This window comes from Larimichthys crocea, chromosome VIII (genome assembly GCF_000972845.2).
Source record: "Larimichthys crocea isolate SSNF chromosome VIII, L_crocea_2.0, whole genome shotgun sequence".
NCBI classification, from domain to species: domain Eukaryota; kingdom Metazoa; phylum Chordata; class Actinopteri; family Sciaenidae; genus Larimichthys; species Larimichthys crocea.
Window position 1 is genome coordinate 17,249,938 of NC_040018.1, and position 245,461 is coordinate 17,495,398.

Sequence of the window (245,461 nt, forward strand, 5' to 3'; positions counted from 1 at the left end):
CAAGTGAAGAGAGAGGAAGATTAAATGCTTGAAATGCTATAAATTCCACTAGGAGCTCTCTCAAGTTAACAGTGAACATTAAGATGCATGAGAGCAAAGTGAATCTTTATGTAATTGCACGGACAGCTGGGCATGCAGGTGGAAAGGCAACTGTACTTTACGAGTCAGGTCACAGTGGTTTGTTATTGCAGACCCAGAGTATTCTGATATGTTATATTTCATCTTGTTCCAGTCTGGGTACTCTGGCTTCCTCCCACAGTCTAAAGACAGGCAGGTTAATTGGTGACTCTAAATTTCATGTGACAATGAATAGTTGTTTATCTCTATGTGTTAGCACTGCAATGAATTGACGATTTGTCCAGGGTGTAGCTCACCTCTCTAGAAAAAAAAAAAAAAAAAAAATTTGGTCTCTGTCACAGATCAATATACACAATATATGACTAATATCTATTAGTTTATTATTAATCTATTAGTCTATTATTAATATCTATTATTCCTAATTACAGATATTAGCTAAAAGATTATACAACACTGAAGTATCAACTGTTTGATTGTGTTAAATCAGTTCACAATAGAGTATAAACGCACAGGACATTTGTGTAATGCTGCTGCTGCACTATAATTTCCCAGCTTGGGATAAATAAAGTATATCTATCTTATCTATCTATCTATCTATCTGACATTGTATCACATGTGGACACATACCAGAAATATTCATAAGTCTGCCATCTGTGAATATATACACTTTAAAAGCTGTATTCCCCCCCCCCCCCCTTTTTTCCATTTGACTAACAGCTGGCAACACAGTCCACATGCCAAAACTCTACACTGGCGTATGGTGTGGAATTTTTTTTTTTTAAATTTCAGCTGAACTTAATGAGTAGACGTGCAGAATGAGCTGGTGTGGAAGCATCTGTCACATTGGCATGTAAAGTTTACACGATGGCTGCCCTGGTGTGTATGTGTGTGTGGGGCCCCCCATTGGTATGTTATAGTCTGACCATAGTGACATAGTGGCCTTAAATCCTCACGTCTAAACTAACAATACCATGAATGGTACTTCTGGTATTTTTTGAAAAGCCTAACAAGGACACAGAGGAACAAGCAGACACAAATATAATAAAACAAAATATGATAACATGATGAAAGATAAATACATTTGAAATAATTATATGAAATAATATCGTACATAATTTCTATAATGGATGTTTTTATAGAAATGATTTTCAAAAGTAAATCGGTATAACTTGTAGAAGACAATCATCATAAGTGCATAAGAATTAAGTTTAAATGAGCTGTGCTTTGTTAAACAGGATGACAGGCATCCATCCACCCATTTGAAGAGTGAGGGTGAAAATGAAGAAAAGAAAAAGGACATCTCAAAAAAATCTGTCACAAAAACACACCGTCACCCGTTCCTGGAAGTGTTAGTTAACCTGTTTGCATCATCTGTCCTGATAAATCTGATAAAGCAACGCCACCTTCTGACCAAAACAAATATGATTCATAATATTACAGGTAACAGCAATTTAGTATTTTAAATTACCAAATCCATCCATTATCTGTAACCATGTATCCCTATCTGGGAGCCTATCTGAGTTGATTTTGGGCGAGAGGCGGGATACACCCTGGACAAGTCACCTAAATTACCAAATAAAAGTCATAAATATCATAAGGATAGTTACTCACTGATGTAGGTTTTACTTGGATATCTGCTGTCATCCACTGGTCGGCAGCTGCAAGTGCAAACAGCAAATCCAATTTACTCCAACCAAGACAGTAGGGTAATAGATTACAAAGTAAAGCAGCCCTTTGTTCCTATTAAAATCTTTTAAACTTTCCTTATAAAAAATGCGAAGTTCATATTCACTTAACCTGATATAACCTGACAACACCTCTGCTGAATCAGATGTCACATTGTTGATACCTCTGATGTTGAGAAACCAGTTGGACAGTGGGGGGCAGCAAAGCTCTGTCGTGCAGGAGGACCGGGTCCATTTTGTGCCTCAGTTTGTGTTAGCAGCCTGTGTTGCCATGTCCGTTTATTATAAGCGACTTTGTTTCTGTATATATTGTTGCTTATTGTTCCTATAGGTAGTTTACTCGGACATAGTTAGCACAGTTTGTTCGTCTAGAGTTGTATTTGCACTATCTGGGCTTTATCTGTCCTCTTAATAGATCAATAACATTCGATAATAGATAGTCACATATAAAATAAACAGTGACTATTTGACTTACTGACCTTTACACGTGTATATTATAATAATGTAGAATATAGAATATAAAATAAAAACATTTTGTCCCTATAAAACCCTATAAATAAATAAACAAAACAGTGGAGCACAGGCTGTCACACCTGGCTCATTTAGATAGATAGATAGATAGATAGATAGATAGATAGATAGATAGATAGATAGATATGAATGGAATAAATTGCAGGAAGAAATAATAAAATAAAATAATAACAAATAATAATAATGATTAAAAAATAATAATAAAACACGATTCACTTTTTCTTTATTATTTCTTCCTGCAATGTATCCCATTCCTATCTATCTATCTGTATGATTTGCTTTATAACTATGTCTTATCCCTGAGAGAGGAGGATCAGTGAGGCTGACATTAAAAATCAGACTGTATGTTTACGGAATGATTCTCTCGCGATATCTGGCAACCCGTCGTGCAGTCAGTGTAGTGCAGACAGGCTGCAGGACCTCTGTAACCCGCGGAAATGTTGAAAAGAGACAAACTAAAAGCTTTGGTCAGTGAGCGACTGTCAGCCGCCGCCGAGGAGATATTCAGCATCTTTGAACAAACTATTAAAGACTACGAGGAGATAGTTTTCCGTTCAAAACAGGAGCTCGGCCAACACCGGAGGCTGCAGGGGTGGAAAGGTAACAGCAGAGGAAAGTGATGTGTTGACTCAAGACTTAAGCAGAATGATGCTTGTTAAGATGCTTTGAAGGCTTCAGGCGACTGGACCACACCCTGAAAACTCTGTCCGTTACACAGGAGACAACAAGTAGCGCCATTTTGCATCCCTGAGAGGAGGAGGGGGATGCAAAATGGCGCTACTTGCACACAATTGTTCTTCTATGGTACAAATTGCACTGATCAAAAGCAACAGGGTGTGGATCACACTTACACGTCTCACCTGTCAAACAGGTTGGAGGAGAAGAAGGGATGAAGGGAGGGAAAGAGAGCAGGAAAATAGACATATAGTCATATATAACAGTTTCCTATTTATTATTATTCTATTCTATTATTTACTTCTATTTTCTTTATCAAAAAGATATATATATATATATATATATATATATATATATATATATATATATATATATATATATATATATAGGCTGTTATGAAGTGCTCACGTATGCCCAAAATATGATATGATTAGTTGTACACAATGTTTCCCTGTGGTGCTGTCATAATAATATAATAATAAATAGTCACCCATGCAGGTGTGATTCAGATTTTGTTAATAATATTATATTTTAGGCCACAGAAACAGGTTTTGTGTAGATCAGCATTTTTCAGATTTTTTTCACCACATACATAAATATTAGGCTCTATAAATATCACTGTTGTGACAGACCTTAACCTGCAGTAGCAATTTATGACCCCATTAACAGACTGTTCACACTGGAGGCAGGTTTATTCCTCGTAAGATTATTTATTTATCGTTGACTGTTGTCCTGAAAAGAACTGGTTCAAGAACCAGAGCCCATTCAGTGGAAAATGGGTATTCCTGATCCGCACCTCTTTTCCTAATATTTCCCGTTTGCACCCACAAATTGCAGTGTTTTTTAACAATTCATTTTACTTCCGTTTTTATATCTTGCTGTCACATTTTGACTCATTATTTATGGATTAATCATGGATTTATAGTGATACTGAAACAAAATATTACAGGAGATGCAACTCTTATAAGTAAAGACAGACATTAGAATGCTGTAGGAAGCAAAAATACAAGAAACTATGAGAAATAATGGGATGGAATAGGGGCCAGAGAAATGACATTCACTTCTCCTACAGGGGAAAATGGGGAGATTTTATAGTAGAGAGCACAGAAGAAAAAATGACAACCAGATACTTTTCGTCAGCTATTCAGAGATTTTTACATACTGGAACATCATTTTCATATTTAGCCTATCTTATCTAACTCCTATTAAACCTGAAAAAACTTGATCAAATGAAAACTTACATTTCTTTTCTATGTGTGTTATTGTCCAGCGCCCCTGCAGCTCTCTGTCCGAGAAGACGACGCTCCCTCTGAGCAGGATCACTGTGAGAAGAAGACTGACCTGTGTGAAGATGACCCGGAGGCCCTGCAGATTAAAAAAGAACAGGAAGAGGAACCGTCGACTTCTCAGACAGGTGAAAATCAGGACGAGGCTGATACCAAAGTCTCCCCGTTCAATATAATTTATGTACAAAGAAGTGAAGACGATGGAGGACAGCTCACACAACAGAACCAGGAAGATGAAAACAGAGGAGACCGTCTGTACAGCAGCTCATCTGAACAGCTGAAATCAGATCCTGATAAAGAAGGCTGTGGTGCATCAGAGCCAACCAGTGACTGTGAGATGAGTGAAGTCAGTGATGATGAATGTAGAGACAGTGGAGGATTTTACTCAGGCATAAACAGGAAGGATCCACAGCAGACTGGAGAGAAAGCAGACAGACCGTACACCTGCAGCGTTTGCAACAAGAATTTCCGGATTAAATCCATCCTGACTCGCCACATGAAGACGCACACAGGAGAGAAACCTTACAGTTGCGGTGTTTGCGGAAAAAGTTTCATTCAGCGCTCTTATCTGCAGACTCACATGAACTCCCACTCCGGACAGAAACCGTACACGTGTAGCTTCTGCGGCAGAGGGTTCACGCAAGTTGGAAACATGAACGCGCACATACGAATCCACACGGGGGAGAAACCTCACAGCTGTACCGACTGTGGTAAAAGCTTTAGAGAGAAAGCAGATCTTATCAAGCACACAATAATTCACACTGGTGAAAAACCCTACATTTGCTCTGTATGCAATATGAAATTCAGCGCTCAGTCTAATCTCAAGCGCCATATGAAGACTCATTCAGGGGAGAGGCCTTATAGCTGCACTGCTTGTGGGAAAAGATTCATTCGTCGTTCCCATTTAATCATTCACATGAAGACTCACACAGGAGAGAATCTCTAGATTTGAGACACATAAGAGGAGTAAAACGTATGACATAAAAACTTTTTCACTTTCAGAAATTAACCAGACTTTGTATAAATAATTTTCTCTATGAACTGTTGCTATATAGTTTTGTATTGTTGAATAAAGCACTCAACAAGTTGTAGTATTGTGTGTTTGTCCTAGCGGCGATAGTTTGTAGCATCATTACATTTTATTTATTTTTAAATAGAACCATCATCAGTTTGTCAGTGATGTTTTTAAGTATGTTTTTTATTCTTACTGTCACCAAATCACATGAATGAAAAGAGCAACATAATGTAATAGTCTCTCAATACTTACAATACAACTTCTCCTACCATGCTTCCCTAGATTTATCACTAGCTGTAAAGCACTAATCACTGTGAGCTTTATTCTTGGGTAGGATGGCCTGGCTTAGCAACCCACAGGTGCACACACAGGTATATTTTCATATACATCAGGGACATTTCTATGTCTACAGTTTTAAGTCTTAGACTGGAATGTATTAAAGAAAGTTACAAAACTCCATGATCTGATTTTATGTGTGGTAAAACCATTTTGAAAGACAGAATCAGTAGGGTGTCACTGCTTAAACTGATACTGTTAAAGTCATGGATTGTACCAGGCTAACTTTTTTGGGATGGTATGTGTTGATATATTGTCTGTTTTGTTTTGTAACTGTTTTAATGTAGTCATCCTTAGGTTGTGCTGCTGCTGCTGAAATGTTTAATCTCAAGGGGACCTTTTCCTGGTTAAATAAAATAATAATAACCTTGTCTGAGCCAGTTCTTTCCTACTAATATGATATTAATCTTTAAGCCCCTGTCACAAATATAGTACTCACACCTATATGTGTATTTGATCAAGTCTTGTTTTATCGAAGTGTGTTCTATGTATTGATTTTAACCTCAATACAACACTGATACTAAATGCTTTTTGTATAAAGAAAGTTTAAGTATCATAGTTCCCTCCAGGTAAACTCAGGTAGAGCATTGGCTATTAATTATTGTTGGGATTAAATAAACATTAACTGTATCAATAGTAGGTGTGACAGTCATAAAAGAAGGGCAGTTCAGTCACTCATTAACTTTCTATTCTACAGTATCAAAGTCTTTTTAGTCCACATGATTAAAGACTTGCGAGCTAGATACTTCAGTTTCAATGCATGCACTATATTCAGTAACTTTTAATGCTTATTTTGCTCTAGTAGTATTAATTTTTTGCTATAATACAAGTATTAATATCTCCAAATGTTGCTGAGGAAGCTTTGGTAAGCTCTGGTGCTTTAATGTAGCCAATAGGGTAAGTTTATTCATTTTCTTTATACATGTGCATGTCTGTGAATGTTAACTTATCCAATGCGATGAGTTTAGATTTGTAGAAGCCACATCAAGGTGTGCTGATGACAGAAAAACAAAAAGATGAATTGAAGCTATCAGTGCATCATTACAGTTTCTGACTGATGACTGAAGACATTAGTGGTTTGATGGAATACTCGAGAGTAATATCTCAAAAATAACAATTCGCTGAACAAACAATAGATCTTTCTTAAACAACAAGAGGTTTTTAAATCAAATATTTATTTATTAGGTACTCGTTTCTTTTTGCTTCTTTCAGTCACGTCTCACACCTTTCATCATTCCATCATCAGCAGATGTGTTTGCTCCTGATATGATTTTTCGTCCTTAAAAAATTAAGAGAATATATCATTTTACAAGGAATATTGGATTTTATTCTATTGTCAAAACTTATTGAAAAATATACCATATAATAATAATAATAATTATCATTATTATTATTATTATTGTTATTGTTGTTTTTGTTGTTGTTGTTATTTAACTAACTGTATTACTAATGTAAGAGATAGTTTTGTCACTGTTGGGGCTTCTCAAAAATACACCAGCTTTATTTGCTGAATCTTTTCTCTTTTTTTCATTTTATATGCATGATGAACTGTGCCCGCGTCCTTTTTTATTTATTATTATTTTTTGGTCATTTCTCTGGTCGTGCTGTCATGTCAAATCAAAAAACAAAAGTACCACAAGAAGCGGGGCTGTGATGTTAGCGGAAGTGCTCCGATGTCACTTCCGTTGCGCGAAATAGAAACTTTGGCGCCCTGAACCCTTAAACACAGAGGAGAGAGAGCAGAAAGAAATCGACCCTCAACATTGAACTAGTCTGATATTGTTCAGGGGAAAGTAACGTTAGCTGACGCGGTCAGGGTCAGTCAAAGGTCTCCTGGTTGTGGAGATGCAGAGTTTAAAGTCGTATGACGTTAGCACGGTGAGGTTAGCCTGCTGCTGAAAAGACAACAAACAAACAGCTCGTTTGACTGTAAACACACACACCTGTGCCAGGTTTAATCAGTCACCATGAACAGGACCAAGCTGAAGAAGACCAAGGTGAGTTCAGGAGGTTTATCGTGCTGATGTTTGTGTGTGGTACAAACTGATGTGTTAACGGACACACGTTTGTCACCTGTTTGAATGTCAGCAGCTTTCAGTGATCCCTCCAGTGTCGATGTGTTCAAACATTTATGTGCCAACAACAACAAAAAAAAACTGAAGACTTATTAGATACATATGTAGCCTACATTATGCAAAATATGCACAATCATTTCTGTATTATTTTGAATTAGAGCTGTTACCACGGACACATGTTTGGTTGGTATGAAACATATGGCACCATCATTATAATATATTTCATGTTATTGTTATTTTTTTGCTGACTTGCCTGACTTGTTTTCATATTTTATTTATATTTTCCTCATACATTATTATTATTATTAATATTATTATGCACAAATTCACCATAATCCCTGATTCTGACATGTTTGCCTTGTTTCTGTCAGGCACCAGGAGGGCAGAAAAACATCTCCTCCTTCTTTTCCTCTCAAAACCGCCCAGAGGTTTGTTAGTGGTTTCTCTTGTTACTATCTTACTGTCGTTCTCCTTTTTCTTTAGTCATTTAAAGTCTTGACAAGACATACACTGTTTATTCAATTCAATCAAAACAGTTCAAAAAATTCTAGCGTTAGCAGTACATTTCTGCAATAAGACCAAGAAAAGACAACCTGTATAATATTAGGATAACAAAATAATTATTAGATCCCTGTAGTATCAGCCTGTGGGCTTTCTGTTTTGTTTTGTGTGGACAGCTTTTGCCTGCTAAAGTTGCTGTTGCCAAGGATGTTGTGTACTTTAAGTTTTGAGTTTTCCTTTTAAGTTTCTATCCTTTTAAAGTATGATTGCCTCTCTGATCATTTGTAGGTAATGTATTAAAATGCTCATTTGACTGTGTTTCTTTTAGGACTTGTCATCTTCCACAAAATTATCCATCACTGGCAAAGCACTCGCCAAGACTGAACTTCACATCAGAGATGGGGACACGTCTAAATTCAGACCCCATTCCCCCTTAAAGAGAAGTATTCTTGGGGACCTTGAAAACTTTCTGCCCTCCTCGCCAGATCTTCTCCTCTCTGTGCCCGAGACCCCCAAGAGTCAGATTAGAGATCCAGATCAGCAGCTGAGCAGAGAGGTCGTGAGCCCAGAGAAATTTGGCCAGTTGTCTCCCATCTGTCGTAGTCCCCGATCCAAAGGGCAGAGTGTACGGAGAGTTATGACTGGGGATGGAAGAAGAACCAAGAGGGAAGAGGGATGCTCTGTCTCCATAAAAAGACTCATCAGCCCTCCTCAAGAGTCCCACAATGTGAAAAGACAGAAAACTGTCAATCCACTGGTACAGAGAACTGTGCTCAGCCCCACAGGTGGCAACCTGAATGTTACGAAGCCTGTAAAGATACCTGATTTCTCCAGTGATCAGTCAAAGGATCACAGCAGAGGCACTGGAGTGGTCTTTAATGAGAACAAACACAAAAGTGAAACAGACTTCAGTGGGGACCAGGAAAAACATCAGGAAGAGAAAGATTCTGCTTTTACTGTGATAACAGAGCAGAAAGCAGCTGAAGCGAAAGCCAGCGGAAACTCACACACTCATCTGGATGAGGATACTCACACTCTAACTGCTCACGTACACAAGCCTAATGCACAAAATGTCACACCTGCAATGCAGAGAAGTGAAAAGGATGGTGAGATCGAACTTAATGTGAAAGGAGAGATGAGAACAACAATGACGCCACCAAATGGAGACAGGGGCAGTGTGACATCATCAGATCAGGACCGAGCTGGAGGTACAATGTTACTGTTACTCCATGTTTTATATTTAATTGTAACAACTGCATGTTCAGATTTCGAGCTATTTTTGATAAATAAATAAATGCAATATCCAAATTAATGTTTATTTTGAGTTCATTAAATTAATTCACATCCCTGTCTTAAAAATGCAGGAACGACGTCAGCGTGTGACGTGGATGAGGGGCTAGACGAGAGCTGGTTTACGGAGCAGATGGATGACAAACATCTCGTCACAGAAGACAAATTCAAAAAACCCCGGTAGGAAAACACATGAACACACAGACATGGAGAATGTCACTGCATAGGTTAATCAGGTTAGTTGATGATACATTTTCTAATGTCACTGATAGAGGGAGAAAGATGAAGCAGAAATGAGAGCACATGGCACACAAGGGAGTATATGTGGAAAAGCTCCTGTCCCCACAGTGTCAGGCTAAACTTGATAGTAGCCTCATAGTGAGTTTGTTCCCAATAGTACATGTTTATTCTTCGAGGTGAATAAATTAATTCAGATTTTTGGCAGATGATTGACAAGACATGTCCTCTCTGTCCCTACAGCAAGGTGCCAGAACATGTGATCCTTTCTGGAGGCCTTAACAACCGCTACTGGGTTTTAGATGTAGAGGAGAGGCCCGGCCTCAAAACACTGACTATCTCATGCTCCAAATCTCTACATCCAATTGAGACATGTCTGCTGAAAGATGGATGGTAATGCTGTGTATTCTGTCCTGTTTACACTGTTGTTTAATTCCTTTTTTCACTGTGATGTACAGCACATTTTCCCTTTCAATGTCCAGATTTGTTAAAGTAGCACAGACTTTTCAACTTCGGTGAGTAAAGTATCTGTTTCGATCGTTCCTTGGGTGTTTCCTAGGGAGATGACGCCTGTTTGTCGTGGTGATGTGGTCCATCTGGAGGGCCACTCTGATGGTGGATCCTGGTTAGTGAACAGGGAGCAGGGTTTCCTGGTTTTACTACCTGATAGCCTCATCTCAGGTACGAGCATCTCTAGCTCCATCCGCTGTATGAGGCGAGCTGTACTGGGAGATATGTTCAAGGTAAAAGTTTATGCATTCACTTTGTCAACTTAATACATATAATGTACAGAAGGGGCTAACAATGTGGAATGCAATAGTCATGCAATAAATTATAGCTTTTGTTGAGTATAAAATGTATGTTTTTGAGTGTCCCAAAGAGGTTTTTAATTGAATAATCTCATAGGCCACCGTTTGTTGCTACATCAAATTACATTATATACGTCAATAACACAATGCTTTACCCTTTATCTTCTCCTGTTCTGTGTTTGCTGTGATGCAGAGTTTTGATGGTGGTTCCAAGCAAATGCTGAACGGCACCATGGTCCATGAAGTCTTTCAGAGAGCAGCCACAGCAAAAGATTTCTCTTTGGAGACGCTCTCTAAGCTGGCTGACCAGGCCCTGCACAGCCCTCAGTACCTAGGAGACATGTAAGTGGACAGATTATACTTTGCGGAGTGCTGCAGACCTTTTCTTGTGTGCACTGAGGGGATTCAGTTGTTCAGAACACAGCACTTAAATCAAGAAAGGAAGAAGCGGCAGGGAACTGTTATTTGTGAATGTGTTGTGATGTGTCATGTTTTTCACTTCATGTTTGTGTGTTTATTCAGTGACATTTGTGTTTTTGTCTGTGTGTCTCTAGGTACAGTTTGGGTGTAACCCAGGAAGAGATGAAGCAGGAACTGCATGACTATCTGCCCTCACTGGAACTTTGGGCAAGGGAATACCTCAGCTCGCCAACACCAAAAGCCATCAGCCTCAAAATGTAAGCACACACAGACAGCACCACAGCATTTACCTGACTGATTTGTGTCCATATCAGTGTAATGGAGATAAAAAGTGACACTAGACCTGGTGCTGAGTGCAATAGTTTAAGCACAGCTCAAAATGTGTGAATAAAGTTTTTTTTTTTTTTTTTTTAATGAGCTGATTATATTTTTGTCTCTGTCAATGACCTCAGCCCTAGCAACAGCAGAGCTCCGAGCCCTGTTGTCACGGTTACAGAGTTGGCAGATATAGAAGAAAATGTGTGGTCACCGAGATTTGGCCTGAAAGGGAAAATCGATGTGACGGCACGTGTTCGAATCCAAAGACCACGAAATGGAGGTCACAGAACCCCAGAGGAGCGGACCGTCCCCCTCGAGCTGAAAACTGGAAGGGAGTCAAACTCGATAGAGCATCGCAGTCAGGTTGGTGGACCACGCCATGTTCAGTTATATACTGTAATAATTATGGACTGGTGAGGTCCAGTGGTCCTCATTCATATGCGCATTTACATTTGTTTTTCGGTGTGTAGGTGATTCTTTACACTCTGATGAGCTTGGAGAGATACAATCCTGAAGCCGGTTTCCTGCTTTACCTCAAGACTGGCAACATGCACCCTGTAGTGCCCAGCCACATGGACCGCAGAGGTACAGTACACCCACATGTGCTCAACGAACCCACCTGACAGCAGTTGTGAACAATCATCACAATATTATCATTAATAATTATTGAACTATTTTTAATGAAATAAAATAAGATCTTGGAAAGAACTTTGTACTCTCCTTGTTTATCTCAGAGCTGCTGAAGCTGAGGAACACCTTGGTTCATCACATTCACAACTGTGTGGAGAAAGAGGCGGGGCGGAGCCATTTGTCTCGACTTCCTGACATCCTGACAAACAGGCAAACCTGCCAGTATTGTCCTCAGAAAAGAAACTGTGCTTTATATGAGAGGTAAAGATTTAAAACTAGTTTTGCAGCCATGGAAAGCATAAATGTTCTTAAGAAATGTATAAGTTACTACAGTTCTGTTCATTCATAATTTTAAATAGTGTTTAAATGCTCTCATGAAGTTGTGATTCATTCTGTCTTGTTAAATGCCATGTCCTCTCTTCTCATCCCTTTTTTTCCTCCAGAGCATTGGATGGCAGCTCTGCAGAGGACTCAGAGGATGTTGTGCGTGACTTCCTGCAGCAGGAGACGGGTCACCTGACCCCACCACACCTGAGATATTTTTCCCATTGGCTGCTGCTCTGCTGCCTTGAGGCTGCGACCATGGAGGCCAAGAATGGCAGAAAGCGTGTGTGGCTTCGGACACCAGAGGAGAGGTAAAAAGTCGGTTTCTCCAATACAAAACTTGTGGACACTCGTATTCTTTGACCTTAACTGAATGTTACAGGTCCTGTTGTTAGCCAAAACTGTAGAAAACACTTTTAGTATTTGTTTAAATAAAAATTTTGCTCAGTAATTCCTGACCTCTGTTCCCAGTGAGAAGAATGGGAGCTGTGTGGGGAATGTACAGCTCAGTGGCCCAGTCATGGTACAGTCCGGAGGGGTTTTCCTCCATCGTTTCCAGCGAAGCAATGCCGTGCCACAGAAAAGTTTGACCAACAGCGGTTTGGCCAGTGGGGACCGCATCGTTGTTAGTGACCAGGAAGGTCATCTGGTTGGTTTGGCAACAGGATACCTGTGTGAGGTCAGCAGGACATTGATCAGTTGCACTCTGGACAGGTGAGAACAAATCACATCACTTCAACTAAAGGACAGTGAATTGTTTGGACTTTTCTTTCACCCGCTGCTCAGTTGAAGTCACTAACCTGATTTACACTTGTTTTGTTGTTTTAATGTGTTTTACAGAGACCTGTCTAAGTTCACTGGAGTGTTGTTTCGATTGGACAGCGATGAAGGTGTGGTGGGCCTCAGCACTCACCTCACCAATCTGTCCAAACTGATGGTGCACTGTCAGGACAGGTAGATACAGCAAAATGCAATATTAAGCTATGATGGTAAAACCAGCATTAACCAGGTGACGGTTTAAACATCAGATTCACATTTGACCTTTGCGGTGTGAAATATGTGATGTTAAAAGTTATTTAATAAAAACGTCTCTCTGTGCAGTGATCGTCTGAGGGAGCTGGTTGTTGACCTTCGTCCCCCAGACTTTATTTCCAACCTCAGTTCTGTTCTGCCCAGAGAGGCCAAGGACACAGTGGCCAACATCCTCAAAGGTGACAAGGAAAAGGAAAATTTTCTACACCTTGTCCATTATTTTCCCAAACAGAGAACTCATCACTCATGTAGCAGAATGCCAGTTTGGTCAATTCATGCATTGTGTTTGTGTTTAGGTCTCAACAAACCTCAGAAGCAGGCCATGAAGAAGGTGTTGTTATCCAAAGACTACACACTGATTGTTGGCATGCCGGGCACAGGCAAAACCACGACCATCTGCACCCTGGTAAACCATCATCATAAACTTAACCCTACCTGAATCAGATCTCAACATCATCCAACCCCTAAACCTTCTCTCCTCCACCATCTCTCTTCCATCATTCTTTTTGCTTCTTCCTCTTTTTCACTGCCTCCCTTTTTTCTTTCAGGTTCGCATCCTTCATGCGTGTGGGTTCAGTGTGTTGCTGACCAGCTACACCCATTCTGCCGTTGACAACATCCTGCTGAAGCTAAAGTGTTTCCGGGTTGGGTTTCTGCGCCTTGGGCAGGGGCAGAAGGTGTGTTATAGTTTTTTTTAGAGTTACACTCATTATAGCACAAATCAATATCAGATATCATTTAAGTTACAATATACAGTAATATTTCAAAAAAGTCTAGATCTCTTGTTCTGTCCCTTAACAATATTCCCCTCTGGCTTGCTCTGATTTCTTTCTTGTTTTCTGCCTCCAGGTTCATCCAGACATCCTGCCCTACACAGAGGAAAGCCTGAGGAAGAAGGGAGTTCATACTCTGTCCGAGCTGGAGCAACTTTACAACAAAGAGGTGAGGAGTTATAACCAGATTGTGCCACATGGTTTGTTACACCTCTTTAGCAGCTGCATTGTTTTCTTCCTTCAGGGCAGTTGCAGATGTTGTAACTTGCATAAGAAGTAGGTAAAGTCTTACCATTCAATACTGATTATCTCTCTCTCTTTCTAGTTGGTAGTGGGAACCACCTGTATGGGCATCAAGCATCCCATTTTTACACGCCGCCGGTTTGATTTCTGCATCATAGACGAAGCTTCACAGATCAGCCAGCCTATCTGTCTGGGACCTCTGTTCTATGCAAAGAGATTTGTCCTAGTCGGAGATCACCAACAACTGCCACCAATAGTACAAAATCAGGAAGCTAAGTATGACAGTCTTCACATAATTTATTATTATACAGGTTCGATCAACTAATGTCAGAAATATCAGTTATCAATTATTTTTTTCTCTCCAGGTCACTTGGGATGGATGAAAGTCTGTTTAAGCGACTGGAGCTTCATGGTGATGCAGTGGTCCAACTCAACGTACAGTACCGGATGAATAGGTAAACCTACCTTTTAACTTTTAACTTGTCAATCAAATTTTGAAGATTAAGAAAATGTCATTTTATTTACTTAACGACCACAGAACAGCATTTGAGAGTCATCTGAACAATCAAAGTCTCTAACACCATAATAAAAACTGTGTGCTCTGCGCTTTCAGACAGATAATGTCTCTCAGTAATTCCCTGATGTACGAGGGCCGGCTGGAGTGTGGCTCAGAGAGGACGGCCACAGCCCTGCTCACCCTGCCCTTCCTGCTTTCTGTCCAGTCAGAGCTCAGCTCCTACTCGAAGACTGATCCTCAGCATGACCTGGCTTGGTTACAAGCCACATTGTTGCCTAGCAACCCTGTGTGCTTCCTAGATTGCTCAATGGTTGGTATAATGTACGCAGCACTTCAAGCAGTCACTTTCGAACTGTTGAGTCAGAATGTTCAAAAAGATATTTATTTGACTGGAAAATTAAAATGTCAATCAAGGAACTGGTTAGACTAAACAGAGTTTTCCAGGTCTGTAATCACATAAAAAACTGTAAATTAGTAAATTACCTGCTTGCAAATGAGCTAAGTTACCTAGTCTAACATCTGCTGACTGCCAACCTTTTGAATTGCACAAAATATTTGAAAGTTTGTTCTTTAAAAGTGTTTTACTTGACATGCTTTTTTGCTGTTTTTAGCTCAGCTTTATTAGTTCGTAAGTCAACTGCTTCACCTGTAGAAGAGAGTGATTTATGTGACATAAGATTTTAGATTTTTTGTTTAGAGGGTTTTTGAACATTATTATTGTTTTGAGTAAGACAACAGAGGTGTGCCGTTTCTCTCTACTACTTCCTTTAGGTGCCAGCACTGGAGTCTGTGGAGCAGGGAGGCATAAGCAATCACACAGAGGCGGTTCTCATACACAAGCTGCTTTCATTGCTCATAAAGGTACATCGATCCTCCAAGTGTTTATGGCATAATACTTTGGGTTTTAAAGTACATTTTTAGGGTCATGCAAAGTTTGAATACAAAAGAGAGAGACATAATCAGTGTAGCTTGTTTTCATACTAACTCCTTGTTTTCCTTCTTCCAGGCAGGGTGTAAACCCAGTGATATTGGTGTTATCGCACCCTACAGACAGCAGTTAAAGACCATCTCTGCTCTGCTGCAGTCCTCTGCTTTCACCGGCGTGGAGGTGAACACAGTGGACAGATACCAAGGAAGGGACAAAAGTCTGATCATCCTCTCTTTTGTCAGGAGCACCACAGAGGAAGGAACCGTAAGTTTCTCTTTCTTCTGAGTAATCTTTTTCCTCGCTTCTCTGCGCTTCTTTGCATGGACGAGCAAGCACATGAACAGGTGAGTGGGGACCTGAACTAATTCTCTCCTGTTTCCCCACTCAGTTAGGAGAGCTGTTGAAGGACTGGCGTCGCCTGAATGTAGCCATTACCAGGGCTAAACACAAACTGCTGATGGTGGGCTCTGCCACAACACTACGACGCTACGCACCTGTAGAGAAGCTACTCAACCATCTCCAGCAAGTGAACATGATATCCTTTAAACACTGAGTGCTGCTGCTAAACATTTCTTCATTTAAAATATAAAACCTGATCCTGAGAAGCATTGTTTGCATTAAATCTAGTCATGTATTGCATAACTGTGCATTACTAAACTGAGGTATGTTCAGCTCTATACAGCAGGAGTCAGCTTTACATCTAACAACAAGGCACCGATCTTTCCAACAAATGGTGGTTGAGGCTACAAAACTTTTATTTTTGAATGATTTTTTTTTCATGTAATCTAGTGTACACAGTTTTTTCCTGAACCCTTACTTCACATGATCCAGCTCCCGCCAGCTGCCCACAACGCCTTACCAAGCATCTCTCTGTGACGGAGGACTATGAAGTGTGGTGACGGAGGATTATGAAGTGTGGTGACGGAGGACTATGAAGTGTGGTGACGGAGGACTATGAAGTGTGGTGAAGGCAGTGGCTGAGGATCACCCGAACAGGACAGAGATTGACTGACAAGCTGCAAAAGCACTGAATGAAGAAGGCCCAGGAGTCTTTGCTGTCCTGTCCATCACATAAATCACTCTATTTTAAATGTATGATAGTTGATGTCTATGCTGTGAGACTGATCTTAGCTCAATAATATCTCTGTTCACTGTGACAATATTTTACTGTTGACTATTGGTACTTTCACTAAGTGTTTACAGTAATGTAAATATAGAGACCAAACCTTTATTTATAGTTTCAAGTCACTCAGCTGCAACAGTCAGAAAAGCTCAGAAATTGCTGTTTTGTTAAGTGTCTTTAAGAGCAAAAACTAAACCAGTTTTTTTGTGTGTACAGCAGAATAGATGAGCAGACCTAAAGCGGTACAGAGACAAAACGATTAGAAAGGAAAGTACCTGGTATCATGATGACCAGGTCAAAATCTACGGACAATTTTGAAAGATTTTGCTCAAACTATTTTGCAAATGTAATTTAATGTCAATGACCTGTGATAACTTAACTAATTATTTTACTGTTATTTTATGGTCACTAGACCAAGTGTGATTCTGCCTTTAATGTTTTTTTCTTCCAACATAACCTGATTTTACTTGATTTGTTTGTTCAACGTTTTAATACTGAGATTTTTGGGTCTGTTTTATATGAATAAATAATACAAATATAAACACAGCGTAGCTGTTCTTTCCATCTTCTAGTATGTTGGCATGTTTAGTGATGTTTCAGTATGACAGTCAAGACAAGGATGTGTATAGCTTTTTATTTAAACCATTTTTTCTTTTAATCAAATTGTACAGAGCATGTGTCTGTGGCTACAGTATGATTGTTCCCTGCAGGACAGTGACCACCTGTCCGCCTATGTTGATTCTTCCGTCATCTCTCACTTCCAGTTCCAGCTCCCCACCTCGACTGGAGCATTGGTAAGCTATACAAACACACAAAATGGGAAAATCTGAGTGTCTGTGTGGTTTAGTTCAGTAATTGACTATGTATAGACACCTGTCATTTACATGATGACAGGTGTCTATAGAGAGAATGACACATTTTAATGATATGAAAGTAGTTCAGTTAATTACCCAGCATTTTCTTCTTTCCTAGTTTCTTAGTCCAGTAGCAAGCCAGCACCGTGTGGGCAGAACCTGCAAGGACAAAAAACATTTTCCAGGTTTATTTCACTAAACACATTGAACAACTTATTGCATTGTATTCATGCTAGATGTCCTTTTGTTTGTATGCAAACGTGTAATATTATCAAAGAGTCATTTACACTAATTTACAATTAAGCCATGTGCAAGATAACATGATCTCACACTGTTAACCAATAAAGACAGTAATAGTAGTAGGAGTGGTGGTGTTAGTAATCTACCAGTAACAGGGTCCTCAGTGATGCCGTTCCATGGAGCAAAGTATCTGGAGTAGAAGTCATATCCTGGCTGGCTGTCTGGGGATCCTATTGGCAGATAAAGAAGGACATCATGTCTTATGTGATGCCTAAGACATGATGAACAGCCTAACCAATAAAGGTTTCAGCAAACAAACAACTGTTGCTTACTGTACGTCTTAACTTCAGTACCACTATAACCTATCTGAAGGATGTCTTAGCTTTGGTTACCTTTCATGGTGAGGATGAGTCCTTTGACTTTTCCAGTCTTCTCACTGCTCTGAAGAAGAATAGGATCAATTTTCAGACTGGTTAGCACTGACCTGGAAGAAAAGCACACACACATGCAGCACTTAAAGTCACAAACAAGCCCAACAAGATACAAGTGAGGGATTTTGGAGAATGAGTATGATCAAGAGACAGACATGCTTATGTTTGAGAGCTCAGAGCTTTTGATGTAAAGTTATGTGTTTGAGGTGCAGACAAAGCGTTAAAGACTGAGAGGTGTGAAGACTGATAACTGTTATACTACATACTTATGTCTGTGTGTGTTTTCATTGTAACCTGTCACAGCTGTCAGCTAGTCGAACCATCAGTTTCTTAGTGTTGGCACTCAGATAAACATCTTGGATTGGGAGGTCTCCAACTGCAGCCTGTGTCACAAACGCAGCAGCAAAGACACAGTTAAACATGCACACACACAAACACACAAGAATATTATCACACTGTATACTTCATATAGAGTGGTTCATGTGTAAAACATGCACTCACAGTGGGACATAGGTGTAAAATCTTACCTTGATGATATCTCTGAACTCATTGGGATCCTGTGGAAGGCATATTACAATACAATATATCAACAAAACACAGATTAGCAATTGCAGTCATGAAATATTTTGCAAAGTCACTCAACAACTGCGGTACTAATGCTATCCCAGCTAAAGCTTTATGTTACATTATTGTAGGATTGTTATGTTACTATATTCTTTCATTTCGAGCACTCAGTTGCACAGCGTTGGTTATATTTTCATATTTTATAGCCCTGTTAATCCACACAGTGTATCCGTTACTTGTCGTCTACACATCAAGATCCAAACTATTTAAACTATAATAGTAAATGTCAGCCAGGATTACCTGGTCCTGTCTCTGGATTAGCTGACCACATACTGTACCTGCTCGGTGGGCGGGTTGAGAGGAAAATCCAGGACGTAGCCGTCCCCCTGCGGGGTGACAGCCACTTCTCCACTCCTGGTATCAAACACCAGTACGGGATTCACATTGTCTAAAAGATGTGACATATACACATAGAACGTTATGCTCACAGGATAGCATGAACTAGGTTTACTTTGTTTACACATAACTGATTTAATAATACTTTGTCCTTTCTTGTATTGAGCTGCACTGTGTTTTTATATAGAAGGTGTTTTGTTATTGTTAAACTTACTAATTACCAATTAAACTTTATGAATTGTCTGTGTGCTGTGTGTTTTGTATCTTACTCTTATACTGGAATAGCACTGCTGCAGTGGCCAGAGTGGCATGACCACACAGATTCACTTCATTAGTTGGTGTAAACCATCGAAGGCGGAACCGTGATCCTGTTAATCACAACAGACTGTCAAACAGGTCCAACAACTTTATCACATAATCCATATATAACTGTTCACAGAGCCTGCCACTTAAAACTCACATATCTAACAGTAGAAAATAGTTTTACTTAAAACTTAAAACTATAAAGGTTTGTACAGTTTTTACTATTTAATCTTCCCCATTTCTTGCAGAAATCTGGAATACTGTTGTGTTGTTTTAATACTGAGCTGCAAGCAAAATGAAACCCAAGGAGACAGAGTTATTCACTTAAGGCTGTTTAATGCTAATTCTGGGATGACTGCCTTTATACCAAAAGATTAATATCATGCAATGTAACCCTGTTGGACATTGACTTGTTCTGTAGCCAGCCTCAAAGTGGCCATCCGAGGTACTGCAGTTTTTGGCACTTCTGCATTGGCTTCACTTCACAGCCACAGAGGTTGCTGCTTGTATTTAACTATCATTACAAATCCTTTCTCAGGGTTATTAGCAGGATTGTTATTATATTTAAATTGTTAAATAGGCAGAGACTCTTGAGGTGTGTAAATAGTGTAGCTTTAATATCTTCATCAAGCCTTAGATCTATTTATGGTGACTCTGAATGTTTACATTCTTAAGCTGCGTGTGAATGACACTGACATTCCTCTCTGCGCAGTGAAACATTTGTGAAACAATGAGTGACTGCTCGCTGCATTTTTTACCAGTGACAGCTCATTGTATTGTTCTTCCCATTATAAACACTGTGATTCTTAGCTGTGTGTTACACATTGTAACATGGCTGTGCTGAGTGCTGAGGGCAGGTGTTTTTTCAGTTTCAACACACAGGGGCAACATGTGGTCAGGTTAGGGGTCAAAGGTTCACAGCTGTGTGTCTTTACCTGTAACCAGAGCATCTTTAACAATGGTTGACTTTTGTTTTTCACTTTATTAGCTGCAAGAATTTACATGTGTAATATATCAGAGCTGCATAAATCAGTGGCTTTATCGAATCTGTTTGTTTCTCATCAGTGCACCTGCATTTGCTAGATCCTTAATAACTGCGCACACTGGACTGGACTGTCAGATTTGTACACAGTGTACCTAAAGGTTGAAATTTTGTTAAATTTGATGTGAATATTGACAGTCATCTGAAGGTAAACTTTAAAAAAAAAAAATTACAATGAAATAAACTTTTGAAATCTTACCCTAATAAACCTTTGGATGTGGTGATCAGCAGATATTTACTTCTTTATTTTTATGTTTTTATAGTTACCAAGATCCACTGAATTGCTATACAACCAAGTACAATGTCTGTTGAATCCATCTATTTAAACTGATGGCTTTGATCAATAGTATTCGATGTAATGGTAACATATTAAACAGGTATAATCTGACCTGTGGTAAAATCATCAGAGGGGTTGTGCTTGATGAGGAAAGCTGTTTCTGGCAGGTTCATCTCTGCTGCTATCTTCTGATACAAGTCATCACTCAGCTCCTGTTAGAAACACAATACATAAATATAAATCTTTGTGAGGTGTAATATTTATATACGGCAGTACATGCACATAGATGCACAGATAAAAGAATGTTTAAAAAACTAATTATTCTATTGAAGACTAAGGTAAAAATCCACTATCCGTTCCTTATATTGTTGTAAGACTAAAATCATCTCCTATGGTTATAGCATAGTTAACATTATACTAACACAAATGTAAGTTTGGGGTAAAATATACACAAATCAGCATTCAACTTTATGTTTACAGACTTTTTCTTGGATCCACTGAAATAAATAATCCACTAATAATAAAGTCCACTATCAGTTCTCTTATGTTCCTTGAACAAACAATCAGATACACAGTTTAGAAGCAGCAGGTTTAAGTGTTGTGATTTTTCAGTGCCATTTACTGCAGTCTACATCAACCTCTTCAGCCTAAATATGTTTACTCACATGCATTAGTGGACAAACCGCCGCGGGGTTTCCCTTGAACGGTAAATTAGTAAAGGCATCTAGCTGATATAATTCAATCTCCATGATGGTCTAGATGTGAAAACGACTCGAAACCGAAAAAGTCTCCAGGGAGGTCGGTGATGGCAGTCGTCCCACTGCTGTCGGTGGACTTTACACCCAGTTGATGTGGTTTACAAAAGTGACACTGAGCTCAGCGTGTCAGGCTTGACAGATTTGGTTGTCAAACCTACATGTTGAGGTCAGGTGAGCCAGGGCTTCTTCCTGTCAGACGAAAAAAAACAAATACCAGAGGGATCCATGTGTGTTACAATTTACAAATGTCTGATTTATGCTTTTACATGTTTTTGGTTTAGTTTATTATTCACAGTGCGCTATGGTATGTGTAGTATTTAAAGTGCTCCACCTGCCTGAATGTCTCCATAATTGTCAATAAATTAAAAAAAAATAATAATAAAATAAAAAATGAACATATCAGGATGTTCCTTATTGGGCATTATTAACTCACACAGCCTATTAATAAAAAAAATCTTGAGTGTCATTACAAAATACAGATCTGTAAAAAAAAATACTCATTTTAATTGAGACATTATTGATAATGCTTGCCTCGTGTTATTAATTTATTATTTTACGTGTATGTCTCTTTTTGTCTCCCAAGTCTCGCGACAACATACCTGAGCCGGGTTTGCTGGCAGTGACACCTGAGGCTCGGGACAGGAGCAGGAGACCGGGGACAAGAGACAACTGTAAGATCATGTCATCCTTTTTTTTTTAAATATTTTTTAGACGTGTGTCACGGTCGTCTGTCTCCTTTGTGTGGACATGGTTTCGATGCCCGGTGACAGCGGCCGGGCCGTCGGGAATTGAACCTGTGTGTCTTTGTGCGTTTGACCGCTGTCAGTGTCCTACAGCTAGCCGCTAGCCTGCTAGCCGCTAATGCTATCGAGCTAACGTTAGCACGTCTGTCTGACAGGGGGGGAAACGTTAGCATCGAGAGCTAACCCAGGTATCCAGGCATGACCGATATCATGCTGCAAAGTTGTAACTTCACTAAAGAGCGAGGATGTGATGTGTTTGGCAAAAGGTTTAAGCGAGTTGAGAGGAAGTGTTGTTACGTTTGCTAGCAGACACTTTGATGGAAGGAGGAAGTGCCAGTCGTTAGCTTGTTTTAATTGTTATGACAGCTTCTGTAACTTTTGTTTTATTTGATCGTTAATGAGGTTTTTGTTGTTCTTACACGCCCGGCTCAGTGTTTTCGTCTCTGGTCACAGTTTTGTTCCTGCAGGCTTCAAAACTTGTTGACAAACCTCAGTGTGAACTTCCTGCAGGATTCATGTTGTGCAATGTTACACTGATGATGATGCACATATCAATAGCTGCTTTGTTCATAGTGGTAAATGTTCAAATAGAGTAAATATCATCCAGCAGAGAAGAGCAGTAAGTTACCTAATACAAGACAAGTTTTTAAATAGAGTTTTTAGTGCACAGGTTTCCACACAGCTGATGCTCGGCATTGTTTTGTCCTTAATCTGAGCCCTGGGTGAAGGTCAGGGGAATAAGCACAGCGTTATTTGATGAAGACTGTGTGATGAGCCTATGTCTTATTGGTGTATTATTGACACAGTAATTGAATGTGTTGCTGCTGTGTTGTGCTCTCCGAGGCAGTGAGGATGTCTTTGAATGAAGAGGGTTATGTGGTTCGGATCAGAGGACTGCCCTGGTCCTGCACACAGGAGGAGGTCGCCAGTTTCTTCTCTGGTGAGCATGCACACATATCTTTACAGCTTCGGGCATGAACGGAGTCAGTAAGACGGAAATAATATCTAGCGTGTTGAAATTGTGATGATGTTTCACAGGCGTTAGTCCCGCTTAGTTAATATAATAGTTCAAATGTAAGTTAACTTTCTGAATTTATATTACGTACAGAAACTAAACTGTCAGAATACATTTCATTAATCGTGGGAGTCAGTCAGTTGTTGCGTCTGCGTCCCTTCAGGACTGCACGCAAACACCATTCTGCTTTATTGTTGCATGTGAGTAAGTGTAATCTAGCTGGTCTCAGTGTCATGTGATTTATGACTCCTTCAGCAATAACGTCTTGTTATCTGCACTCGCACAACCTTTTCTGAGGCGTTGCCTCATTTTAATGATACAAATTTCACATGACTACATCCATTATAGAGCTGTCAGGATCTCAGGCGATCAGATATTGACTGATTCTTTTGTGCCAGGAAATGTCTCTGAGTGTGCAATCCTTTTAATGATTTCCCAATCAATCTTTTTTTTTATTCACAGACTGTGACATCATTGGCAAAGTAAACGGAGTGTGTTTCACTTACTCTAAAGAAGGCCGACCCAGCGGAGAGGCATTTATTGAGCTGAAAACGTCAGAGGATTTCAGGAACGCTCTTGCCAAGGACCGTAAATACATGGGACACCGATACATAGAGGGTAAGCGATATAAACAGTCATAGCAGGCCGATGGAACAGTGAGTTTTCTCTGTGTTGACTTTCTTTTTTTAACAGTTGCAGCGTGATATACCATTACAGACACAGGCAGAGTGTTGCCATCTCATCCGTTTACTTTGGAGTTGTTGTTACCTGTGTGTTTGCTGTGCTGTAAGAGTTTGTTTGGCTCACTTATATTGATTTCCCTGTACAGATCCCAACTTGTATATGCTTTAAACCAAACTCTAATAAGAAAATGTGTATTTTTAAGTTTATTTGTCCTTTCAGATCTTGACATGTATGCCCATCTCTCTGTGTGTCTGAATCAGTGTTCAAGTCAAACCGTAGTGAGATGGACTGGGTGCTGAAACGTAGCGGTCCTGCTGACTATGACAGCTGCAGTGGCTGCATGCTGAGACTTAGAGGCCTTCCTTTTGGCTGCAGCAAGGAGGAGATTGTTCAGTTCTTCTCAGGTACATGAACATTTATATTTCTGTCTGATTACTCTGCTAAACTGATATTATTACACCATCTATGTTAATCTGAGGGATAGTTTTTACAGACATGTGGCTCACCGAGCTTTTGACATCACAGAGTAAAGGTGCTGACAGGACTGCAGCTAGATTTGAAATCAGCGAAAGAGCATCTTAGCTTGCAATGCAAGAAAAAAGAAAGTCCAACAAATGTTCGCATTGAAATAAGTCTAAGGAAAAAGTATTTATATTATTGCAAGTCTAAAGGTGAAACAGCAGTAAACTTTATATTTACAGTCCTGTGATGTTAGGAATTGTCATGAAAAATCCAAAGTACTGCCAACTGCACTTTGAACGGTGCTTTCTACTTTGCTGAGCAAAGCAGCAACATAAACATACACTAACATTTGCCAACACTTAACACTATGTTTTCACATATTTCAAACTAGTATTAATCTGACTTCCAGTCAGTTAACATGTCTGTGTGTCATGGCCCACATGTATGTTTGTTCTTGTAGTATATAGTCTTACTGTGTTTACTAATTTGTCCTTGTTATGAATTGTTAGTTGGCTTCCTTACCATGTTAGTGTTACGTTAACACATTATTTAACATGCTTATGCTATATGACCTTGAAGTCATGCTTCCTAAAGCGGGTTAAAAGATAGGATGGGCTGGGCTGGTATGGCTGAGGGGAGACAGTCCCATGACACTGATCTGGGGTCAGTACTGTCATTCTGCTTACTGGCAGCCTTTATCTAGGATAATCAATACTTAGGAATTATTGGTGTCTAGTGTCACGCACCACTGATAAATAATCATTTTGACAGTGACTTAAATTTGGTTGTAAATTAGAGGAAAATGTTTAGACATCCACTTTAATTTTAGTCCTGCTGACTCCAGGCCAGTATTTGTTTAATTCTGCAGTCGGGCACCTTGTAAAATAAACTGAGTCCTCTGAGATGCTCCTTTTTTTTTCTTTTTTTAAAATACAGTCTAATCAGACACTACAGCTGATATTTATTCGCTGTTATTAATCCTGAAAGCTCCAGTGATGCAGTGGGTGTTGTTCTATCTATTTTATATATCTATCAGTCTACCTACCGACCTATGTATTTATGTGTGCTTGGGTTGAAGGGTTGAGAATCGTGCCAAATGGGATTACTCTGCCAGTGGACTACCAGGGGAGGAGCACAGGGGAAGCCTTCGTGCAGTTTGCTTCAAAGGAGATAGCAGAAAAGGCTCTGGGGAAACACAAGGAAAGAATAGGGCACAGGTGGGACAGACGGGAAAGGGACGGGCTGGAGTGGGCTGGGCTTCTATTGTAGTATTTAATGGGTGGTCATATTAGAGTAACTGTGGTATTAACGGGATGGGTTCTGTTATGGTTCAATGTAAAACATGGCTTGGTGTGCTAGAATAATTATGATTAAGTGGGTGGGTCATGTAATATTTGTTAACATGCTAATGGGAGCGGTTTAATGGGTTCATGTATTGTAATGGTGACATGTTGAATAATGGGATGAAGGTCATGTAATCTTTAAAATAAAAGTGGTGTGAGTATGTTATGCCATAAACAGTCTTGTTGCTGGTCACCACGACCTGGGAGCTCTATTTAATTGTATTAGAGCAACATTTGGCACTTCTTTTATATCCTTTTTATACATGTATCTTATAGATAATTTACTGTGGAAGAGGGGATTAAGTGTATAGCAGAGGACAGTCAAGGTAGCCTTTACCATTAAAGTATCAAACTTCTTAATGTCATTAAAATGATCAGTGCAACACCTAAAAGGATTTTCTTTACTGTAAGTAACAAGAGGTGAGGTTGGTGTAGAAGTCCTTTACTGCAGCCGTAAGCCCAGCTAGTGATGAGACTTTGTCAGCTCCAGGTTAAAACTACTTAGACCACTGTTTAAACTATTTGTCTTCTGTGTGTGTTTATCTTCTCTCTCTGTAAATAATATCTGTGTATGTAACCCAAGCTAAGCCATTTCTACACCTTAACCCTCTCCTCTGCCCACATCCACACCACGGGCCTCTAATATTACAGGTATATAGAGATTTTTAAGAGCAGTCGTAATGAGATCAGGGCCTACTATGAGTTGCCCCGGCGGGGGATGGGAGGCCAGAGACCAGGGCCCTACGATAGACCCGTGATGGGGGGTCCCAGAGGAGGGTTCTTTGGGCCCACACCTGGGCGCGGTGGATCTCTGATGGACACCATGAGGAGTGGAGGGGGATATGGCGGAGGTAAGCAGAGTTTTGTCTTTCTGCATGCAGCAATATTTTCAAAAGTGTAATCAGTCAGTGCCACAGATGGTAGAACAAAACCATGAATCATGCAGAAGTCTGTGCTCTGTTTTTGGTTCTATATAGGACAGCAAGGCAGTACTCACTAGTGGTCCGGCACTAAATCACCTCAAACTGAGAGGCAACATGAAAAGACTTAATTATTAACCGCAAATGTTCACAAAACAGAAGAAATATGCAGTTAATGAACAGTGAACATCATCAACAATCAGTCAGATGCATAAAGAGATCAGACATTGTTTACTCTCCAGCTGTCTTGTTATGTTTTCTGTGTGCTGAGAGTTTCTTCTCTTGCTCTTCTCTAGGTTACGGTGGTTTTGACAGCTACAATGGTTTCAACAACTACTGCTTTGGCAACGGCATGTTTGATGAGCGAGTGAGAGGAGAGAGGGGAGGAAGAGGTAAAGTCCAAATGTAATTTACCCTCTGACATTTAGATGTGCTGAGTTAATGTTTCATGTTAATGTTTACCTTTTGATATTGTTGGTATGAATAAATAGGTTATGCAAAGCAATGAAAAATGAAGCCAGGATAAGAAATGTTAAGAATCTACAGTATATTTTATTATCCGCCTGCCGTTTTTTGTTTCATTATCATTAAGTGAATGAAAAGTTGTCAGTAAGTTGATACCAGATTACTAAAGGCTGTACTGGTAATCTGTGTATGTGTCTGTGTGTTTTGGTTCAGGGCTGGGAGGCCATGGTTACAGCAGTCAGAGCGATGGTTGTTCAGGCTTCCACAGTGGCCATTTTGTCCATATGAGGGGTTTACCTTTCCGTGCCACAGAGGGAGACATCGCAAAAGTAAGAACGCACACACACATTTTATTATTCCTTTTTCTCAAACAGTGGAGATCTAGGCATGGTAGAAAAAAAAATTAAAATCAGTTTCCTAAACCAAGGTCTTAAAAAGCCTTAAATATTTTCTCTTGATCACTGTGGTGATGTTAGCTATAAATTGTGTTATTCTTGATTGTGGGGTGTGTATACAAATAAAAGTGGGATTGTGTGCAGGAGGCTGTTCAATCCGTTTTTCTGGAGATTCAGTCGGCAACATGTTTTTAACCATTTTTAATTTGTTGATCCATCATCAGTTTCTTTGCTTCTTATCTACGTCCAAGTTGTGTTGATTTAATTAGTTATATTATTATTTTACAATTATATCATATAATCATTTTTTTTCTTCTTCCTATAGTTCTTCTCTCCTTTGAATCCAATGAGGGTCCACATCGACGTGGCTCCTAACGGCAAGTCGACTGGAGAAGCAGATGTGGAGTTCCGCTCCCATGAAGACGCTGTGGCAGCCATGTCCAAAGACAAGAACCACATGCGTATGTCCTCTCTTTATCCCCTTCAGCTTATCTGTCCTCGTGGTGCTTCTTGTGACAAGTCTTTCATGCTACATAATGCTGTGTTCACGACACTAAACTAAACTTGTTGACTACATTATATCTACAGAAGCAGAATAATGGCACTCATTCATAAGCTGTCAGGCAGGTTTTAATGTTGTAAATCATTAAGGCAGCATAATCCTGCTACAGCATGAAGCCCTTTATGATCCCTATTTATAGAAAATCATAACAGACAGCATGTGACATAATTCAGATAGTTCTTTAACTAGTTGGAAAAGTAACCAGGTTGATTTAAAGTAAATGGCAGAAGAAAGATTCTTCTATAGTAATAATGGATTGATGTTTTCTCCACAGAGCATCGCTATATTGAGCTGTTTCTTAATTCAACAGCCAGTGGAGCAGCTGAAATGAGTGAGTCTTTATTACTTATTATTACTAACGCCTTTGTATATTATAATGTAGTAATTTGTACAAATAAATGTATCAGGGCTTGCACTAATCAACCTTGTTGCATGTTGTTGGTGTTTTGAATGTTTGTGTCGTAGAACTTATCTTACACTTTAACTTGTCATCACATTCATCAGTTATGTTAAATTATTTAATCTTTCCAAAAACCCTTTCAGGTCGCGGCAGCGGCGGCGGCGGCGGTGGTGGTGGTGGTTACTATGGTAATTCAGGAGGGGGAGGAGGCTCACGGAGCAGCGGGCTGCGTGGTGCATACTGATGATGTCGTCATCCCACTCTTCCAATCCATCCTGACGTTTGTCTTGCGTCTCTGTCGGCCACATTTACGCGATGACAGTTTCTAAGCAGGAGAGCTGATCTGAAGTCTGTCAACTGTTGTGTAACTTTAAACGTTTTATCTAAACCTCACTTCACTTCACTAGAACAGACCAGATAAGACAAACATTACGATTACACCATTCCTAAAAGCCTATGAAGAACAATACGGATAATTTTGGAGATTTCTTTTATATTCTTAAAACAATAATTTGTACACAAAGTACATTTTCTGTGGTGTTCGGATTACGAGAAATTAAACACCAGTTTGTTTTTTCAGAGTTTTAAAGGGCCTTGAAAGGGCAGTAAGTGATTGTGTTGAAGTTTTTACTTTATTGGGATGCACTTTAACTCGTCTCGCAGATGTAAGTCAGTGCAGATGCAGCATGGAGACAGAACGTCATAGGATACAGATAAACAGCTCTGGGACTTAATATATGAAGAAAAATTAATTTTGATTTGGCACTGCTCTGATCTGAGCTTTGAATCTGAATTTGACTTGGATGACATGACAGCAGGAGGAATAGTGAAGCAACAAAACATTACGTTGTTCAGTCTTTTCTAAAATCCTTTAAAGTATTTGTTTATTGTTGTTTTGACTATCGTGATTTCACATGAGCTTTCCTGCTTTGAAGTGTTTGATTAATGTGAGCCAGTGTGTTTTTTATGAATGTTTTCACAGTTCAGTGCAGAATTTAAAAGAAGTTGAATATTATATTCCACTCTCAAAGAATGGAAGTAAAATAAAGTCTCTATATTTGAGCTGTAAGATAGCTTATGCAGCTGTTGTACATTTTGCCTAATAAATTTTATATTTAATTCTCTTTCTGTCTCTCTGACATCATTTTTAAGAGGCATTTGTGTCATGGTTGTATAACTGATTTCAGCAGGACACAGAAAAAAAAAGACTCAACGGTGCAACAACAGTAAACATCAATGGCGTACATTAAAGAGACAGTAAACATGAAGGACTCTGTAACTTTTAATCAGAAACTGCCACACAGTCAAGGCAACATATTGTTGGAAATGGAGTTAATATTAAACTGGCAGGATTTAGTAAGCTAAAGGGCCACAGTGATTATCAACATTGTGTATATACAACATACGGAGGTACCAACACTGTACAAGTCCCATTGAAAGCTGGGAGATTTACAAGAGCGACACTGTAGAAAAACATTTCAGGCCTGGGTGCAGTTCAGAAACATTTGCATATAGTGCTTAACGAAGATGATATGATGAATTGTTGAGTTTTTAAATATTTGAAATGAGAAAAACGCCTCTCGAACTGAACCCAGGCCCGTCTTATCTTTTCATGGGAATGAATACTTCTTGAAAAATCGCAGGTTGTAAACTTTGTATACAAGTACAAAACCAGAATGTGCAGTGGAACTTGTATTATAACCCGTTAACATGTCTCAATCTTTGATTTTAAAGGAACAAAAATGAACTAGAGTGTCGAGCTTTACCTCTCAGGAATGAAGCAACAGTAAAAAGTGGTTCTTCTATAATGTCTCCATCTGCACTGATGACATCTAACTTCAAGTGAAAGCTTGAACAAAAAATCAAGTTCCTGGACTTCTGAAAATAAAAAAAAATGAATTTGCCTAAAACAAAATGAAATATAAATATTCTCAAATTAATCTAGATCACAAGAGATAGAGAATTGGCAAATGTTCAAACATACTTTGTAGCTATGTTGTCAAAAGTGTGTAATACTCAAGTCTGTTCATAATAACCACTAACTAGTCAGTGAAGTGGTCCTGTTGTCAGTAAGCTGTCAGTGGTTCGTCAACAAAGGAGCCAGTTAGACAGACTGATGATCAGTCATCAGTAACAACAGCGTCTGTTGCTCTTCTTGGTCCTTTAAGAAGCAGCATCCACTGCATTAGTGTCTCCAACAAGCAGTGAAATGTGCCTTTAGTCTCGGCTGCTTTCTTGGCTAGTGTTGCTACTTTGTTTTAATATTTTAGATTCTCTCTACAGAACTCTGTAGAAATATAGGACTCATTTTGGCAACATGAGAAGCACAAGTAGGTATTGTTCATTGCATTTACACAGGCACAAATGGCACAAACATTGCAAAAACAAAATCAGTTTGTTCTAGTCCAGTCATTGTTGGCACAGCAAAAGTTGCTTGAGCAGTTCCCAGGGAAAGTCTTTGTCTTACCGCACATGAAATATTCTGAAGAGGTCTGATTCCTCAGATGATTGCGGGTGCAAAATATATTCAAGTTACCCGTGTGAAATGACCTACCTTGTGGCACAGAAGAAAATATATCCAGTTTAAATGTCAGTTTAGTATCTAGCAAAGTTAAACTTAATAATTTAACTTTAACTTGATTTTTGTGCCTGTGTAAATGCAACCTTAGTCTTTGTGTTCAATTCACTCCATCTCAAAGGAGGACGCTTTGAAGACAGAAACAACAGTCAACAAGGCCACCATACTGTACTGTATGTATAAATTATATAATCTCACTTGTTTGGCGATACACTCAGTGTACACAGTTTGAGGCTTGATACATACACATGTTGGTGTAGTTCTACATAAGACTGGAGGTTTGCTTCAGAAAAAACATCTGCATTTAATTATAGTAGTGCTCATCACAGTCGCACTTTCAGTTCACTGTGAAGTTGTTCCTCCTTTTGTAACCGAACTCGCTCCTCTACCTAAAACCTGACCTGCTGATGTGTCAGTATCGGTGTGTGCAGGCAACACAGAAGCAGACATATTCACACCTGTTGTGCGTTTTAGCTTGGCGTCTGTCAGCTCAGTGCTGTCTATGTCTGGTCAGTGCAACAACCGGATTTCCCCAAAGGGAACTCGAAAGACAGTTCCACTTTGCATTACTTCCTCTGTCAGTCACTGATATCTAAGGTTACTGTAAATAAATGGTTTCATGTGTATAACTAATAATTTGACTGCCTACAGCTATGATTGTTTATGATATTCAAGCAGACCAGCGATCCTCACTCCTTCATCAAGTCAGACCCTTTGGCCCAAGTTATAGTGGACTGATTTGCCTTCTCCTCTGTGTCTGAATGTTTTATACTACACAGCATCTGCACATAGTGACATCAAACATAGACATGTCACACTGATGCAGACGTCACTCATTTTGTCTGGGGGACTTTTTCCAAATTGTAATTTAAGACAAATCCAATGTACTAAAAGTTCATGCACGCACTCAATTTCTAGCAGCAAATACTGTTGAAAAGACTGGAAGGTGGGGATTTACGAGTCTGTGCTCAGATTGTTTTAGATTGAAGCAGTCGTGACAGCATTGTAGGGGCTCCTTCACGTTGGATTGGAGGAGCATCGTTGGAGGAGTAGGGCGTGGCAGGTGTCACAGACTCTGACTGGTTTCGGCGAGGCGGGCAGAGGGAGCTCATTGTCAGAGCAGCTGTTACAGAAAATCTCTCCACAGTTCCTACAGTGGTGCTGGAGAGAGAGAGACAGCAAGAGTCAGAGTTATATTGTTGTGTTTGGCTCATGGGTGCAAATGAACTGTCTTTTTTTTTTTTTTTTTCTAATTCTAATCATTTGAGGACCTGACCTTTCTTCTGGAAATGGAGAACTCCTTCTCACACAGCTTGCAGTGGCTGGCTTCCTTATCCTTTAGCCAAACCTGACCCCCCTGAAACAACATGACACAATAAAGCTCTGCTTCACTCTAACTTTACATTATTATATCACCAAGATGCACGGCGCCCCCCCCCCCTCTGAACCTCTTTTACCAATCTCTTACCGTGTTAGTGATGGAGAAAGTTTGGATGCTGTTTTTATCTCTGTAACTCAGTGTTACTTTACCTGAAGAGCTTTGTTGGCCTCTTTGATGTCCTCAATCTTCATTTTAGATCTGATGACAAAAGAGATAAGACAGTGCTATGATAAGTAAATAAAATCAACTACAGGCAAACTGAATTAAACTGTAGACTTGTGTGCATGAATGTAAATTAGATGCGATTTGTTCTAAATTAGCTAAAATATGCAAAAGGAAAAACAAACACATTATGTTCTTACACGAGTTCAGTTTTTAACCCTAAATTCATTAGATACAAATGTACTCATTAGAAAACACATTTTTTTTAAAAGGCAACTTTTCTTTCAAACATTTGAAATACCTTTGATTCAATAAAGATTTTTAAGCCTTGTTGCAGATACATGTGTCACATTTACGAGGCTCTATTACAGAATATGACAGGACTGGAATATAATGTACATAACTATGTATTAATTCAGTGTATAATCACCTGAAAATATGAGTTGCTATGTTTTGATGCTTAGAATGAAACCTTTATATCTACAGATCACCTCTTCCAGAGTCTGCCATGTTGAGTTGCCATGTTTCTATGTAGCCCAGAACGGACAAACTAAACACTGAGTCTAGCTAGGACAGCTGCTGTAATTTCTCCTTCATGCCAGTCAGAAGAGGGATTAGTGAGGGAGTTGAAATATGCAATTACACCACTAGATGTCACTTAATCCTACACACTGGTCCTTTAAACGTATACATACTCGCTTAGTTTGGAGCCTAGCTCCTCAAGAGCTTGTTCTTGGTCCTCACAGATGGTCTTCAGCTGAATGTTTTCATCCTGGAGGCGATGGAACTCCTGGAGAAAAAACAAACAAAAACATATAACAGAGGAGATGCATCACATCTGATCAAACTAGAAGTGTTGTAGTCAAGACCAGCTAAACCGAGACCAAGTCAAGACTAAGACCAAGGCCAAGGCAGGGCAAGACGGAGTCAAGACCAAGACCAGACAGTATTTAGCCTACCTAGGTATCTAACATGTGGCTAATATTTGCCACATCTCTTTGGGTGAAGCACGCACCTCGCAGCCTTCTCAGTTAGCATATTGCAGGATTTACAGACTGCTGTGTTTTCTTCTGGACGCTGTTGCAGATATTCTCTTTGACGTTTGACGAAGTCACTCTCTAGGAGTGCGTATGAAGGAGGGCAGTGAAGGCTAACAGAAGTGATTGGTGCCATTTGAAGCAGGAGGTTTTACCTAGTTCATATTCATGTTTTTAAATTACCTGCTTCATAAAACACTGAGTTTATTTGTTGAAGGAATTTTGCAGCTGTTTGCTCGTGGTCTGGTTAAACTTCGACCTCACCTGTCCTCTATTTAATTTTCTGTGTCACGCAGGCGTTTGCTCTATAACTACAGCTGTGGTCTTGACCGGTCTTGAAATAAAACCCAGAGTCCTCTTTGTTCCAAACTGAGACAAGACCAAGACCTTCAAAAAGTGGTCTTGAGACCGATCTACAACACTGCAAACTAGATCATATTTTGCAGGTGCTGGGTCACACACGCACACACAACGCTTCTATACAGTACATATTTTAAAACATAGTTTGGTACAGTTCTTCGTCTTTTTACCTTTTTTAGTCCATTGATCTGCAGAGCCTCTGTGCTGAGCTGAGCCACCGTATCTCTCTCTCTGTCTAGATCATTTTGTAATGTCTGCCTCCACTCCCTCTCTATCTTCAGGTCCGTCTCCAGCTGCTGGCTACAAAAACACCACAAATATGTAAATACAGTAACAAGAATAAAGATGACAAACAGAGGTATACCGAGTAACAGATTACATTAGGGCACACTTGTTTGTGCAGGTTTTTGGGAAGAGTTGTGGAAAACTTTAAACAGTTTTACTGGTCTTTAAAAAAAACATTAACAGCAACAGTTGGCTTACCATGCTACACATCTTATAGTGTAAATAGTCTCTCTCTCTTCTAGATCAAGTGCTCATATATGTGTGCATGACTCAACCAGGCAGTTTGTCTTTGGAAGGGTTTTGCTTACAGTTGCCTTTCTCTGTGTTCGATCTGCCGCTGCAGGCTGTCGGCCTTGTTGGCAAAGTCCAACTTGAAGCGTCTGGTTCCCTCCTCCGCCGAGGTGCGGTGCCTCTCTGCCTCCTGTAATCTGCACCATTATAACCAGGGACAAACTCAGGACCATGGAGAGAAAAAACTGGGGGGGTGATGGGGGACTGGAGGGAGAGGGAGAAAAGAACAGGGGAAGACGCGAAGGAGGATGACGGGCAAGGAGGGAGGTTAGGGATTGGGATTTCTGGGTAAAAGGAGAGATGAGGATAAATGAAGAAGGTTGGGGTTGTAATATGCACTGTTACAACACCAGAGGGTAAAACTGAAGAGTGTGGTGAAAGTCAAATTTGGGAATTCAAAAAGGGAACAGTAGGGAATACAAAGGTCAAAATAAAGATGCACGATGAAACAATGAGGGAAAACTGCCTGAATGGATGAGAAAAAAAAAAGAGGACTTCTAACTGAATGCAGCATCAACATGCTGTCTTTTCAATGATACCTTACATGTTCACACCATTCTCTTTTTTTCATTGATTATACAAGGAGGACATAGCACGTTTTTAGATATAAGGATTTTAATAAGGTTTTAGATCTTGTTGAACCATCTCAGATTCTTTAAAAGTGAGGAGGATTATCCCACAACACACTGACTTACAGCAACTGTTGTCCATCTGTAACAGCGCTCCGAACGTAGCCAAAAACTCAAACCAAACCCAACACTTTCAAAACATCTAACTTTATTGATCACTGTGGTAAAAGACAGGAGTTGTGAGTTTTCAACAGCTGTACTGAGTATTCTACAAATTGAGGAGTTACAGTACTATGAACATGGAGTTAGAATAGGTAGACTGATTACTTCCTGATCTATCACAAAAGTCATTAAATATGCCAAGATGAGACACAACAACACATTCACGTTCCCTTGGCAGATGTTCCAGGTGTTCACAGCTGTGTAACTACAATTCTTTACACTTGACTCAGTTCTGTCTCTTCTGCAGAAGCAAACCACACGAATTGAGCTGAAGCTGCTGGTCCCACTGAGCTGTTTACATTTACTAAGATGTGACTCATGTTAAGTGAATCTTCAGGAGGATAAAGAGCAAGAAAGAGAGCTGCATCTGAAATCACTCCCTTTTTACTGTTGAGTGTGCCATGTTTAACCTACGCCATTTTACTCCAGTGTCTGAAATGTGAGTGTGTAAACGTACCCACTATATAGTCCTGTATTACATTTATAATGTCACCACGGTTCATAAGTATGTGAAATCTCAATTTCCTGCAGACTACAGACTACCAAGCATTTTATGAAGAAAGCAGTGCGTCAGTGGTGAATAAGGGACTGATTTCAGACACAGCGAGGGTCATCACAGCCAGTCAGAAGCAGATCAGGTGGTCCAGCACATGCAGAGCAAACTGGCAACAAATTAAAAGCAGGAGGCCACACGGACAAACTCTTGTCTGACTAAAACATCTGGAGTGAACACCGCTGACTGACTGTGATGAAACGCAGGCAGCGACAGAAACAGCTTGTCAACGTTGTGTGATAGTTTTCACAGCTGAACAATGTCGGGTGCAATCAGGTAAAGACACAGCCAAGCACAGAATCACAAGTTACGCAACAATCTCTGCAGAGCCAACATGGATACCATTAAGGGACTGTATGAAAGTTACTGATTGAACTTTGACCCTCCAGACATGTCATTTGTCACTATCCCATAGCAGGTCCCACCTTCACTTCATTCTTCATCTTAACAAAGAGCAGAAGTAAAAGTTTCAGTTTCATTTTTTCATGTTTGCTTTTGGCAGTTCCACTTCTATTGTGCAGTTTGATTTAACCAAATTAAGGTTTCAGTTGAGCAAACTTTTTTTTTTATTATTAAAGCAAAATTAAGTTGACTAGTCAAATGTTACTAAATTTTGAGGGTGTTGCATTTAGTCCAAGAATGTGCTGAGAGGGTTTTTTTTTTTTTTTTTTTGAAACATGTTTTGTAATCGCCTCTCCCCTCCCCAATAACTGTCACACAGTCCCTGCTACCGTGACTCTACTGTCTTAACTAGTGGCTCTAGGTGTTGCCACATAAAACCAGTCAATAAGTGTGATACAAGCAGGAAAGCCCACTATACTCATTCTAACTCAATGTGAACAATAACAACGACCCTATGATTACATCTGCGAGCCCGGTCAACTATCTTACTGTCAGCGTTACTGCATATAAACTGACTACTGGAGACAGGAAGAATAGTAGTAGTAGCATATGTATGCATGTGTGTGTGTGTGTGTGGCTGACCATGTGAGTAAGTAGATAAAGTAATGTATGATTAATTCAAAATGTTTCTTCTAAAGTATAACTGATGTAATATTCAGACAGTTCTCTGACTGGCTAAACCAGAACATTCAGAGGAAACGTTATCTTAATTTAGCACAAACCCAGCAAAGTTGTCTGAGGAAGATTGAACTAAAGATCATGAAACATGTTGCGGAGGTCTCGGTGAATCCCAGCAGTTTGCTGATGACGATCATGTTTCAGTAACTAAAGCACCAAACCATGCAGTCCAGTTTCACCTGATTCTTTGGCTGCTCTCGAGCCGTAAAAACCATCTGAATATTGTGTGCAAAAAAACAGGAATGTTCCTTTAAGTTAAGTCCATTTATTTATTCAGTCATAAGCAATTGTGTGTCTGCATGTGCGTGCATATGTGCATGTTTGTCCTCAGAAAGAAATGTCCTTGACTAGTTTGTACTGGTGCTCTGTGTCTGTGCTGGCACACTTAACAAATGACATAGCAAGCGTTCTGGTCTGACTAAGCAGATCCTTATCACTGCGCAGAGGAGCAGGGATAAAATCAGGGGGGGGAGTAAAAAAAAAAAATGACACATGGAGGTTTCAAGGGAGCAAAATGGAGGAATGGATGATTGGATGGTATAAAAGAGACAAACAGAAGGGAGGAAAGAAAGAGGAAAGAAAGAAAGGAAGGAAGGAAGGAAGAAAGGATGTCAATACATCAGTTTCTAAGTGGCCCCGGTTACACTGAACACTTTAAGTGACTTTTAACATCACAAGCACAGCAGTGAATGTAAATAAAAGGCATTAAAACAGAAATCTAAAATCAGGTCCACACTGTTATCAGATTTCTTCAGTCTGGATAGATTTCCCTTCATAGTAAGCGTATGATTAATGAGAAGAAGTGGGGAAGAGAAGCAAGGGACAGTAATGTGGACATAGAGATGAATACTAGAGCGGACAAAATATCCGGCGAAGTGTGCACAGACCTACAATGTTAACACAAGTTTTAGGTTCACCTTTGTAGTCATCACTGTAGTGATCTCGCTACAGTTAAACATGTTCAACTCTGAGGTGGAGATAAAACTCTGATCAGAACAGTTTAAACTTCATTAAATTAAAAAGACTCTATACTGAAAATAGTAAGTGTAACCGGGGTCTGTGTTCTACCGGCCTACGTAAACCTTCAGAGCAGCAAAAAAACATTCACAACCAATCACAAACAGGATGGAACAGATTTAAACCAATGGGAGAGGGCAGGGGAGGGATGGACCGTGTTGACTGGTAAACGATGGGGTGACGAGGGATCGTGAGGCATCAATGAACCAGCAGGTCTTACAATGACTGATGCAGATATGGAGCAATATATACAGAGTGTGGTGCAATACTGAACAAGAGAACTTAGCATGCATGAAAATATCAGCAGTATAATATATTAGACATCGTCAATTAAGGATTGCAGGGTTTCTCCAAAGAAATTATATATCAGATCCTGGTCCTGATTTATCTTATTGCATAATCAATTTATTTAGCAGGTGATGGGCTAATAATAGCCCTGACTACACAGTATGGCATCTGCTGTGTGAAATAGTGCCTCTGCTGTTTCCCCTGGAGGTTAATGTTTCATTTCATACTACTGTTTTCAATTTTTATGATGTTATGATGTAAGTTTAGGTGGTCTTTGGTCATTTCAGACACCCTATAAGATAAATTATAAACCCATATTCTCTCTTTCAAGTAAAATCTTTGTAGTTTTGTCAAATTATGAAAACTTCTTTTATCAAAAATAAGCCTTTGGATAATGCAAAGAATTCACAGCTAAAAAACACAGCAGTATTTCTGTTTTTTGAAGGTTTTTACTGGACACCCTCCACTGAATTCAGACCACTGCTGAAATCAACTGCAGTTAATACACTTTTCTTAAATAAAACCTTAGAAATCTTCAGGGAAAACAATAGAAGGAGCCATGTCACACAACAGTGACCATGCATTTGAGGACTGTGGACTGAGGATCGTCTAGACTGTCTTCTATGAACTAAATAGCTCACAAAAGTGGGATTTAAGTCAGCCAATGTCATAGACTTTTTAAGCCCATCACATGCTGTCATGTCAGGTAAAAACTTAACTCAATTAACGGCCTATTATTAACCTGCAAAACATTTTATGTTTGCAGGAGACAAATAAGAAAAAATAAACCAGTTAAGAGAAGATGAGAAATACCACCTTATAACTTATTTCCTCTGGGAAACCCTGAAACAGTGACTGAAATCATTTTTCCTAATCCTTTCTTCAGTTCTCGTCTGTAAATCTTCAAACTAAACCAGGCAGAACTCTGAATAAACACACAGTTTTGAGTAATTATTAAAAATAATTAAATAGCATAATTGTTTTCTGGTCTAGAATGTTTGTGTAACATGATGTTTGACAACTTTGGACTGAAAACTAGTAATTTTTTGTGATTCCTTATATAATTTTGTTTCAAGGTTATAGTCAAAGCTGTTAAAAGCATCTTAGGGAAACTTACTTGGCTAGAAGGGCATTGCGTGTGTTGTCTTTAACAGAGATTATTAGAGAATAATAATGATTAGGGAATCTGGTTTAGGTTGAAGGAAGAACTGAAGAGACACGTGGCAGAATGTGATTTTCCTCTTTTGGTTAGCATGCGCTGTTTCTTCACAGGCAGTGTGTCTCACCTTTGCTCCAGCTGCTTCATGGTGGCAGTGATCTGATTGGTCTTCTCCTCCAGACGACTGATCATATTGTTTTTCTTCTTCATCTCGTCGTCAGATGACTGACAAATGAGAATTACTTACTGTCATTAGTAGAATTAATAATTAGAGTGCATGTACTGTATATGAAAAGATAATGTGTGTGTTCGTACCTGCATCTTCTGGTACATTTCTACATTGATGGCTTTGACTTCATCCAGTTGATGTCTCAGTCCAATCAGTGTGTCCTGTTGATACAAAACAAAGACCAATCACTGACATACACTGACCATCCTGTTCACGCTGTCCTGTGACTAGTTCTAGTTTTCTACATGAGTTTCACTGTAATTTAGCATGCTCTTCATGCTCCATTCATTATTAGTTTACACATTATTTTTTGTGCATCTATTTATCTACTGGGGGTGTGTACAAGACTAAACTCAGGACCTCATACACACTGATAATTACTTGTCAGTTCAACTTCAAATGCAATATACTGTTTACGCACGAATAAGAGCTGAAAGTGTATTAAAGTTTATGTTGCACACACAATGCATATCATAGCACATCACATTTATCATACTCCCACGTCACACACCCTGTTGTGCTGTGCAATAACGATGCTGACGTTACGGCGCGGTAGCTGTCTGACAGCTGAGTCGCATGATGCCTGATGTTGTTGGTAATGACCTCAGCAGCGTCCTTGCAAAAATGTGATGATGCTGCTGCCATGGCAGCTGCTGTATCTCACAGCTTGGCTACAAATGTCAGCTGGTGGTGTTTATGTAGCACAGTTCACAGGTTGGTGGTGAGAGGCCTGACACTGGCAGGGCTGCCAGACAGACGGGTACGGGAGATGGCATGGTATTACATCTACATGTGAGCGAATACAGGCTGGTGCTATAATTGTATTTTGTGCCCCCTAAAGGGCTTGTTATCATGTTTTCTGTCATCGTGATGACAATGTGTCTAAAGAGAGACCAGATTATTCATACCTAGAATATATATTTTAACGGTTTGTGTCTGAATATAGCTCTGTAATTTGCAGACACAAACTAACTTCGCACACAAACACAACATAATTCAGTTGATTAATTCCTGTTATATGTATTATATTAATCGATGTCTTTCTGCGTAACGTTGAATCATCACATATTTGATTTCAGCTCTCGAGTTCTCAAAGAAGGACTGATGAGTGAAAATGTATGCTGACCTGTTTTTCATGAATATCCTTCTCGAGAAGTTTCATGGCCAGCTCCATTTCCTGTTTCATCGACACCTGGACTACCAGCTCATTCTCCACATCCTAAACACAAAACCACATTAATTTATACAAGATATGAGTCACCATGTAGATTATACACACACACAAGCAGCCACAATCGGACCTGTCTGAGCTGACACTCCTCCTTCAGTTGCCTTCGAGCCTCATTGTACATCTCATCCAAACCCTGACGTGACTGTTTATATGTATCTCTCTCCACCGTCACATCACCTTGGGTTACCTAGATGAATGACATCAACCACAAGTACATGTCAGCCACATCACGCTTCACATATGAAGACACTCACTTTGTGTTTCCAAAGAGCAATGTTTCTTTCTTTTTTTTTTCAAATTTTTGTTTGTGTGGGTGACTGTTTACCTCTAATTGCTGCTGTGCCTTCAGCAGGATAAGGCTGTTTTCACTCCTCAGCTGCTGGTTTTCTTCCTGCAGTTTGATGATGTTGTTCTTGGCTATGGCTAACTGCACACACAAACACAGCATCATTCAGTTGATCACCAACAACAGGTTGACAATAATGCATCAGTTACTTCTAGATGAAACAGACAAAGCAAATGAAAAATATAGTCTTTTAGTGTTGAATGTCGCCTTTAGCAGTATACAGATATTTTGAGTGTGGGTCTCACCTCCTCTATGAGTTTAGAGTTGGACTTCTCTAGAGAGTCCACTCTGCCCTGAAGACCATGAACTGTGGAGCTAGACAAACAAAAAACACAAAATAATAACAATCAACTTCCTTTATAGTACTTATTTACAGTTCACAGAGACATTCAAATGTGTAAATGTGACTTGTAAGAGCTGTCATCATGTTTGAAGTTTAAAAACATACAGTGTGTAAATCAAACTGTCACTAGGGGGGTAAATAAATAGATTGATGACAATATGATGTTGTGTGGTAGCGTGGAACCATGGGAGTTACTACTGCTGATAAAAAATCTGGCATGACTCAGGTAGAAATGTATTACAGCAATGTTGCGTTACCTGAATAAAATTACGTATTTCTCTGGGTTTGAACATTGTGGGAAACTTTCGGGGTAATGAAATTATACCACTTAATAAATATATAATATAGGTCTCACATTTATAGTACTTTTAATGCAGAAATGTTACATATTATACCTTTAATGATATTTACAGGTTTAGAGGATTGAACTATTTCCCCACAGACTGACAGTCCAGAATCTGACTTTTTATAGCCACAGCATCACATTGATGCTGTGGTAAGCTTAGCTTTAATTTAGCTTTAATTTAATGTTATGTCACACATTGGAGGTTTGTTAAAAGGTTGTTACTGAACCAGGTTTGTTTGTTTAAGTGAAATAGCAGGTTTGTGAGAAAACAAAAACTGAAAGAGGAAATGTGACTGACAAGTCTATGCTCTAATGAGTCTGTTGGTATGGACAGATGGGACACAGTTGAAACAATCATACTGGTTCAAACCTAAACTAACTGAACACTGCAGCGAGGCATTAAGACCTTTGCCTTTGATTCAAGGCATCATAACACCACTTGCACATCAGACAGTAAATGTACATAAAGTTAAATGTGAGGAATGAATGACATCAGCTAGAGATGCTTAAGATATAAAATACACAATTTACCACCATCATCCCCAGGATTTAATACAAAATAAAATGTCTTACTTGAGTTGCCGGTTTAGTTCCTCTACATAGTTCTTCTGATCCAAGATGGATGCTATCTGGCTATTCCTGTTGTCATGAAACAGAGCTCTGCATTAGATTTAGGGGACCCAGTGTATTAAAAATAAGTGGGGAAACAATAAAAGGATCATACCTCTCTTCACTCCTGTAATCATCAATGTCATTCTTCAAGTACATGGAGAAGTCGATAACCCCGACCTCAAATAAAAAATAAACAAGCTAAGCTGATATCACTCAAGAGGAGACATATTCTGAAAAGGTTGCAGACCAAGTTGTGTGTTTGCTCAGTTAGACTTACCTGGTTAAACTCACACAAAACAAACTTACTGTGAAAGTAATTAGTATCCATATTCAAACTACCACAGTCCAGCATGTGTCAACTCTTAAAGAGACCTTTAGGTCATTTTAAGGTGGCAGAGCCACTGTTTTTTTTTTTTATAACTGAATTGTGTTAATTGAATCAAACAGTGAAATAAACAAACATTCTCTAGTCTCAGCATCTCAAATGTGAGGATTTCTGAATATCTTTGTGTTTGAACAAAACAGGGGATTTCATAATGTCACCTTGAGATCTGGAAGTGGTGCTGGGCATTTATTCATGATTTCCTGATATTTTATAGTTTAATAATTAACCAAAAAAGGGATATTAAACTAATCAGTAATAATGAAAATAAAGTTATCTGATGCCATAAAATCACTACTACTAAAATTACTAAAGATTTTGTATCACTGTATCTGTTTTTTTATTTGATCACCTTGGATTAAGAGTTGAAATCAGACCTCATTCACACCTGACATTAAACATAAAATCTGTGTTTAGTCATTTTTATAATGGCTCATTAAAAAGAGAGAGACTGGATTTAAGCAAACATGTTAGCCATCACCACTACATTCACTCAGGTGTACAGGATATTTGCATTAGTAAGAAAACGTGTTTGCACTCTTGAAGAAGACATATGACACCACAGTGTCTGCTCTCCATCTGCCTGACACAAAGATAATGAAACAAGCAATTGATGTTTGCATTTCTGCTTCCTCAAACTAGAGTCGCTGAAGAGAAACCGGCTCATGGCAGTCAATGAACTAGTAGGAAGTGGAGAAAGCACACCTGCATTAGGAAGACATTTTGAGCTTTGTTTTAATTAAATGCTCTGAATACTGTCACAGAGCAGTGGTTACCTGAGAGTCCAGATCTTCGCCTTTGACACACAGGTTAGCATCGATGACGTTCAGGCCCACCAGCAGGCCCACAATCACCGCTCCCTCCTCCTCAAGCATCAGTGCTGAATTCTCATAGAAATCACTGTGAAGGAACGGATTTATTTAGATTATTTTAGGGTATTTAGAATACTATTAACTACTGGATATGTGTACAAAATTCTAATTAAATGCAATTCATTTAGTATAATTTACTATAAATGCAGACAAATATATTTTGGCAAACACTTCTACTAATATCTCAAAACTTGTAAATATAACTTGTCATCTTTAGTAGTGATATTAAGCATCTAAAGCTACATATTTTACCATGTGTACATATCTGTATGTACCTGAGCAGGTCTTTTCTGGTGATGAGGAGTCGTAGGTAGTCGGCCAGCCGTTTCTGCATGAGAGCCAGACGCAACCAAGCTCTGGCTCTGCCTAATGGAGTCCTGTAAAACACACACACACATATATATATAGGTTGGTGGGATGTTTTGGGGGTCTAAGGCTGATGGCACTGAGACATCTTCAAAATTGTTTAAAGAAACTTTTCTTGCACTGTCATGTGTCTAACCTTTGTGTCCGTACTTCTTGTTGCAAAAATGCTGTTTTGCTACGTGTCCGTTGGTCTGACTCAGCACTACCAAAAAGGAAACGGACTCTGTTCTCGATCTCAAACAACACATCTGTTCCCCATTTTGCTGTATCAGACAGGACCTAAATATGACTCACTTCATTCCCTGGCTGGAAGCTCTTCTATGTAGTGAGAAATAACTGAATAACAAAGTAAAGCATGACATAGAAGTCAGAGAGTACAAGTCTGCTTGCTTTAGTTCAAGTTCAAGTCAACTTTATTATCAATGCTGCCATATGTGCAGGACATATACAGAGAATTAAAATTGTGTTTCCCTCTTATCACAGCAATAAACATGAAATATAAAATATAAGTAAAAGATGTAAAAAATAAAAAATATATAAAAGCTAAAAGACATCCAAGAAAAGACAGTGGCCACTAGAGGACACTAGTTTGAATATTAATGTAGATTTTTAATTACTCACATTGGGAACTATCAACACTTAAATTGTTAATTTCCTTGACAGCTTCAGAAAATATGTCTATACTGTCTAGAACCGTAAAGAAGTGCAGAAATCATGATATGGGAAAGGTGAGGCGGCAGCATGAGTAAAGGTGAAGTGAAAGTAAATCACACCCAGGTATATCCCTGATCTGGCTCAGGTCACAGTCTCGTGTTACTGATGCATGCGAGTGTGTGTGTGGTTGTACTGTGGCTCATGTTCCCCCAGCATGATGTTAGGTTAAGTTGTGTGTATTCATTAATTAACTCCTTACTTAAGTCCGGGCAGGTCTCGTACAGAGGCTGAGATCTCTGCTGCTTCAGGACACAGTTTCTCCACCAGCTCCAGAGGACCCCAGAGAGACTTGTTAAAGCCCAGGAAGGATTTCTTCACTGAAGAGAGAAAGAGGAAGAGAGACTTATGTGCTGACATATGAAAATCTAGGAATGACATCTTTCATGAGGGAGGTTTCACACAAACGCAATTCTGCAGCATAGACATCTAATTTTAGTAAGTTGGAATATAGCCACACTAGCGCAACACCCACACCTGCCGACATTTAAAGTGCCTCTCTCCCTCTTACCTCTGAGGCCGTGTTTGAGGCAGTGCTCCATGACAACAAAGAACTGCTGGAGAGGTGGGTAGTCTGAGTCCAGCGTTCGTCCGAAGCTCAGAGCCGACTCGATTAGCCCTTTAATACTCAGCTTGGCCATGTTCAGCAGGTTGGCTCGCTCCATGGTCATGGGGTCTCGCAGGGCTGCAGGACAAAATAGTAATGTGTAAAAAATGTAATGCATTATTCATTTATTACATATAGAATGCAAATATCAATTAATGGATCCTCTAGGACTTTAATGAGTAATCACATCTAATCCAGCTGTTAAACAGCCACAGAAAACAAAGTATCTTTGTGAGGCTTCTATCTGAGAAACAGACATCTGAGTCAACCAGGTTAATGTCTTACAACTGGTCATTATCAGAAATATTCTCACTATAGAGAGACACAATAAATGTAATGTCAGTGCTTTGAAGGCAGAATTCATCCAAAGAACAGACTGCACATTTACATTTATGTGTCACGTCACACTGAACAACAGATCCAACCAGGAGAAGAAGAAAAGTCAGCAGGACACTAAACACTCTCCCAAACCTGGAAATTATTAATTAGCTCACTTATTTAGACCCTGAGTACATACATTTTTCTAACTTTGCTTAACATTTTTCTTGTTTGCAGCTCAGCTCCTAATCCAGCGTGTCAATACTGCAGCTATAATCCTTTTTTAAAAAAGATAAAAACAAAACATAAAAATGTCCATTATGGAAAGAATCCACAGCCTGAGTCTGTTGGAGGCCACAGAGCTCTACACATGGATCTCTGAGTTAATGTTCAGCCAAACATCACAACGGGGCAGAAGAAGGTCAGGTGAAAACAGAAAGAGATGTTGCCTAGCAATGTTGACGAGCTTTAATTGCCCCAACAAGTAGGCCCGGAGGAAGACACTGACAAATCAACAGATGATTTGTTGGGAGTAGCACGAATGTCGGGTGCCCTTGGGCAGTGTGTTCCCTGAGGCCACCGAGGAATAGTAACCCTTTGACTGCCTGTATCACCATGTGACTTCCACTATGGTACACCAAACACTGAGTGAATAATCAAACTATTTAGATTTTTACCCTAACCCTAACCCTTTGTTAAGGTAACGTTCCTATAAGCTTATTTTCTGTGTTAAAAGAAAAATAAAGAAGCCCCTTTTTCATTGGATTCAAATCAAGCCTGTGATGGACACTAAGCTATGGGCACGCTGACAGATAATAAACAGAGCCAAGAGCTCTGCTAAAACAGGAGGTGTTGCCTGACAGCAAAATTAACCAGCAACTGTTATAATAACCAAATAATAATATAATTACTATGTATGATCAAACAAAAATGGCAAATCTTTGCTGGTTCCAGCTTCTCATATGTGAATATTTGCTGCTTTTCTGTTTTAAATCACTGCGTTTTGAGCCAAATTTATGATTACTACTTTTTTTGTCCAATACTCAATAAAAAATAAAATAATAATAAAAAAATGTTAACTTCAACCCCCAAACTGGTGACTTGTCCAGGTTGGACCCTACTTCTTGACCAGTGCCAACTGGGATAGGCTCCAGCCCCCCACAAATCTGGATGGATGCATAGATAGATGGATGGATCCCCTTACTTGCATACAAAGTTATTGACTTTGCAGTGTTATCGAGGCAGCAGACAAACAACACAAAATAAACACAGTGACAACCCCTAAGGGAAACACATAGAGCATTTTCCCCCCATTTGAAACAGTGCAGCATGTGACGCTCCAGGCTAAGTTAAGTAGTGTGGTGATATACAGCAACAGCACTGTAACATAAAGAGGGGAGGGTGTGCCATTAAAGCATGAGAGCATCGTGCATCTATGAAAAATCAATGGGCCACACACAGAGGGTGGTGAGGTCATGTTAGAGAGAGAGGAGATGCACGCAGACACACACCAGATCAAACTATTAACTGTGCTCCAATGAACAGCTGATTGAATGATTGTTCCTGAACACATCATGTGTGATAATACTCCACCTTGGACGGTCCAGTCCCCGGGCAGAGACGTCCTGTGCTCCGACACTTTTGGCAGGACGTGAATGCTCCCTGAAATGGTCTCGGATGCTTTCCTGGCCAAAGCGAAGATAGGAGCCTGCCATCGCCCGTCTCCTCCACCACCACCACCACCACCACCACCACTTCTCATTGTGCTGCTACTGTTAGCTTTATCTCCAACACCAGATTTCTCCTCCTGCAGCCTCAAAATCCCAAACACCTGAGCTTTCTCCTTGCTGTGGTCCGCTTCAGACAGAGCCAGGTCGTGCTCTGCGGGCGATGCCATGTTCAGGTGCCTCTGTAACGGGCAGAGCTGGCTGCTTGTGGTCGGTGCGTAACAACAACAACCGTCAGCGAGCTTTAGCGTAACGTAGCTACAATTCACCGGGCGACCATTATGAGCACCGTAGCGTAAAAATACCTGTCACGCCACCGGGAAAAGCGCTGACAGCTCCGGCTCGAGTCAAAAACCAACCGTCGTAACGTCCCCGGTGAGTGTGTAACGTAGGCGACGGTCTACATCGTGGACGTTAGTAACGGCGGCGGCGCGGATAGCTGCTCCTCACTACGGATAAACATCCGCACATCGCGGTGTTGTACAGATTTGTTTATACCCAGCAGACCTAACCGACAGTCGGCTCTTGATGGTCCCCGCTGCACCCTTCGGAGGGGCGGTGTCAAAAGGCTCATGAGACACACAAAGACAGCACTACGTAATGATTTTAGCGGCCGCTGTGCTGTGGACGTGCCGCCCCCTGCTGCTGGAAGTGAGGACTGCAGAGCCGCCTGTGTGTGTGTGTGTGTGTGTGTGTGTGTGTGTGTGTGTGTGTGTGTGTGTGTGTGTGTGTGTGTGTGTGTGTGTGTGTGTGTAGGCTTGGAGACAGGGCTATTTTCAGATGTTACTAAAAAAGAAAAAAAGTCTGAGGCCGCTAATATTTCTGCAGTGGTGGAAAATAACTGAAAACATTTACTGTACTCAGGACTTATGTACACCTGACAATTTGAGATGCTTGCAGTGTTTTTATTGTTCTTTATACACAGCTATTCAAAAGGAATTTTATCTTTTGACAATTATAGTTACTAATGTCATAACAAATTAAGGTTTTGCAGAGAAAATATATAAAGTGTTTATAAAATATGATGTATTGTTATGCATTACTACAGTATCCCTCCAACTGGGGTGCTGGGGTAAGATTTTACATTAACGGACACATTCCTCTTTTTATTCCTATTTATACACATCGGGTTAATTGTGGTTTAATTTTCACTGTGATATGTTTGGAAGAGACTGATCTGTAAAGTTTTGAGAAGATACACTTTCTCATTTCATGAGAAGAGGTAAGAATATTTTATTCCAACTGTATGGGTAACAGAGTTTATAGGCATGTGTTGTTAAGCATTAAACTACTGAATAGTATTTAAAATAGTTCCACGTAGCTTTAATACTTCTGTAATAATACTACAATAATAACATTGCATGACACTATGCATTGAATTGTTATACTCTAGTAGATTACATTTCCCTAACAATATTTCTGTACCTTTACTTAAGCAACATTTTCAGTAAACTACTCTGTGTAGTTCCTGCTTATATTTAAATAAAATATCTGAATTCTTCCTACAAAACTATATTTCCGGTCAATTTTAGTGATCCAGTAACAAAAATGAGTTTACATTCTATGATACTTTATTATATATGTTGATTTTATGAAGTTATATCTGAAAATGTAAAAAAACTAAAAGGGATTTAGTATTCACTACAAGAATTATACACCTGGCAGTGCTAATGGCTTTGAAACAACAAACGGTTAAATAAGTAAAAAGATATAAAAAAAGAAAAAAAAAGAATTTAAAGATTTATTACATTTGCAAGGTTTTGTTGATGGCTTGTTCATTATGTTTTAGGTGAGTTTGGTTCTGCTGGGGGAATTTGTATTCATGACCTCAGTATTTCCAAAGTCCTGCCTACAGTCTGACTTTGCACGTAATGTGTTAAACCCACAGTGGAAATGTCTTAAATAGCAATACAAGACAGAATTAAGCAGACCTTAGAAGCATAAATGTACAAACAATAAACACCCACACAGGCTGCAGTATAGAGGAGGAAGAAGTAGCTGAAGAGAAAGCAGAATATACTAAACCTGATTAAGGCTACAAGGGATTCCAGTATGCTATATGAAATGTCTGGCTGCAATCAATAATTATTTTAATTATCAGTTAATCTGCTGATTATTTTATCTATTATTCAAGACTTGAAAAATGTTTGTCCAATCAATAGTCTAAATCCCAAAAATATTCAGTTTATTATCGTAGAGGACTAAGAAAACCAGCAAATTCACATTTGTCACACTGTAAACTATTTTAATAACTAAGTTTAAGCAACACACAAATTAATTTACTACCTTTCGTGTTTCCATGGTTTATGCTGAAGCTTGGCTAAATGTAAATGCCACCTCACTGTGTTGAAACGTGATTGGTTATTTTAAGAGTCCGCTTCGTCGTTCAATTTGTAATCAAAATGGATGTCACTCTTGATCAACATTTACATACATGGAAAACGCATAAATTACTGTATATTTCTATATCTATATATAGATCCTATATATATATATATATATATAGGTGAGGTCAGGGTGGAAACTAATGCATTAATGTATAACAACATTCAGGAGTGAACTGCAGACACGAGAGATGCTTTTGGCTGCTTATGCTTTTATATTTACCTCTGATTCTTGGCTCACTCCTGGAATCAGATGTTTTTTCTAAACCCTAATCAAGTTCTGTTAGTTATTCTTGCTTTATTCTAAACCTAGTTTGTTTGAATGCAGTGATATGAATCTGATTGTTATGGGACTGTGAACAGTGTATGAGACCATGAATAGCACTTAGCTAACCTACCTTGGCTGTAGGCCAACCGCTCCATGCTCTCACTATGAGTGATGCCCCAGCGGTGGAGACTCTGAGGGGAGTACATGGTGAGTGGGACTCTCCTCTGCCCACTGTCTTGTTGCAAAGAGGATAAACCAAGCAAATTCCTCTCAGTCCTGAAGTGGCCTGCTCAGGTCTGGTTTCTGTTTCCTTTTGATTTTCTGATTCCCTGGAACCAGATGACTTTCCCTCCTGAACTGCTGTGGACTGTTTTGTCTTTTTCTCATATGGCGTGTTGCACTTTGGTCAGGTTTGGTCACAGTGTCAGGGTGTGCTGGGTTTCTGCTGAGCTGAGCAGGACAGCCTGGGACAGAACAGACAGAGACAGACCTAATAAGATCGTAGAAGCTGCCGGATTACACAAGTGCAAAAACAAATTTGTTCTTCTGTTTTCTGCACACAAAACAAGAAAATTGTCAAGGATTACATTGCTAGACATCACAAAAGACCGAAACACCCTTGGCTGAAAATAAGCCCACCAAGACATGGACATGAATCTTGAAAAACAACTGACCATTTACATTTCAAGCCTGGTTCCAGTAGAATTAATGAATACAATAAAACTAAATGTCTATCAGTTTTCTGCATGGCCTTAAAATGCACTTTTGGCAATATAAACTCAAAGTTAAGTCCCTGTAACAGACCATTACATCTTTATGTCACAGGATGAGACTTTCACTGTCATAAATACTGGATGGCAAAAGGTTGTTCCCACAGATATTCTACTAAACTCTCATAATTCTTGGTTTAATGTGAAAAATTGTATGGTCGCCACCGAAATGTACCAAATCAAAGGAGTTTTACCTTTTCTTTGAGTAACAGCGCATGAGGAATGCATCCAGTGGGCCTCCACCTTACCAGAGTATATGGATGTAAAACCCTCCAAGCACACCAACTGAAGAATATCAGATCCATTATAACACACAGCGAGAGAAACTGTAGGAGCATGGAGACTCTCGTAAACTACATTACAAGGACTCTTGTTCTGCCTCTCATCCTGTGTTTGTCGTAGTCTCTCACTCACTCTCTCTCTAATAGCTCAGGGCTGACCAGGGATCATATGACCTGTTTATTGCAGACCCGTACACTCCTTAGCTGGTTGTGTACTGCCTGTGTTAATTCTCTGAATGGCTGTTTTTCACTGCAGCCAGCAGAGATTTCATAATTCAGACTGCTGCTTGCTTTGATTGCTTTTTTCTGTGTTGACATAACTGTTTAATGCCTCTCTATGTGTATGCCTTTTATGTCCCCTGATTTTTAGACTTATTGATTGACTAGACGTCTTGTTTTTCTCTGCTACCTGTTTGCCTCCCAGTCACTGTCGTAAAATGTGTAAGCCTCTGCAGGTGGTGCCAAATGTAAAAACTCACCAATCATAACAAGAAACAACTATGCATTAGTGATTTAACGTATTTTAATTTACCATTGATTGACCAATTCAGAATATTGCATTCAGAATCTGATCCACACATCCAAACTAGACATGACACAGGTTTTTTCTGTGTTTATCTCTGCATCATTTTTCCATTTCTCCTCCAGCCCTGCACCCACGTTGCTTCACCCCTCTGTCTCTCTCTCCTCTCTGAACCACACCTATACAAACACACTACTAAACACCACTTCCAGGCTGGTATGTTTGTACCATATGACCATGTTCATTGCTGTGGGAACACACCCTTCAACATGACAGACAGCCAGAGCGACCAATTAGGAGTCTTCAGTGAAACCACTTCCCACCAATAGGGGTGTGATGCTGTTTCATGTAGTCGCCGGCCTTTCATTCTGCAGCAGTGTTGGACATGGTGTGGTGCTATCCTCACAGATTCTGATGCAGTGATTTATTAATATCGTTTTTCATTAAACAAGCAATAGTGTTAATACGGCCCTGTAATAGAAGAGGTTAAGAAATACATTTTATAAATGAGACAAACATTAAAGTAGCATCAGAACCTGTGCTGTAATTATTGTATATGTGAGGCTGTAATAATACCAACTGTGTGTTCATCCCTGAACATAATACAGCATGCTATCATGTGAATATTAATCTCACCTCAGGTGCTAGAAAGAAGAGTGTTATCCTTATTTCTGCAGCTGGTCAGCAGTCAGTCATCTGGTCCACAAAGCTGCTGTATGCAGAGTCGAAGGCAATGACTCGGTGAAAGCTTCCACAGTCCTGAAGCAGTAAAGCCGGTACACGCTCTGGAGACATCACCGACAGAAACCACAACCATCACCCCACACAGCACCCAATGACAACAGAGCAGGAAGCCTGGGAGAGGGGGAGGGGTTTGGGGGGTAAAACAGCAAACCAAGAGAGAAGAGGGAGGAGGCTCATGGAGGGGGACAGCAGACAGATGATGGGTGAGCTGAGTGTTGATCAAATACAAAGAAGAAGCAGGAAGAGAGCAGAGAAAGAAAAAGAGGGGCACTGACTTGTGCTCATGCGTACACCCCCTCATATGAATGAAATACATGGAGATATGAATGAAAACATACACATGTTGATGAACAGTGCTTTCTGCAACATCACTATCAACCAATCCCTGACAGTGGGCTGAACAGAGAGGGAGGTCCTTGTTGAGGTGTGTGTGTGAATGACTTTGCAGCTAAGACAATGAAATAGTATCACTGCAGCTAGAAAGCACTCTCAGTGAAAAATAAGATAAAGCTGCTAATACTTTCCAATCAACCAACAAGGCACAAAGGATGAGCGGCAAAGCACAAAAGAAATTCTTGTGCACGTTAGCGGATGATCAGGATGACAGTATGGACAATCATAGACTCTGTATAAGTGTAGAGTTTGTTCTGTAAATGTAAATGAAGATATATGTTCCTCAATTCAAATGCTAGCTGCTCATGGTTTGTATTAAATATAGAGTGCCTTTCTGAATCAATATAGCAAAAATAACAGGAAGCGAAGCTGTTTCTCAGGAGCAAAAAAATATTTATTTGTAAAAAATATATGGTAGAAATGATTCCTCTCAGAAAGATAAAGGAGAGATATATACAGTCAGAGAAACTACAAAAACATTGGCAGTGTTGACAAGCAGAATAATTCTTCCCCAAAGTGAAAAAAAAAAGTATTTATATTTTCAGTAATTCTGTTAAACTTCAGCTCCATCTTCAGGGTTTATCTGGTAACAACAACACCATGATCAGTGCTAGACAAAGAGTTTAAAGAGTTTAACTGCTAAGCAGTTTTAGTATTTGTGAGCTCTACATCTCTATATAAAATATAACTTTTGTATTGAAAAGTTAATCAACCAAAGGCTCAAACACTTCTTCAAGCTAAGTTACCAGGTTACATACAGCTCAGCCCATGCCCCAATTACATAAATGGGTGTAGACAAAATATTAAATGTATTTATTTAATGCAGTTTAATATAGAGCTGCAACCATGAGTCAATTAATCGATTAGTTGTAAACAATTAAATTAATCGGCAATTATTCTGAATATTAAGGAATCGTTTTGAGACGTTTCAAACATTTAAGGATGTTAACTTCAGCTTTAGGAAACAGTATTTAACATGTTTCACCATTTTCTGACATGGATCAAACACCTAATCAATGAATCTATAAAATGATTGATAGATGGATTGATAATGAAAATAATTTAGTTCCAGCCCTAGTAAAACAACAACATCACAACATTAAGTCTCAAATGAGACAATTAGACCGTATAAGGTCTAAAAAAGGAAGACGTTATTATGGGGCTGTTGTATTTGATTGCATTAGATTATTACTAACTAACAATTATGTTGATTTTACAGCTAGTCACACAAGGATGGCTACATTCAAAATGAGAAACACTTTTCTCTGTTTTCATAAAGCTCTTGATACATGAACAACTTTGATAATACAGAACTTTAAAGATCAACGTATTGATATTTTTAATGGTCATGGTGGTCAAAAATAAATAAAGTTATAATTTGTTAAAAAAAATATATTTACAATTTGAAAGCTTGAACAATTGTACTTATACAATAACAAGCCCTACCATTGACCATCGATTTTTTTTATTGCCTTTTGATGAGCCCTTTAGTCCTCAAACTCTGCAGCATAAAGCACTTGCTGAAACTTCATCCGCACCTCCATCCTCTTTTTAATGGTAAGCCTCTTCAGTGAGGGCAGAAGGCTGAGCAGAAACAGTTCATCTTCATCTCTGAGGTTGGTGAGGGCGTCTGCAGAACTTATCTCAGTTTCTGTGGTGGTTTGCCTTTTACGTTTCAGAGACACTCCCATCTCCTGATGGTTGTTTGGAGAGGACTCCACAAGAGAAAAGCTAGTACTAACGACAGGAAGTGGACCGTGCTTCTCGTCTTTATCCTGCTGTTTCTCCAGGTCATCACCACTTCCAGCTCCCTGTGTGGCATGAAAGCAGGATACAGCACAGTACTGGTTAACACAGACAACAACACTGATAACAAGCGTCTTTGGCAATCACAGCCAAAGATATCAATGTCTTCATCATGGAGAAAAATCAGTGAAATTAAAGACACTGAAAGATGGTCACTATTAATACAGGCAAAGCCAAATGCCAAACTCTAACTGTACCATTTCTTTCTTTTTTATTATTTTAATTATTTCTATTTTGTGTTGTTTTTTTATTCCTACTTTAGTAAAATTGATACTTAAGGTATTTGACCAATGCCTACATGTTGCTCAAGTTCAGGTATCACGATGATTCCTATTAAGAAGGAGAAATAATATAATAATTAATTATTATTATTATTGTTATTATTTTAAAGATATTTTGTTGTTCCTGTTTTTGTCAGATACAGCTGAAGAGTGGGGAGAGACAGAGGGGGGATGACATACAACAAATGGGCACAGGTTGGATTCGAACCCTTGGCTGCTGCAGCAAGGACTGAGACCAGCACCCCAGGAAAGGATTATTTTATGGCACTAGTACAGAGCGGAAATAATTGCATGCTAGAAGCATCTCTTCTTGTGGGTTCTTATTTAATATGTTACATGTATTTTTGTCATTGTATATGTTAAAAAAAAAACAGTTAAAAAACAAAAACAAAACAAATACATTTGAAAAAAGAGAATATTGTATTTTAAACTACTCCGTGGAGGCTGAATAATTAATCAGCACATGGATATTACTCGACAATATTTGTCCATCAGAGAGCACAGACGAGTACATTTGTGCATTTTGTAAAAGCTCAATACATATCATAAAAACTCTTTAATTACAGCATTTAAAGTCTACGCACAGACACAAAGGTGTTTTACTTACTTAGTTTAAAAATCCAAAATATTATCTAAATGATTTTATGTTTTAAAAAACAGTCTCAGACAAGATCCATTGTTTTAAACTATGACTAATTATTTATTGTCGACTATCATTTTCCATCAGGTGTTTTTATTTTGAAAATCCCGGATACTCTGAGATGTCAACAATGATGTGGCTGCAAAGATGATCTTTCACTGCGTTTATCTTTGAGATGTAAATGTATATATGTGTAAATCTGATGCAAACCTGCTGTGTGTCATCATATTTAGCCTGTACTACTCACTGGTTACAGATAGCATGTTGTTAGCAGTGTCTGTCTCTCCATGTGTCATGTTACACACAGTTAGCTACACGCTGCTAAGTTACCCGGTTCATATTAAACACATGTTGGCTGACAGACATGTTGGACACTGGACACACACCTCGTCTGTCTCCCCCAGGCCGGATCCTGGTCTGGGCTTGACATAGGCGCTGAGCCAGGCCAGCTGGTTGTACAGCACCGGGACGGGCCTCTCCAGCGGGTTGTCGTCGTCCGTCAGCGGGGTGAAGTTTCTCTTGGCCATTCGCTTCTTCGCCTTGCAGAACTTGTCGCGGAGGTTTTTCCATTTCAGCTTCACCTCCTCCTCCGGCTTTCCCATGCTGTCTGCGATTTCTTTCCAGGACAAATGACCCTTCAGGTTGTCTTTGTAGTCCCGCCGGGTCTGGTCGTACAAGTTCGGATGTGCCCGGATCAAATCTGCGAGTTTCCTCTCCACAGTGTTCATGTTTGTTTTTCTGTTTATTCACTTCATGGCGAAGTCCTTTCGTCCGCAGACCACGACCAGGGTTCGTCTTCCTCGACAGGTTCGGGTCGGCAGAAGGAAGCACAAGATCCACTAATTCAAAATAAAAGTCAAAGTCAGTCATTATGTGAGCAAATATGAAATAAAAAATAAAAACATGATGATCACATTTCATCACCATTAGGACAGATTGGACATGAACTCCACCAGCAGATAACACACACATTTTACAGTATGCCAACATGGTGCCACATTTGAATAAATAAATAACTCTTATAGACACACATAGGAGTGTTACTGTACAAATCAAACAGAAACTGTTGAAAGCATGTCTGTTAACATTTTAAACCCATGTAATGAATTAATTTGATCATTATTAGTTAATGCAATTGTTATTACACTACAGGGTCCTGACCTCCAACCTCAATGTTAAAGGTCCAGTGTGTCTGATTTAGGGGGCCTATATTTACAGAATATGGTGGTAATGGAATATAATATGCCTAACTTTTTCATTAGTGTAACCACACATAAGATTGTTGTGTTTTTACTAACTCGCAATAAGCATAAGAATAGGACGATAAGAATAATCTGCCATGTTTCTACAGTAGCCCAAGTACAAACCTGACTGAACTAACCAACTGGCTCTAGTTTATTGTGCTTCATTGCTAGATGCCACTAAATTTATTTAGTTGAATCTTGTGGTGTAATTGCTGCATTGCAATGTTCTCACTTCGCCCTCGTCTTCCTAGTGTGAAGGAGAAACAACAGTGGTGACACACTCAAAAGGTAGAAACATGATGTTTTAACACCATGGAAGAGGATCCTTTCCCACTGTAGATATAAATGCCAGTTTTAAAGCAACAAAAACAAAAATATTCTTATTTTCAGGTGATTATACACAAATTAAGACATAGTTATGCATATTATATTCCATGTCTCACTGACCTGGACTCGCTGTGTAAGAAATATGTTTTTTTTTTTCTTTCTTTTTTTAAATATACAGCTGGTCTAAATCTCAGCATTTCATTCATTTATTAATTAAACTGGTACTTTTAAAGTTTGGATTATTATTTAAGATATAAATGTAACATGATAAAGGCGCTGTGAAGACCTGAACACAAGATATAAGGCATGTATGAGTGTATTAAAGTGTTTTACAAAAACTCCCAGCAGTTATTGCATTCACTAGTTGGGTTAATTGTACAGTTTATTAGTTATCAGTGTGTGTTGTTATTGTTATGCAGTGAGTATTATGTGAAATTGCCATTAAATATTGCACTTTGTCAAGGTTCATCAGTTTACTGAATGATAGAAAAGGATCCCCTACAGGACCCGTGTTTGAAATGATGCCACACACCTCTTAGGATCAACTAACCTACAGATTATACGCCTATGATTATAAGCACGTTTTAAATTCAGCAGTGTGCTGTGTCCTCTCTGCACTAGATGGCGTTATTTGCTCTTTTATTGTCTCTGTGTTGAGCGTGAACAGTTAAAGGTGGTTCAATAAAACAAGATCGTTTAGTTCTGGGGTAGCTTTAAAGACACACAATACTGCCCTAGACATAAAAAATAATTTTAACGTGCTTCTCCTTTGAAGACACAGTAAAGGGACTAGAAATAATGTGTGTGGCTGAATATGTTGGGTTATCATTGTCCATAATGTTTTGGAATTATAGTATTTTATTCTTTCTTTTCCTCCCTGTGTGTGTGTTTGGGTTCACAAAATCGAGGTTATGGTACATACTTCATAATTAACATAATTGCTATCAGGTGGTGGGTGGCTTTTTAAGTGCATGTTTTGTATACATAAAGAAAATATCCATGAAAGATCCAATTGTTTGCCAAAACACTGCAGTAAATCACTGTGTGGTGTGCAGTTCTATGGTTTATTCTAGGTGTAAGCTGGTAAAAAGAGTGTCCCTCTGAAGACAAATATAAACATACTTGATTTGATGACATTGTTGATTTTATGTAGACTTACATGTGTGTTAAAATAACCACAATTATGAAAGCATTTCTGTACCAACTGTCAGTTATATTTAGATATTTTTGCAGTCCATCACACTGAGGTCTGGATCATTTGGTTTGGAGTAGCATATGATTATCAAAGGCCAGAATTTAAATGAAGTCTAATTTGAATAGTTTTTATATGGTAACCACTTGGAGACTCCAGGCTGGTGTGATGAATACTTACATCACAGCATCAAATTTCATTTACATATGAAGGCCTTGACCGTCGAGTCTTGACAGATCAAACATTGTCTCTGTTGGAGGCAGTCTGCGTGTCACCTGGAGGATTCCTCATGTGGGACTGTACCGATTACAGGGACACTACAATGGACAACACCAATTATGAGGACATCAGCTATCATTGCAGAAGTGATGGCACACCCAGTTGCAGTGACAATTACAGTACAACTGACTAGACTATTTACATAGGGTCTACAAGAGGTGGCAACCTGTTATTACTGGGATCCAGAAAGTCAAGACACCTTCATTTAATGGGAAAAACATAAATTATATAGACAGCACAAGTGATATTTAGCAGTTTTATTTCGTTTTAACTGATGACGAGTCGTCATCTTGTTGTTGACCGAGAAACAGCTCGAGAAAAACTGTCTGCTTATACTTGAAGGATCATCATGATCATAATCTTTTCATGCTTCATGAGAGATCTCAATTGATGAATTTATATTTGTTTGAATGTGGTATGATCTTCTATAGCTTCTTCTTTGTTCACTATACTATACTTCACATGACAAAGCTGTCTGACTTCAGGGGTCACAAGACTTTGGAAAACTAAAAATGGGCAGAAGAAGTTAAGAAACTCGCAAAAAAAGTTTCACAAAACCTCTATCAGAAAGTTTGGGAAAACACAGAGTTGAATTTTTGAACCTTCCCCAAAAAGAGAGGATCAGTGAAACCTTGCGAAACAACAGAGGCCACACCAGTCATGCTTCTAGACAAAGAAAAACAAATTTTATAGAGAGATATTTCTAGTTCACTCTGTATAAAAGTCTGCTTTCAGATATTACATTGAAAAAACGCATACGGAGGGAGGTGATATCCCTGTTTCCGAGCGAACATAAAATGTGATTTAGACTTTTGGGATATGAGGCGACTAAAGCCACTAATACATGAATATTTTCAGCAGACCAGCATCTATCTCCTGCAGAGATTGTGGCAGACTGCCTGTCAGCAGACAGTAGGAAACCACAAGAGAGCAGCGGAGCCTTTATCTTCCCTCATCAGCTGCAGCAACAAGTTTTCTAACTTTGTGTGGCTTGAGAGCTCAACAGAAAAAAAAGAACATTTGGCAGTGCCAGCAAAGGAAAACTGCATGACTACTGTTTGTCAGGTGAAGATAAAAACAAGTCATACACAGATAATATATCGGTCCGGGGGAAAATATACTGCTGTCCAGTCTGTCAATACTAATTGCTGCAAGTAGTGGCACACCACAGACACACAGAGTGATCTAAATTGTTGTTGAAGATATAGGAGACCTCATATAAAGGACACACTATATCCTTCCATCCATCCATTTTCTGTAACCGTTTATCCTCATCAGGGGGTCTGGAGCCTATCCCAGCTGACTTAAGGCGAGCTATATCCTTATGTCATATAATAGCTGAGGTTGTTAGCTTTAGCAATTGTTTTTGAGATAATACAGGATACAGCTTGCAGTCAAGCTGGCACAAAGACGACTCCAAAAGCAATCTCACAGCCAAAAGCTTTGACATCTCACAGCATCAGATTTTGACATACATTAACTGATCATGCACATTTTGCTAACGTGCCAATATGCGTGCAAACTATTTGCCTAGAGGGAGCCACAGGGACTCGACCAGTCCAACACACTAAAACAATGTGCATGAATTATCCACAAGCAGCACAAACAAGCAGAGATATCAGTGGGGTCACACATAGATTTGACTATACAATACTATCACTACAGATCTGTAGTGATAGTATTGTATAGTCAATTGTATAATAAAATCTGAAAAAAATTGTAATCTGAAAAAATGTGGTCATTTTGCAACATTTATTATAGTAATTTACAACATGTTAGCTGTTTTTTTACAATGGTTATCAGACACAGTAGACAGTTTAAGTGAATGTTGTGGCAGAAAGACAGTTTTGTTTGTCTGTATCTTAGGATTTACCAGGTACAGTGCTCTAAATCAAAGGCTGCCTTGTTGTCACTTTTCCTGCATGGCAGTCCAGGAATTTGAACCACTGACCCTCTGGTCACAAGGTCACTTCTGCAACCATTTGGCTACTGTCTTCCACAAATGTTTATAGACTGTTGCACGACACAGCACAACAAGAGTTGTAATAACAGTAAAGTATGACTGCACAGTTTACCAGTTTTTAGTAAGTCTGCCATATATTTGACAAAAATGAATGGCTTGACGTTCTTAATGCTGATATGTTTGTCTGTCTGCTGTGTTATCTGCCATTAGTTGGTGACTCAACATCCCAAAAGCGTCTCCACGCATTCACACACATCCTCTGCAGTGTGAGTGACATATTTATCTTCAGAGGAAAGGAGGAGGGAGAACAGAGAAAGATACACAACCTAAAAACAGACACTGGGCAGGTAGTCATAGATAAATCTGCGAGTGTGTGTGTCAGTGTTAGTATTTGAGACAAGGCCCAACATGCTGAGCCAGCTAGTGACTCAGATAATAGTGAATAGTAGTGGGGCCAAAATCTTCGAATGGGCAGTTTGTTAGACAGACTTGAGAAGAGTTCAGTTGGACGACCCAAAAGAACACCCCAGAACCAGTGCTGCTCCCATGGTTGCCAAGGTACTGCATCGTCAAGGAAACAGTCATTTTATCATCCTTGTCTAGACCTGATAATCTATAGAGCTCAATATCTGCTGAGGATGAGAGACATTTTCCAACCCATGTCATCCTGTATCTGTGTGTCTTTGTGTGTGTGTTGTTGCAGAACAGCTCTTTCCCAGACCAGTGATAAGTGTCACCTCAGTGGGGGCTTTGACACCTGGGCTGGTGTAAAGGTGGGGGGTGGAGGGAGGACGTGAGAAGTCTGGGGTTCACACCTCATTGACAGTAGGAGATGATCCTGTAACTAACCTCCTAATACACACACACACACACACACACACACACACACACACACACTCATATTAGAAATCTATGGTGGACTTGAAAGGAACATACCGCAGGCCTTGCAAGTTTTAGCCCATTAATGTCTACTTTATAACTGCCAACAAGCACATCATATGTTTTTACATCTGCACTATATTGTTGATTCCATGGACAATGTAAATTTGATCCTTTCTTGCATTAAATGGTTGATATTTGCCAGTACACTCACCTATCTTGGAGTGTCCTTAAATGCACCAGCAAAGAAAACAGTCCTGCATTGTTATGCCATGATAATGCAACTTTTACAGTAAAATAAATAAATGTAATAAGTCGTGATGGGTTTCAAATGTCTTCATGTTTCTTACTGAATGGAAACTAATGGCTGCCTGGAGAGTAGAAATTCAGTCTGAAACTCTGATACTTTGGAAAATGTTTGGTACTCATGCAATTTACATGAGATTCATAGCTAATGGGCTAAAGCATTAAAAACCACAGGAATGATGAGTTCACTGTCATGACAGCTATTATTTTGTCAAGCTGCATTCCTGCAATGGAAATGTGACCTTTCTCTCACAAACATGCCCACGTCAAATCTTTTTCACAAAGTTCCACTTTTTTAAATGGTTTATCATCACGTTGTTTCGCTGGTGTTTGAAATATCTTCCTAGTCCAATGAGGAAACTTTCTGTGGTTGCCTCATATGTTCTTTAGGTTTTTAAGTTTTCTAAAGCTAAATGCACACTGTGTTTTGTTGTGAAACATCTCACATTACTCAGCCATAATTTCTGGCTTAAAGTTTAGCCAAAGCGATGAGTGGCTTGTTCGAACATTGCCACTACTAAATATTACACTATTACACACGTATGATAAGATAATCATGTGGACATCTTGGAAAAGGTCAGACACGTGGGAGACTCTCACAGTATGGCAAGGCTTGTTACTGGCAGTGCGTCCTGTAAACTCACCCACACACACACACACACACACACACACACACACACACACAAACACACATCCTGTTCCTTTTGACGGCTACATGCTAAATAGCAACAGGGACTCATTTGTACTATTTAAGGATTCTGTGAGATTTCTTTCTTCCTTTCTTGTGTCTTGCTCAGCATCTTACTCATCTTCTAGGTGTGAGCACAGTGTGCCATGTTACCTCTCTCATTAACTCTAAATCTCTTTGTCTGTTTCACACTGTCTCTCATGCACACTCATCCATAATCACACAGATAAAGAAACAACAAAATAGTGATTCACAGACAACATCGGTTGAAGGTTCTCAATGTAACATTAATAATGACACCTCTGAACTGTAGTGAGCATCCTGTTGCTTGCACTCCTGCTTGCACTCCATAGGCACCCGCAAGCATCATCCTGGGAAATTTTTGTTCATACTGCTATATCATTTACTGTTGTCTTAATACATAAGTTAGTATCATGGATCACGTTGACTGGTGAAGTAATTTGGCAAGCTATAACTAACACATCCACTCAGGTAGTGTTTTGTTAGGGATAATGTTAGTGATCACAAGCTACAGCAAGATGCAACCCATCGTCACTGCATGTATCCGACTGCCTCGAACACCAGCTGATAAAGTAACCTGCAAACAGCAAGCGAGCCAATTTACCAACCAGGTCAGCCCTGGGAGTCTGGATGAATAATGCCGTTACCTATCCAATTGTTGAATTAAAGTTAAAATGCCATAGAAACGTACCATTAAAGGTCAGAAACAGCGTCACTACTTTCTACTACTACTCTCTCCATTAGAGAGTTTAAAACAATAGAAAACTGAAGCACACTTTTTTTTGTGTGTGAAAAACAAAGGATAACTGTGTGACAGGACTAAGAGGGTGGTCAAGAGTGTGTATGTATGTGTGTTTGTCAGTCCCATGTTAAAGGGAAGTGTCTGTGCTTATCAAAGAGCAGGATGAGGTGGCATGTACCTGCTGAAGAGCTATCAGCTTTTATATTGTGCTGTTTCCCCCAACCACATAGAGACTGAGTGTGTGTCTCAGGGGCAGTTATCAATGACGGGTTTGCAACCAGACGTGTTCAGTGTGATGACAATGGTGTGACACACAATGTTGACTTCTGAATTACCCCAAAGGTGCCCAGTTGGAAAAGGATGACCTGACAACACCTGGGAAGCACCTTACCAGTGAAATGCAGACATCCTCTCGCTCTCATTTTTTTCCACTGTGATCAAAGAGTTTCCAGTCACGCATTTACAGCCATGACTGTGATTTACACAGAGGAAGACGCCACTGTGGTGTGACAGACTTTTAAAGGCCAGTTAAACTGCTGCTTTTCCATTTTTTTTGTCTGACAATCGTGAATTTTGGATCATGCAGCATGAATTGCTGCCATGTTTATTCACCGGCAACAGATATTAGACATCATGTAATCAGATAATGGATCGTCTCTGAAATAAGTACATAAAAGTGGCTCAGCTCACAGTCTAAATTTTGGTGTATGTGTTTTGGATTGTCTCCTATTAATACATTTGACTTATATCTACAAGACATAGACTCAGTTTTGTATTAAACGCAGTGTGGGCCCTCGTTCCTGTGTGTAGAAAACCACCTGTTGCTCACAGGAAACTAGTTATAAGCTGTATATATCATATCTGCAAATATTGTATGTCTAAGTTAAAAAGAAATGATCACGAGCAGACAGTCCTTTGTCACCCGTTGAAGAAGCAGTGTGGAAGAGATGCAGATCAAAGAAGATTTCTGAAGTAACCATTCCACAGGACAACGAGTGACCCAGCATTGAAGCTCTGGGATTTCCCTGTTATCCTGACCTTTGACCATGACCCCCTATCCCCACCTCCCAAACCTGCCTGCTTGTTAACCTGGTCGTCATGCATGTGACCCATCAGCACTTCAGAGGAAGTCCCCACACAAAGTCATCTGTGGAAGGTTAAACCGTTACAGGGAGAAAGTGAGTGAGAGAGAACGATATGAATGAAAGCGAAGGAAAGGAAGAAAGAGAAGCACAGAGTCAAAGTGTCATGATTCATGCATTAACACAGGAATGCCATTGAGAAGTGGAACAGGCACGGCAGTTTCCAGCAGCAGGGGGGACAGCATGAGCATGCAACTGATGATCTAGTTAAAGGGAGAATCCGCAGCAAAACAAAATCCATGTGTGCTGTTGTTCCTCTGATCTCGTATTTCTTAGAATATATAACCATATTTGAATTCATCAGTCAATACTGAAGACATTCAACACTACAGTGTTTTTACTTATTGCATATATGTTTACTTTAGGGTACAACATATTGAGAAGTATAGTTCAAATCTGGGGGGTCACAGATTTTTTGAAACTTTTACTGAACAATGCAGATTTATGTTATTTGTTTGGATCGAATGATCCTTTCATGATGGCAGTAATTTACTCACAGAAAACTAAAGCTCATGTTATGTGATGCTAATTTTTGGATGCACAGTATTCTTTGACCAGTGATGATTTACAGGGTGAGAAAATTTGATTACGCGTAATTTGGACATTTATTGTAAGTAACCAATGACCAGAGGTAAATAAATAAATAAATAAATAAAACACATTTAACTGCTATTTCAAATTACTGGTGCTTTTGAGTATTTCTGTTTGTAGAACCTGATGATTTTTCAAATGTAGTAAATGTAATTTAAGTTACATTGCAGTACACCTAGTAGATAGACCTACTTAGACCAAATAAGCCGACATGAAAATATCAATGATCCATACATGCATTAACTTGTTGTAATACTGTTCTAATACTCACAGCTGTTATGCTACTTAGCGTCATTGTAATTAAAGTGTTAAATTCGGGAGCTGATACTAGATACTAAGTTGCAAATCTGAGTTTTGTTCCCAGCATCGTCGGAAGATACTATCCACCACACGCTGATACTCACTTACATATATTGTGCATCACAATTGTGGGATAAAAAAAAAAAGCCACACACATCTGTGACGATGACTGTCTCACAGCAGAGACAAAACAATGTGTGCTTTTTTCATGATTAGCATGGACACAAAATAGCTGCAGATGGAAGCAGTCACTGTGTCAACACTCACTGCACGCACATTGCGGCTCACTGAATTTTTCAAAAACAAAGTTAACACAGGTAGCTTTGGGTTGCTGACCTAAAATTAAAAGTGTGAGTAAAGACTGCACTGTGTGAGTGTGTGTGTGCGGGGTTTCAACGTCATAACACGTGTATCTAAAACCTCATGGGTTTTTGTAGATGTCCAACCAATAATATACTAAGAGACAGACAGGTACACATAGACAAACATTCCTTTCTTGACCCAGTGGAGGATAAATTATCTAAACCACTTTGATCTAAGCAGAACGAAAGACTTATACTTATAGTTGTAGCGAGGAAGGACAGATGTCTCTGGACAGTTGTTAGGGCTGTACAACTGCCCGAGATTCCACAAAGCCCCACACAGATCGGCTTAATAAAGACAGAGGAGAAAAAAGTGGAATGAAGATGAGGAGATTAAAAAAAAGAGAGAGAAAGTGGTGAGACTGATCTCAGAAAAGAGCAAACTAAACAAAGGAAGACCTCAAGACAAAAAGAAAGAAATAAACAACAGTCGGAAAGTGGTCTGAGGCTACAAGAGGTTGCAGCTAAAATGCTCACGAACACAGACAACCAGATGTGCGGCGCAACTACTATAGTTTGCATGCTTACATACAGAATGCAGAAAGACGTCTTGGTTAACCATAACTAGTTGACGAAAATGTGGTCAGTAATGCTGTGTTTGCTGAATATTTTGTGTGATTCAATTGTTGCACAATATTACACCCCCCACATACACAGAGATATATTGTTTTCACCATCGTGTCATCCAAGATAACTTAACAACTACTCAAGAAACAAAAGGCAGAATCTTCAGAACGAGACCTGCAGGGCAAAAAGAATCTGTGCGCATGGAGAAGAGAGGCAGCAGTACATAGGAGCCACAGTGCTTATGAAAATACATCTTGACAGTAAAATATTCAAATATTTTGAAAAAAGTTGGCACATTGTGTAGAATGTAAATCGAAACAAAATGTGATGATATGCAAAACATTAAAACTCCATATTTATTAAAAACACAAACAAACGTATTTTAGTGTTTTGAGAGAGTGGTTTGAAATTGAATGTGAGCAACACGTTTAAACAATTGATACATGTCATGTTTATTCACTCTGTTCATCACCTCTTCTGTTAATGACACATTGTAAGTGTGTGAGAACTGAGGAGTCTTTGCTGTAATCTTGAAAGTGAAAGGTTTTCCCATTCTTGCTTGATGTAGGATTTCAGCGGTTCAACAGTTCAGAGTCTCCTTTGTTTTATTTTATATTTCATATTTCATGATTTTTAACAGGTGACTAGTTGAGACTCTTTGACTATGGCGTTGTTGGAATACATGCAGAAGGTGGTTTGTCATCGTCTTGCTAAAATAAGCAAGGTTTACCTTGAAAAGGATGTCGCTCCAAAGTCTGTATAAATCATCCATTTGTTGTTGGTGCCTTTACAAATGTGCAGCTTACCCATGTGCACTAATGCACCTCCCTCCATACTATCACAGATGCTGGCTTGTAAACAGTGCACTAATAACAAGCCAGATTGTCCCTCTCCCCTCTTGTCCGGAGGAAACGGCATCCATCATGGGCCACAGATGGTAGTGGCATTTCTGGACTTGTTTTATAAATCTGATTGGCTTGGTAGAGTTTCAACTGTTATTTGCGGATACAGCGATGTGTCTGTTTTTGATGCATGTTGTCTCAGGACCCAAAGATCATGGCCATCCAACACTGGTTTTTGGTCTTGTCCCTTGCGCGTAGAGATTTCTTCTGATTCCCTGAATCTTTAAATAATATTATGTACTGTAGACAATGAAATCCCCAGATTCCTTGCAATTTTATATTGAGAAACATTATTCTTAAATTGTAGAGAGTAGTGAACCCTTTACTTTACTCTTTACTTCACAAAGACTTCCTGTGATTCTCTTTTATACCCACTCATGTTATTAACCTGTTGCCAGTTCACCTCATTATTGTGAGATGTTCCACCAAATATTTTCTTTCAGTATTTCACAACTTTTCTAGTCTTTTGTTGCCACTGTCCTGACTTTTTTTTGAAACTGGACAATTAATCAATAAAAATATGGAGTTTTGTAAATCATCACATTTTGTTTCTATTTACATTTAGTACACTAGGTCAAAGTTGAACTAGGAAATGGGTCTGTGAACTGTAATGGATCTTTACAGCCCCACCCTGCCTTTGTTTTTTCTTCTTTGGCTAATGTGGAGGTGTGTTTAAAACATGTATAAGCATCTGACTCCTCCTCCTGTTTCTTGCTCTGTCAGACTTCTCTGGAGATGTCGCCTCTTCCCTAGTTTTAGCTTGGAGTGTATGGTGCTATTAGTGTCTATGGATGCCTGAAACTATAAAAATAAATCAAAATTTTCCATTTACTCAAGCACATGCACCTTCACCCGTGAGAAATGAGTCTTAAGATATGAAGCCAGTGGTGCTCAAACATTACCATTAACATGTGGCCTTTCTTGGCCATTTGGGTGAACTGACCCTTTAATGCTTCACCTGAATACAACACAAAAACTCATACTTGGTTTGATTGCACAGAAAGTTTGTTTAAGTTCAGTTAAAGTCGTTTACCACATGTACACAATCTCATTTTACACATAATGATGGAAGAAGACCAACTGGAGGTTTTCCTGCTGCCTTCTTCAGATCTCCTTCATCCACAAACACATACTTACTTATAGTCACCCACAAAACAGACTGACCAAAGCACACAGACATTGAACATGTCGTTTATAATTTAAATATCTATTTGTTTTTCACTATTGCTGACGAGTGAAACAAGACTACGAGTCACATAAATCAGGAAACAATTGTCTGTTGTCTGGTGGGATGAATACACGGCATACTCTTCTCAATGACAGCCAATCAGCATTAACACTAATAACAACAACAGTATTACTTATGGAAAATGTAATTATATATTCAAGGCATGTCTGATAGTGGAGACAGTGGTGAGAGACCAACAAAATTGGAAAGAATTTAGGTGGTTGACATTAACCCAAGATCATAATTTGGCCTCAAACACAAAAAAACACCACAACATGGAATGAGTCTCAGCTGCCAAACAACCAGGACGCTCTAGACCCATGTTGCTATAATAATGGGGAACCCTGTGTTTTCTTTAAATACTGTACTTAGTATGTACTGTGCTTTATGCTCTTACATGTCATCATGTTCATCTTCATATATTAAACATAAATTAAGCCCATCAACTTTCATGCCCATCAGTTTATCTAGTGAGCTGATGTATGTATAATCCATCCATCCATTAATCGCATGGTCTTACTATCCAGATTGGGGTTGCCGTGGGAGCAGGCCAAGCAAGGTAGCCCAGATGGCCTCCTCTTTAGCCACATTCTGCAGCTCTTTGTAAAGGATGCCGAGGACTTCCCAGGCCAGATGGGATATATGCTCTAACGTGTTCTGGGTATGCATGGAATACCTTCACATGGAGACGTCCTACTCAGATGCATGAACCACCCCAACCTCTATGCTGAGCTAGAGCCAGATGTCCAGATGTCAATGGCAATGCTGACATGCTGATGCTAAACAGGTATAATGTTCAACATGTACAAAACAAAAATTACAAAAAATAACAAATTTATTAAAATGACCTCTCGCTGGAGGTGTATAAAAGAAGTGGGCCTACACACATCATACAATGTTTAAAAAGATGATTTTTAAAGTGACAGATAGTGGCTGTGGCTCCACCTGCCAGAAAACTTTCCCCATATCATATTTAATAGATTATTTAGAATTAGACTGTGCTGCTCTTATAAAATGTGAGTACTGGGGTGAACATTTTTCCTGTTGTGAGTGTCTGTGCTCGCGATAATGTGTCTACAGTCAGACAGACACACACACACTATGACAACTCGCTGAAACCCAAATTCTGAGTTTGCTGTCAAGTCTTAGAAAATCAATGTCAATGAGGCCCTTGCAGACAAACAAGCCACAATTAACAGTTGTTAAGCCTGGTTACTTCCGTCACTTCTGAGGAGTTTGTTTTGGTCGATGTCGGAGAGAAGCAACATGTTTAGTTTGTCTTTGTCTGAGTTATATAAATTGGTTTTCATTTAATGAATCCCCTGTTTCCATTTTAGTGAGGTTGAGAAGGTGGGTGAAGACATGTCTTGGGAGCAATTCTCTGGTCTCTGGTTCCACCTGAAGATAAGTCTTAACCCTAGTTCTTGAGCATGGTATGCCCTAAAACCCTTAAGTATGTGTATGACTTTGGTTTAGAAAGTAAGGAACTATAATAATGGCAATGAGGAAGATGTTTATCATCAAATGTTACCTTAATGTTGTGTTTCCAGTCTGCAACGTGGCAGCTTTACAGAGCAGTTTTGCTAGAAAGTGCTGCCATGCATCACTCGAGTTTGTTTGTGTGAGCTTTGTTGTAGCTCGGTTTCTTCTCTGTGTTTTGCGTCTTGATACGTTTCGGTTGGTTAGTGAACCTTTGTTTAGATGAACTGGTTGGTGCTCATGTGGCAATTTCAGTTTTGTGTTTATTTGGTCACTGGTGTTTTGTGAAGCAGAGCATTGTGAATCTGTTGCTTTGTTTGGCTGTAAGCCACTTTGTTGGACACTTTTGAGTTCAACATTCTGATATGTACTTTGGGTCACAGGGTTGAACCTCATTTTCAGATGACCACACGACTGGTCATACACACACAAATTTAAGGCAGGTGCTGTTTTCACTACATATCAATTATAAGAGCTCATAAACTGTAATATACCAATTAACTATTTACTCACAGATTCACCTGCTCGTGACACACTCCCTCTTTGTCACATTCCTGGAGATGGGAGAGATAGTGAGAGGAGATGGCAAACACATTATCGGACACACACACACAGACACAGACACAGACACACACACACACACACACACACACACACACACACACACACACACACAAACAAAAGAAGTGGGGGTCCCAGGAGAGGTGTCTCAGAGGAGATGGGCTGACATATGGCCAGCAGACCACTGCACTGGGTGGAGCAGGGTGTGTGTGTGTGAGGGTGGGGTTGCTGAATGGTCTGACTGAGGGTGCAGATGAATAGACCAGTGGTTAGAGACAGTTGAAACTCAATATTAATTTTCACTGTTGCCCTGCTGCCGTTTGTTTGTGTGTGTGTGTGTGTGTGTGTGTGTGTGTGTGTGTGTGGTTGGGTGGGGTAGTAAGCACTACTTGTTGTGAGAATATATTTGTCTGTTTTTTGTGTAAATTGTATAAATACCCTTAATTTCCAACATCCCGAGAGAGAGAAAGGAAGAAAAAAATGTACTTTAATCACTTAAATTTAATCACAACAACTTCTCAAGCTTCTTTCAGACTAATAATTATTGGCAAGATTTTCTCTGCGAGCACACCTTGGATGGACATAAAAATATAAGAAGCAACATATTTTTAGGACAAAAAACAACTTATTACTTTGTGTAATACTGTTCAAAATACAACTAATGAATATAATTCTGCCTTTTAAACTTAAAAGCTGCTTAAATATTTCCATATTTGTGGGTCGATTAAATTGTACAGTGTTTTGTAGTGGTTTGTAAATGGTCTGGCTATGTTAGCAGGACTCCTGGAGACCTCAGTCAGCTACAATATTAAAAAAATCTGTGTGAACGTGGAGACCAAAGGAGAAATGGGATAACGTAGGTGCAGGTCGTCTTCAAGGGTCAACCTCATTTCATCAACATGTGGGAATTCCTCCACTCTGCCAGTCAATTCCTAAACATAAACACATACAAACACACACACATACACACACACACACACACAGAGCCAGGGGTTGTTTGACGGGCTATTTGACTGAATGGTGTATCGCCATGGTTACAGCAGCACTCCATCAGTCCATTCAAAGAACAGATGGCCGATGTGCAACAGGAGGCATATGTTTCAATGAACACACACACACACACACACACACACACACACGCGCACGCACGCACGCACGCACGCACGCACGCACACACGCACACACACACACACACACACACACACTCGTATTCACGCAAGGACAGACACACAAACACACACCCACGACATTCTCTGTCACACACACACACACAGAGCACACACATGCATGGATGCGCCCCCGCTCAGAGGGAGGGTATTGAACAACCAGCAGCATATGTTCCACTAGTCAGAGAGCATTCATTCAAGGACAGACAGAGAGAGGAGAGGAGGAGGGAGGAGGAGGAGGAGGAGGAGGAGGAGAGAGATGGAGATAGGTGAAAGGCAAAAGAGCAAGGGAGGAATGGGTGGAGGTGGCGAGAGAGCTAAAGGAGGATGAGAGACGGGAGCGAGGGAGCTGATTGGAGGAGAAGAAGGGAGGGAGTGACAGAGAGCTCCAACCCACCACTGGAAGCAAACACACTGTGTGTGTGCTGATGTTGACATGGTGGTGAAGAGAAAGGCCACACCTTTTGCCTGCTGCTAAGTACAAACCTCAAAGTGTCAGGTCGGGTGTGACTTCTGAACTGTAACTAATTGTGTAGTCTATTTACAATCAAGCATACAAATCAACGTGTGGAGAATAAAGTTTCCAATATTGAACGAATGATGAATTACTTGGATTTAAATTCAACTTTCCTTTTAAAGAAATTCATAATTTCCGTACAATTAGTGCCAATTTGTGTGGTTATTTTCAGGGAATAAAAAGTACTGCCCGGCAGATTGATTCTTTTAGTGCAGCTTCATTATCCATGGCTCCTCCAGTCTGCATGTCAAAGTGTCCTTTGGCAAGATACTGAACCCCAAATTGCTCCTGAAGGCTGCGGCATCAGTGTGTGAGTGATTGTGATGAGCAGTTGGTACCTTGCATTGCGTGTATAAACGGGTGAATGTGATATGTAGTGTAAAAGCATCTTGAGTGGTTGAAAGATTAGAAAAGTGCTCTATAAGTACAATCCATTTACATTTTCATTTATACGTTTTCTAACTAGATTCAGGAACAAAGACTCATCCCATTTCCACAACTAAGCTACTTAAACATACCTCATCCATTCACTCCCTCTTTGACTCAGTTTTAACGCCCCTCCTCCCCACCAACCACTTTTTCTTTTGTCTCTCCATCTCTCTCCCTTTTCCCTTCTCTTTCTTTCATTTGAATACAGGAACCACCGGGGCGCTAACCCCAAGAGACGACTTCCCCTGCTCAGTGCACCTGAGTGTTCGTCAGCAAATAGATACAGCACATAACACCCTAACCTCTAAAACTGTGTTTTGTCTGTTCGCTTGAACAAATGAACTATAACATGTAAAGTAGTGAACTTTAGAGGTGCAGGTAGACAGATTTTGTTTAAGTTTTGACAAAGCCAGTATAGTTGTTCAAACATACTGCACAGACATGAAGGTGGTATCCGACTTCTCAAGCAACTCTTGGGGTAAAAGTGTATTTTCTAAAATGCATATGTACACTGAGAGTTACTGGTCACTATTATTCCTCTTCCTCCTCCCACATTGTTTGCCAAATCACGTCAGTTTCTTGCAGTATTTTCAGGATAAAATTCTCTCATTTTGTTTCGACAGAGGTATTCTTCCTGATAATCGCATGTATTATTGTAGATTAAAACTAAGAGGGAGTCGGTTCATGGCCAGCATGAGCGGGAATACAGCGAATATAAACTATTTCAATGTACATATGCACATGACAATCGTATTAAAATAGACTTTTAAAACTGGATAATGCCAGTCATCGTCTCTGTGGCGTGTGTGAAATAACACTAAAACCAACAAATAATTTTTATATATAGTTGCGTTTTTACTGTTGTATTTTTAAGTGTGTTTGATGAGTTGTGATTACAAACTCCAAGGACAAAGTGTTTGAAAGTTAAGCCTTGATGGTCAGCTTCAGATTTGGTTCGTGGTATGGGAGGCGGGAGGTCGAACAAGAGGAACAATCAACACATTTTAGCTGACTGTAAGTCAGTGCAGTTTCTGTTATCTGCTCTCGTTCAGTTTCCTCTCATTTGCCATTACTGTCTTCCCTTTTTATTTACCTCTTCTCTCTCTGTCCAACTCCACTAACGACTGAGCTACATTAAGCAGGAGTCTCGAGTGCACTAGTTACTCACACACACAAACACAGAGCAGTCTGGGAGTTGTTCCCTCTGTGTTTTGGTCTCAGTTAAAGAAAGGAGTTTATATTTATAGACTCCGCTGTAAATACAGAAGGGTTATATTTGGTCACTATGGCTCTGTGTATTTTTGGACGCCTGTGTCACTTTGGTGCGTGCCTCTGTAAAATCGACTAAAACAACAACAAAATAACAGAGCCACTTCTGCCCGCCAAGATTCATTCTTTGTGTGCATGAAGACATGCACGCACACACAGTCAACTAAGATAACAAACAGGCCTTCTTCTTCTTTGTGTGTCTGTGCAACAATGGTTTGGATGAATAAAGAGGCAATATTGCAAAAATACAGCCACAGACATAAAGAATGATCTACAATATACCATATTTCTCAACCTGTTTTCCTCTGTGATCCCGAAGCACACCATGTATATAAGCAAGTAAAAACACCAATTGGGAGGTTTGTACATAACACATAACACTTTAATATGAAGGTACTTTGTTACCTTACATATATGCAGTATGTTATTCCCCATGTAATAATAACAATTACCCCCTATAAATGCTGGTTTGCGCATGTGTTAACAAGTAGTGTTGTGGTTGAGGTAAATTCATGTCTCCGCACGCATTTTCTACCAAAATGCTGTAATTGGATGCTGCTCAGAATTTGAACAAACAAGCGAGCATCGTCCACCTCGCACAGCAGAGTCTGCAGTCATGCCAACTTCTCTGTGTGGCTCTGTACTTAGGCAGAGTGGTGATTTCAGCTAAATGCTCATGACAGCATGCCTACATGGGCAATCCCAATATGCTGATGCTAAGCAGGTATAATGTTCACTGTCTTCAACCATGTTCACTATCATAGTTTAGCATAGTGATATTACTAATTAGCATAAAACACAAAATACAACTGAGTTAATCGAGATAATTGAAACAGTGCAATATGAAAAAATGAAAATTCATTGTCTTCCTAGCGGAAGTATTCTGCGCAAGCGTTTCAGGCTCCAAATGCACCAAATTCCAAGAAAATCTAATCAATGAATTTTAAAAATCTACACACAGGACATTAAAGTGAGGACCCAAAAGGACTTATTCATTGTAAAATGTAACTTTTAATCATACCAGTGCTGATTCATCTACGTCATACAGCCTGTAAATTGGTTGTTTGTGGTAAATAAACAATGATGGAACTTGAGTGGTCAGATTAACATGAATTAAGCAAAAAAAATCTCTTCTCTCATAGCATGTCTGTCTATGACAAATACTTCACACGTCGCACCTGTCCAGAGGTGAGTGTAGAATCGTTAAAGTCATTTACTTGGGCTGGTTTGGAAGTGGTTTTGTGGTCACAATGGGATCCATTTAGGTGCCACCCATTGTGGCCACCACTGGACACCGCAAGGGTTCAAATCAAATCCCCTTGGTCCAGCTGAGTTCCACATATGGGTGCCTAGTTTGATGACTTTGTCAGGACGAAAAACTCAGAAAGTTTAGATAAGACAGTGAGAGAGTGTAGGGCAAAATTGAGTAGACAGCCTGTTGAATGACTGCCACCGGAGAGGAAAGAGGCCTGAGCCAATCCCAGGGAGGAGGCCTGGAAAAGGGGGTTTGACTGTTTATCTCCCTGTTGCTGAAGGGACCACACCCAGACCTCCACCACACACACACACACACACGTGCAGGAAGCTGATCTGTTGGGCAACCAACAGGGTTTCCTGTGGTTGAGGCAAGACTACCGACTCAAATTGCTTGTGTTCTTAACTCCTCTGTCTTACTCTTTTCCTCTCCTCTAAATTCACCTCCTCTTTTTTCTACACTCTCTCCCCTCTCATCCTGTTTTCTGTTGTTTTCTCTATTCTTAGTCTTCCACCTCTCCATCGACAACTCCTCTGGTGGGTTTCCTCTGCTCCTCGTCTTTTTCGGTTTCCCTCTTCTCAATGTTTTCTTATCCTCTCTCCTTTACACTCCTTCATTTCCGTCTTCCATTTAATTTTTTTTCCCTCTTCCTTTCTTTTTAACCTTCCATCCCTCGCTTCCTCTTCACCACAGAAAACATCCCTCCTCCTGTTATTGTTATTATGTAGAAGGGGCAACTGGGCCCAAGTCATGTATGTGTGTTGCGTGCCCCACCCTGGTCGCCCCTCCTCACATACACACCCACACCCACTTCACTCACCACAATTACTAAACCAAAAAAAACACACACACACACGCTCTGCTGTTTCTTCTGAGGATCTACTGCCTCTGGACAGAGAGGAAAGACAGGGAATGGACACTTTGGTCACATCCCTATGGAAAGGTTTTACACATGACTTTAATAATCACCGAGGTGTTCAATTCCCTCGAACCCTTTCAAACTTCAGCATGAATGAAATCCTCTGATTGTCAGCCTGGAGTTGGTGTTTCACCTCTACAAACTCAGCTGAGGAAAAGACAGAGGCCAGCTAAACGGTCAGCTCTCAATATGTTAGGAAAAAAAGTGTTTACAACACGAAAAACTTCATGTGTGTGATTACAATATCTGATTAGACATTTTCCTGGACCAACTGAGATCCAACATGAACGTTGAGATAAAGTCAACCTGGATGTACATCGCTATGCAACAAACCAACAAGGCTGCTACTTTCTGTGTTCTGGTTGGAGTCACACAAGCGTTTCAAATGATTCAGATCAATCATGATTATTTAGAGAGATCTACATCACTCATGTCATTTTAAGTTGTTTTGCAACAAATCTCTGAGGTGATGATTGCACATATTATCACAATCCATAGTCACAATGTTAAACACAACAGGTTGAGACAGACTTATTAGTTTTTTAAAGAGTTTTGAGTTTTATTTCTGTGCTTGTGTTGCCAGGAAAACATTTTAAAAATCTTGAACCAAAATATCAGCTGATGGATGTTTGCTTTCACTCACAGGTTTGTTTATTTCCATAAATCTAACACTTGCTGCATATTAATGCTTGTTTAATTGTTTCTGATGGAATTTTAACATGCTGAATTATATTTATTTAGGTCTGTGACTAATTCTACAATTATGATTAAAAAGTCAATTATTTCCCCAAAAAACAGATCAAGATCGTAACACAACATGAAAGATTATTATCACATTAACACTGTTCGTGTGCTGACCATCTGATATAACATTCATGATATTTTGTAGTAAAGTCTCCTGGATCTTCGTTCCTTCAGCTCTGTTGTTGTTCATTTGTTTTTGGATCAAACTATTACCACTGATAAGCATGTCAGTTAATATATTTCAGACTGCATCAGGTCCTGTGTAATGAGTGAATCATTGAACTACAGGAAATAAACTGATGAAACTTCCAGATCTGTCATGCCAAACAGAGTCTCACCATCACTGTATCAACACTGTGATTTTCCTTTATTTGTTTTCATTTGTCGAAAAATTCACTCGTACATTTCTTTTCTGCTCTTACGGGCAAATGTGCACACACACACACACACGCAGGAATGACAGCGCTCAGGCTGTGGAACTTTCTCTGCATCCTTTTCCTCTCTGGTGGTTTTTACGACGTTCACGGTGCTACAGGAAGACAGTCAGCATGACTTTACAGGTTATACATTCCTCATCAATCCACTAACAGTTTAAGAGATTGTTTAAATAACAAAAGGACATGCCGACATTAAGAGCCAGAAGAAATAAAATCAAATTCAGAAATGTAAATTAAAATGTTTATTTGAAGACGGGTTAAAGCAAAGTACAAAACAGTAAAATATAAATCTCTGTATCTTTTAGTATCCATTACATTACATTAGTTTTTTGTGTATGACTCAAGTTGCCTCACTTTGCTTTTGACATGTCACAAACGGTTCTCGGTATCAGTTTATAAAGGTGAATTAATCTCCTGTACTGATGACCCACTTCAGCTGACATTTGATACTAGCATTACTGTTTCTTCAGTCCTTTAAAAGGATTATGCCACTGGATACACACAGCTTTTAAGATCTTTGCTCTTTTATTGTCACAGATAAGAGGTAAAAACAGGCTTGAGGATTAACCATTAAGCCTCTGTGCATGTTGTTGCAAGTGACTCATTTCTGTGTTTGTGTGGCGAGTTCTCACACATACTGTTCATTTGATGTCACTAAGAAGTCATCAAGAAGAGGACACTTAAGAAGTAAGTTGTCCTGAAATAAAGGAGGCATAGGAGAGCTGATTTTGAGGAGCAAATAATAAGAATAACTGGTTAAGCCATCAAATTAAAACACCTAATCTCTTCATTCTGCTGCCTCTTGATTGCCTTTCCTCTACCTACTGCATCCTTTAGACAAACACAGCTGATGGGTAATTCACTAATCAGTTTGTTCAGAGAAATTTGATTCCCTCACTCCTTTCATCATGTTTTACCCATCCTCTCAAGTCCTGAAACCATCCCCTCTAATCCTCCTCTTCTCTCTTCTCTGTTAAGGGCCGAGTTATGTTCCTGGTGCAGGAGGCTGCCACCAACTGAGGAGAGGAGAGGAGCAAACATGACACCATGACATTATGGAACAGAAGAAACATCAGAGGAGAAAACATTTTAGTTCAGTACTGGTGTTACCTCGGAGCCAGCTGGTATCTCCCTCTGCTGTGGTGTGATCGACCTCTGGACTGTGTTTGAGGATGGCTCGTGTTCTGGGGTCCTTGATCGTGGAAGTTATGATATGAATGAGGATGAGGGTGAAAATGTTGGCCTCCTCTCGCCCACACTCTGTCTCTGTTTTTATATTCACTTCGGCCTCCCCTCGCCTCCCCTCTCTCCCTCCATCCTCCTCTGTGTTGATAGCCTCCTGTCGTCTCTCCTCTTTCCCTCCAGTTCTCACCGCCACCTGAAAGTGACAAACGTAATGTTTAAAGGACCTGAAAAGCCTTTCTCTGCACTGGGTCTAATGAAAAAGTGTGATGTCAAGTACTTCTGTGCTGTCTACTGCAAATTACATCTGATTAAACAACACCCAGATGAAGCAATCATCTGTGACCGCCTTATGTCAGTATTACTGCGCCAAACAAATTGTTGCAAAATGTCAGATTGTGGTTTGAGATGTGGGACACAGAGCAAAGGAGGGCAAACATCAACTGAAGCCTGAATCATTTATGATCCGTCAGGCTGAGATCAGGCAGAAGTATGCAAGTCCGCCATTCAACAAATGTACAAAAAACCCACAAAGATGTTGGCGATGGAAACAAAAGGGGAATTATGTTTGAGCAGCCAGGGAACCTGCTGTGTCCTGTCGCTTCGTTGGGGGCCAATCAGAGAGATACATATCTCTACAGGCGCAGCTGCTTCAAGAACGCCTTGGCAAAGTGTGCTGGGCAAAACAGCTGGTGCGCCTGTGGAGCGGGCCTGCATGCGCAACGGGGCGATCAAATATGATTAGCTGTTGCTGCGCTACTGGATGAGGAGGGGAAAAAGCGGAGGTCATGGGTTCATGACATACTGAAACAGTACGGTGAATAACATCATCTCTCCATGTTTTGTTGTCTTCACTAAAATCTTCTCATCTGCATTCGTACCACCGTTCCTGTCACACCTATGAAAGTAGAAAGTGTGAGATTGACAAGTGTTGCTCTCCACATCTTGTGCTGAAAAGTTGAAAATACTTGAACTTCTATACAAATCTAAAAACGGCTAAAAAAATGCACTGTGATTTCCTGCTTGGAGTTAACAATGTTTTTTTTCTTTTTTTGTACCTTATTATATAATTTTCTGTTTATGTTGTCGCAAGCAATATCATTCCTGTTCCAGCGTTACAGAGCACTATCACTGAAAAGGAGCATACTAGTTGCAGTTGATAGATACATATGTGGTTATGATGTAGATAACTGCAGCATGATGGGAAAACTCTGTTATTATACATATGTTGACCTTACTTGTTGGTTATTCATATTAATATTTTAATGTTACAGAGAAACACTTCAGATTGAAACTAAACTGTCACCTTGATTCACTGTGGATAAAGTGCTCAGCAATCAGATTAGATTAAGTTTGTCCGCTAAATTATGAGCCTTCACCAGCTTTGATTCTTTAGGAATTGACGAACATTACATGATAAGCTAACTTTGACTTTGTTCATACTGAAGCACCAACTTTTGAATATGACAACAATCTAAGTAAATCTTGGTTAAATGCCCCACTCTGTGCAAAAAGTAGCGACAATTGCTCCTCACTCTCTGTCTCTCTCTCTCACACTCACACACTTACAAGTGTGTTTGCTCTTACAGGCAAATGTGCGCACACACACACACACACACACACACACACACACACACACACACACACACACACAGAGGGTTGCTTGCCTTTGAAGTCTGTCCACAATTATTTCAAGGCTACCCACAGAACAGAAAAAAACACAAACGCCATATCACAGCGGACATACACACTCATCAAGTCTGACAAACGCCGCCAGTTTTGAAAGCTGAATTATTCAAAGAAGGGAAAAAATGAAGCTGAATGCTTACAGATCTTCTTGTCAACTGTCATCAAACAAATAAAATCCCCCAACAAAGATGGTGGTTTGTGACCTTTACTCTACTATTATATGCTATAAAATGTTCTGGCTAACAAGAAAAGCTAAATGCTTCCCTCCTCCTCCTTCACTACCATTAAAATCCTACCATCATTTCACTGTTCATTTAAAGTACCAGTGTGTAGGATTTAGTGGCATCCAGTGGTGTAGATGCTGACTGCAACCCGTTCACCTCACCCTCTCCTTCTTAGTGTGAAGGAGAAACTATGCAAAACGAGTGAAAACACTAAATTTAGTGTTTAGTTTGTCTGTTCTGTAAAGACATGGCGGACTCTGTGAAAGTCAGTAGATAAAAAAAGGCTCAAACTAAGGTAGCAAAATCATGATAGTTCTTATTTTCAGGTAATTATACACTAATGAAAACATTGTTATGGATATTATATTCAATTTCTGCCCTTTTAAATCTTACACACTGGACCTTTAAGGAGCTCTGACAGATGTGGCCGATTTTAAGACAGTTATAAAGTGCTTGAAATAAAACACCAAGTCCAACTTTAGACTTTGCAGCCTGCTAGGCCAAATCAGGCCGCCATCCTACCATCAACCCATTCACTGAGTGTGAAAGTGCAGGAAAAACACACATGAAAGCATGCCATGCGTAAGTAGATGTGTCGCTCAGGCCACAAGCACCAAATCTTTTTAAAAGTGTATTTGTGTGGTTGGTATGTCTTTTAGAAATGTTGCTCAGATTCAAGATTCAAGATTAGAGAGATTACAGACTATATATTACTCTGGAGAGGAGAGGGTAGAAATACAGAGTAAAATGTACTCTGCAACAAATCTGAAAATGAGCTTGTTTTCATTTACTTTTTGTCTTTTTTGGACAGAAATAAACCGGAGAGACGTGGGAGAGCTGCTATACTGGATTCACTGTTGGAGTGTAATTGCAAGGGCAGGCGGGCAGAGGAGATATTTGCTGAGGAGACTAAACATCAGGCCTGATTCCAAACAAAAACCAAACCGGGCCCTCAACGATACCACATAGCGCCACCACTACTCTCACGCACACACATACTCTCTGTCTCTCTCATACAGACACACACATACACACACACACACTCCATATCCCCACAGTTCTGTAGTAATGATTGGTGTCTGCGTCTGGCAGAAATGAAACACTGAGGTATAAAGAGTGTATAGCCTTCCATCTATAAAACCAGAAACATCCTCATGAGACCCACAAGGGTTGACTTGGGCAAAAAGCAGACAGTTCGGCGCAATTCGGAGACTCTGCGCCAACATGGCACGCAGAGGAACGGTCTCAAAAGGTTTATAAGTCACAGGGTTGAAAAGAAACTACAGGTTCACGTTTCATAAGTTACCGCTGAGTCATCTTCTGAGACTGGCCGCTGAACAGGACGAAGTCTGTAAACTACATACAACAGGGCGCACTACAGTGAGTGACAGGCATCGTACTGTATACAGACAGGCCACATTAACACTTGTGCGTTGTGTGTACAAGGGTGAATATGTTTGACAAAGTGTGTATAATGAGCTGGAAAGGCGCCTGGAGAGCTTGAACGCTGCGCACGCAGCGCCAGGGAGAGAACAACAGTGAGAAATAAGTTTAAAAAAAGAAACAGAGAGAGGGCAAGGAGAGACAAATAAAAGGATGAAGAATGAGACATAGGGGAACGACTGTGGGGAAGGGGAGCAAAATGAGGGGAGAGACAGAACAGAGAAGTCTGTAATCAGTTAGTCTTGTTGTGTGTCTTAAAATAGAGCTCTCTCAGCCTATAAACAGAAACCTACTATTACTAGTGCACTGACAAAGCAAGTCTCCCATCCAAGCGTGCACGTGTGCATGTGTGTGCGTGTGCACACGCGGTGGTATGCGTGAAGGCCGCAGCACACATGGAGCTCGTTACAGCACGGCCCTCTGGGTAATGTGGTACTGTGAGGGGGCACCAGAGAACTACAACCACAGATGAACTGTCAGATTAAAATGCTCCTTCTCTGTTTGGCTCCAGCAGTAATTTCATCAGCTTTTCATACGAACAGTGTGTTTCGACGGCTCACGTCACCGGAGGCTTGTTTAGCTCTCTGTACTCTGGACACTGATTAGAAACAAAGAACATAAAAACTGAACTACTGGAGCCTATAAAATAAGACATCATAACATAATTTTTATGTTTGTGTTTGGGATTTTTTTTGTCTGTTTATTGGAGGGTTGACAGTAAAGATGCAGACAAAAAACATGGGAAAAGAGAGAGAGGGACATGACATGCGACAAAGCTCCCCGGGCAGATTTGCACCAAGGACATTGTGGTTATGTGGTATGCATCTTAACCACTAGGCCACCCTAGAAACACCATAACATTTCTTAACTCAGGTCAAAACGTTTTTCTCTCTGACCTTTGTTTAACCAGGATGGTCTTGAGATCAAAAAAATCTTTTTTTTTACAAAATGGCAGCATAATTATGTTCAGTGAAACAACACAGAACCAACATACACAGACCTTCACTTTTAGAGTGAGACGAAACATAAAATCACTTTCATAACATATAGTATCTCACAAATATAAAGCTATTAATAAAAACAACTGAGCTGGCACACTTCAGTGCTTAAAATAATCAAAGATTAATTTGAAATTGTGGAAAATTTGGCATATTCTTTTTCATTTTTCCACATACACTGTGGGAAACTGTGTCATTCTGCACAGCAACATCTTTACAGACAAAAAAGTAGAAAGAAATCTATGAAAGGCAGATGGCTGAAGTTGTAGGTCGGGTATTTATACAGACATGTCATGTCTCACCTGTGTGTCTTTCTCTGTATTTGGGTCCTGTTGTGGTTTTATGCCTTTCTGCCGGTGCTTTGGGTCTGGACTGCAGGACTCTGCCTCGTTTCCTGCATGTTTCTATAAGTTTCTCTCTCAGGCGGAGAAAGAGAGACAAACAGGACGACTGGAGAGAGAGGCAGACACATGATCATGACACATCTCAAAATAAAGCTGCTCAAAGATGGTGAAAAATGATACAAAAGTCATACAAATAGACAAAGTAGAAGAAGACACTTTTTTTTCTCTCCTCAAAATCCAAACACACACACATACACACACACAAACATACGCACGCACACACACACACACACACACACACACACACACACACACACACACACATTCCCCTTTTTGTTTGTCTGTCTCCACTCACATCGCTGTCCAGCAACACAGTTTTCTCCGTGCCGCTATGTGCCAGCAGGTACTTTGAGTGGAACAGCCGTCCATCGAAGCTGTGCCAAGGCATCATGGCAGCGTTGGGCAGCGGGCACCCGCTGGCACAGTTAGCGCCCAGCAGGTGGCTCAGCCCTCGGACATAGAGAGATCCCAGCTGCACCGCCCGACTGGAGAGGAAAGGCAGCTGAGAGAGCGACAAAGTTTGGTTTTACATATAGTTGGGTGGACATCTCTATCATGAGGTAGATCTTCTGTCAACATAGATATACTTTAAATTTTGACATGACTCTCTTGACCTGCGAGCCCCTGACACACAGCCGATTACACCTCCATACTTTGAGAAAGATTTGATCATGTAATCACTGAATAAAATCAACCATCACATGTAACAATCTTTCTCAGCAGCATGTCCTAATTATTGTCCAATAATTTGGATCGTTTTGGTTCATTCCCCTTAGACACAGTGACATATTTATCATGACTTTCATATTAACATATCCTGTTAAACTAAATTGAGAAATAGAGGTTGAAGCATCCATAACAACTCAAGCTTCAAGTCAAAACACCATAAATATCTTCCTGTACCGTAGCATAATTTAAACAGCCCCGCTGTGAAGAGACATCTGTTTCTTCAATGCGCTTAGTCTCACCACCCAAAACACATTACTTCAACTTTTACTCACAGCTGCTAAAATAATCGTTGTTTCCCAACCCCAATTTGTACAACCTTATCTGCTCAGTCTTGACACATAAATCACACGATTACTTACGAGTCAGACCACCCACTTCACTGTCACTATCTGTTTGTCTGTCTATACGTATAGGTGACAAAATTTACAAGCTGCTGTGGTTAGAGTGCTGAAACTGTCGAGATTTACTAACTGCAACAATACTTCACACTAACAGAGTAAAATAATGTGATATATGCACTGTATATGGAATGAGGCATTATTTATATGAGTCAGCAAGTCATTAAATATATCAAACCCATATTTTGTCGCACAACTCTATGAAGATAACGTCTAATCTAACAATCAGTGACCATAAAAGTCAGTAGCAGAGAGAAGAAAGACGAAACAGGAGGAGGACAATAAAGAAAAAGATGATGAAGAAGCAGAAAGTAAGTTAACTGTAACGACAGCAGGCAGATGTGTGTGTGCTTTCAGCTCTCACCTGTCCTCTGGCAGATAGCACTGATAACAGTGATTACGTGTACACACACACACACAGAGCCCTGCCTGCCACCTGCTTCCAGTCAAACACAGCTTCACCTTCTGAAAACAATGAACCACTGGACAGAGACACAAAGGCCTGAAGGTGCACACAAACATGCCAACACAAAGAGAGGGAGAGAGAAAAGAGATAAAGAGCGACGTGAAGAGAGACAGAAAAAGAGAAAGTGGTAGAGTGTAAAAAAAAGTAGAAGAACATGAGAACACACAAAGTGAGAGAGAGACAAAGACAGAAACGTGTGTGTGTGTCCAGTGGGGCGGAGTGTGCTTGGTGTAAATAGCTCCATGTGGTGAGCGTCAGCCAGGACAGACAGGCGGCTGTCGCCAGCACACTCTCTCTGTGTCACACACACACACACACACGCCACAATCACAGTCCCATGGGGAGGAATGTTGCAACGAAACCAACGCATCCCAAAAACTGCCGGAAACCCCTTTCCCCTAAACAGACACACATACACACACATACAAATAGTGTGACTCATTTTCACTCATGCACACACACTATTCTTTTTTCTTTATCTTTGTTTTTATGTTGAAGAGGGCAGGTTTTCAATTTGTACTGTGATGAAGTCTGTGTGTGTTTGTATCTCTCTGCAAATGCATACACAATCAAATATAAAAAACTGACTGTGTGTTAACCCATCTGGGTGTAAATGCGGGTTAAGTTTATGTGTGCGTGTGTGTGTGTAGTTAATCCGTACACTAGTCACTCAGTTAACCCCCCCTCCTGCAGCTCTGAACCTCTCCCAGACAGCATATTCAAATCAACGCCCAGCCCTAATTATTGTGTAGAAAACAGACGAGCAGCAAAAATACAAATTACTAGACACAAGTATGGTAATTAAACAGTAAAAATAAATGGGGCTACAACGAGGCAGCAAACAGCACGGCTGTTTTCCCAGAGAATGGAAAAGAACAGCTGACTCTCTGATTCTTGTATCTGAGAGAGGTCACGAGTCACATCAACCGAGCTCACTGAAGACTCAATGAGAAGACTCAGGTATGACACTCATTTCTGCAGCTACAGAGTCCTTCATCATTGAAACATTGTTCCAACAGTACAAAGCAGGAAGATAATCAATTAAAATCTGTGTAAAGTAAAAATAAATGTGTTTTGAGTTCGTCGGACCAAAGAAAAAAGTGTTATTAACCACCCAGCTAAATTTGAATGATTAAATATATCGACATGTTTATGAAATTACGAGTCGAAATCAGGTAAAGATGAATTCTCAGCTCCAGGACTATGGGGGCATGTCGGCTGAAGGCACTGAAGCCACACCCACTCGTGGAAGCAGTCAAGCAGCAATTTTGAAGCGACTGAAACGTGTCAGATGAGTTCAGACAATGACTAACTTTGAAACACTGAGCAAGATGAATCAATTTCTATCTCTCTGCTAGGGGTGAAGGGGTATGCTTAGGGTGGCCTCAGTGTGTCATCGAGCCACCCTTTAGGACCGCCCACAAAATCCTCGACTGAAAACTGGTGAAAAACAGTTTGAACCTCTAACCTCTTCTACATTTTGGAAGAAATCTCAGAATTACCTTTACACAGACTTTGGAAATGATGTAACACAGAAAAAAGAAGCAAATTGTCACATTTAAAAAATCCGAAACAGGTAGAATAATCAGCATTTTGTTTGATAAACAACTCCTTGGTTTTGATAAATCAACGATCATTCTCTGCTAAACATAACTTATGTATATTCTACATCGTTGGGCATCAGAGTTTCATGTTCTTATAACATCTGCAGGCAGTTTTACTTCATTTGTACTTTGCACCAGTAATCATTTATATGCTGTGAAACAACAGACATAAAAAATACTAAAGCTGATCACAGTGAAACATTTTCTGCTGTCAGTCATATTTAGCTTCTCCTGACGAAGAAGATTTGAACATCATTTGAGTGCAAACAAGCCCAAACAGTTGACAGAAATCACCTTCAGCTGCGACATAATAATAAACCATCAGTTTTCAGGTTTCTTCTGCAAAGATATGTATTCATTATTATAACATGTTTGAATTAATGTTAAATGTTTGAGAAGTCGGTGAATATTTGATTTGTAAAAATGCATGAAATAAAAACACAATACAGCCTCACTGCAGTTTATTGTTTTTAGTTTGTTTTTCTGCAGACTCATACAGCATCTTGCTTTCTCACTTATCTGTGTCCTCACTTTCTATTAGTGGAAACATTTTCAGAGTTGTGTTTGCCACAAGTGGACCTTGTTTACTTTAAACTATGGGGGACATTGTCTTCTTGCAGCAGGAAACCCAACAGATTTAGGGTGCACTGGGACAAAACATTTCAGTGAAAGTCAGAAAACCAAAAAAAGGCTATTTTTGGTTTGAGCTGTAAAATCCTATGTGTGTGTGTGTGTATGTGTTTGTACTTGTAACTGACCTTGATCTGTTGAAGCTCCTGGGGAGATTTTTGTCTCAAACACACAGCCTGGCTCAGGTAAGCATCTAAATCCTCTTGAGACAAAGTTTGTACCTGAAGACATACACACAAACACACACACATAGAGAGGAAAATATACGGTTAGCCAATTCAATCACATCCCAGAGTGTTTTTTGTGTGGGTCAGTTTGTTTTGTCTGCTCTCTGTGCAACAATTCAACAGAGAAAGAAACAATGCTGAATGCAGAAACAAGGCTGCCCAGTTGTGTGTACAAAACAAACAAACCCTGAAGCTATTTAAACAGAAGAGTGACGAGGGAATGTGAAAGCAGCAGCGGTCAGACAACAACAGCTACTGTTGTCTGTCGGCCTGTCTGCTCAACTTTGATTGTCCACTCATCTAACGGTCCGTCTAACAAGCTGCCCTTCTGTCTGTCTGTTGGTCCTTCACTCATTTAAATGACTGGCTCCAAGTGTGTGTCAGTCTGTTTGCCCAAAAATCTGCATCAGTCTGTTGATCTTTGTATCTTTACACCGCTGCAGCCAAAACGCACTACCCCCACTCAAATGAATGGGAAAAACCTGTGTTTTCGCTGCGGTGTGAATATGGCCTTAGAGTGCTGTTAGGTCAAATTATGTTGGAAAGCCATGACCAACATGTTAATCTCCACCCTTCTTGCTTTTGTGAAAACAATTATTCTTTATTTAAAAAACTGTTCAGATGTTTTCCTTTTTAACTAGAGCTCAGTCGTAATGACCTTATTGGACTTAAGTTTTCCACTGACACGAGGATACAGTAGGAGAGTGAATTTTACTGTTTTTCAATTAGATGTCAAATGAGTTTATATAGTGTAATTAAAGAATGTTTAGACAAATAAAAATGTATTTAAGATGGACAATGTGAGTAAGAGGTTGCTTTGGCCAGGTCACGCGAGTACCACATGTAAAAAAAAAAGGTTGTACAAAGCTGTTTGTGTCTTCAGAGGGACAAGTCTGATAAATTGCCACAAGTGATGTCACTGGAGTCATTTGGGTCTAAAATTAATCAAATCCAGGAATGTGGAGCTGCGTGTCTTGTCTTGCGTGCACAGACACAAGGCAAGACAATGAGACAATGTTTGAGATTAATTTCTTTGAAGACATAACTTTGTTAGGGAGGCACTCAAAAGCGATTACAAACCTATTGGTCTTACGGTTGATAAATAAATCTACAGTATAATTTGTGTTTAGCTTCTACAAAATGACGAATGTGCCTTCATCTAGATGATGTGATCCTGTGATCTCTGTTGTGTTAAAGCTCAAACGGATGACGTCCATGCAGAATGTATAAACCAAAAACACAAATCTCTGCACTCTCTCTCCAAAAACAAGGCATTACAGCTGGATTACAAACAGCACAAATGTTTATAGTGTTCAATTTACAACCAAATAAGGACATAATTGTAGTATGGTGAATTAACAAACGGCTCTTAAGATATTCAAAGCCCCTCAGTGGTTATCAGAGCACTTGTTGACGCAAGAGCTGGAGTTACAAAGACCAGTGTCTGTGGCTAAACTGGGCACTCAGTGGGTGATAGTGGTTACCAATAAGCCATGACAAAACAACACAGAACAGACCGTCAACAAGTGATGTTTAACTTCAAATTACAAGTTAACAAAAGAGCAGAATAATTGCTGTATATGTTACAGGAGTAAACCCCAAATCAAAGGCTGACTTGTGTATTTAATTGTTACCAAATACATTTGCGCTTTCATTTTCTGTTTACATAAATCACCAGGAGTAGCTTTACTACCCATACACTGGCATTATCTTCACTGAAATGCCTAAATACAAACTGATTCCACTGTGTTTCACTGTTTCATTTAACCACTTAACAAAGAAAGATGAAAGATAAGTCAAACATGCACCCCGACAGTTATATCAATAATGGTGGAAACACCCAACATGACTCTAAAGAAGGTCAGACAGACAGAGGACTAAATTCTGGTATTACATCAGAAAAAGTAATTTAATGTATTTTAAATTAAAATAAGACAAAACTAAATTACATCTACGTCCGATTGTTTCCTACCTGGAGGATAATGTAAGTGACCAGGCAGAGTGCAGCCAGCAGACAGTCTTCAATATCTCCATACAACTCAGAGAATTCCTGGCAGTCAAAAATTGAAAGAAAGGACGTCAGGCGAAGAGCAGACACTTCAGGACCGGTGCCGAACCATAACAAGTCCAGACTGGGCTGATCACCTACATGTTCAGACAGACAGAACATAATACAATATAGACAGAAAACAACTTATCAAAGTCATCCTGATGGCCAGACATGGCTAAACAGTCATTCCTAGGAAACATTGGGGAAAATGTATATGTACTACTATAAACTGGTAGAGTGTATCAACATCCTAGCAACGAAAGAAAAAAAAATCAAGCATTCATTTAACAGAACTAACCAAAACTCTTCATCCTTTAAACTTGCCTCAGATTGTATAACAAGACTGAAATCATATCACTAATTCAGTATAAACAGAAATTAGCAGGTACAGTACATGGGAGGCTGATGGGGTGGACCCTATCAGGTTCCTTCAGAGGGTTTCCAGGGTAGACAAACCATTCCCTGACAGCTGGAAGGTCGACATCACTGCCTGAAAACAAACAAATAAGTCAAGTTTATGGATTGACTTTGCACAACTGTCTGGAGAAGAAAAAAATCATTCTAAAATGTTTACAGTATGGCACATGTGCATTAATGATGCTGTCTGTGTTTATGTGTATGACCCATCCACAAAGTTTACTGTCCTACCATCATGCCCGTGCAGCAGCAGCAGCCCATAGATGAGTTGTCTGCAGGGTTTGTAGACGAGGGCCTGAGGTAGCAACTCAGTGTCCTCCTCATCCTCCAGAGTGTTGCTACATTCAATAAGTCCCTCGCACAAAACACCATAAATCATAAAACCCTCTGCTGCTACATGCTTCTCTCTACAGGCCTGGGGAAAACCACAGAGTAAAGTGAAACATTGTGAACCAATGTCACGTTTGGTAGTCTCAAAACAGAAGAGACAGAATAAGGCACAGAACATACCTTTAATATTTCTGGACTAACATGTTTCTCAAAGGCTCGCGCAGGAGGAAGTGCAGAGATGTCACCTTGCTGAAGAGCTTCCTGTCCAGGCAGTAAGTAGGAGCAAATCCCCCTCTTGAGTAGCTCTCTGTTAGGAGTTGACAGATTCAGAGACTGAGGGATAAGCCCTGTCTCTTCCTTCTCTTTGCACCACAAGGAGCTCACAAGGTGGGATACAGCTAGCACCATCTGCCCCTGAGGAGCAGCAGAGTGTGGTGCGGGATTGTTTATCCTGGGAAACAATAAAATTGTTTTCATGTAATATCCTCATCTGAATTTTAAGTTTGCTCATCATCTTAAAATATTCCAAATTTGTACATTTGATATTCATGTTCTTATTATAACAATAGAAAAGTTTTATTTGGGAGAGAACAGGAATGAGAAATAAGAAATATTATAAGGCTAAAGTAAAACCCCAGCCACCTGTATGCTGCCATAGCGTCGTTCCTGATGTGTTGCATCTGCTTCTCTGACACCACATCATTACCCAAGAGACAGGCCAACAGTGGAAGTTGGTTAACCTCCAATCCAATGGTCCGGCAGAGCCTCTGTCGGTCGTACAGGACAGTGGTGAGCCTGTTGATCCGCAGCTTTTCCACAGACAAGTAGGGGGAACTTTAAAAGATAAAACTAGATGTTCAGCTCAAACAGTTTATCCACATTTTGTATGATTTGTGTTTATCAGTTGTGCAAGATATTCTGCTGCATCCAACAAAGTCTAAAAGTATAACATGATAATTTTAGCAAACCTGTCGTATATGATGAAGTCTGAGTCCTGTCCCAAAATGCCCATACAGCCATGCTTACGAGCATAGTTGGCAATTTCATAGTCACCCTCCTGCACTGAGAGAAAAACTTCCTGGCCCAATGACCTGTAAGCAACAATAAAATCTACAATAAGGAAATAATCAATCAAACAGTGGAAAAAATCCACATAAACAGCAATAACATGAACAATCATGTAAATAGCTCTATATATATATTATATATATAATATATTATATATCTCTATATATATATATATATATATGTATACACACACACTGCATTGTGTCTTGTAAATGCTGACCTGAGAGCAAAGCGTGTGAATGTTGCCAGACCAGAAGGAATGGAGAACAGCTCTCGACCAGGCTGCTCTCCATGTTCCTTTATGTGACGAAATATTTTAGAAATCTCGTTGTTCACTCTGAGTCTTCTCTTCACCTGTGGACACGAGAGGATGTTGTATACAGGTGGCAGAACTGTGCAAACTTACTCAGTTCAATATGAGAGATGTTTAATATATCGTGCTTATGTGTTCTAAATACTAACATTTACACTATAGTACTACATAAAATAATCTGTCTGACAGTGGTGGATTGTCAGTCTTTGAACAGTAATTCTAAGGTGTGTTGAATTATAGCCATTTAAATATGTTTTCTTAAAAAAAAACACAGGTTTACAAAGTTTCTTTCCTCACCCATGTCTGTCGCTTCTGCTCCACCACCACCCCATCAAAGATGAAGACCAGTCTGATGCCTGCTGAGGTGAAGGCCTCCACCCAGCTCTTCAGCACATCCATGTACTCCCTCCACTGCCCCCCACACACCCAGTTCTTACAAGAGTACCAGTGGCGCAGGCAGGCCATGCCATCCACAACGAGCGTGGGGCCTGAGTGAGAATGAAAATACAAATGTAACAGAGAGCATGTTAACCCAGAAAGGACACATCCAGGCAATAATTGTCCAGTTTCCTGTTTTTGGTTTACAAAGGGTACAAAACGCGGCCAGTAATGCCATAACACTCATCCAGAGTGTCAGCATCGTCTGCCACTGATTCCTCTGTCTGTATCGCTGTCAGCATCACTGATGCTAAGTCTGAGTATGTTGTTGTGTTTCAGCTTTCCTTACTTGTGTTAACAATATAAGAGAAACCGATCATTGCTTTTCACTACTATTGCACTACACATATTAATAGTAATGTTGGATGTACGGTTGCTACAAATCATATATTTTTTTATTTATTACATGGCTAGAAGAAAGTACTGTGGACGGGTGCTTGCAGGATATATTTGCAGATCGTTTAACGAAGCAGCACATTCATTCATTCGTTTTAAGTCACCATGTTTGGCCATTTGCTGTGATTTATGGCGGTCTATTCTGTGTGCTCATGTGCAGTACGTTGTAACTCTGGTTTTTAAAAAGGTGCCATCGATATAAAATTGAATTATTTACTGATATCTCCATCTGCACCCATGCATGCTGGATCAGTGTTAGGATACATGCACTGCTAGTTGTTTGCACGCTGAAATAAACTCAACTGTTAGCTGAGGCTGTGCAGTCCTGTTGGCTTTTGGCAGCATGTTGTCTGGCCATTTCCCTCAGGTCCACAGTCTCACAGGCTTCAGGACAGCAGCGCTCCATGAAGCTCTGAAGACCTTTCACGCCCATTTTCTACAGAAAGCAAACAGACAGTGAGTTCACTGGACGCTGAATCATGACCCTTTAATTTAACCTCTTTGGGTATTTAATAGGTTTCAGTGTGACGTCGTTGCAGCACTACAAACACAGTGACTGAGGCTCATTGAGAAGACACAGGGTGCTAACAGTTAGCGTCTTAGCCTCTAAACTCGTGTATCTCGATGCTGCAGCGTTTCACGTCCTCGCCAACAAACTCGTTTTATCCTCGAGTCATGCCTGTCACATCCCTTTTGGCGTTTTTACCCACCGTTGCTCCACACAGCAAACACTTACTTAAAGCTGTGCTGCAGCACGCTGTGCTGTGTTTACATCGACTCAAGTGACTTCCTGTTGTCGTGCGCGTGACGTCACCACGTTGCAAAAACAGCGCACACGTGCTCAGACTGAGCTGCAGAGACCACTGGAAGTCATCAGAGTGATTCATCCAAATGCAGCAGACTTTGTGAAGCCAAAAAAATAAAACGCATCTCTGAAAGACAAGTTGGACTGCTGATTTAGATCATCGCTTTTATGTTATGTGAAAAAATAAACATTCTAACGTGGCATGAATGAGAATGGACCATTGAGGTTTCTGTGGGCTCAGTCCTCCCATAATAACTCCCCAGGCTGGGATCAGAGACGGGCTAATTGCTCTCCAGGCTCTCCTGGAGAATGGGGGCTCTTTTCTAGAGTCACAAGCTATTAGGTCTACCTTCTCAACACAAAGGACCCCCGTCCCTTCCACTCTATTGTCTGAGTGGAGCAGGAATAAAGAAAGGGACATATGCTGGATGTCAGTCCAGCTGTCAGCATCTGTCGTTCCTCAGCCAGATGCTCTGTGGACTGGGAGGACAATCCACCCCTCCCAATCAACTGATCTTCAAGTAGGGAGGAGCTATGTTGTAAATCTGCCCCCCTGTGATTGCACTAGAGAGTTATGACCACTGTCTCATGAAGACCACATAGGCATTTTGGTTGTAGACAGAACGGTTCCCAAAAACACCTGCGGCTACAATAAGCCTAGCTTAATTTTAAGTCTAGGTTAGGACCACCTTAGCCTTGAAGGTGGTTTTAGGAAGTGTGGCTTTAGACCTTTGCAGATGTTAAATCAACAGCTGCTTTGCCTCTTTCTTCTCTTGGCTCACTCGTCTTAAAGTTACGCATTCATGTTCAATCGTTGAACTGTAGAGCTTTAGGTCTCAGGGTTAAAGTCCATGCTCTTAGCCAATGAAATCACTCTTTTTATTTGCTAAACAACAAGATGACTAGACTAGATCATTAAGTAACCACCTACAAACAACACACAAAACAAGAGAACAGAACAAATGACAAAAGTTTAATAACATACAAGCACAGGTTGAAACAGCTCTCAAGGTACTGTGATTAAGCAGTCTGTCAACACAAGTGATAATTTAGCATTATATGTGTCCTTCCAATTGGGCAACATGTTCTTCTTAGCCACTGTTAATGATATTAATAATGTTTTAAGTGCAGAAAAAGTCACCTGGCAATAAGATGGTTGGACAAAAGTGGGGTACTGAGAGGGACAGAGCCAGAAGAAATGACAATAACCATCTCAATATTGCATGTGGAAAGTGAGAGCATATCATTTCCCCTTTCACTTGAGTTTGAAAGTTGTCTTATAAGCTCTGTGTGTGAACTTGTATCATATTAACTAGGTTTTGGATTTGCAAAGTCATAAAAAAAATATGTTGTTGCATAAATTCTGAAATGCTGTTTTGTTTTCACTTTGTTTGAATTGCTTAAAAAGATCAGTGCTGTGTGTGGCAAGAAGGATTTTGTGTTGTACATCAAAATGGAAATGTGCTTTTATTATCATTTTATCAAGTTTATAGTATGTACCCCATCAAGCTCTCACACTGTTCAAACCTGGTTTAATCAGGACTGAGTTTTGGTACTCTGCCTGTACCTGTTTGTAACACACATGAAAAACATAAACAGAATGCACCTGGATGTGTACACATACACACACACACTATACAGTTCATGTCCCTGCTTATATCCTCTATGTGTGAGCACAAAAGACCAGAAGTGAAAAGGGGTTTTTATAATCCTGCATCCCATTTTCAGCAGTCAGTGTTTAGGTCTGTTGTCTATTCATGTCGGATCTTTTCAACCTCTTCCTCCTCCTACACTGTCTCTTCGTTCTCCTCTTCGATCTCCTCCCCTTTGAATTGCTTCCCCCCCGTTGCCTCCCCACTCCTCCCCGCTTCTGACCAAAGCTTGACTCAGGAGAAACAGAGGCAGATGTTCCAGGAGCACACGACTCCCCTCAAACCCTACCCCCCAACACCTCCCATTTGTACTGGATCAGCAGTTAACCCCCGGAAAGAATTGACCATACAAGCACGCACACACAAAGAACACCGCTGCACAAATCTGCACTGGCTCAACAGTTGTCCAACTGAATGAACAACCCACATACACACACACGCACACACACATATACACACCAAGTGCTGTCCAAATCCCTTCAGTGTCCCTGATAGTAACCACCCTGGGGTCAGGCCTGGTGTCAGCGTCCAGGGCCCAGGGTCTCTCTGGGCAGCTGGCCTGGCTAATCCTGCTGCTGGAGGCCACAGGTTCTCAAACTAAAGGCCAAGGACCCCCTGGGGGCCACAGGGCAGGGATCTCAGGGAGCAGGGAGTGTGCGATTTGTTCAAAATGCAGGGTTTTTGTTTGTTTGTTTGCTTGTTTTAAGTCCATTAAAGAATAAACATTAAATTTCATGGCGAGGCAAGATTTTAACTGTGACAACAACATCCTGTGGGTCATCATCAAAAACTGATTCATCATTACAAATCGATCTTTTATTGCCAAGCACTGTTCAAAACTGCAGAAGGTTATTCAAATTCTCATCAAAAGGCAATAAATATTTCATACTAAATAGGTATAATAACTAATATATATTATTTTTAATTAGTTTTTTTTAATTATTTTCTCAATCATTTATTGAAATCTCAAGATATGATAGAAACTTTATTTGTCCAGACAGAAATTGTTGTACAGCTGTTGAGCACAAAGTAGGAAAGAGCACAAATAAGAGTATGACGCAAAAAGATTATTACATTTTAATGTAAATACTTTGCTGCTAGGACTAAGTAATGTTTGGCTGCAAAATGTCTTAATTGTTCATTCAGTTTATCAAAATAGTTGTAAATTGGTCGATTGTTTCAGCTTTATTCGATATAAACACAAATTTAATTTAAGTACTGTAACAAGCAGATGTGGGAAACATACAGAAAAAGTGACGTCAAAGTGGAAAAAGTGTTTTTTTATCAAACATATTGAAGTTGACATTTAAGAAGAAATACTGAAGTTCAAAAGGTTAAATTACACACTCTCAACCCTCTGGGGTCCAAGCAATCGCCCACGATCAATTGATAGGGCCATTGATAGGACCCCCGAGGGTTAATACACACTTCCTACATATTTTTCCACTATATGGACTTCCTTTTTTTTGTTTTAAGGCAGTTACAATATCATATATGTACTTCAACACATGTGTACAATGAGTTTGTATCGCACATTAACAGGTGGTGTGAGTTGTTACATTCCTGGCTGGGATGTTTCATAGGCAGCCTCAGGTCTTTGTGTCGCAGATGGGAGGGGACACATGAGTCTCAAGTTTCTGACATCACAGTGTTGTTGTTGCTGGGGGGAGTCTTATCCATCAAGTCAGGGCACGGCCACACGACTCTTCCTTTATCATTATAATCAGCACTGCATCAGCACCTATCTATCTATCTATCTATCTATCTATCTATCTATCTATCTATATATATATAATGTATAGATAGTATCTGTCTATATATCTATATATGTATATATATATCTGTCTGTCTGTCTGTCTGTCTGTCTATAGATCTCAACACAGTGTGATGGAACAAATGCATAATGAATGCAATGCATCAGACTAATGAAATAACAAACGAAAGAATTTGTCTAATTGAATATAAGTCTCAGTTCAGCTGTTCTTTAACCCTTTCAGCATGGGCACAAATTAAATATCTCAGTCAGCGTCACGGTTAATTAAAACCAGTATTCTTGTCGTGCATGTGGGAACGCGGCGTAGACGAAGTTACGTTTGTTCTGGCTCAAATTAAATGATCCACAGAGTCCCTGTGAACTTTGATTTCTATAACTGACCAGACCAAAGGCTATTTGTGCAACAGTGTGTGAGTTTATGTGTGTGTGTGTGTGTGTGTGTGTGTGTGTGATGTGATGGCAATATTGTGGAGGTTCCCACGACGGCCATCCATCCATTTCTTGGCACACACACACACACACACACACACACACACACACACACACAGAGGCCATATGGCCACCTCATACCCCTTGCATGCCTCCACTGTGATTTGGCCCAGGGATGCATCAAGCAACTAGTAGCTTCACCTACACACAGGCCTGTTATCAGAGAGGTGGAGGGAGAAATGAAGGAGTATGAGATGGAGGGAGGACAGGTAGATGTGAGGGGCAGATTGACAGAGAAGAAGAAAGAGGTAAAAAAAAAAAAGAAGAAGAGGCTTTATGGAGAGATAGAGATGAGGGGAAGCCATTTGGTAGTTGGTTGGTGTTGTGGTGTTTGGTGAGCAGATGGCCGGGGCTCGAGGAGGGGCGTGTCTTGTCCTCGCGACCCTTCACAAATCACACGGTTTCTCCCCCGAGGGGCTCGCGACTCGCCGTTCAATAAGAATCAATGGGAATTACTTCGCGAGAGAAAGGGATGAATGGGCGGCGGGGCGCGAGACCTCTTCCTTTGTTGTCCCCCTGCGTGTCATAGAACTCCTGGTCTCACTCACACACACACACACACACACAGGGACACGCGCGCGCGCGCACGCACGCAGTTAGGCTACACACACACATAGACAATAGGAAAGCACTTCAGTTAAACAATCGACCTCCAGTTAAACAATTTTTTTAACCTCACACGCACGCACGCACGCACGCACACACACACACACATACACACACGAGATGGGAGGAGTTTCTCCTCTCTGCTGTTTCCTTAAGACACAATTAGAGCATCTCCTGGCATAAATTATGTTTTAGGGGAAAATGTCGTCTTGATGCTTGTGAAGGAGAGAGGTGGTGATGGTGATGGAGAGAGAGGGGGGGGGGGGGGTCACTTTCCATCTCACCATGCCTTTCAGTCACGCTTTGCTGGCGTAATCGGAAAATGTGTGCCACGTCATGGTGATGAATGACTGATAGTATATTGGCCTAATACAGAGAGGGAGAGAAAGAGCACCGGGGACCTCTGAAAGTCGGGATGAGTGTAAATAAAAGGCTTCAAGAGAGGGATTTTACGCCACGCCACATAGGAGCATTGTATGCCATTGAGAAGGGGGCTGAAATCAACTGGTTAAATGAAATGAGCAGCTCGGAGCAGCGTCCTATAGCTAAACACACATACGGGTATCTGGAAAGACTGTGGCAGGCAAGGATAATAGTGTTAAAGCTTAAGGTTAAAGGCCCCTCAATCAGCCTCAAGGGGTGTAAAGAGCACATCATGGACAAGCATAGGCTTCTCATTTATCTATACACCGACCCAGAGGGAATTACAGCCAAAGCAGGGTCGTCAAACTCATGCACAACACCAGCTCTGCGCACAGCAATGCATCAGTACCGTGTGTGTGTGTGTGTGTGTGTGTGTTGACATGATAGGCTAAAGGTTGTCCATAGGGATAAGTTAGTTGTGTGAATGAAGGCCTTGTTTGGGGACAGCAGCAGACCCAAAACAGTGCTTCTGTGCAGAGGGAGCAGCTTCAATTAGAGTTGTTAATTAAGACCCCCCCTCCTCCTCCATTTCTTCTCTTATCCCCTCCCCCTCCGCCTCCTCCTTCCCCACTGGTGCGTGTGTGCTCATATGTGTAAACATTTGAAGTGGCGTAGATCTGCACTACCTGCTCCAACACATCAATAAAGACATAATTCAGAGAGGATCTTTGCTTAAATGTGTTGTGGGGGGTTGAATTGACCCACTCGGAAACTCCCCACCTCCTCGTCCCCCTCTTGGCCTTTAATTTCCCTTTTGTGAACACATAGCCTAGGTGTTTTTTTTATATATATATAAAATCATAACCTAATTATGCATTAACGACTCAGTAGCAGAGCCACAAAAACAGCAGATCACATGTGGGGATTTTCCTATGGCTTCTGTTTAAGCTGAATGAGAGGTGGACAATGCTCGTGGTATGCCAACATCTTCAGTTACTTCACAGCCAGAGATAAGCTCATAATAACATCCTGCCAACAAGTGCGAATTCTTTCCCCACATTTTTGTGCCCATACACACAGATATGCAAATTAGACAGTGGGTCCATGTGTGAAGTCACTGTTATGCTCCAGTATGAGCCTTTACAGTCAATACTGTCAGGGACTTTTATTGTGTCCACGGTAGCTTTCAGGTTTACTACAACTCTTGTGGCTGTATGCAGAGAAACATGTGATATTTATGATCAAACATATTGTAAGATTACTGTTTATGCAACCAGCCATGTTCTCTCCCTCTCTCTCTCTCTCTCTCCCTCTCTCGCTCTCTGGTGCTGTATTATTGTGGGAGAGCAGGTGCTGCCGGCCCAATTACCATACAGCTGAAAGCACAAAAAACTTTACTCCCTCTATGCCTCCCCTCCTCCTCCTCCTCATCCTCCCCCTCCTCCTCCTCACAAAGTCGCTTAATGACAGCCACGCGAGTGACACACCACCAACTCTTTTTTTTTTTTTTTTTTTTTTTTTTTTTTTTACTACCTCTACCAAAGAGCAAGTAAGGGAAATACAGAGGCATGCGGTGAAAATAAAAGGTTTAGGTGTGTTGCTGCGTCTTTGCGCACTTGATTTCAAGAGTATTTTACCTCCAAGCACATGTAAGCTGGTCTTTATCGGTTTAAGGTGGTTTAAAATATAAGTTAGGAGCATAAACACACTGAGTCAATGGGAAATTGAGAAATGATCTCCATGATCATAGAGTCCGGTATCCAATGATCTGTAAATTCTTGGCATTATAGTGATGTTATTAAATTATATAAGTGTGCTTCCAAAGAAACAGCATGAACTGATCGATCACCTTTTTATGTTCCATTAAATTAGTAGATCAGAGTACCAGCATTTATAGTAATTACACATTATTTAAGATGACATAATACATAATTATATGATGAGTGCGCACAAGGAGACGCACTTCAGAGAGAAGGCATGGTGCAGGACATACAACCAAGAAAAGATAGAAACAGATCGTCTTGTTTTTGGGGTGTGAACATGTGAAAACCACGGCAGGGGTAACACCATAGGAATTTAGCGGAGCAGATGGTCGTTGTAACGCAGTTTGGGACGGCTGGCTGCCGGCTGGCCACGCAGGGGGAACGGACCAGCCAGAGGCTTTAGCATATAACCCCCAAATATGAGAAAGTCACCGCCCGACTGGCTGCTGCGTGTATAAATCACTTGATGCTGAGATGTGGAGGATTTCGTGCAGAGGGTTAAAGAATTTGTCGGAATGTAAATGGGCCCCGTGTGTTGTGTTGTGGAGGAGGGTGGCATCAGGGGAAGCAAGGGGTTGTTGCACATTTAACAGCTCACTAGCCATTTGGTCTGTCCCTTTGGAGAGAGGGAGAGAGAGAGAGAGAGAGAGAGAGAGAGAGAGAGAGGGGGGGGGGGGGGGGGGGGGGGGGGGTTACAGAAGTTGTGTGCACCCCCCTCTCTCACCCTCTCCTCCTCCCCCTCCTCTTTCTTTGTGATGGCCCCGGGGCGGACTTGTGGTGGTGGTGGAGGGAGGGGAAGAAGAGGAGCAGAGGGGCTCATTTGCATCTTATTACCCTTCGCCTGCTGGCCCGGTATAAAACCCTGTTCAAGGCTGGAGACCCACCAGATATACGCACTGTTATACCAAGAGAGTGAGAGAGAAAGAGAGAGAGACGGAGACTCAGGATCAGCATATCATTGTCAATCAAGTGGAAAAATAAACGGGGCCACCGACAACTGCCTCCATCTCCTACAACGACTGATTGGAATTAACTCTCGTGTGTTTCCATCGGGGATTTCATTCACGATTCTCCAAGAGGATCCTTCTGCTGAGGATTACTTTACACTGTAAAACTTCTCTTTTTACTGTCTAAACTCGTGCCGCGCATGGGAAAATAGAGGCGCAAGAAGACACAGGAGAAGTTCCACTTCACCTTTTCCCTCCTGCGCGTCAAGAGTTCACCTTGACTGTGACATAACGGAAAGCTTTTAAAACTTTCTCCATGATTGTTTGAGCCGGGCGACACGGACCTGTGGAGCTTTCACTGCTTGTTGAAGGGCTGTCAACACAATGGGACGCCTGTGTCTGCTCCTGGTTGTCACCCTCTCCCTACTCACCTGCCAGGTAGGTCCAATAATAAGACAAAAAAAAAAAAAAATCATAATTATCGAAGTGTATTAAAACGCGTCATGTGCGTAATTGCATGCGCTTTAAAAAGTTTAACATTAACTCATATTTTCAAACACATCTTGAAGTTACCTGTCTCAAACACTCTGGGCTTATTTTGTGTGTGTTTATAGGTTTTGTGCTCCGGAGTGTTTGAGCTGAAGCTGCAGGAGTTCCTTAACAAGAAAGGGGTGACTGGAAACGCCAACTGCTGCCCCGGAGGCTCTGCTCATCCGCAGGGCCAACACCAGCAGTGCGAGTGCAAGACTTTCTTTCGGGTTTGTCTGAAGCACTACCAGGCCAATGTCTCCCCGGAGCCTCCCTGCACCTACGGCGGTGCTGTGACTCCCGTCCTCGGCTCCAACTCCTTCCAGGTGCCGGAGACCAACGCCGACACCTTCACCAACCCAATCCATTTCCCTTTCGGCTTCACATGGCCGGTGAGTGTTTTATAGCACATTATGAGAAATATTATTTGTACTACTGTATCTACACCCCCAAAGGACTTGATTACAACTTTCCCTGCAAGATTACTGTTGGATATTAACTTAATATGCGTTTAATTTATAGTTTTGCTGTAATATGTGTGTCATGTGGTCTGTGTTATGATTAATGTCACATTTCTAAGGAGTAATGGAAACCATGGGCAGACTGTGAAGTTATTATAGTCGTACTCCACTGGGACACATTAGCTTTGAAGAGTGCAAAACGCAACAGATGCTCCCAAACTCAACACTTGTGAGGGTCTTTGTCAGCAGTGTGTGAGAGGGGCTATTGTAGTATTTCTGTGCTCTTTGGTAGGATAAAACGGGGAGGGGAGGAGGGCGTGTGTGTGGAGGAGAGGAGAGGAGGAGGAGGAGGGGGGTGTTTTCACCAAACGCTTCTCTCCTCCGACGACCAGGCGTGGTGGGAAATTTAACATCCTCTGGGTTGGCACATCATTGGCAGCGCAGCGTGAAATTCCGCCTCGTTTGGTTTTACGGCGGTGTCAGAGTGTGATAGTAGCAGGGGTGTGAAAAGGGAGCAGGTAGTAGCCCTTATTAGGCCCCTAATCAACACGGGAATTAGGCTGTGAAGTTTATTGGGAGGCCTCCTAATGGCCCTCTGCTGCTCTGCAGAGGGGAGAGGGGAGGGGAGGGGGCTTCAGGCCGAGCAGCTGTTGACTCTCTCTCTCTGTCTCTCCTCAGGGGACGTTTTCACTGATCATTGAAGCTCTGCACACTGACTCCCTGGACGACCTGACAACAGGTGGGTGGCAGCCACAGAAGGCAGCACTGTAACTCAAAGACAGGCCAGAAGGCTTATAGTGGCTTCATTTTCTCCCAGTAGCATGTTTTTCCACTGAGTGCTAGACAGGGCAACAAAAAGTTTGATGAAGTCAGTCTTAGCAAAAGCAAATTATGTACTCATTCCCTGCATATACCTTCCAAAATGTATGTACTTTGTTCTGTTGTCTCCTATATATGTAATGTTACTTTTATATCCCGAAAATCATCTGTCATTTCTTGTGTATAAAACATATAGATTTCATGATAAATAACTTAAATTAAAAGACTTCCCCTACAACGGGAAGTGAAAAAAAGGCCACCCACAGTTTTTGTGGTTGCCAGTTGAGATTCGTCCTTGTAGTTGGGATATTTGTTGGTTGTTATCTTTATGTCCCGCTCTTATCACTACACTAATGATGACTAACTGACCACAGCACAAGAGTGTGTGTGTCTCAGTTGGTGGTGGAGATAACAGAAAAGCTGGCAGGTGACACCAGATGTAACGTGTATGCACTCTTACATAATTTAAAATCAAAAAAGTTGTTTTTTTTTGTTGTTGTTTTTCACATCCAATAGTATCAACCAATTTACTCTCTCTTAAGTTTTTGATTTCTGACACTACAACACCTCCACAAAACTAAATATTTGGACAGAAATACTAGGACAGAAATAGATATGTCTAAAAAAAAAAAAACAATGTCTTCATTATAAAAACAATAAAAAGATCTCGAATCTAATACACAAATGAGACCCAGTGTGTTACCTCTTCTCATCTGCTGTCACAACTTCTGCAGAACATCGATAATAAACACATTCATTGACTTTTTCAGACAACCCAGAGCGTCTGATCAGCAGGATCACCACTCAGCGTCACCTCACTGTTGGAGAAGAGTGGTCCAAGGACATCCAGACATCTGGCAGAACTGAGCTGCGTTACTCCTACCGCTTCCTGTGTGACGAGCACTACTACGGCGACGGCTGCTCTGTCTTCTGCCGGCCAAGAGATGATGCTTTTGGGCACTTCACCTGCGGCGAGCGCGGGGAGATCATATGCAACTCTGGCTGGAAGGGACAATATTGCACTGAACGTAAGTGGGTTTGCTTATTAATCCCAAACTTGCAGGGTGTGCCATAAAATGGGGCATAAAAGGGTCAAAAAGAAAAAAAGTGATTGCACTAGTTAATATTTAAATTCACTGACAGCTGCGTGTGGAATAGATGAGATAAAAGAACAGCCATTAGTAGAAGATGCAGATGTTTACATAGAGTGTTTGATCCCACAGTGTTACCTATAATAATGATGCATGTTTTACATTAATTTTGACTTGAAAAATATATTATTGAACTGCCAAAACTATGGGGCTATAAACTCACATTTGATGAGGCAAAGACTTTCTGAAGAGATTTTAAATTACTTTTCAAAGTTAATCAGTTGCCTATCTTTATTGTTCAGGGACTTTTTTCTACCTCCTAATGCGGGGCCCGTGTGCAACAGGCGTCAGTTAGTTATCCCATAGCACCAGAGGCCTCCATTCTAATGAACCGCAGTGGCTCCTCAGTAATTCACACGCCGCGTGCCTTCCATTAGACCACTGGGGCCTCCTCGCCCCAAACCTCCTCCCCGATTGGCCAAGTGGGGGTCCTGTATTGTTGCGCCTCGGGCTGGTGATTGGCCGATCAGGGTTGTGTATTGTTGTGGAGGGGGCAGCTGCTCGGTGAGAGGAGACAATGGAGCAGCTGTCTGGTGGTTAGCTCCACACAGACCAGCTGGCCCTGGGGGGAGGAGGAGGAGGAGGACGAGGAGGAGGAGGAGGAGGAGGAGGAGGAGGAGGGGAATGAGGAGAGAGACGGGTGGAGCGGAGGAGGGAAAAGGAGAATGTAGGAGAGGAGAGGAAGAAGAGAGAAGGAGAAGGGAAGGGGGTAGGTTGATGGAAGAGTAGAGGAGGATCAGAAGTAGGAGGGGAGAAGGGGGAAGAGGAGGAGAGGGGCCAAGGGTGAGAAAAAGGACTTCTGACCCACAGTCAAGGGGAGAAAGGAGGCTTTGTGTGGGACGCTTTTGTGTTAGAGAGCAACCATGTTAAAGGAGAGGGCTTGTTGGCTGGTTCCCCCGTTTGGTGACCAAAGCCGTTGTAGCTCCCTGTGGGCTGTTCAAACTGAAAGGTAACTTTTTCAGCAACTTTTGCGGCAACACATTTCAGCCGGCGGTCAGGAATGACCTGATGACCCCTGATTACCCTCAAGATTTTATCATTTTCCACTTTGGCAGCTAAGTTTGGTCCAGAGTACCCATAGGAGTCTTTTTTTATTAGGTGTCTATGACAGAAAGGTAAAACTAGAAGGAGATGGCAGACAGACAAACAGACAGACAGACAGACAGACAGACAGACAGACAAGTTGGCAAGTAAACAAATTGGAAAGCCAGGAAGGCCAGCAGACAGGCTGAAAGACAGGCAAACAGATAAGAAGGTCAGAAAGCCAACCAGACCGGCAGTGGTTTGAAAAGGCTCTCTGTGAATGGGAGACTGATGGAGGGCAAACACATGTTCCAAACACTGGCTTTCCCATGATTCACCTGTCACTATTTGTTTCCTCCCTGCAGCAATCTGTCTCCCTGGCTGTGATGAAGAACACGGCTTCTGTGACAAACCTGGAGAGTGCAAGTAAGTTTCAAAAACCAAATTGATGGATCATAAATAGATAAATGTAACATCTTTGCACTGCAAAGTCTATGTTTATGTTATGAACAGTATTTAATGAGTGTTGTGTTCACAGGTGTCGCGTGGGCTTCAGTGGGCGTTACTGTGATGACTGTATCCGTTACCCAGGCTGCCTCCATGGCACCTGCCAACAGCCCTGGCAGTGTAACTGCCAGGAGGGATGGGGTGGGCTTTTCTGCAACCAGGGTGAGTTTATTGCTTCAGTCAATCAGCCTACATTGAACACTTTGTTATTTAAATTTATTTGTATTGTTTCTAAATGTTGTTTCTTCTTAATTCTTCCAGATCTGAACTACTGTACACACCATAAGCCCTGTCTTAACGGAGCCACCTGTACCAACACCGGTCAAGGCAGCTACACTTGCTCCTGTCTGCCTGGGTACACGGGTGCCAGCTGTGAGATCCAGGTCAATGAATGTTCTGGAAACCCGTGTCGCAACGGAGGCAGCTGCACTGTGAGTATCAATCAAGACAAAGTGACAGAAAGAAACAAGTTCATTCATGGCAACAAGCTTGTGTGTAACCACTGTTTACATTATTTCCAATACAGGACAACAATGACGGCTATAAGTGCACCTGTCCACCTGGTTTCTATGGCAACAACTGTGAGTTAAGCGCCAACACCTGTGCAGATGGCCCTTGCTTCAATGGTGGGCGTTGTACCGACAACCCCGAAGGTGGCTATTTCTGTCAGTGCCCGAGTGGATACGCTGGCTTCAACTGCGAGAAGAAAATCGACCACTGCTCCTCCAACCCCTGTTTAAACGGTACGCCCCCCTACACCTTCAATTAAACCTGAACCTAGTATTAAAATGTTATCTGGAGACTAATCCTCTGTTTTTGTCTCAATCCCTCTCCCCTCTGCAGATGCAGAATGTGTGGACCTGGTGAACTCCTACCTCTGTCAGTGTCCTGAGGGATTTTCAGGTCCTAACTGTGAGGACAGCAGCAGTATTTCTGGATACTGTCTGTCGTTCCCTTGTCAGAACGGTGGGACGTGTCAAGAAGGAGTAAACGGCTACACCTGTACCTGCCCCCCAGGTATGAAAGCGCCCAACTATGAGTTTCCTGTGTTGACATTATTAGTTTTTTATGTAATTTTATATTAGTTTTGTTCGAGTCTTTTAAACTCTGCTTCTTCTGCAGGATATACTGGAGAGAACTGCAGCACCCCCATCTCCCGCTGCCATCACAACCCCTGTCACAATGGAGCCACCTGCCACGAGCGTGGCGGTCGCTATGTGTGCGCCTGTGTGCCTGGCTATGGTGGTCACAACTGCCAGTTCCTCTTACCAGTGGCGGACGGATATTCTTCCCCTGAACTTGGAACCGTTGAAGACAAGGAGGATGACGACAGCGGATTCCCCTGGACGGCTGTTTGCGCCGGCGTTTTCCTTGTTCTTGTGATTCTGATCGGCTGCTCAGTGCTGGTGGTCTACGTTCGTGTCAAACTGCAGGACCGGCACAGTCACCATGGTGACAGTGTCCACAGTGACAGTCACGAGACCATGAACAACCTGACGACCACCAACAATTGTCTCCGCAGTGACAAGGAACTGGGCACTATGATGACAACGTCAATTAAAAACACCAATAAGAAGGTGGATTACCATTCAGACCTCACTGGGTCACTGGGTGGTCTGAGTGGAATCAGCGGGCTCAACGGATCAGAGAAGAACGGCTTTAAGACTCGCTACCCCAGCGTAGAGTACAACCTGGTTCATGAGCTCCGGCCTGAGGAGCTGTCGCTGTGTAAAGAAGAGGAGCGTGTTGAGCCAGAGGTTAAATGTGAAATGTTGGATGAGTCAGACTCAGATTCAGAAGAAGAATACAGGAAGAGACAAAACAGGTAAATATCTTGAAAATATATGTACACTGCTTGGAAATTTAAATTCCGGATGCCTTAATTTTTTATGTATGTGTCAGTGTAAATGCAACGAAAGCATGTATTGTGTTGAAAGCACAGTATTTCTGACTGTTTGTATTTTTTGTCCCACAGCAATGCATCAGAAAAGAAACAAGTAGAAGAGTCACCAAGCTGCAGCGAAGCAAAGTACCACTCATCCAGCGAGTTGAACTATCAAGCAGCAAGTGACCTTAAATACCAGTCAACCAGTGATGTTGAATACCACAGTCCCAGTGACAGCCGGTACCAGTGTACCACCGACACCAAATATCAGTCCGTCTACGTCATGTCGGACCAAAAAGATGAATGTATCATCGCTACAGAGGTGAGAACACACAATATATATCCACTTGGCACAAATATATATATAAAATAAGTGTAATATCCCCCCCCCCCAGTGCACATATAAAACACACTAAACCCTGACTTTTTTTCTTTCTCTATTGCAGGTATGATACCAATCCAGACCACATCAAATCGGACCAGTTTCCTCTGGTGGATGGCGGTCCCACACACTCTAACCCTGAGCAGTAGAGCTCAGCTTGTCTCCAGGAGGTTTTACTCCTGCTGTTTGCTGCTGTTCCCTGGGATTTACCGGAGGACTTTGAGCCAAGGTGCTACTGAGCCAGAGCGGAGTCAGTACCGACTTGGCAAGGACTTAGTACTACAGTAGTACTATGGGTGATTTTTGACCTTCGATGGATGTAGGTTTAATGCTGACTCAGTGCTACGGATGACGTACCAGAAGACAGTGCTAGCACTAGTACAAACTTTGTACAGAAACAGTGCTGACTGATTACTCTTGCAGTCAAATGGTGACTGCAGTATAACTGATGAAGAGCTCGTCTGATGTCTGTCGCAGTCGAAGAAGATTTACTGCTCGTACCAAGATGAACTCTTCTCTCCTGATAAAACTACGGAGTATTGACTTGGATGTTGACCGATGATATTGTAGTACCTTTGGAGTACTGATTGAATGAACAGTGTAGTACCTTTGGAGTACTGAGAACTTTTCAAGTACTGTTGTAGTACTGTTATGTGCTGTGGTTTTAAAATGCAGTGTAAAAGCTGTCATGGATATTGGACAGTTCATGTCCTGTGCAGTGCTGCAGAGTAAAAGGTGAAGTACTAGCAACAGTAGAAGTCCCTGTACTTTGTTAGTACTGCAGCTGCTATTGTAGTCTATTTATTTTTAACATTTCATTCAAGAAAATTCAACCGGAAGACAAAATTAAGAACAGCGGGACTTTAACTGCAGCTGTACATCCTTAACTCTGCAGCACTGACAGAGACTGTGTTGGCTGAGCTGGTTCTCAGCAGAAAATAGAGAACTGAAGACTCCAGTAGTGACTGCAGATCGATCCAACATGGATCCTGTTGGGCCATACTGGCTCCCTGACCCCTGAAGGTTGTGATACACAGGGCAATGTTTTGGGCAGGGCAACTTGGCAAACACAACAATCAGCATAAGAGAACAAAAGAAGAGACATTCACACAAATCAGACAAAACATGAGGGAAGTGTCCAAATGTATAATTTTTAAACTGAATCTAGTTATACTGAATATTGCAGCAGCTCCTTAAGCCACGATTTATTGGCAAAATTTGCTTAAAAAGTTATTTAGTACAAAATTATCCCACCCTCTGATGATGTTGTTGTGTTTCCAAGTAAGCCAAGCTATAAATGACTCGTCTTAACTGCCAAGACCTCATTGCACTATGGAGGTGTGTGTGTGCGCGTGCGTGCGTGTGTGTGTGTGTGTGTGTGTACAGAAGAGGTGATACCTGTATGTGGCGTCAAATGTATGCACTGCCCACTCCCACTCCCTTCACTCCCAGTCTTCCACTATTAGCCAATTGAAGGACACCATCACACTGCCTGCCGTTGGTTAGGATCCTCTGTTTTTATTTTATTTGTTATCTAAAGAAAGATGTATTCTTTTAATTTAATTATGTAATTATTTGTGTTCAATTCTGTTGTGATTCTTTTTGTTAAACCTGTTATAATTTAAGTTGGATTGTTTTTATTTGGCAGATAATGTATGTATGTAAGTATGTATGTATGCATGTATGTGTTAGGCACTTGAGACCCCTGTGACTGTGTTGTATTTAAGAGAAAAGTCCTATGTACAGAGCCTGTCATTTTTATTACTGGAAAACAGCGCAATATTTTTCCAAAATAAAAGAGGAATGAAATATAGCACATCTGGTGTCTGGTGCATGCACTTATTATGACAAATAAGCAACTTCCTGCTGTGTGTTGTGATACAGGCAGTGGCTTCACCTTACAGTAACTGGTGTTATGTTGGATATTTAATGTGCACAACTCATGATCAATGACAGAGTATGATCACAAAAGATGGAAAATCAAAACTGAGCCATAAAAACCGCCATTTTTACATTTGCAGTTTCTTTCAAGGGAAATCTAACAATTTCAAGCTGAGGGATTTGTTGTCGTTAAGTGATAGTGTGTTAGTATTTGCATATGTGAGTGTGTGTGTGTGAGTGTGTGTTCGTCTGACGCAGCAGAAGACTGTCTCCTTGTGGAACCACTAAATGAGACAAAGACACACCCCATAATCATAGACCGCTTAGCTAGCCTCCTCTGAGGCCAGAGCCATCTCTTTGTGAGTATTTGTGTGTGTGTGTGTGTGTGTGTGTGTGTGTGAGAGAGAGAGAGAGAGTGTGTGTCTATATGTACATGAGCTGTGTATGTATATTTATATTAATCTGTGTCTTAGTGTGTTTGTGAATGAATGTTTTTCTTTCTATGAGACTCTGTACATGAGTATCAGTGTGTGTGTGTGTGTGTGTGTGTGTGTGCGTGTGTGATCTTGTTTTAAACGGAGGGGTATTTATAGCCAAAGAGAGAAACCACCAGTCTGGATTTAGTCCCGGTTGCCCCTGCCTGACTACTCTGTGTGTGTATGTGTGTATGTCATTTTGCGACCACTGGGAGTGTATAAGTAGTCATCAAAGCAACTCATCTGGTTCTCAGTCTCATATAAACACACACACAAGATGATGAAATTGGATGACGGATGATCAGACATTTACTTCAATTACAGAGGACAAACTGTATTAAGTGTCGATACGGAGCACACTGCCACACACACACACACACACACACACACACACAGGTCATGGCCTTGTCAACTGAAGTTACTCATACAGTGAGGGAAAAAAGGAATGTTATGTACATTTTCATACATTAATACAGAGTCATATTACATGGAAGTCAAGTTTCCTCTACGTGAACTTTACAGACCAACATATTGGGGCAGTGGGCTGCTCAGTGGGTGTAGACACAGAGGCCGTTGCCCTTCCAAAGACTGAAACTGTGACTGCTCAAAAAGTATTTGCTTGTATTACACATGCAGCAGGCAGTTGTTAGCACATACCATGCTAAGCTTTTTAACTTAACTTTTTTTCGCTGCCACAATAGCTTTTCGCTGAGTTGGAAAATCACAGGAGACAGGCTTAAAGCTGGTCTTTTGTTGCTGTTAGGCTGTCCTCCGGCCCCGAACAGTCGCACACACTCACATCCTCCCTCTCTGCATCTCCCTGGTGTCAATAGTCAGACAAAGCCCTGGTCACTGGCTGCCATATGCTGCTCTGCTGCACATAAAGAACAGCACTCTTTGAACTTCTGAGGGGGAAATCGAAACTTCTTCACGGTAAAAAAAATATATACAGAAGTGTTTATTATGTCAACCACATATTCACATGGACTTGCTTCTTCTTCACATTATCAGTCAGTTTCCATCTTCTTCTTAGATATCAAAGTTATACCATAATTTATATTGGAGGATCTAGAAACTCAAACAAACATTAATGCCCACAAACACAAAATGTGAACATGAATGTGAATGTATAGTCATAGTAATATATTGTCTCTTTTGGTCTCCCACTCTTTATCTCCTCACACACACTCTCTCACACACACTTTTTTATTCTGACAGGGAGTAGGCAGGACCGTAGCTAATCCAGAGAACAGACTGTTTAAGTGTGTCTCTGCTATAATCTGATTAATCTGTCCATTCATACGCTCCTCTCCTCTCACAAATCTGCTTGAATGTATATGTGTGTGCGTTTGTGTGTCTCTGTCAGTGTGTTTATGTGTGTAGGCATGCACATCAATGTCCGTTGGTGTGTGTGTGTGTGTGTGTGTGTGTGTGAGAGACACAGAGAAAGAGAGCGAGAGAGTTTGCTGGGAAGAGGTCGACAAGGGGGGAAGAAAAGAGCTCACACTTGGCCACTGACCCATCTTTTGTCCACTCACTGGTCACCTGTCACACACACACACACACACACACACACACACATACACACACACATAGACAACAGTACTTTGTCAAAAGCAGTTGAAACTGGGGCACCCTTGTGGCCTAAGGGGTTATACATCCTCGGGTTTGAGTCCAGTCATTCCCCTTCTCGCCATCATTCATTTTCTGTTAGCTCTCTTATGAAGGCATTTATATTTACATCATTTAACATTATATTTATGGTTTGGTTTGGGTTTACAAACGTAGACAGACATCTTTATACAGGGGTGTAGTAGTGAGGGAAAAAGTGCTAGGGCCACAACATAAGCAGGGCCTGCTATTAAATGCTTGCTTTTATGTGCAAGTTTAAAATGTTATTACGTTAATACACCAAACAAATGACACAGTTTTGTTGATTAACCAAGCCCTCACCCCTCTCCATCTTGTCCTCATGTTACTGAGGATGTGAGAGAAAAGCGAGCTCATAAAATGGTGCCTAAGAGATATATCAAACAACAAAGATTTGCATCAAACATCAAGAGTGAACACAACTAATTAGAGCTGTAAAATATGTAAGTTGTTTTTAATTATGGAAGGCCTATTTCCTATGTTTGTATCGAAAGTAAATACAAAGTGCAGGACATGATGCTCTGTAAGACTCGAAGCAAACTTTATAGTACTTTTTGAGTGATTAAAGATGGTATACAAAAGGTCATTACTGATTAAAAATGTCTAAAGATGTGCGTGTTAACTGTAGTTGTTTTATTTAATTAACACTACATGTGCAACATGCCACATTTCCACATTACACCCTCATAACATAATCACGTTTTATCTTGAAATGCTTTTTATGTATTATGGGAAACTTCTAAACATCTAGATCTGCTCTTCTGTGTCTTACTCACTGGTGTGTGCATTTGCTTTGTTTACTAAAGTTTAAGATTTAAACGCCACTTTACCACTGAATACATAAACAACAAGTCTTTTCTACGAGCAAATTGAACTGTTAAGTACATTTCAAGCATTTTCTTTTTGCTGATTTGCGGTTTTTGTCGCAACAAAAGAAACAGCATCATTACAGTGAGTCACTGACTTTACACCTCTCTCCACTCAGTCTGTTATTAGCATTTCAATTTGTCACCAGGGCAAATCCCCACTCACGGGGCATCACTGACTAGTGATTTTTGGGGCTAAATCTTGTGGGAAAACAGAGATTTCTCTCTCAGCGATCGTCCATTGTTGAGTTTGAACAAACGAAGTGACCACAGCAGCCCGAGTCACACAATGACAGACAGCTTATTCAGCTACTTCATCTGTCGCAGCTCCCCAGGGACCAGGCTCTGATCATTTCCCAGAGCTCCATCTCTCTCTTTCACTTACTCTTTTTCCCCTCTTTCTTCCTCTTTCCCTGATTGTCTCTCTCCTCTGACTCTGTTAATATTGGCGCAACATGACTCTATTAAATTTCTTGTTCTTTTCCCACCATCAGTGGTCATATATTCTTCATTTAAATCATCATTTTGATGGTGCAGGTCAAAGCAATTCAAACAGAGCACATTTCTGAGCTTGCTCCGTGAAGATGGTAGAGCCTTGTTTTTGTTTTTATTTTGTTTATTGTCGTTTCTCCCTGGGGGTTAAAGTGGTTGTAAAGACAGAGTCATTCCTTCAGAGACACCAGCTCCCATCACTGCCTTCTGGTCATTACTGGTGCATCGTGGGAACAGCTTGGCAAGGACAATGATTGGCTAGAACAAAGAGGCTGTGGGGGGAGCACAAAGGACACGCCCACTGCATGATGGGAAAGAGCAGCGGACGACGCAGATGTTGCCACAGAGGACACACAGGAGGGGATACAGAGAGAGAGAGAGAGAGAGCAGATGTCTCTCTCTCTCTCTCTCTGATGAGCTGGATTTGTATTAATGTCTTTGAAGCAGGTAACAGTTTTACCTGCTTTTGACAGAGTGATGCTACAGAGCACAGCAGGAAACACAGACCTTTGTGCTCTATACTGTGGTTGAGTCTGCTGGTGTGGGAGAACCACAAAGTTCCCAATGTTCTCCTTGAAATGTCTCTTCTAAAAGCTCAACTTCCCAGTTAAATGTCACTGCATGTGTAGAAAAGAAACACACAATAACCGCACTATAAGACATATCACATATGGCTGGTTGACAAATTAAAGGCAAAGTTTGATTAAATTAGCGTTGCAACATAATGAATGATGCTTCCATGTAGGGATGAAGAGCTCAGTAAACTGTTTGATGAGCATGAATCATGTGCTATGGCCTTTACAGGCACTACACCAGCTCAACTCCTATGAGAAACACCAAATGAAGGAATCTTTCATAGAGGAAGAGTGACGTTATGCTATTCTAAGGAGCATCAGAGCTGTTCTAGTGGCTAAACAATCAAATGTAAACCTGTGAATGATTTTATACACATTTCCTCACAGTTTTACATATTTTGTACAACATCTGATCACAAAACACGAGTTGGTGAAGATGAGTCCTACAAAACTTTAGAGGTTAAAAATCTTCAAGTTTAATTAACAAGTCTATTTATTGGTTATTGGTTAACATGACCAAGAGTAGCAGTGCGACACGTGAGTATGAATGAGTCTCAAGATCAAGTAATACCTCTCTGCTTCAACTTTTGCAGGATATTTTTCTTGATAAACGAGCAGACTCTCTTGGCACCACATCTCAGGTACCACAGGCATAAATCTAACGTAAGAGTGGCAGCCAAAGTAAAAATGTTATGCTTTCCTCAGGCACCACGCAGAACAGTTGAATTACGCTGCAGCAATGAGCCTTCATCAGTCTGCTGATAATCTGCAGAAAAGTGAACAGACATGCAGTCTTGATTGTCTCATTTCTGTCTAGCACCTGTTTCAAATGCATCAACTGTAGCATTCCCTCTATTTAAAGTGCTGTTGCCATCTTTGGCTCTCACATGTAAGCCACATACTGTCCTCTGCAATACCCTGTGTTGGCTGGTTGGAAGCATTTATCTTGATATAATTGATAAATTGTGATAACATGACGCAAAAAGTCATGAATCAGATTGAAACTAAAAGTGTTGAAGTGACTTGAACATCACTGTTTACAAGTACAGACTCTCATGTAGTCTTGTTACAACAGATTTATAATCAAGCCTTTTTCTGCATGTAGATGCTTTTATGATGTCTCGGTCAGGCTGCAGGAGCTCTGTCTCTTCCAGCTTCAGTCACAACTCATCTTGGGCTCATGTACAAAGCAACGTGAGCATGTGCAAAGTAAACGTTAGATCTTCAATTTCATCTAGTTTCTGATGTTTACCGATACAAATTTGCCACCCCCAAATCTAACTTAAGATGATGAGCCGTGAGGCTTTTAAATTAGACGATCTGATCACTATATCCTTTTTATTATTGTTTTCTCACTGTCCGCAACGCAGTTTGCCGGTTTGCCTTTACACCCACATTTACACAAGTTAGCGAGTTCATGGGAATACACTCTCTTCTTCAATGTGGGCATTCATGGTGGCTAGACAAATTAGATAACAAATTCACATAATAGTACTTGCTAATTCATCCCATTAAGGAAAAAAGAGAGAGAACAGCTGATGGGAACAAGTCTCCTTGTGTTCACTGATGGTGCCACGGGGGAACAGTCATCACTTAAAGTAAAAAAAAAAAAAAAAAGCAATTGAGACATCACTATAGGTTGCCACATTTGATAGACAAAAATTTGTGTTGCCAGGTCTGATCCGCTGAGACGAGAGGTGTGGTCGAGATCTACTAAAGTGTGCTCTGGGATGTTTCTATGTGTGTATGGTCTTTGTTTTCATCTGTGTGGTGTGTATGTGTGGGAATGGACCCTGGTCTGACTTGTTGATTAATGGCCAGTGTGTGTATGTGTGAAAACGCTCCCGGTCCTGTTTCTATGCTAATGAGTTGCAGCAGATGGGAGAGAGGAGGCTGGACCAACAATGAACAAACACACCAGCGGCTGTACAATTTAAGACCAAACAGACCCTCATGTAGAGCAAGTTTCCTTACACACAGATACTGAAAGATATTATGACTTATGCTACTGAATACATTCAACTCTATATTGCAAATGACATCTTGACACCAAGAAGGACACTACAGAACATGGCTTATACACTTAACTATTAGCTTAAATGCAATATAAATCAGTCACCTGCAGCTGGAAATCAATTGGTCTGAGAGGGTCCCGAACAACAGACCTATGGCCTTTTGATAATCAACTGGCTATAATCTGATCACTTGATAAAACATGTTCTTTGCCATTTAAATGCAGTTTATTTTTCAATGTGCAACTTAGCAAGCAATAGTTTGGCTCTCATAGTACTGAGAGCAGGAGTGCAACCACCCAGAGCCCTAACGTGAGGAGAGGCGTTGTGTTTGCTTTTATGTGCAATGTTGAAATTTTCTGTTATTAAAATTTTAACTATTTAATTATTAAGTTGATTGTTATTAGTGGCTGAATAAAGGGTTATTGACCTGTATGTATGCATATATAAAAATGCCGTAATAAATACGGTATAACTTTTTCTAATACTATGCTAAAAGGATATTAGTACTATTAATTTCAGCTTTAAGGCTGGTGTTTAATTCCATATTTTACTCTATAGATACAAGTTTTTTCCTTAAAAGAAAAATTGCCATAAAATATTTCAGTGTTTTATTGTACAATCAACAGTCTCCAATATATAAAATACTATTTTATTTTGTATAAATTCCCATAAAAACGCTGTTTTGTCAGGATATATGACTTAACATTATTTAGGTAAAAAGTTATCTTGCTTTTCTGCTTTATTGTATAGTGACAGCTGGGCAGAAAATTTAAGAGAAACAGATGGTTTGACATACAGCAAAAAAACCAAGGGAATCAAACCCAGGTCGCTGCAGTATGGACTTTAGCCTTGATAGACCTTGTAGATGTATTTGCTCAGGCTCTCACAGCACCTGTTCTCATAGAACAATGATGCGTTTTTAATCAAACCGGTCGTCAGACGCAAACATTTACATAAACTCTCATTGTTATGTGATTGTTTGAGCTTCACTGTGCAGACTGATGTATGGAAGGCTGTTTTTCACATTTACATTCACATCTGCACCTTCAGTCTGAGCTCAAGACATGTACACACGAGCATAATTTTATGACTAGTTTGGAGGCTAATCATGGTATGTAACTTATATAACTCTGTCCTGTGGAAATTTGAAACCTCTGCTGCACATACACTGAGACTTTTAAGCATTTTATACATCGCCTAAGATGTCTGGTGGGGATCTTTAATGAAAACACAACAGGCATGACAAGTAACAGAAGCCATGAGCTGCATTTATGTTTATTTTTTCTTTCTTTGTGGTGAGGTGATTTTGTGCACTCCACAGGGTAACTCTTTCCTTTCTCTTTCTTTATTTATTCAGCAAAGTACACAAGGATAAATTAAATTAAACAACAGGACACTAAGCTAACCCAATGCCACATCCACATTAGAACTACATTTGAAAACACACATCTGCAGCTCCACTTTCTCCTCAGTGTGGTTGTATCCTAAGCTAATACACTGTTACTGAACCCTCACCTTCTCCTTAAAGAAGCCAGGAAGTGTAACATTGTAATTCCCAACAGGGAACTTCAGCTGAGCTTTAGACTGAAGCCAAAATATTTGTGAAGCTTTATGTACAATGAAGGACAATGAAACCAAAGAGCAGCTGCCAGATATGAGGCACCAAAATACAAATCTAGCACTCACATATGTTTGTTTATGTGTGTGTTAATGGACGGTAGTGGATGGGAAGAAAGGGGGAAGCAGGGAAGGGGAAATATGCTGTGGAGAGGGCACTGAGAAAGAAAACACACAAAAAGAAGCAAAGAGATGAGGGAATAAGATGGACGGATAAAAAGGGAACATAATGTGAGAAATACTGTGTATTAAATATGGCTAATTGTATACTATATGTGTCGTATATTATTGTGTGTGTGTGCTAGTGTCAAGTGTGGATTATGCTTGTATCCGTATGCATTTGAGTGTGTGTGTGTGTGCATGCGTGTGTGTCACTTCCAGCAATGTGTGTCGGCCCCCCTGTAAAACCAGATAATACTGTTGCTGATTAGAAACAAGTGTGTGTGTGTGTGTGTGTACACCACAGGAAACCGTGCCTGTTTCCTGCCAAGGACCTGTATCAATCTTTCTTTCCATATCCTCACTCATTCTCTTCATTCATTCAATGTCATTTTTTTTCCGTCTGTATTTCTCTAATATTCTCTTGTCTTTTACACCAGACTCTGGGCGATGGCCGGACGCCCCTCTTACCTGTGCAGCATCAGGCTGTGCCACAAGTGTAATGAAGTGATGCTTGACTGTGTATCCTCCCTTATAAAGTCCCATTCAGCTCTTTGTTACCTCTAAAATGTCACATTGTTAACCTACATACAGCAAAAGTGAAATGCTTCTTATGAATGACTGGCCTATAAGTCTGCAGCACAGACTTAAAGACTTATACACGTGTGTGTGTGTGTGTGTGTGTGTGTGTGTGTGTGTGTGTGTGTGTGTGTGTGTGTGTGTGTGTGTGTGATAGAAAGACTCCTGAGGAATGCTCTTAGTGCTGTTGTATTAGCTGCGAACAGGAAACGGATTCCCAGAGACAGGAAGTAACTTCGCGGAGAGAGGAAGTGTTTGCCAGCATCCGCCCTCTGTCTGCTGGATGAGGGAGGAAGGCGAGGGGGCTGAGGGGGTGAAATATAGAGATGTTTAAGAAAGGAGAGAGAGAGAGAGAGAGAGAGAAAGCAACGGAGTGTGTAGGTTTGAGGGAGAGACAGATGACGTCCGACCTGCCCTAGAAAAACAGCAGATTTCAAATGTTGCCTTCAGCTGAAGTATTGCAGAAGTTTGTCAGTTATGTTGGTATACATTTACTTCATGGCCAGTCTGACCAGTGTATCATCCACTGTGTATATGGCTGAATTATAGTTCTACAAAATGACACAAAATCTCCTGAAAGTACTTTTATAGCAGCAGAATAACGCCCATATTTTTAAAATGATAAAGTGTATTCAGGTGTCTGCATATTTCTAGTGCCGTCTGAGTTACACCGCTGTGAACTACAATGCCGTTGAAAAGACGTCTTCTGCCCAGATCACCTCCTCACTCTCACAATCCCAAGAGAGAGATTGTTGGAGGTGAAAGGTCAACAGCGTGTGTGTGTGTGTCTTGGCAAGTAGCTGAGGTACTTGAGTTTGCAGAGGTCAGAGTGGGAGCAACATACCACACACACACACACACACACCCCACACACACACACACACACACACACACACACACACACACAGAGTCCATCTTTGCCACATTGCCTCTGTTTTGTCACCACCGTGCCTTCACTGGACTCGTTCCATCTCTAAAGCCATGAATGTCTGACTCTGCTATTCTGACGGGGTGGAGACCTGTGGCGTTCGACCTGAACTCAAACATTTCTGCACACACACATAATGTAAACATGCAACACTCAGTTGGTAGTGTTGAATAGACTTTTGTTTTGTTTTTTTTGAAATGAAATCAGATGAAGGGAAATGCACGGCTCTGTCGAGGCAAGAAAGTTTAATGTAGCGTGTTAGCACGTGTGTGTGTGTGTGTGTGTGTGGAGATAGCACTCGGATGGACAGATGGTCCTTTGTGACTCCTGACACCTGCCAGCTGCTGCTCTGCTCCTCTTCACCTCTTTTTCCTTCTCCTCTCACCTCATCATCTCTTTCTTTTACTCTTCTTCTCTTCTCCTTGTCTGTTCTATTCATCCTCCTTTTCTTGCCTTTTACTTCTACTCACCGATAAGACATTTAGAAGATCAGATAGTTGACGAAGGAGGCAGGAGGTGTGCCGTATTCAGGTGTCACAGGACAGAACAAATTTAGATTAACACATATTCTTTGGGTGGTTTGTGAAGCGGTTTGTTGGACTGACAATGTCATCAACTTTGGAGTTAAAAACATCCTCTGTGGATTAACACAAATCGTATCAAGTTCCATAAAAGAAAGAGCGGGAGAAAGTGAATGCCGTAGACTTGCGGAGCAGCAGCTTTATTGTGACCAAAAGGTTTCAGGTTCAGGTGTCATCCAGGTGCTGTTTTTGTTTTCATTTAACCACTTAGAAACCAGAGTCTGTCAGAAAAGAGGAATCATTTACCAATCTGTACCGCACTTTGAGTGCAAAAAGTATTTGGCCGGTCCAAGAAAGGCTATTTCCTCTCTAACGTGGCTAAATATGAAATGTTTTTATGTCCTCATTAAGTTGGTGTTTTTTAAACTACCAAAAATAGACGTTTGTTTCTCTTCAAAGTGGATGAATTTGGAAGTGCTGGTCTATTGCTGCATTGTGGCGAGGTAAAAGGGTTTTTACAAAAATGCTGAGGTTTGACTGTCCTGTGATCACAGGCATTTGACCTGTTTTTGAGAGTGATTTTTTTTTATGTTTGTTCTATAAACAACAAACAATGCCACCAAAACAGCAGAAAGCCGCTTGGCTGACATTGCACAAAGCTGTTGGCTGATGCACGCTCCTGCACATGCCAAGCAAAGGAGACAGGAGTTTTTTCGTTTTACATTTCCCACATGGAAGTTTTTTACAAAGTTCAGAAAAAGTAGTGTGGAATATACTGTAGTCATAGCATTAGGTCAGTGATGGAGATTAATGTAATATGTGCAACATTTTCCCACATGTAAAGATCTTGCTTTACTATCTACTATTTGAGATTTACGTATGCCGATTGGCGGGTCTGGTACAGAGCAGAGGCAGAACACAGTGGTTTTAAATTTTGCAAATAGCAGAACCATAAACAAACTGGAAATTCATTTTAATTTAATTTAAATGTAGGTTATGCAGCAACAGTGATCATTGTTTACCCACAGACACACGATGTTATTTGGAATATAAAGTTGTTACGCTGTCTGGACCAGTCACAAGTGCACATTTGTTATAAATGTGCGCTGCATTAAGACAGAAACATGAGGATTAACGCCACATTTGAGCAATTTGATCGCTTACGGCTGTTAAAGGCGAATGCGGTTTTCTTTCCTTCTTATTCATGACGTCATTGCAAGCTGGAGTTGGAAGACACGTTGTTTGAAATGGGAAGAGATGGGGCTGCTGCTGTGTGTTGTTTTCCCTGCTGGGTGACACATGGGTTTAAAAAAGTCAGAGTGAATTCCAGACTCACTCTCACAGCCTGAGAAAACAATCTCGTCTACACGCCTGACTGTCACTCTCACCTCCTCTCTCCTTTTATGTGGGACAGTCAGCCGGTGAGGATAGCTGGCTGACTGTGGATGTATATCTGTGTATGTGTAGGTATCTCTGGGTTTATGTGTGTGTATGTGTGTGTGTGTCTCTTTGTGTGTGTGTGATCCTAAGAAGTCAGAGGTCAAGCTGTGGTTCACAGAGAGCCACGTTGTTCCCCTCCCAACAGGAAGGGAGGGCACTGTCCATATGCTGTCTTCACTCACTCTTTCACACACACACACACACACAGGTTCACACGCTCACACACCATACAGATTGGTACAGTTGCAAATTCCAACAGGTACACACACACACTCAGACATAATACACACACTAATACATATATCTACTCGTCCTCACACATGTAAACACTTGATACACAAACATGCATGTTTTTGTGCGTTTTAAACCACAAAAACTGTCAACACGTGCACAAAAACAGGTCAGCTCACATTGTGTCGACACTTTGTACTATGCAGACCACATTAAATGTGTGTTTTCCACACTTACAACTGAGCTTTAAAGGCATCCTGTGGAGGTTTTGACCTTTAATAGCACTACGAAGTCATGTTTTCATGAGTGGGTCCAGATTTTGTTTATGTTGTGCATGGACACACTTGCATGTGGGTGGCGTAATTCACATTCCTGCTACCACAGTCGAGAAGGAATTTGCCTGCAAAGCTCACGATAAAGACAACTGCTAGGTAGTTAACATGGACGTAAACAATGTAGGAATTAAAATACTCAAAAAAAATTCAAGTCTCGAGGATAGTTTGGGTGAAAAACACTAAATGTAAACATAACTTTTTTTTTGTTTACAAATTCCACAGAACACTTTTAAAGTTTCTACAAGAAACTTTCCCTGTCGGCAAAAGCAGCATGTAGCTGATTTTTCTTTTTTTTTTTTAAACACAGCTGTTTGCAGGATGCATGTCATGTTTCTATCTTTGTCTATATGAGGTTAATAATTCTAATATGACAATGGTGAAACAAAGTTAACTTTGCTGCTCATAGATACATGCAAGTTACATGTAAACCTATAGTAGTAATTAGTACGTTTGGTGCAAAGGTTATTAATACGCACATTGTAGTTATCCTACTCTGTCCTACCTTTGCTTCGTAACAAATGTTACAAGTTTTCTGCTATGTCACTAGTTTTAGGCTGCATATTGATTTTATGAGTGCAGTATGTTGAGTTTTCATCACGAGGACAATAACCAAAATCATGAAAGAGTTAGCTAGTTTTGTTTTAGCCACCAATGTAAATTCATATATTGACGTAAAACCATGCCTCGTAATGTGTGTTAGACATTACATACCTCGTTTTCACTCGTGCTCTCTGTCACGCTTCCTTTTGCTGATCCTGCTTCAGTATCAGCCATAACCACAAAATATGTAACGTCAAAAAAGAAAAAATCTCCTCCTGCTTCCTTTGAACTGGATAACCGACTACTCACTGTCAGTCTTGGCCTGGGAAATTGTAAACATAGACTCCTCTGGTCTGTGTGCTCTAAATCATTTCTGAATCAGACCCAGTGGCAGGCTCGTTTGTAGAGCCATCATTATTAAAGTAACCTAATCATAACCAGTTAAACCTCCTTGTAGTATCTTTAAAGGTCCAGTGTGTCAGATTTAGGGGGCTCTATTTACATACAATACGGCAGCAGAAATATAATATAATATACTTACCTTGTTTTCATTATTAAATATTGTTATAATTAAAACAAGCCTTTTATAGCTACAGACAGAGAGGGTCTTCTTCATGTTTCTACAGTAGCCTAGAACAGACAAACTAAATGTGCGCTCTACATCGGGCTTTTCGCCATAGAGTCTCCTACAAAGGAGATTGTGATATGGGGGGGTTGCAATCAGCAACTACACTGCTAGAAAAAACAAAGTCCTACACACTGGCCCATATGAAAGCATGGATAAACCAAAGTTACCCACTTCCGTCATGCGGCAAGTGAAGAAACCGCATCCACTGAGTAACATCTTGAGAGCAAATAAGTGGATTTGAGTGAGTTTGAGGCAGAAGCAGGCTGAGGCCTGACAACTTTCTGTGATACTCATTTTAAATGTCATTGTAGGTGATCACACAGCACAGGAACTGATTTTAAAGCTATAATTATGTTTATTTGTCAGGATGTGTTCAGCAGTATAAATGATAATGGAAAACAGGATGGGACAGACCGGAGGTTTCACTATCTGAGAAAATTAACCACGTCTGCTGCACTATTCACCAGATGTTGGCTGTGATGTGATGTTTTTTTTGTTTGCTGAAACCTTTTGCTAAAGCATTTCAGCGCCGACTGTGATCTTTGTAAAAACAACCTGAAAATACAAGCGTGGACCACTGGCAGTATGTAATTAGTGTGGACGCATGTGGTTATCACATGTAAACAGTGTCCACATCAAGTCTCGGTGCCAAAGCTGTTTAGGACAGCAGTGTGAAAGTTTGCAGTCAAATGAAGACACTTTCTTTCTCGACCTTCTGTCTCTATTTTGTCTCCCCTCCCCTCACTTTTTAAACACTCACCAACTTTGGCAGTCTTGCTTGATGATTAGCGCCTTTTTTTTCTCAGATTACTTTATCGTCTCTCTCTGCCAGCACAATGTAGACACATGCACAGTGTGTGCAGACAGCAGACAGCTGCATACAGCTGTGTCCTCATAGCCTTTGACAACATCTTTTACAGGCTTTAGTGATACTACGCACACACACAGGGGTGTAGAGTTCAGGATTTATTGTACTACCACGAACAAATAGAGATAAAAATAGAGGACAGCTGTGTTCACTCTCTCTCTCACACACACACACACACACACACACACACACACACACACACAAACATCGGAGGAAATACAGAGCAGAAAATGATAAGACTCTAAGAGATTTGTGCCAAATTTGTGACCAGATTATAATTTACAGAAAACAAGGTGTATTCCCATGCTTCTTCTCAACAACAGATCAGTTTGAAAGCGATTTACAAGATGTCTAAGAGTGGCAAACAAGTAAACAGGCCAAGTTTGAGGACAAAATAACCACAACAGCCCCACAGATCCAACTGATTACATGTGAATGAATATCAAGTAATCAATACAAACTGTGCTCAGTAGATAAATTAAATGTTATATTCATCAACATACAGTATGTTGCCCAAACAATCTACTTCTCTGTCAGGGATATTTAAGATACCGTAGTATTTACAGTAAGCAATCTGTGGCAATACAGTTGTGCATACAGATTCATTTGGAAAGTCTATAACAATCTAAGATTAAGTTTTTAAAATGTTTTTATATTGATATATTCAGCACAGACTATTTGGAAACTGTGTAGAAAGTGTAGAAACAGCTCAATCATAGAAACCACTGACCATTGTTTCTGGATTGTTTATCTTAAATAATATTGCCAAAAGAAAAAGAAGAAATATGATCGCTGCGCCTTTCGCTGTCTTGTTTTTGTCCCTTCGGCTTGTTTCAAACAGCAGAAATAAAAGTCTTAAACACGAAATTAGACACCGATTGAACAAGATTTTTTTCCCCCCAAGCAAATGGTTTGACAAATGATGTCCGATTCATTAATCAAATGTCTTTTGACATTTCTATTGCAAATTACAGCCTGTAAGATCATTATTGGTCTACTGGCACACACAAACAGAAATAATGACTAGTTCTCACACCTCCCCAGCTGGACTGGTCATTTCTACGACAACAGGCAGTAGACAGACACACACACACTTAGAGGAATGCTAAAACAAATGTTTACTGTTTACATTGGACCTGTTGTTGTTATTGTTTATGTACTTTCACTTGCAATTGTCAGTATTATGGCTGTAAATCTGATATCAGCATTAGCGATCACAGGTTCTGTCTCCAGCTAAATTTAAAAGGCTTCTTTGCATGATATCTCCATGATCGCAGACTGTGACTATCATATCATCATTCTAGTTTTTACTTATTTGTAAATTATATAAACACTTTTTTTTTTACTTGCCCCTGTTCAGAAGCTGTGACAGCATCTTTCAACTCCAAACCCTCAAAATAAATATTTTCTCTCCTATAAATTATCATGAGCGGCCTTTACTCCAGAGGAGTGAAATAATAAGATACATTTTGAAATTACTGTGATAATCTAGGGAGAGTTTACTGAACGTGACACAACGATACATTCATTTTTATAAAGCACTAGCGCCCCCTAATGGTCCAATCCATGTAGCTGTGAAAAACCCAGAAACAGAATTATTTTCATCATTAACGAAAAAAGTTTAGTTAAGTAAATCATGACAAAAATATCAGAAGTCAAATACAAATTATGAAACCCACAGTGTTATATCAAACCATTATTAAATGCAGATGCTGCAACACACAAAAGGTCTTCACGATCAAATAGAAATATTGAAGGACATGCCATTTCTAGGAAACTTAAAATTACTGCACTGATGGAACTAGAGAAAATAACTTTTTAGATTAAAACAATAAAATACTAATAGACATAGACATTTTGACTCGTTATAGCAGGAAAAATGCTGGTGTTATGGTTATGATGGCTCTGCTCTATTCAGGTGTCCCAGTAAGACATGACAGCGAACGTTGATGAGGCCTTCTCGCTCCAGAGATGACTATTGTTAAATATGGGTAAAGTACTACTCAAAGGTGTCATGTATTAATGATGCATTCTTATTTTACAGAAGAGGAATGAGAAGCAGCTATTTCAGCTGGTAGCAGTGTGTTCTGTTCACTAATAGAAATAGAAATAATATTTATTATCTGATTTATATCAAAAGTACCAAAAGGTGTCATGTTTTGCTTGCTGCCCATTTCTATATTGAACTCTGCAGCATAGGTAACAGGGTTAACTGCTTTAACAATGTTCATATTAGTGTGTGAAAGTAAACCAAAAATGATGGGATGTGATAGTGTTCAAACCTTCAAGGCTCATTTTTAAAAAACAGCCAGCTTTGGATACTAATTTCACTAGAGTCTCCTACTTTGATATTTGGAGGTCCTCTGTTTCTTTAATGTTATTTACAATCTTTTGCTGTTTATTGGGTATACTTAATTAAAACTAATGCAGTCCAATTAGACAGTGATGCAATAAATGCTACTTTCACCAAACTGTGCAACGAGGTGTTCCTATAAGTGGTCACAGATTAATCACTGAAGCATTTTCAACAAAAATTTAACATTACAACCTTCATGAAGGGAGTTTAACTGCAGCACTGTTTGTTCTCACTGCACTAGCTTACAGGTGTACCTAATAAACCGGCATCCAAGCGTGAATCATCTGAATGTGAATCAAGCCCTCAAGGAGTGGACTGATGTAACGTGCAAAGAGTGCCCTCTGCTGGATAATATCAAAACACCTCAACAATCAGACGCAGTTCAATGACAATGAAACCACTGAAGCTATAAATAAAGTTAACAAAATAAAGTTGAGGGTAAGAGGAGGGAGATGACAAGAAAAACAAAAACACAGAAATACATTGGTGTGCTTTATTATTATTTACATTACAATGTAGAAAAGTAAGCTTAGCTAATGTGAGATGTTTTTAAAAAAAAATAACCAACAAAGCTTTAATCTAAGCTTGGTTGGGTTAACTTATGATAGCTGTTCATGACGTCATCAAAGCTCAGCTAGTCAAAAAAGAAGAAAAACTTTTATCATGGCTAAATGTTTCAACAGAAGCCCTGCGTTCGGGAAGCAGTAATGTATGCCGTTTTAAAATATTTACATATAATAGTGCACTGACAAACTGCTGAATATTTGTTGGATGAGACTGCTTCATGTCCACCTTGCTGTGTATGATGTCTCCTAAATGATCTTTATAAGATATAGTAAAAACAGAGACCATACGTAGAGACCATAAAACTTTGTCCTGTATAATACAAATGAGAGTTCAGTTCATCGAGGCGCCTTGATGCAGACCCCCCTGACAGCCTCCTGCAGTTTCTTCACGGACTCCATCACCAACCGGAAACTTTCATGGAAGCTGCCGTTACCTTCCTTCACCCAGGCTGCCTGGAGCTCGCTAACCCAGGTCAGGATCCCATCCAGCTGCTTCTGCACCTCCTTCTGCTCCTCCAGCTCAGCTAACAGGGCCTGTCTGGCACAGACTTCTGCTTCGTAGGCTCTCTGGAGGTCAGCAATGGATGACTCCAGCCTCAGCACCTCCTGGACGGAGCAGATTTCACAGTTAAATCACAGATAGATATAAAGGCAATATACTGGCATTACAGAATGAAGCTATATTACACAGGGGGGTGTGCTTTACCGTCATTATTGGCACTACAGTGATGCGGTCAGGTCCGTAAGCATCACAAGCACAGACAAGAATTTGTCTACTTCAGCCTATATTAGTCAACCTTTGATAAAGTGCATCTTAGCTTTATCTATAACTTCGGTTCATGATCTATTTTCATGAATAAAAACTTTTCATATCACAGTATATGTTATGGTTTGTAAGATATCATGAAATCCTAATTTTACCTTTGAAATAAATAACAAAACTTCAGATTTATTACTTTATTTTAGCCGGGTTAGCTCTGGCGGTTACAGCGTTACCATGGAGATGGCGGAGTAATATGTTTAGCGTCGTTAGGCTTTGACAAGGATCTATTACTTTTGTTTATTTGAGAGACGTGACTAGTAAAGTTATGAGAGGAACCTTATAAAGATCATAACACTTCATTTCCCTTGAATGTTTTAGCTCATTTCCCCCCACCTGTCGGTCTTGGGGGTATCTGCTGTGTGACTCGTCCTCGGGCAGCAGGACGTTTGGCGGGATGGAGAAGCAGCGGTGGACCAGCAGCGCTTCCATCCGCTCCGAGAGCTGCTTGAACCGGTCTTCCAGGAACTGCTGCAGCTTTCGGCTGCACTCTCTAGCTCGGGACCGGAGGAGCTCCTCAGCCCCGTCCGACTCTCCTTTGCTCAGCTGCCTCACGCACACCTTCTCCACGACGGGTAAAATATCGTACAGGCAGTCCTGGAAGGCGCTGTAGACCCGCAACATACAAGTCTGCGAGGTGAAGCCGAAGAACTGTGCCTCGTATAGTTTTAAAGCGGACGGAGGGAGACTGTCCGTCTCCTCCTCCACTTCTTCTATGCGGGCATCCACCTCCATCTTTTCCCGGGTTTCCCGCGCCACGTTGAACGGATGACGTTTTCTTTCTTGTTGTTGTTGTGTTGGTGTTTTTTTTTTTAGCTGCAACACCGCCACCACCTGGTATGGAGGGGCTGCAACTAACAATACTAATATTAGGTCCAGTGTGTAAGACTGAGATATAAAATATGTAATATACTAGTCATACGTGTGTTTTTGTGACCTTAGACTAAGCCTTTTATATCTGCAGAGATATCTGTAACAATATAATAATAATAATGTTTATGTATGAATAAAATATTCATTAATATATTAGATTCATTCTTCTAAGATATTTCACAAAAACAAAATAGTAAATAATAAAAAGTAACAGAGTTGATAGATTGATGGATACATTCATTTTTTTGTTATATATCAAATTTGCAGTTTCCATGCAGAACAAATAACCGGAATACCATTGTGTCTCTCTTCCCTACCAGCTACCTACCTCAGCCCCAAACCCATAACATAAATAAATAGTTTCATCACTCAAGAAGGCTCAGTGATTTTCTGAAACAGCTGTGCACTGCAGTTTTTAGCTAACATTTCTCCAACAGTAGTAACAGTGCATTTAGGCTCAGCAGTGCTAATGGGTATTTAGGTCTAAGCACCAGTGCGGTGTTTGTGGAACTGATTCAAAAGTAAATTGCAGTGCCCGTGTTCATTTTTTAAAATATTGTTATACTTTTATTGATTTTTTCACACGTACAAATAGACAATAACAACAACAATGTTTATTAACATTAAATTAAACCATAAAATATGTAGTTTAGGTTTCCACAAAACATTTCACATACTTCACACATTTAACAAATAAATAAAAAACATAACACAAAAACTCAACAAGATATATCAACATACAGCAACTGACTGTCACTTTGACGCCTAAAATACTCTATTAAAGGTTTCCACCCATTTTCAAACTCTACCGCCGTTCCTTTAGTTATGTAAGCCAGTCTCTCCAATACAATACAAGATGTCATCTCCTTTTGCTATGGAAGCCCATAGTGGTCATTCGTTCATTTTATTTCCTCCGTTTTGTAATACAGTAATGAGTTAATTTAATTTGTTTTCATGAGATCTCAAGGTAACGAAACTTTGTTCTCCCGGGATAACACCATAATTAATTTGAGAATGTAGCATTACTAGTGGAGCAGGAGTATATACGTCACATCCATCAGGTCAGCCTGGCATGACGTCATGTGTGATGGAAGTCTGAGGCCTATCATATTTGATTCGTTATCTTGCGATCTCAAATTAATTATGACGTTATTTTGGGAAAACAAAGTTTCGTTATCTAAGATCATAACAACCTTTGTTATTTTGACATAATGACAGAAATAAGTCGAAATTAACTCATTATCACGAGAAAACGGGGGAAATAAAATGAATGTATGCATGACTTCTTAGGGCTTCCCTAATATATTTATTGAGGGTAGTACATCTATTTTTCTTCAAGATAAAGCTATCATTCTCCTGTCCTGCAGGAGTCCAAAGCCAGTCTCTCCAATACAATAGAATATTTTCTCTCTTTTATCCATATATTTCCAAAGTCAATTAAAGTTGAATGTTTAAAGTGTGTAAGATTCAGGGTCTTTATTTTCTGAAAACGGGAAACGTGGATTTCATGGATATTATATATATATATATTTCGTGGATATTCATAACTATGTTGTTCATGGATGTATAATCACCTTAAAATTAGAATCATTATATTGTTGTTACTCAAAAAACTTTTATATCTACAGTGGGAGCGGGTCCTCTTTCATGGAGGCTGCCATATTGAAACACTGTCTTTCTACAGTAGCCTAAAAGAGACAAACTAAATAGTTACTGTAGGGGCTTTGACCTGTTTCTCCTTTACACTAGGAAGGGTGATGTGAGGAAATTGCAATGCAGCGATTAGTCCACTAGATGCAAGTAAATTCTACACACTGGACCTTTAAGAACAATAAAGTTCACAATAGGTAAGTACACATACACATACTTCTGCTTAGTGAGGCACCCTCACACTCAACCATGTTCATTTTAATGAAGCAACATGTCTCCTGGTACAGCGGAGTCACTCACTAATGTGTTTTTAATAGTTTGTGGACAACAATGGAGGAAAAGCTGCATCAGGCCTGCACGTATTTATATATATGCTTTCCTGCTTGTATGTATTTTATAGTATACTCACTCGAGATAATTCCCTGTGTATGTCACAGAGTGTTTTTGATTCAATGTTTGTACGTTAACTAAAAGAAGAAGCAGACTAAACATTGTGACGTAAGACGTACGTGTTGGACACGCCCCCAGGTTCGAACGAAAGGCGCATGCGCGCGTGCTCACTTCCTCCGCGGTTGGCTCGAGCCCTGCTCTCGCTCTGTCTGTGTTGATTAGCGGCTTTTTGCTCCCACACGTGTAATCTTTCTTATGTGAAGCTCTCTCTCTCGCTTTCTTTGGGGCCCGTTTTTATAAGCTCATCCTGCTTGGTCAGAATAGGTAAATCCACCTTTGATTGTTGACTGTTTGATTTTGATTTTTTTAACAACTGCGCAGCCTCTCAGACGGCGGGGTTAGAGGTTACGGCTGAAGTTTAGCCGGCTGCTGTTAGCTAGCTGATGCGTCTACTTTTTTTTTTTGTTGTGGTGTTGCTAACGCTAGCGAGCTAGCAACCGCGACGAGCCCAAGCTGTTGGACTCTTGTGTTTCCTCCGTATGAAGCTCAAATGTGAATGTTTCCTCCTCTCTTCAGGTGTAAAGCCATAGAAACCGACAACCATGGGGGCTTATCTGTCGCAACCTAACACAGCCAAGACCTCTTCTGATGGCGGCAACAGCAACATGAGCTACGGGTTCTCTGCCATGCAGGGCTGGCGTGTGTCCATGGAGGTGAGGCGGAAAATCAATGAGCAAAGACAACCCACCGTGTTTGTCTGTCTGCTTCTTGAGCGCGGACGAAGATTAAAAAAAAAAAAAGAAAAATGTGTCCCGCGTTTGTAAATAGCGACATAAAAAGGATGTGCAGCTTTTCTGTGCATATGTGTGCACGTATTGGCGTCTTTCCAGAGTACATTCAAAAAGTTCGTCACACTCCCAAACTGTTTTTTTTTCTCTGCAGCATTGTAGTCAATCTCCAACAACATGCAACTTTAATTGGGCTCTGCAGATGACAACATCTAGGGATTTGATGTCTCATCAGACATGTTGCCTATAATGTAGCAACCAACTAGTATTAATGCAGATTTAGTGTATAAATGCAGGTCTGTGATTCAGTTAAAATACATGTCTGGACATGTCCGATGATAGCAACATTTATCTCAGTTATAACAAACTTTTCCACCAGATGGAAATCACTTCACCAAGATTTTTAATTATGTGACAATGAATGATGATGATGTATTGAGGTCTCCCTGACTCACCTGTACAAACAGGTTACATTTCCTTTTTTCCCCCCCATTCTTCTTTAAGTTGATTTGTGCCTATTTGTAACCCGTCATCTTGTCAGTATTGTAATGTGCATTGTTGTGCTTGTTGCGTTGCAGGATGCTCACAACTGTATCCCAGAGTTTGATGAGGAGACGGCCATGTTTGCAGTGTATGACGGGCATGGAGGTAACGTCTTTACCATGGTGAAATTTCCAGCAATTGAACTCTAACTTAACAGTAAATTGTAACTCATCCTAAAGCCGACACACACAATATCCCATTTGGCATCACAAACAGCCGCCACATGTTTTTGGATCACAACACGGCCAATTTTTTTTTCAAAGTGTTATCATGGTTCTCCCCCTTTTATTGTTTGCTCTGAGTATTATGACTACACGCCTATACTGAGAATTTATATAACCTGCTGTTCCCATTTAGGCGAAGAAGTGGCTCTGTACTGTTCAAAGTACCTTCCTGACATCATCAAGGAACAGAAAACCTACAAAGACGGCAAACTGCAAAAGGTGAGAAGCCACAGAAGCCGTGACATGACCAGTCTTGTCACAGTCAAGAGGGCAAAGGTTTTCACGACCAGAGCTGCTTGACGGTGGTGCAGTTACAAATTAGGAGCAACCAGGAGCGATGTATTATGAAAGCGTGGTCACCACTCTCGCTTTGTCCCACAGTACAGAGACATTCAAAACACTGTGAGCTGACCACAGCATGAATCTTTTCAATCTTGCTCCCAATAGTACACTGTGTTGCTTGACACACTTACTGACACACCTTTCTGAATGTTGTTTCCAGGCTCTGGAGGATGCCTTCTTGGCCATCGACAGCAGAATGACCACAGAGGAAGTCATCAAGGAGCTAGTTCAGATTGCTGGACGACCCACTGAGGAGCCTCCTGCTGAAAAGGTGGCAGAGGAGGATGATTGTGAGTGCACCCCTAATAATAAAACTTATGTTATAATGTTTGGTATGAATATAAGTTGTAAAAAACAAAGTATTGACATCCAGCGTTATGCATGGCTGTAACCATTTGAAGAAAAAAAACACATCGAGGACATGAAAATAAAACAAACTATGAAAAAAGAGCAAGTACAAGACATCCAGAAGTGCATGCTTTGTACACTGTCTGTAGATGAAATACATAAATGTCAAATCCAAATGATAAATGATTCACGTGTCTGCATTCCTTTTAGTGGAGACCGAGGAGGCAGCTTTGCTCCACGAGGAAGCTACAATGACCATAGAGGAGCTGCTGTGTCGCTACGGCCAGAACCTAAACGCTGTCAAGCATGCAGCTGCCATCAGGTAACTTTTTATTTTGACTTTTTATACAACGCTAAAGTATTCTGAGCATTAATTAGCCTGTAAACATGGGGACCTGAACTCCCTGGAAGTGTTGTTGCATGTAAAAAGATGCATCCTCGATGGCGACTGCATGCAAACTGACACACACGGTCATCAAAACATTTTACCAGTCGTGCTTTTCTTGTCATTTCTCTCCAGAGCTGGTCTACACATAAAATTGACCACCTCTAATCTGAATAAAAGGAATCATATCACACATGGTCCAATCTGTAACCATTAAGTATAATTGCCTAAAAATAAGAATCATTGTTGTTGCCTTAAAGTCTTTTGGGGACAGATACCACTATCTTGTCCTTAAGTCCAGGTGTCTTTGCTTGTTGTGTAAAACATCAGTTAAAGTCTTCAAGGTTGTGCGTTTGACTCTTCTTTATTTCCTCTTTCTGTTTTGTTTTTAGTGCGGCTGCCAAGAAGGCGGCATGCTCTCACTCTGAGGCGACAGGAGACAAAGGCGAATGTGGGGAAGGGCAGAAGAAGGATGGGGTAAATGGAGAGGTGGAAGAGGAGAGCAATGGGAAGCTGAAAGAAGGCGAAGGAGCTGCATGCGGGTCTAAGCTGCGAGCCTGTCGGAGAACAGGAGGAGGTGAAGGCAGCAGTTCAGGTATGGAGCTTGGAGTCCCTTACAGTTATGTTTCTGTCTATAAAGAAACAAGTGTTATGTGAAGCTGGATAATGTGCACTGAATACTGAATTTATCTTTGAACAAGAAAAATCTTGAGCACAAACCTCCTTGACTCTCATCTCCACTAATTTACGATCTGTTTTCCTCTTGTGCAACGCTTCATGTTGCCCTTGTTTCTCCTCTACAGCAGCTGACTGTGGAGGCTCGGGGAGCTCCAATGGAGAGGAAAAGGCTGGCAAGGGCGAAGGAGATGCAGGTCCCTCTTGCTCCTCTTTGTCCTCCAAGGCAGCAGGAGATTCCAAGTCCAGATTTTTCGATGACAGCGAGGAATCTGAGGAGGGAGAAGAGGAGGAGGGTAGTGATGAAGAGGTGAGAGCAGAAGACCAGAATAACCATCCTGTTTGGCTGTGAACACTCTGACTTTGAAAAGCACTGTAACTGTTTGTTTGTTTTTTTCCTGTTTATTAGGATGGCAGTGAGGAGGAAGAGGGTGACAGCAGTGAGCTGGAAGAAGAGGAGGATACAGAGGAGGGAGAGGAAGACTCTGAGGATGAAGAGGAGGAGGAAATGTGTCTACCTGGAATGGATGGCAAGGAGGAGGTGTGTAAAAATGGGATGTCTGATTGAAACTAATGCAACTGACACAGGCTGCTTTGATTTCTTCTCGACCTCTCGTGCGAGTTAAAAGATTAATTGTATCTCAAATATCTTGAAGGTGGCACTGATTTGGTGAGATATTGAAGTTATGTATAGACAGCCGCTGCTCTGGTGCATTAAGGCGATCACAGATATTTGTCCTGAGCACAGGATGATCGAAAATGCTTTCTGCTTCCCAAACTCTTGTCTGGTTGCAGGTAGAGACGATTTTAACCATGCACCGATAAGAACACGCTCAATCATAAAACATTTCCTGGATGAAATATTATCTATGACAGCAATAAAAGAAAAATGTAATCAAGTGTGACGTCATCAACTTGGTTGGGAGCAGCAGTGTTTCTGGAGGTGTCAGTGTATTGTCACAGTCTTGGCTAAAGCAAGAAATTGACATCAGTCACACAGTTGTCAAAACATTAGGATCTCTTGTCATAAATTGTTTAACACGTGTTATAAATTGTTCTCATGTGCTGACGTTCATTGGTGGAATTAGTCATATTGGAAGCATTGTATACAACCCTTTCCAGACATGAAGTCAACTAACAGCCTCCACTTTGCTGGATGGCCACACTGCAGCAGAAGCCAAATTTAATGATTTGTGATGACGTTGTGTAAATGGTACAAGCTTTGGCGGCTTCCTTAGATTCTCGTCTCTGCAGAAATATTTTACTCATGTCACGGGATAAAATAAATTTGCGGGTGGGATTTCGTGTTCCTCTTTTATGAAAAGCAAGGTCGTCTTTTACTGCTGGTGTAAAACATCACGGACATTTTAACAGTGTATCACATCTCATCATGTTCATCTATTCACAGCCTGGCTCAGACAGTGGCACCACAGCTGTCGTGGCTCTGATCCGAGGAAAACAACTGATCGTTGCAAATGCTGGAGACTCTCGCTGCGTGGTGTCTGAGCGCGGTAGGTTCAAACCCTTTGGTACCTATTTACCTTGATAGGAGTGTGATAAATTAAAATATGAACACAGGGGCTGTTCATGAGTGTATCATGTTACAATCAATTACTGGTACACAAAATTCATACTGAATATAGTGTATGATGTGGATATTATAAGCACGTCTAAGCGTATGATAAATATAGACTATTTTGAGATTCTAGCTCTTATGACAGGAAGTTTGGACGGTGGTTGCTTTGTTTAGTGGAAATCTAAAGTCTAATTAGTCGTCGGCGTTGTTTGTTTGATGTTTTATCTTGGCTTTGAATTCTTTATTGCAGAAATGTTGTTTCCACAGTCTCACTTGCCTGTTACCCAGTAACGAGATTATCTAAGTGTTTGGCTCTGGATGCACAGTGGCAGATCTTTTTACTGAAAGGCTTCGCAGAAACTTTATATGAACCATGTTCCCGTGTTGCTGTAGGCAAAGCTGTCGACATGTCGTACGACCACAAGCCAGAGGATGAGGTGGAGCTGGCTCGCATCAAAAACGCTGGAGGGAAAGTGACCATGGACGGACGGGTCAACGGTGGACTGAACCTGTCCAGAGCTATTGGTATGAATGACTGAATGATGATAATTAAACACTATAGCAGTGCTCTTGGTCAATAATTTCTGTTTCTGTGGGATTCAAACCTACAACCTAAAATGTTTGCACACTCTCCTGAGTTGTTTTCTCTTGACAAGCTATTAACATGAACTCTGACTCTCAGGTGATCACTTCTATAAGAGGAACAAGGCTCTGCCTCCAGAGGAGCAGATGATTTCCGCGATGCCAGATGTCAAAGTTCTCACACTTAACGATGACCACGACTTTATGGTCATCGCCTGCGATGGCATCTGGTAAGTTGGAGTTGTCACTGATTCATGGGGATTCACAATTTCTCATGCAACTGTACACAAAATTATATGAACATACAAATATACTGTTAATGCATGTGAGGTTATCTACCTGTTGGTAAGCCTTGTTTCTATGTGTCGCGTGCAGGAATGTGTTGAGCAGTCAGGAGGTCGTGGACTTCATCAGTGAGAGGATCAAACCAGACCAGAGCGGCAAAGTCCGAACCCTCTCGTCCATAGTGGAAGAGGTGAGAGAGATCCACAGCCATTCCACAACTAACGCTGTTCTATTAGCTTCTGTAACCAGATCGTGAGCACGGGAATCACGTCAGATGTTAAGACCAATTTCAGCTGTTTACCTCAATGTAGAAAAAACATCTTTTTATTCAGACTTGCTGTCCGTGTGATTAAAAATCTAAGTCAGCATCCGCCACCTGTATGTTACGAAAGCTATCTGTTTAGCCATGTGTCTGGAAATATGGCACACTCTTGTCGCCTTGCTGACTGTGATGGCAGTTCCTCTCAGGATGAATGAATGATAGTTAATAATTAATGTATGACGTGTGTTTTATCAGTCACCTAAATTTAATTTTATTATCGTGTAGTCATTAAGATAAGATGGACTTTAGTTGTTAGCTCCATCTTACTGGGGAGAGATCTTGCATTCCCCATGATAACAGACAACACCCGTGGTTTGTAGCATCTTTTCCGACTCTGACGACTTGGCTCCAGCTCTGCAGCCCCGTCTTCTTTTCCTCACGTCAGCATGGATCACCGGTGTTTCCACAGAGAGTTTGCTAACAGCACATAGACCGGTGTACTATGTATTATGCCACCTAGCTTTGCAGCCCCAGTTGGCTAAATAATAACACACACGTTCATGGATCTTTAATCTCAAATCCCATGTGTCCCCTTGACAGCTGTTGGACCATTGTTTGGCTCCTGACACATCTGGAGACGGGACAGGATGTGACAACATGACCTGTGTCATCATCACCCTCCGGGCACACCCTGCTCAGTCAGAGGACACAAAGAAGAGGAAGCACCCGGAGGAGGCAGAAGGGACCGAACCGGAGGAGAACGGGAATGACAGCAAAAAGCCGAAAAGTGACTAAAGGCAAAGAGGAACTGTCCCAGAGGGAGCAGCTGGTCCCAGGCTACCCCAGATACACCAGAGACACATTCTGTTCAAAATTAAAATCCTGACCTCTCAAACATGAGTTCATCCTAAAACAGACATTTCAAACGCTATACAGATGTTCACAGATCGGCTGAACTGAGATCATCGGTATAGTTTTTTTTAATGTCCTCTGTTTTAGGTGGATTCTCACTTAAACACCCCCCTCCAGTTGTTTCTTTTGTTCACTCTCATTGGAAAGAAGCTGGACACACTTTTACTACTTAAATTCAGAAGAGGCAGACTTGCCACTCACTGGCATGCTGAGCACATAATTTTTCATGTATTTGTAACTAGAAGGAAGATGCAGGACAAACCAGAGTCTAGAGAGACTCGTCAGCCCTGCAGACATGAACTGCACTGTTACTGTAAAACCTTGTTTTTCTTTCTGAACACGACACGTTCGGTTTGTTTTAGTGGAAGTTCGAGGATAGCTCTTGTAGTGACCTGTGTCCAATTGCTGTTCACATCTTGGTGTGCACATGCGTTTTCATTGCGGTTTTGCAGCATCGGATGCACATTTTCGATATGAAACTGCATGATGCTGCTACAAGGCAAGTCATTGTATCTCAACAAAGTGCCATAAAAACGTTATAGGCGCCGTCACATCCTCAAATTAACTGAACCGAGAGAAGGAAGGGCTGCCGGTAGATTTACATGAAGGTCACGGTAGAAAAACTAATTGAATGAGAGGACATTGGTGCCCTTTTTAGCCCAGATTGAAGATGCAGTGAAAATGTGTGTGCAGGTCTGAATGTGTTGGTACCCTGTCAGGTTCCTCTCTGATGTTGATATCCCACCCTGAGTGTGTTCAGGGACAGTTTGTGTGACTACAGCCAGAGGAACTGAAGGATTTGGGGTACTAGTCCAGTTGCTCTTGTTTGCCATTTATATATATATATTTTTTTCTCATTAGCACCCATTTACAAGTGAGGATATTTTTTCACTCTTGTTGGTCACATAACAGCCCAATCATCATTAATGCTTCACTGTCATCTCGCCTTTTAGTTTTTTGTTTTTTTTTCCATTCCTGCTTTGTGTCTTGTCTCTATCAAAAAATTCTGTAAATTTCCAGACAGAAAAAAATGCCAGGGTTTTTGGGAGCCAGTGTACTTTTTTCATCTGTAAGATCTGATAGCAGGGAAGCAGACAGAAACATACAGAGACATAAAAGGCTCGTCTTCTATGTCTCTGTGTGTCCATAGAGGAGAGGTGGCGGTTAAAGCCCTGGGCTGGCCCTCCACACACAGCTCGTCTCAGGACTCCACCTCGTTCACTCTCCCTGTCTTTCCCGTTTTCATTGTAACACTTTTTAAGATCATCTCTAGGACGTGTTTTAAGTATAAGAAGTATCTCCACTCAAATGTTTATTTTTTCATTTCTGATGAATTATTTTCTGGCAGTTTTAAAGAAAAGAAAAATTTCCTTTTTGTGATCACACTCTGAAAACGCTGATGCAGGACTGTGAATGCACAAGGTTGTTTTTTTTTTTTTGGAGTGGAAATACATTTGAAGTTCAGAGCACCAAGACAGTGTAACTGTTTTTTTCCACCATACTGTGTGACTGTAAGTTTGTTTCTAGTGTACTATCTCGTCACCATGCCCTTTTTTTTCTGTACATAGTTTTTTCAATACTTGTAATTGAAGAAAAAGAAAATGCTTTTTCTTTGTAATTGTGAGTCAATGTGACATTTTTGGTGCATACTCTTTTGACACCAGTATGTAAGTACATACAAATACATTTTTTTAAATAATGAGACAATCGTGTATTCCTGTGTGTTTCTTTTTAAAAACAACTGCCGCTGCATCTGCTTTCCCTTTTCATAGATTTGACTACAGCTGATGACATTGATGTCCAGCACCAGTTACTGAACCTCTCTTCAGCCAGACTGATTGAAAATGGATCGAGTACGTTGATGTTTTCTTGAGAATGAGTTGGCAAGAGAAATGATGAGAAATGAAAAAGAGGATTAGCTACTTATTAGAACAAACTATTGTGTGTACATTCAACCTCTGAAAATAAGGATTAAAAGCATGGGGAGATTAAAAACACGTGTAAGACATTTAAACTTTTATTAGATTTAGGGAATATAGCTTAATTTTTTGAAGTTGGGTTTGGGAAAAGATGTGTTATTTGTACACATGTATACTGTTTGCCTGTTTGTGTGTGCATGTGCAGTATGTTGGAGCGTAAAGTAAACTCAGAGGAAACAAAAATCAGTGTAGTTAAATGACTGCAGACCCACACAGGTGTTTTCACCAGAGCCGTGGTTACTAATCTGATACAGTCTGCTCTAAACCAAAGCAAACAGTAGCATGCTGGCATGTAGGGCCTTTAAAAAGACAACTTTCATTGTACGTTAATCAGTTGTTACCTGTTTTAAGGCAGCACAATGCATATTTTAAAGAGATTTTCTAACCTTTTTGATAGTAGCAGCAAGGAGCCACAGGTTGGACTCTACCAGGTAAGCTAACACAATGCACATTTCTAACATAAGACACTACAATGTTGACGTTAATGTCTGAATCAGAATACAGCTAAAGGCAGGTTTCTAAATTAACAACTCGCACATAGTTCAACTATGTGACATGTTAAAGTTGGCAGAAGTAGTCGACAGGCATGCCGGCAGCTCTGTGAACCACTGTTCTGAGCAGAATATGGTAAAACTATGTTTTTATTATTGTATATTCGCCTGAAAGTAACACTGTTGTGTTTTTGCTGCTTTGTAATAAGCCTTTTATATCTCAGATACATGGGTGAGGTTAGGGACTGTGTAGTTACTCGAGCACCTCCTCTTATTGCATTCTTCTTATGGGAAGTAACATTAGTTTAGCATGTCGATCAAAGGTCTGTAGGTGTAAAGCAGAGAGCCCTACACAAGAAGGTAGTGAGTCACTTTCTCCTCCGTGTGGTCAGACTTTGGGAAGATGTCACTATCCAGAGTCATTTTAATGCCAGAAGACTTCTCAAACTTCATTGACATGTATAGATCATACACACCGTGGTGTCTATGTCCAGAGCAATAATGACATGTACTGCTTAAAGCCATCTCCACCAACTTCACTCTGATCTTGGGGTTTGAAAAGTCACCTGAAGTACCACACAACAATTAGGCAACACAGGTGGACTGACAATGAGCCAGCAAAAAATGCAAAAAAACTTAAATCCACCCAGGGGTGGACTGGGACAAAAATTCAGCCCTGGCATTTTCTGTCCAGACCAGCCCACTACATTATCAGCAGACCCTACATACAGTGGGTCCAAAAATCTCACGGCATCTCCTGCATACTACAAAGGAGAGTCCTATTCCTTGATAGCAGTTAACAAATAAAGCACGTAACTATGAACTCAAGGACTAAAACTGAGTCTTTATTCATTATAAATCACAACAGAAGTTATGTCATGATGAGACGGGTGGGACGAGACGAGACTAAACGGGAAGAACCCTCATGCTACCCTTTCAGTTTTTAGTCTGTGACTGTGAAAATCTTTTGGTGTAAGCCGAGCATTAGTTAAAACCTGTCTCTCTCTCTCTCTCTCTCTGTCTCTCTCATCATAGAAGAACTTCTAGCAGGTCAGGAAAACCTGTTTGACAGGAGATGATGGTAGCAGAGAATATAAAGAGACATTTATGAATTACCAATTGTCATTTTATCACACATATAGTATGTTTATTACATTATTAAGTCATCATCACAAATCAAGTATGAATTCATATATCATTATAAAACACATGACATACTCAACAAATCAGAGACGTCTCAGTAGCCAAAAGGTGGTGAAGTGGAGGCAGTAAGAGAGCAAGTCCTCGGACATGGACAGACAGGGAACAACTCCTCAGGCTCTCACATGTCAAGTGGTCAACCGGAGAGGGGCATGGATACATTATTCATTCTGAAAAATAAAGAAAATGTTTTTCCTTTGTCCTGCATCTAGAGTCGAAAACTTTTTGGATGGAGAATTGATAATTTAGTGTAAATAAGTACAGCATTAAGGATCAACACATAAGCACAATACAACTTCTAAAAGCATAAATAAAATGACAGATAATGAATTAGTCCATCCATGATGTGTGATGTGTTTGATTCTGCTTCTTTGTTTACAGCTCATTAGTCCATGTCAATGTTCTCTGTTGCTATGGAAACAAGAGACTGCTGACGTTAGCAGCTGTGAGCTAGCTTAGCTAAATCATCTTAATACTAATCCATAATATCACAATTGGGCATATTTAAACAGAATCAACCACAACTACAGTAGTTGATTTTGTCACAGCCCTTCAACTCTGGGCTAATATGTTGTCTAAAATATGCAGTTAATTAGGTCACATCACATTCAATGTAGCTTCCACTTCCACAGACTTTAGCTTTTTTAACCGCAGTTTTTTATCCATTTTATTTTATCCATCCCACCCTGGTTTGTGTTGTGATTGACAGCACTGTCAGGGCTCTCTGAGCCTGTCACCTATGATTGATTGACAGTGACAAACATAGACCAATAATATGTGTCGATGCTGGCTACACACTACTAGCCCTCTGTAGCCAATTGACCAGCACAATTGTAGGGAAATATTATAGGGAGAGAGAAAAACACATTGGTTCAACGGCCCACCGGGACGATGCCAGATGGCCAGTCCACCCCTGAATCCACCATATACTCTAGTTCTCTAAACATTTAATTCAAAGCCACAGATCCACACCTCATGGTGGCGCTGTGCTGCACATTCACACATTTCTTACTTGAACCAAGTAGAGCTGCATGGACAAACTTTATTGATGCACAGGTTGTGTACAGATATTCCTGCAGATGGCAGCAAAGACGTTTGGTCCTGTTATGCTAATGGTTAGAGATTAGTATGATTCCTTAAAGCAGGGAGATGTAACCATGTGCCATGAAGGGCACAGAGTCTGGAGGGTTTCATCCCAAACAGAAAGGAAAGCTACTGATCACACCGACTCACTTACTCCTTCAAAACGACATTATTCAGTAACTTTAACCTAATAAAACCACAGTCCTTCTCATGAAGACACAATGTGGATGTTATACTTTAAATCTCCACTGAAACTACAAAGCAAAAGGGGACAGACTTTAGTTCCCATCAGCCTCAGGGCCTCTCTGTCCTGTCCTGCCATTGGCTGCTGCTCTTCAGTCCTGGTGGTAGAGATCCCAGAGGATCACTGTTGCTGCAGGAACAATAGAAAGCAAGAGAGGAAACACCCTGTCCTTGGATTCTAAAAATGTCATCACACACACACACACACACACCAGAATACACACATTTACTCCAGGAAGGATGTTTTTTTGTTCTTCTCCGTAGATTAGCGGCTTCAGCGGTGTGTGTGAATACAGGGAGTGCGTGCAAAGTTTGTTAGTTTGGGTGTTCGTTCTCGTGCTTGCAGAGACAGAAATACATGCCAAAACACACTTTGGTTTCTGTCAGTATCTGTGTGAACGTGACTGTTTTGGCCTTGGATGTGTAATGAATATGAATAAAACTGCTCTGCTCTGTTCTTGGCTAGACTGCTATCCCAAAAATAAGAAGCATGGCTCTTTTTCTTCAACGAGCACACGAATTACGGCTGCAAGACCATTGAAAATCAGCTGTTACCTATAAACACATCAGGCTGTAGGTATGTGTTTCCAGACTGATTTTCACTGCAGTAACTATAAAAAAAAGTTTCTGAAAGGCTACTACTATGGAGCTCAATGGCGGCCTTGTCCAGCTGTGTGTGTGTAGGGGGAGTCGCTTCTGTCTCCAGACACTTGACTGATGGCTGTGGAAGAGAACCACAGGAGATCAACTAGACCTGGCCTGCATCTGTACATATAGAACAGTGTGTGTGTGTGTGTGTGTCTGCCTTCTTAGCCAAAGGTCTTATATAGAAAGCTGGACCACAATAGCAGGTTGTACTTAGACACTGTAAGTATTCATCAAGATCTTTTTCAATCTCGGAGCTCTAGCTCCTAAAACTGCACTGACCTTGTTCTCCTCACATTGCACAGAGTTCAGCAATGTCCCAACATGCGCACACACACACACACACACACACACACACACACACACACATTCCAGTGGTTACTGTAGTAGTGCAGTTTAAATACTTTGACTGTTTGGCTGTGACCAGAAATAGTTAACTATAAGGTCTTTTTTACACACCTCTGCATTCCTGTTCACGTTCAGTAGCAGTAGCTTAAATATATGATTATTAAACTAAAACACCTTCTATGTTGTCATGACAATTTGCATTTCCTCTAAAATAAATGTTTGTCTTCATTTATCCCTAAATCCAGAACCACTGATGTGACCCTCATTAGACCAACATTAAAGCTGCACTAACCAATATTTTTACATCAATAATGAATTAAATGACTGTTTGTGATGTGAAAGAGGTTGGTTGATGGTCCTAAAGTTTATTTTAAAAAAACCCAAAAACGGTTAAAAAAAGCTGGCAGTTTTTACCATAATAATAATAAATCAGTACTGTTGATTTCATGGTAAGGTTGGCGTTTTATTCCATATTTTAAAATGTCTGTAGATTTTACAGTGAAAAACTACCAAACCATGACAGTAAAAGACTGTAAAAGACTGCAAGACTCTCCTAACATCAGCATAGCCTCAATCCAATTTCCCTCTCACCTGCTTGATAGCTTCACCACCAAGTGGCAACCTCTGGTGCTTAGAAATGAAGCCAATGCAGAAGTGCTAAAAACTGTAATTCCTCGAGCGGCCACTTGAGGCTGGCTACAAAAGTGAGTCAACCTCCATAAGTGCCTATATTAAAATGTCTAACTTCACAGCAGAAATAAACATGTTTACAGCCTGGTTCAGACAAGTCATGTCAGACGTTCAAATGATATTAAGGCTTAAACTTACTCATAATTAACAGCGTCACTACTTTATTGACAGGTAGGTGCTGTTACAGATGGCTTATTTTGAGCACCAAGCTGTCATTCGTCCTGCCTCAGGTCCGCCGATGATCACCCAGTACAAGAAATTAACTCGGGTCAATCTCCTGGCCCCCCGATGGTATCTTATAAGAAGATGTCACAGTCAGCTGTTCTGTTGCTGGCAGGATGTACCAGCATGTCAGTTGCAGATACATCCTCTCTCTCTCTCTCTCTCTCTCTCTCTCTGTGTGTGTGCGTGTAATTCACCAGCATGAAGCTAACACTGTTGGGTAGACTGATGGCTGCAGAAAAACAGGAAAACTCTCCATGTCCTTTTTTCTTTTGCTCCCGTCCCCTTCACCTCTCTTGTGCCCTCTTCCCTTGTTTTTTCTCCACCCACTGTCACTTCCTGTCACCCCATCACTCCACATCCTCTAATTTTCCCTCCCTTCGTTTACTACGCCTCTTTGTCTCATGATAGTTTCCTTATTTTCCCCTCTATTTCCGTCCTCATAACTTTGTCCTTTTTATTCTCTTCTTGTCTTTGTGTCTCATACTTGGACAAATTTCATCACATTCATGGAGCTCTTTTTGCTGGGTCCAGACCTTTGAATCCTCCCACCAAGTGTGGAGTGTAATGAGTTTCTGTCATTTTTACATATTTAGCTTTCTTCTAGGCTCTAACTTTCAGAATTCACTGCAGGAGACAGTTTTAATAATCACAGTGATGTTGACACAAGTAGCGTGCGTTAAGTGTAATGTCCATTTCAGGCTTTTTCATACAAGTTTATTTGAAATACAATATTTCAGTCATAAAAAAAACATCATCTTTATACAAGAGCCAAGTCACAAACGACTGAGACAAGCACAACATCGAAGTTTTTAAAACCATCTTTAAAGTAAATAGATCCATCAAGACATTAAATACATGTGAAAACTGAAACATAAAATAAGAAAATAAAAGTAAAATGTAATCAAAAAATTGGGTCTGTTTGGATTCATGGTGCTTCCAGCGAAGAGAGAAGAGAGACAAATATCCAAAGAAAAAAAAAAAGAAGCAGATGTTTTATGGTGGGTAAACCAGTGCACATATCGATATGTAAAGGAGTGAGATGACAGCTGTGTATACATGATCACTATCAATGACTGATGAAGCAGTCACCTTTAAGGTTTTCGGTCTGGTTTCATACAGAAAAATACATTTCAGGTAATGCATCACTTAAAGGTGACAGTTTTTTTGTACCAGGCTGTAAACATGTTTATTTCTGCTGTGCAGTTGGGCATTTTAATATGGGGCTTATGGAGATTGACTTGTTTTGTAGCCAGCCTCAAGTGGCTGTTTAAAGAACTGGCTCAATTTCACAGCCACAGAGGTTGCCACTCGGTCCCTTTCTGTTAAGATTTTCTTTGTCTTGTTCTAACTCTTTATGGCATTTTCTTTCTATCTGACCATCTAATCATTTTAACATGTGATCTGCCATGAGCCTTTAAGCCTTTATTAATCTTCTATGTTTCCTTTATCTCCGTTATCTAGTTAGTTGTGGAGCAGGTCATGAGGTCCTGGCAAAAAAAAACAGTCAACATTTTAAACTGCAGCCCCTATAGTTTGCTTGATGAAAATACACTTCTTCCTCTTAATAATGTTAGTGTTAGTTTAACATATAGTGGAAGAGACCAGGAAATAATATAAAATAATGCTTCTGCAGTAAATGTCCTGAATACATGCATGGGCATTAACACCACAACATTATTTGTGCGCTGGTTAAAGCTTCAAGCATGACCTCATTTGAACATTACTCACTGTGTGAGCTTACACACTGAGAACATTCAGTGTGAGGTTTCATTATGTGTGTTCAGAGATAATGCTGCTGAAAATGCTTCCTGATACCTACATGTCTGCTTTCTGTCAGTGAAAGGGCTGTTGTTCAGCTGTCACATACATTAAGAGATAGGCCGTTCTTCCTGCTGTAATCAATAGTCATAGTATAAAGTTAAGTTTTGCCCAATGTGGGACGTGTTCTTGAAACTGATAAGACACTGAAACAAAAATGAGCCATACGACACTAACTGCATTTATTAAGAGATTAAGAAATCCCCCCCCCCCCCAAAAAAAAAAAAAAAAAAAAAAAATCTTGTGATTGAAAAAATTGTGCTTTTCCCCACAGCTGAATCATCTTGTGACTGGAGCAAAAATCACCATCGCAGCAGCAACAAAGGCTCTGTGGTCTATATGTGGCACAGATCATATGAACAGACGTCTAATATCTCATGACCGAAACCACTGCTGTTAATCACTTAACTGAGACAAGTTAACTTATATCATTGTATGAGACTCTTCAACACTTGAAGAGACAAAGGAAAGACCAAAGGAGGCTATTGACAGGCTAAAAGAACTTTGAAGTGACAGCATCTTTTTTTATTTAAAGCATAATACCCAAAAGATCAGTCCAGACATACAAATCGATTGTGTGACTTTGGTAAAAGAGTGAAAAACTAATCAAACCATCTGGTAGCTGCTCAGAGTCTCACAGCAGAGAGACAATGAGACCATGCTGTTCTGTTTTGAAGGTATAATTTTTTACTATGTTCACCATCTTAATTTAGCCTGTCAGCATTTGCTAATTACCCAAAGAGTTATCAAGACTTTTTAATTTAAACCCACAAATGTTGAGAAAAAGCCAGGGGATCACCATCGTCTAGGGGAAAGTTTCAAGGCAGCCTGTCCGGTAGTGGAGACGTTTCAGTCTGGAGCAAACTGGTGGACCAACCAATATTTCCATTCATAGAGCCACTAGCAAGGCCAAACTCACTGGAAAGAGTATGCTTTATTCATTTGCTCTCCTTTTACAAATGGTCCAGAGTTTCAAACTGGCTAATTTTAACTACATAATCATTTCATCGTGTTTCAGTCTCACAGGTAGCTCCAGGGTCTTAAACAACTGAGCTTAAACACAGGTCTCTGGATAATATGGCTCTAACAGTACTTAAATACTTAGGGTTTGTATAAAGACTGCCCGATTATGAGTAAATACAGAAAAAGCTTGACATTTGCAGGTAAAATGGTCAAGAAATCTCAAGTTCAGTAATAAAGTACACTGTACGCTCAAGACTATTTTCTACAGAAACAGAAACTGTGAAGAATTCATCGTCAATCTGCTCTCAGGACCGACTTCCCATGACTCATAGAGCCTATCTGATAAACTTAACTCCCTGATGTTACTACTTAAACATCACATCACACACCCATTCTCCCCCACTGTCTGTTTTGGCTTAGACCAACACACACACACACCCTACAAGGAGCACACAAACATTTAAACATGTCATCCTTCTTTCCACAGAGCTCTCACTCTCCCTACATCTGACCATGTGTCCCGTCTGTTATTCTAATATGAAGATAAAGATTCAAATGTTCCATTACACCATGAGACATGAAATGCAGTGAAAGTCTAACCGCTCCTTCAAGGAGTTGTTGTCCTCAACAACAGAGATGCATTGAAGCAGCGTCTTTGAACTCTGCACGGCTGAATGTGGGCCTCTCTCTCTGTCTACATTATGTGTCAGCTCACACTGTTGAGAAAAGGACAAAAGTTCTGGCCACAAGCCTGGTCACTGGGAGCTGTGTGTGTGTGTGTGTGTGTGTGTGTGTGTGTGTGTGTGTGTGTGTGTGTGTGTGTGTGTGTGTGTGTGTGTGTATGCCAGCTGGTTACATCTGGTTTAAGAGGCCACAGAGGGAGGTTGCTTTCTCCCACCTCTCAGTATCAGTTACTAATCCCTGTTTCCCAGAAGTGCGTTTGTGTGGAGTGTGTGTGTGTGTGTGTGTTCAATCTAATAAGCATGGGATGGAACTGAAACAAAAATGATTACAACAGATAGTTCTGAGAAATTTTACTCCTCTCGCGCATTATCTGATTGATCTGTGTGATTCACTCTAACCTTCATCCTTATAGCACACCTGCCAACTTCTCAGTTTCCCACCTCAGCTCATCACTTGAACCACCATCACAGCCAGCGTCAGTTTATGTTGTGTACTGTAATCAGTGCACTTATCATGCTCTGTAAGATAAGCCTTCATTAAGATAGTATAGTACAGTAAAATAGGGTATGGAATTTAAAATAAATGGTGAAATGTAGTAATATACTGTAACATACTGTTTAATATATACAGTAGTATAGTACATCAATGTAGCGTAGAATATAAATTACGATATATATATATATATACAGTATATTGCCAACACCTGTTAAATTAGTCAACATTTGTACTAGTCTAAACGTTTTTTGTCAACACGTTCACGGCCTGTGTGCTGCAGTGAGCCGTGAAGTCTGACCTTGGTCGTCACTTCCTGAAGAAACTCCATCACACATGGCAGTTGACTACGACCAGCCTTCACGTATAAAGCCATATGCTTCAAAATTCATATACTCCGTCTCTCATTACTCACCTTGGCCATTAAAACTGACTGTTCAGCTGACCTTTTTTACTGTTTTTGACACGTCATGGTAGGAAAAGCGCAGGTGTAATTAATGACTTTAACGATGGCTGTATTTCATGTAGGTGAGTCAGTTCCAGGTTCCTGTTCGGCACGCAGGCTCACAGTCATGGCTCACTGGAAAACTTAATTGACTGGAGCAATTATTATGGTTATTAGTTACACCTGTGTTTTTCCTGCGGTCTGCCATAAAAATGTCTGTGAGTGTAGCATGGAGCCAGTTTCACAAAGATAGACTTTGTCTATGGCTGCGATCAAACTCATGGTCAGACTTCAGACAGACGTCTAAAGTCATCTTTTTTTTTGTCTATAGATTTTTTTTTTTTTTGCTTTTTCAAGCTTTATTTGATAGAGACAGCTGAAGAGTGACAGGAATGCAGGGAAAGAGAGAGATGGGGAATGACATGCAGGAAAGAGCCACAGGTCGGATTCAAACCCTGAGCTTCGCAGCAAGGACTGAGCCTTTGCACATGAGGCGGCTGCTCTACCAACTGAGCTAAACACTGCCCCTAAAGTCATCTTTTACACAAAGATGTCTCATTTGCTTAAGCGAGACTAATTTGCCAACATGGATGACCAAGCTCAGCTCTGTTCACTCCAGCAGCAAGTCTGAAAAATTTCAAAAGTTACAACATTTTAGTGGGAAAATTCATCTGTACTGGTCGGCAAGTGTGATTGATTGTTACCATAGAAACACTGGTCAGCAGGTGTTACACATTGTTACCATGGAAACACTGGTGAGCATGTATAACAGATTGTTAACATGGAAACTGGTCAGTGGGCAACGCTGATTGTTACCACAGAAACACTGATTAGCAGGTGTCACAGAATGTTGCTATGGAAACACTGGTGAGCAGGGACAACTGATTGTTACCATGTCAGTAGTTGTCACACTTTGTTGCTATGGAAACTGGTCAGCAGGCCGCTCATTGCTATTAGAGAAACACTGGTCAGCAGGTGTTACACATTGTTGCCATGGAGACACTGGTGAGCAGGTGTGACTAATTGTTACTATGGAAACACTAGTCTGCAGGTGTCACAGATTGTTGCTATAAACACTGGCGAGCAGGTGTGACTGATTTTTACCATGGAAACCCTGGTCAGTAGTTGTGTGATTGTTGCTATGGAAACGCTGTTCAGCAGGTGATGCTGATTGTTGCCACTAGCCAGCAGGTGTCACAGATTGTTACCGTGGAAACTGGTCAGCAGGTGTCACTTGTTACCACAGAAACAATGGTCAGCAGGTCTGATTGTTACCATAGAAACACTGGTCAGCAGGTGTCATATTTTACATTATATTAGTTTAGTTAGTAGTTAGTATATTAGTATTATCATAAGAAACCCAGACATTCTGTGGTTGCTGAGGCATATCTGAGAAATGTTGTAAATACCGTACCATACTCTGTGTAGCACATGTTACACAGTGATATTTGACATATTGTGTTTACTCATATGTACAGGGATGTGGTTAGTATATGGAAACGTGCATCTTGACCTTGATTGTGATGTATGTGGTGTTATCGTCAGTAATGTGCTTATGTAAACAGGAGGGGTGTGCAGGGGGGGAGAGTGTGAGTCAGAGCTGTGGGGGTGTAAACTATATGTGTCACACTGTTTCTCGACCCTGCATGACACACACTGTGAACTTTTAACACACCTGCAAACACATATAACAATCACAAATACAGCACGCACACACATCTTGTCAGCAGATTATACAAACAGACAAGAGATGGAGAGCAAGAAAAAGAGAGGAAGATTGTGATTAGTGGTGACAGAAGATGAAGGACAGAGAGAGAGACACCATGAGAGGGAAGTGTGTGTTGGACAGGAAAATACAGAAAAGGAAACAAAGAGTGATATGGAAAGGAAGGAAAGGAGAGAAAAAGTGTGTTTGTATGAGAGACAGAGATAAAGCACATACAGGCAGCAGTTTCAGTCTCAGATTCCAGGAGTGTGTCAGTCTGTTCGTATCTGTTTGGTTAGCTGTGTCTCTATGTGAACTTGTATTAACCACATTGTGAGGCCAAAAAAACTGTTCATATTGTCAGAGTTACAACTTAAGACTTGGATGACTAAGAGATAAGGCTAGAGAACTAGGAGAGCCAAACATTGCATAACAATGGGTATTTCTGCACTTTAGCTCCCCCAGTTTCAAAGTGAAATACTACTGTTGTAAATATGTGTATCTGTGCATGTGTATCCGTTATAATTACATTACTTATGATCAAAAATCATGGTTGCATGACGCTGGCTCCGCTTCTGATCAGCATTTCATTCCATGATCGTACCCAGAGCTCAAAGTATGTACATATATGGAGTGAGAAATACAGCACACCATTCATGTCAATCTGTTATTTTATGGTAGAAAATGTACACAGTGCTGTTATGTGACTTTATACTATATGTTGTTATGTTACTGTACTTTTACTCCCCTACATGTACTGCTATAGTTAAGTTATTTTGTGGCATGGAGGGTAGGGATGGGAATTGATAAGATTTTTACGAATCCAATTCCATTTTCAATTCTGCTTAACGATTCGGTTTATTGATTCTCTTATTGATTCTAATTTGGAAAAAAAGGACAAGAAACAGGTGGATTAGCATCATAGCATCTTGTTGGGGATTTGTACTTAGCCTTGAGAATCTTTGTCACCTCCCTAGAAAATATATAATGGGAATGAATGACTGAGTGAAACATCTGGTTAACTTAGAGGAAAACATGCAACTTTGACATTCTCTCACTTAGCATACAATTAAACACATTCACCTACCGAAATACAGGGGCATCTACTGTGGCACTGCTCTGTGACATTCGTCTATCCTGGCCTGGGTCATTTTTTTACTCATCCCTGCTTCGGGGAAAGGAGAAGCTAGAGGTAGACGTGAACTGGAGCGAGTACTGCCAGCCTCTGGCACTGAAGCCAGTCAGACTCTGTCTCTTGTGACGGTCATCTAAATGTAAGGCATGAGAAGGCAACGTTAACCGTTACTAATAGCAGGTTTTTACAATGAGGCAAATGGTGCTAACATGAAAGGCAGTTAGTTACCTGCAGTCTCTTAGCCGAGGACATGCTAACGTTGCTGTTGCTGGGCTGAGAATCAGTAATGTTAGGCGGATTAGAATCGCGACATTGAGTAATAGTTATTGCATGCTGTGTGCGCAAATGTTTCTGCATGTTCCCTTTGATGAAATATCCATGTTGCAAGTATTGCAAGTTGCCCTGTTGTCGTCTTTTCTTGTGAAGTGTAACAAAACTTTTGAGCGTTTGTACCACTTGGGCGCCATGTTTACACATGCTGCATGCAAGCAAAAGCCACTGTGTTGAGAAATGTACTATGTTCTACATAAATGTAAATGACCTGTTGCCGGATGCCGGCCTGTGTTGGCTGCCGGTGCGGAAACGACCGCCAGCGTCCGGTTTGCCTGTCCCTGTCTGAACGCCCACTTAAGATTAAACACATAGCCTCACAGGTGTTTTCAGTTATGTTGCTGATTAGGTCAGGTTGGAGGTGTGAAGCTCTGCTGGGGTTTGTGTGAGGTCATCGTGTGCTTATTGTAGAACAATAGAGTTGTACATTCTCATTTTCTTCAAGTGAAAGTCAGATTGTTATTGTTTCTTTCCTCGTCAAATCATGGCTTGACTAAACGTTTCAAAGGGGGGCAGTGCATGGAGGTCTAAAAGGCTTTGCAGAAACTGGATCAGTTGTTTCCAAAACACAATCAGGCAGAACAAAATTGATCACACCATCAGAAGATCAATACATCAAGCTTAGTTCCCCCAGAGGTGGAAAAGAAATCAACACAGATCACAGAAGGACTTCAGATTTTACTGATGTTGAAGGTTGAAAATCTGTGGATCAAACTAACGTGTCTAAAACTACATTTAATGGGACAGGAGGTGTTTCAGCTGTTTTCTTTCCATTTCTGTCACAAGATAATTCATCTAGTCTTGTCTCACACACACACACACACACACACACACACACACACACACACACACACACACACACACACACATACATAGAGCAGCTGTCTACACACACATTGATTAGTTTTATTGCTTGTTAGGAAAGTGGAGAGATTGTATTTCAGCTCTACTCGTTAAGAGTCAGCACTGATGTCACTCTGGCCGCTCTTTATGTTATGTAACATGCACACACACACACACACACACTGAGACACACTGAGAGAAAAGCTATAAAATTATAAAATGGGCTGGAACTGTGCCTCAGACCGTTGCTTTGGGTACTGGCAGCTTTCCTCTCATGTGTAAGTGTCCACATGTGACTGTAATATTTCGCAATAAGAAGCTAAACATAAACATACCGTATGTTATGTGTTTCTGCATGTGTGAGCAACACCAAAATAAGAAAACTTGTCTAATATATTAAACGTGTTTAATAAAATGTCAAAATAATAAATTGCTTGTTGATTAAATATTTTTTATGATTATAAGTCTGGAAATGACTAAAACATATACAGCCAAACACAGGTTGTGGTCACATATGTGAAGTAACTTGAAAAATTATATAGTGACATTGTGAAAACGCATAAAAAGAAACTTTGGAAACAATTTTATAGACACACCACAAGGATTTTGGGACCTGATTTCACATAATGATGTAGGCAGCAGTTCCAGAAAACTATATTTCAACTTTCACTTCAGTGCTACATGTGTTTACAGTTCTGCTACAGTTCATTGTATCAACATCTGCTCAGTTTCAAAACGCTGATGAGAGGTGTTATCAGGCTACATGGTTCATTAATAGGCCTGATTAGATTTACAGCCTATTTCAGAAGACATGTTATTACATTTTGACTAAATATTTAATTATTTTCAGGGCCTGAGAAGTTTGAATCACAAATCAAAACAACTTCTCACTGGAGACCTGAGCTAATAACAAAAAAAAATAGTTGCACACAATTTATAGCCTTATTTTCCCAGCAGATTTCCACTTCATGATTATTATATTTTGTGAAAAAGCTATAATTTGTATTACTCAGTCCAACCCATTTGCAGAGGAGAATAGCAGCTGTATAATCTCAGTAAATGGGACCTGGCGCTGTTGAAGAACAGCTGATCTAACAGCAACAAAGACGGCCTTCTCATTATGCACAAAGTTTGTGTTGTGAGGTAGAGCAGAGCAGTTTGTTTCCCAGACAGACTTAAGTCAGAGCATGCCCCCCTCCACACCACACACACACACACACACACACACACAAACACACACACACACACACACACCAAGAACAGAGACGTGCCACTAACTAAATGTCACATGACAGCCTCCAAAATAAAGCTCTTGCATAACCATGAGGGCCTGGAAGCAGAGAGTCTGTTTACAATGATCCAGTCTGAAGTTGGATGACTTTCTGTGGGCGTCTGTGTGTGCGTGTGATTTGTCTCCATTCCCCTTTAAACATCGCTTACATCTTATCCCCTCTTTCCCGATGTGCATCAGCTGAGTCCAGCATGGCTGTTGCACTTGGTTATCACAAAGCACACAAGCCACAACATGAGCATGAAAAGACACATTCAGTTTGGAGTCAAGGCAACCAACAAAAAACATGTGCTGACGGCCTGTTTTATTTGTGCAATGTTACTGGCTCTCTCTCTCTCTTCTGGTCAGTCTTGTGAGACTGTGCTGGTGTATTTCATACAAACTCTATCTACACGTGTGTACCTAAAATAAACATCTTCTCATTTACAGCCTGTGCACTCTCATGATGTACCAAAGGTGAGAGGTCACATACGCCCAGGAGTTATATATTTAAACCCACACACATGCCCAGTGCCACCACTGAGCACCGAGCCTCAAAATCAACAAAACACAGCACGTATTATACGAAATATTCTTTATTTCTCAGGGTATAAAACTTCTGTACAAACACATCTTTCTGTGACAGGCGTCCTCCATAAAACAGATGATTCAGTGTGAGCAGACTGCTGCAGTGTGCTCTGTGTTACAATGTTTTTACATGCAGGTAAAATGAAAACACAAGGGTTGTTTCATGCAGGCTGAGTGGGTTGGTTTTCCTAAGAGAAAGTTTTCAGTTGGTGTCCTATGTGAGTGAGCTCAGGTGTGCTTTAGGGGATGTCAACCTCAATAAAACAATTATATCTTCAGAATGAGCCTGTCTCTTCATTTTGTTTAAACTCAGTGAACTTTATAGGAAATTCTTGTGCAATCAACAACAACAAATTTGCTTCATCTGAGGTCATTCACAGAAAGAAATGGTTTTTATCCAGAATCAGACTGGTTTGGACGGCTGTTCTTCATTTTCCATGTACAATAACACTTAACACTTGTACATGAGTCACTTATTTAGTAGTATCATACGTACAAATAATTAGCTGTACAACCTTTCTTTGGGAAAGCGACTGTGTATGTTTCAAATCTCACGCAGTACGTCATGCTTTCATTGTCCAATGGCAAAAATCACATCCAGACTTTTTGCACCTGTCCCAAACATTTCTGTCCAACCTTCAACAAAACACAGACTTTGCAGCACAATAATCACATCATGTCTCTTCTCTGACTGTCTTGACATACTATAGTTCACTTTCAGAGACTCGTCTGTTCAACATTACAGAGCCATTCATACAGGACATACGCCGCTTCATACTCAAGAGTTTTTCTGCTACAGCTTTACTTGGTGTGGTGTGACCAGTTGGTTCGCTAACTTGCGACTACTTGTGTTACTGTTACACTATGTTTGTAACATAAAATTGTCACCTGAGTGGTCGCATAGCATAGATTAATTTATTTATCGCTTTCAAATCCTGATCAGAAACATGCAACATATTGTTACTTAGGGCCAAAATCACACACTGCATGCAAACAAAGCCACTGTGTTGAGAAATGTACTATGTTCTACGTAAATGTAAGTGACCTGACAGAGGAAATGCCAGCTATCATAAGGGTCTGCATGACCTTTAGCCTACTTAAATCCACCATCAGCCGAGACTGCACACAAACAGCAAGACAAGCAACTTATTATGTCTTTTCCCCAGCGAGAAACAATGCATTTTCTGAGTAAAACATCGACACAGTGAACCCATTCAGTCGCAGTTGTAACATCTTCAGCAGAAAACTACCAAACAGCTCCAGTAACACGCAGTCTTCAAATCCACAGTCAGAGTTTTTTTTTTTACACTCAGGCCTGAGCTGAACATGACCAAACATTTTGAGTTTTAAATTAAAGTTCTCAGATTTATCTTAGAGAGCGACACTGAACAACAGTGGACAGAGGACAACATACATGTATATTAGTATAAAACTTGAACTACATATTTTAAAGAACAGCAGGCTAGTTTGGGCTACACCAGGACAATTTTATGCCTAGTAGGAAGCAAATTTTGATGCTGATATCAAGCTGTAGTTGTGTTCAGTGTCTTGACACTTTGTAATGAAAAATAGAAATGCTCAAAATGTTAATTAACAAGGTGAAAATATTCCACAGAAGTCTAAAGGATTGTACAAATGACTGTGTAAGCTCCGGCAGATGTGAATTTAACTTCAGTTTGTTAGATTAAACTTTTAAACTTATTAACTTAACTTAAATGTCTTTAAAGATTCACATTTTCTTCACAGTACTGTCAAATTTAAAAGAAATGATTCCTCATTGAATTTTAAGGCACACCACAGCTCACTATATTTCACACCAGTAGACACAACTGACTTTGAACCACACACTAGAAAAATGTAATGCTAGCAAGCACGAAAGGAAAAGAATAGATCAGAAGAACTGTGTCACTTTTGCAAAAGGATTTTCACCCTATACCTAGTCCAGAATTTACTAAAACCCCTCCACAGCTGGGTTATTGTTAACTCTTTCAGAGAAACACACCTGATGTGAATTATTTAAAGCAGCAAAATATATTATTTGTCAAATGAAACGTTGTTTGATCGATACAGTGAACACTGTAAAAAGGTTCATCCTGAACTCTGACATTTTAACCTTGGGTTACTAGTCAGACAAATGTTTAACTTGGCCTTGACAGGTGTTTAGATCATAGTCTAGATTAGAGAGTAGTGAAAATCATTTTTTGTCTTTATATCGGATCAATAATGATCTTACACATGGCAGATCTGCTTTGAATCCATTACAGACTGCAAACTTAGTTGCGCCCTTTTTCCTCTCTGCTCAGTGACTCTAACACAAAGAGCCTTTCAGATGCACTGTAGAGAAATAGTTGTACATCACTGGGTTTTGTTCCTGTCTTAGTAGCTACAATGTACAAAGGAAGGTGTGGCAGTTAAGTGTTTGACAGCCACACAGTTTGTGTTGTAGTTTGCCTTTTTTATTTCTGCTTTACAACATACACGACTTAATCTATCGGAGAGAGAACATGCTGCAGAGGCAGAATGGTGGAAAGGATGAATGGTTACCATTGTGACAGAGCAGAAGGTCATATTTTAGGTAAAGGGAAAACATGCAGAGCAACAAACACAGTGAATCAAACTATAGCTCATAACTACAAAGAAAATATTTCACTGAATATGTACAGAATTCAAACTTCACAGTCTTAGATACACCATTGAAATGAAAAGCTAAGAGATAAACTCACTCAGCTGTTTGTTCTAAGTTCATTTTCTTGCTGCAAACCTACACAAACAACAGCTGAGTCCATTTTGTAAATTTAAACACATGTGAAGAGCACTTGGTTGATCTAATTCTGTTAAGTGCTCACACTTAAGCTTGTTGAAGCGTGAAGTGAAGTGGAAAGATAAATCAAACATGAATAAAGCAGTACACATATCTGAAACCAATATAGTATTTGCCTGCCTTGCAACTTGTGTCTTCAGATGTGAGTTAGTGGTTGACAGGATGAACATTTGAAATCCTCTTCTCTCTTCTACAGCAGCCACTTGGCTACTGAGCAGAGTTGTGGTTTGTGGAACAATATGATCATGATGAAGAAAGTAATGTCCTCTTCCCTGATTAAGGTCAATGCTAGTCTGCAGTCCATCACCACAGAACGGAGATTTTTGTTTAACCAAACCACATTAATACAGCGTACACTGTCCTTCAGCACTAATGTGGGATAGATGAGAATGATGAACAGCCACAGCTACCAATGGAAACCTGACTCCTACATACAGTGTTATGTCTTCTTGTGTAAAGATACAACTTATTTCTAAAGAATGATGTTTTGTTTGTATCACATGGATATTCAGACACCATTGCTTAATCATTCAGCATCATTGCGAGTACTGAAACACGTGGTAGGTATCAGTTTACAGTTAAAATCTTGGAGTCTAAAGTGAAAAAACTATGATTAAGGCAGAAATGGCTTGGTGAAAAAAGACATTAATTCTGTTACACATAAGATATAATATAATAATAAAATGATCCTAAAGTCTGAGCCTGACCAAACCTATTCACTGTCTGGCTTTATTCTGGGCCAAACAGTGGCAGGACGTGAAGAAAAACCACAATAAAAACCGAGCCAGACCTAATTCCATAAATAGTTCAGATTAGAGACTAAATAAAAGTCAGTCAGTCTGATCCAGGCTTCAGATTAAGTTTATAGGCTGCAATGATTAGCTGCTTAATAAAGTCTGTCTTTGTCTGACTAAGTTTCGACTTAGTCAGACAAATCCAGCACAGGTCAGCACAGCGCAATCATTCTGGGTCAGAAAATCAAAAGCGGCTTCTTGTTTTCATATTTAAATAAAGACACGGTTTGGTTTCTAATCATGAGACCAGACAGACATTAGAAACAAGTTAGAAATTAGAACTGAATTTAGATTCAGTTTGACTGAAGTCACTTACAGTAACATGTACAACCTGCAGAGACTCCAGAGTGCCCCTCCAGTCGACATAACAAGGCTACATGAATCTCTACCAGACTTAACACTCCAATGTTTGTCTTTAAGGTCCAGTGTGTCAGATTTAGGAGACTCTATTTTTAGAATACGGCAGAAATGAAGATATAATATGCATAATTATGTTTTCATTAGTGTACTGGTTCCCAACCCGGCGGTCTCAACCCCTACTAATGATGACCGACGCTTCACAGGCTTTCTTGACAGGGGCACAGTGAAGGCCTGCATTAGAAAAGTACTCTGTTGGGCAATGGGCATGCCTCAGGGAGAAGAAAACACTGAAAATTCTCCAATAAAAAGCATCTGTGATTGTTTAGAAAAAAACAAACAAACAGAGAATTGTATGAAAACTTCTTAAAATGTCAGGAAAACTCATCTATAATGCAACATTCACAGGAAATAATCTCAAAATTCATTCAACCTGTTCGTTTGACATAAACTTCCTGCTGTTATTATTATGTCTTCACTATGTGGGTTAATTGTACAGTTTATCAGTACTGTTATTGTTGCACTGAATATATTATGTACTAAGATATGGCACTCAGTCAGGGGTCATCAGTTTACTGAATGATAGAAAAGGGTTGAGAACCACTGCATTAGTGTATAATAATCTGAAAAATAAAAATAGTTTTGTCTTTGTTACCTCAGAATGAGACTATTATATCTACAGACGTCGTGGGTCCTCATCCACGGGGCCGCAATGTTGAACCGCCATGTTGAACCGCCATGTTTCTACAATAGCAAATGGCAACTGGACCATGAGAAGATGGCACTAAATCCTACACACAGGTCCTTTAAACACAGACGATCTGGACGAGTCTAATCATGAACAACACTGTCACATCCACAGTGACATTGAGAGGGTCTCCAGCTAGTCCCACAGAGGTTTTGTTTCATACCAGTTTTAACTCCAGAAGAGGCAGGCGTACTGCTTCCTGCAGAGGACTCATACTGGAGGCAGGTTAAGATTCAAACAGGTTAGAAAAAGGACATGGCAGAGCTGCTGTATTTTCACAGCAGGTTCTGCAAGAACCAGGCTCGGCTCAGTAGTAAATCTCATCCACGATAAGACTAAAAAACAAAAAGTTTTAGATCCATGTCAGTCTTACTTTGGTTCACAGTCCAGTCGAGGTCTTGTTCAACATCCGGCTCCATTGGAGGGAAACCAAACGAGTCCAGGCAGAACCCAAACCCAGCTGAATTCAGACCTGAATAACAGTCTTTGAGACCCGAAACATCTGATCACAGATCTGCTCTAGGCCACACAGCAGTACCTTTTCCACCATGACTTGGACAGACTCTTCATCTTGTCCGGTGTCTGCCTTTGCTTTTTTCGGCGTTTCTGTTTCCCTTTTGGGTGCTTATGGGAGCTGCAGTTCTGCAGGCTGGCCAGTATGGCCGTGTCAAACACTTCTTTCAAATTCTTTTGGGTCAGTGAAGAGCACTCCATGTAGGCTACAGCTCCAATCTCCATTGCACAGTCCCGAGCATCTGCTGGGACCACAGGTCGCTCCCGGTACTTAGCCAGGTCAATGAGAACCTGAAGGGACGAGGCAACATGCATGTTTAAATTTAGATCTATCTCAGGTCAATTTTAACGTATGGCTCCTGTGTTATAGGTTAATTCTAATGTATGTTTAATGTATGTTCGCATGCATCTATCTATCTATCTATCTATCTATCTATCTATCTATCTATCTATCTATCTATCTATCTATCTATCTATCTATCTATGTTAATACACTTCTGTATATCTATTTATTGTCATATTTAAAGAGCATCCTGCCATGGTTTTGTATCTTCATATTTTAGATGTTGATGCTCGTTTTTCCAGCTCATCAAGTCCTGCTGCATGTATGAAGTTTTCCTCTGTTTCTCAACACCTAAAGAACATTTGGGAGTGTTTTAATGCTCATCAACCTCAACCAACGCAGGTAACTCTGTAACGATTGTGAGGCATCTTTCATGTTGACTGTATGTCTTTGATGTCTTGTAACTCTAATGACAGTCAGTTTGTTGACATATACTGTAGATATGAATGTCTGTACAAACATTATAATTAGGCATATAGGGATTTGTGTATGCACACCTTGACATCTTCTCGGAGGTCGCACTGCGTCCCAACGAGGACGAGTGGAGCGAAGGGGGCGTGTCTCCGGATCTCTGGAACCCACTTCTCAGGAACGTTTTGGAAGGAGGCAGGACTGACGACGCTGAAGCACAGCAGGAACACATCTGCACTGGTGTAACACAGAGGCCGCAGCTTGTCAAACTCATCCTGGAGAGGGCAAGACAGAGAGAGAGAAAAAAGTATTGAACCAACCAAAACAAAGGTTTTACATCCTGCCAATCCTGTCTAGTTTAATGCAATTACTGGTTCAATGAGGATATGTCTAGTTTCTCCACTTGATCTCCCACTCTATCCTTCCTCTGCTTCTGTCCTCACATCTAAAAGCACACTCACACTGGGAAACAGCTACCTGACAATAGTAGTCAGTTACCTTTTGAGTGTTTGTGCTGATTAAATTCTGATTATATCGTATCTGTTTTTACCAAGCGGCAACCTCTGTGGCTTTAAAGTGAAGCCAATGCAGAAGTGCAGTTCCTCAAATGGCCACTTGAGGCTGGCTACAGAATGAGCGAATTTCCATAAGCACCTATTTTAAAATGCCCAACTTCAAAGCAGAAATAAACATGTTTACAACCAACATGGTGGCAGCCAGAGTCAGATTTCACGCTCTTCAGAAACCTATGAGTGACGTCACGCATACACCGTCCATTCTTTATACTCAGTGTTTTTTACATGTAACCTTGACTTGTTTCAAGGTAAACATTAGCTGTGTATGGCCGGTTAAAGTGGGCAGTTTTTCTTTAGTATTCATTTCAGACAAACAGCTGCTGCAAACAACAGACATCACTTCCTGTGTGCCAGAGGATTGTTCCTAGGAAAGACCTACCAGACAGTTTCCTGGAACTAAATTTAACTTAGTTATCCATTGTACATCACGTTCAGTCTGGGACTTAATCTGTGTGTTGATTATCTGTGAAATCTGCCCCTGGAGTTAAATGCACAGCATGTTGGTCAAACCGGATTGTCACACTTTATGTGAAAAATGCATTTGTAGCAACTTTTTAGACTTGTTGTGACAAAACACATAAAACACAACATTGTTTGTTAAACACTCCTGTTGTAGTCTTATGGTTGGGGAGAGAGTGAAATGGGGACATGCAACCACAGCATCCCGGTTTGATTCCAGCCAGGGAAGTTGTGTCATACCAGCCCTTTCTCCCTCCACGTTTCCTGTGTAGCTCTACACTGTCAATTATCAAATAAAGTTAAAAAAAAATAAAAATCTAAATGCCACAAAAAAACAAGAATTTGTGTTTCAGTACACTCCTTAGACGAGGAGTGACAAATGGCCCGCTGGCCAAGACTGGTCCGCCAAAGAGTTCAATTTCAAAGCCCACTGGACGCTTGCAAAGTGTGAAAATTACATTTTTTTCTATAATGAGCATCAATATAATACAAAACATATTTAAATATACCGTTGCCCATGAAGTTGGAATAAAATATTTTTACCTCTTCTCATAAAATGATTGTGACAATGTGATTTATTCTTGATAGATAAAGTCTCTATAAAACTCTATGAATCAATCTCTTCCAAACATATCACAGTGAAAATTCAACCACAATTAACCTGATGTGTATAAACAGGAATAAAAAGATGAATGTGCCTGAAAACAAAACGATTCCAACTTTATGGGCAACACTGTAAATTGAAAATTGTGTAAAATACTGTCCATTAACAACTTCAGTACATGAGACCTCTATCATAAAACAATATACGTGGACCCTATTGCTTCATCTCCTTTCTTAAAAGTTTCCACTTTAGTTGGTGTGGCGATGATACAGTAGCATTACCACACAGGAGTGGAAATGTTTGGAGAATTAAATTCATTTCCAGATCTTTACAAGTTGTTTGAATCATTAAGAAGTAAAATACTACACTGTTGAGTTCCAAAATATGTGACTAAAACAACGCAACTAAAACTGGTCCGATCAGCTTGGCATCTGATCCATGAACTAAAATGAGTTTGCCACCCCCTGCCTTAGACAATGAAGGAAGAAAGAAGATTGTTCTCTCTTCATCACTTCCCTGTCAGAGGCATTGTTTCAAACACAAATAAACCAACAACAGGAAATGCTGCAGCTCTCTCCCTCTGTGTGTGTGTGTGTGTGTGTGTGTGTGTGTGTGTGTGTTTGCATTGAGATCACTGACCTGCCCAGCTGTGTCACAGAGTTGTAGTTTGACTGGTTTCCCGTCCACTGATACCACCGCTACACACACACACACACACACACACACACACGAGACACACTCATACAGTTAATCATTTTCTTACACAATCTGATGACACGAGCTGGTTTAAAGTTAAAATACCATAAAGAAGAATTACTTCTGATACACAGACATTAATCTATTATATTTAATAAATAAACATTTGTTTGAGTCATAATCATTGTCTTGTCACAACTGGAAAGTGTTTAGTTGTAAAAGAGTCAAAGATGGACCAATTAATCAAAAGCTTACTGAAAACAGCTGGTTTTATAAATGAATAAATAAATGAAATATCCTAATTACAAACATGTTAGGCTGAAGCTCTGATGTATTTCTCTCCACCTCTGTGGTCAAACTGGTTCATAGCAGCTGTTTTTTAATTGATTACTTATCATCCATACTCCATCCTTTACCTGAGAAGTTGTCAAACGCGGTGGGGACATACTCAGTGGGGTACCCGTTGGTGGTGTAGCTGACCACCAGGCTGGTTTTCCCCACAGCTCCGTCCCCAACCAGCACACACTTGACGCGCCTCTCCGCTGCCCCGGCTCCCGCTGACCCTGCCCCTGCCCCGGACCGCCGCGTCCTGCTGGAGCCCCTGTCCCGGCTCCGGACCCTCCTCGGTGGTACAGGCGGAGCAGGGGACACCGGTGCCGGCTTGTAGCCCCCTCCATCGCCTCGCCGAGGCATCTGACACGGAGAGGAGGGTGACATGAGGCTGAGGGAGACCCGGGCAGGAGACTCAGTCCCGGTTTGGGCCAGTTTTCACATCGCCCATTCTTCCGTGATGTGCCGGGCCACAGAGCGGTTTGTCGGCGGACTCCTCTGCTGCTGTCGACGCGTCCTTTGAGTTTCCATGCTTCAATTACAAAAAGCTTTGAACTTTGTTTCTTCTCCTCAGCCACAAAACTGACCCAGCGTCCACGTTAACAGCCATGCTTCATTTCAATTAAAAGTCCGATTAAAAGACTAAAAGAGCGGGGATTCAATTAACGTTTAACCGCTTGTAACAGCCTGAGTCCGGACAACCGTCCAACGGACAGACGGACCCGACCCAAACTCCCCTACGGATGACATCACGACGTGTGTGTGTGTGTGTGTGTGTGTGTGTGTGTGTGTGTGTGTGTGTGTGAGAGAGAGAGAGACAACAGTACTACTAATAAAAGTTATAATAAGCTTTATTATCATTTAAGTTATTATAATAGACATTTAATTAAACAATGTTTTTCTTGTAACTTTTGTCAAGTTTAGTCTGTTTTACACAAGCTGCTGAAAAACACACAAAAACACATTTCTTTTACTTCTTCATAATATATATATATATAATATATAATATATATATATATATATATATATATAATATATATATATATAGATAATAAGAAATAGAAGAGAGAGAGAGGGAGAGAGAGAGACAGAGAGAGAGGTGGAACTAATTTGAGTTAATTTATATTGCTCTTTTTATTTTAAAAATGTACTTAATGTTTGTTATGCACTGTCTTGCATGTTAAAAAACCTACTTGGTTATAAACCTGATTCTGATTTACTCTATAACACTGCATCATATTTCATAAAATGATCAAATGTTTTGAATAAAAAGGTCTTAATCTGCCACGTGACAGCTAGATATAACTGTCAGATAAATGTAGTGGAGTAGAGAGTACAATATATCGCTGTGAGGTGCAGTATAAAGTTATAAAGTGTCATCAAATGGAAATATTTAATTAAAATACAAATTGGCTGATTTGACATGTGCGCCATCTAGTGGACAGAATGAAAAATACTTTTTTATTTAAAAAAAATAATAATAATAATAAAAGCGAGTTTCAGATAAGATATAAAATGCCAATGTTCCCCACAAATAATAAATATAGATGAGTCTTTATAATGTATGTGCCATAATACAGTGAGAGTTACGGAACTACACACAGGCTCCTCAGTGTTTCCTCACGGACGCTTTTCTGAGCTGCCCCCACGTGTGTCCTGTGTGTTGTTGTTGTCAGGTTGTTCACATGACAGGCTGATATATTTTATAACATGTCCGGCGATACAAACACGTCCTCGGCGGAGGTAGTTCTGGGTTTCCTGGAGGAGGCGGAGCCGTGGCGGCTTCAGTCCCCGCAGTTCCCCAGTAAAGTCGGGGGGAAACCGGCGTGGCTCAGCCAGAGAGGCCTGCCCTCACTGCCCGGGCTGGAGTGTGAGATATGCCGCCTGCCAATGGCCTTCCTGCTGCAGGTCAGTGTCCCGGAGACGTAAATAATAGTTCACTGTGTATGTGGGGACTGTTCATAAGATAAACTACGCAGAGACAGACTGATTACTGTGCTACATAGAGGATGAATAATGGAAAAGCTGCCAGAAAGCAGCTTGGGTGGAAGAAATATGTGGAAGAGTAAAAGTACCAAACAAATTAGGAAAACTATTTTCTTTGAGACTAATCTGAAAGCAGATAGGAGAAATAACATTATGATGCAGAGCACAAGTTCTGCTTTAAAATAACCCCAAACTCATAACTCACCTTTATGTCAGCCAAGTATTTAACCTCTAGCACATCTCAGCATTATTCGTTATATCTTTATATCTTCTTCTTCAGAGCTGCTCTGAATGATTGCTCTTCTCCATCTTTCTTTCAGGTGTACGCACCGATCTCTGGTCAGGACACAAGTTTCCACCGGACACTCTTTCTGTTCTGCTGCAAAACTCACGAGTGCTACACATGCAACGACAGCCGCTGTATGAAAGGTGACTGTTACTGTTGTGTTTGTCATGTTTGTTTGTACGGGGAAAAAAAGAAGTGACAGCTTGTGTAACACGCTCTCTTCAGTCTTTTCCTCTCTCCTCTGACAGTTTTACTCTCCTTTCAGTTTTCAGAAGTCAACTCCCGAGGAGGAATGAGTTTTACCCCTACAACCCTCCGCCAGGTTTGTGTATAAATCTTTGACACCCTCACCTTGAGTCGGGCTGAGAGATGTTGCTTCTCAACATGTCTACATGTTTAGAGATGTTTGATACAGCGAAGTTGGAAGGATGAAATTTACTAACTGTGAAACTTCATTTCTCAGAGGATGAACCCCCCAGCAACTCTGAACCGGACCAGGGTGTGTTGTCCATCTCTGGAGTTAAACTATGTTGGGTGTGCGGTTGCCCCGGCAACAAAACCTGCTCCCGCTGTCACACCGTAAGCTACTGTGGAAAACACCACCAGACCCTCCACTGGAAACACGCACACAAGAAGGAGTGTGGTAGCCAAGGTGTGTTTCCCCTCTAAACACAGAGCAGTCAGCACTTATTCCAGACTAAACCTGACACACGGAAGACTTCATGTCTTTTGTCTATATGTCTTTGTCTATTCTGTCTATATGTACAGAAGCGTCCACTGTCACAACCTATCCCTTCCTCTTTCCTGAGTCTGAGCTGGTCACCGAGCCTGAGGAGGAAGAAGAGGAGAAGGAGGACGTGGCAAAGGAGGCTGAAGAAGAAGAAGAAGAAGAAGGGGCTGAAGATTGTCCCTCCTTAGCAGACAGTAAGCTTTAAATGGTCACATGTATTAAACATAGAAGTCATAGCAGTATAATCAGCAAATCTTTCTGAAGAAAGTGTGTGAACGTTCTCAGTCATTCAGGTCACCTTTCTTCGAGAAGGGTTCAATCTGGGGCAGCTGGACTTGGTTGTAGATCCATGAAGACGTTTCACCTCTCATCAAAGAGGCTTCTTCAGTCCTGACTGACTGGTGGGGAGATCTGAGTATTTAGCCTAGGGAGGCTTGTAGACCCATCCATAGTTTCCACTTGTGACAGCTGTGGTCCAAGGCATTAAAGTCACCTGAGCTCCGGTGTGGACCATGATCATTGGAGTCACATGAGGCTAAGTATGGATTGCTGTTCAGTCTCCTAGGAGGGATGAAAGGACAGCATTGTCCATGTGGGATAAGAGGTGTCTGAGGCCTCCTCCTCTGTTGAGTGATGGTTTCTCTACTTTTACATAGATAGCCTTCTTCACTCCTCTTCTAAACCACCTGTCCTCCATACCAAAAATGTAAACTTCATTGTCATTTAAAGTGTCCTGCGTCCCTAAGTGTAAGAAAACTGCAGTCTAGTCCTGATAACTTTGTCTTCCTGTGTTGAGCCACGCATTTGTTGACATTACTGATGTACAGTTCGGTGCACTCCTGCATTGTGTTGTCCTTCCTGGATCTTGTGGCCACTTGGGGTATCCACAAACGTCTTCACAGATCTACAACAAGTCCAGCTGCCTCAGATTTAACCCTTCTCGTAATCTATGAAAGCCTTTATTGAGTGTTTGTCTTTACTGTTCAGCCCTGGCAGAGACAGACCTGGAGGAGATGGCTATGCATGAGACTGAAGACAACAAAATGTTTCAGCGGTTCAAAAAGAAGATCGCACCAGAACCACACCAGGTAGAAAAAAGCAAATAAAAAAAGACTTAAATGAACAGAATCACAGTCTGTGTTTGTGACGTCGTGTTCTGTTGTGTTCAGGTGCTGCGTTACAGTCGAGGAGGCTCTCCTTTGTGGGTTTCTTCCCAGCACATGCCTTCAGATCAGGATATCCCACCATGCACCTGTGGCGCCAAGAGGATTTTTGAGTTTCAGGTAGTCACTGGCTGTTACATTTTCAGTAATCTTAAAGATAACATATGGAGCCCAATACATGTAATAATCACGTGTGTGTGTCTTTAGGTGATGCCCCAGCTGTTAAACAGTCTGTGTGTGGACTCGACAGGAGCCAGTATTGACTGGGGGACACTGGCTATCTATACATGCTCTGCCAGCTGTTACCATGACGACCAGTACTGCCCAGAGTTCATTTGGAAACAGGACTTCGGCTCAGATCAGCAACACACACAGATTACACCTACATAATGTGTGTATGTGCGCTGTACAGAGTTTACGACACACTGATAAATGTTTGGAAACTGGTTTCTGGACTAAAGTAATCACACTCCCAGTCGGTGGACTGGTCACGTGCTGACGGAGGGATCAGACTCAAAGAAAATAAAGATACTCACTGTCTGATTTTGAGTAGCAGTTGTAAAAAGTATTAGTCGATGCAATGACCATGTGTTGTTATCAATGAGTTCATTTTATGTGTCCAGATAGGCAAACAGGAATTCAATGCATCAGTGCTACATACTGTTTGTACAGTAGACAGATTCATGGTAAAAGTTAGAACAGATCAGCTATGACCTTGTGCCTTATCATCACACAATAAAGTTTTTAACAAAGTTGTCTGAACGTGCATCAGATTTTCTGCAATATTCAGTAGGTCCAGACAGATAATGTACATAAAGCATTTAAAATAATTTGTTATAAAACATGTCTGAGATAATTCACAATTTAAAAAAAACAGCAATGCTGCCTGGTATTAATTAAATTCATCACAGATGAGGTATATACTACAGGACATATATGCCTATGTATGAGGGCATAAATGTGAGCCATTAAGAACCTTCTTTCTTCTTGTACAGGACATCTGTGTTGTTCGACTTGTTAAGGTGAACATCCAGGTATTTGTATGTTCCCACCATGTCGATGTCCATGGATGTTCACTGGTGTGGTCTGAGGTGTTTCCCCCCAGGTGTCAATCCCAGATTGAGCAAAGATGGATTTTCTTGCTTATAAATTCATCTTTTCATTTATAATAGAATATTTTTTTTCTGTCAGAAATGTTATAGTCTCATTTTAAATAAAGGCTGCACATCTAAACTATCATACAACTGTGTTTGGCCTTAAATCTATATACTGTGTAGGGAGACCTTGTGGTCTTTACACAAATTCAATAAAATACCAATATAATGGTCCAATAGGAACAGTGGCGGGTCTTTTTTTTTTTTAAACTTGTGCTTCACTTACTCAAAAGTATAAAAATTCCTTATGATCAAGGCAATATATGTTGTTTTTACAAGAATCTCATAATTTGTCTCACAAAACACAACAAAAGTGACTTTTCCAAATAAGTGAAAGAAGCAACTTTAACAAGAGTCTGTATGTACATATTTATTAGTGCACAATGGAGCACAATTTTCAGAAGAATTGCATTTAGATGTGACATGGCTTCCGGGTCTCCAGCCTAACTGCAGCTGAGCTCAGTCTATCAATTTAATACTAAATGTAATTAAGTATTAAACCATTTTGCTGCCCATATAGACGTCAGGTGAAAAGACACACAAATGGTAAAACTGACGGTCAAAGTTGCCAGTGATATAACAAGCCCACCAAGAAGTGCCCAAAATGTAAACTCGTTTTTTGGTGTGGCTAAGGAAAAAAAAGTGTGGACAACCGCCTTCACACAAAAACAATTCTTCAAAAGAAAATGTTTAAATATAGTTTAAAATAGCCAAAAATAGACAAGATGATTTAACATGAACATGGATTATCTGCCAACGTGACATCTCCTAGTGCTTGTGCAGGATGTGATTGTGAATTTAAAATTTAAGAGCATCAAACTTCAGTTACTGCTGAACAACTTCCATCAAAAATTTTACTTTAGAGGAAACCCCACTTCCAGCATTTCTGAAATTACAACTAAGCTGAACCACCAATTCAACTGAACTGAATGGATAAAAGCCTTTAAAAGCAGACTAAAGTCAAACAAAAAAACGAAACCTTACCAAATACTGTCAATAGGAATGTGGGGCTGACAGACTCGAATATGTCTTGATACAACTTTGGGACTGAGCAGACGACGATTAATAAAAATGCAATGTACAAAACTATTTAAAACTGTTTAAAATTAAAACAAAAAAGCAGTCTAAGTCAGACCACTCCTCTCTAATCAGCGTTTTTTTTTGTTTGTTTTTTTTACATTTCTTTACAGTCTTATGTACAGTCAGGGATGTGATCGGGACAACAGGAATAGCCAAAAATAACTGGGCAAAAACAGATAAAAAGGATCCAAAAAAACTGGAGATCTGAAAATACTGTTTAAAAAAAAAAAAAAAAAAAAAAAAAAAAAAAAAAAAAAAAAAAAATCAGAAACACTGGAGGAATAAAAAACAAAATAAAATAACTCACATCCCTGTATAACAGCCCTTACAGCAGTCCACTTGTAGAGGTCAACATATAGATGACTCTTCATGTGATTAGAAATGAAAAAATAAAAAGAGACGAGCAGGGGAAGAGAAGGAGACCTGGTTCTACGTCGTCTTGCGGAAGCCTTTTAGGATGGGGTAGATGTTTTCAAACGCTTCATAGATCTCTGCTCTCACCTTGGCACCTTTAAAAACAAACAACGCACATATCATTAATTACAATGACAGACCCTGACCCTGACCGGGGCTACAAGGGGGTGTATCTATTTATGTTGAACATGACCAGTGACCATCAACGGTCTGATGGTCAGATTGGTGATGTCAAGCTGCTAAAAGTTTTGCAAAAGTTTGCGAAAGTTGGAACCCAGCTCAACTTCGCTGCCACTGCGACACCCCTATGACTAACACCACTGCCGATGAACGGAAAAACCTGCGTTACGCCACTCCGCCAGATTCTGTCTGAATGCAGCTTTACACTGCCAAAGTTCATGACAGTTTGTGAGGAATATGATCAATTTTATAATCAATCCTAGGTTGGGTTGTGTGAAGAGACTGACCGCTATGTCAGCACAGTCGATAACCAAAAATAAACTTTTTTACAACTATAAAATGGCCCGATCAAAACTTTTTATGTGCTGTAACTCCAGACAGAGTAGCACAACACTGGTTATCAACTTCTTCTTTTATAAATTTGTGATTAGGGCACAGGATAACTTCTGGTCATAACTAATATCAGTAAGTGCAGCGTTGCAGAGAACATAGCTCACATACCTGTGAGCACAACTTTCCCAGAAACAAAGATGAGCAGGACGATTCTGGGTTTGATCATTCGATAAATCAGTCCTGGAAACAGCTCCGGTTCATAGCTGAAAAAAAACAAACCACCTTATTTTAATCACTACAAGTATGAGTTCAGTCATTAAAATCCTCTTAGTTATTTGCATATAGTCTGCAACCTATTTGAAACTTTAAACAATTACATGCGCTTTCAGAGGACACCCTGTTTGTATGAGAGACTTGTTTTCTATCCTTCCCTTCTGTGGCCACAAACATGAAATTCTCACAATATAGCATCATATGATGGTGGTTCACAAAGAGCACAACACTAATTACCTGCTAAACTGTTGATGTGTAAGGACTAATCCCTCCAGCCTGATGGGAAACTTTACGTCGCAGCTTCCAACCATGTTCTGAATCTTGAAGTCCAGGAACTTAGCAGGAAACCCGAGCTTCTGCACCACACGAGCGTATTTTCTGGCAGCTAACCTCGATTGCTCCTCACTAGACAGAAGATGAGTTGACGTGAGGCAGAGAAGAAATATGAGGAGAGGAAAAGTGATAGAAGACAATGAGGTATAGAAGATTTTATTGAAAGTTGAGGAAAGATTAGTATCCTTACTAGAGACAACACTAGTCTCAAAATCTGGCTTTTATTATGGACTTCAGTACAACAAAAGGTCAGTGAATATATTCAGACCTCTTGGCTCCAGTGCAGACCATCTTCCCAGAGCTGAAGATGAGGGCAGTAGTCCTGGGCTCTCGTATTCTCATGATGACTGCAGCAAAACGCTACAGGAAAATGAAGAGAATATTATTACAGCCAGCAGTGCTTCAGGTAATTGTGTGGGCTTCACTTGTTTAGCATAAATGTGTCAAGTATAGGGATGCACCGGAATGAAAATTTTCGGCCGAAACCGAAAAAAAATGTAATGGTTGACCGAATACCGAAACCGAATACGAAATGCGGTTGTTAAATTTTTCACTATTTTTTACTATTGCATAAATAGCCTAGAATAAATTTGTAGACATGTTTTTTTTTTTCAAAGAAAGTAAATGTTTATTTAATATCCTTCAAAAATTCCAGTAAAATTTCCAGTTAGTATAATTATTATTTCATTTATACTGTTAGAAAGCCCATGTTCTTTTAATCACTGTTAATTTGTTCTTGAAAGAAATACTATTTAGTTTTATTATATTTCCGGTGAATTTCCATTTTTCCCACGTTAATGAACGCATCATAGTCATTCCGACGGTCGTGGAACGCACCTCGCATGTGTGAGACGCAGGAATGTAGAGAGAAGTATATAGCTCCGCTAAAGAGCAGTGTATGATCACCGCGCACGTTGTTTCATTGCATCAATTGCGTCACGCCACTATTCGGCCACTTCACCGAAAGCCGAAATGCACTTTTGGGCCATTTTCCGCCGAAAATTTTCAGTGCATCCCTAGTCAAGTATATTTTCATATTTTGCTCATTCAAGAGGAAAACTTGGCATGGTGACAGCACTACAGGAGAAAACAGGGACTTAAAGCCATTCCTTGTAACGTTTAAAAAAGGTCCAGTGTTTCAGATTTAGTGGTATCTAGCAACAAAAATGCAGATTGCAATCATTTGTATACTTCTCACCTGACACCGATCAATGAGAACAATTTCACAACTACACATGCTAAATGGTTCGCAATCCACAGCCTCACACATGTATACAACTAGATGTACAAGCCGACCCAGATATAGATCCTGATGCATTTCCCCAAATTAATGCATGTCGAAATAAATCAGAACTTTCCATTAGGCCCACCGATAACAACTCCAAAAAGTCACACTGTTGAGCTGTTGAGCAACAAAGGGCTGATCAGTGTGTGGCAATCTCACCTTTGGGTTGTACTCTGCATTTCTGGCTCTCAGTGCGATGGTCTTCAAGTCCAGTTTACAGCCCAGATTTACAGTAGACACGATGTTTCTAATAGTGGGGAAAATAAGAAAAGCAAAGAGACATAAAGGAAAACGGTTCCATCAGTAATTCTGAATCAAGTTAAGTTGTGTGTAAATGAAGCCAATCGAGTAAATTTTGGTAGTAAAAAACAATAACTAAGTAGAGATGACACTAATCTCGTTATGAACACAATTTTGGTCCTTGCATCAATTTTTCTACAGGAATATCTCAAAACTGACTGAGGTGACATAACTTAAAGAGCAGAGTGTGTGATTATTTCCAAGAAAGACAGATAAGCAGGATAAACTCTTTCCATTGGATATGAAACATACTGTAGCTGTGGAACGATTCCAGAGCTCTCTGAGGCTGGTGTGGCTGGTGTGATAGGGGTCATGGGGGTCAGCGGGGTATTGTAGAGCGGGGTATTCCCCGGCAGTGCTGTGGTGGTCGAGCCTGTTACCGCCTGGGAATGGAAAAGCTGTGGGGTCTGCCCCGATGTTCCAGGAAGGCCTGGAAAACAAAGAGAGGCAAAGTTATTTTTTCATGATAACGATAAATATTCCAAGTTTATTTCCTCAGAATAAATGGGGAAGATAGATTAAAGAGTATAATCTCAAATCACAATACGGTTGTACCTGCGTTTGCCTGCTGTGCCTGTTGTTGCTGTTGCTGCTGCTGCTGTTGTCTCTGCTGCTCCTCCAGTATAGACAAACTGTTGGTGTTTTGGACGGGCTGTGGTGTCAGGCCTGAGCCATACGGCATCATGGGACTGAAGATTGGCATGCCTGGGGTCATGGCACCCTGTGCAAGGACACACCGCCAGAAAACATGAAGGAATTGGGACTCGAACAAATGATACTGATCAACACTGCTGCAATGTTTTTCACTCCATCTCACTTCTTTATATATAAATTAAATAAAAATCTAGGGCGGCTGTGGTTGGAGAGGTAGAGCAGGTCGTCCAGTAATCAGATGATTATGGTTCGATCCCATGTTAGCAAGATACTGAACCCCAAATCAGTGTGTGAACGGTAGTAGTGGAGTGGTTGGCACCTTGCATGGCAGCCAATGGCATCAGTGTGTGAACGAGTGGAGTAAAAAGGAGCTATGCAAGTACAGTATATTTATCATTTATCTAGCAGCTGATTTTGTAGGTAAAGAAAAAAAATCAGTTTCAAGCAAGTGAGAAGGCAAAATGATTTTCAAACATCAACCACTACGAACACTTGTTACCTGAGGCGAGGCCAGCCCCTGAAAGGCTGGTATACTGTTGTTTTGGTCCATCTTTTTTAGTTCACTGCCACCCAAGAGCAGGAGGAAACACAGGCTGGATAACTGTGTGCAGCAGGTGTCTCAAAGCGGTTTGTGTGAGGTCTGTGTTACAGTAAAAACAACAAAAACACCAACAACCACAGTGGACCACCACCACCTCCTCCTCCTCCTTCTTGTGTCTTCTCTGTGGCTGCTATGTCCTGAAACGAAAAGACAGATCCACGGTTTGTTCAGTCATTTCATCGGCTGTGGGGTTATTATTCATCACCGTGCATCATCAGAGTTGAATGAAGGACTTGCAAATGACATGAAGGCAAATCGAGGCAGCTGTGGCGCGAACAGGTTCACTGTCTGCTAACCACATTTAGCTCAAACGCTAACTAACGTTACTTTAACGCGTTCATTCATTGTGGCGCTGTGGTGATATTTGTCCCTTAAAAAGGTTTGCTGTGGAAAACACGGGTGACAACTTTATGAGCGTACGTGTGATTCTCCTGCAGGACGTCTTGAGCGCCTCCAAAATGAAACATATCAACACACGGGCTAGCTGAAGTTAGCCGCTGTGCTAATGCTAGCCAGCTAGCATTCAAACGCGTTGCGGCTGCAGTCAAAGCTGAGACTTTGTGCGCTGAAAGAAAAGTCGCAAACAACGCTGACATTTACCAGTGCACCACAGTAAACTGCCCGTGAACTCACACTCACACTCTCGCGGTTCAAATCAGCACACGGACAACATTAATTCAGCTCCAGGTGTCCGAGTCTCAGCCCCGGTCCGCTGCTTCGGCGCTCATAACGAGTGTGAGTGCCGTCGACTGGTGATGTGCTGATCGTGAACGAGCCGGTTCAAAGAGCCGGTTCAAAGAGCCGGTTCAAAGAGCCGGTTCAAAGAGCCTGCTCCTGTCGGCGAGCCGGTAAGTGTTGTAAATGCAATGAAAACAATTGGCTACAGCAATTTATTACAGAAGGGCATTGCATTCACTGGATAAAACAAAAATTGACACCTTATTAGACACCTTATCTTGTATTTTTATTTATTTGTTTGTTTGTTTGTTTGTTTGTTTGTTATATTAGAAAATGTAATTTTTACTTTTGAATACTTCAGTACCATGGATGTACTGAATAATTTAACCACAAAATAAATAAGTCAACAGTGCAAAAAATTTGGCTGAATTATTAAAAGGTATAAGTCAGGGGTGTCCAAATTTCTTTTAAATAGGGCTAGATTTGACAATGTAGGGGTGTCCAAATTTCTTTTAAATAGGGCTAGATTTGACAATGTGAAACATTTAAAAAATGAAAAACAATAAAAGTTACATACAAATGCACAAAGTTTGCATGAAGTTGATGTTCATTTTAAACATGACTTATTATGAGTAATGCAAAGTCTGTTAACATTTAAGTTTAATACGTATCACTCTTGCTCTTGTCTTTTACAGCAGAATTCAGCATGCATCATTCACTTTTTATGAATACTACCTGTTTTCTTTGTATATCATCTATATTTGATTTTTGCATTTGTATTTATATTGTGTTTTTATCTTTGTCTATACTGTACTATTACCTGTATTAGGGCCAGCACCTCGTCGAAGCCCCCTGTAATTTCGTTGTGCTTACAGTATGTCTGTTGTACGATGACAATAAAAGCTCTCTATTCTATTCTATTCTATTCTACAAGATCATTCAGAAAGTAATATTTTATGTGAAGATCAGCGGGGGCCAATACTAACATTTTAAAAATGAAAAACATTAAAAGTTACATACAAATGAAGTTTGCATGAAGTTGATACAAATCTTAACCTCATGTTCATTTTAAACATGACTTATCATGAGTAATGCAAAGTCTGTTAACATTTAAGTTTAAAACGTATCACTCTTGTCTTTTAAAAGATCATTCAGAAAGTAATATTTTGTGTCACATCTACAGGTACATAACACCAGCAGTTATGTCCTTACAGCTTAACGTTTAGTGCATTGCTTCAGTATCTGACAATCCTAGCAGCCCCTAAATAATATATTATAAAAAATGAAGCTTCGGCCACATGAAATCTGACCGCGGGCCGTGATTGGCCCCCGGGCCAGACTCTGGACATGCCTGATATAAGTGGTAGAAGAGCAAGAAGAGCTTCTTGGTGAGCTGAGTCAAATGATCCGGCTCACTACAACGAACCGAACTTCCCATCACTATCGACCGCTTCCGGAAGTCGGCTCGTTATTTTCCGTCGGTCACAGTTCACGCGCACACAGAGCAAAGATGGCGTCGCTGAGTGACAAGTCAGTTTGGGACGAGGTGGAGGATGGCATCGGGGAAGAAGTCCTGAAAATGTCCACGGAGGAGATAGTCCAGCGGACTCGTCTCCTCGACAGTGAGATAAAGATAATGAAGAGCGAGGTGCTGAGGGTGACCCACGAGCTGCAGGCCATGAAGGATAAAATCAAAGAAAACACGGAGAAGATCAAAGTGAACAAAACGCTGCCGTACCTTGTGTCTAACGTGATCGAGCTGCTGGATGTGGATCCCAACGACCAGGAGGAAGACGGGGCTAATGTGGACCTGGACTCCCAGAGGAAAGGAAAATGCGCTGTCATCAAGACCTCCACTCGGCAGACATACTTCCTGCCCGTCATCGGGCTGGTGGACGCCGAGAAGCTGAAGCCCGCAGACCTGGTGGGGGTCAACAAAGACTCCTACCTGATCCTGGAGACCTTACCCACCGAGTACGACTCCAGGGTCAAGGCCATGGAGGTGGACGAGCGCCCCACGGAGCAGTACAGCGACATAGGAGGGCTGGACAAGCAGATCCAGGAGCTGGTGGAGGCCATCGTCCTGCCCATGAACCACAAGGAGAAGTTTGAGAACCTGGGCATCCAGCCACCCAAAGGGGTCCTGATGTACGGACCACCTGGCACAGGGAAGACCCTCCTGGCCAGAGCCTGCGCCGCTCAGACCAAGGCCACCTTCCTGAAGCTGGCCGGTCCACAGCTGGTCCAGATGTTCATTGGAGACGGAGCCAAGCTGGTGAGAGATGCCTTCGCCCTGGCCAAAGAGAAAGCCCCGTCCATCATCTTCATCGATGAGCTGGACGCCATCGGTACCAAGAGGTTTGACAGCGAGAAGGCTGGAGACAGGGAGGTGCAGAGGACCATGCTGGAGCTGCTCAACCAGCTGGATGGATTTCAGCCCAACATGCAGGTCAAGGTAAGGATGCCGACACCAAAAAAAAAAACAACAACTTAGTTGATGCTCAAGTCCAACAGAAAGTGTAAATCCACTATCAATATTTCATAGACCATATTTTATTCACAATATCCTTCTAAGAAGTTTGACTTTAGTTTAATTACTCTACAGTGTTACCAAAGAATGGTGGATAGATTTATAAAATGTCCATTTGAGATCAGAAAATTTACTGTAATGCAGTATCTAAGTCCAGTAAGTAACCATAATATCAGACAAGCTCACCTCGGGTAGCTATCAAAGACAGACTTGTAGCACTCAAATTTATACGAAATACACCAATACTCCACAAACATTTGAGAAAAAGAAGAAAAGATTTGTTTAAAAACATCTGTCAAGAAGCAAAAAAATATGTAGAATTGCTGATGTTCTTAATGTAGGGGATGGCAAACAAAATCTAAATTATATAGAGAATTTAAATATGAAATATGGCCACACCAAACAAACTACACAAAATGTGTAATGGATGTACTCACAAACTGTAAACAACCTTCCTATCTTTTTGACTACAGTATAACTACATGTGTTGTTATTTTTTTAGGTGATTGCTGCGACCAACAGAGTGGACATCCTGGATCCGGCGCTGCTCCGTTCGGGCCGTCTGGACAGAAAAATCGAGTTCCCCATGCCAAACGAAGAGGCCAGAGCTCGCATCATGCAGATCCACTCCCGAAAGATGAACGTCAGCCCCGACGTCAACTATGAGGAGCTGGCTCGCTGCACAGACGACTTCAACGGAGCCCAGTGCAAAGCTGTGTGCGTGGAGGCCGGTATGATCGCGCTGCGTCGCGGGGCCACAGAGCTGAACCATGAAGATTACATGGAGGGAATCCTGGAGGTCCAAGCCAAGAAGAAGGCGAACCTTCAGTACTATGCCTGAGGACACTTCCTGTGTCCGTGTTTGTGTATGAGAGAGTTTGAGAGTTGATTATTAAAACACTTGTTAAGTAAACACTTGTTACAGTTGCTGATTTACTTGGGTTAATAAAATGGAATAAAATATCATAACAAAGTATTGTGTTTCTTCGTGCTGTGTGTTGAAGAGAGTCTTCGTTTTCACCATTTCAGGTGGCGCACAAAGAAATTTTTATTGGGCTGGTGCCCATTGTTCGTGTAGTGCAGTGTAGGTTCCTACTTGTAATTTGTGTGTTTATTGTTAGAATATTGAAACAGTGGCAGAAAAGCAACCAACCACTGGATCATAAATTGGTCGGATAAGTGATAAAACTCCTGATGACTGGCCATGTGAGGTTACAGCAAGAACACAAGACTACACGGTAGGACTGTTTTATCACAGACATAGCAGGACGTGTAATAAACCTGTAAACAGGTGTAATAAACCTTTTTCACAGCAGCTATTTTGATAGAAATAGGGTTAGCACAGGTGACATCCCACAAACTCATAAGATTTTGTTGCAATACATCGTATAAATGTAAGGAAAATGATAATGATCATTTTTACCAAATTGATAACTCAGGTGAGTGCAGCTTTTAAAGGCATGCCCTGGCAGACAGCCGATGTTTGGCAAATTTATCTTTTGATAACAAAGAATACAAAGTTGAGGATGAATTACTTTTTCAGCTGTGAGCAGCTCTTTATGCATTGCATTATGGGAGAATGGTGCTTATTAAGAACACACTGAAAATTCACTGTGTGTAATTTTGTCACTTATCTAGTGTGCACACAAACCAGCTCAGGATCCATTTGTAGTGTTGCATTGTGACAAAGCCTTTCTTTATTTTGTCATGACAGGCAATGCACAAGTGTAACTCATTTCGCACACATCCCAGTAACCCTTTCCAGATCTAAATGGAATGAAGCCATCATTTACACAGACATGCAAGTAAATAGACACCTTCATTCAAATTCAAATTCAAGGTGTCTATTTACTTCTTGCATGTCTGTGTATATTAGTAGCTCCAACTGTTTTTACTGAGAAAAGTCAAAAGCTGAGTACAGACACTTGTGTTAATATAATGCCAATGGTGCTCTAATTCATAAAAATATGAATGAACTAATTAACTTCAATTAGCGAAATGTATTTGGATTACCTAAAAACCAACCTATCAGTTATATTTCAATCTGAAAATGTAAACTGTTGAGGTTGTGTGTGAAAACAAGTCTGATTGTTTAACACCTTAAATATGTGCACCAGTCATTTTTTTTATCAGAACCTGGAAAAGTTGAACATAACAGAGGAGTGTATAACAAAAAATAAAGCTGAGTATATCAATCATAATATTTCTAAACTGTCCACCTGATGGATGCAGTATGTTTTTACTAAAACATATTTAAACACCAGCACAATTCTCAAACATGGTGTTTGTCAACAGATCATTTTAGGTGGAAGGTGAAAGATTTGAGACATTCAGGCTACAACTCCTCCATTACTTTTACTCAGACAGCAGTGTATTTTCTATGGTTACCTTATTCTGTAGTAATACTTTAATACAGCGACAAATCAATGAACAATCCTGCTTTTTGACGCTTCAGTTAAAAAGATACTACCTGCTGCTCACAGCATAAGCTATCTAAGATGAATGTGAGGGACAAGAAATGAACATGAATACCAAATGTTTTAATTCTTTACATTTATTAAGAATGTAAAAAGAACAGCAGAGTATGTATGCCCCCAAAACATAATGAAAAACAGGGTGGGATGAAGAGAGCTTCTCAGAACAGGAGTGCTGATCTACTGTCAGGTTGCAAGACCACATATCCAAGACTGTAATAATAGCAGAGATTGAACAGGGTCATTGTGGAAAGCAGGAGAAATGATGATGGCAATAGGTGTAAATTGTGAGTGCATATTAAAAAAAATGGAATTTCAGCTCTCCAGTAAAGCAACTTCTGAATCAACACTCCTATTTTAGGAAACGTGATGTAAAGGGGTCAAACCAACAGAGTGAATACGGAAAGAACAGACTAATAAGCAAGGCAGAGAAAGTGAAACATTTCCCTCCTCAGTCCTTCCTCAGTGCTATGGTCTGCTCGTTGATGCCCTCCTTTGTGATGACGCAGATCCGAAGAGCATCTCCGGTGTAGACGTCTCTCTCTGCGGCTGAGATGAACACGTCTTTGACCAGCTGAACCGCCTTGTCCTTAGTCAGAGGAACGTGCTGCACACCCTCCATGTTCTTGAAACCAATCTGTGGAAGGAGAGACAGACATGAGTGTACCCCATCCGCCGTAAAGACACTGTGTCTGAACACTGCATCATGTGACGACACAAACATAGTACAGGTGTTATGGCAACAACAGATCAGTATACAGTGTGTGTCATGTACCTGGTTATCTAGCAGTGGTTGTAGCATGGCACTTGCTGATCCTCCGGCCTTGTAGGTGTCTCTCTGGTAGGAGCCCACTGGGTCAAAACTGTAGACTGCTCCCTTGCCTAGATTACAAAACATGAAATATTGCAATTGTTACTACAAGAACACGATCAAAGCTTTCTACAACTCTTTAACGGCAGCACTGAAGTGAATACCCTCTTCATCCAGTCCTCCGATGATGTTGTAGACGTAGTAGGGGAAGAACCGCCTGCCGTACAGGATGGTTGACAACATGGCTGCAATGGCTCCGCTGGTCATTGACTTATTGTTCGAGTGTTTGTACATCTGAAAGAGAAGAAGGAACATTAGGTGAGGCGTGAGGTCAGTGATCATTAAATGCAACAAGAGACGGTCAGATCATATTAAGGAGAACACTAAAGAGAGAGTGAAACTAAAAAAACCTCACTACACCGACTCACCTTTAGTCTAGCATCAATGATTTTAGTCAGAGTCAGGCAGTCGCCGTGGAAACCGCTGCAGCCGATGACGGTTGTGTCTGTCCTGTAAGAAGAAGAAGAAAAATCAGTGGTTCTTCAAATCAATACTGCCAATTTACTATTGCTATTTTGATATTTTATTATGTATAGTTTGTTCTTTATATTTGTATTCTTATGTTGTCTATTGTCACTGTGTGTAATGCTGCTGCTACACTGTAATTTCCCAGCTTGGGATAAATAAAGTCTATCTGTCTGTCTATTTGACCTGAACTGATGTTTTAATGACAAGTGTGTACACCGCACATCTGAAGAGTATCAAAGTATAGATGCAGTAACTTATACTGGCCTTCCATTCATTCAAAGGAAACTATAAAAAGGAGTAGGCAAAGAGACAAGAGCGGACTCTGACAGTGTCACACTTACAGCTTGTAGCACTTTGGAGAGTCCCGGCTGTGGATGGAGTAGCCTTCACTTAACCTGGTGTCTGAGGCTACGATGGCAAAGTCTTCTCCGGCAACAGCTAGTACGGTCCTGAACCAGAAAACACAGAGTTATTTATATATTTATATATATGAATAAATTCATCGTGTGAAGCAGCTCACCAGATAAAATAAAAAAAAACACTGGCAAAACGGAAGCTACTGTTTCGAAACTGAAACTCCTCTCTGTGCGGCCTATGGCGCTGACTTAACCTGCACGTTAACACAACATGAGCATGTTTTCAGGACAGATGAAGTGTGTTTCAGGTGTTTCAGGATCTTTGTTTAGTTTCAGCTCGCCTCGCTAAGCTGGTTAGCCTGTTAGCACTCAGATGTAAACGTTAGCTCCCATGCTAACTCAGGTTAGCACTCACCCTCCGTTGAAGGCGTACGGAGAGAAGCGGTGCTCCACCGGACCGGTGTAATGATAGTCTTTCATCTTCCCATTGTCTCCAAAACTGTGAGACGAAATCATTTTTTGTTAGAGAGAGACGAGTTCAGGATTCAGCCCGGCAAACTCGCTGTATCACTGCAATATGGCAGCCTCTTCTTCTACTGGCAGCACAGCGACGTGTCCAAGCTGCAGCCTGTGCGACAGCGCCACCCAACAGGCTGTTTGATGTAGTGCAGGATCCATGTAGAGGGACCAACTAGATGTTTTCTCATGTTTCACTAATCACAATAAGGGAGGCGTTCTTTCTGGAAAAAGACGAATATAATATATTTAAAGAGCGGATGAATTGGTTCTCTCTGAGGAGGAGTGGTATAAAAGAGGTGTTGGCTTATAAACCCCAAACTTCTGTTAAAATGAATGATTTAGCTGGCTGTACACCTCCACAGTTTGTCCGGTGAGAACGATTAATATGATTAGATTAGATATACTTTATTCATCCCACCATGGGGGAATTCACTTGTGACAGCAGCAAGATAAAGAAAATAAAAGTAGAGGAGGCCAAAACAAAACAAAAAAAGACAATAAACAGACAGAAATTAAACAGACAGAAATATCTAAACTGCAAAATGACCACGAAAAAGTAATCAACCTTAAATAACAGACAAATACTGAGGATAAGTGTGGCATGATATATAAAGAGTATTGTAGTGTAAAGTGACCATAGTGTAAGTGATCTTGCAAAGAAGTGACCATAATATAAATAGCATTACAAAAGTGACCAGATAAAAGTAAGTGACCAAGATATAAATAAGAACTGCAAGGTATAAATGAAAATAAAATGGAATAAACTAGAAAGCAAAAAATTGCAATGAACATGAACAGGAGACGGCAACAATCAGGTGGTGCAGGTGTTGTGCAGTCTGACAGCAGCAGGGATGAAGGACCTGTGGACCCTCTCCTTCTTACACCGTGGGTGTAACAGTCTGCTGCTGAAGGAGCTACTCAGAGACCCCACAGTGTCATGTTGGGGGTGAGAGGGGTTGTCCATGATCGATGTGAGCTTAGCTAACATCCTCCTCTCACCCACCTCCTCTGTGGAGTCCAGATCAGTCTGTTGAGCCTGATCAGGAGAGCCAGCTCTGTCCTGGACTGTCCTCTGGTGGCATGTCCTAATGGTGACACTCTCTGTTCTTCTGAATTGTTTATTCAAGAAATTAAACAGTAGGTTTGTGTGTTTGTGTGTGTGGTAACTGCAAAGACAATAAGAAAAGTACGTAAACAAATATGAAACATCTGAAATAGTGATGAATAAAAACAATATGATATGAAATAAACAAGTGCAAATAATGACATATATGATGACGAAGTGAGATAAAACACAGAAACACCACACGTGATAAAATGAACAAACTAAATACAGTACTCACTTCTTATGGACGCACACAGAATATGAAAAGGTGCATGATCTAGGTGAGTGGGTGACATTCTGAACAGGTGCCATATGATCTGTCAGACGCAGTGGAATTAGAGAGAACTTTTCAAAGTTCAAGGTAATCTTTATTATCCCCGAGGGGTAATTTGTGCAGCCTGCAGTAACGACACAAACCTAAATAAACACAAACAACTAATAAATGAACAATAGATACATGCCACAAAATTGTATGTACAGCACATTGAGCTGTTAAGGAGGCCAGTGGCAACAGGAACAAAAGAGTTTTTGTGTCCATTAATCCTGCATCTCGTCAGACTATATCTGCGACCTGACGCTAATAACTCAAAATCAGAGATAAGGCTGGGTCTTCTTCAGGGTCCTAGTTATATACAGACCGTAAAGGTCGTTCAGAGTGCAGTGGGCGGTTTTGCAGCACACCTTGACAACACTTTGCTTTGCAGTCTGCTTTTGATTTTAAAAGTGAGAGACCAGCTCACAAAGGAGAAAGTGAGAACAGATTCAATTAAACATTAGCAAAAAAAAATCCGGTCGACATTAAAACTGTGTGGCTTCCTCGTTTGCTACTTTATAACTCCTCAGCAGGAATAACGCAGAATTTCCAACCCAGATTGCTGGAAACAATGTCAGGCTCACCACTACCAATTTTAAGTCCTGCTAGGTTCTGCCCACTTTCTTGAAGAATACCCATCAGACTCTAAAGGAAGTGTTCAGATACACTGTTCCTTTTAGATTTGATTTGATATTTTTGCAATATACCACAGGAGATATACTCCAAAGACAGAATCCTCTCGATAACTCTGTTAGCTGGTTGAAGCCTCAGGCCGCCTCTAATGAGGATTGGATAGACATAATTCATCAAATATACACAAACAGTTGACATATTACCTCTAGAATACAAAAAGATTAATTCACCAAAGTTTGGACAACATTTTTAAGACCCCAAAGATCAAGTATACGAGATATATGCGTGTGCTGTGACTTGACTATGACCTCTCCTCCCAGTTGGGTGGCAGGAATAATTCAAATATCATTGTTGCAATGTTGTGTATGATAAACTGTTTGTCTAATACTGTACATAAAATATAAGAATAAAAATGACTTTCATTTAATTTAAAAAATGATTCATAGCTAACAAAACATTATTTTTTCCCTTTGGTATTCAATCTAAGGAAAGGAGTGAGTCTTTTTAAAATAGTTTTTATTGAAAAAACAAAAAACACCTCTTAATTCAGTGACTATGACATTATTAGCAACAGATATTCATCAAACAACCCGCTTACTGAAGTACAATACAAAATACAAAAAAAAATTAAACTTCTTTCAAGCTGACTGCAAAAATATCAGTTGACTAATCATAGCCGATGAATGTTTCATCTCAATGTACAGTGAGTGGTACAATAAATCAAAAAAAGTGGAGGGTTGACAACAAAATCAATACATGTAAAGTCAGACACTCTGAGTAATCAAGACTTACACATAAATACCTGAAAACTGCTGCAGCCACAAGGCCAGCGTCTATTACATTTCATTACACAGGATCACAAGCACCATGTCATCATTTAAGACTTTGTTTAAATAAGATTGCTCTTCACTGGCCAGGCTTGTTACATAAATGTAAGCTAAAATACCAGTTGTAGTCTATAAGATACAAAAACGTTGAAACAGAATTACGAGTTCTTTTTTTTACTTTAGTTGTTCCAGTAGTTCAGGATCAAAAGCACCGTTTATCCAACCTGAAACAATCCCCCAGCAAACAGCAAATCACTGCAGAAATGTTATGAGACGAAAACAAGGAGGTTCATCGGTGTAACGGAGTAGGAAAGCACTGATAATGTTAGTGGTTAGCAGGTTTTAGTGCAGTAGATTTGGATGGATGGTTGTCTCTAACGTTACAGAACAGAGATGATGAGATGCTAAAGTTAGTGCCTGACCTGGATTTTTTTTTTTTTTTGAGCACGTACATTTGAGGTATATCACATACAGTTTCTCAACCAATTGTCATTCAGATTATCGGGCTGATCCCATCAAAGCTTTCACAGAAAAGATTCATAAGTTTGTTTTCTAGTGTTAGTCAATTAATAAAAAAGTAACAGCAGGTTAAGATCTTGTGTTTGGATTGTTGGCATTTGGTAGGAGGGCTAGACTCTCGTTTGTTTTTTTACATTTTAAACATTTCTACAGCTTCTGCAAATGATTGAACAAATTTGTCCATTTGTGTACAATTTGGCCAAAGAAATTATCGTTACTTCTTAATACACACTAATCATTTTTTAGCTGACTTCTTGGGTGTTTTGGCTCCTCCCTTCTTCTTGGGTGTGGTGAAATCTTTGTCGCAAACCTCACACACCCAAAGGCCTGAGGAGACACACACACACAATAAATTAATACAATAAAAAAGACAAATACAAAACCACATTTTAAGCGGTTGTACCATGCGTCTTGCTCGTATGTGCGTCCGTCCACTTACCAGTAGGTATGGAGTCCATGCCCACGCAGAACGTGTGGTATCCTCTGTCGCATTTGTCGCAGAACATCATCTCGTCCTCATGGTGGGGCTGCTGGCACACGGTGCAGGTCTTACACTCCATACACTGCCAGCGGTAGGTCTGGATCACGCACACCAGCTGTTCGCTCATGTCCAAGCAGGACGGGTGGCCTAAAGTTTATAGACAACAGAGACACATGCACAGAAGCAAACAGGTATACACAAAGCCAGAGACATGCAGCCACACAAACACACACACACACACACACACACAAGTACATGACACATGCGCGCAGACACACACAAGGAAGCGAATCAGACAAAAACACAAAAAGACACAAACACAGACATAATGTGAACAGGCCCACCAATCCACAGACAGAGGCAGGACGGTGAATTCACCATCCTAAAACTTCTTAAACACACTCAGCTCTCAGTGTACTAAGACATTTATCCACCAACACATCACCATGACAGAGAAACATCGAGAATCTACTCACATCTATCCTAAAGCCAGCTTCAGTGTATTGTCAATACTTAAAAACAAAGATACAGCAGCTATAGATTGATATTAATAAACATTAAGCATCTAAAACCTTTCCTGAAACAAGGCAGTGTGAAAAACATGCCAGAAAATATAACACGTGTTTGTTTACAATTAAATTAAAGTTGGTACAACTGAACATTTCCTTTCACTGATATTAGAGATGATTAATCAGTTACTGGTTATCATCTGTTAATGATATGTGCCACTGAGGTTAAACAAATTAGAATCAGACGACTGATTTATGATTACTGTCTGTTCATTTTGTTCTCAGGAGGATAATTTAAACCAAAATTTAATACACCTGGCATTAATCTAAAAATAAATAAATAAATCTAAAAACAGGGAAGTGTCCTTTAAAATCAACAGTGTGAACTTACCGCTGTTATCACATTGGGAGCAGTGAATGAGTGCCTCTGGCTTGCCCTTCTTGTTGGCCTCTTTACCCTTCTGGCAAATGCCACATATAGCATTGGGAATGACCTTAGGCTGCAAGGGCAGAATAATGCTATAAAAACCACGAGTATCCTGCAGTCATGGACAATATAGCTGTTCAACAAATGTTTAATGTCTGGAGAAAAAAAACAAAAAGAGCACTTTATCTTGACTAGCAAAGGTCTTTTTATACTTTCGGGGACACAATACATGAATTACACGGTGACTGGTTTAAGACACTTTAAAAATAAATAGCATCACCTGACATCAAAGCTGTCGTCCAGCTATGTCTGATACGTTCTAAATGTTACCAATCTATTTTTTGCACTCTGCGTCACCCATTACTTATCATGTGAGAAAGTTCATTGTTATTTGACATGGATGTGGATGTCTGAAGAGTTGCTTTCTATGCAACAAACCTTTCAGGTCAACAGAGTCACAGAGGAAAGAACCAGAGCAGAAAGACAACAAGGTAAGGAGACATTTAAATCAGGATGCCACACAGGTAAACACGAAGACTCTTTATGAAGCCACGCATTTAAAAACAGGGAGGATTGAGCATTATTCTATACTTTGATTTGAACAGTTTAATAAAATGAACAAAATCTGTGCAGCAGTAATCTTAAGAGCATAAAATTGTTTTATGTTACGGCAGTCCTTAGGAGACAGTAGTATCCCCAAAATGAACAGAATATGCATGCATATTCTGTTATTGATGAGCTAAACATGTATTTTTGTTTAGTCTACATAATGCCTGAAGATAGTGACATCCTTCATTAAAATGTCCCCACACAGGAAGTGAGCAGGTTAGACTAAACACGGCCACAGGTACAAAAACTAAAGGACATGGTTTAGTAATGATGGAAATCCAAGAGTAGAAACAAAGCAGAGAACTAAAGCTAGTAGAAAAACAGCAGCAGGAGAGGGAAACAAGGAAAAGAAGGAGCTGGACACAGTCCCCTGTGTACATTTTCATCCCTATATGCTACCAACACTGTAAAATTCAACAGTTCATACCTTTGGCCTCGCTGTATTACTGAAATCATTTGTCCAATCCTCTTGCTATTGTGAACCGTTTGCAACTTTCAAATGTATTTGTAGCTACATGTGATTTAGTCCAATAAGTCTGCTCGATGCCGGCATAGTCAAACCAACTCTTCAGTGAAAACATCCACACAGAAAAATCCAACAATTCACGAGGTTGAATCCAGCTAGTTTGAATGAGCTTTATTCTAAATGAGCTGAATTTTATCAACACAAGAAATATTGTATTTCATGTACATAAAAAGAAAATAAAACGTCCTCACAGTGCTCCCTTTCAGGCATGTTTGCTTTGATATCATGTAATAGCTTTTGTATGGCGTCATACAACTCTAAAACATTAAGTATAATTCAGACAGAGGCATAAATACAGAGACAATAAGAGAGATTTCTATCATGTAAATTAGTGATAAAGTAGTGCCAACCTTCAATGCAACTTCTCATCAGCCTGTGCTGAACCTACATGAAACTCTACTCAACCATGCAACTCACAGTCATATCCATGGCCCTCAAATCTGACGTTTGTCTGACGTACAAAATAACAAACTTTATGTGCTCCTTCTGAGCATCAGACCAGCTCTGCACTTCTCAGGTAGAAAGGAACAAAAAAATGCTGATAGTCAATTGATAATGTATATGACATCCCGTCCATAATGTCCCGTCTATGTGTAAGCTACAGAAAGTCTGTTGATGAATCGTTAACCTGAACGTGTCACGTAAATGGTACAATATAGATTTAATATGTCCGTAACATCCAACACATATCACATTATGAACAAAAATACTTCTGTGTAGTCTAATTCCAGCTTTCGTTGTTCATAATTACTTTTTATTCACGAGCTGTTTGTGAAATAGCACACTGCTCGTCACAAGGTCGTCGTCAACCACGTCACACACTGTAGATGGTAGCCAGACCAAAGCGCTAACGTTAATCTGCTATCAGCCTGCATCACTCGCTCAATGTTCTGCTGTCACATGCTGTGGTGTTGAGACATAACAGTGAAAATAACAGAAAATCAGTAAACCTTTCATCTACTGAAATTTTCTGACAAGGGAAATATAAATAAAGAAAAAAATGCACATTTTGCTTTGATTAACCAGTTACAAAATCATACTTGAAGAAACGCCTGGAAGCTCTCATATCTCTGGGTGCCTTTGTACAGTATAGGGATATTATGGTGATTAATTCTGGCTACTAACATGTCTGCAGGCTAAAAGCATATGCAAAACGATCTGATGAATAAAGGTCAAGTCAAAGTTAAGTTAAATCAAACTTAAACACACTGAAACTGGTCACTGTTTTAAACAGATACTAAAGAAAGGACCATGCCCACACCACAAAGCTGAGCTGAACTTAACTGGACTCACCCAGCTCAATGTAATGTAATGCTAATACACTGTAAATTTTAATCTGAAAGGTTGAGGATTTGAAACATGAAACATAAATCAATGTGGCTAGCAAAGTGGGTTGGAGGGAACACTCGGTTCACTGAATCGTTACTAGTTAGCCCATCTACAGTGATGAAATTCAAGAGGTTGATTAAAAATGACTACCGAAGACGTGCCAGAGCGACAGCATACAGACTACTTCTAGCTCAGCTCAGCAACAGTGTGAACAAGGTCAACAAGTCCTCATCTCACCAGGATGACATTACAGGGATAGGTAAACCCCATGTCAAACAGCTGTCTGATACTTACTAACATTTTAACAGTACATCACATGGTGTATAAACAAAGATTTATTATACCAATACACACTTAAAACATTAGGGTTAAGTGCAGTCGACACTTTAGATATAAATGTTAAAATTCTCTAGTGATAACATCAACTACTTTTTTAAAAGCAACCACACGCTGTATGTGGTTTATATCTTCTATATTCAGTATAACAAAAAGACTTTTCAAAAATGAAAAAAGGGAAACTAGCAGCCAAAACATCCACTTACTTGTCTCGGAAGTATCTTTTTTGACAAGTGAGGACAGACAAGAGGTATATTGAAGACATTCAAAGGGGAGGGGGGGAAAAAAAGTAAAAGTTCAAATTTGTCTTCGCTGAAAACCCAAAAATAGTGAAAGTGCAGTGAAAAAGAAACAAGTGAACTGTTCCTTTAAAATGTTCTTATTGCTCACAGTCTGGTAAGAAGAGGGGCAAAAAAAAAAAAAGCCACGTGGTAATTGTAAAAACAAAAACTGAAGACAGGACCCCCAGTGTGTGTGTGTGTGTGTGTGTGTGCGTGTGTGTGTGTGTGTGTGTGTGTGACTGTGTGTGTGGACCAGGTTGTTCCAGCTGACAAACTGTAGAAGCCGGAGAACAAAGTGGAGAAAGCTAGGGAAGGGAGGGGAGGGGGTGGCGGGATGGATGGAGTAAGGGAGTGGTAGTAGTAGAAAGAGGAGGAGGGGGTAGAAAAGTGCTGCTGCTGTTGTTGGAGAAGAGTTCAGGTGGTTTTGTCCTCTACCTTGTACCCTGGGGTGGCTTTGTGGGAGGCAGAATGGCGATCTTTGCCCGGCGTGGATGTCCTGTCTTTGCCCTTGGACTTGTGGCCATGTCCACCTCCTCCCTCCTGGCTCTCGACGTCTGATGTATTGCCTGAAGAACTGTCCTGCAGAGGAAACGAACGGGAGGGAGAAAGAGTGAGGGACTATAATGTCTTTCCGTTGAGATATCGGAGTCAGAAATCCATGCTAACAGATTAGCAGAGCTTGATGTCTTACAGATGAGTTCTTGTTCTTTTTGTCATCCTTTCCATCCTCGGCGTCATCCGAGTCAGGTTCTGAGTCCAGTGCAGGGAGCTCAGGATCCAGCGGAGGCTCAAACAGAGCTGTGTTTAACGGCAAGTACCGCAGTTCATTTGGAGAGTACCTGTCATGAACAAAGATGCATCAGGACTAAAACATTCAGCATGACAACAGATAACACAGAAAAATATAATTATCTTGATTAATAAAAAAAAACAAAATGTTTAATATACCTTTTGTAGTAATCTTGGAACTGTCCTGGTATGAGAGCCACAGGGTAGGGTCCTGTCCTTGTTAGCTCTGGAGCCAGCACCTTGAACCTGCCCTGCGGTACCTGGATAATCTGAGAAAACACACAAAGTTTTATCATGAAGCCAGTCAGTGACACACAAAGTTTTCTTCTTAATCCCTCAGTGAGTAAATCATCAGTTTTTCCAGGTCTTACATGTGTCTGGAGGTCAAAGTAAGCTCTTCTCTCCTCCATACGCTCCCTGTTGAAGTTACTGTTGAACTCTGCAGCTTTTTTCGCCGCCTTCTTAATGTACTCAGGAACCTTGCTGGCCTCCACCTTCTGAGGGTTCTGCTGCTGCATTTGCTACGAAAGAAACAAAAACTGTAAGAGCGTGTATGTGGAGGACTTTCATTAAATGGAATAATATCAAATCACCGTAAATCACTGTTATCGTCAACCTCAGGGCATTTATTTAGTTTGTATACTTACAGAGTACTCTTTAGCTATTCTCTGTCGCTCTCTCTCCTGCAGTATGACAGAATACTCAGAGTGTTTGGTGGGATACTCCTTTATCATCAGATCTATCACCTCGTCACTCCGCAGAGCTGTCAGACCTGGAGACACACAGATGACACGCTCTGTGTAGACTTTGGACTGATCAAATATTACTTACAGGGTAAATCTTATACACGTAACATATATAACGTAACAGACTATCAATGCATTGAGTTGAGTGTGTGAGGTGTGGTTCCTACCCAGAGTACACTGTGTCTCAGTAATGACGTTCTGTTCACGCAAGTAAAGCTTCTCTTTGTGGGACAAGTCCCTTCTCTCCATGTCTACAGAGCAGCAAATGGAAAACATCACGGGTCAAGAAACAGCTTCATTCTTCATCGTGTCAGAACATTACAGCAGACAACATTTGTATTATTACAGAAATACTTTTTTATTGTGAGTAATATTACTGGATTACTGTAAATCTTCACAATACAAAGAACAATGTATCTGAAACCAATAATATCGTGTTGTAGAATGATTATTCTGTATATCTGAACACTTTAAGTTAGAATATTGTTGTAGATTTTTTACTTCAGTCTTACCGGGGTACTTCCTCTTGAAGGATGTGACTCCCAGATACTCGCTGACCTGCTCCTGCAGCATGTAATACTCTCCTGTGTCATCTGGAGGCCACTTATACTCTGTCAGGTTCTCTGCTGGGAAATACGTCGGGCTGGCAGAGGGGTGGAGGAACAACAGAGGTTGAGGATAAAAAAAAAAAAAAAAAAACTTTTTAAAAAGGTGAGTCTTGTGAGATATTTCTTTACGAGCACAGAGAATGATAGAGAGTTTAGCTGAGATCACACATAACTATAAGAGGAGACTGTATTTTAAATTAAATATGTTAAAGGTAACACATGAGACTGAAGATGTGGAAATCCTGCTAAGAAGAGTAGATGATCAACAGCTTATACACACACACATGTATTTATGAATACATTATGTTTGTACAGCAAAAGGGAGAAGACATTATGAATAACAACAAAAACTAAAAAACTATTTATTGCTCTACGTATCAAGCCAACCTACCCCAGGTCTTGACTGGAGGTGTCACAGCTTCGAGAGCTGTCCCCTGAACCCATTCTCCTCCTCTTGGGAGGCTGGCTGCCATCATTGGACTCTTCTTCTATTACATCTTCCTGCAGAGGAAACAAAAACAACACAATCAATATCAATAATGCCAATGATGCCGTCCCTCCTTCTCAGTGAAGCAGACACATGGCAGTGTTTCCCCTTTAAAGTTGGTGTTTCTTAATCATCCTTATCCTCAGGACAAGTGCAGCCCTCGTTCCCTCAATAAGTAGCAGCAATCCTCGGCGGTGTTTCTTACAGCTGCACACATCAAAGACTGAAAGAGCAATGTGAGACAGAGCCTCATCAATCCACAGACAGCAGATTTGCACTATAGGAGGTAACACACCCATGTTCAAACAAACAGTGCACGCTTATGGACGTCCTCACACCTCAGCATCACTCCTTAAACCACACTTTTCATTTCAGATTGTTCCTGAAGTCTCTTGGTGCAAAAGACTTAAAGTCACACTCTGTGCTGTTGTGTTTGTGATAAAAAAGACTGAGAAATTACATCGATGCTAACAAAAATAAAAGCATGAGCGGACAGGGAAGGAACAGAGAGACAAAAATCTAACGTAACCACGTCCATCCAGGTAATGTATCGCTGTATTTCACCGACGACATGAATAAATGTTTGTAAACAGAAGCTGAACAAAGAGTGACGCTAACGGCTGTCATTCATCAGCCGTTGGATGGCTAACTAGCCGCTAGCCTGGGGGAGCAGCCTGTGCAGGGCTCCGTGAACAGATAATCATCATTATAGTTACTATTATTCGTGTTTCTGCGGGAAAACAAATGTCACCTTAATGGGTTGTGCTCCAGGAGTGGCGGGGTTGCTGTCGCAGGGCGGTCTAACGGGGAGCACAGCAGCCATGTTTCGCTAAATTAAAAACCTGCAGCTAGGCTAGCTCACTAGCCGCTTCTTCGCGTCCGTCTTCCTGTTGTGGTGACGTCATGGTGAGTCATCGCCCCCTGCTGGGCTGGAGTGATAAGACAAGATCATTATATATATATATATATATATATATTTTTTTTTAATTAAATGCAATTTAAATGAATTATTTGTAATGTAATTTATTTATTGATTTAAAATGTTCTTATATATCAGAATCAGAAAGGCTTTAATAATCCCAGGGGGAAATTATTTTTGCTACAATACTCCAGGTATACAAACAAACAAAACAACATATGTAAACTATCTATTCAGAACAAAATATATATATATAAAGTATGTATATATATATATGGTATATAAAAGATAAAATTTACAGTTAAATAATGTGCAACAACTGAAAAAAGTGATTGACCATCATGTTTGTGTCAGATTACAGATTACAGATTATAGTATATATGTACCCAAATACAAATCATTTTCCTAATTCTGTGTTCAACAAGTATATTCCATTGTGTCTGTAAACCAAAACCATCCTTCCTCATTCTTACCTCAGGAAAATATTGTTTTTGTATTTTCTCTTGAACTGAATAATACTTAATATTTATAATATTTAACCCCACATATTGAAATACACATACACCCTTCTTGCCCTGTGTTATACTCTTCAAGATCTACCAACTTTAAGTGTTGGTGTGTTTGCAAAAACCTACATTATAAACTATCCTCATGCCCCTTTTTTTGTAATACACATAAAGGTTACTTTTATACGTTTTACCACATACCTCCACGCAATAACTTAGGTATGGCAGCACAAGCGAGCAATAAAGAATATACAGCGAATTATGATTCAAAATGTATCTTGCTTTCCCCAGGACTGCAAGCTTTGCTTGTACGTATGTTTCAGCAGATTTTAGGGTTTAAAATCACATCTTATTTTCATCCATGCTGAATTTAAACATTGGTGATAGACTCATTTTAGTGATGTTAAATGAAGTCACCATAGCAACACCGTTAGCTGACTAAACAGCACCACCCTGCGGTAGTCTGGATGAATTACAACGTTCGGCCCGTTGAGAGAGGCTTTTATTTTGAAAATACAAACCGCGTACGGGAAGTCGGAGGGGGAAAGTCAGCTGGAATCCGCGGAAATCATCAACAGGACTATTTTCCTTTACTTAGCTGGCTATCCATCTGTCAACATCTATTCCTCTCCTGCGTATTTATTGCTGCCAAAGCGCCACACTGGCGATGTCGGAGTCGTACGGTAAGCAGGCTTGTTTTTAAACAAGCGCTCACACATTAGCATCTCGGTTGTAGTCACAGAGATGTGATGAAGCAGGTGTGTCGAGAGAGCTTTTTTCTCATCGTAAATAAGATAGCTGACAAGGCTAACCGAGCACACAGGGCCCTTTAGAAAGCCCATGTCAGCACAAGTAAACAGCACAGAGGTGACAGAGCTCACTGTGGCTGTGGACGCAAAAAACATCGAGTCTGTGACAGAGCTTAGCTAGCGGATTGGACAGGAGGGGACAGGGTGTGATGGAGACCTGCCTGAGCTGTGTGTGCTGTACATTAGACTAAAATACAGGCTGTCCCTATGTAGGCTGTGAGGGACTGGTGTTGTAGCTTGAGGATTATCGTGATTTCAAGGTGTAGCTGGGATACTAGTGTACTGACCCACCACCATCCATTGATCTCAAACTTTATTTTATACTGTATTCATTTATATAGCACCTTTCATGCAAACGTGCAGCCCAAAGTGCTTCACAGAGCAAATAAAAACAGAAACAGATCAGCAGAATAGTTAACCCATAAATACAATTTAAAGACCATACAGTTATAAAATGTTGTAATAATTTGAAAATGAACAATTGCATAAAAAATGAAGGACCAAGTTAGCAAACAAAAAACTGCAACAATGTTAAAAGTAAATTAAAACCTATAAGGTAAATAAACACAGATTAAAGATGTCTATCGAGGGGCAGTCTAAGTGCTTATAGGTAAACTAATATTTCCCCATCCTAAAGACGGTATGTTTATATCACCACAGCTGAATATGATTATGTGTAATGTATATGACATTAATATGGTTATTAAAGAAGTGTGAATAGTACAGAGCAGAACATTTTGAGCCCTGTGTTTTGGTCTGGCTCTTAATCGTGACAGTCATGACTGCCGTAAGACAAATCCTGTATTGTATTTGTGTTCCCTCCCTCAGATTTCCTGTTTAAATTCCTGGTGATCGGGAACGCTGGAACAGGCAAATCATGCCTGCTGCACCAGTTCATAGAGAAGAGATGTAAGTCAGAAAAGCTGCAACACGCCGTTCATTATTTCTTTATTCACAGACAGTTGCTCTGACCTGCAAGTGCAGTGCTGTAGTGTTGTTCAAAAGTGCACGAATAAGTGAAACTCTGCACTATATTAGCATTTCGAGATGAATCTCTACATCCTAATGAAGAACTAATTCACGCTGCGTTGTAGGCTACATTAAAATTAGGAATGTGATAAAAACAATCCACCCAGTGTTTATAAATAATCAACACTTATTAACATGTGAAAATTGGATTTGCGTTTTTAAATGTAGTTCAGAGACAACAGTGTGTCTCCAGAGACGTGTTAATGATTTTCATTGTCTGTGCGCATTTTCTTTCACCATGTAATGCATTTATTTAACGTACCATGTTTTATTTTGTTTTCCAGTTAAGGATGAATCCAATCACACGATCGGAGTGGAGTTTGGCTCTAAGATTATCAATGTGGTCAACAAGATGGTCAAACTGCAGATTTGGGACACTGCAGGACAAGAAAGGTTTAGGTAGGCCAAAATCCCAATGTAACTCTCTCAGTGTCATTTACCAGCTGGCAAACTCACTTTATACATACTGTTAAAACTCAGCTGTTGTTAAAGACGGAGTGTGTGTGTGTGTGTGTGTGTGTGTGTGTGTGTGTGTGTGTGTGTGTGTGTGTGTGTCAGGTCTGTGACCAGGAGTTACTACAGAGGAGCAGCAGGAGCCCTGCTAGTCTATGATATCACTAGGTAAACAAGCCAATCAGAACATGATTTCACATCGCCATTGTTCATTTATTTATAGCCAGCCTCCGTCTCCTCTCTATAATGTGCCGACTGTGTCTCTTCCCTCTGTCCCAGTCGAGAGACATACAACGCTCTGACCACATGGTTGAGCGACGCTAGGATGCTGGCCAGTCAGAACATCGTCATCATCCTGTGTGGAAACAAAAAGGACCTGGATGCTGACAGAGAGGTCACATTCCTGGAGGCTTCACGCTTTGCTCAGGAGAACGGTAAGATCACGGGGGATTATTTGATCATTTCTATCAAAACCTCTAATAATAGCAGAGGAAGTTTATTACTTTATTTGACATGGCCAGTGCATATTAATAACAACTGAAAGCACCAATATGTATAAACACCACATGGCAACTAATGTCTTCATCTGAAATTGTGTGTGCATGTCTGTGTCAGAGCTGATGTTCCTGGAGACCAGCGCTCTGACAGGGGAGAACGTTGAAGAGGCCTTTGTCCAGTGTGCTCGGAAAATCCTCAACAAGATAGAGTCAGGTAAGACCTACGATTCCCACCTGTAACCCTAAACCTCCGACTCTTAATCCCATCTTATCCCGACAGGATCAACAATGCAGGCTTTGGTATGACTCTGTAGCATAGTTCAGAGTTAAAGCCAGAAATGAATTTGGAGTTGGTGGAGACCCCAACGTGAACCCCACCTTCTCACATCTCTGTCTCTCTACTCATCTTGTCTCTCGTTTTCAGGCGAGCTGGATCCAGAGAGGATGGGTTCAGGTATCCAGTATGGCGATGCTGCGTTACGACAGCTACGCTCCCCTCGTCGTGCTCAGCCACAGGGCACCCAGGAGTGTGGCTGCTAGTGGATGTGTCCAGTAACATACGCAGACAAGGTACCTCGGTCTTTGCGATGATGATGTTTTTTTTTGCTGTTTTATGACACAGAATAAGATTTATCCGATGCTCTCTTTCACATTAAGAGTAACAGAGCTTAACAGCTGCTCAGCTCACCACACCTTCCTCCTGTCAGTCCTTTATGATTTACAAATCTCACTCTGAATTAATTTTTTGGCTGAATCAAAATAAATTCATATGAAAGGAAACGTCTTTGGGATGCCTTCATTACAGTTATTCAAGAGGATTTTCATGCTGCTAATCATTTATCAATCACTGTTGACATTATATATTTTAGTTTTTCTCAACTTATGTCACAAGAGGACCAAAACTAACAATACTTTATTCAGCCAGTACTTTGAATCTTCTCCAGCTTGTCAGTGGCTCTCGGCACCGTGATCATTTAGGTACTGATCAATAGATACTTCCCGAGGGAAATTCAAGTATCCAGTAGCAGCATGAGACACAGTAAAGATACACTGAAATTCATCTATAAGATAAATCTGAATTCAAATTAAACCTGTTCAAATAAATTAAGCATTTGCAGACATTAAATTATGTTGTAGAAAATGTATGAAAGTCACAGCATTGAGCAGAGATTTGCACCAAAGGCATAAATCTTTAAACATTTCTTTAATTTATTAAGAATAATTCCCTAACCGCTGGGCACTGTAGATTTTAGCAAACATTATTTAAACAAGATTACATGGTGATTTTTCTGGGGACTATTTTAAGTAGTGGATTTCAGGTGCTTGTGTTTATTTGCGGCAGCAGGATGTTGTGTGTGGGATTGACTCAAAGTAAAGTACAGCGTCCGTTTGTTTTATTCCTCTCCTTCTATGTGTGTGATTAGTGTGTTTCAGCCAGGTTTGTTGAGACCAGGAGAAGAATAGCCACGTGGGAGAGGGGGACGGTTCAGGTTGATACGACGGTGGTGACTCCTCTCTGATCTTCGACCTTCGCACGGACTCTTCAGAACCTCTGGAAACCCTTTTGAACCTTCGTTTTCATGGCTGCCGAAAAAGACTTCCCAGTCACACCCCACCTTCACACAGAACTCTGAGCATCTCCACGGTAACCAGAGATCGCCTGCCCCACCTCTCCAACATCGTCTGTCTATTGGACCAAACCCTCCCCAGACCTCCAACCAGGATATAACTTCTCTCTTAATGCATCACACCTGCTTCATTTAGTTTGTTGTCTTGCTAATCAACATTCACGTCTAACTTCCTTGAAGAAATAGTCCAGTCAGTAGGGAAATTTGCTTTCTTGCCTCTTGTGTTCAAACTCAACAAATGCGATAAAACAGGTGTTGATAGGTTTTTAATTTTAGAGCGAGCCCCTTTTTACAGTCTTAATGCTAAGCTAAGCGAATCGCCTTCTGGCCCCAACTTAAAAGTATCAGATTTTTCATCTAACTCTCGACAAGTACACAATTATCCCAATTGTTGAAGTATACCTTTACTCCAGTACTTTCTCTATCCACCTGCCCTGTTTTAAACACACCACTAACAGTCTACCCATACATGTTGCACTCCCTGTATGCCTACTCCTCTCCCATCATCGGCTCCTGACCTTCCTTACCCGCCCATCTCTGCCTTTCTAAATCTCTTCCGAGCCCTCCCATAGCTTCTTACACACTGTACAGTGTTTCTGTATATAGAGACTGACGCATGTTTTCTCAAACAGAATATCAGAGTATTTCATTATGAAGAGATATTATATGTATATTGAAGTAGAAATTATATCCAGCATCTGTTTCATGCTCCACTGTATTATTATTATCATGTTAAGCTACTATACACTGGTGACTTGTAAGCAGTATAAATGGGCAGTACTGTTTGCAGGAATTTATTTGTAAATGAGACAAGCTGATGTGGATTACATCATGGACTAACACGTTATTTTATCATTGTTCCAGCTCATAGATTGAAAAAAAGAAACAGGCAGCCTCAGATGTCGTGAGCGTACATTTGGAGTGTGAAAGTTACATATCATCTTTATTCATTTGCAGTTCACTGACTTGTCTGACAGTGTATCCAAAGGATCCCAATTATGACTGATGTCACTCATTTATAAACGTTGCCTGTTTACATGAGTACCCCGCTGCTGTCAGCTGTGGGGTAATACTAACTGAATGCATTTCAAGTCTTAGCAATGGTATGAACTTATCTGATGTGTGTCTGGTTTGTATTTGTTTCCAAAGATACTTTAAATCTCCTCTTTTACAGTTCGTGAAGCTGTCGACATGAAAACACTTACATTTGTTTGAAGGTTTAAATTACATTGGTGTATTTAAACATTACAACATGTTTGTTTTTTAATTTCATTTTATTTTTTTTACATTTTTCCCCTCTCTGAATTGATTCATTAAACTTTTAAATCAAGCACACTTCAAACTGTAGAAATATTTGACATTAGATTTGATCTGATTGTGGCTTCGACTGCTCCACGTCAGTTTGCCCTGTCTTGTGTTTAAGTCCTTTGTTTATTTTTATGTATGTCAGTTTTTCTCTTGTCATTATGAATATCATGGATTTTTAATTTATTGTGTATGATAAAGCATATGTTTTTAAAATAAAAACTACTGCAAATATAGGATTATCTTTGAAAAGTTTTTTTTGTTTTTTTGTTTGCTTGCTTGGTCCAAATCTTTGGAGATAGTTCATTATGTCATTGATGTTTCTAATTTCTGAATCTGTTTCCTGAATAACATAAATAACAAGACAGCAGTGAACAGACCGGTGGGAAAGTGATTTATTAAAAACTTGCACCACACCATTTAACCTTCACAGTCTATACCTTTAAACCCTATAAAATATGTTTAAAGCCACAAATACAAACCATATTGTGTAACTGTTACACCCCTCATATCATCCGTTAATTAGATCACTTTGATTGTAACAGGAGAAGTCTAAGCTGTAGCCAACAGGTAACACTTTTTTGGGTGTCTTTTTGGTCATAATTTCTTCTTGATTACCGCTTATTAAATATTGGTTGACACTATCCTGGTCTAAAGGTCTCTGCTCTATATAACTAAGTAAAACTAGAAAAACGCGACCTCACCAAAATATAAAAAAGTCTCTTATCTATAAAATTTGGTCTCATCAACTAACTAATGACTAATTAGGAATTCCCCATCTTGTTTTTTTAGAGATTGTCAAAGTTTACCACATCTAAAACAAAACTTTTGAAGTAATATTGTAATATAATATTGTAATATTGCACAAAACTTCACATGTTCCTGGAACTGTATTGCAGCATAACTTAAAAACACTGTAAAACTAAATCATAGTAAAAGCAAATAATGTAATACTGAACAATAAAACATCAAACAGAAAAATGTCCAAATGTAAAGCACATGCCTCCTGTGGTTCCATCCTCTTTGTTATGTACAACATTCACATCAATAATTATATTTTTATCCTCAAGTCCTGTTGGCACAGAGCTGATTTTATCATGACGCACAAGGATCTGATTTTTTCTCGTGGTTTTCATGATGAAAAGACCGGATCCTTTACACGGAGGATTCAAAGTCCATTTTTGTCTTCTTGTGTGTTGTATGAATACAGATAACTTTGTCTGTATGTTCAGTACATATGAACAAATACACAGAAATTCAACAGATGAATGAATTACACGAGAACCTAAATGGTTAGCAAATATTACCTGTACAAATATTATGTTAGAAACGTCACTCTCAAAGTGCTGCTTGATTTGGTCATGCTGCTTTAACCAGTGAGCAGTAACTCAACAATATGTATTCATCATGTATGTCTAACTAAAAGGTAGTTCAGTGATCAGCTTGGTGCCCATTCTTGTTATAGAACAATAAACCTTTGACTGTTTCACTGACTTTTTTAAAACATTCATTATTATCATGACAACACTGCTCACAGTCATCTGATGGCTTTAAAACTCACATACTTCCATTTTCACACTGCGATCACTGTACACAGACATTAAAACAACAAACACAAATGGTGAGATGAAACTATTTAAAAGGTCCAGTGTGTCAGATTTAGGGCGCTCTATTCCCAGAATATGGCAGAAATTGAATATAATATTCATAACAATGTCTTCATTACTTTATAATCATCTGAAAATAACAGTCATTATGTTTTTGTTACATGATAAAGAGCCTTTCATGTCTACAGACGCTGTGGGTCCTCTTCAGAGAGTCTGCCATGTTTCTACAGCAGCCCAGAACACAAACCAATCCACTCGGTCTGACTAAACACCTGCTCAAGATTTCACATTTTTTTGTGCATTTTGTGGCCAACACAGTCACGCTTAGAAGGAGAGGTTGAGGCGACAGAATTGTAATGAGCAACTAGACCGCTAGATGCCACTAAATCCCACACACTGGTCCTTTTGAGTCAATAACACGTAAAGGTGTTAATGAACTCGCCATGATCACACAGCTGTGAGTCACTATTTACTCTGAACCAAGTCAGATCGGATCATTCGATAAACCATAAAATGTACAAGAACAGTATTACTGTGTGTCAATCAGTACTTCTACGTTCTTCATGTTCATGGGCTCGCATTGATCTCAGAAGAAGACGAACAGATCTGAATCTATTCAGACACGCTTTGTGCCTTGTGTGAGCTGGTGTTTAAAGGGACTGTATCAAAGTATGGCTGCATTTTAGACTCAACATTCACGTCAAAATACCTGTATACACTAGACATATCTATTATTATAAATTTACTTTCAAATTGTTACTTTCTACAGTCACGTCAACCCTGTTAAATGTTTCTTATTGTATATATTAAAACTGATTTATAGCAACAACAAAAAAAAAAACGTTAAGCCACACTGTGAGTTTCAATGTTTATATCCTGAATGTGAGAGTAATACACCAGTAGAGACCCATTTTCTCTTCCACATCTATGGGTATTTAAGCTTCATGATAATGAATTCATTTTAGTCTGGAATCACCCTGATCTAAGTATTTTTGCTGTGTGTGTGTATGTGTGTGTCCTATCGTGAGCGAGCAGAGAAGCAGCGCATGTACTCAGTCAGCCAGGGGTTGAATTCTGGTTGAACCAACTTCCTGGTCTTGTCCATATCAGCAGATTTGGCTCTGCGGCGATCGGTCCTCTGGGTCTGAATCTGACGCTCCACCTCCCGTCTGGTCTTGGCACGTAGAGCTGACTCATGGATCTAATCAGGAAAATAAATTTATGCTCAGTCACAGTACAGCCTGTCACATACAGATCTAGAGAAGGACAGACCCGAAAGATTACCTCACTGGTCGAAGCTGCAGGGCCGACATTGTGTGTCTTCCTGCCTGCGATGTCTGCATCCTTCTCTCCTGAACCGTACAGAGCAAAAGGATGTCTGCTGTCCTCCGTGGGCTGCCGTGCTGGTGCAGGTCGGACCCGCTGGGAGCGCCAAGTTTGTTTTGAGGATTTGGATTTACTCTTGGGTTTAGTCTGCTGTGGTCCACCAATGTCTCTGTCTACAAATAGAAAAGACAAATGTGTTAAAGCAGAACAAAAACTAAAAGCAGTAAATGAACTCTGCCTGATAATACTGGTAGATTCAAATGCACATACAGTAAATTTATTGGAGAAAGAAAAGCAATCCAGTGATGAGGTTGCCGTCAATATTTACGAATCACGATTGATTTTGTTCATTTTTAATCAACTGAGTCATTTTGTCTTCTTAGTACCTCACTTGGAGGAGTGTAAGTATGTTTTTTATTTAAGAAAAGAAGCCAACCATCTCAGATATTGCATATTTAAGCAAAACAGTTGAACTGGGGCAAAATAGTGAATTTGGCATCAGTAGTCAGTAAATATCGGATTAAAGCATTTAATGACAACTTTCATGACTGACTTTTCTGACTGACTGTACAACACCTCTCAGTTATGGCAGGCCACAAGGGACAATAGACAAATTGACAATCTATCTTCAGTAAAAAGGATTCAGGTTTAAAGTCAAGCCTTATTTCTTTCTTGGGCGCTGTTCCAGGCTAGTGTTGACTTTCATTTTTAGATTTCAGGTATTTATTATTACATATTATGTATTATTATTATTATGTATTTTTGAAGTCTGCAAAGTAAATCATGTTAATTTTCCAGTCCTGGTCATGAATGAATTACCTGCTCCTCTGCTGCTGGCTCTCCGCTCCTCCTCTCTCTGCTCCTCTGGTGCTCTTGTCTCTCTGGCTCCTTCAGCCTGTGAGCCTGACAGGATAAAATAAAAACATGGTACAGTAGAGCAGTGTGCATACATGCCAATGTGTTGTACAGTCATATCATATCTATATGTATATCTCATTTTTACCCAAAACTGCAGGCTGTTGGACCTCCCCCTCCTCCTCCTCCTCCTCCTCTTCTTGAAGGGGCAGTCTGGGTACAGTCTCTGTGGCTCTGTCCACCCTCGGCCCCTCACACTCCGTCCTGTCTCTGCTGGCCTCGGCCCGCACCTGGTTCTTACTGGGGGGAAGGGGACTTCTGCCTCCGGAGTCCGAGTCCGTGTCGGAGCCGCTCCAGAACCAGGGGTTGTGTGTGTGCTCCAGCAGCCTGCGGGTCAGCCTGTACTTCAGCATCTCCTCGTAACACTTCGCGTAGGTCTCCCATTTGGGGTCTTTGAATTTCTTCATGTACTCCGAGTGGATCCTCTTGGTCACCATGTTTGTCTGCTCTTTAAACTGAAATCCAACAACAGGAGCACAAAGCTGAAAAGCTCAAACTGGATCAGAAACTAGCGTTGTTACACAGACATGAATAACACGGTCTTCACCGCCAGACATTTAAACCATAATGTGTGGACAGTTCAAACCAATGGCAGAGCAGCTAGAGGCTGAAAAACCCGCCTACTCCCTCCTCTACCGGGGGTTAACTCTTCGATAAATCGCCTCTCTGCTCTGGAGATAAATACACGACTATAATTCATATAATTTTAATAAAATTACAAACGACGGAGCCAGATTTAAAAACTGAAACCGTCGTTTAACCGTTAAAAAAACGGCCTCAGGCCAAATTCTGACTTTAACCGTTAAGACGCTTTTTAAAGTCGACGTTTCTTGTACGTGATGGCGTCACCGCCACCCCCTCCTCTGATTGGCTCCTGCGATGCCAAACGCACTACTCCAAATTAAAAGTCAGACGCAATCACCGTGCGAAAACACTTGAGGATCTTTAACCTGTTGTTGCTATTAATAATCACATCAATCACTTAAACGCTGAAATGTGATGGTTTTGTGTCCCACCGCTTTTAAATAAGCTCACATTAAACCGCCACCTTTGACCGATATAAGCTATTGCACAATAATCAATGTATCGCTTAATCACTCGCCCGCTGCTCCATATTATATCATCATGACAAATGTGTCCGTGTTATTTATAGATGTCTGTTAATCATATGGTAACATGGAGGGCCGCTTATCGCCTGTCAGCCTTCAGCACATATAGCCGAAACGTTAAATCTCACTGACAATCCATCGACTGTCCTCTACAACTGAGCCTGACAGCAGACATTCAGAGCTGTAAGAGTCTAAATTTGTGTACAGTAAATATACTTACACTGGGGTCTGGTTTCACGGAAGCAAGAGCAGAACAGATGGCGTTCACGACGCTGCTCTAATCACAGGCTGCGTCTCTCTCTTAGCTCCGCCCGCCCTGAAGACGTTTTTAAAAAGCCAAACACACCCGCAACAGGTGGCCCGGAGATGTCAGGAATGCGGTCAGGTTGGTTATGTGCCATTTGGCTGATAATGATCTCTATCAGATGCTAAAATAGAATGAAAAATAATTTATTTTACTGTATTTAGACATTGTGTGTAGACCCAACACACAAATGAGCTTAATTAAGTGAGTCTTTGCCTGATAAATTAGGCCTAGTGCTTTATTTGTCTCCAAAAAGTAGCAGATCCAGCTCAATATTCCATTTATATACTTAAAGGTTTGTCTTTTAAGCTTATACCTGTACCCGTACCTGTAGGTGTACTTGAGAATACAAACGTGTGTCAAATTAAAGGCTGTCCTGTTATAGACTACATGTCAGGTCAATGGGGTGATGTAAATGGTGTGGGCACAGGGTGGTGCGCGCCTCAGACGCGCCCAGCACGTCCCCTCTTTGTCTCTTTAAAGCCCAGTCCCAAACTCCACACCCTGATAACCTGATGAGCTTCTATGCATATAAGGTAGGACTGGGGAGATGCCCCACAGGGTCTGGTTTTGTCTAAAGATGGTCTGGGGGCCGGGGCTGCTGCGCGTATGGTCGTGCAGGGCAGGCAGCTCAACGGGATTCAGAGCCGGGTGTCGGGTGTCCCATGCTACAGATCCGCTGGGTCCAAAGCGGAGCTGCTGCTGCTGTCCGGGCACATTCCTGGCAAGTCAAACCCCGTCTGTCGGAGGTTGAGGGCATGCCTTTCGCCGAAACCCAGCACTAGCAGTGACTGATGGGACAGAGAGACACCCTGTCTCCCTTCCTCGCACTCCCTCTCTCACAACTATGACCCAGGTAGCCGTGCCAAGACCCCTATTGACCTCTATATCATCCTCCTGCATCTGATCAGCTGTTTTGTTTATGGCAGTAGTGAGTCAATGATCTCCTGAGCCTTATTGTTATGGTTTCGTTTAATTTTTCCAATCTTCCCCTGGGTTTCCTAAATATTGGATTCTTAAGATTAAATTGTTTTTGCTTAGTTGTCATTGGAAATTTTGTTTTGTACCTTTTAAATCTTAGAAATTAGCTTTTGTTTTTCATCCTCTCTCACTGCCCTCCCTCTACTAGAAAAACAAGGCCAGGGTCAGAAATACCAAATAATGGACTTTAATAAATTATTAATATGTATATACACTTACATTCACATGTGTTGGGCAACATGTTGTTGTTATTTTTTTATTAAAGTTTTTTTTTGGGTGGATGCATGGTTCAGTGGTGGATTTTTCACAGCCTCTCTCCGTGCAACACAGACAACAAACAGCTATAAAATATGCACATTTTTAAAAGGATAACAAAATGCATATGCATGTCAACAGCGCAGACAGAAAGTCCATTGAGAGCAGAGTGTTGCTGTGCCGCAGAGGTTGATCCTCCTTGCTTGATCTCCCGATAGTTGGTGGTGTAAGTGATGGAGAAGCTGGAGAAGAAGATGGAGGATTTAGAAGCACTTCCTGTGGACAATGCTGGGGCCAGCCTCGTCGTACTCCTGCTTGGAGATCCACATCTGCTGGAAGGTGGACAGGGAAGCCAGGATGGAGCCACCGATCCAGACGGAGTACTTCCTCTCGGGAGGGGCAATGATCTGGAGGAGAGAGGAGGAAGAGAAAGTCGTGTCGGTGTTTACTTAATACTTAATTTGTCTTGTGCGTAAAGGATGCGTAATTGTAAATGTAATGTTTTGTTGTTGTGATTTGTACCTTGATCTTCATGGTGCTGGGGGCCAGAGCAGTGATCTCCTTCTGCATACGGTCAGCAATACCAGGGTACATGGTGGTACCACCGGAGAGGACATTGTTGGCGTACAGGTCCTTGCGGATGTCAATGTCGCACTTCATGATGCTGTTGTAGGCGGTCTCATGGATACCAGCAGACTCCATACCTGGTCAGGTGAGAGTGATAAGTGTTAAGAGGCGGAGGAGAAGGATGCAATTTGGCTCAATATTTCCAGCGTTATTCGTTCATGAGAGATTATGGAGGATTATCTGACGTACCAATGAAGGAAGGCTGGAAGAGGGTCTCGGGGCAACGGAACCTCTCATTACCGATGGTGATGACCTGACCGTCGGGAAGCTCGTAGCTCTTCTCCAGGGAGGAGGAGGAGGCAGCGGTGGCCATCTCGTTCTCGAAGTCCAGAGCCACATAGCACAGCTTCTCCTTGATGTCGCGCACGATCTCACGCTCGGCTGTGGGGAGACAAGTTGATAAGATTGTTATTAAGAGTGACAAACAGCCGAGACCAAAGACACAATGTGCGTAATAACTAATTAAGGGACCTAAACTATGAAGTCTTGTCTGCTCTTCTTAAAAATACATCCCTTAATCACTGTGCGCACATTTTAATAATGTACTGTAATGTATACAACTTAATTGTCAGTAGGTCTGTAAAAAGTGACACAAGCTGTGTCCATTATGATATTAAATTAAAGATTTAGTTTGTCATTAAATGGTGCGTAAAAAAATGTTGTCAGATGTCATTCTATCAGCCTGAAAAGTGAGCAAAATTTATGTTTTGCTTCTTTCTTTCTGTCTTTCAGGTGCTTTGTTATTGGAGCAGGTCAGGTTCCTCACCGGTGGTCACGAAGGAGTAGCCACGCTCAGTCAGGATCTTCATCAGGTAGTCGGTCAGATCGCGACCAGCCAGGTCCAGACGCATGATGGCGTGGGGCAGGGCGTAACCCTCATAGACTGGGACGTTGTGGGTCACACCATCACCAGCATCCAGCACAATACCTGGAGAGAAGTAAAGCAAGAGTTTAGTAAAGTCCAGGCGATCGAAAGTCTTCAAACATTTCAGTGTTGTGCGTAAATCTGTGGCTAAAGTGAGTGGTTGAAGGAGGATTAACAAAACTTCACTGAATATGTCATATGCCATAAAATAACATAAACAGTCCCAGAAAGGCTGGTCGACTGTGCGTAAAAGTAGTGCGTAAAATGGATACAATAAAGACTTGGCACATTATAGCTCAGTTATGTGCTGTGTTATGATGTATGTGTTGAATATTCTATTATTTATTTATTAGTTAGTTAGATTTAAGGTTCCTTTGTATGTGTTTAGGAAGCTCTATCTGTGTTATGAGTAGCAGCTATTTGATGCTGTCAGTCTTACCGGTGGTACGGCCGGAAGCGTACAGGGACAGCACAGCCTGGATGGCCACATACATGGCGGGGACGTTGAAGGTCTCAAACATGATCTGGGTCATCTTCTCTCTGTTAGCCTTGGGGTTCAGGGGGGCCTCAGTGAGCAGGGTGGGGTGCTCCTCGGGGGCCACTCTCAGCTCGTTGTAGAAGGTGTGGTGCCAGATCTTCTCCATGTCGTCCCAGTTGGTGATGATACCGTGCTCAATGGGGTACTTCAGAGTCAGGATACCCCTCTTGCTCTGGGCCTCGTCGCCGACGTAGGAGTCCTTCTGACCCATACCGACCATGACACCCTGAAGTAGGAGGAGAGGGCAAGATAAAGAAAAGGTTACCAAATAATCCAAACAGAGGTATGACATTCTTCCTAAAGCCTCCTTCTTAAAGTCTTTACTGTTCGGCTACAAAAAGCACGTTGACCATTGCGTAAATGTGCCAAATAACAGCGTGGGTCACAGAGACAGACAGAGAGCAATTGTGTGCCTGTCAATTAATCTATGACTAATTTAGTCTCAAAGAGTTAAAGGCCACATTGCTGCTGGTAAAAGGAGCCGAAAGGTACATGGCTCAAGATACACAATGCCACGCTGACAACTAAAGACAATTCAAATATTAAAGCCTTAGTTAAAAATGTTTTGTGCCAAAATATTGTAAAGTTGTCTTAAAAATGGCCAAATCGTCTTTTTCCTTAGTATTACTATACTTGTAATTTTTTTTTTTTTTTAGACCTATAATAAATACTTCCAATTATCCTCTCTTATTATTTTCTCAGCTGTTTACCTGGTGACGGGGGCGGCCGACGATGGAGGGGAAGACGGCCCTGGGGGCATCGTCTCCGGCGAAGCCAGCCTTCACCAGGCCGGAGCCGTTGTCGCACACAAGGGCGGTAGTCTCATCGTCGTCACACATGATGGCTTCTGTGAAAGATGAGGTGAAGGGAAAGAAAAGTTTAGCTCACTAAATCCACGTGGCGATACTTCCTGAATGTGACAGAAATGAAAAACTTTGCTTCACCCCGTTGCCCACACCAGGTGTCTAAAAACTAAAAAGACTAGATAATTGTAATATTTACTGCCTTGCGCTAAATGTGTCCATTGCGCACTGAGACAGGGCCATTACGCAGTACGTAGCCTGTAAAAACCTATAAAATCACATTAAGAGTAAACAATATGGAACTAAACTGCTATTTTCCTTCCTTTTCACTCATCTACTGAATTTAAGAGTCTCAACTAATCACTTATTCTTTGTATTGGTCTAACTTGTCCAGTGTAAACCTATGCGAATACTTAGGCAAAATAAAACATCTAAGGTGCTATAAAGTTCCTTTTAATCTACTCTAATCTACTCTCCTCTCTCCCATTGTCCTGTCCTCAGGTAAACTGCTGCATCCGCACCTTTTTAGGATTCTGTGCACCTATAAAGATGCTGAAGTCAGTCTACTTTCTCTGCTTCATCTATCCAAGTATCTATACGCAATCTCAAGACCTAATAGTCCAGATAAAAGCTTCTCCTGTCCAGCACTGACTCTTCTCTGATATCTCAGCCTACTGTGGTACAAATCTATCTCCTCTCTTCCAGGATCAGTCCTCTCCTACAGTCTATCTATCCTCCAAGTGGAGTTGCGCATGTTGCCTCCAGTAGTAACTGGTCCTAGGCGTCCTGCCCCTGGCTGTCCTGCCTAAGATCTGCTCCTGTGGATGCTCCGGTGTTGTTCTGGTTACGGTCTAGCCTGATGTCCCCAACCTGGATGTGTGGCTTCAGGAGTGGCAGGTCCTAGCAGGGTCTTACCTTAGGAGTGTGTCTGCGGCTCGGAGAGAGAAAGACCCAACCAGTGCTGCTGCTGAACCAGCTACGGTCCTCTGTACTCCCTGTCCACCTTTTATACCCAACCTCCACCATTCACAAACCTCAGCACTGGCCCCCATCCCGGCCCTCTGCCATATTAGGACGCTGACAGGATCGAGGATGAGGGGTGGGTGGGGTGTCGGAGTGGGGGTGCAGCAAGGAGGCGCGCCTCGTAAGGAGGGGGCTCCATCCATCAGGATCCAACAGAGGATCAGGAGTGACGCTGCGCGCCCCCGTCGAGGAGAGAGCGTGCGCCATATATGGCACTGTCGCTTTGACCTCCCATCGAGCCTCGCGGTCCCACCTCGAGGGCCGTATAAGGAGCGCGCGGGCCACTGGGGGTTTTCTAGGGGAGACGCCAGTTGCTACCAACCAGGGTTATAGATTTGCTGTTAGTAGGCCTCATCCAGCCTTAAAATGGGAAAATGCTGCCCTCATCTGAACAAATTTAGACCACAGAGAGAGCCAGGGCCCACTACTACTGACTGACAGGTCAACCAGGGATGGTGCTGCAGCCTGAAAGTGCCAATTAAGAGTTCAATACACATTAAAGGTGATCAATCCAAGACAACACAGAATCATTTCATACAAGCTGAGGAGGAATAATCTGTGTATGAACAGTTCAATATGTGTGCTTCATCATTCCGGTCAGTGATACGACATTTAAATAGACTATTTGTAATTGATTGTTATACATAATAAAGCCTAATTAACTCTTAAAAATGAGCCTAATGTGGAAACTGGAGGCCTTAGTCCACCATTTTCAGTTTGAGTGCAAACCATGTCATAATAAAAATCACCAGTCACAAAGATTATTGGTGACTGTGCACAGAAAAATATAATTATTTACAAACTGGAATCCAATTTTCTTAATTATGCAACACTTACACGTCCATTAAATACATATCACTTAATTTAATTCCATATTTGCCATTCTGCAGACCACATGGCATGATATTCACACACCTCATATTGAATAAATAAGGAGAGAACCTCTGAAACAGCCAACAGCTGAAACCTTATCTGTAGGGGCTACTCTGCTCTGTCACTGGAGCATTTGGATTAATTATAACTCTACTGGAGGAGGGGAGCTAGTGTATGTGTGCACGTGTGCATGTAGGAGTGAGAAACGAAGAAAGAAACTTAGTGTGTGCACATGCATGTACATGGATGTTTGTATGTGAGGAGTGGAAGAGGAGGTGCCAAGGAGCTTATAATAAACTCAAATGAAGTGAGGAATGACAGAGAAATAGTCAGCGATACAGCTCAAGAGGTAGAGAGAGAAAATAGGCCTTCTCAGTGAATTTAAAAAGCCAAAGAGAGATACAATCAGCCAACTCTTATGAGGATTCCTGTGTGGATGTGGATTAACACCTGGAACTTTAAGAACTCTTCATTTACATATCAAGAGCTGTTCATAACATCACAAATGCAAAACTAAAGCTGAAATAATGATGTTAAGAAAAGAATAGTTAGCACTCTCGCACCATAACCTAAAGCTGGATTCATGTGGCAGCAGAGAAAAGTTAACATATAATCTTTCATGACCTGCATTCTCATTATAGCAGCAGCACAAAGCTCCTGTATGGACTAGATGTGACACATTCACTGCCTGAGTAAACACAGGTTTATGGAAAAGGTAGAGAAAAGCAAAGAATTTTTTTTATGCCTCAAATAGTTATTTTAATCCAGCATCATTAATTAAGTATATTATTGGACCTTATTGGACCTCCCCCCTGTCGGAGGGAATCCTCAATGGCTCATTAATATGTAAAGAAAAACGGGGTAAGATGAGAGAGGGAGGAAAATCTTCGAAGTCTTGAGGGAGATCAAGGGAGGGCTGCATGAGCGCAGACCGAAAGCAGGCAGGAAGGTGTGTGTGGAGAGAGAGGGGTGGTGGGGGGTGGTGGCTGCAGAGCAAGGTAGAGCTACTTTTATGTACTTGCTGTGAGCCATTTCGGAATCAGAGGTCTTGTGAAACGCCTAAAATGTAAAGGGGCTGGCAGTTGTTGGGGAGCGAGAGAAAGGGGGGAGGGAGGGGAGGTCAAAGAGGCCGAAGGGGGGAGGAGAGCTGAAGGATTCTCCTGGACAGTCTAGTTGGGGAAAGGGGGAGGAGAAAGAGGGAGGTGAAAGGGCGTGTGGAGCAGGTGGCCGAAAACATGAGGTTCAGTTTGTCAGAAGATATGTAACTCAGCCAGCTGAAGGAGAGACTTTGGACAAGGAGAGTATTTTTTTTAGTGTTTTTTTTTTGTAGAAGGATTTTTAAAATTGTAAGTGTTATAGTGATCACATGTCAGTATTTTAGCCAGAGAAATAAAAAGGGAGAGGAATGGATAGGTAGACACAAATGGATGTTTTTGGCCTTAGAGCATGCTCAATTGTCATGGCACTAATGACCATCTACTTTATTCAATTTTTTTTTAACTTTAGTCAACTGTCTCTGTCATTCTTACGAGAGCACACAGGGTGAGAGTGTCAGAGGAAGTAAGAATAGCACAAGCCTCGGCATTCAATCACTGGAACCAATGCACTCGCTGTACCCGGGTGTCCTACCTTTTAAGACTGAGGCTCCTTTTGTGGCACGTACAGTAGATTTTTTAGACAGGAGTCTCATTGGAGATTTAAAGTAGTTTCTCAGGCGTTGCAGTGCAATGAAGAAAGTCTCGGGATGTTGTAAATGGACAGGTAAAGGTGCTTAGTTTCACATCTTTCAAGCTTAAATCTGGTGTTAAAACAGGTTTTTGTTGTAAGACTTAAGACTTGTAAAAATGTGAACATCTCCTTTGATAAGCAGTATAAATTGTGTGGTTTGAACCCCTGAAGTTTGAGGGCACATTTTACTCTCCCCGCCGAGCTCAATTTTGTTAGTTAGAGATGTGCTGCACAAATAAGTTCCTTGCTGAGTGTGCACTGCTTTCTAATGCTGCTTGCTAATGCTCCTAATGAGGATAAACAAGACACAGTGGGATGAGAGGTGTTAGACAGCGTGTGCCTCTTGGCCACACTCAGACAATAAGACAATCCAAACATCTCTTAAACTAAAAAAGCAGAACAGTAAGGTTGTTTCATAGAAAATATAAGATGCTTTTAAATCTGTGAAGCAGTGTTCAAATTGATCTAAAACGGCTTCATGATTCCAAAGACTCTCTCCACTGCATGGACTCCATGCTGGTGTAGCATGGTTGAGCTTAACCAAAAAGCATTGAACTGAAGATATCTTGGACCAAGTTGAAGAAATAAAGTTTTTTGTGAACATGTTATGCTGTCATTTTTTTGTGCGAGGCTGAAAAGGTGTCAGAACTTCAGTTCCACTAGTTCCTCAAATAGCCTGGGGGTAGATACAGAGAAAAGTAAAGGGGAGCTGCAGCACATGGAGGTGGAATTAGAAACCTGGTCAGCTGCATGCTGAGCCGTCCTCTTCAGAACAGGAGCACAACTGCTGCCTCTGCTGAAGGGGTCAGTTTAGTTTTACTGAGAACAGAAGCTCAAAGGTTTAGAGCTTCGATTATAAGTCCCTACATGTCTCTTCCCTATATACTAGTAGAAGTTTTATTTCAGTGATGTTTCACAGCATGGCCTTGCCTCTTTAAATATCTGATGTATACTTGATCAGTACTTAAGTACAACAAGCACTTACAAAAGGAGGATAAATCAATTGATTGTAGTCTTGCCAAGATGTGTCAGCGTGCCAGCAGATGGGCCAATGTGCAGAGTCTGTTTGCATGAGAAGCTCACCGCATTGTCAACACAACCTACCAACAGCTGAACACACATTACTCATATCATTACCATGAAGTTTTATTTAGGTATGATGGACTGGATGGACATTGATCCCATTGCCCTGCAGTGAGCAGCGAACACGTCTGAGCCTGGCCCGTCGCTCAGAGTGTGAAGCAACAGCGGCACCTAGCTGACAAACTACAGGAGGACATGTGAAGTTACATGTGGGACGGTGTGTTAAAAGAAACCTCATGGAAAATGTCAGTGTGTTGAGTTGAATAAGGAAATGTAAGTATGTGTCCTCTTCCCATTATTTTTAGTGGCTCTGTAGGGAAATGTTGATTTAGGGGGGCGGTTTAAACACTTGTTTTTTCAAGATACAATAAAAAGGTTATTTGAAGAAATATTAATGAAACTGCTGTATAAAGTTTGAGTTAGTTAAAGTCTATCCAACCCCTTAAAAAAAGAGTGATGCAATTTCACCTTCTACAAACAAAATAAAAATTTTAAAAGTGATTTAAATACTGATTTAATACAAGTGTACAGAGTACGTGCCTAAAACAGACAAAACAACTAAAACTTTAAAAAAAAACAACAGCTGAACAAAAGCCACAAATATAAACTAATAATATTTCACTTTATTGACCTTTACATATTAGTATAATAATTGACCAACCACAAAAATAATTTATAATACATCATTTAGGTCATATTATTTAGGACTCATAGCGTACAAGTTAGAAAAAAAAAAAAAAAAAACCTCCAGCAGTTTTCTGTGATTTGTTGTACGACATGGATCCATCATGAACTGACAAACCTTCAAGCATCCTCAGTGATTAACTTTAGTGGTGAGGTGATCTTCTAAACCAAACATGAATTCTTCAAATTCCATTTTAATAGGCAGGATTTGGTAAAATTACCAACTGACCTCCACAAAACACGACATAGGATTCTCAGAGACGACGTTCAAGACATCATTTAGAAGTAAAATACAACTTTGAAATAATGTGAAGACATCTGTAGGGAGTCAAGTCAAGACCTTTTAGGTATAATAATAATCATTCTGATTATACCCTGTAATAAATACATAAAACCTTGATATAACCAGAAAGTGATTACTACGGTACACAGACAACAGTCGACTACTTAAATGACAAATTACCAATGATCAATGCTGCATCAGTTTATACTGATGCTTATTCCCTTATTAAAATATGATCAACATAGTTTTTTATATGAACTACAGTCCACTGTTTGACGACCCTATGCATCACCAAACGAAAACTTACATTGACAATGATTCAAGCGTCCAATTCCTGTCAAAAAACATAAATATAATATAAAAATCTAGCACAATCCTACAGAAAAATGTCTCAGTCAGTCTAAAATGTTTATCGGTGAATCATCAAATATAATTTAGATGTCAGGACCGTAGGGTAGATCTGTCAATAGAGCTGTAGGAAATGTAGTTTTGATTAGAGACTGATTGAATAATACACAATCTATGTAAATATTTACATACAATATATCAAATTTATGTGTATATATCATGTGCTGCATATCACAATATCATTGATTTGCTGTTCATTAAACATTAATCAAAACTGTTCCCAGCTACACTGCATAGATGTTGGATTTTGTTGTTTCTCACGACACAACAATCAGTCTACAGTTCCTTTAGGGATGTCGGGAATTCAGTCTGAAAAGTCGTTTGCATTTCTGACAAGAAAAAGAAATCCTCTGGAGTGCCGCAGTGAAGTGGTCTTTTACCATCCAAATATTTACTGAGGAGAATCATTACCTCTTCAAGCCAGCTATAATATTTAGGTGGCTCAACAGTGCAGCGGCTGACGTGTATGTGGTTTTAGAGCTGTTTATACAGAGTTTAATGGCAGTCAAGTGCACATCCTGTAAACACCTACACAGCATGTTAGAGACGGACACAGTTTACAGCCTGGAATGTTGCAAACTCTCATGTTTTAATGTTGGTTTCTGTTTTTCCACCGTTTATAGATTAGACAAAGAAAGCTGATTACATTCTGATTTACCGTGAAACATTTTGAAGATAAAAAGGATGGAAGAATTTTGGATTTTAGACGATGAGATGATTGTTAAAAGAGGCCAGATCATGATGCACAGACCACCTCTGACTTTGATGACGTCTCCTATACCCTTTATACCCAAGAGCAGCCGAACTGCATCCAGAAAAGAGGCTGTTTAGCCGTCCTCAATCAACTTCCACACTTTTATTCTGCTTGACATATTAAGATGGAGTTTCAGGACTGTCAGTTAAAGCAATGAATAGCACCTCAGCTGTAACTTACAGGACAATCACTAATATGTTTCATGACAAATGTGCACACATGAATCTATGTCAGTGCTCAGTCCTGTTTTCAGTGTAGAGAATACAAATAGCTGCTTCATTTGGCTTGTGTCTAAAAAAAAGGTTCTGCATGTTAAGCTTCAAGTTTAAAAAGTCAACAATAAATACACACATTAATAAACAAACACATATATAGCTATTCTGTATAAATCATACTGGACTGTTTTTGGTTTAATTATGAAAACCATAAAGTGATAACAGACTACAGTGTCCCATAGTAGAGAAAGAAAGAGGTTTGTCATTCACACTGGTCACACTAGTCATATATCTTCCATACATCTGAACTATTTTATACAGAATTTGGGCTTTTCCCCAAAACTATGACAGTGATTCGGAAATGACATGTCGACTATGAGCTTCCTGTGTGAGGAGTGTCGGTCCTTTTCACTCTCAGCCTCTTCCTTTCAGTTTTATTAGATATTTTAAAAATAAAGCATCTCTAAGAGCTCTCTGCTCCATGTTTGCGGTCTTCACTGTGAATTACCCTGTTTATTTCCTTTCAGCAGTGAAAGGACACCTTATACTTTTATGTTTATTTTCCTTCTTCTAGTGTTCATCAGTAGTCCTGTGTAGTCCTGCTTTCCTTCAGCTTTTATCTCCAAACTCAATCTGGAGCAAACCCAGTTTTATTTTTCCAGCTACTGACCTCGCCTCCTGATTACTCCCTCTTCATCATCCACTCCTTGTCTTGTGCTCCCTGCCCGCTCAGCGAAGTGCTTGTTTATGTGCTTCTTGTAGAAACGTCTGTTTCTCCATCAATTTCCTGAACAGTCCTTGCTTGTTGCCTAGCAGCTCTGCGGGCTGACCACACTCGGCTATACACCGCTGATCTAGTACAGCGACGGCGTTCGCATTCTGGATGGTGGACAGGCGGTGAGCGATGACTATGACTGTTCTCCCTGTTGATTAGAGTGGGCAGGAAATTATTAAAAAACCCAGAGAGAAAACTAAAATCTCAGAAGCATAAAACAAAAAAACAAAAAAAAGGATGCAATGTCAGTGACAAGATTTACCTTCCATCAGACGCTCCAAGGCTTCCTGGACCAGGGACTCATTCTCAGCATCCAGTGCACTGAGGAAAGATGCTCGTTAACAAAATAACTAAAATGTTTCTCTAACCAGCACAATAAAACGCTGTTTCTAAAGGCAGCACTATCATCATCATCATTTTGAAACTAATCAGCAGGGCTGTTTAAAGATAGAGAACTGTGTCTATATTGGAAGTTTATTAGTTTTTCTAAAACAATTCTTTAGTTATGTCTCAGTCTTTCTCACCTGGTAGCCTCGTCCAAAAGCAGTATCTTAGGGTTCTATAGAGAAAGAACAAATAATATTTCAAAATTCAGGTTTCACAGAAAAAAAAGAAGGAAAATAGAGAGCATAGATCCTGGTTCAACTAGTTATATTTTTTATTTTTGTAGATTGTTGACTAAAATCATTCAAGAAAAAAAAACTTCCTGTCAGTAGAACCTCGTTCATGGATGACGAATGTGATAGACAGATGACAGGTTTTTTGACAGGTTGTTTTCTTTTGAAACAATAAAACAAGCATATTTGTTGTTGTACTCACCTTGAGCAGAGCTCTGGCTATGGCTATCCTCTGCTTCTGACCACCTAAGAAACAAACCACACAATTTAAAACATGTACATGCATGAAGACTTCATCTGTAGATCAGTCACTTGACTTGAGGGTGGAGTGTGGAGATGGAGGGGTGCTAGTTCATCTTTTGGGGCAAAGCGAAGGTGCCCTTGAGAGAGGCACTGAACCCCTACGTGGCTGCCCATCACTCCACCATCTCTAAATGAAAACTCTACCTAACACTAAACACTACTTACAACTATGTGAGAGTGATTACCAGATACAAATCTACATAATCTCATGGAAAACTACATTTGCAACAGTGAAATAGAACATACTCCTGTCGTGTCTCTGGCTCTGTGTCTCACCTGACAACAGCACTCCTTTCTCCCCCACTACAGTGTCAAAGCCACTGGGAAAATCCTGGATGAAATCAAAGGCGTTGGCCACTCTGGCTGCCTTGTAGATGTCCTCTGTGGTCACAGTGTCTGGGTCCACTGCACCGTACGCTATATTATCTCTTATAGAGCAAGAAAACAGCACAGGCTCCTGGGACAAAGGTGAGGAGAAGAGAGGGAGAAGGTGAAACAACCTTTGCTCAAAAGCTCTGGACGTGTTTGCTCAGTTTGTGTTGTTGTAGATAAACAAGTAAAAAATAATTTATTACCTGGCTGACAGTGCCAATGTGATTCCTGAGCCAGTAGGGATTCACATCTCTGATGTCATGACCATCTATAGTGATGATACCTGGAGGAAAGAAGTCATTGTCAGAGATAAAACAACCGTCTGACATAGTCTTGAACTTTTAAGTTTTGAAATAACAGCAGTTGATGTTTCAGGGTGAAGATTCTCACCAGTGTCTACATCGTACAGCCTGAGCAGCAGTGAGACCAGGGATGATTTTCCAGACCCACTGGGGCCCACCACAGCCATGATGGTACCAGCTGGGACCAGCAGACTGAGGTTCTGGAAAATAGGAGCCTCCTTACGGGTCGGGTAGGCAAAGGAGACGTCATAGAACTCCAGCTGGCCCTTCAGCTGATCTGAAGGAAGCACGAGGCCTTCTGTGATGGAGCAGAAGATGAAGAACGCAAAGATAAAACAAATATTTAGTGTCACTTGATTGATTGGTTTAATACTGTGATTAAATAAATGAACAAGTAAATTAAGCTAAGTCTATGGAAGCCGAGAACAGCTGTGCTTGCTTGTTTTTCTAAAGCAGTTATCAAGATCGTGAGTCAGTTATTTCTAGAACAAACATGTTTTCATGTGATAATAATTCAATTTATCTGAATGTCATCTATCCACTGGGCACTGTGGATAACATTCACATCAGGAGAAGACTATCCCAGCTGCTGCTGCTCATGCGACTGCACTTCAGTGACAATTCTCTTGATAAATGATCACAAAAATGAACCCATCATCACAAGAAAACAAACTCTGTTATCGTTAAGATGACAGCATAATTAACTTGTGATCTTGTGATAATGGCATTAAAAGCAATCATTGCAAGCACGGCAGCTCCAGGATTCTATAAACAACAGATTATTTGTCTTAAAATGTAATCTGTACACTTATTATTATTTATAAACCGAGCAGGCAAAACAGGTATAAGTTTAAAGGCAAGAGATGTTTGATACTTTGTGTATATATGCTTACCATTTTGAGGAAACTCAGGTTTTCTGTCCTGCAGTTCCCACAGTCTTGCTCCTGCTCCAAAACCCTTCATCATCTCAGAGTAGAACGAACTCAGACCTACACATCAAGCCATCGCACAGATGTAAACAGTACAGAATGAATGAAGGAAATTCATATAACAGGAAAAATGCACACGTATGCATGTGTGCATTACCTGCAATACTGATTCCAATCCAAAAGGTGTACATGAGGAACGATGAGAGCTCTCCCACAGTCATGTTCTGGCTGGCCATCAGAAGGCCTCCTTTGTACAGCACTGACAAGATCATGAGGTTACCACTGAGACCAGTCTAAAACACAAAGACACACAGTTTTCTGATTACTACAACATCTGGCATCATTACTGCTACCTGACACAGCAGCAATTATACTGATTATAGTCTGGGCACCTGCTAGATGAGGTAAGTGGTAAATCCATCCATCAGCCTCTCTCTCTCTTTTGATGTCAGTGTTACAAACTACACTGAGCGACAAATCTGAATATTATGTGTCGGACAGCATTTGAGAAGCAGCCTGAGAGTAAGAGATACAGGGACACTCGGCAGTACAATAGTGAAGACACGTGGAGAGGACAATATTTTCACCATCAACTGAGATTTTAGATGTTTGTTTATTACAGACATCCAGAGAAAAATCTAGTCCAATCCAATAATCCAAATCCAATACAATATTTGAAAGCAGTACAATAAAATACAATAAATGATACCTTATCATGCAGTATATGGTGTATGGTCATTTGTGGTGCTGATGAATTAGGTGTCTGTAGTATTTTGTGTACCATCATTGACATAAATAAAATTAAAGCTTTGTTTCATCTGACCTCAGGACATATGGAAAATGCATACAGATGTCCCAGTGTTCACCCTTTGATGCACAATACGGGTCAAAAGTTTCCCAGCTGAGTTTTTATTTTCTTTATCCTTTAATGGCAATAAAATCTATTATTCAGTATTCCAGATATTTCTCATTCACTTGTTTTTGACCAGCATAAATCCTCATTTATCCTTTCTTTCATTTTTGTATCACTGCCCTTCAAATGTACAAATATATATGACCTCTATTAATTCCCTATGTGATTTCATGCATGGCAGAGTCTTTTCTTATCTCTGAAATACATTTATTTTATCATTTAATATTACAGGAGTTCATCAAATATCTATAAATATATATTAAGTATCTATCCATCCGTATGTTTCAGTTGTTTTACAAAAGAAAATATTTGATACCTTGTGAAAGGGAACTGTACGTTAAGATTACTTTAACATCCATCACTAGGGAGAAAGAGAAATATGGTCAATAGCTAACGAGCTGTTGATACAACACTTACTCTGAAGAAAGGAATCCTAACCCATCAGTTTCACACTTGTTTGGTATATTACTGAGGACCAAAGTTCAGTAAAATCCACATTTGGTGTGGATATGATATTTGAGATAAGCATGACAAATCTGATGTCATTTGGCCGATAGCTGGTGCAGTCGCATCATTGTCTTACTAAAAAAGAAGGAAACTGTCTGACTGTGTGTTGTGTTGTGTTGTGTTGTGTTGTGTTGTGTTGTGTTGTGTTGTGTGTGAACTGATCATCCGATCGACTTCACACTTCTCATGTCAGTGCGATTAGTTATCAGCGATAAGTGTCAGATCTTTTTTTTATTTTTGATGATTTTTGCATTATTAAATGAGGACATAAACTGAATTCAAAAGATTAGCGGAGAAGCACCCAGTTATGCATGAAATAACAGAAGAAATGAGTTCAGTACAGTTCATTTTTGAGATAGATATGAAGATATGAAGAGAAAAACCTGTTTTAGAGCCGTTTTCAACGCTGCCCTGACCTTTAACAAGGGATCATGTATTCTCTTACTTTGTATGGAGGATTGAGGATACTCTGTGTGGCGAAACATCCTTCATGTACATCATGTCAGGTACTGTGGTATTATGACACACATGAAAAGCAGAAGCCTCTGTGCAACACGTCATTTCTTAACTGTGGTTTGCATCAATGACAGAACAAAGTTTCTCTCCTAACCACCTCGACATGTCACATCTGTGATTTCAGATCATTGAGTCCCGAACAGCTTTTGAAGGCTGTCGTTAAGACTCTTCTTATGAACCAGCACTTTGATCCAGGATCTCTAAAATATTATCGGCCAGTCTCTAACCTTCAATTCGTTTCAAATGCAGAAGTAGTAGAAAGAGCTTTCAGGGACTGTCCGCTATTTACCAAAGTGGCAAATGATTTTGTTCTTACTATGGATTCGGATTAGGGATGAGGGATGAGTAGAGAGAGAGAGAGAGAGGACACACACAGTGGGAGTTCCTTTTTCTCAATGACTTTGCATTGTTGCTGTAGACTTATGATATTCTACCGACCGCAGGCGTTACCAAACGTTTGGCCCCTCACGATAGTCTCTTATAACCAGACTAACCTATCTCATCACTTTGTTTTAGGAACTTTACTGGCCACGATTACTCATATCATCATCATACTTTTTATTTTGATCAGCACATTAAAGAAACCTTCTAGGCAACACACCTACCTGTCCATAGCTGACTCAGAGATCATAAATCATGCCGTTATTTCAGCGGGACCTGATTACTGTCACTTTTAGTTGTCGGCGTTCTTTAAGTCTTCAAATGGTTGAAAGTGCTGCCGCTAGAATCTTTACTTACTGAACAATTTAACTCCTTCATACAGGTCAGACCTCTTTAAACATTCAGTGCTCTCTGCTCCTTGTCTGTCACCACAGTAAAAAGGAAGTCAGCAGGCTACAGAGCTTTCCCCTATTGTGTCTCTTTCCTCTGGAAAAACATCAAACAGTTTGACTCTGTTGAGGACTTCCGATCCAAACTTAAACTTCATCTTTTCAGTGTGAATGGTGTGCTCGAGTTTTGCCCTTGTGTGTTTGTGTAACTGGTCCATTTCTAAAGGGTCTAATGGCAGGGGATGGCTGTAGGGTCCCTTGACGTAAAAAACACACACTTACCACTCCAAAGAAGCCAGCTCGTAGTGCAGCCTCTTTCTTGGCCAGACTGAAGACTTCGTCTGTCCTCGCTGTGTATTCGTTGACCTCTGACATCTCTTTACCAAAAGCCCTCACTGTCCTCATGTTGCTGATACGCTCCTCTGCCAACTATCAGACACACACACATATACATATACACACACACACACAGTTTACTTAGGCCTTTATCTAAACCAGAAAATCAACATAGTAAATTTACTCTATCTGAAAATGTAATTAAGGCGGTGAAGCATTTAAATCAGGTGTACACAGAACTAAGACTAGACAAACAGTACATACAAACCACTAATAAGAACTGCACTACAGCTCCATAGCTACTTTGTTTTTAATTACCAAGTCCTCAAATCATTTATTATTAAATCCTGCTGTTGACCATCTGGCAACATCCACACATCCAAAATGTGATTTATAAAACCTAATAAATACTTAGTTAATACGTGTTTCTGTGCACTGTACCTGTGTGGTCTGTGCGAGTGCGTCCTGTGTGCGTTTGGAGATGGAGCGAAGGTATTTGCCGTAGACAATAGCAAGACCAGCCATAGGAGGAACTATCAGCAACACAAAGCATGCCAGACTGGGGGAAACGTAGAACTAGAAGAGAGAGGAGTAAAAAACAAAACTGCATTTAATTTAAACAAAAAAGTAGAAAAAAAGTAGAGGGATAATATTTATATTATATATTTTCCTTAATTTCCTTGAACATTCATGACACCAGGAAGTCATTTAACTTCTCTGTCATGAGGACATTTCTTTTCTCGTGAGCTTGAGGTGTGTTCTATGGCTTCTTTCTGTTCTGGGAAATTGCAGTCATTGAAGATGGAGCAGATAAAAATCCAGTTTTGTCAAGGAAGTAAAAATATCATCTTTTGTACTAAACACATACCAACAGCACTGAATGGAAACACACATACAAAAGACGGCAAGAAAGCCATAACTACTTCCTTGTACAAAAGATAATGACTAATGCCAGAAGGGAAATTCAGGTGTCACACACCTTACCCTATAATTAAATAATTAATCATTACAGACACACCTTTTATATCTTATCTATTACACAACATTAAAAAAGGTATCATAAAGGATGCCTCATTCCTCATTTAAACCCATCCTGACCGACTGCAGCAGGACCACTCTGATGGATGTACTCACCATCATACTGACACCAGCAGCTGCCTGGACGACGGCTCTCAGTCCGTCTGACAGGTTGTCAGTGATGGAGTGGCCCACCACGGTGGTGTCAGCAGAGAGGCGGTTGATAAGCTCGCCGGTTCTAGTCCTGTCAAAAAAAGCCACTTCCTGTTTGAGAATGGACGAGAAGACGGAGGCACGTAGATTTCGGACAATCTTTTGGCCTGAAGAGAGAAAAGCAAAGACAGTTACACATATGTAATAACATTTTTGAAAGCATTACTTTGTGGCACCTGATTGAAAAACTCTTGTCTGACTTTGTCCAAAGTTCAACAATACATCTACCTGCATCTGTGAGTTTATTATTGGCTGTATGTTCTGTGTAGTTTGATCATCCTATGTCTGTGCCTCTGTCTCTTTGTGTAGTGTATTAATTGCCCTTGTGGTCTCACCTGATATCTGCATTAGGTAGACTCTGGCAGCGTTGGCTGCCCCGCCACACAGAAACACTCCAGTCAGCATGATACATAACGATGTCAGAGAGGCAGTCATTGTTTCTGTGTCTGCTCCAGACATATAAATGGTGTCAATCACTTTACCCAAGAAGAATGGGGCTGACATAGTCACTGCACTGGAGACACTCAGGAAGCCCACAGCAGCTGGAGTGGATAATGGAAAAAAGAAAAAAAATTAAACAAATGAAAATCATATACAGCTAAGTAGAAGAAAAGTTTTTACGAGGTAACTGATACACTGTAACAGGTTGTAAACTGGGAGAACAGATCTGTAAACAAGGTCAGGGCAGGTTAAAGTGCAACTCACTGAGGCTTGTAAACAGATTGTTGTATTTTTATGTGGCACAGCACAGTGAGGCATGTGGCGAATGATTATAAGGACTGCGCACAAGGGTCAAAAGTACAAAATGTGAATACATTTCTGTTGAATTTATAGTTTTATCTCATCTCTCATGTGGTTTTGAAATTGATGGAACAAGCATGGATTGTATGGATTAAATCAAAATCTTCCTCCTGTGTGTTGATGGAAAACTATAATTGCTGCTGCAGAACATTTGTGTGTTAACCCCCTCATAATTAAGTGAGATGCAAGATAACACACTCAGTGAAGAATAAAATGTAGATTAAGGATTCAAAAACTGTATTAAGCTGACTTAAATATGCAGCTTTTAAACCTTACAGGGTCTCAGTGTTAAGGTTTTTATTCTCTTATGAGGTTCTCACCCAAAGTCTAGCCCACAATTTGGTGACATATACACACAGTTTACCTGCCAGCCTCCATCTCTCCGGATGAGCAAGGCGCAAAATCCTTTTGACATCATCCACAGGGATGGTGGTCGATGTTGGACCTGTCTTCGTCGTGGTCTTCACTGAGTCGGCTGGTGTAGGTGTAGAGGCGGCTGAAGAGCTGGCAAAGGCAACAGGTGTGTGCGTGAGTGTCCGTGCTGAGAGACCTCTGAATGGACTGCACGGCGGGACAGACACGGAGGGTGAGGAGAGAAGGAAGGCAGGTATCCGGTGCACTGAGGACTTGACCCCGGTTGACTGTCTCTTCCTCTGCGGGGAAGCTGAGAAGGCCAGCCGGTGCTCCAGCCACAACATCCGCGGATGTGTTAGCTTGAGTCTGGACAGAGGCGCTCCGTGTGAGCACCTTGTCATCCCAATTAAAAGCTGCATCGTCCTGGTTGTCAGCTGATTGACAATACGCCAATTCAATGTATCCAAAAGTTAAAGAAACCGGTTGGTGGTGTCCTCTCGGAGAAGCATTTAAGTGCCCAAGCCAGGCAGGTCAACGCACCGTATCCACAGCCGAGCAGTTGTGGAGCTTCTTCCCGCTACATCGTCGATTTCAGACAGTTATTGTAGGTTTTTATCTCCGCCTCACAGCCGCCTTCACCCAGTTTATCTGTTATCGCTGCACAGCTACCAACACCCCGCCTGTCACTGACATCTGCCGCTCAGTGTTTGGTCGGCACGTAGGCGGTAAAATGAAAACACAAGCTCACGAACACCGACTGACACTAAAATGCACACTGAGAAACCTAAACGAGCAGGAAGCAGTGTTTATAAAGGGTAGAAACAGGAAAGGTGACCCTGGTTTGTCTGGCGTGTAGCTACAGATGACTCCTCTTCCTAGACGAGGTATGGCTGAAACTTTCCCAGGCATGAACAAGCGAAGCCAGATCAGAGATCAATATTCATTGATAAATACACAGCTCGGTGTTTGTTTGTGAATAAAATGTATCATACAATTCGTACTGAGAGGTTAAAAGTCTGATATCGTTGTAATTTAGTGCATACAAACATAAGTTGCTCAAAAATAACATTAAACCACATTATTTTCTCGATGTCGGACCGTTACCTTGGCGACCAGCATTTTAATTCCATTTTAAATCAATTAAATTATTGATCATAATTTAAAAAATGTAATTAAACATACTTTGTACAAAGGGTCTGTGTTGAATGAAGGAGGAAAGATAAATATTTAACCAACCGTTGGTCGATAGTTTACTTCTCGGCGCTCGGTTGCTTCTGCCTGTCCGGCAGGGTGAAAGGTGAAAGTTCGTCCACATCTGAAAACAGCAGACACGTGCGGGTTGGAAAGTCGTAAGTTTAATAAGTTAAATGTGTAAAAGTGCGTGTTGCTTTTCTCAGACGGGTGACTCTGAAGCGGTGCTGTGTGCTTGGAGACGAGAGGCAGCTCCGGCGATAGCTTAAGTTGACTTTAGTGAGGCTGACGTTATGCTATGTGGCTAAGCTAGCTGTCTTCAGACCTGAAGCATGTCAGAGTCTCAGAGATGAGTTTACACTGTAACCCTGAACCAAACCCCTGTTAAAAACGTGCCTTTATAAAATCTGGTCGTATATGCGTAGCTGTGAGTTACTAGAATGAGAACAAGATACACAAACCAGCTGTTTCATGAGGTGCGCTGTGATTTAACACATCTGTGCCATAAAATCTACTTTATTTATACTTTACTTTATTTTTGAGGTCTCAGTGGGTGTTGTTGTTGTAGATCAGTGTGTTTATGGTGAAAGGTGTCTCTAATATTATAGCCCTCTCATGAATGACCAGAATATAAGAAACGCCTCAATTTCACATCACCCATGCAACATACACACCATCATCTTCGTTATGTGTGTAACTTTGTATTTTGTATTATGTGTCCTGTGTGTTTTTTTGCTTTGTACTGTTTGTTATTGTGCTGTAATATGTTTTAACTGTCGAAGGGACTGCAGATGAAAAATAGCTCTGGTGCAGTACATCAAATGTAATCATTTATAATTAATACTGTACATGGTCCCATTAAATAATTAAAATAAATAATAATAACGCAGTCCAGTTTAACACTACTGAAAAGTACAACCTCAGTAGTAATAACAGTTAAATTAACTCTGACAGTGTCAACAAAAACATTATAAGCTTCATTATGGCAGAGTTGTTGTATGAAATGGTTGGTGTATATATTATTTCCACTTTGTTTTTTTATTGTTATCATTACTGCAGCTTACATCCAGAAGTACATTTTACTGAACTATTTCACTTAACACCTTAAATATTACAGTTTACATTGTTATTAATAAAATGATACATTATACATTCTTCATGTTAAAGTCTTCGTGTTTAAACCTAATACATTTTCCCCATTTTCTGTTAAACACAACTTCTTTCACTCTTAGAGAATAAGTAATTTTTTCCATCATGAGTATTGCCGGAACTTTATCTAACCACTGACTATGTCTGTGTGGGTCCATATCAAGACATTTTCTTGTGATGGCCTTTCTACTAGCTGTGAGTAGAACTTTGGCTAAGTAATTATCTTCCTTCAGCATCACATCAGTTATATTGCCCAGGTATAGACAACATACCCTAACACTCAGTACTGCATTCACTCTTTCCCCAGTTGGTGTATATCTAGACCTAAAATAAGATTCAGATCTGTTTTGGGGAGTGCCTTGGTCTTCGTTTGCCTGATGACGTTGATAACTGTCAAAAACTGTTTGTGCTTTACAGTCTTGAATGGGTGTATGCACATGCATTTTAATAAATAAAAAAAACACCACTTCATGCTCACATAAACATAGATTACTTTACCCTGTTCTCACCCATGTAGTTAATCACCGTTAAATGAAATTAATACTTATTATTAATACTTAGATCTTCTCACCTTTCACCCTATGTCATGTTCCCTCCCTCTGGCCCTCCTCCTTTCCTCTGTTCCTCCTCTTCAGGCCTGAGCAGCAGTATTACCAGCTGCAGCAATGGCTGCCATCTACTCTGGTATACACCTAAAACTGAAGAGTCCTCAGACGCCGTGGGAGGACAAGTTAAAGCTGGCACGTTTTGCCTGGATCTCCAATCAGTGCCTCCTGCCCAACAAGGAACAGGTAACGTCTGAAGTTGTGTTGCAAGATTAATTAATTATCTTATCTGCTGATGCACTGATCATATTTACCCATAGGGATTTGTTAAGTGCTGCCTTTTTCACTTCTTCATTTATTATGACACATTAATTTAATAGCAGATATACTTGTCTGCCATCCACTTCTTCATGTTTGTCTTGCTCCATTTTCCACTCTAGGTGCTGTTGGACTGGTGCACCCATGCTCTGACAGGCTGGTACAATCAGAAGGTGGAGTTTTCTCTGAATGTTTTGGAGGGACTGTGGTGTTACCTGGATGATCTGCTTCACAGCAAGAAGCTCCACTCTCTTCTCATCCAGGGCAAGACTGTCAGTCTGAGGCTCAACATGGCACAGGTGTGCTGGCAATATTTCAATGAAAACAACACCACAAATTTGGTTTTGTGTTTGTAAAGCAACAACATAGCTTTTTTATAAATCTTCTTTTTGTGATTACCTGCTGCATAATCATATATGTGACTAGTGCTTTGGCTGTAACACATTCATACTCTAGAAAGAGGATGTGTTTACATCGGTATATGAAGGTTTTACTGACACCTCTTTTCTCTGTTTGCCTCTAGCTGCTGCTTGAGCGTCTCCAGGAGTGTGCACGTGTTGGCTCCAAGTCGCCGGTGTGTGTGTCTACCATACTGAGTGTGTGTCAGGGTCTTCTCTCTTCTCCCGCGCTGTCATCTGTGTTCACCACCAAATATGAACTTATGGTCGATCTTCTGGCTAAGATCTGCTCTCTGGCCTGCCATGAGCTACAACAGCCATTAGTCAAAGATGTGGCTGTCACATGCCAAGATGAAATGATGACTGAGTGTCTTCAAACTCAGCCCACGAAAGATTTGGACAATTCCCAAATTGAGCCGATCACTGAAAGCCCTCCAGATTCAGATCCTCCTGAGCCAAAGAAAAATCTTCGGTCAGCAAATTTATATGACATACTGCTTCAGGTGCTGTCATGTTATCTGTCAGTTCAGCGACAACAAGCCAATCCTAACAGAGTCTTCACTATGGTAACCAACCAGTTGATCCAGACGTTGGTATTACTCAGACACCTGATGACATCTGGGGAATTTGCACCTTTTCACATACATCTGCGCCTCCGTCAGCAGCTTTGCAGAGACATCCGCGTTAAGATAGACTCCATCCTTCAGTTGGCTCTCTTCCCCTCTGAGCACCTGATCTCCTACAAGGAGGAGCTCCTTCCATCCAAAGAGGATTCTGGGAAACGTGGTCCTGGTGGGGCGAAAGGCCCCTTGAAGCCAGTCAGTGCCATACTTTCCAAACTGAGTGCTCCGGGCTACTGTGAGCCGGCCCTATTCTACACTGTTAAGTCGAACACACTGTCTCTGCTGTTTAAGTTCTTTCAGGAAAGCTACGGAAAAGGTAGAGGAGAAAGTGAAGAAGCACACAAGATGCTGTGTTTCTATTTCCTGACCAGGTTGGTCCCGGCCTTGGATCTAAGTCTTGATGGACATTCACCTGCCAAAGCAGAAAAGCCAGTCTCTGTGTCCCCTGGGCAGAAGTCTCCTCCAGCCTCCCTCTCTTCCCCAGAGAGCTGGAGCTTGGCTCTGCTCGCTGTGGAGTCCCTGCTAAGCCAGGCACTGTCAGCTGATATTTACAATGTAGCAGCAGACAGGATCAGACATGGAGAGGTCCAACTCAACTTTTACAGAGCCTTGGGACAAATGCTCTTCAACCAGGCTCAGCTAAGGTAAAAAATAAATCACTTGTCTTGATTTGTCTGTTGAAGGTTTTTATATTCAGAATTCATCTTCTTGGTCATACAGTGAAAACTTTTCTCTGTCTTGTCTTTTAGCATCCCTGCATGGTACCGCTGTTTAAAGGTGCTGATGAGTCTCAACCATCTGATTCTTGAACCAGACCTGGACCAGCTGTTATCGTCAGCTTGGGTTAATTCTGAGTGCATGGAAGTGCGAGTGCAACGTGCCAGACAGGTCTTGATTCAATCCTAACTCACATCTTTTATTTCATTAAACAAAGCAGAAATAAAAACGGTAACATGTGTAAGAGATTAGCTTTGACTGAGCCATAATGTTTGTTTCCTAACAGCTGATGGTGTGCAGTCTCCTCCAGATCTACACTAAGCTCCGTCAGCTGCCTCGTCTCTTCTCCGAGCTCCTGTCTGTAATCTGTCAGCCGGTCCTGGACCACCTCCGACCTCCTCTGCTCTCTGAGGGCATCTCTGCCTCACTGAGGACTTGTCTTCTGGACACTCCCCCTTCGCAGGGTGTAGAGATCTGCTCATTAGTGTTGGAGAGCATCAGGAAGTATGTACTACCTGACCTGGTGAAGGAGGAAGGAGGGTCAGAGAAGATGGAGACTGATGGAGGAGGAGATGATAAAGGAATAAAAAAAGAAATAAAGGTGGATCGAGAGGGAGAACATGCATCTCTGAAGCTATCCTCCCTCAGCCAACTGCTACATGCTATTTTGTTTAGTTTAAAGACTCTAGACAACACCTCTCCTCTACCCATAGTCAGGCAGAGTCAGGGCCTGATGCAGGAGATGCAACAGGTACTCAAGGAATTACTACACGTGTTGTCAAGTGAAAAGAAGGCGGCTGTAAAATCAAATACAAGTTCAGTTCAAAAGACACCAAAGAAAGGCAAAAAGAATTTGGACCACAAAGAAGTACAGAAGGTCTCAGAGTCTAAAATGGGAGCACTCTGGGAACAAAAGACCCAGGAGGCTGCTCTCCTCCTCAAATACACCTGGGTGGAAGTCGACACACTCTTCTATATCCACTGCAGCAAATACACATCTCTTGATTCAGTCCAGACAGCAGCTGTGAGTGAGACTGAAGGCCGTGCTCCAGTCTTAACCCATATAGAAAGTTATCTATCTGAGGATAATTTTATAGCAGGTCTGCAACCATCCTGCAGCCCCGTGAGCTGTTTGCTGCTCAAACTCCTCACTTTGCAGCAAACAAAGAAGATTTTGTTAGACACCCCCTTACTTTCTGAACCCAGCACTGCCGTACTACTAAACAAGGCAGCTCAGTTTATTTTAGCCAAATCAGAGTGTGAGGTAAGTCTGAATGGAGAGCAGGTGTGGGATGGGCAGATAGGGAGCGTCAACGCCAACTCCTACCTCGTAGCGCACTGGTATCTCGTCACGTCCAACTTGCCTCTGATTGCTCCCTACCTGAGCAGTGAAGATGTAGGCTGTGTAGCAGATGCACTTGTGAGTTCACTCCTCAGCAGACAGACGGATGGAGGAAAGGACCGGTCACCCGGGTATCTGACCATCTCCCTCATATCATCACGGCTTCTCCAAAGCCCTGTTCTTGCTGAGTTGCCGTCACTGTTCTCTGCCACACTACGCTCCCTCACACAAAGGATCGTTGGTGTTCTCAAGGCAGCACATGTATGCAAGGCTTGTCCTACACTCCTGAAGTTTCAGGAGAAAGGAACTGGAGCAAAGTCTTTAAAGAGCAATGCAAGTCAGCCTTTGCCAACACTTGTGGATATGGAGACGATAGTTGAGGATATTCTGTCTTCCTCAAAGACAGGAGAGGTGTCTGTATTGCTGACTGACGCACAAAGCAAGGAACTGGTAAACCTACTCCAAATCCTAACAGACCTAAACCCAGATGGAATGAACTCTGAGGACCTCTCCTCTATGTTCCTCCTCCTTCTCTTCATGCTCACCTCCACCTCCTGTCAGTCAGACCAGATGGCCATGAACCCTCCTGAATCTGGAGATGGTGTTGTATTCTTGGTGAAGCTGCTCAGGATTCTGACGTGTCTCCTGGAGGGTAAAAACTTCCAAAGTGTTCTGAAGCTCATCCATGGTGGCACTGTGCTGCAGGCCGTTGTGTCTTCTCTCCTCTGGCATAGCAACAATGGACGGTTTAGAGCCACACGCAATCCCGACTGGTTGGATTTAGTCAAAACATTGCAAGGCTTCATCAGATGCACCGTCCAGTTGATTATAATCAGAAACAGTAGTGTTCGACTCAACCTGGATCAGTTCGCCTCCTATCTTACCAGTACAGAAATAGCAAGCAGGGAAATTATGGCACCCAGTTCAGCAACTGTGTCAGCCAAAGCAGATCCACAAGCTTCGATTTTGTCTGTTCATCTCCTGCTTGCGTCGTTGACCTCCTTCTCCCAAGCAATGACTTCTAACTTGGGAAAAAGTAAACCAATGGATCAAACTTTGACACAGATGCTCACAAGAACGACTGCATCACTAGGACCGGCTGTTGAGTCCGTCCTTAAGCCTCGGACTGTCAGCAAATCATTCCTCCAGCCAGCCAGTGTCCTCGGTCAAGCCTTTGTAGTAGAAGTTGTTACTGTCATGCTACACTGTGAACTGTCCTCGCTGTCAGTGGAGGAGGAGAGCAAACAGAAAAACACCCAGCTCACCCTGAGTCACATGAGCCTCTATCAGAGCATCTGCCAGCAGATCCTCAAAGAAATAAGTTCTGCCCACAGGCCCATGGACTTCCTGGTTTCCTCTTTCCATTTCCTGTCGGCTTTCTACAAAGCTGTGAAGAAGATGGCAGGAGAGAGGGAGGAGGAGCAAGGAGAGGAGAAGAAGGGAGGAAAGGAGCTGGATGAGCTGTACATGCAGATACTGCAGAATATACACAGACTGCTGACAGGTACACAGACATATTAAGAACAAACATATCACTCAGCTGTGCGTTCAGTCAGCATGTTGTTTATTTCATGAATTACCTCTGCACATATTATCTTTGCATAGGCAGAATTAATGTCAGAGCTGTTGTCTTCATTATCCTGAACGTGACACATTTTCACTTTGCTTTCAGCGTCTTGGCTGTCTCCTGATGATGTTTGTGAGCTGGAGCCAGCTGTGCACGAGCTGCTGTGCCATCTGGTGGAAAAAGGTACTACAGGTCAGTTCAACCTGCTACTGCTGATGGTCAGAGAAGGACTGGACACCGGCCAACTGAGGGCAGGAAACTACAGGGTGAGGCCCGGATCAATCGGTTCATGTTTAAAGATCACAGGAACTGTTGACATTTAGTCTAATTACATTTATTTCAGTGATGTTATTACTGTTTTTGTCTTTTTTTTTTCAGAATGAATTATTCTTGCTGTGTTGTTGTGACATTAAATATCTAGCAAATGATCTGTCTTCTCACTCGAGCTCCTCCTTTACTGTTCTCCAGGAGGTGCTATCTGCAGTGATCATCATTAAGCTGCTGTCCTGTTGTCAGTTACCGGAGCCCTGCTCTAAAGCTCTGTGGCTCATTGCACCACAGATTATATCTGCTATGGTGGTGAGAAAAATACACACACACACACACACACACATCAGACCTTTTTCATGCTGAATGTTGGACTTCAGGAGTAGTGACAGTACTGAGGGTGAGGAGGAAATTATATTTTATGATTGCTGTTTCCCTGCCACCCTGACACAAGGAGCCGTCTGTGTTATTTCAGGTGTGTGATGATGCGTAGTCCAAATGCCATTTTCACAAAGAAAGACCCTTACATACAATATGTCATCTAGAATCACTGGAACGAAGATTTACTATCTGAAGACAGATGTACCTTTGAGACCTTAGTGAGAACTGATTGAATTGAATAGATAGTACACTTTGTAGGAGCCGAATGATTGGTTTAAATGAGTCACAGTAAAGATCCTGCTTAGCCTGTATTAACTGATACTGGTCACCACATACTTGCTGTATAGATGTATTCTTAGTGCTACAAAAATTTGTCCCATGTGTAGATAAAAAGGCAATCATAAAACAATAATTCTCAGTATGACTCTGCTATGACATGTTAAGACATGCAGGGGACAGTACTGTACCGTGTTGGGAGTATTGTACAGCATATCCTCTGGCCCTACATCAGTAATAATTTTAGCAACAGTGTGCTGGAAATCCATGTGACATCCATCTTGAGTGACTCAATAGCCAAATGACAATCACAGTCTTCTGATTTCCATTGAAGCGCATGTTTATTTTAATTTGAAGCTTTTTTGGTCAGTGTGTTTTTCATCAGGCCTGTTAGGTGGAGCAGACAGACAGCACTGCAATCTGCCTAACCATACTGCACACGCACAGACACACACACAGACACACACACACACACACACACACACACATATATAACCATGCTGTCCTGTCTCTTTTACCAACACTCATTATGTCCATATGTCTGTTATCTGTCTGATCTGTTGTGCATATTGCCTCCACCCTTCACCCTCCTCTTCTCTCTCGCTCATCTGAAAATCTTAAATCATCTGAATTTAATGCACCTATAATGTATTAAAAGTCTGTTTTATGCAACATGTAGTACTTGAACAGTGTGTAAAAATATATACCAGTAAATATGCCAACATAACAATAACATAACATGCCATTTTTTAAAGATGTTTTGACATGTCACAGCTGGCAGGTGTTGATAATAAATGAAGGATTTCTGAATTCCATTTAGTTGCTTTGGTTTCAGTGTCCTGGCTCACTGAGACACTTGAACAGAACAGAGCCATCGTTAACATTATTAGTAACACATGTGCTTTTTCCTGCTTGACAAGTAAAAATGTCTGCTATTACCTCTCTAACTCTCTGTGTGCGTATCTCTCTGTGTCACAGTTCTTAGTAAGATCATCCAGTCAGGATGTCTCCTTGACCCTCCCCTTTACCGTTCCTACGGTGACGTCAGTGACATCACTGCTGCGCCAGGGTGAGGGGCGCATCGCTAACCCTCACCATGTAATCTTGGTCCTTGGAGCGCTCCAGTCAGTGCCCCTCGACCACTTGACCCCACTCATCTACCAGTCAGCGTTCCTGGCTGTTCATGAGGCGCTGTTTGCCATCATCCAGTGTCATCCGCAGGTATGTGGAGACGGTGGGAACAGATGAGGAACAAAACTTGGATTTTATTTGTGTTCCAATAATATCAAAAGTTTTTAGGTGATGTAGAGAGATTTAAAATGTCAGATTAAATTGAAATCAGGGTTTTCATTTGGTCCATGCTACAAGAAGAAAAGAAAGCAAATGGGAGTGTTTGGAACACATTTATGCTAACCATACACATGGCAACCAACAATTTCTGCCCCATGTGTGGGGGTAAAATATAATATATACACCATGTAACCACGCATCATTCGGTTTTTGTTTAGACTGTTTTAGAAAAGAGTTGATTCACCTGTATGATCATGGTGGAAGATGTAGTTTGTGGTGCTGGTGACTTATGCTGCGTCATACAGTGATTTTATGATATGGTATTATTTCCAATCCATTTATATCATCGAGGGTAGGCCAAAACATACACCTTCCTGTATAATACAGGCCATCAATCAAAGTTTAAATGTTCATTGTTGACATTGGAAATGGTAGTTTTATATAACATGATAATACTTATCAAAAAAGTATCAGGTCTTTAAAGGAAATTATAGGTGACTGTTGGGTTAGTGAATTATAACGCAGCAAATTATGTGAAACAAACCTTTGACCTTGTGTGATGAAGGGCATTATAGGTCAAGGCTGCTGGTTTGAATCCAGCCTGTACCCACAGGATATTGCAGCTCGCCAGAGTCACGCTGCAGCTGCATGGAAACCTCAAAACATCCAAATTTTCATCTTTTACTCAAAGTGTTTGTACAGTGACTGGCCTTCTGAAATTGTGCAAATGCCAGAAGCGTTGCCTGGGCCCTATCAGGCTGCTGAGAATGGGTCATCTGCTCTGTGTGGCAAACAAGAGCGAGGGAGAAATGCGTCATCGGCCACATCCTCCCCCTTAAGATGCTCAATACCATTTCAAAGGTTCTGCAGCTGAACTCAGGTTGTCGGTGTGCTCATAACAGCTTGGATAGAGCAGGAAATTAAGACAATTAACACATTATTAACACATTAGAGATAGACCATTTTCTTTTTCTTCTTCAAAACGTTTGTTTCTTAAACTGCTGTATTGTCCAACAGGGCCATTTTTCATTCTTCCTGTGCTTGTGTAAAAAAAAAAAAAGACATTTTCCGTACAGAAAGTTTATTTATCATCAATGCAAAACTTTTAAGTAAAGAATCCACATTCCAGCCCACACACGGCCTTTGTTTGGTTCACCAGCTGAATTCATATTATAATGTAGTTAATGTGATAATCCTTTAGTTTCTCACTTTCTGAAATGTTGACAGTTCTTTTGTTGAGAAATGGCGACATGGCTCGACTGAAACGGGACAGCTGCATTAAATTAAACAGGACAAGAGCCAGCTAACTGATATCAGATGTTTGTGGGGACAAAACACAGCGGTAAAGGAGACCGACAGAGAGGGAGAGGGGGAGGGGGGCAAAGAGTACATTTATAGAGGAAGAGAGGAAAATGAAAATAAGAAGTGATAAAGAGATGATAGGGGAAGCAGTCGACAGAGAACAAAAGACTTAGATGTGATTTGAATGCATTGTATGAGGGAAGTTTCAGGACAAAAGAGAAGAATGAGCCGGAGAAAAGTGGTGTGATCAGACAGAGGAAGGAGAAAGGGAGGTGGAGAGGAGAGGTAGGGGAGCTGGCATGCAGCGTAGGTTGGCATAAAGCGGGTTTAAGACGATGGAAACCATTACTGAGCGCCATCCAGAGTTGGTGACATCACCATCCTCTCATTTATATTCTCTCTCTCTTCATCCCTCCTTCAGTCCACTCTCAGCCTTGAATAGAGAGCAGAGAGAGAGAGGGAGAGAGAGAGGTATGGACAGAAATGCAAACGTAGCTCTTGTGGGAATCCAACTTTTACCTCAGGACGTTTTTTGGACTGTAAGTTTATGGCTGCTCTGCTATGACTCAAGCAGTGAAAATGATGTGGTAGATTAATAATGCAGGACTGATTTGTCCAGATATTAAACTAAGCTAACATCTAAAAACTTTTAATTTCCTTCTATACATATTTGGTGGAATATTCTCTCCACACAAGATCCTCAGTGTTTAAACGATGAAACCATTAGTAGGTCTGGCCAAGCAGGATTCATGTGAAAGTACACTGTATTAAAACTTAACAAGTTAATATGGGGGTTTTCAAACAAAGGTTAGCTTTTCTCTTCATGGCTGCGAGCATCACCAATCGAGCAGATTATCTGTGGGTCTCAAATGTGCAAAATACATCAGTTCTGCCTCCTAATTTGACTGTATGAATATATTTACCTATTTGTGTGTCCAGGTGATGCTGAACGCAGCTCCGTCATTCTTAAATGTCTTTCATCGTCTAATGGCATCCATCATGCAGGAGGGTCGGCAGAGAGCAGACGCTGACACAGGTAACACAGGAAGATTTGTTATATTACCATAAAGTTATCTGATGAAAAACAAACTGGTTTGGAGAGAAACATTCTACTTTTGTATAATATCGTAAAATCTGTTTGATGGAAAACAGTCTGAGAATTAGATTCAGCTAACATGTTTCATGTTTAAAGAACAGCCAATGAATTACATGCAGTGTTCAATGCTGGTCTGACTTGTGGTTGGTAAATCAGTAACTGCACTGTGTGGATTCAGTTAAATTAACTGAAAATCAGATTCACTCTGTATTAAAAGTTTCAAGGGGAAATTTGTCTTTCTACCCTTTTCCTCTTACTGGAAGTTACTGGTGGACTGGTGGTGTCACGCCCAGGCACACACACACACTGTTGGCAGTAATTGATAATTACTCATCAGCGGTAGCCTTCCAGACATGGAGAAATGTTAAGACGGGGAATGTTTGCAATCTTTTCAGTTTAAATCTGCTGTAAACTGCTGACATCTGTTGCAGAAATCTCCACTTAGTCAACACAGCATGTTCTTTTTTTCATTCTCTGCTCCTCTAATAACCTAATTTCTTCATGACGTCCAAGTTGATTGAAACGTAACAAACTTCTAAGCCTTAATAGTGCAATTAAAGTGCAACAAGACCAGGGGCAACAAAGTCCGGGAACAATGTCCTGTATGTCTACATATACACACTTGTTCTGTCACATGGACAGGTTAATGATTTAACATCATTCTCTGATTTTGAAGGTCAAGACAGTGACGTGTATCTGCGGTGCTCCAGACTGATAGAGAGGATGTATTCTCACATCGCTGCTACAGCTGAGAGCTTCACCACGCTGTCGGCCTTCATGGTGGCTCAGTACGTCACCGAGCTGCAGAAGGTACACACACACACACACCGTAGTAGTCGTCATAGTATCATAAAGAGTCAACGCAGTTATCCAAACCCATCTGTCATCCTTAGTAATTTTCTACAGCTGTGAGTGACACACACACACACACACACACACACACACATATGAAAATGACGGCAGCAGGATCTCTGTTGATCCTTTGATCCAGCCTAGTTTGTTTGGTGGTGCGTGATGAGCTGGCATGATCTGACTGAGCAGAGTGACGGAGATGCTGACACTCTGAAGCAGAGATGGGGAAGTGTTTCTATTGGCCAGATTGTGGATGTTCACAAATCTGAGTGAACAGGACTGGGATTACTGTAACTCGGGGTGCTGGAATGAAAGCTCGAGGCTGGATGTTTCCTCCCCGAACAGTGAGTCACGTCTGGTTGGTGAGTGTGGCTCCTCTTCTGCTACCAGACTGTACTTAACATGACGCCACCCTGACTCAGCAGTTTCCAGCAGGGTCACACGTTGAGACGAAGACATGAAAGTACCCATCTAGACAGGCAGACAGACAGGCAGACTGAAATGATGAGAAAGAGGTTTTTGTGATTGATTGTGTTCTCAATGAGTCAGCTGATTAAAAATTGGATTTATATTGTGTTTTAATTGGGCTTTTCAAATAAATGGACTTCTTTTGTAAGTCAGAAGTAATTTAGCTGTCTCTGTGTTTCTAATGGCCCTTGGCCTGAACTGAACTTTCCAGCAGCCAGGTGTTATTAGACCAGAGCGGAGCTGCAGCTGCAGAAAAGTACAGTTACTATGCTGGTGGAGTTAATGAATTTAAGCACTTCTTTTCATGCCGAACAAGTTGGACTTGCTATTCTATTAAAATCTTAATATAAGAGCACTCTGGTGATTGAGCATTGCACTCCTATAACATTGTTAGATTGTTGATGGGCAGTTTAAAAAGATGGTTGAATCGATGGAGCAGAACAAGAGATATTATCTCTTTTATTGACTGATGGATGGAAAGAAGAGGAGGACACAACAAGGTCATTAAATGTATTAATGTGAGGAAGGTTGCAGCTTGCGTTTGTACATGGGGCAAACACTCTACCAGGTGAGCTCACAGGTCGCCCCCTCTACACACATCTGATGTTTTCAGTGACAAGTGAAGGCACATGATTCATCAATCAATTGATCGATTGTGGTTTTGGGCTACTGTTTAAATTTCTGATAAAGGGACAAATTAGTTCTCAAACCAATTCATTTAACGCCGCTGAGTTTGGTGTTTTCTGCCTGACAGTAACAGCTGAGTTCATATTGAGAGAGCAGACTGTGGGATGGTTCACAGAGGATACTCTTTACCTGGTTTAGTACACACTGGTCATAAAGACATTTTGATGATCTTTCTGACCAATGCCCAGTCTTCAGGCCTGATGAGACTCTGCACAGCTCTCACAGGGACCACAAAGCACTTCACACAACTGTGTCACACAGACTTTGATGTGTAAAATCTGCGAACTGCCTCTTTAAATGAAGGATAAATCACAGCAGCAGACATAGTTATTTTTGTATGTGGTAATCTGTGCAAATGTAATTTATCAGATGCATTAGATAGTTCAGTTTTGTTTATTCATGCAGGCCAAATCAAGTTAGTCTCAGAGAGCTTTACAGTTTGTACAGAATGATACATGTTCTTTCTTTTGATCCATGATTAGGGTTAGAAAATACACACAAACAAGCACAAAATGGCAGAAAGCTCAGGAAGAGCAACATAGAATAGATCCCTCTGTCAGCATACTGCTAACTGTAACTTTGGAAAACTGCTGTAAATGCCACATGGCATTTTATAGGTTAGCTTTGTTTGCAGAAAACTCATGATGGGCTGTTCCCTTCATTATATGGAGGGCTGTAATTAGGTGAGCTGGGTTTTAACTAATCGTTCCAGGCAGGAACAGTCACATCATCTTTGCAATCTTTGTAATGATCCATGTCTGGGAACTGAACCAAACTGTACAAGTCTTCAGGTCATGTTGTGTAGCACCGGTGTACCTGTGTATCATGTAAGCAGACACTATTGGATTTTTCTCCTGGCTTATTGTGCAGGTTTCACTGAGCACAAAAGGAGTTGTTGTCTATTGTGTTTCTTGAGGGCGTGTGAGTGTGCACATGGACATTTGTGTGTCGTTGAAGAAAGGGAGCGAAGCTTTGTGCGGCGTTGGTTGTTTGCGGCTGTCACACAAGTTCACATGAAGCATTAGGGCTCATAGGCTGGATCGGATTGTATGGATTTGGGTCATTTAACAACATCATGTATTGAGTTTCACATATGAACTTCAACATGGTTTAAAAGTTCAGAGCAACAAAAGCAAGAAGACAACTACATCTACAGTACAGTAGAGTGAATGTCACTATATTTTATTAATCTTCTTTAGGAAATTATTTTAGCCCCTGAGGGTTTAAATCCAGGTTTGACCCATTTCTTTATAACCAATCTACTATTTGTCTCTTTAAATATTTAAATATAATTTACTCCTGTTTCAAACAGGAGTAAATAATTGATCATCAGTTGTCCTTTTGTAATCTTGCTTTTAGCATTTGCATTAACATACGTTTTGCGTGGATAGACGATGCTGTTTGTCCTTTGATGCCACTCAAATTGAAGCTAATTTGAAGCTGGATGTGAGTCATAAATGAATATTCAATTAATCCTGGACGACATCATCATCAAACAGATATAAACTCACCTGCTTTTCTTTTTGTCATGGTTTGAATCCTTGTCTTTCCTCCGGTCTGTTTTTCATCACTGCCCTCTTATTTGCCTCTGCAGGTTACTCTGCGACCAGACATTAAGCTGCATCTAACTGAGGGGATCTATCAGATACTGGACCTGTGTATGGAGCAGGATATCAAGTTTCTGACAGCCGGACTGCAGATGGGAGTCAGAGAGGTTTTCAATGAGCTGTACGGCAGCTACACCCACTACCACAAAGCACAGAGGCAAGGAGAGGACAAGTACACTGTTTGACCTGCCACAGCAAGGATCGTCAGCCTTTGGTTTAGATTCAAGTTTAATTACATTTTTAAATAAATGGAAAGGTTGCATTTATATGTCATTTCTGATTTTGTTAGTTAGTTTTCTGTTAAAAATAAGAAATTGCTGTGTTGCTTTTGAATGTATTAAGCAATAAATATGCAGATACTCTGAGGAAAACAGCCAGCAACACAACTGAGTGCCTAAAAAAGTCTGTTTATGCCCTCACCTTTTTGAATATATAAATGGATCAAGTTGGAAATAGCCTGAGGTGTGTTATGAAGTGTGTTTAAGACGAGTTAAGAAGTACAAAGCCTACACCCTGTACCTGAAACACATGGCCACACTGACAGAGTGACCTCTCACTACAACCAGGACAATTTATGTGTAAAATGTTCATATTATAATTAAAACAAACTGGTTTTACTGAGATACGATTTTCAGTTCAGTTAATTGCTGAAGAAAATATGGAGATATATAGGGATTGATATATTTGTCAATATATTTCTATATTGCTGTTTTTGTGTTTGTTTTCTACCAAAACTTGTAACACAGATAAATACAATGCTGTTTCAAGCCTGTTTATTTGCGTCATTTTTGTTTTGCTTCTTGTACAGAGGTGGACAAAAACAGATGAGGACTGTTCTTTTTCAGACACCGAACAAGATACAAAATTAATAATAAAATGATGCAGTCACAGTAATATTACTATAAAATAGTAAGAGGAAATGATAAATTGGATTAAGAGAATCTCACAGCCTTTTTGAGCCTTGAATATCAAGAAACAGCACAGAAAATGCAGTTGTACAGCTCAGGCTTTCTTCTCATTTGATTCAGTGGTGCCATTCATTTCTCATAAAGTCCAGATAATTAATCAGACATAGTTTTCAGATAACACTACACTGTTGTCTTTGACACTAAAGATTATCCTTGTATTTGCCTGTATTGTACAGATAGAGTTGTAAAGTGGTGTGAAAAGAATTCACTTTGTTTTGGTCTTGTACAGCAAGTTTTCTCTTCTGGACTGCACAAATAGATAATACGTGTTGCAAGGTACAACAACACATTTACTTTCTTTAGAAGACAAAGGTCATTTTGAGATGAGTAAGTAAATTTATTTTTCAAGTGACCAAAGATGCCCAGCCCACCTGGAATTACAAGACAATACACACATACCAAATGAGCCAATAAACATGAGGGCAAAAGTAATACACTGCGTATGCTGGACAACGCAGAACAATGTTAGACATCACAGCTGTAAGACAAAAAAAAACTGCCTGAAAAACAAATGACAGACTGTTACTTCAAACACACCAAACATAAAGCATTAGGTAGCTGGTATTTAACAGGAAACGGGAAACCAGCAACTTTAGTCTGCATTCGTCCGACACAAAACAAATCAGGACATTCTGCTGACATCTTAAATATCTGATGTTATGATACAATGGACAATAGAACAAAAAGAGCAATTCATTTTTCCCCCAGATCACAGGAGACACTTCCTATTATGCTCTGGAATCAAGTAGAAGCGTCCAATTTCCACCGTCAGAGACGGGACACCAAATCTCAACCGGGCATAGACAGACCTCTCCTACCCGAGATAGGTTAAGAGTGACATAGTGCTCCGGATGATAAATACCTATAATCAGACTGTACATACATATATGTATTAAAGACCTGTTAAATACTTTTTCAAGCTCCCTTGATCAGGAATAATTGTTTGAAAGATACCAGTTTGGTAAGTCAGTTATCAAACATCCTGATTCATCTATTCCCCAGTCGCACCATCCCATGTCACCACATACTTTAATAGCACGTGGCTCTATTGTGGATTACATCACATATTGCCTTCTTACAGTAACTCCTGCACCATAATCTAAAATAGGACAGACACAGGAATTATACAACTGTGTGTAGGTTTTAGGGACCAAGATCCCCACATAGCTTTAACTTATTGAGGACAGCTCCTAGTGCCCTACCTGCTGAGTCTGATAAAACTTTTATTTCTTTTTCAAAGGTAAGATGGTCATCTAAAGTAAATCTTTTTACAGTATTATGTAATATGGAACCAGTGCAAGGTACAGTTGTCTCCGGGGTCACCAAAAGAGTATTGTCTATGGCTGTTAATATAATGCTTTACCCCTATTATATTTTATTTGAAGAGTTTCAGCTTTTGCCATCAAGGGCAGACTGTGAAACTCTTTTGTTCGTCAGTCTGTCAAACTGTTAAATCAGAAGTAGGCCTCAGGGTTACTTTGGACTAAGCACTGAATATTAAATGGAGTGCTTAAATTGATGCACTGCAGCCACTTATTTGTAATGTCTCATGTGATATATGTTGTTTGGTTAAATATTTTTTATTGTTGTCAAGTCATATTCGCATCAAGACTCCCACCATGAACACAGGAGCGCCCTTACTTCCAGCAGCTGTCAGACTCTTAAACACCAGCATGACTTTCTTCTATATATTTCTTATATATGAGTATTTTATTATCCACCTTGTGTATACAAGATGCTGTGACAAGTCAATTTCCCCGGAGTGGGATCAATAAAGTCTATCTAATCTTATCGTATTGTCTTATGAGAAAAACAAAAGAAGACTGAAGAAGAAGATTGTTCACATTGTCACAACTGCTCTGTGAATGTTTTATGTTTTTTGTTACTGCAGCAGAGAAGTAAATGTATATGGTAACTTTGAGTATTGATTCCATGTGCTGTATTTAAAAAATAACACAAATCCTGTTCAAAGCATTTAGAAAGAAAGAATATTTGTCTTTTCTGTTTATTAGGACAAGATAAGATGATAACATGCACTTTTATTGCTCCCACCCGTAGGGGAAATTCAGTTTCACAGCAGTGCAGGTGTATGGAATACAAAAATAAAGACAATAGAATAATAATTAAAAAAAAAAAAACACACACACACACAAACAATTTCAAATAAAACACAATACATTGAATATAGTAATTAATATGTGTAATAGATAGAATAAATCTGTGTGTATGAAGGTGTATAAAACATACTCTAAATGGGTAACTGTGTGAATAAAAAAAATAGACTCTCCACTGCCTGCATGTACAATATGTGCTATATATTGGTAATGTGTGGTTTGATCAGACTGAAGACTGACTTGAGGTAAAACATTTCCTAAATCTTTGGAAGTGAATCAAAGCAAAAACCACAAAAATGAAAAATTACAAAACCTTGATCACTCAAAGAATATTTTGCCTCAGTAAAAGCTTTACAAATTAGTCATTTGGTTAAGACAGGACGCATCTTGAATACATCAACTGTTCAGCAGCTCAGAAATGTTGGACACCCCCTGATTGTTTCTTGTACTCTCTGAGACAGAATAGACAGGTCTTTAGTTGACCTCTCAACCTCCTTTGCCAGTTTCTGCAGAAAATAGAGGCTTGTTTACTTAAACAACAACATAGTCATCACTGACCTAATAATGTTAAACAATGTATAGAGAACTGTTCTTCTTTTGCATTTCTTAGTGCCACTCTGTGACCAATTACGGCACTAATGCTCACACAGTTTACAATGATGTGTAACATTTTGTGAATGTTTTAATGTCTGTGTGACATATATGCTCAGGTCAAAGTTCAATATACTATATAAAACCATTGCTGGCTTGATAAAAGACTGATTTGAGGTAATGTACAAAAAATACATCAGTTAATGAAAATATGCAATATTTATTTAATACTATGAATCTAGAACAAAATGTAGCTCTGAATAAATGTGGAAAATCTGTTGTAAATCTAGCGATAGCTAAATATTCTGCCTTTGTGCCCTTAAAGTCAACCAGTGAAGTAAATAGTAAAGTAAGTGACTTGTAGTACTAGTTGGTGAAGTCCCTAGTTTGTTTCTGGTACCTTGGACACTTCATGCCCTCTGAATCTGACAAATAGTGAAATAGTTGAATAGTTGAAATATTTCTCAGTTCAGCACAATCCTCTCTGTCCAGCCAATGTATGTTGAAATACCCGTAAGGCTTGTTTCTCACTGGCTGTGGCTCAGGAGATAGAGTGTCATTCTTTCAATCCCGCTTCCAAACTTAAGTGTCCTTGAGCAAAATACTGAACCCTGTGTGAGTGTGCAATTTGGTGTGTGAATGTGTATGAATGGTTAGCTCCCAAAAACGGATAAGCCATCAGTGTATGAATGGGCGAATAAGATATGTAGTGTAAAAGTGCCTTGTGTGCTCAAAAGACCAGAAAGGAACTATAGAAGTACAGTCTTTTACAATTTGATACCAATCCCACACTTAATTGACAAAAAAATTATAAAATACACATTTCAGTGGGTAAAGGGAGAGTTGATGTTTGATGTGAGCATTGCCTCCATCTAGAATCACCTTTTCAGTCGTCATTGTGATTAGTCTTGATTTGTTCTTAATTGTCTTATCAACCCTCATCCTAACAACATATTTAACATACAAGCACTACTGACTGGGCTCTCTAGTGACGCCAACCACTTTGAGAATAAACATCATAGCAAAATGCTGGTATTGGTAAAACAGATAATAATGAAATAAAAGCATGTTAATCGTATTAAGAGTTACTCTTTACAGGTACAAGTTAAGATAGCCAACAAGAGACTTGTTGCTTCTCCTCCTTTCCTCTCTATTCCTGGAAGAGGTCTTGAAAGCTAAACCAACCCTCTTTGAGGGTAATTTGAGAAGTTCATAACAGCTATTCAGGATGGTCTGGGCAAAGGGCAAAAGATAAAGACCAATTTTACGTCCGTGGTGCTAAATTTGCACAACATCTGTTTCTCCTACTACTCAACCTCTCTCTCTGACTTTGGTTAGACTTCCATCCATCCATGCTCTAACACTAGTGTAGGTAACATAAACACACTGAGTCTCTCTTCAGACCACCGTAGCGGGAACAGCAGTGAATAAATGTGTGTCTGTGTGTATGTGTGTAATACTACTGGGACACTCTTTGGAGCCACAGCACAAAGTGTGTATTGATAGCCTTTTTAACTTGGACTGCAGGAGTATTTCGCTATCCAGTAAA

At 40.6% G+C, this 245,461-nt stretch overlaps 21 protein-coding genes and 1 long non-coding RNA gene across 38 annotated transcripts; 10 read left to right on the forward strand and 12 right to left on the reverse strand.

Moving 5' to 3' along the window:
• Positions 1-2,673: 2,673 nt before the first annotated feature.
• LOC104920188 (zinc finger protein 771) lies at positions 2,674-5,970 on the forward strand. The gene is made up of 2 exons (XM_010732364.3): positions 2,674-2,894; positions 4,240-5,970. The coding sequence occupies exons 1-2, from the start codon at positions 2,732-2,734 to the stop codon at positions 5,199-5,201; spliced, it is 1,125 nt and encodes a 374-aa protein (XP_010730666.2). The 5' UTR covers positions 2,674-2,731; the 3' UTR covers positions 5,202-5,970.
• A 1,290-nt stretch (positions 5,971-7,260) lies between these two features.
• dna2 (DNA replication helicase/nuclease 2) lies at positions 7,261-17,362 on the forward strand. 3 transcript variants are annotated; one of them, XM_027281776.1, is made up of 26 exons: positions 7,261-7,603; positions 8,053-8,109; positions 8,511-9,390; positions 9,547-9,652; positions 9,953-10,102; positions 10,269-10,452; positions 10,712-10,860; positions 11,073-11,195; positions 11,391-11,619; positions 11,727-11,841; positions 11,991-12,147; positions 12,330-12,521; positions 12,682-12,924; positions 13,051-13,164; positions 13,312-13,421; positions 13,539-13,648; positions 13,791-13,919; positions 14,092-14,184; positions 14,341-14,534; positions 14,624-14,713; positions 14,872-15,085; positions 15,547-15,636; positions 15,782-15,967; positions 16,092-16,238; positions 16,526-16,575; positions 16,622-17,362. In XM_027281776.1, the coding sequence occupies exons 1-26, from the start codon at positions 7,574-7,576 to the stop codon at positions 16,623-16,625; spliced, it is 4,146 nt and encodes a 1,381-aa protein (XP_027137577.1). In that variant the 5' UTR covers positions 7,261-7,573; the 3' UTR covers positions 16,626-17,362. The 3 variants fall into 3 exon arrangements, with proteins under 3 accessions (XP_027137577.1, XP_019109383.2, XP_010730652.3); XM_019253838.2 differs by having other exon boundaries at positions 16,645-17,362; XM_010732350.3 differs by having other exon boundaries at positions 16,526-17,362.
• Positions 17,363-17,446: 84 nt separating this feature from the next.
• On the reverse strand, positions 17,447-21,880 carry pbld (phenazine biosynthesis like protein domain containing). The gene is made up of 10 exons (XM_010732349.3): positions 21,599-21,880; positions 21,046-21,145; positions 19,581-19,679; positions 19,254-19,363; positions 18,879-18,908; positions 18,646-18,734; positions 18,313-18,404; positions 18,067-18,150; positions 17,777-17,839; positions 17,447-17,625 (listed from the first exon to the last, which is right to left on the reverse strand). The coding sequence occupies exons 1-10, from the start codon at positions 21,680-21,682 to the stop codon at positions 17,513-17,515; spliced, it is 864 nt and encodes a 287-aa protein (XP_010730651.2). The 5' UTR covers positions 21,683-21,880; the 3' UTR covers positions 17,447-17,512.
• A 401-nt stretch (positions 21,881-22,281) lies between these two features.
• hnrnph3 (heterogeneous nuclear ribonucleoprotein H3 (2H9)) lies at positions 22,282-29,804 on the forward strand. Of its 4 annotated transcripts, none has more exons than XM_010732363.3 (11): positions 22,282-22,362; positions 23,282-23,374; positions 23,912-24,067; positions 24,394-24,537; positions 25,674-25,812; positions 26,590-26,789; positions 27,155-27,250; positions 27,537-27,652; positions 28,044-28,179; positions 28,555-28,611; positions 28,824-29,804. In XM_010732363.3, exons 2-11 carry the CDS (start codon positions 23,287-23,289, stop codon positions 28,922-28,924), a joined length of 1,233 nt encoding a protein of 410 aa, XP_010730665.2. In that variant the 5' UTR covers positions 22,282-22,362; positions 23,282-23,286; the 3' UTR covers positions 28,925-29,804. The 4 variants fall into 4 exon arrangements, with proteins under 4 accessions (XP_010730665.2, XP_019109386.1, XP_019109385.1 ...); XM_019253840.2 differs by having other exon boundaries at positions 22,299-22,362; positions 23,278-23,374; XM_027281781.1 differs by lacking the exon at positions 22,282-22,362 and adding an exon at positions 22,394-22,622 and having other exon boundaries at positions 23,278-23,374.
• Positions 29,805-29,944: 140 nt separating this feature from the next.
• Positions 29,945-52,807, reverse strand: rufy2 (RUN and FYVE domain containing 2). 6 transcript variants are annotated; one of them, XM_027281778.1, is made up of 22 exons: positions 52,615-52,807; positions 50,535-50,868; positions 45,612-45,785; positions 45,303-45,420; positions 44,684-44,725; positions 44,526-44,591; positions 44,299-44,400; positions 43,928-44,051; positions 42,882-42,946; positions 42,731-42,796; positions 41,714-41,783; positions 41,448-41,549; positions 41,193-41,309; positions 41,018-41,110; positions 39,978-40,052; positions 39,790-39,887; positions 34,792-34,911; positions 34,369-34,498; positions 33,497-33,591; positions 32,789-32,837; positions 32,535-32,615; positions 29,945-32,419 (listed from the first exon to the last, which is right to left on the reverse strand). In XM_027281778.1, the coding sequence occupies exons 2-22, from the start codon at positions 50,608-50,610 to the stop codon at positions 32,276-32,278; spliced, it is 2,007 nt and encodes a 668-aa protein (XP_027137579.1). In that variant the 5' UTR covers positions 50,611-50,868; positions 52,615-52,807; the 3' UTR covers positions 29,945-32,275. The 6 variants fall into 6 exon arrangements, with proteins under 6 accessions (XP_027137579.1, XP_027137578.1, XP_027137580.1 ...); XM_027281777.1 differs by lacking the exons at positions 50,535-50,868; positions 52,615-52,807 and adding an exon at positions 47,619-48,426; XM_027281779.1 differs by lacking the exons at positions 44,526-44,591; positions 44,684-44,725; positions 52,615-52,807 and having other exon boundaries at positions 32,276-32,419; positions 50,535-50,610.
• A 691-nt stretch (positions 52,808-53,498) lies between these two features.
• Positions 53,499-57,469, reverse strand: LOC113746251 (uncharacterized). The gene is made up of 2 exons (XM_027281031.1): positions 56,229-57,469; positions 53,499-54,926 (listed from the first exon to the last, which is right to left on the reverse strand). Exons 1-2 carry the CDS (start codon positions 56,568-56,570, stop codon positions 54,603-54,605), a joined length of 666 nt encoding a protein of 221 aa, XP_027136832.1. The 5' UTR covers positions 56,571-57,469; the 3' UTR covers positions 53,499-54,602.
• Positions 57,470-77,578: 20,109 nt separating this feature from the next.
• Positions 77,579-93,198, reverse strand: fam120b (family with sequence similarity 120 member B). Of its 3 annotated transcripts, none has more exons than XM_010732362.3 (15): positions 93,094-93,198; positions 92,661-92,793; positions 91,821-92,011; positions 91,431-91,564; positions 91,111-91,233; positions 90,785-90,976; positions 90,323-90,593; positions 90,044-90,227; positions 89,790-89,885; positions 89,318-89,490; positions 87,247-87,339; positions 83,587-83,793; positions 83,190-83,337; positions 78,462-78,729; positions 77,579-78,367 (listed from the first exon to the last, which is right to left on the reverse strand). In XM_010732362.3, exons 2-15 carry the CDS (start codon positions 92,788-92,790, stop codon positions 78,337-78,339), a joined length of 2,241 nt encoding a protein of 746 aa, XP_010730664.2. In that variant the 5' UTR covers positions 92,791-92,793; positions 93,094-93,198; the 3' UTR covers positions 77,579-78,336. The 3 variants fall into 3 exon arrangements, with proteins under 3 accessions (XP_010730664.2, XP_019109370.1, XP_027137649.1); XM_019253825.2 differs by having other exon boundaries at positions 93,068-93,142; XM_027281848.1 differs by lacking the exon at positions 77,579-78,367 and adding an exon at positions 79,339-79,431 and having other exon boundaries at positions 78,661-78,729; positions 93,068-93,150.
• Positions 93,199-100,651: 7,453 nt separating this feature from the next.
• Positions 100,652-108,558, forward strand: dldh (dihydrolipoamide dehydrogenase). Its single transcript, XM_010732343.3, has 12 exons — positions 100,652-101,194; positions 101,371-101,676; positions 102,424-102,484; positions 103,335-103,592; positions 105,104-105,164; positions 105,277-105,407; positions 105,507-105,676; positions 105,772-105,988; positions 106,089-106,262; positions 106,368-107,070; positions 107,221-107,452; positions 107,577-108,558. The coding sequence occupies exons 1-12, from the start codon at positions 101,141-101,143 to the stop codon at positions 107,580-107,582; spliced, it is 2,373 nt and encodes a 790-aa protein (XP_010730645.1). The 5' UTR covers positions 100,652-101,140; the 3' UTR covers positions 107,583-108,558.
• Positions 108,559-126,148: 17,590 nt separating this feature from the next.
• Positions 126,149-127,897, reverse strand: mis12 (MIS12 kinetochore complex component). The gene is made up of 2 exons (XM_010732341.3): positions 127,392-127,897; positions 126,149-126,841 (listed from the first exon to the last, which is right to left on the reverse strand). The coding sequence occupies exons 1-2, from the start codon at positions 127,788-127,790 to the stop codon at positions 126,572-126,574; spliced, it is 669 nt and encodes a 222-aa protein (XP_010730643.3). The 5' UTR covers positions 127,791-127,897; the 3' UTR covers positions 126,149-126,571.
• Positions 127,898-130,090: 2,193 nt separating this feature from the next.
• Positions 130,091-138,594, forward strand: ppm1g (protein phosphatase, Mg2+/Mn2+ dependent, 1G). 2 transcript variants are annotated; one of them, XM_027281649.1, is made up of 14 exons: positions 130,091-130,292; positions 130,545-130,681; positions 131,335-131,404; positions 131,657-131,742; positions 132,026-132,155; positions 132,424-132,535; positions 132,991-133,193; positions 133,405-133,583; positions 133,683-133,814; positions 134,682-134,784; positions 135,243-135,374; positions 135,532-135,661; positions 135,807-135,906; positions 136,579-136,773. In XM_027281649.1, exons 2-14 carry the CDS (start codon positions 130,571-130,573, stop codon positions 136,771-136,773), a joined length of 1,683 nt encoding a protein of 560 aa, XP_027137450.1. In that variant the 5' UTR covers positions 130,091-130,292; positions 130,545-130,570. The 2 variants fall into 2 exon arrangements, with proteins under 2 accessions (XP_027137450.1, XP_010730642.2); XM_010732340.3 differs by having other exon boundaries at positions 130,093-130,292; positions 133,402-133,583; positions 136,579-138,594.
• Positions 138,595-154,057: 15,463 nt separating this feature from the next.
• On the reverse strand, positions 154,058-163,468 carry rhoua (ras homolog family member Ua). Its single transcript, XM_019253836.2, has 4 exons — positions 162,805-163,468; positions 162,332-162,390; positions 160,141-160,329; positions 154,058-159,591 (listed from the first exon to the last, which is right to left on the reverse strand). The coding sequence occupies exons 1-4, from the start codon at positions 163,103-163,105 to the stop codon at positions 159,307-159,309; spliced, it is 834 nt and encodes a 277-aa protein (XP_019109381.1). The 5' UTR covers positions 163,106-163,468; the 3' UTR covers positions 154,058-159,306.
• Positions 163,469-164,335: 867 nt separating this feature from the next.
• pdcd2 (programmed cell death 2) lies at positions 164,336-169,172 on the forward strand. Its single transcript, XM_010732338.3, has 8 exons — positions 164,336-164,626; positions 165,025-165,133; positions 165,256-165,312; positions 165,454-165,642; positions 165,759-165,914; positions 166,708-166,808; positions 166,890-167,003; positions 167,091-169,172. Exons 1-8 carry the CDS (start codon positions 164,429-164,431, stop codon positions 167,271-167,273), a joined length of 1,107 nt encoding a protein of 368 aa, XP_010730640.2. The 5' UTR covers positions 164,336-164,428; the 3' UTR covers positions 167,274-169,172.
• A 251-nt stretch (positions 169,173-169,423) lies between these two features.
• tbp (TATA box binding protein) lies at positions 169,424-174,263 on the reverse strand. Of its 3 annotated transcripts, none has more exons than XM_010732337.3 (9): positions 174,130-174,263; positions 173,389-173,627; positions 172,791-172,956; positions 172,488-172,665; positions 172,095-172,182; positions 170,919-171,010; positions 170,555-170,722; positions 170,213-170,307; positions 169,424-169,626 (listed from the first exon to the last, which is right to left on the reverse strand). In XM_010732337.3, the coding sequence occupies exons 2-9, from the start codon at positions 173,437-173,439 to the stop codon at positions 169,547-169,549; spliced, it is 918 nt and encodes a 305-aa protein (XP_010730639.1). In that variant the 5' UTR covers positions 173,440-173,627; positions 174,130-174,263; the 3' UTR covers positions 169,424-169,546. The 3 variants fall into 3 exon arrangements, with proteins under 3 accessions (XP_010730639.1, XP_010730638.1, XP_027137494.1); XM_010732336.3 differs by having other exon boundaries at positions 174,124-174,250; XM_027281693.1 differs by lacking the exon at positions 174,130-174,263 and adding an exon at positions 173,911-174,091.
• A 1,374-nt stretch (positions 174,264-175,637) lies between these two features.
• On the forward strand, positions 175,638-177,672 carry psmc3 (proteasome 26S subunit, ATPase 3). Its single transcript, XM_010732335.2, has 2 exons — positions 175,638-176,623; positions 177,201-177,672. The coding sequence occupies exons 1-2, from the start codon at positions 175,679-175,681 to the stop codon at positions 177,537-177,539; spliced, it is 1,284 nt and encodes a 427-aa protein (XP_010730637.1). The 5' UTR covers positions 175,638-175,678; the 3' UTR covers positions 177,540-177,672.
• A 1,804-nt stretch (positions 177,673-179,476) lies between these two features.
• psmb1 (proteasome 20S subunit beta 1) lies at positions 179,477-181,486 on the reverse strand. Its single transcript, XM_010732333.3, has 6 exons — positions 181,283-181,486; positions 180,853-180,960; positions 180,412-180,493; positions 180,148-180,277; positions 179,948-180,054; positions 179,477-179,809 (listed from the first exon to the last, which is right to left on the reverse strand). The coding sequence occupies exons 1-6, from the start codon at positions 181,381-181,383 to the stop codon at positions 179,624-179,626; spliced, it is 714 nt and encodes a 237-aa protein (XP_010730635.1). The 5' UTR covers positions 181,384-181,486; the 3' UTR covers positions 179,477-179,623.
• Positions 181,487-184,691: 3,205 nt separating this feature from the next.
• On the reverse strand, positions 184,692-192,837 carry phf10 (PHD finger protein 10). Its single transcript, XM_019253846.2, has 12 exons — positions 192,663-192,837; positions 191,816-191,925; positions 191,329-191,459; positions 190,984-191,067; positions 190,718-190,842; positions 190,442-190,591; positions 190,230-190,339; positions 189,973-190,120; positions 189,717-189,860; positions 186,165-186,273; positions 185,223-185,411; positions 184,692-185,110 (listed from the first exon to the last, which is right to left on the reverse strand). Exons 1-12 carry the CDS (start codon positions 192,732-192,734, stop codon positions 185,019-185,021), a joined length of 1,464 nt encoding a protein of 487 aa, XP_019109391.1. The 5' UTR covers positions 192,735-192,837; the 3' UTR covers positions 184,692-185,018.
• Positions 192,838-193,864: 1,027 nt separating this feature from the next.
• Positions 193,865-199,291, forward strand: rab4a (RAB4a, member RAS oncogene family). Of its 2 annotated transcripts, XR_003462789.1 has the most exons (9): positions 193,865-194,019; positions 194,974-195,054; positions 195,459-195,573; positions 195,733-195,795; positions 195,907-196,061; positions 196,243-196,338; positions 196,549-196,694; positions 197,549-198,937; positions 198,970-199,291. XR_003462789.1 is itself a non-coding variant. In XM_010732331.3 (8 exons), the coding sequence occupies exons 1-7, from the start codon at positions 194,004-194,006 to the stop codon at positions 196,662-196,664; spliced, it is 642 nt and encodes a 213-aa protein (XP_010730633.1). In that variant the 5' UTR covers positions 193,865-194,003; the 3' UTR covers positions 196,665-196,694; positions 197,549-199,291. The 2 variants fall into 2 exon arrangements, 1 of the variants encoding a protein (XP_010730633.1); XM_010732331.3 differs by having other exon boundaries at positions 197,549-199,291.
• Positions 199,292-199,438: 147 nt separating this feature from the next.
• On the reverse strand, positions 199,439-204,348 carry ccsapb (centriole, cilia and spindle-associated protein b). Its single transcript, XM_010732327.3, has 5 exons — positions 204,235-204,348; positions 202,994-203,360; positions 202,810-202,893; positions 201,949-202,163; positions 199,439-201,865 (listed from the first exon to the last, which is right to left on the reverse strand). The coding sequence occupies exons 2-5, from the start codon at positions 203,340-203,342 to the stop codon at positions 201,683-201,685; spliced, it is 831 nt and encodes a 276-aa protein (XP_010730629.3). The 5' UTR covers positions 203,343-203,360; positions 204,235-204,348; the 3' UTR covers positions 199,439-201,682.
• Positions 204,349-205,529: 1,181 nt separating this feature from the next.
• Positions 205,530-209,425, reverse strand: acta1b (actin alpha 1, skeletal muscle b). The gene is made up of 7 exons (XM_010732326.3): positions 209,303-209,425; positions 208,295-208,431; positions 207,486-207,810; positions 206,948-207,109; positions 206,371-206,562; positions 206,077-206,258; positions 205,530-205,961 (listed from the first exon to the last, which is right to left on the reverse strand). The coding sequence occupies exons 2-7, from the start codon at positions 208,421-208,423 to the stop codon at positions 205,818-205,820; spliced, it is 1,134 nt and encodes a 377-aa protein (XP_010730628.1). The 5' UTR covers positions 208,424-208,431; positions 209,303-209,425; the 3' UTR covers positions 205,530-205,817.
• Positions 206,503-207,087, forward strand: LOC113746357 (uncharacterized). Its single transcript, XR_003462790.1, has 2 exons — positions 206,503-206,628; positions 206,914-207,087. It is a non-coding gene; the product is annotated as an uncharacterized LOC113746357 (long non-coding RNA).
• Positions 209,426-215,039: 5,614 nt separating the features above from the next.
• On the reverse strand, positions 215,040-225,077 carry abcb10 (ATP-binding cassette, sub-family B (MDR/TAP), member 10). Its single transcript, XM_010732325.3, has 14 exons — positions 224,174-225,077; positions 223,344-223,550; positions 222,913-223,115; positions 222,220-222,354; positions 221,725-221,871; positions 218,894-219,029; positions 218,701-218,796; positions 217,896-218,105; positions 217,709-217,788; positions 217,410-217,590; positions 217,033-217,076; positions 216,738-216,772; positions 216,476-216,534; positions 215,040-216,361 (listed from the first exon to the last, which is right to left on the reverse strand). The coding sequence occupies exons 1-14, from the start codon at positions 224,580-224,582 to the stop codon at positions 216,168-216,170; spliced, it is 2,136 nt and encodes a 711-aa protein (XP_010730627.2). The 5' UTR covers positions 224,583-225,077; the 3' UTR covers positions 215,040-216,167.
• A 336-nt stretch (positions 225,078-225,413) lies between these two features.
• On the forward strand, positions 225,414-241,006 carry urb2 (URB2 ribosome biogenesis homolog). The gene is made up of 12 exons (XM_010732324.3): positions 225,414-225,512; positions 227,139-227,294; positions 227,489-227,665; positions 227,890-229,031; positions 229,137-229,275; positions 229,391-231,950; positions 232,119-232,279; positions 232,482-232,592; positions 233,916-234,158; positions 236,469-236,565; positions 237,302-237,435; positions 240,227-241,006. The coding sequence occupies exons 2-12, from the start codon at positions 227,169-227,171 to the stop codon at positions 240,422-240,424; spliced, it is 5,088 nt and encodes a 1,695-aa protein (XP_010730626.2). The 5' UTR covers positions 225,414-225,512; positions 227,139-227,168; the 3' UTR covers positions 240,425-241,006.
• Positions 241,007-245,461: the final 4,455 nt, after the last annotated feature.

Bases quoted from the DNA above. Each gene is read 5' to 3' on its own strand.
- LOC104920188 (XM_010732364.3), top strand. From the start codon at position 2,732: ATGTTGAAAAGAGACAAACTAAAAGCTTTGGTCAGTGAGCGACTGTCA. The intron at 2,895-4,239 runs GTAACAGCAGAG...GTTATTGTCCAG, and splicing joins GAGGCTGCAGGGGTGGAAAG to CGCCCCTGCAGCTCTCTGTC.
- dna2 (XM_010732350.3), top strand. From the start codon at position 7,574: ATGAACAGGACCAAGCTGAAGAAGACCAAG. The intron at 13,649-13,790 runs GTAAACCATCAT...TTTTTCTTTCAG, and splicing joins CCACGACCATCTGCACCCTG to GTTCGCATCCTTCATGCGTG. The intron at 14,535-14,623 runs GTATGACAGTCT...TTTTCTCTCCAG, and splicing joins GTACAAAATCAGGAAGCTAA to GTCACTTGGGATGGATGAAA.
- pbld (XM_010732349.3), bottom strand. From the start codon at position 21,682: ATGGAGATTGAATTATATCAGCTAGATGCCTTTACTAATTTACCGTTC. The intron at 18,735-18,878 runs GTAAGATTTTAC...TTTGTGACACAG, and splicing joins AGTTCAGAGATATCATCAAG to GCTGCAGTTGGAGACCTCCC. The intron at 17,626-17,776 runs GTAATTAACTGA...GTGTTTGTATAG, and splicing joins AGGAAAGAAGAAAATGCTGG to CTTACCAATGCTCCAGTCGA.
- hnrnph3 (XM_010732363.3), top strand. From the start codon at position 23,287: ATGTCTTTGAATGAAGAGGGTTATGTGGTTCGGATCAGAGGACTGCCC. The intron at 24,068-24,393 runs GTAAGCGATATA...TGTCTGAATCAG, and splicing joins GGGACACCGATACATAGAGG to TGTTCAAGTCAAACCGTAGT. The intron at 28,612-28,823 runs GTGAGTCTTTAT...AAACCCTTTCAG, and splicing joins CAGTGGAGCAGCTGAAATGA to GTCGCGGCAGCGGCGGCGGC.
- rufy2 (XM_027281777.1), bottom strand. From the start codon at position 47,922: ATGGCATCGCCCGCAGAGCACGACCTGGCTCTGTCTGAAGCGGACCAC. The intron at 42,947-43,927 runs GTAACCACTGCT...TTTTTATTTGAG, and splicing joins GCGAAGATCTGGACTCTCAG to GTCGGGGTTATCGACTTCTC. The intron at 41,111-41,192 runs GTCCGATTGTGG...TTTTGTGTTTAG, and splicing joins AGGAGTGTCAGCTCAGACAG to GATGTGGAGAATGAGCTGGT.
- LOC113746251 (XM_027281031.1), bottom strand. From the start codon at position 56,570: ATGAACACTGTGGAGAGGAAACTCGCAGATTTGATCCGGGCACATCCG. The intron at 54,927-56,228 runs GTGTGTGTCCAG...CATGCCACACAG, and splicing joins GCCTGGGGGAGACAGACGAG to GGAGCTGGAAGTGGTGATGA.
- fam120b (XM_010732362.3), bottom strand. From the start codon at position 92,790: ATGGGCGTGAAAGGTCTTCAGAGCTTCATGGAGCGCTGCTGTCCTGAA. The intron at 89,491-89,789 runs GTACTGTACCTG...CTGAACATGTAG, and splicing joins CCACCCCATCAGCCTCCCAT to GTGATCAGCCCAGTCTGGAC. The intron at 78,368-78,461 runs GTAACACCAGTA...TCCTCTCCTCAG, and splicing joins AGATACCAGCTGGCTCCGAG to TTGGTGGCAGCCTCCTGCAC.
- dldh (XM_010732343.3), top strand. From the start codon at position 101,141: ATGGGACGCCTGTGTCTGCTCCTGGTTGTCACCCTCTCCCTACTCACC. The intron at 103,593-105,103 runs GTAAGTGGGTTT...TCCTCCCTGCAG, and splicing joins GGGACAATATTGCACTGAAC to CAATCTGTCTCCCTGGCTGT. The intron at 107,071-107,220 runs GTAAATATCTTG...TTTGTCCCACAG, and splicing joins TACAGGAAGAGACAAAACAG to CAATGCATCAGAAAAGAAAC.
- mis12 (XM_010732341.3), bottom strand. From the start codon at position 127,790: ATGGAGGTGGATGCCCGCATAGAAGAAGTGGAGGAGGAGACGGACAGT. The intron at 126,842-127,391 runs GTGGGGGGAAAT...TGCTCCGTCCAG, and splicing joins GATACCCCCAAGACCGACAG to GAGGTGCTGAGGCTGGAGTC.
- ppm1g (XM_010732340.3), top strand. From the start codon at position 130,571: ATGGGGGCTTATCTGTCGCAACCTAACACAGCCAAGACCTCTTCTGAT. The intron at 132,536-132,990 runs GTAACTTTTTAT...TTTTGTTTTTAG, and splicing joins AAGCATGCAGCTGCCATCAG to TGCGGCTGCCAAGAAGGCGG. The intron at 135,375-135,531 runs GTATGAATGACT...TCTGACTCTCAG, and splicing joins GAACCTGTCCAGAGCTATTG to GTGATCACTTCTATAAGAGG.
- rhoua (XM_019253836.2), bottom strand. From the start codon at position 163,105: ATGTCACCCTCCTCTCCGTGTCAGATGCCTCGGCGAGGCGATGGAGGG. The intron at 162,391-162,804 runs GTAAAGGATGGA...GTGTGTGTGTAG, and splicing joins CGCGTTTGACAACTTCTCAG to CGGTGGTATCAGTGGACGGG. The intron at 160,330-162,331 runs GTCAGTGATCTC...TGCCCTCTCCAG, and splicing joins TCTGTGACACAGCTGGGCAG to GATGAGTTTGACAAGCTGCG.
- pdcd2 (XM_010732338.3), top strand. From the start codon at position 164,429: ATGTCCGGCGATACAAACACGTCCTCGGCGGAGGTAGTTCTGGGTTTC. The intron at 165,643-165,758 runs GTGTGTTTCCCC...CTATATGTACAG, and splicing joins GAAGGAGTGTGGTAGCCAAG to AAGCGTCCACTGTCACAACC. The intron at 165,915-166,707 runs GTAAGCTTTAAA...TTTACTGTTCAG, and splicing joins TTGTCCCTCCTTAGCAGACA to CCCTGGCAGAGACAGACCTG.
- tbp (XM_010732337.3), bottom strand. From the start codon at position 173,439: ATGGACCAAAACAACAGTATACCAGCCTTTCAGGGGCTGGCCTCGCCT. The intron at 172,957-173,388 runs GTAACAAGTGTT...GTCCTTGCACAG, and splicing joins AGGGGCTGGCCTCGCCTCAG to GGTGCCATGACCCCAGGCAT. The intron at 170,723-170,918 runs GTCTGAATATAT...TCTTCTGTCTAG, and splicing joins GTCTGCACTGGAGCCAAGAG to TGAGGAGCAATCGAGGTTAG.
- psmc3 (XM_010732335.2), top strand. From the start codon at position 175,679: ATGGCGTCGCTGAGTGACAAGTCAGTTTGGGACGAGGTGGAGGATGGC. The intron at 176,624-177,200 runs GTAAGGATGCCG...TTATTTTTTTAG, and splicing joins AGCCCAACATGCAGGTCAAG to GTGATTGCTGCGACCAACAG.
- psmb1 (XM_010732333.3), bottom strand. From the start codon at position 181,383: ATGATTTCGTCTCACAGTTTTGGAGACAATGGGAAGATGAAAGACTAT. The intron at 180,278-180,411 runs GTGAGTCGGTGT...CTTCTCTTTCAG, and splicing joins TCATTGATGCTAGACTAAAG to ATGTACAAACACTCGAACAA. The intron at 179,810-179,947 runs GTACATGACACA...CTCCTTCCACAG, and splicing joins AACCACTGCTAGATAACCAG to ATTGGTTTCAAGAACATGGA.
- phf10 (XM_019253846.2), bottom strand. From the start codon at position 192,734: ATGGCTGCTGTGCTCCCCGTTAGACCGCCCTGCGACAGCAACCCCGCC. The intron at 190,843-190,983 runs GTAGGAACCACA...GTGTGTCTCCAG, and splicing joins TGAGACACAGTGTACTCTGG to GTCTGACAGCTCTGCGGAGT. The intron at 189,861-189,972 runs GTAAGACATCAA...TTTCCTCTGCAG, and splicing joins AAAAGAACAAGAACTCATCT to GACAGTTCTTCAGGCAATAC.
- rab4a (XM_010732331.3), top strand. The intron at 195,574-195,732 runs GTAGGCCAAAAT...TGTGTGTGTCAG, and splicing joins GCAGGACAAGAAAGGTTTAG to GTCTGTGACCAGGAGTTACT. The intron at 195,796-195,906 runs GTAAACAAGCCA...CCTCTGTCCCAG, and splicing joins CTAGTCTATGATATCACTAG to TCGAGAGACATACAACGCTC.
- ccsapb (XM_010732327.3), bottom strand. From the start codon at position 203,342: ATGGTGACCAAGAGGATCCACTCGGAGTACATGAAGAAATTCAAAGAC. The intron at 202,164-202,809 runs GTAATTCATTCA...TTCTATTTGTAG, and splicing joins AGCCAGCAGCAGAGGAGCAG to ACAGAGACATTGGTGGACCA. The intron at 201,866-201,948 runs GTAATCTTTCGG...TTTCCTGATTAG, and splicing joins CTGCAGCTTCGACCAGTGAG to ATCCATGAGTCAGCTCTACG.
- acta1b (XM_010732326.3), bottom strand. From the start codon at position 208,423: ATGTGTGACGACGATGAGACTACCGCCCTTGTGTGCGACAACGGCTCC. The intron at 206,563-206,947 runs GTGAGGAACCTG...GTCTCCCCACAG, and splicing joins CTACTCCTTCGTGACCACCG to CCGAGCGTGAGATCGTGCGC. The intron at 205,962-206,076 runs GTACAAATCACA...TCTCTCCTCCAG, and splicing joins CCAGCACCATGAAGATCAAG to ATCATTGCCCCTCCCGAGAG.
- abcb10 (XM_010732325.3), bottom strand. From the start codon at position 224,582: ATGCAGCTTTTAATTGGGATGACAAGGTGCTCACACGGAGCGCCTCTG. The intron at 222,355-222,912 runs GTGAGTACATCC...TCTCTCTTCTAG, and splicing joins CTGCTGGTGTCAGTATGATG to TTCTACGTTTCCCCCAGTCT. The intron at 221,872-222,219 runs GTACAGTGCACA...TGTGTCTGATAG, and splicing joins CACTCGCACAGACCACACAG to TTGGCAGAGGAGCGTATCAG.
- urb2 (XM_010732324.3), top strand. From the start codon at position 227,169: ATGGCTGCCATCTACTCTGGTATACACCTAAAACTGAAGAGTCCTCAG. The intron at 236,566-237,301 runs GTAACACAGGAA...CTGATTTTGAAG, and splicing joins GAGAGCAGACGCTGACACAG to GTCAAGACAGTGACGTGTAT. The intron at 237,436-240,226 runs GTACACACACAC...TTGCCTCTGCAG, and splicing joins ACGTCACCGAGCTGCAGAAG to GTTACTCTGCGACCAGACAT.